Source organism: Battus philenor, unplaced genomic scaffold (assembly GCF_028537555.1).
Source record: "Battus philenor isolate CCGP_79_NKW_IND1 unplaced genomic scaffold, ilBatPhil1.0.hap1 SCAF_26, whole genome shotgun sequence".
Taxonomy (NCBI): Eukaryota; Metazoa; Arthropoda; class Insecta; order Lepidoptera; family Papilionidae; genus Battus; species Battus philenor.
The window spans coordinates 2,184,029-2,404,659 of NW_027181689.1; the positions used below are offsets into that span (position 1 = coordinate 2,184,029).

Here is a 220,631-nt window from a genome sequence, read left to right on the forward strand (position 1 = left end):
TCATAATCCGGCTGCCAACCGGTTCACTAAACCTAACTACGCTATTACTTGAGCATGGTAGGATATCAGGTTACATCCCGACGAAAATGCTCAGCTTCATTAACACTGCGTTCAACAAAATCTACTAAAAAATATACATTTCCAAGCTGTGGTCCCGAAAACAATTTATTATGCACAGACAAAAATGTTATAATATTCATTGTCTTTGTTGGTCTCGTATCGCGGCACGCATAAATCAACATACAAACATTGCGAATACATATATGTTGTTATATATCAATTAAAATTAATAAATAATTATAACGGGCATATATTATTGTTACCCTGTTTCACCATGCACAACGAATCATAACCTCCACAGGCAACATACAAACATACCGACGCTGAGTATTTGAAATTTATAACTCTAAAATTATTCAAGGTGATTTGAAAAGTGAACAAGAAATATTTAAAAAGAAAAAAATATATAAGCAGAGTGAATATTCCTATGCTTATTTACCTTAAATTGCAGTGTTAGCTAATTATAGAAACCACTTTTGTATCTTAAAAATCTCGGAATGCGAAAGGGTGAATGAGATAATAACACCTGCTTTTTCACAGGTAGATTTCAGAAATACGGCCAAATATTAGTAACTTATTAAAGCCGTCTCTATACTTATTAAGTGACGGACTGCGGTATCTCACTTACAAGTGAGACAGATAATTACAAAATACTACTTTTACGCAAATAAAACTCAGAAGTAGTTCAACATATTAGTAAGTTATAAAAGCCGTCGCCATATATTTTTAGCGAATCTCAGATTGCGATGTCTCGCTCTTGCGAGTAAGACCGATAACTACACCTGGTTTTACGCGTTTAAACTCATAAATAGTCCCATACATTAGCTAAAAAGCTATAAAAATATGGAGACGATTTTAATGAATTAAAATTAAAGCCATCTCCATATTTTCAATAGGCAAATATGCATCTGATTATAAGATCTCTAGTTATAAAGAAACATATAATTACAGTATGAATAAAAAAATAAACGTAAATTGGACAACTGTCAAATTTACAAACGTCTTGTTCGTTCTTGCATGACGCACAAGAGCTGACAAGGCGTTTGTTTTTGCTTTTAATAACATTTTACTTTCAGTAAAATTCGGCCATAATACAATTTGCAACGGAAACACGAAATTTTGTAATAAATGAACAATTTAAAATGATGTCCAACTCGATATATTATTATGGATATGCCTACATAAAGATTTACAGTCCGCCAAATTTACTTAATTCCACCAAAATTTAAAGAAAATCTACCTCATTTATAAATAAGCATATCCACATTACGACATCACGGTGTAAGTGACAAAAAGATTCATTAATATCGATTACTAGTTATGAAATAAATCGGAAACAATAATTTTGTTTGTTATACAACATTTAACAAAACTGTCAACATAAGTTAAATATACTACAAAACAAATGGAAAATTATAACTTAATATGAAATTATTAACGACATTATATTTTATATGGAAGACTGTTGGTCAAACGACAAATTATAATTTTTGAAGCTACTGGATAGTTGTAAAAAAAATGTAAATCAAGCGTGACTTTTGAACTATTTTTCTGTGAAAGTTAATACGAAATTATTCAGAATTATGGCACTGTTATTAAATGTTTAAAATTAGTATTGCATTTTGATATTTTTTATAAAGCATATTAAGAAACTGCAACAAATAACAGATAATTAAAACACAGATAATAGAAAATAATGGCCGTATAGACTTTAGTCATTTGCCTGTTTATGAAAAGAAAGAAAAAGTATTAGAAAATAAACATGCTATAAAGAATTCTTAAAGGCATTAAAAATATTATCACAAAATGTTCCTATAGCTACAAGTTTAGGAAATTTATGTATAAACTACAAACTAAGATGAGATTAAAAACAATACCCCTTAAACGCACAAACACCTCATTCCTTTATACAAAAATAGAACAAGCGTGTACGCAATTCCTTAAATTTTATTTAACCGAAAAAATTAAACAACATTTTTTTACGCCTCAACAATGTAATACTGGATAAACGAAAACATAAAATTTTGTGCCGATCTCACACTGAAGCAAATAGAAAAGCCTATTAAGCTCCATAGATTGAAGCCTTAGTTTACTAAAAATCAAAGCCTAAAATTGTGTTTATGGTTATGCAAGGGTGTCCACAATTTCCAATTGTAAATTATAAAAATTCTAGGACAGTGATCGCAAACACAATGTATAACTTACAAATGTCTTATTCAACGATTTTAATAAAAAAATAATATTTGCTCTCACTGCTCTAGATAATTCCATAGAGTACAATATTTTTATGTTGGTACTATTTGGCGCGAATTGAAATAGCCAATCACGTTTATCAGTAGTACCACAACGACAATTTTATTTAAATGTTCCATTGACAATACATACCGATTATTTATACGAAAGCAAAGGTAGGTTAAATTTGACCCGCGTATTGTCACTTCAAAGGAGATCAGCTCGAAGATCGAATAACCGCTATAAAGCTAAATACAGTCTAGGAAAAGCCTACCACGCTTATTTTACATACATTATACACAACACCGAAGATTTATTTAAAAAAAAAAACTTACTTAAGACGCCTCGAAACCGTGCTATCTAGTAAAAATAGAACTGTACATCTGTCCATCGGACGCAGATATTCTAGAATATTCCACATATGTCAACACGTAATCTATATTAGGAAACCAATGATAGTCCTTACGTAGTTCAGAGGGCCAAGCAACAGGCCTTGTAGTACACCCAACCGTTAAAGCGTAGACATATTAAAGCCTTCAAAAAAAATACGACAGATAATATTCAAACTTTTGACTGGTGTTAAAGTAATTTAATACGTATTCTCTAACATATAAGGTTTAATTAAGCAATTTTCTTTATAAACTAACATATATTTATTGAAAATGTTACGAGTCGATTTAAAGTTTATATCAGTAAATGGTTTCCAGAGAAAAGAAGATTTAAATGCGAATAACCTAATATTAATTATGTAATTAATGTAAAAGATGCTTTTATTAATACATACATTTTGAAAATTATCCCTCGACCTCCTAATTATAATGTTTTACTTGAAAATTGTACTGAAAATTAAACGCAAATCTTGAATAATTATGTCGATAATTATGTTAAATTAATACATAACACCTTGTGAATAAGGTTCAATATCGCATAATAAGTCATGCAGTCTAGCTACATTCGTAACAAAACATTCCGACAGTCTCTATATCAAGATGCTCAAGATATATTTCATAAAATATTCTTTACGTAGCCTCATTTCGTAATCCAAATATACTTTCGAATAAAACTATGCGAATACCAACCATATGCTATCGACAATAAAGTCCAAATTTGTTTGGAGCGATTGCTGTCCAGTCATTTTGAACCAATGCTAGACTTATGTTTTATATAAAAGTCAAAAATAGTATAAACTGTTTCATTTCTCCCCCGAAGAGGAGCTGGAGGCGCGGCCGCGTCCCCTTTTCGTCTTCTTCTCTTCAACGGCTTCAGACCTCTCGGTAGTCCTTTCTGGTGCCATTGGTTCGATCTGTTTCGCTGGTATCGCCACAACTGGTGGCGGTATCGGTGGGTTATTTCCGCCCTTTAAAACGAACAATAACATTTCAAATAAAGGTAAAAATAGAAAAATAAGACAAGCCCCCTTGGATGACAAATTTGACTTCTAACAAAACCAAGGCAGTGTGCTAGATATGTAATAATTTAATAAACCTTTTTCTTCCCATGTTTGTCCTGTTTCTTAGTCGCGCGGTGATCATCGTCGTGGGCGTCGCGTGTGGTCTTTCTGCCCATAACGCCCAGTAGTTTGCTGACCATGCTGTTCCTACTCCGAGCCTGCTCGCTTCCTAACTCGGCTTCTGGAGACTGTAACGCGTTCAACGTTTAAAAATTATAGTAATTCTGTATTTACCAGAATTAATACCAGAACATGTAATACTTATCTCATTAATAGGTCATAATAGTTAAAATGTGTTTACTGAAAAATGTGAGTGTATACTGACCGCAAAGAAAAAAACAACTTTCTGTATTGAGCTTAAATAAAATATAAAAAATGCTTTGAGGGTCATTGTTTCAAGACAGTTCGAGAAACGAGATTTCTACTAAGCCAAAATAAAAGAAGCCGATAACAATGGAATTATAGTGCTACCGCAACAGCTGTACCGTACCTTCTAAATGTACACGATAAGACGGGGGGAGTTGTATCGACTGACCCATCCAGTCAGTCCGTTGTCAAGGCCCGTCGAAGCTCATGCCTATTTTCATGCTTACTTCTACCGCGTCGCGCTTTCTTTTAGGAACGGTACAGTGGTTTCGGTCGGATTATATACAATACATTTAGACGGTCAAAGTGACTACTGCTCACCTTGTTTATTTCCACAGATTCCTGCCTCTTCAATCCTTCCAGTTTCTTCGCCGACTCGGATTTCTTCGCTTCCATTTTCTCCTGCTTCTTTATCTCCGCTTTCTCTTGCCTCTCCTTCTTAGCCTCCGCTTTCTCCTGCTTATCTGATTTCTTAATCGAACCCACTCTCTCCATCGGTTTTTCGGTTTTGGATTTATCTTCTACTTTAATTTCTTGAAGCTTTTCTTCTATTTTAATCTCGGCCTTCTCAACTTTCTTTATCGAGTCCTGTTTCTTCAGCTCAGACTTCTCTTGTTTAGTTTTGCTCTTTTCTTTTACTTTTAAATCTTCCTCCTTGATACTGGAGTCGGACTTCTTCCTCGTTTTCGGTTGAATTTCGGTTTGGCTGATCGAAGGCATTATTTCGAAAGTTGTGTTGAGTTTTTTGCTCATTTCAGAAGTAGTTATGCTTGTGTCTGTACTAGATCTGCTATCATCTGAAATAAAACAATGGAACTGTTATAGTGGCAATAACTCCAAGTGACCCTCAGTGATGGCTAGATCTAAAATGGATTCTAGTCTAGTATGAGGTAGTAACATAAAGAGTAGCTACACAAGATTAAGGCTTTTACAAAAAACAATTATATTAATCCATTAATACTAGTTTTGAGATTGATCTTTAAAAGGTTATAGTAGTCATAGTCCTGCTAAAAGAACCAAAATTTCTGATATAATAAAATTTCTGATATAATTGACATTTGATTTAATTCCAACATTTTTGCTATCGAGAGCGCGGCAAAGTGGGGACCGAGGAAATAAAACCCCGAGGCCCATACTCCCCCTCCCCGTCTCGCCACGCTTATACCTAAGGCGGTTTTGGTAGCACTATACCGGAATATGTTACCACAGTCCATAACTTTATTGTGAGATGTTCCTCGCATGTATATAAAAAAAATTGTGTCGTTTTTTTGAGTCAAATATCAGCGATTTCAATATTCTGTGTGAAATAAGGCAAATATTGGTAAACGTGCACCCTTACACAGGATGTGTGACCTCCACAATTCATATATTAGTGATATTGATATATTCTAGTCTAGTCTAGTCTCAGTCGTATCTTTTAAAAGACAATTTCGTTCGATATTATTGAATACACACAATACAATTTAAACCTCATTGGAACGTGACGGCTGTGACTGTGTGACTCGTAATTATTACTGTCTGTTCTGCAAAATGCACCGAATCGATGATCCCTGTTTAGTAATGTTTTTCTTTGTTTTGTCATTGTCTGACTTTAAATCATTAAATGTTCTTATTGAGATAGTTATAAGGTAACAATTGTAACTAATTTCATATTTTTAAGTATCTAAGTTTGTACTTTATTACTGCCTTTTGATTGATTAAAAGTATAAAAGTTAATTAAAATTATAAAAAATAAATTTTAACTAAACTTAATTTATTGTAAAATTCCGTTCGTCAAATTAACGAAAACTTTTTATGACAGTAATATCACAAAGTCAAGTTGCACTACCGTCTGTTTTATTATTAAAGGGATCTTAATTTGATGAGCGGCTTAAATGATGATGATAAATTTTGTATTATAGCTATAGTTGTAAGTGTTTATACCCAAAATGACGTCTCTGGAGATATCCAAGTTAGAAGTGTCCACGGAGGTGTCGACGAATGACTCGTCGGAGAGAGACAGCGACGCGAAAGACGCGTTGGCGTCCAGCACGCACTTGTTCAGGCTTTTCGGCGATGATGTGAAAATGCTCGGCGTGCTCTGCTTAGCTGGGGTCCTATAACATATCATACATATTAAACACCTTAAATATTTTAGAATATTTATAATGCTTTTCCCAAGCATATATTTTTCTGCTACTCTATTAAAGACATTGTAAGTTACCACAAATAAATATAATTAAATTGTGTGGTATTCATGACGTCGTATATATATACACCTATGTGGATAATATATATATATATATATATATATACATATATTATTAACGCTTCGTGTATGAGTTAAAGACGTTGGGAGTTTTTTTCTTTTGGTAAGATTTCTTTTATATTAATTTCGTTCACGGCTTCTTCTACTACGTAAAAAATAAGGAAACATGACGTTGTAAGCGATAGACAAAGACAAAGATAAATTCATTAAGAACTAGAAGTTAATAATTTTAAACAACTTTAATACAGATACCGCGAAAATTATGATTTGCTACAATAAGTAATGACAACTTTTAAAGAGTTATTTCCTTTTACAAAGCTATTAAAAAAGGAAAATATATTCATTTTTCATTTGTACACTTTTTAATATATTTTTTATAATTACGTAAATAGTTGAATAAAACATCTATCGAATATTCTTTATTTATAATTTAATTCAATTATTAATTATCTTTTAAACCATCTCGAGTGTCAGTTTAAAACAGCAAGTAAATAATTATAAAGGCTGACCTAGTGGGGAGTCGGGAGTGTGCTGCATGATGAGTTGGCGAGTCTTTCTCTTCAGCGATCCGCGGCAGAGGCGGCTCGTCCGGCTTGTCTGGAGGTGGTGGTGTTGGAGGTGCGGGGGCTGGCGCCCGCCACCCTGCCCCACGACGTCCACTTCCCCCACCCGACGCGCCGCTAACGCCCACGCCGACGCCGCAGCACAACGGCGAGATGGAACACTTAGCTTCCGCAGAACGCGGGTGCAATCTAATTTTGGTTAACATAGAGTTTGATGGTCATTATTGAAACAAAAATAGTATATAAGTATTTTTTATATAAAATTAGTGATCTCTGATTGTAAAGCATACGATTAATACGTCTATAATAGTGCGGCACCGAAATTTATTCTATATTATAAAAATACTGCATAACAATATATATATATATGTAAAACGTTTTACGTTCTTATTTATATTAAATATTGCTACATATACTATATTTAACTATATTTCGTTGCAAAAATACATTACAAAAAGCGACTAAAGTGTTATAAATAAGATAATAGTTAAAAAAATTAAAAACTTCCAAATTACCCTAAGAATGTATTATATACGTATATATAATATTTGGTAGTTTACGATATCATTTAAGATAGCGATTTTTACACTGCCAATGATTATTAGGTACAATTTCCCTCAACAAACATACATAGAAACATAGGGTAAAAACATAAATAAAACATAACATAAAAACATCGGGTAATGCTTGCTGAACACCTGTTACGTGATCGTAAACCCTCCTTGGTAAAGTTGGATCGAAAGAGAGTTAATAAAAGTTGTTACTTGATAACATATAATAAGAAGCCATGAAATACTTAATACATATATATGTTAATTCTACAGACAAGCACAGTTAAAATGAATATGTTTAATGATACAATACAATACAATTATATTTTTTCTGTTAATCATAGAAATAATACATGCCGGAATGACCTATGAACTATTACAAGAAAATGTGGTCTACCAAACAAAATATTTATTTTTTTTTCTTCTACCATCCCAAACAGAGTGAATGGTTATAGGTGTAAAAAAATTTAAAATAGTGAATGAGTGAATGAAAAAGTTTTTAAGCTTTTACACCAATAACTAATCATCTTAAAAAAATGGGTAAAAAATGTTTTTAGTCTTTACAAAAGAAGTATTTATCAATCTACAAAATAAAATAGAAATAACCGTGTGTACATTTTTATACACGCTGATTTTAGGCAAATATCGTTCAATTATAAAAGGCATCAGATATTGATCATTCTTAATACAGCTGTGATACCACAGTGGAACATAGTGAACTCTCCTAGGGGTGGGTTATAAATCTGCGATTGAACTGAAAGTCACTTATGCTTTACGGATTCGGCAAGCTTGAATGGACTTAGTGCAGAGTGCGCTTGGTCCAGATCTCATTTTAGACAGCAAGGCTCGAAGAAGAAATCAAAGTTTTTTTTTGGACCAGATTTATACTGCTGCCCAAGCAGTATTTGCAGATTCCGTGTGCGCAGGGTCTTTTAGAGGAGTGGTCAGGTACAAACCTGTCGGGGGAGAGAGCTCGTCGCAGCAGGGGGGAGGCAGGGTCACGGCGCGGCCAAGCGCGGCGACCACACTCGCGCGCCGCCAGCGGGGACGGGCTGCGTGCCTCGCATCGGCTGCCGCGGACATTCACTTTACTTACAACACTTTGGAAACTTCTAGATACTTCCAGAAACTTACTAACTTAACTAGTAGATAGTATGGTAGAAAGTCTTATTGCCTTCACGGGATTTCATCATCATGGTTTTTTATAATGTATTAAACTACTACACTGTAATAGTAATAAACGTTACATTCAAAACAAAATGTGGATTTTCCTTGTAACAATCGGGCAAGACTAATTTATCCTGCACTGTGAGATTACCAACATCTAAGCGGTCGCTCCGTGACAAGACCGAGAGAGAATAGACCAGATTAAAAATTATATATACATCGAAGAAAATTTTGTCTCGATGAATGATACATTTGTTATAAACACAGCATTGTATGATCGTCGAATATCGACGCCCCCACCGAATAAATACGTATTGTGGTATTGCAAACTTGTTCCGTTTCTATTACACCTTGTGATTTTATTCTAATAAAAAGTGCAGCAGATTTTTTTTTAAAATAGCAATCAATTTCAACATTAATGTTTTCCACGAAAACAACAGTAAGTTTTTTCAGGAAAATATTTTAATGAAGCTCAAATTGTAAACCACTATTACAATATAATTCGGGACAGAAATTGTCGCAAGTAGAATCGTAAGAGCGAGTACGATATTATTCGCGGGAAATAATGTTCGATAAGTCTCCAGTAATGGGTAGTACTTGCTACTTTTGTACTTTTACGTTAGTGGTTCTACTTATGATGTAACGTACTTGTACGTTACATCATAAGTAGAACCACTAAAACTTTAGATATAGAGAGGAGTCTGCTACGACAGTCCGTCAAAATTTTTGAAATTTATAATTCGAAATTTCCTTTTTCAAATATGCATTAACAAGCGCTTTTGAACCTGCAATTATTTCAACATTAAAAGCAGTAAGCTACTATCGGCTCGGAACGCTGATCTGTTGAAAAAAACCAGGAACTCAACAGCTGGTATTTTAAAAGAAATTTAACAATGTGTAAATAATATCAACCATCTCTCTGTGTTTGACACTAATCGGTGTAACATAACTCCTGAAGATGCCCCGTGGAGAGATGAAACACGTGTTGAGTGGTTTAACGGTGGCAGTTGTGTGATTCGCATTGTTTGCCGCATACGCATTTATCAGCGGGCTGGCGGGCGGTGCATTTCATTGCACGACTACCACTGCATGTGCGGAAGTGGCTAAATATTGGTCCTTTTCTTACCAATGTGACTTATAAAACAGTAAAAAAACTATTGCGGCGAAGAAGTTGGCAGATATATACGCATTAATAATATCGTATTGCAAGCTTACTGATGACGGTCAATATAATATTTCGAATAACATCGTAAAGGACATTTACTCTCAAAAACGTTTTAATTTAATTCCAGCAAAATCTATTTTCCGTAATAATTCAGATAATTTCCAGAGTATATAAAATGAAATTATATACATAGATGCAGAAAAATATGACTTTGATTTGGTTTATACATATATAAATAACCCTTGTAGGTTGAATATGATAAAAGTTATTAAAGAAATTCTGTTTTTAGTTTCTCGCACATTTTTGCAATTACGGATTTATTCTTATAGATTATGATGTTAGTCACAACACAGTGTCAATTATCTCAATGATAGCAACAACATATAATCAATTGACATTAATAACATATAACGTAATGAAATTATGTGAAAGATTGAATTTTGTGTTAATTTAAAGGCGTACATGTTACATTGAACTATTTAAAACACAAAAACTATCATTTATTTGGAACATCAATTTTAATTTAATTGTGGACTTGACAGAACTTTAACTCTTTCGCTTTATCATAAAAAATACATGTTACATTGGGGGGGGGGGGGCTAAGAAAGACTACAGTGGCATGACACATAAAAGGTTGAAGTAAAATACTGGTATAAACCTAATATTAGGAATAGTAAAGATACGTCTACTAACTTGTACATTTTTATGGAATAGATATCAATGACAAGACACTCAGAATGCAACATAATTTTTATCTTCTTTCAGCTGCTAGACGCCCACTACAAGGCATAGGCCTAGCCCCCCCCCCCCCCCTCAAAGATCTTCACGATAACCGATCATCTGTCGTTGCCCGCATTCAGCGACTACTCCCGATCCTATCATGAGTCCAACTAGAAGCAAGGACTAGGAAGCCTACCCACATCAAGTCCACCTCGACTCGTGGTGACCACGGAATGAACGATCAATGCGCCCCACCCACCACCATAGTACTTCTACAAAACTCCACATTTCTGATACGATCTCGCAGCAAAACTCCGAGCATTACCCTCTCCATTGCTCTTTGTATGACCTTGAGCCTTCTTATAAGGCCCATTGTAAGCGACCACATCTCAGATCCGTATGTCATCACTGGCAACACACATTGGTCAAAAACTTATCGTGTGGTCTCACAGAACAGACCCACCATGTATACTATTGATTCATCACAATATCTCTACAATCAGCTGAGACTGTTTTCTAGGAAGATTCCTTTCAACGGGTGGAGGTGAAATAAAAACGGTTTTTACAAAATGTTACCAGCAGTGGGTGGGTTTGAGGAGGTAGTTTAATAAGTGGAACATCTAGTGTTCTATTTGTATTTATAAACTAGCACTAAAGATGCATAGACTTTAAAGTAGGCTGTCCGGAAGTAGGCGGGGTCGGGTGGGCGTAGATTTACAAGGTGGGCGTGGCTTTACCTGGTGGGTGAAGCGGGCTGTGGCTGCGGAGATGGGGACGGCGTCCTGGCTAGCGGGGACAGCGGCATGTGTTGCAATGACGCGCGTCGAACTTCTCCTGCACCCAGCTTGTGTTTCAGTCCGTGTAGTGACGATGGCCTGTGGACGTAATCGATTTAATACATATTCAAAAATTAAATGAGTATTTATACTCTAGAATATGCTTTACCAACCATCTTGGAAAAATCGAGACTTCGATATAATATAAATATAAATTTATACAGTCTCAATTTTTTTATTCTATACAGCAGACCTTGAGAAAAAACTTGATAATCTCTCTTATAAAGCCAATATTATATTTTTTTCATTAAACCTAAATTTACGTGAAAGTCAACAACATTGGATTGGTATGTCTCAGGCATATTTATGTACTATACAATCTTTGTTAAAATAATTCCAAGTTCAAGCAATACTGTATCACAGGACCTGAACTGTACCGCTCCTTGCGAGCGGTGGGGCATCTCATAGGTGCGGTTGCGGGTAGAAAGCCATATATAAGAATACTTACCTTTTCAGGCTAAAACTTTTCATCTAGCTCTTTTAAATATGTTTTTATTATTATGGCCTAAATATACATTTAAATGTATTAGAGAGAAAAAAAATTTTTTTCGAATTTGTGATCATTAATATGCAATAGACATACACAAAATTAGCTTAATTAACTATTTTGTAAGAGGAACTTAATATTTTTTTGTGTCTTGTAAAAATTTATACTTGTCTGCAGGTATATTAACAATATGTAATGAATTATATATATAAACGTATATGCTCATCGGTGATGGAAACAATATATAATTTGAAAAAGTGTATATTAACATAAATCATAGTGAAATAAATATAGTTTATTGTTTATGAGTGTAAAACCTTACGGGTTGAATGGACAGTTAGCTCATTTGTCAGCAAAATTATTCTAGGCTTTCACACCTAAACCAAATCATCCTGTACTAGTAAATGCATACAAGTATTGCCTTCTCACTATATTATCGAGAATATAAGAAACGTCGAAAAAACTCGTATTTATTTTCCAAAACCATTGAAAAAAAACAAATTATTACTGAAGGTGAATGCAGCAACGTGTGTATCTTGCTTACACATTTATTGTAATATGTTAAGTGTATATGTACCTTTATAAGCGCGTATCAGCGTGTTCGTGCGTACCTTTGGTAGTGCGTGTTGGCATGCAGCGGGCTGTCGGCGGCGGGGGAGGCCGCGGGGGACGGGGGGCACTCGCCGCTACCCGCTGCGGACACCATCTACACACAACAACACCTTATCATATCTGTATACCGCTGTATTATGAAGAATCTCTGGTTAAAACTCAGGACTGGGAAGTCGCAGAAATTTTAAATTTCCCAAGTAAATGCTCTAAGGAGTGTAAACTCCTTAGAGGTTCCACTACATACTAATTTCCTCTCATGCATCGCCTCTCTTCCTTATCACATTTTTTCGCTGTAAGGTTTATTTTTACGCTATACTATTTTGTATTCTAATTTCTTATATTTATTTAAAACGGGTCATCACATTTTATCACGGATATAGTTTTCAATTTATTTACATTACTTCTGTTTTATTTATACCTCCCTATTTTATTATTGTTTTTTACCTCCTATTTCTCCGTGTGTTTAGTATTCCAATTTAAAAATGCCGGGGAAAAACAAATTTCCGCTCAATAGGTTGCTGTAAAGCTAATATTACTACGAGCGTTACCTCCGAAAATCATAACAGAGCGGTCGATACTCACTCCCCCCCTTCTCCGTGCGCATACCCAAGGTGCGGTACGGCGGTTTCGGGAACACTACAGCGCTGACAGAATTTTATGCAATACTTCCATCTAGGATGAAGGTATGTAATGTACATACCTGGTGCATCTCCTGCGAGGCGCGCTTGGTGGAGATGCGACGGAAGAGGGAGCACCGGCGCCGGGGGCGTGGCCGTGGGGGTGCCGAGGCACGTCGCCCGCCCGCACGTCGCCGCCCGCCCGCCTACGACACGCACAAGTTTGTTAGTCAACACTATTACTGTAACACTAGTCCTTTTACCGCAAATAGATCTCTATTCACTGGCAGGCAATGTCCTCATTGGTTCAACCTAATCGTTTGATACTTCGAGAGCCAGTATAAACCAAATATTTAGGTACAGAAAATAAATTGTCCTTGTAGCAATAGCTACAAACTACAAACTACCGCTATTACATTCAGTTTTTTAACAAAGACAATTCAATATCATCACGCCAGTCCCATTACAAGGCCTAGACCACTAAAACCAATCTTACGCTGCCAGCAACTTCAACTTCCTCTTCATTATTTCAACGGTCTAAAAAATCTAGAATTTTCTATAAAATACATTAAAACTCACCTGAATAGTAGTCTGATCTAAAGGCGTAGCGCGTAACGTGGCGTGCGGCGCGGTCAACAACAACTTCAGCACCTATTAATCAAATTCAATCTTATTACTTTACATATAAAGGTTATATTCAATTATCAACATCAGTAAAACCATATACAGTGTTAATTTAATTCAATTTATCTTTTACGAATTAAAGTGACATATATGATCAGTGTGGGAAGTTCCTTTCCCCCAAAGATCGCCACGATGATAGGTACTGCGATGCCTACATCCAGGAATTTTCATCTAGTGGAGTTCACTCGAGAATTTTTCGGCCCCAAAGGCTATTGGTTGCAAGAGAGATATGCCCCGCCCACTGTCACATCACACGAGAAAATCTTCAGCTACGTCGGTGATCTTGGTTCTCCTCTGATTCTTCTCGAAACTCCGATCATAACCGACTCCATTGCTTTCTGGGTAATCTTGAGCCTTTTCATGAAGCACGTTGTAAGTTGTAGTGGCCATTACCAAATGTTACTTTTCGTTTTAACTATATTTTTTTCTTCTTTAAGAGGATAAAATTGCGAAGCAAGCTTTTACAGCAGTATAAAGATTTGCAAAGAGAAAATAAAGACATTATATTGTGGATTTATAAAGAACCTTAATGTATAAAAAATAAAGTCTAAAATTGAACTAACCTGTGTATGCAGCAAGCCTTGTACGGACTCCCCGTTGAGTTGGGTTATAAGATCACCCGCACGCAGGCCTGCGGCCCACGCGGCGCCCTGCTCGCTCACAGCCTGAACAACGAAGTAATCCATTTTTACTTATGATTATAACACTTCTGTTTTTCAACAAAGATTCTCCAGAGAAAGCTTTTATTATATACTTAAGTAAAAAGTAGTAACTAAGATGCTCGCAGCTAGAACCGCGTAGTTGGTTCAAAGATTAAAACCCTGTTTCAACCTAATCAAATTTGAAATGAATCTTGCATTCGTGCAATTAATTACAAAACTTTATTTTTTTTATACTCTTAACTTTCTATTTAAGTCAACCTCGTTGATAAACAATGTATAGTATCATGTCACCTACAATATCACTGCAATAAGCATATGAGAAAACCAAAACACGTTTCATTTAATATGTATTTTAGTTTCTGATTTCAAATATATTACTATAGAGTTTTCCACTTTTATGGACCGCCGAGCATCATCACAATTTTACCGCACTTTTTTTTTGAAATATCTAACGTCTATTGTCTATAATATCCATTAAAACTATTATATTAGCATAAACATTTAAGACAACTAAATAATAATAAGGCCAATATAATGTTTCTGTGCTCACTACGGGGCGCTACCGCCCCAAGTAATCTATGATTCAAAAGTCATCTTTATAAAGAACTTGTGTTTACGTATCACGTAGGCTATATCACACGCGATTAGCAGGTCCAGTTCAGTTATCACCCAAGCACGTATCTGATCTTCCTTGATGGCGAGGAAGGTCAGAGGAAGATGGCGTACATTTACATGTTTATAAAGACTATTTGCAAGACCCGAATTCAATGGTAGCGGCTACATCACTAAAAGCGTCCGAATTCAAATCAGCGTTCGAATTTTAAACGTTTCGAACGCGCAAGAACAATTAAAAAAATTGTAACAAAGTGGCCAGTATTATCGAGTTAGGTGTAATAACTAAGAATGTAATGTCAATGTAATAATATGGTTTAATGGTGGTGGTACTCACGGAGACGAGATGGTGCATGGTGTAGTAGTCTGAGTCGCCGTAGTACACGCGAACCGTGTGGATGGTGAATCCGAAACCGCGAGGCCCACGACGCACTACGATCGGCGGCTTCGACGACTGGATCAGCCTGCAACGCCAGCAAACAGTGTTAAATGCCATGGAACACAGCGCTGCACACTGTGTGTCACAACCAGAAGCTATTAAATAAAATTTTAATATTCGTTAAATTCTTTAAAAAAAATATTCACTTTTACAATGCGATTAAAATAAGAATAGGACCGGCCTAGCGCCATGTTGTGACGTCACAACGGGAACTTGGTATAGTGTGCAAAAAAAGCAATGTTAAAAAATAATACCAGTGGCTAAAGTCACTCGCTCGATTACCTTCGAAGCAGTTTCCAAATGCTTAATGAAACTTCCAAATACATCACGCGATATATGAATATTGCCATCTGGCCCTGGTACAATTCTTGCTTGTTTTAACTGGTCCAACAACATAATGGCACGTTTTTTCTCTTCCTCGAAGTACTTATCAACATTGCTGATAATCTCTCGAGCTCGCCGATGTAAAACACTACCTCTTTTGCTCATTGTAGAACAAATTAAACAATCAACAAAAACAATTATTATTATTTTTTTATTTTATATATTTAATGCTGACCGTACTTATATGAGTGAAGTTAGCCGAGAGCCCGTCCTATTCTTATTTTAATCGCATTGTACAATTCATTCATCCATGCAACTTCCACTGCAAGATATATGACTCTCACAAACATCAGCGTATTCCCGCGATTATGCCGAAAGTCCAGCTAAATGGCTCCCCTTTTCTATGCCGCTTCCACTGGCTAGTGATCACTTTTCGAGCACATTTTAGCCTCCAAGACCTTTGGCTGAATAAGCGATGTGCCGTGTTCCACTGACACTTTTAGACGAGCAAGCGATACGGGTATGCCAAAACAGGTTATAGTGGCGATCTTTTGAGGGAAGCCCATGTTTTGCTTAGGGCTTCTATCGGCAGATATGGTGATGATTATGATGACTTTTGAAATCTTTTCCAATCGTAGTGTAAAAGAAAGGCAGGCAATTAGTACGTACGACTGGTTGGCTATGGCGAAGGGCGAAGGCGGGTCACGGCACGGTGAGGAGTCCCTCGAGGAGTTGGTTGATGAGGTGTTGCCAGCGCAAGGAGATGCAGCACCGCCGCTTGCGTTGCTCTCGTCTGCTAAAACGCACCAATGTTACCACACTCGAAAATTCACGTGAAAGTTAAAAGAGTAATATTTAGTACATTACTCTTTTAATCAATGCCATAAATACTTAAAAAATCATCACAAACAGTGTAATAAAATTAAATATTTAATTGTATTTCATAGAATATATTGACAACTTTCATTTACTCCATATAAAAAGTATAAATAATCAATCAATAACTTTTATTTTCTCATCTAAATTTAAGTATATAGTAAAAATATTTCCGATCTCATTTTCTTGAAATACTTGATAAAATAATGTAATAATAAAATAATAAAAAATTTAATAATGCCAACATTCTGTGACAGCCTTTATTTTATTGTTTAATTTTTCTCAGTTTTTAACGTAGTTATTTCTACTCGAAATAGATAATATCTGAAACTTTGAACTGAAGATTAAGCCCACCTGGATGTATGACCAGCGACAAACCGGAAGTGCTGGCGGAGCGACGCATGGACTTGGGCGCGGCCAGTGTGATGGGTTTCGATTTTTCCGGTTTATCCACCTTGTCTATTCCCTTTTCTTCTCGCTTCGAAGTGTCCGCTCTGTTAAGAGAACAAAATGGTATAAATTTCTTTAAAATCTGCGCATTAAGATTTTATTTATAACTACGTAGTAAGAGACAGTTTTTAGATTGTAAAAGTTATGTTTAAATATTGCAACATTTTACCATTTCATCACTATTTCGATCAATATTGAGAATATATTTGTTTTGCTAAAAAAAGAACAATATGGCTTACGGCTTTTTTAAAAAATCTATATTTACAATTTGGCGGCACAATATATTTAATTAAACATTAATTATTAAGAATGAATTTTATGAAAATACACCCACAAAACAAATGGTGGGCCACGCGAAGTGAACAACGAATTATCCGGCGGAACCCAGCGAACTGGCAAGTGAGAGTGGGCAGGCCACGCAGTGCTCAAATCTGATAAACACTGAGGTCTTAAGGTTCTGGACTTGAGACTATGTAACGGCAACTGCAGCGTGGGACGTTCAACCACAATGTGGACAGATGACCTGTTGAATGTCATGCTAGGTTGCTTCCAACTAGTTATATTTGAAATCTATAAGGAAGCCTATGTCCAACGGTGGTCGTCTTACGGCTGATAATAATAATGATACTGACATGCGCGGCAACATAGGCGGGTGCGGGTGCGCATGCACGTGAGCGACGTGCGCATGCGTGTGGGTATGCGTGTGCGCAGCCAGCGCGGGCGGGCGCAAGGCGGCGCGGCGTCGGGCTGCCGGCGACACATCGTCCGAGTCCGTCTGCGAAGACTCCGCAGTTGAACCGCCACCGGCTCCCACCATCTGTGAACCGATATACTGCTCAACATCATAAATATATACGATAACAGGATAATAAAAAAACTATCTTCAATCATTTAATACAAGAAGGAAATATATAAACTTGTAACACCAATTAGCTGATAGACACCCTCTGCAACGCCTTCCCAGGTCTAAATTCCCAGATCACAGTCTTTACATTATCACAGTTATTGACTCGTTAGTTTAAATTATTTACATCTTAAATATTCTTTTAATTTTTCCATTATCATACTTTAACATTTACGTTCATATTTTCAACCTAATTTTAACAGTAACACCTAATTCATTTACTCCTAGTGACGCATAGATTAAAAATAAAACAGGAAGGAGGCTAGCATCTAGGGTCTTCGGACGACTGTGGTCTCCACTCAGGATCCTTGAGGCCCCAACGTAAGATGTTTTGCAAGTTTTTTGGTTTGCTTATTGCCATTTCAATTCGCTAGAAGTATGTCGCTTACCCTTCATCTACGTTTAACGACTGGTAACCTCCCATTGGGGCTCAAGCAACATTAAATAATATAAATCAAGCTTTTAATGACGTAATAAAATATAGCAGCGAACATAGTATACATGAACTTTATTAAGGATGTCGAGAAAGGCTGTGTCCTATTTGAAATATATTGGGGAGGCCTATGTCCAGCAGTGAACGTGTGATCTACAGCTACTGTTAATCTTCTAAATAAATAAAATAAATAATTTTATCTAAACTTGCAATGTCTATTTTATACATTAAATCTAAAAGTAATTATATGCATAGTGATATATTGATATGTTTTGGGATTTGCTAAAGTGTTTTGGTGCAATTTAAATTAAGCAAAGTGCGCAGTACTCACGGGGCACTTGGGATGGTGGTGCGGTGGTGCAGTGGGAGTGGTCGGCGGTCCCGCGCTGTCCGGGGTTCCGGGCCAACTGTCCGTACTCTGTGCAAAATCATAAAACTAATTATAAATCAACTAAAAGATTGTAAATAGCGTATAAACATATAGTTTTAAAGAAAAATAATTTGAAAGATCTAATAGCCCAGATTTATATACTAATGTAATAAAAAATAAATAATTAAATTAAATTCAATATAATTACATGTAACTATGACCTGTGTCTCATGATGGCAAATGCTGAACGATAATTTCATGCCATTATTAAGAAAACATAGAAGCCTTTAGTTCACAAAGTCAAAACAAGATGATGCCATACCTCACACGGCTAGAAAAACCAAGGCGCTTCTTCGTGATTTCTTCGGCCATAAGATAAGACGGCCATACAGGTCACCGGACCTTACCTTCATTGACTTTTTTTATCTATCTCATTGCTTAAAGATATCATTCGCAAGATTAATGCTACCTCATGTTTCTGCAGCAAAAGGCGGTCACCATTTAGCTATGATTTTTAATAAATAAAATCCGCACATTTCTTTTTTTTAATTTTTATGATATATAAATAAATATTTAATTATATTAGGCTTTTATTCTAAATTTCAATTTAAAATTCAAATTCTGTTACCGGACAACATTTGTGTCAGACCAAATAACGTTCTGTAAACCATGACTACCTTTTATTCTTCGTATTGTATCCTTTCATTAAGTATATTAATAGAAAGTTATTTAATTAATTCTGTTACGACAAATAACAATAACATTTTATCTAAGGAAAGGTATTATTTTAAGCGAATACAGAGAGTTAGTTTTTATTATTACTATTACATACTTAAATATTTCACGTTAATTCATTTATAAATGCACCGCCAAAATGTTAACTAATAGACAATCCCTTTGGCATTATGCCCGTCATGGTAAACTATTCGGAATATATACCTAAATTATAGAGCTATGTAAATACGGAGGCGGTTTTAATTAGTTACTAAAAACAGATTAAAAAATCATGTATTTTCGGAGTCTACATCCGAACACAAGTAGCTATAGTTATCCGTCTCGTTTGCTCACTGTTTTCCTGCTATTTTGTTACAAAAGCATTTGCCACAATATGCCAACCAATTTAACAATCTCTCCCAATATTAATGATGTTTATTCAATGTCTGTGCTTCTAAAGCAAAAAAAAATACACTTGTGCATTCTATTAGGGGGACCGAAAACAATTTGTAATTTTGTAATAAATGCAAAAGGTTGTTGATTACGAAGGTGAATATATAGTTGATTAGAAATAAAAACTTGTTGAAAATGTAGTCCTTTGAATTTAACTTAAGAAAGCTACATTACTTTCCGGTCCCCTAATATTTACTAAAGTTCATACATATTAATACCAGGCAAGGTATTATATAAAATGGCGACAAATAGGCACCAGGAAGAGATCTATAGCGATCGCTAAACTACATAGCATAAGCATTATTGTTTTTTTTAAGAAAAAAATCTTAAAGTGATACAAAGATGGTGTGAATAGATGACATATTTCAAAATTGTTATCTAATAGGGCACGTTCATAAAATACATCTGCTCCAAAAGTGGTGGTGGAGTCGCTTTGTGTGATAAGAGGTGACACAGAGGAATGGCGAAGGTGGAAGGGTTCTCTATGGAACTCTGACGATCACCGTTAAGATACTTTACTGAGGATAATGTTGTGGCGACTTAAAAAGACGCACATTACACGAAAGTTTATTGCCTGCGCCGGCGCATCGGTCAACTTCGGCTATTTTTGCGCAGGCCGCCGCTCGCCATTGTTAGTTATGCTTGGAGACTTCTCACTACCGAAGTTTTTACCAACATAATAAGTCTTGCATTATATTTCGCTTTACCGTGAAATAGTTTGTCTGATATTTAAAGTTTTTCTTTTTGCCTAAAATTACTTTCTATCTCTTTCTATCTGTACTGTGCTAAATTCTAAATCAAACCATTTAATAGTGAACTATATTCTTTGTTCTTTCTCATACAACTTTGGTATAATGTATATTAAGAATTATTTTAATAGGGAAGTCTATCGTTTGTGACGTAACATTTCTAAGAGGAGTGTCGGAAAGTAGGGGGGCGGGGGTAGTAAAAATAGTGGTGTGTGGACAAAGAGAGAAATGGTTATGAAAAGTTAAATTTATATAGTCGTGTATATGAACGTTCCTGTATATGAACGTACCGTATCTAAACGCTACTTTTTTAAATAAACAGATGCTTTTTAACAATTTCATTCATGTCAGTGATTCAGTGTAAGTATCTAAATACGGATTAAAGACTACAAAAAATACAACTGTACGTACCCTAGAGTCGTGTGAGATGGCGGAGTGGGAGTGGTGATAGTGGCGCCGCCACTGCGGGGAAGTAGAGGAGAAGGCTGCAAAGAGAGGGTCGTCGCCAGTCTCTGCGCCCTCTGCAGCCTCGTCCGTATCCGCTTCGCTGTGGTTGTAGCGGTCGCATCGGCCTGACAAAGGATTATACACTTAATACTAGTGAATACACGTTACATTTTACTTTTATAATACATCGCATAAAAGGCAATATTTATGTGTATGACAGTATGTATATTTATCGACGAAAAGTACGCGGTTAGACGCTTTATATATAAAAATGTTTTTCACTTGTACTGACTCATCATGATATCTCTGAAATCGTAAGGCTTAAGTTTTGAAATTTTTGTAGAAATAATACCTTCACCGGGTATATGTTAGAGAAGGATTGAATGTATATTAATTTCAAAAATGTATTTTTAAAACTATAGTTTTAATAGACATAAAACCTCTGGCTTGAATATTTTTTTGCGCGTATTAAAAATTACCAAAAATACGACAAAAATTACCAAATTTATGAGGCTACACTCACAAAAGGCAGAGCCACGCGAAGCAGGCGGAGTAAAGCTAGTTGTATCTTGTAATTAAAAACTTAACTCTAAGGTAAAATATAATTAAAAACGTATATTAATTATGTTCTGTCTATTGATGCTTTCAAATCTAATCTCACTTAATATATATTCTCGGCAAATATTTCTAAACCTATTATTCCTGGACAGTAACTTAAGTAATAATCTTCGAAAGAAAGAAATACTAACAAAGAAAGTTATTTATGTACTCGAGGTTTGAAGAACTAGGCACGTCGTCGTACTGGACATATTAATTCTGTACAAATAATATATACTATATAAGTCTATACAAATAAATAAAATTGGTGTGTCTCTTTGTAATATTAAAATAAACGCCTTTTACTTCATGCATATGAATATATATCTGGTGGTACATACACCAAAATTACATTTTTTTATTTTCGTCTATTTGTTCCAGATAATCTCTGAAATGGCTTATCCAGGTACCTGATGTTATAAGGAGAAAATTAGTCTATATTTATTTCAGGGAAAATCTTAAACGATAAAAATTTTTTTTTGTTAAATCCCACGCGGCCGTAGTCGCGGGCACAAGTAGTTATGATATAATTTTGTTTACTTACTATCAAAGTAACTGGTGTCCTCGTCGTTCTCCAGCTGTGGGATAAACTCAGCCTTGCGCCGAAGTAGATTGTTCCAGTCCAGTCCGTAGAAGTAAATGTGTTCCTGGAGCAAACAAGATAATTCTATAGAAATAAACTGTTAAATGTCTTATCAAGTTCTTTCTACATATTTTTATACTACTATCTTTTATTACTTTATATAAATAAATAAATGTTATAAACCTAAGATCTTTGAAAATAACAATTGAACAATATATGCAGCATTAGAATTCTTCTTTTTACTTTCAGCCAATATTGCTTAAATATCGTCACGATGACCTGACTCGTGTTCTTCGAGCCAAAAGACTTTTCGATTGGCGACCACGAACCGGTAGACGCGAAGTGTTTAGACCAGTGATTCCCAAAGTAGTCTATATCGACCCCTAGGGGTCTATGACAACCTGCAAGGGGTCTACGTCAGCGAAAAAAAATTGGTAGTCCATGAAATGAAAATGGGAGTCCACGATAGTGGATCTCAACACATACACTGATAGTACCTATTTACTTACATCATACAAAAACATGGCAAGGGGTCTACGACATAAAAAAGTTTAGGGAACTCTCGTTTAGACCCTCATAAGGTAGACCGGCTTTAGCCAAGTCGCTGGATGCGAACAGCGCAAGACCTTTAATAGTGGCGATCCTTGCCTTGCAGTGGGCCTGTACTACCCAAATAGCTGCATCACGCTTGAAGATAACCCAGCACGGTGGAGCCGAGTAACAAAGAACATGAGCTTTAACAGCATACATATAAAGTCCAATATCTAATAAAAAAAATCTATGTAAGTGTTATACCTTGACCTGGTGCGTACCGCCGGTGCCAAGACGATCTCTAGGGTTTCGCGCCAACAGCTCTGTGATGATGGTACGAGCTTCTATCGCGATGGGGAAGTCCTCCTCTGAAGGCCATTCTATGTCGTCTGTAACATATTAACATTAATTTGTATATTATCTAATATAATTGCTTATAAGTAAAGCATTGTTAGGATAACAGATGTCATTTAATGCTTGTATAAAGTGCAAAAAGGCAACTTTGTACACACATAAGTGTATAATACTCTGTAATGTAAACGGTGGAATGTTTTTACACCATAAACCGCCTTTTCCTTCCGTCATTCCTTATCTCTCCTTTTCTTATCTTTTTTTGCTACATTGCCTTTTCGATGTTTGTTGGTACTTTTGGAATTCAATAAAGTGTAAATAAAAAATGGTTAATAAACGCAATAAATATATGTTTTTAAATGTACGAGTAAGTACATGAGTAATGGAAGCACAGTGGAAGAGGTCTGAGGCTTGCGAGACACTTTGTGCATTAATTATATAGAATTGCAACTGGTCATAAATCAGTTTCTAGAGGATGGACAGCAGCGCCCTCTGCGTACCTTAATACCACACTGCGATCGCCAACCCGCCAGACCTGATAGATATCTTTGAAGGTACTCTATGCCTTGCAGTGAGCGTTTATGAACTGAAGTTACGACAACAAATGTAAACACAAGGAGTGTTCCTACAATAAATAAAACAAAAATATTCGTTTACTACTTTTGGTGACTTTATCTTTTATAAATCCCATACTTAAGCCAAATTAAGGCTTTAGCAGAAAGATATTACTATTTAAACACTTTCTCACCGTTGACAGTATGAGCGAACAACTCCTCGGGCGTGTCTCCGAAGAAAGGCACGCAGCCGACCAAGAACTCGTACAGTATTATACCCATAGACCACCAATCCACCGGTTTACCGTAGCCCTGGATAGAAAATATTACCAATCAGAACACAAACATAGCGTAAAGTACCAGACTTGCCTTGCTGAAAAGCTTCCCTAAAGATCAAGTCTTAGTGGACTACTTATCGAAGTCGAATTCTGTTGCTAGTAATATAGGAAATGTAGAAAATAAATATAGAAGACTTCTAAGTTATAATTGTTTGGAAACAATGACGCCGGTAGGTTTTTCTACTCTTTGCCTGTCCGCACTATAAAAGTATTAGCAAAACGTATGTCGTGAATCTGTGCGTCTTGTTGTACGATGGACGAAAGGAGATGGGGGAATTATTTGGGTTAGTTCCACTGCACTCTACAAAATGCAGTCTTGACTAATTAGTTTTTCCACCTTGTGACTGGACGTCCTATACTTGCCTATCAAAATAGTACAAGAATATAATCCTTTTTATATAAAACAGAAGAGATACATATATTTGATGTAATTACAGACACTACTTTGTTGAACAGAACGCATTAGTATTATTTTGTTTGTATTTAAAGATCTCTCCCCCTCCCCTCCTTACCCTGAAAATTTAAATAAAGTTATCTATACCACATGTACTCATATAAAAATAATTATAACCTATATAAGCTAACAGCTATAGCACATAACAAGATCTTTCGATTAAAAACGAGTCCTTACCACTTCCTTTTTTTTAATAATGAAATTAAATTAATGACTTCATTTTATGGGTCTCTCATTCCGCCTATCATGTTTTAAAGACAGGGACTTACATTAAAAAAATAATGTTTTTTATATTCTTCTTTTACTACTCTCTCTCTCTCCCTCTCGTCCATTACAGTGTCTTTCTATCTTTCTTCTTTCATCTTTCACATTATCCATCCATCAATCTCAAAATTAAACTTAGTGATACTTTATATAATAAAATTCCCTATTGCTATTACTTCCTGTTAGGAGTCAGATATATATATATATATATATATATATATATATATATATATATATATATATATATATATACACATATATATATATATATATATATATATATAAAATAGTTTACCAGGGATTAATTTGACTTACCTGTCGCAGTATGACCTCCGGCGCGATGTACTCCGGAGTGCCGCACACCTGCTTGTCGGAGAACTGGCGCGCCTCCCTGTCCGCGTACTCTTCGTACAGGTTGGTCGCCACTGTGCAAGTTATTAATAAGTACACAGTACTTTGTTTTTGTTATAGGCCTTTCGTATTTAATGGAATCAGACGTTACTTCGCGGAAGTCCATTCTAAGTAAGAAAAGGACCAATATTTAGCCACTTCCGCACATGCAGTGGTAGTCGTGCAATGAAATGCACCGCCCGCCAGTCCGCTGATAAATGCGTATGCGGCAAACAATGCGAATCACACAACCGCCACCACCAAATCACTCAACACGTGTTTCACCCCTCCACGGGGCATCTTCAGGAGGTATACTCCTACCACTGCATGTGCGGAAGTGGCTAAATATTGGTCCTTTTCTTACATAGTCCTTTCGTTTAAATTAACAATACCAGAGGTTAAAAGCTTCCAGTAATTTTCGAGATGGTCGTCCTAACCTGCATTCGCCAGGTAAATAATTAATGTTAATGCTTTTTTAACTCCAGACATTTGACAATACAAACACTCAACGATTGCCCATGCGATTTATTGAACGTGATTGTAAATGTAAGTCGTAATAAGGAATCTACTGTTTCCAACAAGAGCTTTCTACAATTAAGAATATAACTTCTATTAGTGTCTTTGTAATACTTACACGACATAAGTCCCATCTTGCTGAGCCCGAAGTCCGTCAACTTAATATGACCAGTTGCAGTAATGAGAAGGCTGCAAAAGAATAGTATAATGTATAGGGCTTTCCCAATCAAAAATAAGAAAAGAGGAGAGTAAAAGAAACAAATGCTTTTTTTTTCAAGTATAAAAATTGGGTTTTTCATTAGTAAATTTAAAATAAAACTGTTGAGTGTGTATTAATACTAGTATGTAATGTAATATATACTAGTAGTACTACTATATACACTATATTGCATAATATTACTATACAATTATGTTAATATTTTATGATCGTATATTATTTACTATTTTTACCCATTGTGTAAAGGTGGATTTAATGCCTTACAGTCATTCTCCGCTAATCGACTTAGAAAGGTGCAGAGTATTTATTTCATAAAAATATACTTTTATTAAAGTGACTTCGGAACAACTCGATTATCGTCGGCATTGCATATCAGCAAGCTATGCAATACCGAAGAGAGCCGAACCATTACGAAGTCGCCCGAAGCTCAAACATGTATTGTACAGCCAAGGCCATCTATCGGAGGTAAACGACAAGTCGCGACACTCACTTGTCGGGCTTGAGGTCGCGGTGCACGATGCCATAGGAGTGAAGGTACTCTACGGCAAGCACCGCCTCCGCGAAGTAGTGTCGCGCCATGTCGGGCGGCAGCGGTCCGTTGCGCAGCAGAGTTGCACAGTCTCCCCCCTCCACGAACTCCAGGATCAGGCACAGGTGGCGCTTCGTCTCGAACGAACAGTACATCGTCACCTAAACAACGGACATCCTTATCACATATATCTAGTTTTTTGACTAATGACCGTAATTTCTCGGCACGTGGATAAAATGTAATGAATGACTACAATATTTAATGTTTAATGGAATCAGGCGTTACCTTGCGGAAATCCATCCTAAGTAAGAAAAGGACCAATATTTAGCCACTTCCGCACATGCAGTGATAGTCGTGCAACAAAGTGCACCGCCCGCCAGCCCGCTGACAAATGCGCATGCGGCAAACAATGCGAACTACACAACTGCCACCGTCAAATTACTCAACACGTGTTTCACCCCTCCACGGGGCATCTTCAGGACTTATGTTACACCGATTAGTGCCAAACACAAAGAACTCTTACTTGGAATGACTACAAAACCATTACCAATTTTCATAAGAAGTGTGATATATACTACATAAACATCGGAATTCCAAATAGATATACTAAGAGTTGATTAAATCTTTAAAAAACTAGTCCCGGGATCTCTTCGAGTTACCAACTAAGCCTAGGAAGTTGGCAAGTTGAAGATGCAGTGGTTCTGTAATGGAAACCACAGACCGGCAAGTAACGCAGAACGTCCACCCATAAAGTAGACAAATGACCTTGGTCAGGTCGTCGAAAAACGCAGTATACTGCTTCCAACCGGTATCACTGGTAATATATGAGGGGTGTTCTTTGGTTGATGTACAGGAGTGAACGTTTTACGGCTAAAATGATAATAAAAACTAAATTATTTTTAATTGAGTTATGTACATGTTCACAATAGTATCCGAGATAATATAAAAAAATAAGAAAAGGACAAATATTTAGCCACCTCCGCACATATTTTAGTAGTCGTGCAACAGAATGCACCGCCCGCCAGCCCGCTGATAAATGCGTATGCGGCAAACAATGCGAATCACACAACTGCCACCGCCAAATCATTCTACACGTGTTTCACCCCTCTACAGGGCATCTTTAGGAGTAACGTTACACCGATTAGTGCCAAGGTCAAGGCACTACTGCATGTGCGGAAGTGGCTAAATATTGGTCCTTCTCTTATTTAGGATGGACTTCCGCAAGGTAACGTCTGACTCCGATATTCAAAAAGTTTCTGTTGCAAGATTTTAAAAAAATTGTGGAAGATGACAGTATTAAAACCACATCGTGGTCCAAAGTACGGGATTAAGGATGTATTTTTTCGTGTCGCTCCACACCACACGCTTGCCTAGTACCATCTACGGGCTTTACGGCTCGGTGTACCACTTGCCCAGCATTGGACACTGCAGGCAGTACCACGGCGGAGCAGAAACAGACAGGCTACATTTTCCAGACGACCCTCAGTCGTCTTAAACTCCCGATTAAATAATATATTTGATGACTTGAACTCTCATTTAGACGTTCAAGGTCACAAAGATTTTACAGATAGCATACTTTGAGAAAGATGTCACTGGTACCAAAGTATTTTATTTTATTAAATATTTATTTTTTAAATAAATATAATTTTGCTGAATTTATATCCACTTAATTATATCCTAAAATGATATGAGTATCATCATTGGCTTATACTTAGTGATATATTTTATTTTAAATTAATAAACATACCACAAATGGATTGTCTGCAAAACTGAGAATGTCTCTCTCCGCGAAGGCCTGCTCCACTTGGTTCCTCAATATCAGGTTGTTCTTACTGATCTTCTTCATCGCATACCTGAGAACATATATTAATATAAGAAAAAGACCAATATTTAGCCACTTCCGCACATGCAGTGGTAGTCGTGCAACAAAGTGCCCCGCCCGCCAGCCCGCTGATAAATGCATATGCGGCAAACAATGCGAATCACACAACTGCCACCGTCAAATCACTCAACACGTGTTTCACCCCTCCACGGGGCATCTTCAGGAGTTATGTTACACCGATTAGTGCCAAACACAAAGTGACTCTGGCTTAGGTTTTATCTCAATAGCGTATATAAATATACGACCAAAGTCAATAACTTATTCAAATATTAAAACGAGCTATTGCTATTTACATAAATACATATATACATATATTAGCAACAATCTTGCATCCAACATCTTAGTGTCTTGAGAGATCAAATCGTTCGGACTGTTCAACGACTGTACAATGCTGCCCAAGTGGCATCTGCAGTTTCAGCGGGTTCTAGATACAGAATACTAATGGTGGTTTATTAAAACCTCTTTTAAATAAATCAAAAGGGCTCCCTTTGGCTACTTCGCCTCGAACCGCTACATCTTACTGTATTATCGGATTTAATTTGTCTGCAGAGACGTTGCTATTTACACGTCCATCATGCACATACACTGGAAGTTTCATCACACACACAAACACAGTAATTGTCAAAATACACAGCAGCGAGTGCTAAGTGCATATGCACTGACCTCTGCCGAGTTAGCTTGTGCTTGACTAGATAAACAGCTCCATAAGCGCCGTTGGAGATGAGCTTGATGACGTGGTAGTCGTTCTCCGATGGGGGAGCTCCTCCTGGGGGCGCTCCAGGCGGCGACTGCCTACCGCGACTCCTGCAAGGTAATACGTGTAATTGTAAATTATGGGCAAATCACTTGACTTCTGTCTTGACTTATGTTAAGCGATGATGATGAGGTCTATTGCTACATGCTTACCTAGAAGATACCTATTCACTTTTGACTTAAAGAATCCTATGTTAAAGGTAGTAAAACTTAAGTTATCTAAGTTATAAGTGACATAGACCGGTGATTGTGGCGATCGTTGGAAAAGCCAATGCCTTGCAGTGGACATCTATCGGCTGACATAATTAGAAAGCTACAATCAAATTTTATAATAAAATTTATTTTCCAAAAACTAATTATTATAACTTTTTGCTAACCCAGTAGACTTCGAATCATCATAGCATATTGTCAATCCGATAGATAAAATAAATAACTAGTATTCCAGAGCGATAGCTTATTGCTTTAGTCTTTATAATAAAGAACGGTGACTTACAAAATGTTTTTCCTACTCAATACACAGCAAAAATAGTGATAATATAATTACATACAATGATATACTTAATGGTATTTAAAAATTTCCTCATTTATCTAATGTTTATTTTTAATATTTATTTACATTTTTTACCAAAAAAAAATTGGTGTCTTAATAAAAATGATTTTTATTTATTCTTTTTTAAAGATTTATTTTATTTAGATATCAATAAAACAGTAAATATCGGCTATGAGCTTAGACTGTCAATACTTAAAACATTCCTATTTAAAAGCGCCAAAGAGAACAGAATCCATGAACTAGGTGTGGTAATACCCTGATGTGCTGGCATCTCGTAGCCTCCAAGAGTGACAAAAAGAAAACTTAGGTGTGTACCCTTACTTATCTGTCTCGATCTTTGGCAGAAGGTGTCCATCGGCTGAGATGATGAAGTAGCACTTACTTGGAGGGTGAGGAGTTCTGTGGCGGTGGCGGCGGGGGAGGGGGCGGCGGCGCGTGAAGTTCGGCCAACGGATCGCGAGATAATCCCAGCTTGTGAATAATGTACTGAGGGATATCCGTAGTTATGCCCTGGAGAACAAACATACATACAATGATACAAACTAAACAGGTCTAAATTAATTTATTTCATTAAACAAGGCATATCTATGATCATACATTGCCATTGTCCGTAGTACACCAGACATATTTGTAGTATTATTTTTCAATACTATTTCTTATAGTTACTATGTATTTAATATATTATTACCCATGAACTGACTCATCACGATATCTCTGGAGACTTGAAATTTGGTCGGATTATTACTTTCGTTGAGCAGAGGTCAACTAAGAATGGATTTCTTGAAAAATTTCACCCACAATTGGGTTTCAGGGGGAGTTCTAATAAATTATATTTTCAAACTACCTACTAAACACATAAGGCGGTGCGAGCCCCATGATGCGGATGGGGGATACTTAGTATATCACATTTTTCATATACTATACACACCGCACACCGCTATTAAAATAATATTTATTTTAATAATAAATAGTAGACAACAGGAAACTAAGTCTATCTACGATTTGGAATATGAGAATTACACTAACCTGGGCTTGACGCGCATGTCCCTCGGCAGCTTCCAGCAGACGGTAGAAGCGCTCGGGATCGAACTCCAGGCACTCCAGCAGACGGGCTGGACGCGCCATGGCCAGCACCAACCGCGTCACCAGCGGCGCCACTTGCGCGCCTGCCTCCGACGACTTCTCTCGAGTCTGCACGTTATAAATACTTACTCATGTTGTCCCATTAATTAACGTCAAGCTGAAATCTGGGCAGATCCACCGCAACAAAATCATTAAAAACAATCGGGTTCCGTCAATTCAAAATCATAAAATGTCATGCATAATATTATTTATTTATTTATATTTATTCACTGTTTACAACTAGTTATAAATACAGCCGACTACCTATAAATAGAGTAGAAATTAAAGCGCAATCTAAACGAGACATAAGATGTCTATTGTCTATTGTCTCGTATGATGTTGGTGCTGTTAGCTTTGCGGCTCTTACAGCTTCATCGGAAGTGAGTTCACGGAACGGAGGGGTCCGTGAACTTAAATTATAAGATGTATTTTTAGACTCCTCTTTAAGGAGCAAGCTGTCTGGAAGATGGTGTAAACATCCGATGTCCTGTTAGAGAGAAACAGGTCAACAACGCGTTATCTCTGTCGCACAAAATAAAACGACTGACAAAACGTCACATAAGTAGTGTGGGACTGAGATAATGCTCTACGAAGCCGAAATTAGCCCGATTGTCTCTTTCCAAAGGTCGATGTGGAATATTAACACCGGGTAATCTATATATATATATTTCGTAATTATAGTACTATAATTACGATATATATATATATATATATATATATATATACACAATAGTGTAGTGTTAATTGTTATTCTCTTATAATTGTAACAAACTTACCTCGGCCAGTAGCCTATCCAGACTGTCCGCCATGTCGTAGAAATAGGTGCTGGTCACCTGTTTGGACTCAGACTTGTGCAGGCAGTCGCGCGCCATCTCCAAAACCTGCACACACATACCTTCATCTTACTAACCGTGATCACCGGTAATTTTACAACTTGTCTAATATTTATAGTTGCAACTCAAAAATGAACTCAAAAGTCTTCTCTTGTAAGAGTAACTTAGTTTGTTAACTACTTCCTTAAGAGGAAATAGACTGTCGTTAACATATCGTTTATTTCTAATAGGCAACACAAAAGTTGCTCAACACATAACCCCCAGCAGTGTTTCTAAACAGGGGGGGGGGAGTGTACGTTCTACCTTCTTCGTGCTGCCTACTGCCTTCTGCTGCCAACATCCAGCAACTACTCGCGACTATGTCGTCGGTCTACTTGGAGGGGGGGGGGGGGTCAATCCACGCCGCGTCTACCGGCTCCTGTTCGACACTCGAGAACCTATGGGCTCTAATGACCATGGTTCTGCCTAATTCACGTTAATTACATACACGAAACCATCGGCTTTCGCCATAGATTTCCAATAGGACCGTTTGAACGTGGCTTTGTCAAGTTGGTATATCCACCTTGTGGGCTGACATCTCACGCTGCGCTTGACGGCCCCTTGACTCCATTCCAGAACCTTGCCCGCTGCCACTCCAATTCTTCAATCCGATATGGTATATCTATTACTTTCTTAAGTGTACAGATGTCCTCATTCTGATTCAATCTCATAGTTAAATACCAAGCACAAGCCTCTCTATGACCCATTAAACGATTGCAAGCTTGACAACGAGTCCAAGGGTGACGGACACAGTTTCTGGGTCCATTACACACACTGCACATACTTGCAAGTTTTCCTTAAAAACTACATAAATTAATAAATCACCACACTTCATTAAAAGCTGTCCGACTGACCTGTCTCTGTACAAATCTCTCGATGGGCGGTCGATCCGGCTTCTTATCCAACTCCGTCAACTCATCGATTAGACCCCGCAATCTACGAAATAAAAATAGAGAAGAATGTTGAAGATTATTATAATGATATAAGCATCACTCGTTGTAAGATTCTATTATATCTTACATTTATAAAAAAAGCTATAAATCAAACTAAATTACAACAGAAATTGTTGTTCCTTATTTAGTACACTAATAAAAAAAATCATTTGTCGAGAAAGAATTATACATACAATCGATTAACATGTCGTGTATATGTCAACAGTATCTTTAAACACGTATTCAGTTTAAAATTTGAATTCATTCTTTACTACTCTCAAATTAACCACTTATAACAGTAAAGGTTTACTCCTGAAAACAAGAGATGAGATTGACTTTTAAAACAACGGGTATTAAGATTATAGTTTTTGTTCTATTTAGTAGTTTTGTAAGGTTGTAGTTATTTATTTTGTAATTAAATGTAAACTGTTAAAGGAATTTAGCTTACCGCAGAGCTATATTAATTCAGACTTATTTATTTACTTCATAATGTAAGTGCAGATATAAGTGAATTTAAGCACCAAATCAAATAAATAGTTCATATGGTGAAATATTTGTAAAAAAACTGTACCATTGTAAAACGAAATTAAATTAAAAAAATGTTTATGTGCATGGCCAGATGTGCGTGTATGTATGTGCGTGTGAGTAAGTGTGCGTGTATGTATGTGTGCGCGTGGGTGTACGTGTATGTACGTGCGTGCGCGTGGGTGTGCGTGGATATGCGTGTGTGTGGGTGTGCCTATACGCTGACCTGTCATCCATGTGCTTCTGGGCGGCGGGGAAGCGCGCGGCGAAGAGCGCGGACATGGCGCTGACGGCGTCCTCGCGCGCGCCCTCTCCGCCCGACCCGCCCGGCGAGCGTGACGGCGAACTGCGCCCAACATTCGTATCGTCAAATGCTAATCTAACACGCTTTATGCGCACCTAATCTACAACGCTCTACTATGCGTCCATTACAATAAAAACAATATATAAAAATACGTTCAGAAACCATCTTCAATGTACGTTCAGAAATCATCTTCTATGAACGTTCAGAAACCATCTTCAATGTACATTCAGAAACCATGTTATATGAAGGTTCATCATTTATTATATCCAAAGGGAAATATCTTTTTCTTGTAGAGTTCTATTTTTAAACATTTTACAAATGTAAATATGATTTTAACTTGGCAAACAGTTTTTTAATTACAATAAGCCCTTTAAGAGAAGGCGTGGCTCACTCTTGCGTTATTCCACTCATATTAATTCTTATCAAAATATTTAAGTTAATGTTTAATTACAATAACCTTAAAAGTATTTCTGTTGCCTTCAATTTTGGTTCTCGGAAATGGATGAGTAGACGGTCGCCCAGGCGTGGTAAAAGCCTGCCTTTATAACGTTGGTGTAACATACAATAGCAAATATTTTTAAGTATTCTTAATTACGACTTGAAGTCAATTTTTTTCTATCTGACTTACAATGCTGCTCAAATGCCATTTGTAGAGACCGCAGGTGCAAATGGCACACATAATCTACTACCGATTCGGTTTGCTGATTTACTGAGAAAAACCGGTCAGAAACTAAACGGTTGCTAACTTTTAATTCAAACGTAACAATGTTTGATGTTTCCTTTTAATATCAACCACGCAAATAAATTGAGTAAATAATTTCCACACATTAAGATCAACAAATAAGTAAGAAAGGGACCAATATTTAGCCACTTCCGCAACAATGCGAATTACACAATTACCACCGTTAACTCACTCAACACGTGTTTCACCCCTCCACGGGACATCTCCAGGAGTTATGTTACACCGATTAGTGCCAAACACAGAGTGTTCTAATCGGTGTAACATAACTTGTTTGCCGCATACGCATTTATCAGCGGGCTGGCGGGCGGTGCACTTTGTTGCACGACTACCACTGCATGTGCGGAAGTGGCTAAATATTAGTCCTTTTCTTACTTCTTAAATAAGTCTTAAATATTGTAAAGATTTATTTAATAATAAACTTTTTAATTTAGATTTTAAACTAAGAAAAAAATGTCTAAGGTATCTCGTGGAACCTTATTAAATGTACGTTTAGCGATAGAGTCAAAGTAATGGATTGAACTTCGAACCTGAGGCTGCGACTGCGAACACGCTTGGGCGGGGCGCGGGGCGAAGGCGCTGCACGCGGTGAGGGCGCTCTCGGCGCGTGCCCGCTGCCCCCGCTGTCCGACAACGACGCCCAGTTCATGCCGGAGCCCTGCGAGCTGCTGCAAACATACACCTCGCAAATAAATCGTGGATACATTAAAAATCAACAAGAGGTCGAAAATACAAAATATTTTAATTTTCAACAAATTAAATTTATGTTTATCGAAAAGGATTACATCATGAATAGCAGTGTTTAAAATTGATACTGTTAAAGCATCTCTGTGCCAGAATATTTTTACTACAATAGTTTATAAAGTCCTAAATAATTGTCAAAGGAAGATTAGGTCATATCCTTTTGACTCTGAAAGACTATCTGAAACTGTAACTGCAGCTGTAAAAGGTAAAATTCTCCCAGTCAGTGTATTTAGGTACTATATACAATCATTGCATATATGTTGCTAAGATGACTAACAGATAACACATACTAAACATTTTATATGTACTACAATTTATAGAAAGTGGCCGATTTGCAGCACCGGCGTTCTATAGAAAACATGGCGGCGGCAGGATTTTGTGGCTACAGCCGGTGGCCCGTGTTCAGAAACCCTAAGCTAGAATTGACAAGTATTACAAGGCACCGTGAAAAACTATCCGTATCTAAGTTTCGACTGCAAAAAGTCTAACTCATTTGTAGTAAACGGAGTCAGGTTTTTTAAAATAAAATTCCGCAAAACACTATTGGACTACCACTTACGAAACTCATAACGAATATCACAAGTGAATTGATAGAACAGCCATATTATACAATAAGTAAATATTTAAATGATCAGAATCTTTGGCAGTGATGTCGCTTGATAATTTGATTTCATTTAGGCTATACCTGATAAAGTTTATATGTTAAATCTGTATTCTTAAACTATTAAAAGATTCATCTCCACAAGTATAACACCTTGCGAAGCAGAGTTAAAAAAAGTTGATCAATAAGAGTTTTGTTAAAGCTTCCAATGTCGAATAAATTGATTTCATCTAATTTTTTCAACTAAAAATATCAAATTGATTTCGATATTGTATTTATAAGTAACACAGCGAAATAAATAGCCTAGAGATAAATAAAATATTTACTTATTTATGAGCTAAATAACTGTTTAAATGACAGTAGCGCTCAATAAATTCGTACGTTTCCCAATAAATTTCGTTCAATCGGCCCATTATCACTTCCGTACGCCATTCGGCATGGCCTCCAGCGGAGCACGACGATCTTCCGCGATCGATCAGGAAGCATCTTCTTCCCCAAATAAACATCTCATTATTCACTACCTTATCATATTTCCATAGAGTTCTGTGTAACGTTTTCATTGAATTAGAGCACGCCGAGTAGAGTAATCATATAAAAATTTATTTATCTCTTAAGATGATTCCGATAGAAATGAAGATACATAAATCTAATTTACTATGGACTCTATGGCCTTGACGTTTGGGTGCAATTTTGCATAATGATCGTACAATACTCGGCAATAAATAAAAAAAAGAGTTACTCCTTATTACATCAGCTACCTGCTAATATAAAACTCGTCAAAATCGCTCCAAACATTTCGGAGATTAGCCGGTACAAATAGACAGACGGACAGATATATATATATATATATATATATATATATATATATATATTGAGAACAGACACTTCAATTTTATTTATTTGTATAGATAATGATATATTTAAAAGGAAATCAATTGAAAAAATAAGATTGTCGTGAGAAGATAAGTTTAGGTAAAATGTATATCCTTGTCTTTAGTTTAGTGGTTTAAGGTTCCTAAATATCAAACAGCTCCAGGTGATTCATCTCCATTAATTACTATTACTACTACATTCCGCCGATGAAATTTGTAATTGTTTTTAATTTAATATTAAAACTGCGTGGTCAACATGTTTGAACAATTTAAGTACATATGCACTTGCATAAAATGTATGCAACGTATTTTATAAATTCATCAAGATGGCCAATGACAAGCGATATTAAAAGCAGTCAGAAGAGCTAGTAGAAGATTGCTCTTCCGCTGCACTTTGAAGAAGAAATAAGTTTTATGAATTAAAGTACAATTATTAATCAAAGTGTTATATTAACGGTAGAACAAAATTTCCTTGAAGTAAAAACGATAAATTGGTCGGAAGACCATACAAGTAAATTGTTTATATTACCATTCGTCTTCTGTACCACATTAAAATGCGTGTTAAACTTACTTGAGCGAGTTCTGGTGCTGGTGGCAGTGCGGACAAGGAGCTCGTGGCGGCTCGCAGGCCGGCTGAACCGCCAGCAGCCGCTCCTGGGACGAGCATTGCGACTGCAACAGTACGAATGGCATACAATGAATCTACTTGCTCTCGACTCGAGTTAGAAGCTACTTTGTCACGTAGCTATTTAACTAATTTTGTGTACCTAACAATCGATTTAACAAATCTTTCTTTGGACTTTCTTTTGCATTCACAATCCTCTTTGCGTCGTATTCCTCACTACTCCGGATCATGATCCTTTCAAGAAATATTGTAACGCAATCTGTGCTGATGTGTATTGCATCAGCTACTGTGATATCGGGCTTATATCAGACCATCCTATGAGACTGCGGCCTCGTAGTCTCCCTCCATCTGCTTTTCCTCGTTTCAGCCTATAGAAGCCCACTGCATGGCATGGGCCAAAGGCATCTATGGGAAATATAATCGCCTGTGGCAATGCTATATAATTAATATAAGTATGAATTATATATCACGGGATTCGAACACGTGACCTACAATCACAAATCTCAGTCCTTTACAGCAGGTTTACCATTGCTCTGGTTGATGAATAGCTTTTCCAATGATATGATATTTTTCCAAATTGTCACCGCTATTCATGTTTTTGTAAGCGAAAAAGTAAAAAATCCGCTTTGTGCACATAGATGGACACTGAGTTCCATCAGAACCGATGCTGTAATTCTGAGCATTTCACGGCATTCGTAGCATAAGCGTATTCTTCCGTTTTATCTAATTGCGTAAATGCAATAAGATCCCAGGTAATGTTTAGAAAGATACCATTGGTAGATTAAAATTAACAACTTTTTTTTACATTAATGTTAGAAAAAATCGTAAAAATTATTAAGCATTTTTACACATTCATTCATATTATAAATTGATGGAATAATAATCGACATATTGAATAACATTTTAACATAAAATATGACACGGTCAACGCGGTACAAGGAAAGAAGGCGTCTCTTTTTTAATACAGAGCACAGTAAGGTACTTTGACATTATTAAAATAACGTCAGGTGCTTCTTGAGGAGAAGCGCCCATTACATTCCAACATAAATAGACAAATCATCTAAGTGACATTTTGACGACGGTCAAATTTTTTACGTAAATTTTCGCATTTTACAGTTCTTTATAAACTTCGCAGGTTTGTCAGCCCACGCACTAGGAATTTTTATTATGGTTAAACAGCTGCATAGGTAAGAATTAAGCGACCACAAAATTTATTAATTTATAACGCGTTTAATCAATAAATATAGTGATAACTCTGCAATAATTCCATTATTTTTTTTTTTCTATTTGAATACGACAGTGCAATAACTTCTATCAATCTCTTCTTAAAATATCAAAATTGTTTTACATTTCATATTTTCGAATCTGTGTCAGTAGGTGAATTGTCTGTCCGGCAAATGTTCGATGTATTGTAATACCCTCACAATTAATCATGTGTAGAAATTAGCACCAATATGAACACACGCAAGTGTCGGGATAATTGCAGCCGTTGTCTCCGCAGCCTCCCGTGTTTATCAACGACCGGTGTGATAACATCGCATATCTTGGACCGCTTTCAAGATCACACCACACCCGGGACGATCTAAAATCGACTATAATGTGCGTACAATAGAGCCGTTAACGCCTTGCGCCGGTTAAGAATGCGCAGCTGAACGAAAATACAGTACATAACTCACCTGACGCGTTGGTTATTGCTAATTTACTGTGTTTTCGCTAAACGTGCACATGGTATATTCAACCTTAAGCCTTTGTGATAAGGTTTCGATTAAAAGATGTAAACAAAGATATTGTTACGGCTGTGAAATATATTCCCAAGGTTGTGCCTATGGGGATACGGAAGTATTTCGGGATCTACGACCGGCATTACCCATGTGCATATAAACGTAGAATTCTATATATCATTATCATTTCAACCATAAAACGCCTCCGTCATGGATTTAGCATCCAGCGTCTTCAGAAGAACTTAAAAAGGTTGTCTGTCTACCTTGTTAACGTAAGACAGGGAAATGTTTTCTTTCCATAACAGTTCACTGCAGCCATGGAAGATAACTTAAAGCTCGTATAGTGGAAACGCTTCAGCGTCATATTGATCACAGAAATTCGACTTAGGCTGTGACCCTTCTCAAATACAATCTGGTAATATTACATGTAATATACGGCCCGAGCACAGGTTTCCAAAGGAGACCTCAAGCTATGTCAAGTTTAGAAAACTTGATTTAGGCTAAGTGCCTTCGGGACTCTAATCTAAAGCCTACTTTATGTAGAGTTTAGAGTGGCTTGTGAAACAGAAATGTGTGTGATTATTACTTGCGGCAGCTTCGCTTCCTTTTTGGAAGAAGACAGCCGCCAGACTTTCTTGCGGTGTTTGTTAAAAGATAATTAAACGATATAATTAAGCATAATAAAACCATGTTAGACATTGTAATATATTGAGTTATTTAAAATATTGAAACGAAAATGAGAAAGTTATAACAGTATTGTAAAAATATAACACAAAATACGAATATTCAAGTAAATTAAAAGAGAAATAGACAGTTTGGAATATTTAATTAAAATTTCAAGTTATGTAGCGAAGGACGGGAGGCGATGCGTGAATGTAATGTAAATGAATGCTGTGAGAATGATAAAGAATATGAAAGGTGGAAGAAGGAAGAGAAAGAGAAACTGTGAAAGATGAGAGAGGGTGAAAATAGGAGTTTGTAAAAAAATCATTGTAAAATATATCTCTGTCCCAAAAATAAGAAAAAGGGAACGAGTAAAAGAAATATATATATATATATATATATATATATATATATATATATATATATATATATATCTATTATTAGTAATAGGGTAACAGTGTTAATCCAGATAGAGTATAAAATATCTTCACAAATATACAAGCTTCAAAGAGGTCAATGTATAGCTCATTTATTTTCAGTTAATGCTAGATGTACCAACGACATATTTAAGGTTGTAGTCTGTCGCTGGATGTAGGTAGCGCAGGACCGGTCATCTTAGCGATCTTTGGGATTATGCCTTACAGTGGGCATCATTCGGCTAAAAAAAGGGACAAGCATGTATACATAATGTACATATCCTGTCTAAAAATCGTTACAGAAAAAAAATATGCAACAATTCGTAAAAAAACATTATCAAACTACTATGTGTTACTATATATTTTGTACATCCGGAAATTACTGCCTTGTAAAAATTAATTAATGTAAAATATTTCAGAATGATAAATGTACATTTTTAAAAGAACTTTACAAGATTTAAAGGGGTGAATTAAATCTTTTAAACCAAACATCATGTACAAGACCCAAACGTAAAGAAAAATATATTCGAAATGCAGTATAGTAATGCAGTGACATAGGCACAAAGTCGTAAGTTAAGCTAAGTTTTAGATTTCAACTTTTTTTCTGTTATGACTCGTTTTCCTAACTTATATTTGTTATCTTAGTAAGGCGATAAGCACGCAAATAAATAACTTTGAAAGGTGTCGGAAAAGCCGGTCATAATATAAATGTATACAATGCAACGACACCACTTGTACACTTAGCAAGTGAATCACGCACATTCCTGTCGCTTCTTAATAACCAATTAACGCCGCGTGTAATAAAGTAGTGATGTGGCCACGAGAACAGTGTCTAAACCGCTCTAATGCACATGGGCCACGAAACATGCAAATTCGTTGCAATTTTAATTATTGTTAAATAATAAAAACGGTCGCTGAGATCATCAAAATTTTCTTCTGATTTATGATATTGATCTAGTGAAGAAATTAATAGCACTCTTTATTGCTCTTTGAGAGAACTTAAGCCTTTATATGAGGTCCATCGTAAACAACCACGGCTCTGATCGATATGGACACATATTGGTAAAAGAAATTTGCCTTCATATTGCGGTATTTTGGATAAGAATATCTTTCAGAGCTTTTCAAACGCTTCCGATGGCCCTTCCACCTCCGCTGGTTGCCCGTTGCATTCAGCGAGTGATCTCTTTCTCGAAGTTGACCTTACCAAACTGGAGTATTTTACTTAAATATCTAATAGATCTGTATTTGGTACTAATCGGTGTAACATTACTCCTGAAGATGCCCCGTGGAGGGGTGAAACACGTGTTGAGTGATTTAACGGTGGTATTTGTGTAATTCGCATTGTTTGCCGCATGCGGATCTATCAGCGGGTTGGCGGGCGGGGTGCACTTTATTTCACGACTACTGCTACATAAACCGAAGTAACTATATTAGTCCTTTTCTTACTTAAGATGGACTTCCGCAAAGTAACGCCTGAATCTATTAGATATATTTTGTTATATTATATTTAACCTTTCACAGTTCTTTTGTTTGGCACTAATCGGTGTAACATTACTTCTGGGGATGCCCCGTGGAGGGGTGAAACACGTGTTGAGTGAATTAACGGTGGTAGTTGTGTAATTCGCATTGTTTGCCGCATGCGCATTTATCAGCGGGCTGGCGGGCGGTGCACTTTATTGCACGACAACTACTGCATTCGCGGAAGTAGCTATATATTAGTCCTTTTCTTACTTATTATACTTAAACTAATTTTTAATTAATCTGCCTGTTAGGATTAAGAAGTAAATTCTTTTTGACATGTATTAAATGGTCACTATAGTCGCTCAAGTCGTGGACTTAAACAGCTTATCACGGAGCCCAACGTGAGGTGCGTTGACTCACTATCGGATGAAGTAATCGTTTTACTCGCTGTTATCACCCGTCATTATTGACTGCGACGAACGTCCACTACTGGAAATTGCCACCGGCACTGTCGCGATAAAAGATACCTTACCAAATGTCATCGGCATCACACGGATTACTACAGTTCCATTTAACCGCTCTCACATCCGAGATATTTGAGTTCGACGAAGCAATAAAAACCATAAAAGCTGAGAGCACCGAAATACTTTGTCACACTGAATGTAGAAAACCTTTTTGAGCCACTTAACAATTTTAATGCACCGAACTTAGGACAATTTTGTAGCACGTAATATCGAGAAACAATTTGTAACGCCGAACACAGGCAACAATTATATTACATCGGATCTAGAACAATTTTGTAACACCTAATGTAGAACAATTTTGTGGTACCTAACGCAGAACAACTTTGTAACACCTAAAGTGAAATAATTTTGTAGCACCTAACGTAGAACAATTTTGTAACACCTAACGTAGAACAATTTAGTAGCACCTAACGTAGAGCAATCTAGTAGCACCTAAAGGAAAACAATTTTGTAGCACCTAACGTAGAACAATTGTGTGGCACCCAACGTAGAACAATTTTGTGACAAGTAACGAAGAACAATTTTGTGGCAGGTAACGTAGAACAATTTAATATCACCTAACGGAAAATAATTTGTGCCACAAAAAGTAGAAAAACTTTGTAGCATCAAAAAACGAAATTGTAGACAACAATTTCGTTGAAAGAACATACAGAATAATTCTGTCGCATCGTGTACATGTACGACAAATTAGCCTCACCGAATATAGAAAACGACTTTGTCGCACCGAAGATACAGAATAATTTATTTAACATTACATCCATAAGCGTCTCGTCTATTACGCTCATGGTCTTCTACCCACAACATAAAATATATGTACACAAGAGGCATTAACAAGAAATACCTCCGACCACGCATCACGTTCTTTTAATACTAAATATGACGAGGTCGTTTGCCAACTGGATGATTTGATTAGACTGCGAGAACCCAACACTTCCAGACTATATCATCATCGTCATTTCAATCGTAAAACATTCATACCTGGATATACGAGTATATTCCCCCTTCCCACGTAAATATTCCTGCTTAAATTGGCCAGTATCTAGTTTCCGACGACTTTAACAGACTATACACCTATCCCTCGACTTACACGGTAGATACGTTCCTGAGCAATACGTGTAAATCGAAAATCAAAAATTTTCAAGTAAAAACCGTGTATATCGGAAAACTCGCCAAAAACGCATAATTTTGCTATTTAACAGTTATGATTTTTTTTCAATAATTTTAGGTGTACACATAAATAAAAATAAGAATGCATTGACATGTTGAAATATTTATTATATTACGGAAAAACTGTTTTTTTTTTAATTTAATTACAATATACATTAAACAGAAGAACAAAAAGTAAATTACTCTCATTCTTTTTTTCGGAATCGAAGGTTCGAATTCACTTTCATCACTCGAAGTTATTTGTGCCGATTCGATGTTTGAAGCAGAAATATTTACATTATGAGAGATGGTAATAAAATCGGTTATTAAAATAAAAAAATAACTTCTGAAAACCGTGTAAAAGCGAAAACGTGTAAAACGAGTACCGTGTAAATCGGGGGATAGGTGTACAAGCTATGTTGAAAATGATCACAGACATAACGATTGAAGGTACACCTCTCTTTTCCTAGGCTGGAACTTATCCAGAATCAAACTGACCATAGGTTTGACAATGCGAAAAAATTAATAGCCCAAATTAATTTCATTTCATGTGGTAGCACCATCAGTGTTTACTTACTGTACAAAAACCCACTGGACGCTTCCATGTTGGAGAACAGAAACTGCACAAGAAGTTAGTTGTAGTTATAGAAATCAAACAGAATAGATACTTACTGACAGACTGGAACTGCCCGGCGTCGTCCCGTAACCCGATGATGGTAGAGAAGCCACTGACCATCTCCTCCCATCTCTATGAAAGAAACAAACCAGCATATATTATCAAGTAAAACCATTAATAATATGATTTATACCAAGTGTCACCAAGCATATTGATAGAACAATTAATAAGAATTTTAAAAGGGATTGTAAAACAGATATCGAAGAAATATTTAAAAACAATAATTGAGTATAGATGCATATGGTTTAAAGCATTTTCTGATAAATAAGCTTAAACTACCCCCTAAGTAAGAAAAGGACCAATATTTAGCCACTTCCGCATATGTTGATAATAATGTGCGGAAGTGGCTAAATATTGGTCCTTTTCTTACATAGAATGGACTTTCGCGAGGTAACGCCTGATTCCATTAAATAAACTACTCCCGTTATAGCTTTCACACCTTTAACATGTATCAAGTAGAATGGACTGGAATGGAAGGCTGTAGAACACTTGGTAGTCCAGACCACTAACTTTACTAATACGTAATAACTAGACGCAAAGATCCCTAAGAGAATGACTTCATTTACCGATTTAAGAATATCCGAAAGACTGAACCTCTGCTCGATTAGATGCCATTGTCGGGGAAAGTTCTTCTACTAACCCATGGGGAGGGATAAAAGAAAAACCAGAACCGTGTTTAACATTGACAGGGGAAGATGGGCCTTTCCTTCCGAGACATCGACATCATTGTCATTGCAGCTTTACGACATCCACTGGTGTATATAAGTCTCGTCGTTCTATAGACCTCCCTCAAAGATATCTATGGGGTTAATACCATAATCGCCACGCTTGGTCAGAGGGTTGGCGATTGAAGTGTGGTATTATGGTACACAGAGGACACTGTTCGGGTGTATACCAGGCCGTGGCCCACCTTATAGCCAGATGTCCCGCATTCGGAGGACTTCAGTTTGGCTGCGTATGCCCTGGCCTCATTAGTAGAAAAAGAGCAGATGCAACCTGAATTACTCAGGTTATGTAAAAAGATTATAACGCAAGTAATAAATAAGAACAAAACCTAAAAGTTGAAACTGTCAAAAGAAATAAAATCAATGTAAAAATAGAAATAAGTACATGAAATAAACAGAATTGTAAAACAAAAATAAAGCAATTGTAAACTTGAGGAATGAGGTGATGAATAGAAGGCGACGGAAAAGAGGGAAATAGAATGAAAGGGAAAGACAGACAAAATGTGGAAAGAAAGTAAAAGAATGTAAGAACATACGATGCATGAAAGAAGAGAACTGAAATGAAAATAAAATTATTAGTGAAAAAATTATCAAAAATATAACAAAAGTCCCTAATCCACACCAAGTTTGGGGTACGAGAGGACTCCAATAGCGGGGGCCATAAAAAAGAACACTGTTGGACTCTGGAAACTTGTTTATAAGGTTCTGCGTACTTTATAATTAATGCACAAAGTGTGAAGTATATAATATATAAGGCTGTATCCCTGAATTTGAACCTGCGGGTAACTATCGCATCTCAATCCTATACCGCTAAGCTACCACTGCTCTTTACATAAGACTACTACCATAGATTTCCAATAGCAGCGGTTTTAAACGACCTGCTTGAGAGACTTGAATTTTAAAAAATTACGAAGACAAACGCACAACGTTTACGTTTGACTATCTATAGCGGGTTACTTTTAAATACACTAACATACAATATGTGCTATTTGCACAAATAATATAATCGTGACCTAAACTTTCCTGATTAGACAATCAAACAACAAAAACAAACAGTATAATAACACAAATTGACTGCGCGTGCAGTCGAATACATATTGTTACAAAAAAAAATGATGTTTTGTAATCGGTCGGGTTATCTTAGGCTGGGAGCGAACGTGAGTCATTTTGTGGGACGAGATTTGTAAATTTTGAGTACAACAATTTAAGAAGCAGTTAAATTGGCAATAAGAGATTATATTACTTATGCAACCGCGAGCCATTGGGGTCGAAAGGTACTCTAGTGGCGACCACATGCCGGTAGAGGCGACCACGAGCCGGTAGAGGCGACCACGAGCCTGTAGAGGCGACCTCGAGCCTGTAGAGGCGACCACGAGCCTGTAGAGGCGACCACGAGCCGGTAGAGGCGACCACGAGCCTGTAGAGGCGACCACGAGCCGGTAGAGGCGACCACGAGCCGGTAGAGGCGACCACGAGCCGGTAGAGGCGACCACGAGCCTGTAGAGGCGACCTCGAGCCTGTAGAGGCGACCACGAGCCTGTAGAGGCGACCACGAGCCGGTAGAGGCGACCACGAGCCTGTAGAGGCGACCACGAGCCGGTAGAGGCGACCACGAGCCGGTAGAGGCGACCACGAGCCGGTAGAGGCGACCACGAGCCGGTAGAGGCGACCACGAGCCGGTAGAGGCGACCACGAGCCGGTAGAGGTGACCACGTGCCGGTAGAGGCGATATGGGTAGGCCCCTTACTAGGTGGATCAACGACATTGATGGTCGCAGTAGATCGCTAGATGTACGCAGCGCCATACTGGTCATAGTGGCGATCTTTAAGGAAGGCATATGCCTGGTAGTCTATCGGCTGAAAAGAAGAAGGTCACATAACACGCAGATGGAACACCAAGATAGGATACCCTCTATCTCACAGCGTTGAGAGTAAAAGAAAGTACTATTAAGGCGAGGGAGATAGATATAGTATAAAATTTTAATCGGTTAAAACGCAAGTGGAGATAGAGGGTTATAAGAGAGCGGATCCAAGAGCCAAGGATGCGGCCCTGAAGAGCAATAAGCGGCTAGAACATGAGAGCTTACCGAGCACTTAACTAACGAAACAGAGCATATGTTTAGTTAGATCAACATATGCCTCCCCCCCCCCCCCATAATATTGCTTATGTGCAATAGTACTACGGCCGAAATAATGATGATAAAATTACATTCAACTAAAATATTTAGACAGAAGAGAAATCATTTTATTTCGCTTCGTGGCAATAACAATACTGCGTAAATTCCACGACTTATTTTAGGCGGCTCAAAACTACAAAAAATGCACTCAATCGGCCTCACTCATTTTTTAATAAAAAAAAACTTTTTTATGACTTAGCATGTATAACTGGCTAGACAGTCTTGATCAATACCGTCACGATATTGATATAAAAACAAATTACAATAAAAACTAAAATTACAAAGCTCGCATTTAGTAAGCGATTGTATAATATGCATTGAAACATTTTACAAGAGTTTTTAAACAAAAAATGCAGTTATTTTATTTTTCCTTTACCACCAATAAAGTGGACTTGTCTTTAAGGCAATTATCGAAGATCCCTCCGATAATTGCCTTCGTTCGTATTTTCTTTCGTCATTCATGCTTTATTGTTCAAAACTACAAACCTAATTTTTGTTCAATAATAATACAATTTTGGTTTATATTTCTACTATCTTTATTGGCCGTGCCGGCGACTTTGTCTGTTTATTTTATTTTCCGTTTAAAGTTTTTCTAAAATAAAAATAGCCTTTGTTACTCCTTATTAAATCAGCTACCTACCAATATCAACCATCATTTAGAGATTAAGCAGAACAAACAAACACAAAAATTTTAAAACATATGCATGTAGTAAAAAGCTATTATTTTAATATTATAAACAGACACTGCAACTTTATTTATTTGTATAGATAACATTAAAGATTTTTTTAACAGTTCAATCCAAATCTATTTTGTATCAAATTGCGCTCATCTGGCATTCTTCTCGTGACGTCATAGGTCACTGTTAATGATCTAAAACATGTGTATAATATGATTGAATAAATAAATATAAACGCATAGCTCTACTACTGTGTTCACAACACATCTATTTGTACAGGATTGCTAAAGATTATTGTTGTTGAATGGATTTCATACTTTTTGGAGAAATGAAACCACCGACGATATTTTCTTTTTACATTTTGTAAGAATTTAATAAATATTATAAGTCGTTAAATGTATGCTCTCACTCCGCCAAACAACAAGCTACATGACGATGCATAGCAAGAGCAGCGACGACACAGGAACCGGCAGGGACATCACCACGACCTCGACAAGAGTGCACGAAAGAGAAGAGGAATTATACTTGTCTTACTTCACAAAGAGGTCCAGGTGAAACTCCAGAGGTTCACGGATGACTAGACGTAAAAAAACCATAGGTGTTCACAATTCTTAAGTAGGAATAAAACTTTCGATAGTGAAGAACTAAAATATTTGCTTGACTTTACCTGACAAATCAGACAGATAATATTTTAAAAAACTCAACGAGTGTTAAATTAAAAATTCCATATTCAGTAGTGAATATAGTCTTCACATCTGGTCCAGATGTTCACGGAGCACGGGGGATTCTCGGAGTACCTTCACAGGTTTAAACTCAAGGAGATTCCCTCGTGCTTCTGTGAGCCGGGGGTGAACCAGACCGTGGTGCACCTGGTAGCCAACTGTCCAGCATTAAAACGACTCCAATGCGATTCCAAGCTCCTGCTAGGAAAAAAGATTAGCGAGGACAGTATCGCCTCACTGATAATTGACGATAAAGGTAAGGCTGCGTTTCTCAAATACTGCACGGTCATAGTTGAAGACGTGATCAAAAGAAACAGTACCAAAAATAAAACAGGTCGGGTAAGCAGGTGAAAACAAAAAGAAATGAAAATTAAAGTAAAATGAGAATTCTAAACAAAATACGAAGAGAATAATAAAATATAAAAAAACTACAAATAATGTAATAAATAAAAAAAAATTCTGTGAAAAAATGTGCATATTAAAAATGTAAAGATCTGTCCAAAACCAAATAGGGGTACGATTTTAAAAAATCTTCACATTAATGTCGAGTTCTGGATATGATAAGTAGAAATGAAGCAAAGTGAGAAAAAGTCTGGGAACATTTATGTCATGTCGGAAAAACAGTGTCATTTGAAATTAAAACAATTCTCTACACCTCGTAATGCTGCAAGAAACGAACCTTTCAAGAATTCCAATAATCTTTCTACCTGTAAACTTGTATTACGCAAATAATTCATCGAAATTGTATTTTCCATCGAAAGATAAAGCAATTTTTATTTTTAGTTTAAAAACCTGACGCAGCCGTTGTCTTTATCTAGACACGCGTCGTTATCCATCCTGATATAGTCAGATATGCACAATTTCTAACAAAAACAATGAATCGATGCGATATGGATGCAGTCCATTTTCGTTACTAAAACACTCAAAATTATCAATATATACGTGTATACAAGAAATTTCCACCATGTACATCATTACGATAAGGTTATAGGCATTTCACTTGGACTTTAAAAATTTCCTTTCGCCGAGTAATGGTCAAGTAAGAACGATTTTAAGTTCCGATCCACCCGTAAGTGGTGTTAAAGGGACTTTTGTTTCGCAAAGCGGTCGGTGAACAGTTAGTCGTTTCATAAATAATTGTAAAATTTGGTGGTAGAGGAAATTTCATTTCTGTTGCTCACTTTTTTGTATGTTACAGTGTTATGTCTCTTAAACTATTTAATAACTTAAATCATGAGCTATTCAAAACTAAGTTGAATTCAACTAATTATTATGATTATTTTCTTGAAATCATTGGTCTTTGTTTATTTTAACGACATCCTAGAAATGTCTAGTTTTAAAAGTTATGCTTTGAGACGACTGAGACTTACGATCGCAGGTCGCGGGTTAGATTCCAAGAAACTATCTTAACTCACATTTTGTGCAAATTATATAGGATTACCACAGTTCCCCAACAAGTTTCTAGAGGATGGGCAGCAGCGTTCTCTACGTACCATAACATCACACTTCGATCGCCAACCAGTTGACTAAGCGTGGCAATTATAAATGCGACTTTAGGATGAAACAATAATGACAAAGACGAGATCCAAATAAAACTTACTTTATATCAATAGGAGATCATATTATTTTTACTCCCAACATAATTTAACCAGAGATAACTCTTCCATGCGTGAAAGGTGACACATTAATCTACATTATGAAAGAAATCGCTTTGCTAGTACGCAAGCAACAAAAACACGGTGTAGTGACATTGAACGCGACGGTTCAATCTCGCGCCCTTGGGCCGCCCGCAATACATTATTCATAACTCCGCCACTCTGGACCAAGAAAGATTCGAAACGAAGCAGATGTTGTGTTCTTGGAGCTCGTAACTATCAGTAGGAATATTAAAATGGTATCCGAAGTTACGGATGTTGGTGGAAATGGAAAATGCTAAATGTCGAGATTCCTCTTCCATCGTATATGAATGAATGAATGAGGAAATGATCCAAAGACAAACAAAACTATCCAACATTCCCAAACATAGCTCAACGGATTCCCAAGTATAAGCAACAGTGGAAATGTAGATCTTAAATCCGAGAGTGGAGGAAGGTCCTTAAGTTCGAAGTGACCGAGGACAGGCAATAACAGCTCAAAACATGCACTCACAAGACGAACAGATGACATTTTTAAGGTTGTTTGAAGACGCTAGATGCAGGTCGCTTCCAAATCGACCTATATGATCAGCAGCGTACGTCGTATGGCCTTAACGAGTCATGGAAAAGACTAGAAAATCGTGACTTTAAGCTAACTTATGAGTTCCGAATTAATAATGATTGTGATCTAAATTTAGGCGAATTATTCCACATTCTGTCAACTATTATTAGAAGGCCTCGTTCGTCTAGAGTCCAGACTAGAGTTTCCTAACGTTTTCACCGTGCCCCACAGATATGCAATTTGATTATGAAGGAGCAATTCGAAATTGGACTTGACACGAGTTTAATTCTTCAGCTTTAATATAAACATATATATGTTACAAAGAGGCGTGAGAATTTTAGAGAGATGAATCGCGGCATATAAAAAGTTGAGGAACGCTATCGTCTATACACCTATTAGTATAATAAAATTATTTCATAAACTTGCTCCTTTGTATCGCAAAACCAATAAAACTCTTTACAACTATAACAGATATATTTAATATACTTACATGTCCTTATTTCTATATGTATGCATGAAAATAAAGCACTGATTATATAATTGTAAATAAAATTATATATCACAAGTTTTTAAATACAAAAATGACACGAAAATGAAATTCTTCTTTAAATAATACAAGACGCTGACAATTGAGTGAAACACAAAGTTTTGGCAATACGGACAACGCGGCCCCAGGACTATGACAAATTGAATATAGATAAATGTAATAAAGGTAGTGATATTACCATGCTTTTTTCGTAATTGACAAAGGCTATTTGTCAGTTGATAATTCAAAACTAAAACAGCTATATCAAGATCAGGTCACAGAACCCTTAGGATGTATAACTCTTTTATAGGACTAGGCATCTGTATTCATAAATAATGCATCTTATGTTAGGAACTCCTGCCGTCACTACGACGACGCTCATGCTCTTTTTCCTAAACCCCCCACCTCACCAAGCTTTCTTAAGGCGCGGTACAACTGTTTCACTAGTCATATACACGAAGAAGTGCTTAGTGTTAAAACGCCCCAATAGAGAGATATTTATAAGAGAAGGAACGGAAAAAAGATTTGTAAGCTTTAAGCAGCGCCTCAGAAAGAGCCTGTAACGCAAGTACGGGATGCGTCTCCCCAGATTCGGTCCGTATGCTGGAAGGCGGGTAGGACCATGCAAGGTGGACGGGAATGTCCCTAGTCATATACACGATCCCTTCAAGAAGTGACCAGGCGAAAGGACACCTATACGGACCTTCACTTGACCTGTCACGTAAATTGCCCAAGAGGACTTTACTTCGTCACAACAGCTTTCTATTAAAGGATTATTAGAACTTCTAGAGCTTATATTACCGCCACTTCGGAAAACTTTAGACTCGTTTTAAAAGCGTCATATTTACTATATTACTGTTTATACGTGAACGCCTAATGTGTTACAAGACTTCACTCACAGACAATTTCGTAAAAAGCCTATAGAAATCTACAATACCAGTTTCAGATATTAAAATTTTTGTTTCACTATATATATTTTATGTATTTATTTAATACAGTAATGCTCAATACGACTAAGAAATGCATATTATCTATTGTTTCGTTTTTATCGATTTATCATTAATTTCTACAAACTAAACCGATGCATTTATGACTAGTTATTTGTTCTTTTTATGACGCCGTAGTTCGAAGAATTGCTCGTATGAAGTAGCAGTGTGTTGGGCACATCGCTCGTGCATTAGGAAGTTCCCCAGTGTGGGGATTGATAACGTCTGAGTTCCCCAAACTTTTTTGTGTCGTAGACCCCTTGCCATGTTTTTCCGTGTTGGGTAGACCCCCTACTTACCTGATATTGATTTCCTGTAAATTTCTAACTGTAGTGAAGTTTAGTGTTAAAAACTTAAAGTAAAAACACATGTATATACATATACATTTATTAATTGAATTTAAATTAAAACTACTCAAAATAAAATTTTGTATGTGTTATGTAAAATATACGTAACATTAAATAAACATAAAATAAACTATAAATAAAATAACATAAGCAATAAATCTTTTACTTCATAGGTACTCTTATAAATAATATAAATGTTTTGATATTATAAGATAGTGTGATGTAAGTAAATGGGTACTATCAGTGTATGTGTTGAGATCCACTATCGTGGACCCCCATTTTCATTTCATGGACCCCCAAATTTTTTTTCGCTGACGTAGACCCCTTGCAGGTTGTCATAGACCCCTAGGGGTCGATATAGAACACTTTGGGAATCACTGGATAACATAGTCATCGTAACGATTTTTGGGCGAAACCTGGGATGTGTTAGCAGCATCCAAATAAAACGAAATATGTTTTCAAAATAACCGCGTTATATTTAGCTATTTATGTCGGAACATTTTTATCTATTTATTCGAGTGGATCAGAGTTCCGGTGTTAGTGTTGCGTGGGCGGACTCGAGTGGGTTTAGCGCACGGCGCGTACCATTAGTCAGGAGATATAACGCCGCGCGACAGTGCGCTGGAACGATGGAAGTGCATCGTGTGGGCGGTGAGATAAATCGATCGTTACGTGGAATATCGTGTTATACTATCATATCTGCAACTCACATTATTCAACAAGAGCTAACTATATATCTTAACGTAAGGTAAAATTTCGGAATTGTCTCGACAAAATTCTTACTATCAATAGTTACAAATAAACTTTCTGTACCCGCTTTTAAGCTCCATGAAGTGTACTATCAATAGTTACAAATAAACTTTCTGTACCCGCTTTTAAGCTCCATGAAGTGTACTATCAATAGTTACAAATAAACTTTCTGTACCCGCTTTTAAGCTCCATGAAGTGTACTATCAATAGTTACAAATAAACTTTCTGTACCCGCTTTTAAGCTACATGAAGTGTACTATCAATAGTTACAAATAAACTTTCTGTACCCGCTTTTAAGCTCCATCAAGTGTACTATCAATAGTTACAAATAAACTTTCTGTACCCGCTTTTAAGCTCCATCAAGTGTACTATCAATAGTTACAAATAAACTTTCTGTACCCGCTTTTAAGCTCCATCAAGTGTACTATCAATAGTTACAAATAAACTTTCTGTACCCGCTTTTAAGCTCCATCAAGTGTACTATCAATAGTTACAAATAAACTTTCTGTACCCGCTTTTAAGCTACATGAAGTGTACTATCAATAGTTACAAATAAACTTTCTGTACCCGCTTTTAAGCTACATGAAGTGTACTATCAATAGTTACAAATAAACTTTCTGTACCCGCTTTTAAGCTCCATCAAGTGTACTATCAATAGTTACAAATAAACTTTCTGTACCCGCTTTTAAGCTACATGAAGTGTACTATCAATAGTTACAAATAAACTTTCTGTACCCGCTTTTAAGCTCCATCAAGTGTACTATCAATAGTTACAAATAAACTTTCTGTACCCGCTTTTAAGCTCCATAAAGTGTACTATCAATAGTTACAAATAAACTTTCTGTACCCGCTTTTAAGCTCCATCAAGTGTACTATCAATAGTTACAAATAAACTTTCTGTACCCGCTTTTAAGCTCCATCAAGTGTACTATCAATAGTTACAAATAAACTTTCTGTACCCGCTTTTAAGCTCCATCAAGTGTACTATCAATAGTTACAAATAAACTTTCTGTACCCGCTTTTAAGCTCCATGAAGTGTACTATCAATAGTTACAAATAAACTTTCTGTACCCGCTTTTAAGCTCCATCAAGTGTACTATCAATAGTTACAAATAAACTTTCTGTACCCGCTTTTAAGCTCCATGAAGTGTACTATCAATAGTTACAAATAAACTTTCTGTACCCGCTTTTAAGCTCCATGAAGTGTACTATCAATTGTTACAAATAAACATTCTGTACCCGCTTTTAAGCTTCATAAAGTGTCTCACGCGTAAACTCACAAATCTATAAAAAATACCGACGCGGTGAATATATCTCTTAGTATGTTCAAGACATTTCTCAAGATAAATATTTTTAAAATTGATTGATAGATCTTTCTCGAAAAAAAGGTCGTTAAAATGAAAAATGTATTTGTATTTAGAACACTCACATCTCTTTTCCACGCTTCACGCTCGATGACAGAAGTGCGTGGTGCAGCGGATGTGCGTGGTGCGCGTGGGGCCAGCGCGGACCCTCCGCCGGAGACAGGGGCCCCGTACCTGGCGAACTGCACCGTCCAGACCCCACCTGGACACAGCACACTTTAACAATCTAGAAAATGCAAGTTACCACTTTATAATAGAAGAGTAAGTAGAAACTGGAAGTGAATCTGCGATAGAAACATGTTAGAAGTTCACTATTATTATCATTAGATTATTTATTACTTTTTATCTTAGTTTTAAATCTAATAATAAAAGTAAATAATCAAATAAATCGTATAATAGTATTAGAGATATTTTAGTTGATCGAAATATTTATTACCAAATATTTCGATCAAATTTTATATGCGAAAAATAAATATTTTTACCAAATTTTACATGCGTATTCAGTAGGTCTGAGAATCGGCTACTATCTATTTTCCATACTCCTAAGTGATAAGGGTGGTCCACCCCTAATTTTTATTTATTATTTTTTAAACGAATTTTTTGGTTTTTATTTTATTATGATACAGCATACCAAAATACATACAACCCTAAATTTTCACCCCTCTACGATTAACCCTTATTTTTTATTTGTTAATTAAAAACTTTAATTTTTTTTGCAAAACAACGTTTGCGGGATCAGCTAGTAAATAAATAAAATTTGAGTGTCTGTTTAAAATATCAAAGCATTTTTTTGATAATTACTCTTCTTATAATGAAACACAAATCTGATATTCCACTAAAAGAATAATGTTTTGAGAGATCCAAACACTTCGGGCTTCGGTTTTACAAATAAACTCAACTTTAGTATTACACTCTCTAGTTTTTCCTCATTTGCCACTACATCATAAAAAAACAACGACAAAAACCAATTCACCCAGCATCCAGCGGTATCATCAAGTGGCTGCTCTATACGAGAGCGATCCGTTCAGTCGATGGCACTTCCATACACTTGCTATTTGGGTCCGTTGTCCCGGATTGGGTTATTTACCACTCGTACGTGCATAATGGGCTTTAAACTATTTTTTTAATTATTCTAATTTACATCTCTAGGTATTTTTCTACATTATTTCTTACTAAGCGCGGACAGTTGAAAGATAGATTTCCGCTATTTGATATGGATCTTTCTTCTCCCAGCTGCGTGTCAAGACAGAGTTTGACAATTTCGCTTATAGATAAAAGCAGCTAAAAGTTATGTATAAGTTAAATAAGTTATACATTATATATATAATTATATACATATATATATATATATATATATATATATATATATATATATATATATATATATATAATGTATAACTCTATTACTAAATTCTACAAACGGTTAAAAACACGGTTTTTTTGTTTTTCAATTTATTTTAGGTAGAAACACATGAATAGGTTACTCGACGTATAGTTTAAAAAGATATATAATAACGGAACTAGGGATAAGTAGAAAAATAAACTAGATGTCATTGGGAAGTCTCGTCAGCGAAGATCAAACTATGGTAGAAATTAACGATAGTCAAATAAATCTTTCACTGCGTTGTCCTTCTCACAAATTTAACTTAGTTCATTCTCTCATAAATTTAAATTTTCTCTCTGTGATTGGAATCAGTTTTATATATATATATATAATGTATAACTGTATTACTAAATTCTACAATACATGGTTAAAAACAATGCCGGGCAAGCTAGTCAAAAGATTCTGCAGTACATTCTTTCAAAAGTAAGATTAAAAAGAGATCCAAATATCAAGGCTACATTTATCTAAACATTTTAGCATCATTACAAACCCAATTGCTGATCACTGCTAAAGATTGCAACTGTATCAAAAAGGTTGCATAAGGGTTGTCACGGAAACGGGAGGTATACACAAATATCGAATGCCGAAACCAACAAATCGTGTCGCGTCAAGTTATATACTATTTCGTCCTTTGGGGGAAACCCAGGGCTTAATTTTATACCACAATACTAACCACAGGAAGCGACAACAATAGACTGTTGCAGATATGGGACTTGTAGCATTAAAAACAAACTAATGAAGCAAGCATTCGTTATTTATTTCATTGTTTTATATATATGTTATACAGCAATTTAGCGACCGTATTTCATTAAAAAATATTGACTGTATTTTATTCGTCTATCGTAATATATAGATATAAAAAAGTAAAAATGAGTTAACACGGGGAAAAAATAATTCTTCTATGAAAATCATGTAAACAATTGAATAAAACTTTAGTTTTTCTATGTCTTTTAATTAACAAAACCATTTAATGTAAGCTGGTTTACTGTAATGTTTTTTAAGTTATTTAAGAATGCAAATTTGAATAAACCTGAAAAAAGCAAAGGTTTTTTATAAATTAAATTAAATCTTTGGTATCTCAGAAACCATTGATTTTTAAATAGATTGTACTATTCGTTGATAAATGAGCAATACGTTCACCCCTTTAGCGCTTTTACACATATTTACAACCATCCTGTATATATGTCGCTTGAGCTGTTTAGACGCGTTCTTTGCAATATCGATCAATAATGATTACCATGCGGTAGTGAGTTTAACCTGATTTCTGCTTGACCTGCGATTAAAATATGACAATCACATGGAAATAATAGCTGAAAAGTATATTATTATTATTAACAATCTATAAGCAACCAGTGAAAATTGTCATGTCAACATCGCAGTATTAAAAGAAAAAATGTTGCACCTTAAAAAAATAGCCACGTGTAAACGTATCCTAAAATTTCTTTACCATTGTCAACGTCTAAAATCATTCGTCCCTTTCACTCGCTATACGTATCACGAATAGGAATTAGGAAAAAAAAAACTTATTTCCTGTTCTTACGAAAAATAGAATTTGAATTTCCAATGCGTGCCCTACGACCACGGGCCGGGTTCAACCGCCTTAAGCACGATGCACGTACATTATTTCCGTACGTTTCGATTCGGATGCCAATGTCAGTGACAATAATCCGGACGAATTTTAAACAGGCTTTAGCGATAGGCAATCGCTTTAATTAAAGTACTATGTAAATTATACGGGTAATGTTATTGGTTAATGCATGAAACTCTGTTTTAATCAAAAACTAGACATTGTATTTTTATAACATTGATACTGTGGAATACATAAATAACTTTTATTTGATAAGGCAGGGCCCCGTATAGTATGTCGTGTACTGAATTGTCATCGCCGGGGTTTTTCCAACTAAATTGTGTTACATTCAATTACACAAACCAGACTTTTTAAAAAATGACCGAATTTTTCATGTATCTTTCACTGTTTATACAATGACCGCTTACTATTAAATAAGAAGTGAACTATTCCAGACAAATGACATAAAAACATATTGTTCTTACCTTACACGATGTTCCTAGTTAAGATACCAGAGTTTTACCACAATAATCACCTAGTAACACTTTTTTAGCTGCTTATCTGGTTTGGATAAAGTTTGGTTAACTTTGACCTTTTCGGATCTCGCGGATTAGATGGGCGCTGAAGATGAAGGCATCCTGCCTAAACCTCCTTTCTAGTAACTAAGGTCAAGGATTTATTTTGGAAGCACGGACTTTATTTTCCACAATTCCGGCCGTCAGGTGTTTGAGTAACTTGGGTGAGGGCAACAAGGAGTAACTTACGAAAGGGTCCCCGAGAGTGGAACTTTCTTTGGGCTATGACTTAATATGCGTTTAGCACTTTGAAAGGCACCTGAAAGGTCCGGACCTCCAATTGATCGACTGCTGTTGTCAGGCTACCATTACTATCATCTCGGAAAGCATTGGCAACTGCAAAAGAAACTCAGCAAAGTTTTTAAATATACATACCGAGAATGTTTTAATTCTTGGTACATATACATTGCAATAGTAAAAACTCGTCTGATTTTGTACACGTACAATTCAATAAATTAATAATTATTAATACAAATTACGTAAAAATAATTAAGTAGGTAAATATTTTTTGTAATAAAAACGTTTAATTAACAGAGTTCTATTTTTAAATCTCGTTCACCTTTAAAATCAGTTTTCGTTACGTCTACGCTTGGGAAACCGTATTCGAAGCTCAGCGTTTCATATCGACCACTTTGGTAATCCTTGTACTAAGCTGTAACTGTTTTAAACTTACTCTATTGGCTTCTTCGCCGGCTTTTACTGAGAGGAAGTTGTGCCAATGTGAGTTACGTAATAATATAAAGCTTGAAACTAAACATTTTCTCGTCCAATATTTGTCAGTGCCAACAGACGATAGTCCAATGTGTGTTATCAGTTATGGGTATAGCATAGAAACATGGTCTCTCACTTCTGGCCCTGTTGGCATGTTATCTCTCAAGAAGACATGCAGAGGCCTGTGATGAGAAGAACCGTGGACAAACTAAAGTAACAGACAGAACTGATGGTCGCTTGGGTGTTGAGGTTCTGGTGTGGAGACCACGGGCCAGCAAGCACGGCTTAGGATGACAGATGACTTCGCTCAGGTCATCGGAAGACTATGGATGCCTAACGATTGCCATGTGTCAAGCAGTGGACGTAACAGAACGGTATTGATGATGATTATTTAAACAATACTTTACGACTGAAATTTTCGAACATGTACCCTTACAAGAAGCGACCCCTACATATATTGCGAGATAAATGTGAGCAAAATCAGAACGTCACACTGCATTTCACGCTTTGTGTGATCACGCCCTAAGCGGTTAACGCGCGCGTCTCTAAGCCTAGTGTATATTTAGACCCGCCCGTTTGTATGCAGAGTAAGGTCGCGTGCAGATGACTCATGATGTAATGTCAAGATCCGAATCAAGGCGAGCTTTGTAAAAAGCGACGCGGTTACTTACGTCGGTTAAGGGCGACCATGTTTTCGAAACACTTTTTTTACACGATTTTTTTGTTCTAGCACGAATCACGAAAAAAAATTCTTCATGGAACATGTAATAAAATGTTTTGTGCTGCTGAATTTAAAAATATATATAAGCAACGTGAGAAACTTAAAAACGAGTGCTAATAACAGACTTTATAACGACAATAAACCAACAGACGCCGTCAATAACGAAAGAAATATTTCAAATCCGATAGTTGTGCGAGACAAATCTAAAGTATTAACTGACGATAGGATTTCAATTGAATAATAATTTACCAGTTTATTGGTTGTAGATTTCTTTTATAGTGCGCGTCGGAGTTACATGAATTAATTTCTCCATCTCTCTTACATCGGAAAGCAAGACACGCACGTAAACGACATTTATATATAATAATAAAAAAGCTTTATTTCATTCCATAAAAATGACTTAAAAATTAGTTATTTTAAATATTACTTTGATGATTTTGTATTAAATTTGTATGGACACCCTGTGTATAACAGATGCACTTATCTATTCCCTCCAAAGGAAAGTGGAGCTGGGCAGGTCACATGGCGAGGTTCGTTGATAACAGGTGGACACAAAGGATTATAAAATGGACGGGACCACTCGGTACTAGAGCTAGATGCAGACCAAATGCCAGACGGGGTGACGAGATCGTGGCTACGGCAGGTCACGGGTGGTTCCAAGTTGCCAAAGATAAAGTAAAATAGAAAGGTTTGGGGGAGGCTTTTACCCTAGGAGGTCCATATAACGACATGTATACATGGTGGAAATCTCTTCAACCCGCACTAAGCATTTTGATACTTTACGCAACGAAACTTCTCAAATAAATCGCGCTTTACGAAATGAATTATGTTTTCCAACAGCCATATCTATTAGGCAAAGCTATATGTCATTGACATGTGGTTTTCAACTGGACGGCGCGTGACACAATCACCGAAACAATAAATTTCATCACCAGCATTACGGTCGTATTCATTGCAAAACAAAATTAACCGTCAGTTAAGTAATTCTTTATTTAACTTGATTTTTAACCTATGAAGGAGCCAATAGAATCGATCAAATGCATTAAATCTTCTTTGTTTACGGCCAAATCTCTTACCATACAGGCCGTTCGATTGTGGAATGATTTACCGCTGAATATAAGGCGTGCTATCTCACTACCTAAATTTAAAAAAATGGTTTAGAACTATTTACCAGACCTCTATGATTGTTTATCCATTAATTCATTTCTTTTTCTTCCTCTGTTTCTTTATTCTTTCTGAGGCTATTGCGATCCAAATCAGTTTCATGATTTTTATTTATTATTGTACTATATTTATAATATGTATTATACCTTATTTATTAGAAGTATATATGTCATATATTTATATATCCACACATATATATATATATATATATATATATATACGTCTGTTTGGATATATGTATGTATTGTACATGTTAACCACCAATTATTTATACTTCTATCTTTTCCATACTATAGTTGTCTGCAAGAAATTGCCTCGTGTGATAAGAACACCCAATAAACTTTTGGTTTATATTTATGAAACTATTTAATCTACCCTAGCGCGTACAATAAAGAATATTAAATTAAGAAATAAATAAAAACAAAATCTGTGACGTCATTAACGAAAAAACGTGCATTTGCAAACAAATTAATTGAGGTATCCTTACGAAGAATTTTATCAGACTTTTCCGTTAGCTTTATATTATCTATACAGGGTCATTGGTGATAGGTGTAAAAGCTATAAAAGAGTACATTCATAGTTTATTAACTGTAAATTAATAAACAAAATTGTCAGCAAATGAGCTAAAGATTTACCTCTCTTGAAGCTTTTACTTACTTTATCTATGTTAGATATCTGTCGGAATTGCACCTGATAATTCCCCCATCTCCTTTCTTTCATCGGACAAGATGTACGGATTCACGACATTCGTACACGGTAGAAATCCTTTCCACCTGCACTAACCTTACAGCATTATTGTTTTCATCTAACTATAACTTAGAAGTCTAAGTCAAGAGTGAATAAGTATTAGTAGCATCGTAGACCTCGTCGTCGCCTAGCATTAGACGAGACAGCTTTGCTTATAAACGATAAAAAAGGACATTGCATTGCCAATTGGATTAAAAGGCGTGACTTTAATCTGATTTTTTCGCCAAGCCTTTTCGTTTTCTTTACAATTTTTTGTTTAAGTTTCACTCATGGCGAATAAGATTGCCACCTCACTATTAGTTTTTTTAGCTGCAATCGTCCTTGATTAAAACTTCAAAATTGTATTTTTAGTTTGTATAAATTTTATCTGTATTTACTCGCAATAGAAAATTGTATAAGAAAAATTGTAAATAATGATAAAACCCTGTCATGACTCGCAGAAAAAAGATCCGTATCAAATAGCGGCGACCCTCTCTCAACTGTCTGCGTTTAGTTTAAGCGAAAAAAAATATTGTAAAAAAAAACTAGCGACACAAATTAGAGTTATAAAAAATAGCTACCATCATCCACTAAATCAAACGGCTGATGTAATATAAAGCTTAAGCCAAGTCATATAGATGTAATCCTACCTCCACTGATTAGAACTTGCAGTATACACGAGTGAGTTAAAAAATAAAGTGAACATTTCCTTGCACCGCGAGTATGACGTCATTGTCTTGTCTATCTGTTGATTCCATAGTTCCCAAAGTAGTCTTGGTTGACCTCCAAAAGTCTACGGGAGACTACATAGTTTACAATAAGTTACAACAAATAAGTTCACAATTCGTAAATGAGGGTACATGTAAAATTGTCTGTCTTGTCTCTCAACAGTGAATATTGACTTCTGCTCTCAATGTTCACAGATAATATTTTAAGTAGCTCAGGTACTGTTTCTTGTAAAATATTGCATATTCCACATTCAATAGCTGCAGGAGGTCCACCGAAACTAGCTAAATCATAGTGGTCTATGAGAAAAAGTTTGGGAACCACTGCACTAGTTGATTCATTTCACCCACGACTCGCAGCGAAACAAATCAGAAGTCGACAAGCGTGAAAGAGAACTCGACTACGTTCATTATGCAAGGACAGGTTAAGCGGAGCTAGATCCGCTCCGGTCCAAGTTCGCCGAACTCTGGACGCCGCTTTTGTTTTTTGACCGTCGACTGGAAATTACATGCGTTTGTGTGTAACACGAGAGTGTGCAAACGCGCGTGTGTTCATAACCGAATAATCACATGCTTCTAATTTCCTTGTACGAATTGGAAGTTATTTATACTTCTATTAAAGGAGAGTAGCTTCGGTGTCTTATATGAAATTGTATTTCTAAAAACGAAACTATTATCGCATTGTTGTCGATTAGCCGACGATAAGTGACCAAGACTGCTAAAGCTTGTCAAAGCTTGACCAAAACCACATCGCTGCCAACAGTTTCTGACGTTGTCCACGTCCCAGAGAACCGCAACGGAGATGGAGGAACATCGTGAGGATCGCTGCACTATTGAGGTCACGACCCTCAGCGTCGAGAAAACGACATAAAAAGAGGCGAAAGGCTTTCTAGAAGTGATCACTACATTAGGTGCACAGTAATTAATCGATCTTCCGTCCTAACGTATGATATCTCAGGTGAGATCCTGCTACCGAAACTGCTGTACTTTGTAAGAGCGCAAGAAGATCGGTACGAAGAGCAAGAGCACCGTCGCCTTAGCCTGACGGAACGGAACGTTGGATACTCTATTTTCAAGCTGCCGATTCTAATTTGAAGATGTTATAATTAGTGAAAAAATGTGATCAAAAATTAAAGTGAATTTGTTTATGAAATGTAATTCTCGTTCGATAAATAACACTTTTGCCAACGCTTTTTTTCAGTTTTCAAAGCAGTTATAATAATAATATTCCGGCATAGCCTTCAAGACCTTAAATTCGGTTTTTATCTCCTCAACCGTGTCAAAACGACATCTCCGCGTTGGACTTTTAAGTTTGCTGAGTGAGAGAAGTCGCACGGAGCCAAGTCACACGAATACGGTGGTAGCGGAACGATACGAGTCGATTTTTACGCCATTTTTTTATTCAAAAAATTCTGAGATTCTGACACCAATCGAAACTTGACGCGATTGAGGTAAAATATTCTTCAAAATGGTTTAAGCTGAACCAAATGATACTCCCACTTTTGACAAACGAATTATTCTACAAGTCTAGGAAAAATTTAACAACCTTTCTAAGGGCTGGTAGTTTTATATGACTATTTCACCTCGTTTTATGATCGCGGTAGTACGATTAAATGTTTTGAAGTAAAAGAAGCGAAGATGTGATTATAAAAACGAACTGAATCTTATCACCAGGTGAATCAATTAGCACAGTAATTACTCGCTTAGTTTAGTTATGCGTTTAGCTCTATCAGCGACAGTAAAATACTGTCAGTGAAATTTGAAGTAAATTGTAATTGCATTTGTCATACACCATATATGCATATGTTCATTCATTCAATTCAGTCGATAAAAGATCTTCAAAGATCGACATAATGTCTCGATTACGTCTATGGAGCACCTAGTGGAGGGCCTGTCTACACACAGACACACACACGCTTATACATATAATATATAATATTATTCAAAAAAGTATTTTGTTCTATCTGGAAGCTAATTATTGTCGCGCACTCTTTATAAAGCTATATTTGTAAAGAGCAACTGTTGACTTTCTTGCCGGCGTCAACAGAACTGCCTTTCGAGAACTATCTCGCTACTAAGCTTCCTGTAGTGAAATCAATGCCGAAATTTTATTTCGATTGACGATTCGAGAGAGTGCTTGTTATAACCATTCCGAATAAAGAATATATATATATATATGTATATATATATATATATATATATATATATATATATGAGTGAGTATGTGCGTGCGTGTGCGTGTGTGTGGAGCTTTGTTTTTTTACACGGTATCTTGACGATGGTCTTCAAGTCAAAAAAAAAAAACCATTATCGATGTACCCGCTTCAATGCACCGTGATCGATAGATCATGTCGCGCCTAGATCAGACTTTTTGCTGACGAATCGTGCGTCGAATTGCGTTGTTGGATATTTTTTATCTGTTTATTCAGATAAGATGCTTTAAATTGCGATTGATGTTGTGTTAAAATGATTGCGTGATCTTTTGATCAAAGCTGATGGTTACTAGGATATATCACCATTACATAGCGATCCAATATTTTAATTGTTACGTCATTAAAACTTACGTAAACTCAATGTATTTTAAGTTTTCAAAATTTGAAGGTGTTCTTAATAGTGATTATGAAAGATGGAGGGTAATCTTCAAGTTGTTTGAACGATTATTTCGTAACCTAAAGATGTAACATGTAAAATATAAAAAAAACATAAAAGTTTAAAACTTAACAAAGTCATAAAGGATAAGATATACTAAGATTAATATCTACCGCGGCTATATAGGATGATCGTTTATGGGTGTAAAAGAACGGCTGTAAATTTATAGATCGTTTCCTATCAAAGTTATGGTACACCCTATCAGAAAATCACAATGGATTCAAAAATAATAACTTACCTAATGACAATATAGAACAAAAATGCATTTTCAAAATTCGGATTACTACATATTAAAATTAATTATTGTTTAATATCTGTCCCTGCAGACTCTATACTGCCAATAGTCATTATCCTGTTGCATTCCAATAAAAAAAATATTGCAACATATTTCAGAACGATAGCTACAAATATATAACATATATTTTTTCTTCTTTCATTATCCTAAATACATTCAACCTCTAAAAGCTTTTACATTTATAATACATCAGCGTGTATTCGTTTCAAGGTTAAAGAATTTATTATCCCTTGGCGAGCTTTACTTCTACTCATAACAGTTCGCACAGGCTGGTTGCCTTTTATATTTTTCATGATCCGACTACGTCATTCATAAAAAAAAAACTCCTGGCATAGTAAAATTTTTTTAGGGTATTCAATTTACCTTTTTTTTATTATCTATGCAAATTAATAAAATTAGATTGTCTGTTTGTAACATTAAAGTAGTCGCTTTTTACTACGTGCATGTGTATAAATATACGATACATATAACAAAATGATATCTGTCTGTTTGTTCCGGCTAATCTCTGAAATGTCTGGAACGATTTTGATTGAGCTTTACTGTCAGGCAGCTGATGTTATAAGGAGTAACTCATGTATGTATATGTGTGTATATATATATATATATATATATATATATATATTTTATAGAGGTTTAAAAATACGTTACGTATCATAAGGCCTGATGTTGGTGCCCCGTATGTCGGACTCGATCTAGATCAATACCGACTAAAAACAATCCTCTCTCTTCGGTATCCCTGGTCCCCACGGCATGGCCGTTAGGCATTACTTCGCGGGGGGGATTTAGCCGCAGCTTTCTCTGATAGAGTGGCTGTTCAGGCCAACTTCCTCCGCTCTTGCTCTATTTTACGCAACTCCTTCAGCACCGTCGTACAGTACGCGCTCGTAAGTTCCCAGGCCGAAGGCGAGGATAGCATTGTAGCTATCAGAGTTTCAGGATAGATTTTGCATCCTACACCTTCTTCCCAAGACCTCCTGGCTTCGTTAAATCGGGGGCAGACGAAAAAGACATGCTCTGCATCTTCAATCATTCCGACACAATTAGGACAGTCAGGGGAATCTTCGTATTTGAACCTATGGAGATACGCTCGGTAACAGCCGTGGCCGGATATCATCTGAGTCAGGTAGTAGTTCAACTCTCCATGATCTCGGTTCACCCATGGCTCTAGGTTTGGTATAAGCTTACGCGTCCATTTTCCTTTCGTCGACTTATCCCAGGACGATTGCCACTGTTGCAAGCTTTTCAGTCTTCCCCGAATTCTAAGTTCAGCTGAAGTTGGGTCTGATTTGCTATTTTTGCTACGGTACAGATCAGTTCTTTCGTCTGCAAGAAGCGCAACAGGAACCATACCTGCTATCACGCATGCCGCATCCTCCGATACTGTACGAAAGGCGCTAGCTACCCGTAGAGTGCTGACTCTATAAACAGAGGCGATTTTCCGTCGGGACTCCTGTTTGCTCAGTGCGTCGGACCATATGGGTACTCCGTACATAAGCACTGACGTAGTCACCGACGCTAATAACTTCCTTCTGTTTTGCTTGGGACCTCCGACATTAGGCATGAGTCGGCAGAGTTTAGCTGTCACCAGAGACGCTTTCGCTGCTGCTCTCTCAGCCTGATCTTTAAAGTTTAGCCTATGGTCGATCATTACTCCAAGGTACCGTATAGCTGGTTGAGTTGCGATTTCACAGCTGCCGACATTGAGTGTGATGGTCTCCGCAACTCTCCTGCCAGTAATGAGCACTGCTTCCGTCTTCTGCTCAGCCAGTTCTAGTCCGACTGACCTCATCCACAGAGTGATTATTTGGAAGGATCTTTCAAATGCCCACTTCACTTCCTCCACGTGTTTCGCTACTATAACGACTGCTAGATCATCAGCGAATGCGACGAGTTTAGTTTCGCTGGGTAGATGTTTCTTTAGGAGTCCATCGTACATAGCGTTCCACAAAAGTGGCCCTAGTACTGACCCCTGTGGGACGCCTCCAGTGACTTTGTACTCCTCCGTCCCGGTTTCCGTAGTGTACATGAGGACTCTATCAGAGAAGTAACTAGCGACTATTTTACGTAGGTATAGAGGTACATTCAGTGAGCTAAGTGCCCCCATGATAACCTCCCATTTTGCTGAGTTAAAGGCGTTTTTAATGTCCAAGGTGGCAACCAGGCAGTATTTTATCGAGCCTCTCTTCCATCTTTTCCCAGACACTGCTAGTTTTGCTATATTGACTACTTGCTCTATAGCATCTAGCGTAGACCGGCCTTTTCTGAACCCATACTGTGAGTTAGCTAGGTGGGGTTCAACTGCTGCTTCGATCCTGCTGTGGATAATACGTTCTAGTATTTTCCCCGCAGTATCCAGCATACAGAGGGGCCGGTATGACGATGGCTCGTCTGGTGGCTTCTTACCTTTAGGGAGAAGTACCAGTCTCTGTCGTTTCCACGCGGTAGGAAAGGTCCCTTCCAGTAAGCAGCTATTGTAGGCCTCCAAGAAGACTCCTGGTGTTGCTACAATAGCTTGCTTAAGAGCTACGTTGGGGATCCCATCCGGTCCCGGAGCTTTGTTGTTTCCAACCCTACCGCATGCTACCATTAGCTCCTTCTCGGTAATAGGGGGGATTTCATTCGGATCCACAATCCCTAGTTGAAAGGAGGATTTTGGTTGCGTGGGGAACAGAGCTCTTACAATTCTTCCTAGTAGAATAGGACAAGTGGGCGTTGTATTCTCATGTCTCAGTTGTTTAACTACAACCTGGTACGGCTTGCCCCATGGATTCATTTCAACCTCTTCCAACAATATTTTCCACGCGTTTCTCTTGCTCTCTTTAATGGATTTATTTAATTTTAATCGCGCTTCCTTATATTTGTCGTAGAGCTGCTCGAATTGTGGTGTTTTCCGAGCCCGTTGGGAGGTTCTACGCGCCTTAACACATATTTTCCTAAGCTCAGCAATGTTATCATTCCACCAGTACACCGGTGGGGTTCGGTTGTTGTTGCGTCGCCTTGGCATTGTTGCATCGCAGGCCTCAGTCAGCCTCCTTATGATTTCAACCGCCTTTTCACTAGCACTTTTGGAAAGCAGTGGTCGATCCTCGAGTGCTATCTTGAACAAGCCGGAATCATACATGCTAGTCCTCCAACCCACTAAACCAGTTCCTGTGTGTGGTACTCTATTTGTATTCGGCTTACATGACACCTCCCAGTATATGGCACAGTGGTCGCTAGCGGTGTAAATATCCGAGGTCTCCCAACTGCTATTTCCTCTCGCTAGTGTACTGCTGACGAAAGTCAGATCCACAATTGAGCTCGCCTCGCCTCTTGTGAACGTGGGCTTATCGCCTGTATTAAGTAAGGCGACGTCCAACAGTGACATCGCTTCCAGAAGCTGGCAACCTCTAGTGTTAGTAGCTTTACTACCCCAGTCCACTGCCCAAGCGTTAAAATCTCCAGCTATAGCTACCGGGGAGTACATTCGGGCATCCTCCACTAATTTGGCCAGGAACCGGACGAACTCATCGTGTGTTAGGCTAGGTGGTGCATAGCAACTGTAGAAATGTATTCCATTAAATTTGGCTCTTACAAATCCAGAACAATTATTTTGATTACCCTGGAGAGGTTTAGTGCCACATGCCCAGATGACAGCTTTTCCTTCCTTATCGGTGATCCAGTTTAGGCCACTGATGCGCCGATATAGGGTTCCGAAATTAGTACTATGTCTAATTTTAGCTCCCGTACAGTCTGCATGAGTAGGTCTTGGGCAACCTCACAATGATTAAGATTAATTTGTAGTACCTTGATCATTTTTGAGGCTGTCTTAACATCTGAAGTGCTTTTTTAAATACAGGGCAATGACCACATCCTGCAATGTGAGCACAGTCTTCGGAATTCCCATTATCAACACAAAGGATACATCGGGCTTCCTTACCGCACTCTTTGACTTTGTGGCCTATTTCCCCACATTTGATGCAGCTCTTCGATCTGTCATGTTTGTTGCTGCATTTGTTTGCAACGTGACCATAGTGCCAGCACCTGAAGCATTTTATAGGCCTTTGAGTAGCTCTTATTCTACAATTGACCCAACCTATCTTGATGTTTTGCCGCTCTGTTAAGGTTCTTGCCAGTTCTGCTGCTACTCTAATAGAAGCCGTAAGTGTTCCTCCGTATGCTTTGCGAAGGGACTTGACACAGTGTTCAGAAATTTGGCTTCCTCCGCCAGTTATTTTCTGTAGGGCTTCTACGATTTCAGGCACCGTCGTGGTTTCGTCTAGGTCCTTAATCTCTAATTCCTGTTCAGGTACTTTGCATACTACCGTAGCATCTTTTCCAAGAACTGTGGAAATGGTGTTTCTTATCTCCTGCGTTTTATCTTTTTGATTTTTCGCTAGGATAAGAAGCATATCGCCCGTAGCCGTCCTTCTAATTTTATCAACACATTTGCCTATATGATCCGCGGAAGCATCTTTTTTGACCCGCTTAAGGATCTCGGCGTACTGATCCTTCTGGCTTGGGCGAATGATAAGAGCACTCGGACGCGTTGCTACTTTTTTCTTGGGTTGCTTTTTCTTTTTTACCTCTTTCCACTCCGAGTGATCGTGTGGAAGTGGCGGCCTTGGCTTCAGCTCTGGCCTTACCGTAACTGCTAAGTCCGTTGTATTAGCTTTTCGCAGTTTCGGTGCCTGGCTGATCTCCAAGGGTGAAGAGCGTTCCGTCCTTTTGACTTTTCGCGCTTTTCGGCTCTTCGGTGTTGCCGATTTGCATTCTTCTTCGGTTCCTTTTACAGTCGTGTCCGAATACGTTCTGTAAAGAGACGGTGACGTTTGCACTTCTCCTACAGATGTGGTGGCGTTTGATTTTCCGACGCTTCCAATTTCCCTGGTGATCTTTGCAAACGATGTACCTAGTGCGGCCACATGTTTGCGGATCTCTCCATGAACGTTTAGTTTGCCCTTTATGTAATATATATGCTAATATATATGTGTGTGTGTGTGTGTGTGTGTGTTGAATATGTCATTGAATATGTCGATTGTCCATTAAAAAAAAAACTATTTTATTAATAAATACCTATTTAATAAAATATTCGATAAAACGTGACTACAATGTTTGCAATACGCATTATGAAACCGATGGCTGCGACGCAAAGAGGTGACGCGGGTTAAATGATTCGACACTAAAAAGTCCGTGCATTTCTATATCTCATGTCTTTCCTCGACAACGGTCAACAGCGACTGTTACAACATATAAAACTCATTACTATGTAACGACGTCTAACACATATAACATATTATTGTAATTTATTGATAATTTATACTCTGATGTATTTTCGAAATTTCAAATTTTACTATTTATTTACACACACAAATGAATAAAAATCGTCAGAGCGTCATTAACACGTTCATTGCATTAGGACAAATTTCCCCAAACTTTTTCCGTGTTTGGTGGTCTACCCTACTTACCTGATATTGATTTCCTGTAAATTTCTAACTGTAGTGAAGTTTACTGTTAAAAACTTAAAGTAAAAACACATGTTAATTTATACATTTATTAATTGAATTTAAATTAAAACTACTTAAAATAAAATTTTGTATCTGTTATGTAAAATATACGTAACATTAAATAAACATAAAATATATGCTTCATAGGTACTTTTATAAATAATGTAAATGTTTTGATATTATAAGATAGTATGATACAAGTAAATAGGTACCATGAGTGTATGTGTTGAGATCCACTATCGTGGACCCCCATTTTCATTTCATGGACCCCTTGCAGGTTGCCATAGACCCCTAGGGGTCGATATAGACCACTTTGGGAATCACTGCGTTAGGAGATGTAAAAGACCCCTTGATTTTTGTTTCATGCGACTAACAAAATCGTGACACGCTCTGAAGTAGAAGCCATGTTTTAAGTTCCTTTGTGTATAATTTAATTTGATTTGATGGCATAGTAACATAATATAAGGGACTCATCAGTTCTCTTACGTAATAAAGTAAAATAAAGGTATATGGTATTCTTCGTAAAACAACAAGCTCGTACTTCTTTTGAAAAGTTGACGCAGCAAGCGTTTTAAGCGTACTGCGACACCTAGTTGAAATTAATATCAACTACAAGAGAACCTACTGGTGGGCAACACTTCTCTCTTAAAAGCGTAGATGACAACTAAAAAAGACGTTACGAGAGAGATAATATTTAACTCTTAGTAGCCTGATTTACGAAAGTGAATTTTTTTTAATATTACTGTGTTTGCTTGAGGGTCTAGACGAAGGGAAAATAGATTTTTTTTTTAATTTTGTTGGAAAGAACATTATACAACAGTAAAATACGTACAGCCAACCTATAAAAAAAACTAATAGTAATGTGAACATTCTGGTTAAAAGATTGGTATTATTAAAATTAAAACTCTAGGTTATTAAAGGTTAAAGAATTGTAAGGAATATTGTAATAACATCACCTCCTAGTCCTATACAGATCAAATAGTAAATTAAGATACTCTTGTCTCCATAAAATATTTTGATTAAAAATCATTTTTTTTAAATCGAAACCAAGCATTAGATTTGTAACAAGACAACAATAAATCGTTGAATAAAAACAAACAAAAAGAAACATAGGTAAGTTACTTTTTTGACATTGTTCCGTCCAGATTCCCACTGCAACGCTTAGGCGTCATTCCTTTAAGATATCTGTGGGTAACATCTTAATCGCCATTCTTGCCAGGCTAGTTGGCGATAGCAGTGCGATATTATAGTGCGCAGAAAACGATGATGTACATCCTCTGGAAACTTGTTTGTGAGCAATGGCAATCATATGTGAGAAGAGGAGTCAATAATGTGTGTGTGACACATACTCACAGACGCGCACGCGCACCTAATATACATAATATCAGTAAAACCTTTACAATATGCATGTGTTTCTGTCTCGCTCTTTTTTTTGCATAGACAAATACTCGTTGGTGTTTACTGGTTCATCGAGTTTCAGAGACCCAATTTAGTGAAATTGTAGTATCTGGCGGCTAGAGCAGAGTCTTCCCAGGTGCGAGACGAGTGTTAGTTTTTATTAATTCTAATTTGCATCACTAATGTATATTGCTTGCAACGTACTGTTTTTTTTTTCCTTGCGTTTCCTGACCGCAGACAATTGGGAAAGAGATAGCCGCTATTTGATATGAATCTTTCTACTCTTAGCTGCAATTCAAGCGACAATTTTTCTTATGGTTAACTGTAAGTTCAATTAATATGTATATATGTAGAAAAAGTCTTTACCGAAATTTTTGTTTCTTATATTGTATTTGAAGTCGCCGCCTAAGCGCTACAGACTGTTAAGAGATAAGCTCATGAAACGATTCTGCAGTATTTTCCAACCTTTTATAGCATGTCCTCACAACCTTTCTAAAAATCTTACGCCTCTCCTATGTAACATACATAATTTTTATATTAAAGCAACAGGGTTAAACTTGTGACGAATCCACTTTCAAATTACCCACATGTGGGGCGTGGGCTCCATGGAAACACTCCTCTATAGGTTTTAGGCTTTGCGCCCTACACGCACCTGCGGAATGTACTAATGCCACTTGGTCAACAATGCAAGTCGGGTAAAAAAATCAAGTTTTAAGTGACATATATTGAAAACGCTAGCCTATACTAGCTTTATATCTCGTTCTTTTTAAATTATAGAAAATTTTATAACTGTTCTAACAAAAATTACCTTAATTTATATTTCAATCTCATTATTTATTAACCTCGACTGAGATGATACCTTCAAATATTCCGGCAGCATCAGTCCCTTTGATCCAAGGCCAAGGTAAATATCTTCATATACCCCACACGTCCAAGAATAACATAATGAAGAAACATTCGGTTTCCTTAAAACGATCACGAAGCTAACGACGTGACTAATTCCGAAGTTTATAATGACGCAAGTTACTGTAACGGAAATTCCCTATTTCGAAAATTTTATTTAGTACGCTCTGAACCGAATAAATAATACAGCGTTAGGATGACCATATTCTACATTAAAGAAATGACAATAATATATATATACAATACCCTGCGATAAATATTGCACAATAGACCTTTGGAAAGAGACAATCGACTAATTTCGGCTTCGTGTGGAATATGCCAAATAAAATGTGTTGGTCAAGTTTTGTACTACGTTCTTACGGGTAGAAGACAACAAAATTAAATTATTAAAATAAAGGACATATACTCCATTAATAAATTTAAGATGACTATATATTAACACAAAATTTAAATTTACTTTATAACAGTATTTTTGTATAAGTGCCTCATATTGTCAAGAATGTAATTTTTAGGAGTGCTTTGTTGATATTTCATTTCTGAGGGAGATAATACATATTACTATACATATCTATTGAAAAAAAAAAACAAAGAGATGAGTGTTTCGCAGTTGCAAGAGAACAAAGAAAACAATCCATTTAATTTACATTGAAACGTTAAAACGCAAAGCAAAAAATAGAATTCTTTTACGATGTTTTATAATCCCGTATTTATAAAACGTTCCAGCGTATCTCAGATACAAGTAAAAGGAAGTTTGTTCTTGACGTAAAAGCTAACGGAGTATTCCAAGCGATGCCGAGAGCAAGGGGGATGTGGGGTCAAATGCGCTCGCGGCTGGGAAAGGGAGACGGTATTCCACAATTGAACTCAATCAGGGCCCTTCGCCGTGGGAAACCTGGCGTGTACTTCCTCTAAAACATAAATTGAGCTCGTGTACCTTGTTACATTGAAATAAGGTTCAAAATTACATTGACATTTTCGCTGATACACCGCTGCGCTTTAGGGATCTATAACAATAAAGTAGATGCAAACCGCTGCGTTCATAATCAATGCATTTACGTTTTAGGGTTGACTCGAAAGGGTTGCGCCTTCTCGTCATAATTGTACGAGTAATTTATTTATATAAACTTTATTTGCATTTACTATATAAAAGCAGGCCATTATGCATTATTTCAAGTCACCTTCTCGATTGTGGAAAGTAAGAATAAAAGGAGTCACAAAACCTAAATAAAACTTGTCATGAAATAAATGATAAGTCTTGTTAAGAACGTTGGAATATGCAGGTCACTTCCAACTGGTCTTATTGTTTTGGGGGATAAATCTATATATGTACATCACTGAACGTCCTGTGCTTGAAATGATGATGATATTTGTCCGTATTTATGCAAAAAAGCATCACCCAGAAAACACATACTTCTTTTAAAGGATTTACATAAACATGTGCTGCAGTTCTATTAGATAAAGTAATCGCCTTTTATGTATGAGTATATGTTATAATCGCCGCATCAGGCAGGGCATCAGGGAGGGTTGGCGATATCAGTGCAGTATTATGTTACGCAGAGGACACCGCTGCCCATCCTCTAGTTCATGGATGCACAGTCCGCGGCCCGCCGGTCGAATACTGGTGGCCCGCCGACAGCAAAAATATTACTCTCGTACTCGTACATTCGAAAAATATTGAATTTTGTTCCAGAATAAAACCAAAAAAATTTACCTATACTTCTGGCTACCGGCCCGCCATCAGTTCATGATTTACCCGAGTGGGGCCACTCTAGTCTAGTCTTAATAAGTCTTTGCAACTATGCTCTAGTTGCACTAAAGTCTCTTACATAACATCGTATCCCGGGACCCAAACCCTCAACCTACGATCGTAAGTCATTGTCTTATCTTACTTCTACTCGTATGTAAATTCGACGAGATGTTGTAAACTAAAAAAATAGAAGTTACTAGAAGTTTAAAATAGCTTCTATATTAAACAGCTAATAGCTCTTTCTTTTCGGTTATCCAACCTTTCGAATAGTCCGCATGAATTTGCGAAATTAAACGAAAGTGAGGCGTGAACGGAATTTCTATTGAGCTAACATAGATACTGATAAATGTTCGATCGCACCTATCCACGATAAATCGAAACTGTCTCTTGTCACATCTAACGCTGCTGAGGATCGTGACTCCCGACTCCGTCAATCAATTACAATCGTAGGTTGCGTTCCATTGTATTACTGTAGCACTAATTAATATAGTGTGATATTTTGTAGATGTAAAATTTTTTAAATAAATGTATAGCTCATTTGTTAGGAAAATCTTTCAACACTCTTACACCTATTTTCGTCCACACTTCTTATTTTAGCTGATGGACACCTACTGCAAGTCATATGCCTCCCCTAGATCGCCATGATGATGGATCATGATCTGCCATGACCATAACTATGTCGTTGGCCTACCTGATGAGGGGCCTAATATCTTACAATCACATTTTAAAATGACCTTTGTTTTTAACGCTTCTCGTTCTCTCTCCTTCATGCAGGGGCGTGAACGTTACAATATCGGCTTAAATATTTTTTTTCAGTATTTATGTGCTCGGATTATTTTTATCTTTACATCCATTCACAATTTCTTTCATTCAATCAATCACACTATTTAAAGTTACCAGTTAGAAATATATATGCTTTATTTAGTTTCTCTATTGGAAACCCGCAGATCAAAACTATAGATACTTAGATTGGGTGTACGATAGATTAATTGACAACAAATGAACTATACCTTCACCATTTCAAAGCTTTTAAATCTATAATCGACTACCCTGTATAGCGATGGAGATACTTATATATGACAATATTTGGAATACATGATTATCTAATTAAATAAGGTAATTTGATATTATATTAACATATAATCATAGTTAGTAGTAACCATAGGTATATTTATATAGGGTGTTTTTATATTAGTATCCTTTTCACTTCTGTTTTTTGTCTTTAATTTTTACTTATTTCACCTACCTTAATTAATTTATTTTTGCGCCTCCTAAACGGTAACTCGGAGAAAATTCTTACAGTATATAGTTCACCGTTATACATACATTGTATAAGTGTTTAAATAAATAAATATTTCAAAACTATAAACGTGTGTGTGTGTGTCCTAATGTATAACACCTTCGCTGTCAATTATTGTACGGCCTACCGTATTATTATCCATAATCTATGGTTTCAGAAATAATAAATAACATAACGATAAAATAGAAAATAAGCATTTTCAAAATTCGAATTGTAGTATGTACTATATGAAGACATTATATATTTAGAAGTTGTTGGCCTGTCGTATTGCAATATAAAAAATATATATTAATGTAACATATTTAAAAAGGATCACTTTGTACAAGTCGAATGCAAATATGTCTTAAAGATTTATAACTTTCTTGACTGACAAATTAACTATACATTTATATATTTATTTTAAGCACATATACTTCTTAAGCAAAGTATTATTACTAATTTATTTATCAATATTACAAAGAGGAGGTAGAACTAAAATAAAAACAAATATTACATCAAAGTCGACCGCTAAAACTGTGAACATAATATTATTTCGTAACGTTTGATTAGTTATAACTGATTCCAATCCCAGAGAGAAAGTTTATTCAAAAGCTTTGCATAGGAAAAAAAGAACGAACAAAGAAAATTTGTGAAAAGGACAAAGCAGTGAAAGATTTATTTGACTATCGTTAATTTCTCCCATAGTTTGATTTTCGCTGACGAGACTTCCCAATGACATCTAGTTTATTTTTCTAGTTAATTATGCCAAATTACGTTATTATATTCCGTATCCGTTATATCCTTATAAACTATATGCCGAGTAACCTATACACGTTTCTACCTAAATTAAATTGAAAAAAAAATTGTTATATTTTAGAACCAAAAAAAATCTGTTAAAAAAATTACAAAGCTTTCATGTTTCGTATGTAGTTCTGTATGGGGTTACGGTGGTGGTACTCACCACGAGCGACAGCCTGTGATGCGGCGCCGCTGGCGGTAGGCGCGACGGCCGCCTGGATACGGCGCATGACTCCTTCTGCATAAAAATACATATTAATTTTCCATTTACACCAATAGACTACCGCACGTTTTGTAAGAAAACTTGCCACTCAGTTGTCATCTTTACAAAATATACGATTATCCTGACAATGTATATAAAACACAATAAAACATTAACAAAACATAAATAAAATAACGATTAGTGCCAAACACAGAGTCTGTGGCTCATCGGTGTAACGTTACTCCTGAAGATGCTCCGTGGAGGGGTGAAACACGTGTTGAGCGATTTAACGGGTGGTAGTTGAGCGATTTAGCGGGCTGGCGGGCGGTGCACTTTATTGTACGACTACTACTGCATTGGCGGAAGCTATAATGGTCCTTTTCTTACTTAGGATGGACTTCCGCAAAATAACGCCTCAATCCATTAGATAAAAAAGTTTAAAGTAAATGACACGGCTCGCCGACGACTAAGCACGGCTGCGTAAAGTTTTGCCGACATTTACTAACTCCCACAGTAATCCGAACAATATTGATAACCGTGTCTACTACATAAGGTGAACAAACAGTCGATTTTCACAATAGTCCAAGTCTTAACGGTCTGTAGCATTTGGACAGCGATTTGAAATAAAATAATGTACCTACTAATATATAATTGAGTAAAACTTACAAATGTTATTGTTAATATGTATAAATTTTAGCTGTATTTACCCATAAGAGAAAATTGTGCAAGAAAAATAGTAAAAATTATAAAACGCTGTCGTGCCTCGCAGCTGGGAGAATAAAGATCCAAATAGCAGCAATTGATACAAAATCCCAACAGCCTGCGCAAGTGAAAGCGAAAAAAAATATTGTAAAAAAAAAAACTTTAGCGATACAAATTAGAATTATTAAAAAAAATACCCTAAGTCTTAGTTTTCTTCACATACGAACTGCAACTCAAACTTATTTTTATGGAGAATATAATGTTTGATGACGAGTAAGGCGTATTTAACGGTCGTGTAGAATGGCAGCCCTGTATCTGACTGCATCCGATAGTCAATCCGTCCCGGCTCGCGTATCGCGAACCTAATTTTAACCAACTAGCATCAATCATCATCAATGCATTGTTGCCTTTGTTCTAACTTCTAAATTCAACCGTGAGATAACTCACGTTGCTTTCTATTCAAAATCAATCATCAAAAGTATTTGACATAAATCTTTCCTTTGGTATGAATTGAATTATGCTTAATATCTATCTGGACATGATAGATTATAAAAATTTACTTAATAAAAATAGAAGTTTCTTGTTTATTTGCTTTATTAAAATCGTTGAACATCTTGGATTATTCCGAATCTTCCTGGTCCTATTGGAAATCTATGACGAAGGCTTGTGTCCAACAATGGACAGCAACAATTACGTATATAAATAAAACTTTTCGGAAACATATTGTTGATTGTCCAGAAGTGGATACCCTGCGGCTGAAAAGATGAATAAAAGAAAAGCTCATGAAAGGTAAGTTGCTTACCACGTGGACGGAGAGCGTAGGCGCCGATTTACCGAGCGCCGATCCACGCATGCGCAGCAGGTTACTGCGCAATGCTTTGCCCGCATCTGTAGACAAAATAAAAATATGAATTTATTTCTAAGATTAAAGTTAATTATCGGAGTCGACATGACTTAAAGACATGTTTAGATGGGTGCGGCTTAGAGCAGCCTTGCGCCACGACAGGTTGTTTTTCTTCTGTCTCCTTTCTTAGTCTATGACAGGGATTTGAATTACGAGTGTTTTTTTTTTTCAATATTTTGTTCTTGATTTTTCTTCTTCCTTCCTTCACGATTCGTTTCACTCTATGGTGGCATCATGTTTCTTCTATTTACATTCTTTACCTGGTAACACTTTGAACCATTTTCTGTCAAGAAGGAACATTTTATAGAGAAAAAATATATAAATTTATTGCAAAACTAGGTTACTATTCGCGCGCGCGCACCTGCTCATCTACCGAAAATAGTCCCTGGTAAGTCCATGCTCTATGTGATCCTAATTGACATAATTGTTCTCTATAATTGAGACGAGATGGAAATTTATCAACCACAGCGAGTTCTTATCTTTTCGTTATAGTAACTGATCGAAAAATCTGACATTATATTTTAAAATTTTAAGTGTGCTGCTGATAACTTGCTGCATGATAACTTGTCTGTCATTAATTTATTTAAATACACTATCAACATTTCCATATACGTTCATATAAACTTATATTTATACACATAAATATGTAATTTTTTTTTTAACTTTTATTAATTTTCATTTTATAGCTAGTATTAGAGGAGAAAAAGATAATAAATAATGAATTGTATATAAGCTATTACTCAGCAGATTTTTGCTTAGTTAATGTCATTATTGAACCGATATACCCATATGCTTGTTTAAAATACAAAACAATCTATATAATAATTTATTATTAGAGTTAAATTAATTTCAATTAAATAGTATAAAATTTGAACACAGATTATTCTTGGATTAACAATCAGATTATTAACACCCATATGGATAAAACGTAGTTATTTCGTTGATGAATGATAGTATAATCTGACGTGATATTTTAAAATTAAAAACGAAAGCCCTATTTTGATGGCAATCTAATTTGGCTGCCTTAATTTTTAATTATTCACACGTCTGTACTGTATCTGTGATATTACGAGAATTACGGAGAAGGATTAGAGGCGACATTTGAAAGGTATACGGAAAATGATAAAGAATTATAGAATTTATGATGAAAATTGTTTAATAAAATGTAAAGTATGAAAGACGGAATAAAAACTAAAACTGAAAGATTTAATAACCCTATGAATAATATAGTCCCTGCCAATACTCAAAGGGGTTTTTCTATAGTTCCCCCTGCCCTAAAGGCATGGACCTTACGTTATCGAGAAAGTATTTTTTTTTGAAAATTTTGATTTTTTCACCATTCTTCACTACTTACATGGAGTTGAACGAGAGGTCTCTATAGGTCTATTCGCCTTGTGAATGGACCTCCTACACGCTTGCCGGCCCGTGATCGGTTCTGTTATCAGGACCGCCACTGTCACTTCTACTGGTGAATCACCTGGACCGTTTAGATCAGAGTTCTCTAGATTTTTTTGTGTCGTAAACCCCTTGCCATGTTTTAGTGTGTTTTAGTGAAGTTTAGTTTTAAAAACTTAAAGTAAAAACACATGGTTATTTATACATTTATTAATTGAATTTAAATTAAAACTACTCAAAATAAAATTTTTTATCTGTTATGTAAAATATACGTAACATATTAATAATTTTTTACTTCATAGGTACTTTTATAAATAATGTAAATGTTTTGATATTATAAGATAGTATGATGTAAGTAAAATAGGTACTATCAGTGTATATGTCTAGATCACCTATCGTCGACCCCCATTTTCATTTCATGGACCCCCAAATTTTTTTTCGCTGACGTAGACCCCTTGCAGGTTGTCATAGACCCCTAGGGGTCGACATAGACCACTTTGGGAATCACTGGTTTAGATAGCTTATTTCGTTAATTTCATTCGTCTACCGATCTCTTTCATATAAATATATCTATAATCAACTAATACAAGTAGGAGGTTAACTTGGTGTAGTACAAACCCTTTTCATTCCTACATATGTAATTTTTCACTTACTTAATTGACCTTAGAACGACAGTTGTATATCAGTGACAAAGGATTATAGTTTTTATTACAAATTGTCAATGACTAATACAGCGTGAACGTTTTTATCGCTGCGTATGTTTGCGTCATGAATTGGGCCACACCTACACCGCGCCTGAAATTTGTTTATAAATAATACGACGTAATGCGTGTGATTTTGATAAATTAATGTTTACCCCGCCCACGCAGCGGGCGCTTTGGCAATGCATATAGACACGCTATTACCCATTAATTTTTAATTTAAATTTGTAAAATTATATAACAACTGACGACAATAATACAGACAGCATATATAATAATTCGCAGACCAAAGTTATAAAATAGTAGCTGATCCCGCAAACGTTGTTTTGCAAAAAAAAATGATATTTTAATTTACAAATAAAAAATAAAGGTTGATCGTAGAGGGGTGAAAATTTATGGTTGTATGTATTCTTGTATGCTGTATCATAAAAAATAAAAACAAAAAATTTCGTTAAAAAAATATTTTTTTTTTTTAAGTGTGGACAACCTTTATCACTTAAGGGTATAGAAAATAGATAGTAGCCGATTCTCAGACCTACTGAATACGCATATTAAATTTTGTAAAAATCAGTCAAGCCGTCAGAGGAGTTCAAGTTCGAACACCGTGACACGAGAATTTTATATATTAGATAAAGAATTAAAAACAGACGGTAAACTATAAATCTACAAATTCTCATTATTATAGAAGTACGCGTTGCTGGAGTTTCTTCCGTCACTTCTCCCAGCGCCTTTAAGGTTTTAAGTCTAGGTGCAGCTCTTTCCGACACACTTTAGTCGGAATTTTAAAATTGATTGAAGTGCCTGCCGCCATAGATACCCTCTGGGGACTATTGATTCAGTAACTGCGTAATCTGCCTAATCTTCTGTCAGTCCGCGGTCTCCTCTCTTCTCAATCCAGTTAAATTATTAATATAAGGAGCTGTGGTACCCAAGACATGACCCTTGGACGCCCACTACAAGGCACAAGCCCCCAAAGATCGCCACACTTGACAGGCGGGTACTTGGCAGAGTGGTATTATGGTACGCAGTTCCCTACTGCCCATCTCTTAGAAACTCGTTTCTAAGCTATGGTAATCCTATATAATTATTTTATTATTATTAATATTCCTCATTTCCCTACCACAGGGCTGATCTATCCCACCTACTGATTATTTGAGCACCACTAGATTTACTAATAAAAATTGAAATAAGTGTATGTAAAAAGTATAAATAAAAAGTAACCTTTTCTTATACACTTATTCACTTACTCATTCCTATAAAAATTTTATCTGCAAAAAACAATATTTTTCCGTAAAAATTTGTTAAGATTCACTAGGCGTAGATATGTTAAAGACGTAGAAAAGTCAAAAAATTATATAAAAATGTATAGAACATCAATACATGCAAACTCCGGCCTCTAGTTGAACTGGTGAAGGCCCGCCATACGTTGTCTCCATAATTAATCAAGACTTGATATCATTGACTGTCACCTGCGGCTTCAATTCTTGATCAACTTGATAATGCCATATGTCTTATATTCACAATGACCTGGATTAGTTTTAAGCAATTGTAACACATGTAAATATATATATATATAATTACATGTGTGCATAAATTATGTGAAAAATTAAATTGCCAATAAAGTCCCTCTCCCACCATAAATAGGGGTACGAGAGGCCCCCAACAGCGGGGGCCATAAAAAAACATGTATATATATATATATATATTTATATATATATATATATATATATATATATATATATATATATATATATATATATTTATATATATATATATATATTTATATATATATATATATATATATATATATATATATATATATATATTGTGTTTACTTTTTAGATAATTGCATATTAAAAAAAATACCGGCGCTATTTAAACTCTGTGAAGAAGGCTTGCCTCGCAGTCACGTCCTATGACTGAAAGGATGAACTGGAGTTGTGTGTAATTGATAAATATATTAAATCATCCTTAGTTCCTTCTTTTTTTACTCTCCACTCTTCACCAGTAGGAATTGCTTTAAATATGTGTAAAGAGTATAAATTATGAGATGAATTTTCTTAGCTTTTTGACCAGAGCTAATCCAAAGGATTGGAGGATATTGTCTTATGTAATTCACGCTTTGTGCTTTAATTACATAATATTGCCACTACTCACAATAAAGTTCTCAGAGGATAGGCAGCGGTGTTATCTACGTATCATAATACAACACTTCGATCGCCAAACATTCTGACAAGCATGGCAATAACAGTACATTTTCACATAACAATAACTTTGGGGCAGGCCTATACCATGCAGAGGAAGTCTATGGGCTGAAACAACAATGACCCCATAAAACTTATTGGTAGCTTTGATAACATTCTCCATTTTCAAACACCTTTTTGTCATTGCAGTTAAAAGAAAAAATTCTGTATTTTAATAAAATACTTAAGTTTTCAATTTAAATTCTACTATTTTAATACAAACCGATATGAGTATATATATATATATATATATATATATGTATATATATATATATGTATATATATGTATATGTATATATATGTATATGTATATATATGTATATATATGTGTGTGTGTATATATGTATATGTATATATATATTTATTTATATATACATATATATACCCATAAATTAGCTACCAATAAGTTTTATGGGGTCTCTATTTAAATTATAGAAACTATACAACATAGTGGAGTACTATAGACGCGAGGTCTATTACCATGGTAAAAAAAATCAATAACTAAAAATAAAAAATAACAGAGAAATGATTCATTATACAGGGTACAAATAAATTTTGTTCACCTTTCATTCGTTATTTATCGTTTCTGAAATTACTGATTTTTTGGACAGGTCATACCATGCATTAATTGACAGCGATTGAGATATATATACACCCTTTTTAAATTTTCGAAACAATCACCCTATAGAACAGTGTTCCATATTTTAAATAACGAAAAGTAAAATTTGCCGTAACCTTGGCCCGAAGGTTGAGTTTTATCTGCGGTTTTGACGGGACGTAGTTAGCTATCTACTTCGCCTGCAGGTTTACGGTCACGCGCTATCAGTTAAGTACTGTACTCTATTTCCGATTAATAATAGATTACAAACTGGATTTTTGCGATTGCCAACAACTCTTCGAACATTACTTTATCTGTATTATGGTATAGACAGACTTGAAGTGTGTATAGCACTTCAAGTCTGTCTATACGCGGTTTCAGTCAGATTAATCTACTGTTACGTTTTAGGATAGGGCTCAAATTAAAATGCCACATGTACTCAAAAGATGTTTTTATGTATTTAATGGAATCAGGCGTTACTTTGCGGAAGTCCATCCTAAGTAAGAAAAGGACCAATATTTAGCCACTTCCGCACATACAGTGGTAGTCGTGCAATGAAATGCACCGCCCGCCAGCCCGCTGATACTTGACTCTGTCAAACTCGACTGTGTTTGGCACTAATCGGTGTAACATAGCTCCTGAAGATGCCTCGTGGAGGGGTGAAACACGTGTTGAGTGATTTGGTGGTGGCGGTTGTGTGATTCGCATTGTTTGCCGCATGTGCATTTATCAGCGGGTCCTTTTCTTACTTAGATGTTTTTATTATAATGATTATACGCAAACCATTTCCTAGTTACTCGAACACTACGTTTTAACTCCCTGAACACCTTCAGTATTCTCTCAACGAACTCTACTTCAACCTACTTTAACGTGCTGACTATAGCTTCGTTGTCGCCCCGAATGGAGAATGCCTGGCCTTCCTCGAGATCCATTCTTAAGTACCGCAGTCAGGTAATTTCTACACTGGGTGACTGACACCTAAACGAGCCTCTATTGCAGTCCATTCTTTAATTCATCTCACCACCTCCCAGCTGTAGTGAAAGATACCATATAGCGTGAAACCTACAATAGCGCACGCATAACATTATTGTCCTAATTACACCCACTGGTATCTTTTTGAAGTCTCGCCGTCAGCCCCGATTGTCTCGTTCGTGGAACTCGTTCTTTATTTCTGGCGAACTCCTTTGTGTCAGATATTTCAGCACACAACTATTAGAACTGTATTATCTAAATTATCCTCAATTGCATTTCTTTTGATGTTTCGCCATCAGCCCCGACTAGTTCGTTCGCGGAATTTTCTCTATTCCCGTCGTGAATTACAGTTTGTAAATGTGCGCTTCTATAATCAAAGAGGACTCAAACGGACAAAATTAATTAAATACAGACCCGTTATTTTGTTTGACAGGAAATCCTATGTTCATAAGATACTCGGGTCTCTTCTGGCGAAAGAGTTGTGATGTATATAATGTATATGTAGTTAGTACTGTTTTTTGTTCTACTACATTCTTATTGCACCTATTTATGAACAGACAAAATACTTTTATTTTATTATATTCAGAAATTCCACGTTTACATTTGATAAGCTGTTCTTTAACATTTTAACAATAAAAACTCGTTGAATAAACTCCGTAACATCTCGTCTAAAATACCGCATAACATAAGACGAAGGACTTTTACCAATATGTGTTTCCAGTGTTTACTTACATAGCCCCTTACTATGAGCTTCAAAGGAAGGGCTCAAGGTTACTCAGAAAGTAATTAAGAGAGTTATACTCCAGAGTTTCGCTGCGTAATTAAATAAGAAATCACTATCTACTAATTAAAAAAAAAATTAGGCTATATTTAATCACCAGAAAATAGGTTTGTATAACAATTGCTTCTTTATTACATGGGTCCTTGAGGACACAATTTCAAGCACCAATGTCATATTTGTTTAAAGACAATTTCTTTCATAAACCCACAGTCCGAGCCACATTCCGTTATAATGATATAGGGTACCTTCCACTACATTTTTCTTTTTATTATCAAACTTAAAATACAAGTAAAATAATTAACAGCTACAAAGGTTTCAAAGCCCATAGGAACAAAGCCTAGGGGATATATATCATTAGATTTAATTACGTTGGTTCATTATTATTTCCTTTAGATTTTGATGTACATATGTTTTATATGCGAAGAACCATAACTTGCCTGGTTTGTTGGGCTCTTCACTTGTCTTCACAAAAAAAAAACGTGTTTTGATTAAAATTAAATCTAATACATGACGTCTCTCCTCACACATGTTTGCATTGGTGTTTTGAATATAATACAAAACACATATTTTTATTTACTAATTGATTTAAAAAAAGATTTTAATACCTAACAAAACATGTTTTTTTTCTCCAAAGTTCTTACACTTATAAATTAAAAACTATCAGAGTATATCGATTATTTTGCCAAAGTCCAGTTGTGCCAAGTATTGCAACCACTTTAATGTCTACGACAATATTGCATTCCTAGATGTCACAGCGGTAAAAGTTTTGGCACTGTACAACATTTTCTCGTACTCTAAAATTGAAAACCAGTACAATTTCATCAAAGTAATTGTGCTATCTATTTGGTTTTCATTCTTGTTATATCACTGTTTGAGAAAAAACTTGTTGCTAGAAGATATTTCTGAAGATTGATGAATACGCTTTTCTGAAGACGCAGCTGAAGAGTTTGTTGAAAAGAATAGATATATATCTGTATTACAAACAGAAGACTGAAGCGTATATAATCGGCCTCTATGCTTGGCGTTTGTGGACTATGAGATAGGCTTCAATTCAGTTGAGACTACTTTGTTGCACTTCCTCTAAAGGTGCCAGATCGACTATTGATACATGCAAATGTTAAAATGTTTGTATAAAAATTCTACCATGAAGGTCAGGCTATAACACCATAGCTTAAAACCAATCCAGTTGCAAAGAGATGTTAAAAGGAAGAAAGCATCTTTCTGAAGTCGTCTACTGTTTCACTGGAAGATTTCTTCAAGCTCATGGACTGGAGCAGGCTCGTTCAAAATATCGAAATGCCTGAAGTCGAAGGTCTTAGATCAGTGTGTGTAGCTGGTGATAACTTACGGATATGAGATTTTATAACAATTCTCTAGATCACCTAAAAAGCAATGGAGAGGATTACAGTCGAAGTTTTGCTGCAATATCGAAACAGAAATGTGGAGATTCGAAGAAGAACCAAGGTTACCGACCTCATCTCTCTACAACGACACTACCTCGTCTGAAGGAGTGAGCGAAGCACATCGTTTGTGCAAACGATGGTCGTTGGGAAAAGGTTTTCTATTAGCGACCATGGGCCGGTAGATGTGGCGTGGATAGCGGGAAGTCGCTGGATGTGGGTAGAACAAGACCAGTCATCATGGTAAGATTTGGAACAGGTCTATGCCTTCCAATGGGCCTCTACCAGATGAAAATAAGTAGAAGAATAATTTTATTGTTTTCTCAAAACTTAGTCACGTCCTACTTATATTGGTTCTACCTAGAGACAAGAAATAAGATATACTAACAACTTCTTTCTTCATTCCCAGCTTTTTCATTTTCAACTTCACATACTTTTTCTTCAATCCTTATCGACAAATGATCGAAGTTAGAAAGAATTCTGATTATTGTAACGATATATGCCATGTTCTATTATGGCCGACATTTATCGTTGTCTAACGAGATTACCTTCGGAATGTGAAGTTGCGCTTAGTTACTGTTAAATATACAAATTACATGTTAGAAACCGGTTTGCGCATGTTTTATTTTTCTTTTATTAGCCAGAGCTTATCTGGCTGCACATAGCTGCAGAGTCCTTCCTGCATGGCGTCTGATGCACACTGACAATTACCTGACCAGTAACTTTGAATATATATTTTATACAGTAGATTGAATCCTGAGATATCATTAGTATAATGTATATATTTATAGATTATACTATTAGGACCTTGAATAAGTTCTCGCTGTTTTTTTTTTTCAAAAAAAAAATTATTTAAGATACAATGCTTACACATTACTCAAAGTATTGTCCATCATTAGAGACCACTTTCTTTCTGCTGCAGATTTTTTCTGAATAAAGCAGTGCAATAAAATTCCCCGCGAAAACACTTTATTTGGCACAAAAGTACACATTTTCACAAAAGGCAAATAAATATGTAGTTGACACTGTGGTTAACTCTATTCTACTATAATTTGAGGTTACATATAGCACTACTTCGGTGATTTGTTACCGTACGAAATTCCAGGCACAGAGTGCCGCAACGCTATCTTTAAAAAAACAGCGAGAACTTATTCAAGGTCCTAATAATATACTCATTTCACTGTACTTAACAAAATCAAAACGACATTTTTTATTTACCCATCATATAAGCGTTTTGGAGTATTTCCACTATTGCATTTTAAATTATAAAATATAAAATATTTAAATTACAATATTATAAATAAATGAATAATATAGATCAGAAACGTCCTCTGCTTGACATGTAGTAGACGCTGGTTATCCCGAGAAACATCCAATAGAACCGTTTACCAAACGTTTACGGACAACCTTAATAAGGTCCTCTGACTAACTAGTAAGAGAACATTTTACGCTCTGCATGCTGTTCTTCGGTGCCACCTCTAGAACCGTAAGCCCTAAGCAGCTATCTGCACGCCATATCCCTTGCTGCCACTTCCACTTGCAAATTTGCTGACCTTAGTCGAACACTTTCGTTCGTTGGTAGACAAACCGACGAATCTTCTGATTCCCGATCACTCAGAGTATTCCCGAGCATTACCATTTTCGTAGCTAGTAGAGCAACTGCAGGCGTACGAAATGAGATATTCACTTTATAATCCCGCAAACGTTGTTTTGCAAAAAAAATTAAAGTTTTTAATTAACAAATGTAAGATAAGGGTTGATCGTAGAGGGGTGAAAATTTAGGTTTGTATGTATTTTTGTATGCTGTATCATAATAAAATAAAAACCAAAAAAATTGTGTAAAAAAATTAAAAATCAAATTTAGGGGTGGACCACCCTTATCACTTAGGGGTATGGAAAATAGATAGTAGCCGATTCTCAGACATACTGAATACGCATGTAAAATTTGGTAAAAATCGGTCAAGCCGTTTCGGAGGAGTTCAAGTTCGAACACCGTGACACGAGAATTTTATATATTAGATTACATTTATTATTCATATATACCATATAAAATGACATACTAATTCAATTCATGATCGTCCAGTAAAACGTGACCGCGCGCGTTTATTGTAAATCTAATTTATAGCAAACATTATCTACGTCAATTGAAATTACATTATTTACTAAATCCAACATCATTTGAAAACCGTGTAGAAATAGGATCACGTGGGCAACGCTCGGCTATCGTCCAACTGTTTGGTTTTATATCGCTTGTTGGTTGTTAGTGAGCTATTTAAAATTTATAACCACCATAAAAACTCACGTGCTCTCTTATAACGATACTGCATCATGAAGAACCGACAAAACTATAATGTTTTTTGAATTCAAATTTACATAGTTTCGGATTCAATACCTCTATTACTTGATTATTTTAATTAATATAAATGATTATTTGATAATCCTCCACTGGGTGGATCGACAACTTAGCCAAGCTCGCAGAATTAGCTGGATCCACTCAGTTCTCAGACCGGTCATCGTCGCGACCTTTAGTTGAGATATATGAGGAAATCCGTAGAAGAAGATAATAACCAATATAGCTTAGCGAATTGACAAGTTGAAGTAATGGCAGGGCACATAGCACCCAGGACAGATGGTTGCTAAAGCCTTAAGGTTCTGTAGTGGAGACCACAGACTGGCAATCGCAGCGAGGAACGTCCGCGCATTAGATGGATTCTAAATACTAATATAGCCTAGCGGATTGGCAAGTTGAAGTAATTGCAGGGCACATAACAACCAGGACAGATGTTGCTAAAGCCTTAAGGTTCTGAAGTGGAGATTCTGTGACTGGCAAACGCAGCGAGGAACGTCCGCGCAGTAGATGCTAAATGCAGGCCGCTACCATCTAGTCTTATTGGAGACCTATTATGTAGATCTATATGCAGGAATAGACCATCTTACGGCTGAAATGATGACTTATTATTTAATATATTGACATTTTAGTCAGTACTTACTATACTAATAGATGTTTTTGAACGCTTTCTGTTTCATTTACTATTTTTTTAAGATGTGACATAACCGTTGCAATATCGCTTGTGTATTAAAAATTATTAATTGTAGGGTAAACACATATTTTGTAACCGACTGATGATTAAAAATTACTTTCTGTGGTTAATTTGCAAGCCCTTTTAGCAAGTACAACTCACTGACACAAAGGGCTTTTGGCTTAAATTAGCGCAGCGTTCCAGAGACTCCACACTGAAGATATTTACCCGTATCTACTTATATAGGATTATATTGAAAGTTTACTATAAACACTACGTTTTAATAATATTAGGTGGTCCACTTTCTTCAGCTTTTTAAATATTATTGCATAACGTATCTTTAATGACGCTATTAAAACGACAACAACCGAAAAGCGTTACGTAACTTTCTCTTATTAAAAAAAACACGTCGAATCCTAAAGCACGATCGCGAAGTATGCTAATAGGATGTTTTGGTTGTGATCGCACGGCTCGTGATACGTCACGCCGACAATAAATTTCATCGGATTTTCTACTTTTTGTCCCCGTTGCTGCACCATGGAGCTGTAAATTCCGATCCCTACGAGAGTCAACCTCTATTACAAAAAACATTATAATGCTATTTTTAATAGATAGAGAGATAACGAATTAGATTATGAAATTATCTATAAAACTTTAAAATGTATCAATAAAACCTATTCCTGTGAGACACAGACGAACTTAAATTGGCAATGTTCGTAAGGAAATTCTCGAAAATAATTTTCGGACCGGTATGAGAAGGTATTAATCATGAGCTCAACGACTTGATTCAAATCACAAAGGCTGAAACAGGCAGGTAACTTGGAAAGAATCACCGACACCAGCGCTGTACAGAACATCTCCGAGGGAACCCAACCACTAAAAAGACTTTAAAGAAGAACTAACGGCGGTTGGAATGTTTAGAGGAAGATCTCAGAAGTATCGGAAGGAAGGCATCATTGCAAACTGCGAAGAATAAAGCGAGATGGAAGATCGTGGAGGAGGACATAACCTGGAAAGAGTTGCACCGCTAAGTAAGTAGCAAAGTAAGTTAACCTGTATGTTAAGATGCGGTACAAACCATGACAATAAAAAGCCATAGTAACATATGGGTAGAAGTAAGCCATGTTTTGAATTTTGAAATTTGTTCAAAAATATGTCGTCCAATTTAATTTAAGTAAATTCAACGTGATCTTTTCAATACATTAATTATTTTTGGAATAAATATTTTAACACAGCGAGGATCCGTGGGCGTCAAATACCATGACGTAAGGCAGGGAACAACATCCGACAGAATAAATCTGCAGGGATAGGTAGTAAACAATAATTAATTACAACGTGTAGTAATTTGAATTTGGAATACTATTTTGCTACTACATTATTAATACGTCATTTATTATTTACCACTTTTTCACTTTAAACAATATTATTGAAAATATAAGTGTAAGATTTTTAACTTTTTGCTGATAAATGAGCTATACATTCACCCCAAGCTTTAAGACCAATAATTAATAGCCTTGTATATATAGTATAATAGTAAGTGTTAACACGTTCCGTGTCTCGGCAATTTTTGAAGATTTTCCATTTAGGCCACGTTGAGCGTATACGACCCACACTTTAAAAATTTATAAAAATCTCGTTTTAGACGTATGCTTTAGTTTTTTCAATACTGCATAGCTATAATTAGCGGGAAAAAGTTATAAATTTAGTTTATGAAGTTGTCTATATTCGACTCTACAATTCATATGTTTAATAATCCTTTGTATTTCAATGAAAACTACAAATGGTCTGAACAGAAAGTGCAGCGGGGGTCGTATACGCCCCACATGACATGAAATGTATATATATACTACTACTACTACTCCGCTAGCTCAGTGACCCAAAGTGAGTCTTGGCCTCCGAAGCGAGAGACTTCCACTTTCCTCTATCTTGCGCCATCGTCTGTCATTGGTTGACATTCCATTCGCGCAAGTCTGCCTCAACGCGATCGATCCAGCGATACCTGGGTCTACCCACTGGTCTTCGACCCCTCGGTTTTTCCAGGTACGCTGCCTTCACGCTCCGATCCGATCCCATTCGCTCCAAGTGACCAAGCCAGCGGATTCGTTGAGCTTTATATTCGCCAATGATATTTGGCTGTGCTACTAAAGTCTCAATTTCGGCATTCTTTCGGAGCCTCCAAGTCTTGTCTTGATTTCTCGCTGGTCCCAAGATCTTTCGCATGATTTTGCGTTCCGTCACTAGCAGTTTTTGTTCTTCTTTCAAAGTTAGCGTACAAGCTTCACAGCCATACATCAATATTGGTCGTATTACGGTTTTGTAAATAGGGACTTTTGTACTTCTGCTATATATATATAAAACAGTTTATTTATAGTTTTATCAGTTCTTTTATAGTTTCACACATCGATGTACCAGGATGACATAAATCTCCGTAGACTTTCACTCTCTAAGGCGCCGAGCCCACGCGACGCGATAGAGAGCTAATGCCGCTGCGATTAATCGGGTCGCCGTGGTAGCTCGCCTCGGCCGTGTCACTCAAACTCGCCCCGGATTTCTCCGCGCGCCTACACACGGTCACTACGCACATCGAGCACGCTCTCCATTAGTTAACGGAGATGTTATTAATTACTTGCTGTTTTTATTAAAATACAAATTAAACTGCAAGTTCACTTAGTGATACGGATTACCGTAGCAATGCTACACAGAATTTTCTTGACGTAAAAATGCATGCTACTTTAAGGCTTTTTCATGTCATATCGCATGTCTTATGAGGCCGGTAATTATTTCACTTATAGAACAATGCCTAGGAACCGTAGTACTGTACAACTTACATCCTACTTATTTATTTATTTATTTAATATTCTTTATTGTACACGTAAAGATACATTTAATAAGTTCTACAATAATATACAAAAAAGTACAATGGGTGGTCTTATCACATAAGGCAATCTCCTACAGACAACCATAGTATGGAAAAGGTAAAAGTACTAATAAAGGGTAGTTTACGTGTACAAAAAATACATATTCACAAACAAACGAACATAAACATACATAGACGTATATGGACATACATACTTAAACATACATACGTACATAACATATATACTTATAATAAATAAGGTTTAATACATATTATTAATATAATAACTATAAACTTCGATCAGTATTGGTTCAATCGCACTTGCCTCAGAAAGAAACAAGAAGAGAAAGAAATGAATTAAGAGATAGATAATTATAGGTCTAGTAAATGGTTATAATATATAAATAGGCTATAAATACTTATGGTTTGACGAGATATATGTGCTCAGAATTAATCCATATATTGAAATAAGCCACAACGGGCGCAAGTGCTAGTCAGAAGTTTTCTATCTTCTTAGTGTCGATTCGTATTACGTATTCGTTTATTATCTACAAAATTTGCAGGTACAGATGGATAATTAAACCTGATTCTAAAACGTAGTAAATCAATTTTGAGACATCTTTTATTATCACTACAGTATTTATTTCCGAAACCTGTACTTTGTGAAGAGAGTTTTTGTATAAAAAGTACTATACTTTAAATGACTGCAAACAAGGTAAATATTGGTTTCTTTGAATCTTTTACATCTATAACCAATCACTCTATATAACGATGGACATACATACATGTCACATTGTTTGAAAAGATAACAATCTAATTAAACACACACAAGTTAATGAACATTCTACTAATCCGTCCGACAATTCATTAAAAAAATATATTAAGTTTAAACACTCTGAATTCTCGCTCTACATGCATACGATTTACATATATCTTTACTAAGTAGTACGTATCACGTAAATATACATTAACTAGTACATATTAAAACGAACAAATAAACTTAAATGTTTCAAATGCATTATAAATTCCACTATCAAATTTGTAGAATAAATACTGATAGCCAAAAAATATAAAGCTGGCCAAAACACACGACGTATGTTCAATTAAAACAAGAAAATGTTTTCTAGTAATTAAAGCGATTTAAATGTCCGAAAGTCAATGGACTGTCCGTACTACATATAAAATAACAGGAAAACTTTATAAAAAATAAACAGTTAAATATATTATCCCTATTTATAAATAGTTCATTACATTTATTGTAACAAACAAATATGCATAACAATCGGAAATTAAGGTCAAAAATCTATTTATTTAAGAACCTACCTCTGTTTACGACGGAAAGTTTCTTGAGCGACTAGAAGCTAGTATACGCTGTGGGTAGACCCTCCACTTGGTAAACAGACGGTTTAGTCCAGACAATGGGCGCCTATTAGATGATACGACGGTGATGAAGAATCTATTATATGTTTGTAAACTGACTAGAGCGGTCAATCATTACGTGTATTAAAATACAATACATTTGCATCAGCGTGTTGAGACTTGCGATCATAAGTCACGGGTTCAATTCCCGTGGTATAATCTTATGTGTCCTTTACTTGCCAAGCGTGGCGATTATGGTTTATCCCCCCCCCCCCTCCCATTTATATCTTTAGTTGAGGCCTACGATTAAAATACTTGTATGTGATAACAAACCCTTTCCATACCGCAGTCCGTTTCGTCAAAGTTACGCTACTGAACCAGACATGTGCGCCGCGAAGTGTCCACATTGCATGGCGGTAAACTGATGTTCGAATTTTCTCATTGATGTTACATATTTAAAGATTTTACTGGTATATTTATTTAAAATACAAGTTAGGATAATTCTTAGTAATTATTTGACTGTGATAAGAGTGAGACACTATGAAACCTAATAGCGGGAACAAATTTATTTTATTCCTTCGATGAAGATCACTAATTATCTTATATTTTCTAGGATTTTATATGTATGTTAGGTGATCGTAAATATATTGTAAGTATAGTGTACTTTACTGTCTTTAAATATATTCCTCAACCTTTTCCATACCGCAGTCTGTTACGCCGAAGTGACGCTTCTGACCGGGCAGCACGCCGCGAAGTGTGCACTTTGTATGGCGGTACGCTGATGTTCGAATTTTCTCATTTGTGTTACATATCTAAAGATTTTACTGGTATATTATTTAAATACTGAAGTTAGTATAATCCTTAGTAATTTATTTGACTCTGATAAATCTTAAAACATAAGTCCACATTACAAGGTGGATACCGGCTGTAAGAACGTTGTGAGAGCCGCACGGCTCGAACTCGCTGCGTCGAACGGTGCATTGCTATATCCATAAAAACACATAAAACGTTACAAGCCACGAGAACTCTTAACAACTTCACTACCATATATAACTGTAATTAATTACATTTGTAAACGCTTAATATATTAGAGATTTCACCATGGATGTGTTATACAAGATTTGTAGTTGCGGTGAAATTGCAAAAGTTATGTTACCGTGGGAATTGACTAACTTTTAGGATCTTGGTTGGAGACTTCTACGACTAAATGACATGGGTTTTGTGAATTTTAACGTCGGTATTAATTGTGTGTTTATTGATAGATATGCATGTAAAGTATTTATTATGCACTCCGTGTTGATTGATAGAGAATGCACACACAGAATGAAAGCTATTATTGTAAAATAAGTGTAAAAATTCTAAATGTTGATTTTGTATTTTCAATCATATTTTTGCAAAATATTTGACTTTGAAACTTTCCTCTTTTTAGCCGATGGACGTCCTCTTCAAGGCATGGACTTCCCCAAAAGATCCTTACGATAACCGGTCCTGCTCTACCTGCATCATGATTTCCCGCGACCTAAACTATGCCGTAGGTTCACCTAGTGGAGGGACTTGCCCACGCCGCATCTATCAGCTCGTAGTCGCCATTCCAGAACCTTTCGGTCTGATCAGATGTTCAAGCATTACTGACATTAACTAAGTTAGAAAAGGACCAATACATAGCTACTTCCGCCAATGCAGCAGGTAGTCGTGCAATAAAGTGCACCGCCCGCCAGCCCGATGATAAATGCGCGTGCGGCAAAGAATGCGAAACACAACTACCACCGTTGAATCACTCAACGCGTGTTTCATCCCACCACGGGGCATCTTCAGGAGTTATGTTACACCGATTAGTGCCAAACACAGAGTCATAAATTCGCATGCGGCAAACAATGCGAATTACACAACTGCCACCGTTAAATCACTCAACACATGTTTCACTACTCCACGGGGCATCTTCAGGAGTTATGTTACACCGATTAGTGCCAAACACAGAGTCATAAATGCGCATGCGGCAAACAATGCGAATTACACAACTACCACCGTTAAATCACTCAACACGTGTTGCACTCCTCCACGGGGCATCCTCAGGAGTAGCTATATATTGGTCCTTTTCTAACTTAGGATGGACTTCCGCAAAATAACGCCTGAATCCATTAGATATTAACTAAGTTAATAAAATCACAGATTTTTATTTTTAAAGCTGCATTCGATTAGCTCTGTATTTTATATGTGCACCATACAAATGAATCTAAAAGCGTGTTGAGTGTTTGACTACTAACAGCTGATTTCGTCACAAATTATATTAGGAATTTTATTTTTAATATATTAATTGATTCGACCACCGTTTGAAATATGGCATCGTTCCGGTGAAACTAGGTTTCTACTGTACACGGCTATAAATATTGAACGTCGTCCTTTGGAAAGAGACAATCGCCTAATTTTTGGATTCGTAGAGCATTATCTCTGTCCCACACTACCTATGTGACGTTTTGTCAGTCATATTTCGTACAACAGAGGTAACGCTTCAAGCCAAGAAATTAGCCGATCGCATCTTTCCAAAGGTCGATGTGCAATATTTATCGTCTGATACTGTAGTTAATATTGATTTCATTAATTCTCGGGTTAGTAATGCTTAACATTTTTTTCTCAAGATTTTTGTTGTTTGATGCCAATGTAAATAAATTTACTATGGGTCTTTTAGAGTGTAAGTGGGTCAATTGAACTACAAAAAAAATAACCCGGCATAAAGAAAACGAGTTACGGAATTGCTACAAAAAGTAACATTTTAACTCCAAGAAATTATAGTCAAGGTGACACTTTGTTTGAAAGACGTCTTTATGTGTAGGAAACGGAGCGGTACGAATGACTCAATAAACGCAGTCCAACACTTAGAGATGTCCCGTCGATAATTATCAACATATCGATACCTATCGAACACATTACATTTTTTTTATTTAACCATATATTAAATTTAAGAAAAGGACTAATATTTAGCCACTTCCGCACATGCAGTGGTAGTCGTGCAACAAAGTGCACCGCCCGCCATCCCGCTGATAAATGCGTATGCGGCAAACAATGCGAATCACACAACCGCCACCGCCAAATTAATCAACACGTGTTTCACCCCTCCACGGGGCATCTTCAGGAGTTATGTTACACCAATTAGTGCCAAACACAGAGTCAAATAATAATCGGTGTAACATAATTCTTGAAGATGCCCCATGGAGGGGTGCAGCCGGCTTTAGCTTTGTGCAGGATTGGAATTGAGCCCGTGGAAACAGGAAACCGCGAGCTAAAATTATACAATGATTAATCGTACTCCAGTTACAACAAAGACGTTCGTGGAAGAGGGAAGATACATGTCCAGGTGTTTGTTTGCGAAGCAAGGACTACTAGACGGACGGAAGTGACGCGGGTCTCTCCTGACTACCCTCGCTTGAATGCGAGCAAGAAATACTTCTATCACAGATTTTCAATAGGCCTTATTGGAAGTGATCTGCTTCCGGCGCCTTCGTACGACATTGACAAGATTAACACTACGCTTATGTGATCCTAGTCTCGACTAGTAGCGACCATCTGTTTTGGGAGCTACGTGACCCGCTCACCACTACTTCATCTTGGCAGCCCAGGATAGGGGAACATAAGAAATTTAAGGTAGTGCACGGCACAAAAAAGGTTGACAAACACTGTTTTAAGTGATCGATATTAATATATTTAATAATAGCATCGATTGAAATATCGATGTTATTGCATATAGTGAACATACCTACTTAGTTTTAACGCGGCATTGAACGCATCGTAATATTCACTGTAACGTCAATTTCAATATTTTTTTATAATGATTTTTATAATCTGTATTCACTTTAATTTCACAGATATTTACCGCGTTGACCGTTGCAAATTATAAATACGAAAAGTATCAAAATGGCGGCTTCTGGAAAACCTTTTTTTTGTCAAGGTGACGATCTAAGACTGTTGAACGGATCGCTTAGCTTATCAGCCTATGGACGCCTACTCTAAACTTGCACCTCTTCCAAATGTCGCCGCGATAACTTAATTTGCCTTTTTTGTTTCACTTGGTCACTTTGCATCGTGTTTAATCTCAACACCGACCCAGCAGTTGTTCACACCGCATATAACCACGATATCCAGTTCAAGGTTCCGGAGGCGTGGCACGATTCGGCGCATAGCAGTCTTGTGTAGTTTTTATGAATGAATTATAGTGAAAGGTATTTTTTTTTCAAGTCAGTGGCGTGATTAAATACTTATATTTTATGACCGCGCATACCTTTCATTATTAATAACGGTTAAGTCAACACAACTGATTATTTTATCTAAAAATATTAACTCTTTTTTTCTCCTCTTGAATTATATCTTCTTTTTGACTCACTCCATGGGCTTGACGGGTCAGAGCGCAGAACCATTGGGAGCTCGAGCAGCTACGTAAAAGGTCGTCTATCTAGCTAGTGATCATTGATCACTTGCGCGGACCTTTCACAGAGTGACTTGGTTTAAGGGTCAGTAAGGGATCTCGGGTTTTTCAAAGGTACCATAATGTCATACAAATTTATTCGAGTCTGTCCGAGATAGGCGCTCCAAGAGCAATGTCATACATCATACTACTATACTATACAGTCATACATACCATTAGTGCTTCTTATCTACTTTTTGATTGCTATGCGGCGCAAAAGCGCTGCGTTATTTTGTCCCGGAAAACTAACTTTAAATTTAAAATATCTTACCACTACTATTTAAACTCGAACTATATTTTTATCTCATTTGTCATTCGAGTGAAAATGTACTTGTAGATATTTCCAAAGGAATCTTAGAACCGAATCTAATCGATTCAACACATCTAACATTACCTCACAGCCCAGCCGAGCAGGTCATACCGGTCCAAATATAGTGCACAAGCTGTGCCCTATTATGCAAGCTTTGCGCAGATACATTTTAACGAGCCTTAAGTAGCAATGACATTGACATGCAATTCCCACCATAATACCTTAAACAGAAGGTCAAATTTTCAATGTACACGCATATAAACAGGCGACAGAAATACCTTATCAAGTGTTATGGTGTCTAAAACCAAAATGATCCGAGCCGTCTTTAGTACATCGTCTTTGCATAGGAATGTTTAACATAAAAATATTATGTAGTAATATGACTGCTGCCGTTCCAAATTTAAATCATTCGGAGATACAATCTACATACATGTTAGAATGGAAGTAAATAAGCAATACGTATAATAGACGAAGCGCCGGGTTAATTTAATTAATAAAGGAAATCGGTCTCATGACATGACGCCGCCATTCGAGGAAGTTCCCTTATTCACTACAGACTATAGATAATCCAGATGAGAGATCATTGCATTCCATTTTATGACAATACTTCCACGTATATATATATATATATATATATATGAATACTTATTCACACACACACAGAGAGAGACAGAGTTTCTCTGTTTGGCACAAATCGGTGTAACATAACTCCTGAAGATGCCCCGTGGAAGAGTGAAACACGTGTTGAGTGATTTGACGGTAGCAGTTGTGTTATTCGCATTGTTTGCCGCATACGCATTTATCAGCGGGCTGGCGGGCGGTGCACTTTGTTGCACGACTACCACTGCATGTGCGGAAGTGGCTAAATATTGGTCCTTTTCTTACTTAGGATGGACTTCCGCAAGGTAACGCCTGATTCCATTAAATATGAATACTTATTTTGCATAGTCATATTCTATTTTTTTTTCAGACACTGATTTAAAATACATTAAATACTCTTTTAAGCTAAATTAATAATAATTTTTTCTTTCATTGTTTATTTTCCGTTTATATTTACTTTTAATTTATTCTTATGACGAGTGGCAAGTCAACGTTAATGATTTTTTTTTAAATACATCGACAATAGTATTGAATGTTTATTACACCGACAGATAAACTTCGTAATATCTTTTTTTTTTATAGTTGTACCTTTAAATGACCTTCTTTTTATGATCTCTTTTGTTTAGTAAACCTTGCTGCTAGTTTTCTGATTATATAAATAATTAAAAAAAGTTGGGAACGACTTTACCGTGTTCATTTACATTTTAAATTATAAATTTCCTTTTTAATATTTCTAGAATGTTACTAATGAATATTTTTTTATTCCAAGTAGTTCTTTATTTAATTGCGCAGAAACATTAAAAGATTCATACAACATATTTCGCAAATTTGACAGTTCGCTTTGAACTTCGCGCGTTCGACAGTCCACGCTTCTTAAATTTATACTATAGTTTACGAGTATATCAGTCGATATCAATCCATCACAAAATAAATTTATTTACGTTTAATCGATAAATAAAATAAACACTCTGAAATAACTTCTGGCTGAAGTCCATCAGGACAGTCGCTAACAAAATTTAAAAACATATACAGGGTGTCCGGTAATGAATGGATAACCTTGAAATGTCTTATAGTACAACTTATGTCCGTTTTGAAAAAAATTGGTTTGGTTGGTTATTTTATTACATTGAAATAAGTTAATTTTGTTGCAATTATGGCCAGCTCTTTTCAACAGATCAACGTTTCCTACCGGTGGTAGCTTTTTATTTATAATATTAAAATTATCGGCGATTTTAAGGCGCATGAAATTTGAACTTCTACCTTAATAAAATATTAATAACTGACCTGTCAGACGTCCTTTTCAGCTATGAATAAACAATGCGAGCCTTCACAAATAAGTTATTTGAAAAAAAGTAGCAATACTTTTGATTCACAACAATATTTCCACTGGCTGACATATAAATAAATAATGTTGATACTTCACTATCACGTAACAGGAATGTGAAAAACGTGTATTTTTATTATGTCACATACAATTAACAAAAGTCTTTATGATGTATTTATCAACTTTGCATCAATGAAATCAAACCGCATTGACAATTTGTAATTTTTTCCGTATCAACTTTCTACAAAATATTAAGTATACATGTTCAAGTTATGTCGCCCCTTGCGAGTGGAATTTTGATAAATCCTTACTTAGTTGATATCTACTCGTCGAAAGAAATATTCCTATCTACATTTCAAGTCTCTATGACTTATGGTTCAGGAGATATTGTGATGAGTCTGTACACGAGGAAATCTCTTTTATATATAGATTATATATAGATAAATAACAATTACCAATGCTGTTTAGAATGTCGACTGTTTTGTCCAATTATAAAGAACAGTTTTTCTGCTACTTCCTTAGGAGTAATATGAAAAATCAATACATCCATTGGCAGACAATTTACAGAATACCTTTTGGCAAGCACTCCTGAACATTTATTTATAACAAATATGAATCTAAAAGCTTTTACCTATTGACTTAGAAAATTATTATAATATACTAGCTGATCCCGCAAACGTTGTTTTGCAAAAAAAATTAATGTTTTTTATTAACAAATGTAAGATAAGGGTTGATCGTAGAGGGGTGAAAATTTAGGTTTGTATGTATTTTTGTATGCTGTGTCATAATAAAATAAAAACCAAAAAAATTGTCTAAAACATTAAAAATAAAATTTAGGGGTGGACCACCCTTATCACTTAGGGGTATGGAAAATAGATAGTAGCCGATTCTCAGACATACTGAATACGCATGTAAAATTTGGTAAAAATCGGTCAAGCCGTTTCGAAGCAGTTCAAGTTCGAACACCGTGACACGAGAATTTTACATATTAGATTTACTCAATAGCCAGATAGATTTGACAGCTCCAAACCCTGGCAAAACCTGATGAACCGACCTGAAAATGCCTCCACGAGTCAAACTTTAGTCGGACATCGATTCTACCTTTGCGAGCATGCGCTTGAAGAACTTTCAGCTTTTATAAAATATTTACATCATAAAGGGCTCTCGCGCTATAAGCGGAAAACGAAACATTTTCAACGGCTTTGAAATATTAACACATTGATTTCTATTCAACTTATCGACTTCAATACCTGTGTCGTTCGTGCAAAAAGTATTCTACTTTTAATTATAAAAAAAGGTGCCAAACTATAAATCTTCTTTTCAGTCGATGGACGCCCAATGCAAGGCATAGATATCCACAATGACCGGTTCTTCGCTGCTTGCATACAGCGACTTTACTAAGTCCCCGGTTAACCTGGTGGGGGAGTTTGCCCACTCCACGTCTATTGGCTCCAGGCCGCCACTTAAGAATCTTTCGAGCACACTGCCACTTGAGATGAGCTATTCTTTTAACTACGTCAGTGATCTTGGTTCTTCTGCGGACATTTTTATTTCTGAATCGATCTTGCGACGAAACTGAGCAAAACTCTCTCCATTGCTCCTAGGTAGATATTAATATGAATAATTACCTTATATAAACAGGCCAAACACATAAATTACATGTATTATAATTAATTATATCGAACAAGAGGTCTACCCTTCCTTACAACAACCTAATAGATATCGTTAAGTTTCTACAAGTACGACCTCACATTTGACGTATGACGTATGCTCTAGTCTAGAAGCTATAAAAAGCAGAAAGGCCAGTCAAATATATATTTAATGGAATCAGGCGTTACCTCGCGGAATTCCATCCTAAGTTAGAAAAGGACCAATATTTAGCCACTTCCGCAAATGCAGTGGTAGTCGTGCAATAAAATGCACCGCCCGCCAGTCCGCTGATAAATGCGTATGCGGCAAACAATGCAAATCACACAACCGCCACCGCCAAATCACTCAACACGTGTTTCACCCCTCCACGGGGCATCTTCAGGAGTTATGTTACACCGATTAGTGCCAAACATAGAGTGTCACTCTAAATATTGGTCCTTTTCTTACAGTCGAATATAGTCAGCATAAATTATAAAACAAAATAATTTCCACTATTCACAAATATATTTTATCAAAAAAAAACAACCTCCCATTAAACGTTTAGGAAACGGAAGTACGATTAGCAATTGCAGACGCATCGATCCCCGTGACTAGCATGAGGGCTACAAACAATATCGCATGTTTTACTCACTGCCATTGTCTCATCGGCTCGCATTCAATGGCGCCTATTTGTTTTGAATCATAATCCTTCGAATGAGACGTAAGCTGCCGCATTTAGCTGAACGTGGTCTGAACTATAGCGTAGATCCTTTGGAAGGAGCTTTGTAAAGGATAATGAAAATCATTGTTGACAAGTTGAAGTATTAGATATACAACTACGAATGAACGCGTAGAACATGTCGCAGCTCGGGTTTTAAGGTTTTAAAGTGGAAACGTCAGATCGGCAATCGTAGCGAAGGGCGTTCACTCCCAAGGGGAACCGACGAACTATAGTTGCAAGCAACCAATCTTATTAGAAATTCACTAAAGACCAATGTAAATATTATATACCAAACCATTCAACCCTTAAATGCATGACTTTTATTTAAACTTTAAAAAAATATTTATCTTGCAGATAAGTACACTAAAATGAAGGGAGAAATAGAAAAAAATATGTGTATAATATTTTTAATACATACTTTTTAAAAAATCTTATGTTGCAGATAAACAGCACTATGCGTTTACTCTCAAGTGTTGTACACATTTTACGTTTAAGTAGTATGTTGCAGTTTTACATTATTATGCATTTAAGGGTTAAAACCAACTGTTACATAGCTTACGCCATTATATTGACTGTCTTCGACTGTCCCGTGATTAGATTAACAAGAGGTCGAAGAAAGAAAAATCGCATCACTTATGGACGAGGAGAGTCGCAGGAACTTTCTAGAGGTCTGCAGAACGGTGATAGGAGATTAAAAGAAACAAATACGCAAAAAAGTGTGTATGGTTACTCAAGATAAAAATACTTTAATATGTAATTAACGTAGTGCGAAAATAGGATAGTAAAAGTTAAATTAAAAGAAAAAGTTAGTTTAAATATTTAAACGAATATAAATGTAAGACAAAAGCAAACAAAGAAATAAAAATAAAGCAAAACGAAACAAAATTCAAACCTGTTGTATTTTGGTGCTAAACTGAGGCGATGAATGAAAGGAATGAAATAATTTGTGAAAAATAAAAGATGAATGAATGACTTTGAGAAAAAAGATAAGAATGCAAATACGATGAAAGAAATATATATATACATATATTAAAAATAGTCCTTTTGCACCCTAGGCTAAAAGTAAGGCCCCCAAAAACAGGGAAATAAAAAATATATTGATTGCCCTTAAGTCAGCATACTCGACCTATGGCCCTCATTTTGCTTGAGGTCAACCTAAAACGATCGCATATAAAAAATAAGTGAGGGAGGAGTAATAAAAAGTTATGCATATTTTTGTTCCAGGCAACAAAACAGTTATGCCGGACACCTACCGTTAAAATTCCACGGTCGTCTTTATTTGTTCATTGTAAAAAGGCACTCCAACAGCACGATAATACTAGCTTACAATTGTTTCATATAATATATACAAAATTAAATAATATAATACAAAATTAAATGTTTGCCTATTGTGGGCGTTGCTCTAAAAATGTCTCGTTTGAAGTGGCAGTAGCTCGTGAAATCGGCGGACGTTGAAGCCGATAGATGCGGCGTGGGCACCCCCCCCCCCGCGCCAATAAGGTGATGTAGTCAAGGTCACAGGTAACTGTATTCAGACAGTGCAAGACCAGTAATCACGGCGATCATCGAGACAAACTATGCCTTGTAGTACTTCCATCAGCTAACTTAAAAATGATGATTGTTCGCTTGCAGTTCCATTGCTATATTTATGGGTAGTTCATATCCTTTTAGTGCCGGACGAAAAAGATGTGCCTATGCAAGAATAACCGGCCGAATTTCACAGTTTTACTAAGGTTTCAGAAAATGCGCGTACAAACCTAACACCAAACAATATTTACATGATTCAACAGGCTGTAAACTTTGAATGAAGTAGGGAACAAAACATTGACATTAGTTTTCTTTCTACACATTAAAAATTATATAAATAACAAACGTATAAAATTTCTTAAAAATATTAAAAGTTGAGTAGTCCCTTACAAAACATTTTTTTATCATAATTTTATATGGAATAACTCCATAAGGGCCCAAAGCCATAGCAAATGACGCCACAACTTGGATGTCGCTGGAGCGGCCACCATCTATTTATGTTAGATTTCGGTACTTCCATACTCAGTTGTCTCTTACAGAATTTAAATGGCAAACTATATTTTTAACTCTTTTATAATGAAATTAGATCGTTTATCATGTATTACAAATTTATTTTAAAATAGAGTTCTTTTGAAATTCGAATAGCACTGTAAGGCGCGGACCCATGTATCGGTTATGGGACTTCTCGCCAGTGTAGCAGGAGTTGAAAAATCGGCTTCCGGCACTAGAAGGGTTAACAATAAAAGGGTCCATATCCCGCAATAACAAACAGACCGCTCACTAATTAATTATTCACAAGTAAAGTTTTTAACACAATACTAATATTTCAATTGTAAAATAAGTATATAGAAATAAAAAGTTTTGTAATTATTACTGTTATATGTATGATTACAATGGAACTAAAATATTCTAACAAAGATAAAACACCAAATTTAAAATAAAAATATAAAAGCACGAGCAATATTTTTGTAGATAGTACGTAATTTCTTCAATTTTAATGACATCAGACAATACAGCGACGTTACGCACATTGTAATTGCACTCGCATCTCGAGCGCATCAATTAAAATTAATATGATCGGAGAAATAATTGAAACATGCTTATTAAATTTGGACGTCGGCCAGGAAAACACGTAATATTATTTGGGCGCTATACAGAAAGTTCAAATAGCGAAAATTTATTTGTAAATATATACTGGTTATTGTTATAACATAGTACCTATAAAGGTATAATAAAAAGCATAATACATTTCCATCCAAGGCAACGATTAATACATAAATGCTATCAGCAAAAGACTAATAATTTATTTAAACTAAAAAATTCCTGACAAATTGTTCTAATTTCGTCTACATTATATGATTTTCTTCTGTGACTTCATAAATAAAAAATAATCGTATTACTAAACGATGTTGTATTGGTATGTTTATTTCAAAAGCTATAAATTTTTATATATGTTATAATAATGTATGGTTGTATTCAAAATTAAATATTTTTTAAATGTATGTATGTCATAACACTTAAATGCTAGATAATATATGCAAAAAAGTTTAGTATAAAAATATAGGATAAAAACATAGGATTGCGTGAAAAATATATTAGTGTCTATTCTATGTCAACCTGCGTTCGGAAAGGTACATATGTATTAATTATAAATGTAGATCTAAGTACAACTTATATTCAAGGGTATATATATATATGTAAGGTTGTCAAACATTAAAGGCAGCGGTCCCGTACACTTTCTTAGCAGCGTTACAATCTTTTCACAACATATTCATCGTGACATTACATCGACTTGATGGTCAAACGCCAAGAAAACAAAAGAAACAAATAAGATTCGTCTTCTTCCCACTATTCTTGCTATACCAGCTTATTGAGACTCAGGCTGCGTACGAACTATTTGCCCGTAGTAACTAGTATCCCGGAAGCCGCTTTTAGCGGATAGTGGAACAGCCTGATCTTTATAACATAATTTCTGTATTCTTTTTAACCTTCTAACTACCAAGCTGTTTTGGCCATGACTTCCCCAGGTGCCAAATGGAAATATCAAGTTTAGGCTTTCCTTATGTGAAAATTTGGGATCTTTACATTCTATGAATGAATATAACACATTATGTATATCATTATGTACTGAGACCGCCGGCGACCTTCATGGCACTTAAAGGCAACAGAGTACTCGGTGTGCCATGAGGTCGCTGGCGGGTCACGTTTTTGTAACACAGAAAACACGATAGATTTTTAAAGCCAGCTTTGAAATATGAATAAATTGTGAATGCAATACAAAGAAAGGTTTCTATATACATGTACTAATGTAAATTTTATATAAAAAGTGAGGCCGCCCGCGGTCTCATTGGCACCCACGGTAATCGCTTCTAAAACCTGCTGCAAATCGTATACCATCCCGTTATCCAGTTGCTAGGTGCATAATGAAGCTAATAATTACCGGAGGGTGAGAAAAAAATAATATTTCTTAGATGTACAGATGAAAAATTGTGGGGTAGCCGGCGGCCCTCACGGCACCTATTGTTCGGTATCTTGAGGTAGCCGGCGGTCCTCATGGCACTTAAAAGGTTAAAGTGACAAAACCCACTGTACTACAGTTTCGATTTACCTTTTCCGTGTAAGGAAACAGCACAAAGGCAAAACTACACACACATACAAGAAAAATGTAAATACATAAACAAACACTGCATTAGTTCATGGGAAAACGTGACCAGTGTTGGCAACATATTATTTCGTGATTTACACACAAACTGACTCAATTTATTTCAATGTATTATAACTGCATGCGCAATCGACTATATTTAAAAAGATCCTAGATTTTTAATTGCGGAAGTGACACCACATATAAAATTTAAAGATACTTTGGATTTTTACAAAGATGTATCTAACACTTGCATGTACCCGTCATTTTTACAACAGCTTGAATAAAAAATGTTATTATTAATTTAGATATTTGAAATTGGAAGAATAAAAATAGTGTTAGGAAAAGCGGAAAGTAATGTGGCTTTCATAAGTTAAATTCACACGACTAGATTTTTAACAAGTTTTTATTTCTAATCAACAATATATTCACCTTCGTTATCAAAAAATCAATGCCGGTGCGGTAAAAATAAATTGGTTTTACTATAAACGACATTACTTTCGGGTTCCCCTAATATATACTCGGTATAAATGAAACATTCAAAACCGGTGAACCATATCTTGAATAATATACAGGGTGCTTGGTTATACGTGTAAATGCATGAGTGTGAGTCTAAATCTCATTTACTGTTAATATATTGTATACCCTCAAAAACTATTTTACCAAAGATAATAAATAACGTAATAATAATATAGTAAGAATGAGCGTACAAAATCAAAATACGGATTAATTACATATTAAAATTAATTATTGTCGTGATAATTTCAACTATTGCACACTTCCTGGACTACGTCCAGATATTTTATTCTTTAATACTAATTTATATCGCTAGTGTTTTTTTTTACAAAATTTTTTTCGTTATTACTGCGCGCAAACAGTTGGGAGAGGGTTGCCGCTATTTGACACTGATTTTTTCTTTCTTCTCCCAGCTGCGAGTCACGACAGCGTTTTATTATTATTATTTTCTTATGGATAAAAACAGCTAAAATTTATATATATTAACAATATCTCTCGTTCTCTTTTACCATGGTAAAGGCTATTTATACAATTATCAATTTTTTCACTAAATATTATTATTGTCATATTCCGACGAAAGATCGTTCTGTACAATATCTTGCATTCCTCGTCGCCTTCTCTGCAGGATCCTACATTTATATTATTTTTTTTTTACATTTATTTGTCTTACTTTAATATTATTTTGTTTCCTTATTATCTATGTCACAGTTTATTTTTAGTCGACTTTTAAAGTAATATATATTTTATGTTTACGTTTTACGCTTATGATCACGTTTCTTTCATTTTTTGTTTTATTTCAATGATACCCTTTTTATTATTAGTTAGCTCTTATCGTAGATTCTTTTCACAGAAGACTAAGAAAGTCTGCCGACTTTCGTTTTACCTAACCATTACGTTATTTATATATTCACTTTTACACCTATAACCAATCACATGTGTAGTCTAGATTTATCATGATAAAAAACACACTCCTTCTGTTTATCAATTCCTCTGTTCTAACTAATGACAAATTGTCAATATACGTATGCATAACACACACACTCGCAACACAAGCATGACGTCATCAATTCATCAATATTTACTCTTAAACACCTGAACAACTCAATGGCCCACTGACTCATATTCCTTATGAAGGCGACCAGCGCAGCTGCATTAATGTTTATATACACACATGACGTAAGGTCCACGGAGACCATAAATTTATATTTTTTGTGACTACTGCCTTGTTGGCATTTACTCCAGTGGTTTGAGGGAGCAAGACGCACATGACGCTTAACCTAAACCTGGTAGCAATCATCATGTCATCATCATGTGGACTGACTGACTAAAAAGGCTTTGGACTAATGATAGCCACGATAACCGATCTTAAAGTACAGTGGCGCGCTGAACATTGAATATTGTAGGGTAGGTACATATTTTATAAAACACATGACTGTTAAAAAGTGTTTGTTGAGGGTAGACGTGTTTGTTAGTCTTAAGATTTATTTAATTTGAAATATGTCATTACAGGAAAGCAGTTTAAATCTTATTTTAAAACTATAGATCACCACTGCAAGGAGAAGGCAACCATCGATTAACGCAACGATAATTTCAGATTAAGGCCAAGCTCTTAGATCGCTTGGACAAACGCTCAATGACGTAAACAGTAACCTGGCAAAGAAGCTTCGAGACCTTTACTCGAGCTTTACTTGGAACGTGTTTAATGTTCAAACTCAAAGGCGCCTGAGGGGGTCGACCTGGTCGCTTGCCATTGTTTGTTTAACAATACCGCCTGTTTAATAGCTTTTATATCATCAGTTAGATCTTAATAAGGCTAGAAAAAAAGCATCTAGTTCTATCACCTAATATTGCTTGGCATTGCTTAGGCATTATTGTTCCGTGATTTGACATTTTTAAGTATATTTGTTGTATCAAATTTGTTACTTATTATTCACGCTCGGCTCGTGATCATTTTATGAAGTAACTAGCCAAAGTGAACGCGGCTTTCTAATTTCATCATAAACATCATCACATCATCACGGGTTTTTCTCATCTTGAGATCGATATATGTATATATAAAAACTGCTAGAACTTTGTTGTCCGCCTAACATACAAATTTACTTCGTGTAAGATTTATACGAATGTATAATATATTTTCACCTTTTCAGCTAAGCATAGATAGGCCTCCCAAAAAATCGCCACGAGTACCTATCTTTGCACTGTCTCTTTTCTAATTCACTTTAATCTAATTGAGCATGGGGCGTGACTAAACTGAATGCCTGAGTCACGAGTGGTATAATTTATTTACTCATTTACGCTTTTTATACACATTCTACAATGGCGGACTTGATGCCTTATAGACATATTTACTAATCGGAGATAAACCATAGCTATGTGTCTTAAAACATCGAAAGCGAAAAAGAAGTAATACGAAACATAAAATAATTAAAAAGGGGATATTGTAAAAGCTTAAAAAAGGAGTGAATGAATAGTTTATTTACTGGCATGATGCCAGAAATAATAAACAACGTAATGATAATATATTAATAAAAAGCCTTTTCAAAATACATACCTCGGAATTTTAAATTTAAATAATGTTTATTATTTGTCCCAGCAGGCTGACTTTGTACTGTCAGAAGTTATTGGAATGTCGAATGTAAAAAATAAATAAATGTTACACATTTCAGAGTAATCACATTATACAGATGATTGGAAATAATGGTAAAAACAAAATTATTTTATACAATAAAACAATTTATTACATTATTTCATTGCTAAGTTAATAACTAATTATTTTTCAATAATTCTTTACACATCTGTTATTCTTTTACGATGCAGCTGACGTAAGGCAACATAGATATACAATGTGTTTCAATGTTTCTAGTTTTTATTTTTTTTTTTCAATTCAATAATATTCATTACGTCTGCTTCTGTCGAAAGAATATAAAAGTAATAAATAAATATCGAAAAATAATTCGTTAAAAATTATATTATTTTTTATAAATCATGACTTTATATTATAAAATCAAAGGTAGGATATTGAACTGAATTAAATAAAATTAAATCGCCTAAAAAGCTTATTACTCGTCTAGTCACATTAAAATATAATACAATAGGATACCTAACATTTTAGGTATACCACAGAAATACATAAAAATTTTAGAAGAGAAATTATATTAACCCATTCGGTGCCATGGACGAGTATACTCGTCTTTGGCAGAGTGTCACGCATTGCCATGACGAGTATACTCGTTTTTGGTTTTCTGCTTCTTAATGATTATGTATGATAGTATATTTGCTCTTACCAAGAAATAACAGAGTTCTGCTGAACAATAACGCGCAAAATATAAATGGCAATGGGGATGACTCCATATAATTTGGGCTTGGCAGTGAATAGGTTAAAGAGATAAACTTCGAGCGCTGTTAGTAAATATATATAGGTCGGGTCATCAAAATGACCTTGGGACCAAATTTTGCTTCTAGCACTTGACCTTGAGATATAAATTGTACGTATTAGTCCTATATAGGTCGGGGTGACCTCATTGTACAGTCGCGTTGGAAATTAAATATTGTAGGGTAGATACATCTAATATATAAAATTCTCATGTCACGGTGTTCGTCATCGAACTCCTCCGAAACGGCTCGACCGATTTTCGTGAATTTTAACGCGCATATCGGCCAGAGCGGAGAATCGGACAACATCTATTTTTCACCCCCCATAAATGTTAAGGGTGGTCCACCCCTAATTTTTATTAGACAAAATTTTTTGTTTTTATTTTTTTATGACACAAAAATACATACAATCTTAATTTTTCACCCCTCTGCGATCAACCCTTATTTTTTATTTGTTAATTAAAAACTTTTTTTTTGCAAAACAACATTTGCGGGATCAGCTCGTATTTTATAACACTTGACTGTTGAAAAGTATTTGTTGAGGGTAGACGTGTGTTTGTAAGTCTTAACATTTATTTAATTTAATGTCTTTACAAGAAAGCAGTTTGAATATTCTTATTTTTAAGCCGATAGACGCCCACTGCTAGGCCACGCAACCCTCAATGATCGCCACTTATGATAAATCTTTGGTCCACCAAGTGGCATGTCTGCCCACGCCGACTCTATCCGTTCGTAATAGCTGCTCGAGAAACTTTCGACCCCAACGACTTACGCTTGTACGAGAGAAGTGTTCCACCTGCTGCCATTTCAAACCGCAATTTTTCAGTTTGACTCTAGTTTTCATCAAATCGATTTTTCTCACATTGTTCTTCCGTGTTTTTGATTCTGAGTGGATATAATATAAATAAAATAAAATAAAGTAAATCGAAAAAAATATTTATTTCCTAATACTTATAGTACATGTAGGGTAAAGTATCGACATATATTTTTGGTAATACTGGTGTATGCCTTTAGTAAATCTACACAAAACAACCGACACAATAATAGCACAAGTAGAAATTAGCAGCTTTACTTGATTCTGCGATTTCTTACCAACAACCTTTTCGATAAATTTGAAAAAAATTAGAAACACAGAATTGTCTAATAATACGAAAATTTACATAAAAAGTATACTGCATAATTTTTACAAATGTACAATATTAATAAAAATAAATTACAGAATATTGCACTGATTCCATTTTCAAATTTAAAAGCTGTTACTTTTTTAAAAATAAACACAAACTATTTAAATATAAATAAAATATTCTTTTTTTTAAATGTACAAGAACTGTAAAATGATTTAATTCAAAACTATAAAGGGATTTTAAACGGACGCTTTAGTCCCGGGCAGATTTCCCAACTGCTTCCCCATTCCGCGAGCAATAAACCAGAATTCATTCTTACATCTGCGCGGCTCATTTTATATTTACTCTTCATAATTTCCCCAGGCGGTCGCGTACGGAATTCACTTGTGCGCCGCAAACAATTAAGCGGTAATTAGTTATAATAACGGACATATTCCAAATACAATTCGGATATAATTACGCGCTGACCTCCTTTTGTTGTACTTTCTACGTGTTACGTAACTCCCATGTGTGTTAGTTGATTATTTATTAACATGGTTCAAATTTTATAGAAATGTAGTTAGGAGTGGCAGTTAAGTTTGTCCATTGGGTTAATAGGCAAAACATTTGACCTCTTACGCCTGATTTTAAGTGATTACAAGGTCTACGATGCTACATGCTTGCTCGAAGGAACCTATTCACTCTTAACTTTAAGACTCCCAAGTTATAGTTTGCTGGAAACAACGACGCTTGCCTGTTCGCTCTATAAAGGCCGTATCAAAACGCTTAGTAGTGCAAGTTGTAGGAATTTCAACCGTGTATGGATTTGAATCCGTGCGATATCTGATATAAGACACACTCTAAAATGCAGTCTATAGAACACCGATACTCTGGTAACTTAATGCCGAATATCTTTAAACAAATGGAGTTCTGCTAGATGCTTAATTAAAAATGTAGAAGCACAAATCCTTCTTTATTTTACTACTCAACTCTTTAGTCCAGTCTTAGCTGATTCACTATGTCGTAAGCGACTGGGATTTCTGTCCACGTCTGGAAATTCTTCATATATGATTTACCGCATCAGTTCATAGTTGAGTTAAAATAACACATTGTCATCATTTCAGCTGTATTACGTCCACAGCTGGACATAAAAGATAAAGAAAAAATTCATTTATTCAAAATTGGAACTTTTAACAGACCTCTTATTGATCATCAACTTATAATATGTTTATTTTTTTAAATCTATTCTATTTTTAAATCTATTCTGCTTTGCAAGTTGTGAAGCAGCAGGAAGAAACTTTACTCAAAATAGGCTACTTTAATAGATTTCCAATAACACCGATTGAAAGCTTTCATCAATTTTAACAAGGGCGTCTTAACCTATTTATATGCACATACATAATAAAAATAACCTATATTTCGGAATGATAACGGTAAATAGATTTTTATTTTATAACTACGCTTGCGATTACATCGATCGATTAATATAGATTAATCACTCCTTTTGAACCTGGTCCGTTTAAACTGCGCTAAATATTAAAATATTTTATTAATCTTTTTTCTCCATTCGAGACATTTTTCTATGTAGAAGAATTTACAGATGAGGATTACGATAAATCATACGGTTTAATTGAATATCCCGTTATTGAAACCTTGTTTCAAGGACCACAAGGCTGCCCTCTTGGACGATCTTAAATCATAATTCGAATTGGTAATTCAGCGACAACTAAAGCCAAGATCTCTTGAAAGATCTGAAGCTTAATCATTTCCAGAAGCATCCGAACAAAGAAAACCAGCGACAGCTAGAACCAAAGCTACCGTGAACAACTGAACTAATTAGATTTTTGCACATAAAAGTTCAATAATGAGATCGATTACAAGAACTGTTTTTTTGCATCAAAAAAATTAAACCCGTCTCCATTGTATTGGCAACATCGTGACGTAGTTATTATCGAATTCTAATTATTAAACCTTGAATCGCGAGGTTAAAATCGATATCTGTAAATAATCGCCTAGTGCGGTACATTGCCGTGCGATATGGCTCTGTAATTAAAGACAGAGGCTGCAGAATGAAGAGTCGAGAATTGTACCCGCGGTTTTTAATTAAATATGAAACAACAATGAAACGTAATGTTTAATAATTTAACAAACACAAAATATTTAAATGCAGCATTTAATTTATCAGGTTGGCAACACTGAAAATTATATAGTGCGCGTTCGTTCGCTTACATTTTCCTCTACCCCTTGTGTAGACGTTGCAAATTTTTACTTTAACATACAGTCCAAAAAATTACGCTTGCTTTTATTTCTACCGTGCAAGTTCTTGGTTCTTCGATTTGGATTTGAACCAGCCACCCCTGAGTTATTATTATTTAAGTAAGAAAAGGACCAATATTTAGCCACTTCCGCACATCGAGTTGGACTCTGTGTTTGGCACTAATCAGTGTAACATAACTCCTGATGATGCCCCGTGGAGGGGTGAAATACGTGTTGAGTGATTTGACGGTGGTAGTTGTGTAGTTCGCATTGTTTGCCGCATACGCATTTATCAGCGGGCCGGCGGGCGGTGCATTTGTTGCACGACTTCCACTGCATGTGCGGAGGTGGCTAAATATTGGTCCTTTTCTTACTTAGGATGGACTTCTGGTAACGCCTGATTTCATTAAATATTATTATTTATTCTTTAGAATATATTTTGCCAACTACCTTCGAGTAGTTAAGACACTGATACAATTTACATTTAAATATACATATATGGTTTTATTGGTCTCAGTTTTTTTCCTTCCCTACTGCCAGGTCCTACTGTCCTCTTCAGTATTAAATATGATGTCTTTTTTGGTTAGTATTGGGGAAGGAGACGACATGATACCACAGTACCACATAAGCACGCACGAGTTTCGGTTAGTTCCGATAGACCGAAACTGATTTCCAGAAGCAATAAGATATGCTAGATCGCAGACAGCTTTTAAAAATATGGTAAAATAGCGTTTACTTGGTTTCTAAAATAGCATATTGAGTAGCATTTGTTATTTATTCATATTTAAGTTATACCCTTTCTATAAAAAAATTACTTGGATATAATTTCCCTTTACAAAATTCAAAACGGCTATAAAGTAAATTGACGGAAAAGGCTTATTATTCAATAAGCGAATATTTACATGACAAGAATTTTTGGCAGCGATGTCGCTTGATTATTTTGATTTCATTTTGTCTATATCTGTATTGTTAAACATTATTAAAATATGTGTTGCTGCACAGTTACTTCCTGCTTCTTCTCCACAACTATAACACCTTGCGAATCGGAGTAAAGTTAAAAATAAATAGATTAAAAAAGAAGTAGTTTGATTATTGAATACATTATATATATATATATATATATATATATATATATATATATATATATATATATATGTGTGTGTGCCTGTATGTGTGTGTATAAATTTGCGTTTTTTTTTAAATATGTACACCTTAAACTGCCCTTTTCTGCATGTCTCTCGCCTCCAAATATTATAGTTTAATTTGTAGTCATTGTCAATGTCTATTTTTTTTTTCTGTTACATGTCCTTTTCGATGTATATTTATTGTTTTTTGCTGTACAATGAAATGTAAATACATAAATAGAAATAAAAATATATGTGATAAGTTTTTTACATAACACCTTGAAAAGCTCTGCTTCAACATAACACTGAGACTCTCGATGGAGAAAACCCGAGCAAAACTGTCTCCATAGCTCGTTTAGGACTCTCGGTGAAAAATGAGAAATCGCGTTACATTTCGTACGTCATCACTGGTAACACACGTGTATTACATAACTTATTATATAATTATTAAAACAAATCATTAAAACAGTCTGTATATTTGAAACTTAATGTTATAATGTATGTTTTATACAAGACTAAGTTACGAATCTAAGCGGAACGTGGGAACAGACACGTCCAAGACACGTGGACAGCTCACATACAAATACGTGGCATTTATAGCGAAACAAAGAAAGCATTTTTACCGTCAGATATTATACTTTAAAATTTATTATACTAGTCTATTCACGCGACTTTGCAAGAACTTAATTTAGACAGATTGTAATCATATAAAACATCCTAGTGTTTCTCAAAGAATTGAGATAAATCACTAGCGTGATTGTAAGTATAAACATGCCAATAAGGTTCCTTGAATTATTCCAGTAAAACCATCCAGTCAACATTAGTTAACAAAGATTTAAATTTGTCTAATTAAAAGCACTGAGATTATAGGTGGATAGTTCGATACCCCGAATCTAAATAATCTTAAATAAATTAAACTTTGTACATTAATTATATGTCATTGCCACTTGTCACATAGAAGTTTCTAGAAGACGAGCAGCAGAGACCTCTGCGTACCATAATACAACACTTCGATCGCCAAACCGCTTTCCAAGCGTGTCGATTATGGTATCTCCCCGCATAGATATCTTCGGTGGAGCCCTATACCTTACAATGGGCGTCTTTAAGTTGAGATTTTACAGTAAAAGCAGTCGGAAGACTACCAATTATATTTGAAATCTACTATAAACATTTAAGTCATAAAACCTCCACTGTAGAAAACCAGACTCCCCATTGATTCACATGATATCAGTCTGTTTAAAATATTTCTATCGTATTACATGTTTTTATAAGCTATGGTAGGTGATACTTGCGATCATAGGTCGCGAGTTTAATTCCCAGGACAGTCTTATATAATTCACACTTTGTGCATTAATTATATGAGATTGCAACTGCTCATAAAAGTTTTCAAAGGATGAGCAATAGCGTTTTGTGCGTATCATAATATAATACTATCGCCAATATACAACATAGATATATTTAGGGTAGGCATATACCTTGCAATGGGTGTCTATGGGTCGAAATGACGACAACGCCTTTGAACTGATTTTATTATCATATAGACATAGGTTTTATTGCTGATTTATGACTGTTAATATTTAAAACGAATAAATAAAGTTATAATTTTTTATACAAGAAAGCGACTAAATTATTAAACTTAATTTGTAATCAGTGGAGGAACTAATAAGAGGAACAAAGAAATCTCTTTGTAGCCCGTTGAAGGATTTAATCCAGTCAAGACAAAATATTAGCTCATTTCTTGAAAGACATTTTTAAGCAGCATTGGTAAGATAAGAAAAAAAATATGATTTTATAGATGAAGGTAAAGGCTAATGAAAAAAACAATGATTTTTCAGTTTCATCCATTTATATTCTTGTGTAAATCAAAAGGATTTTTTTTCACACGTTTGGAAATCCTAAATGGTACTACAGTAGTGGTAATACCCTAGCTTTACAGCTAAAGATAATCTTGTCTATATGCGTAAAAATATTAATATAACTAAAATTAAAAATAGCTTGATACCTTTCTCTAGGCTTCATAAAACAAGTAACTCTATTCTGAGCAACTATGTATGGTTTTATATACCCTCCAGTATAATGCATTCGAATTATTACGATATAAATTTAAAAGTTTATAACACAGGGACTCGTAGGGAATTCTATTACTTTGTAAAGTATTTTATGTGACATTAAAGCTATTCTTGCGTCCATATCTTATAATAGATTCATAAGACAAAAACTTTTAATAAAATACTGTTATAGTAAGTCATAAAAGAGCTTGGTATTCCCATCATCTGATAATAATAGGTTGTCAAATATCTCCCTTCCGTCTTTTTGTCTTTTGAATTTCGCGGCTATGTACAAAGCGCTACAGAGCTCGTATCTGGCAATACTATACATAATTTGAAAGGTCTTGACATAACCTACAAAACGACGCTATGCATGATTAGTTTGGATATTGCGTTCAACAGTTATAGACGTGTAAACATGGAGTTCACTAACGCCGAAATTCGCGCTATTTTAAAGTTTTCCTTCGTTAAAGGCAAATCCGCTAGAGAAACGTTCCGTGAGATTAATGGTGTTTTGGGGGATGGTACTCTATCACTTCGAACCGCGGAGGAATGGTTTCGACGATTCAGAGCCGGCGAAAACGACACCATGGATAAGCCAGCCGGCGGAAGACCTGTGACGACAAATACCGATCGAATCATGGACTACATCGAGTTAGACTGGCATGTGGCATCTCGTGACAACGCCCAGGAGATGGGAGTTAGTCACTAAACCATTTTAAACCATATGCAGAAGGCTGGATACAAAAAAAGCTTGATGTTTGGGTGCCGCATGATTTGACGCAAAAAAACCTTCTGGACCGAATCAACGCCTGCGATATGCTGCTGAAACGGAACGAACTCGACCCATTCTTGAAGCGGATGGTGACTGGCGACGAAAAATGGATCACATACGACAATATCAAGCGAAAACGGTCGTGGTCGAAGGCCGGTGAATCGTCCCAAACAGTGGCCAAGCCGGGATTGACGGCCAGGAAGGTTTTGCTGTGTGTTTGGTGGGATTGGAAGGGAATTATCCACTAAGAGCTGCTCCCATATGGCCAGACGCCTAATTCTTCCATCTACTGCGAACAACTGGACCGCTTGAAGTAGGCGATCGACCAGAAGCGTCCAGAATTGGCCAACAGGAAGGGTGTAGTGTTCCACCAGGACAACGCCAGACCACACACTTCGTTGATGACTCGTCAGTAGCTACGGGAGCTCGGATGGGAGGTTTTATCACATCCACCATATAGCCCGGACATAGCGCCAAGTGATTACCACCTGTTCCTGTCCATGGCGAACGCCCTTGGTGGTGTAAAGTTGAACTCAAAAGAGGTTTGTGAAAAGTGGCTGTCCGAGTTCTTCGCAAATAAGGAGGGGGGCTTCTACGAGGGAGGGATTATGAAGTTGCCGTCTAGATGGAAACAGATTATCGAACAAAACGGCGCATATTTGAACTAAATCCGATCACTGTAACACTTTTTATAAAGCATTGAATAAAGAGCAAAAAAGCTGAAGGGAGATATTTGACAACCTTATATATTTGTGAGCAGTGTCAATCCTTTATAATTAATATACCAAGCGTGAATTATATAAGATTATATCTTGGGAACCAAACCCGCGACTTACTATTGAAAGTCCAGTCCTTGCTGCTGAACTATCGGTGAAGTACACTCAAGCTGATTTTATGCCATTTTTAAGAGCGATATTTTACGGTACATGAAAATTTCTCTCAAATTGACGAAATTATTAAGTTTTTTAAATATATTATATGTACACGTGTCATCATATTACATACGAGTGTTCTGATTGGTTCTTATTTTTTTTTGTTACAAGTAGGTAGTCAAAGTTTTCTTGAAAAGAGCAAAGATATGTATTTTCATTCCTCTCTTATCTGTTTAATTGACATGTACGTAACATTTTGATTTATTTCCTACATGAGAATATTTATGCGTTGATTAATACCGTTTACATTTTTAAAAATTACATTTTTATAGCACATATATGCAGTACACAACACTATTGCTTTATTATATATTATCAGTATAATCGTCTATTATCTTCAGCTTCAATTACAGCTGCGAACAACTAAGAACAAACTCAGTGAGGGTTTATAATTTTTTAAGGTTGTATTAATAAACATTTTTTATATAAAACAATTAATTTCCAAATATTTTTATCATCGACATACTCTGAATTAGAGGAAGACTTTTGGCAGAGCGTGTATTTAATAAATTTCTTGAATTTACACAGACATATTTACCACGCCGTTGGGTAGTTTGTTATGAAATCGTATACAGCCTACAAATGTGTGAGACACTATGAAACCTAATAGCGGGTACAAGTTTGTTTTATTCCTTCGATGAAGTTCACTATTTATTTTATACTTACTAGGATTTTATATACGTATGTTAGGTCATCATAAATATATTGTGAGTATAGTGTATTTAATGTCTTTGAATCTATTTCTTAACCCTTTCCTTACCGGAGTCAGTTCCGCCGAAGTGACGCTACTGAACCGGGCAGAACGCCGCGAAGTGTGCACTTTGCATGGCGGTACGCTGATGTTCGAATTTTCTCACGTGTGTTACATATTTACTGATTTTACTGGTATATAATAAAAATTAAAGTTGGGATAATTCTTAGTAATTTATTTGACTGTGATAAATCTTAAAACAGAGATCTACACATAAGCCTACATTACAAGGTGGACGCCGACTAACTTCGGCGTCGTTAACGAAAGGGTTATCAGATTCCGTGGACCATCAACTTTAAAAATTAATCAAAATAAACGACGACAAAATAGTATTTAAATCTGCCAGGAAGCCTAATTGACTTCGGAGAACGTTGCAAATGCAGTAATTTTACGTGAAAGAATTATTATTAATTAAATTGCAATCATTAATGAAAGCTTAATATTGAGGGTAGGACAAAATTGTTACTCGCCCTTCAATAGAATCGACAGACGCACACACAAAAGACACTAAATTAGGACTAAAGTACTAATCAAATAACTAAATTAGACTATATACAATTATTAGAGTTTATAACTGTGTTGAGAATATTATTTTTTAGCCACTCGTGACCCAATTTTTTCTTCACTTTTTTTTTTATACCTTCTATACCGACCGCACAAAAATATATTTGAATGTATGTAGTTTCCAAGAGGCAGTCTTATTCAATGCGCTTTATACAATCGGCATGGTGCGCGGCTGAGTGAAAGGTGCAAGGAACTGGGCCGGTCACGATCTCAGCCTTTGTTGGCGCTATAGTTCAGCCGCGTACTAGCCTATTGCCGCGGCTTCACACGCGTACCGTTACTCAATCATTTACTAATTTGTTTTTATCGTTTAATAACGGAGTAGCTAACAGCAAGTGGTTTTGCAGGCATTGACATAATTCTGATATGTATACACGTACCTACACCTACCTTCATAATTAAATATAGATTCTGATTTTCAAAAATAAAAAATCAAATTAGATTAATAACTATCATATAACATTATCACCCCATTAAAATTGAGTAAAATTATAAAAGTATATATGTAAATAAAGAAAAATATTTATATATTTATCTTTGGAGTACTTCATTATTGTTTTATAAATGTACATACCTTTTTTTCCAATAAATTGGCAATACACAATAATGATATATTTTTTAAAAGATATAGTAAAGAAAACTTTTAGGAAACAACAACGTATTGTCAAATTATCTTTAATACAGTTATTTTTTGTTTTAATTTATCTATGACTTTCATAAAAAATACATGTGTATTTCAATGGGATTAGTTTTTGTCAAACGACAAATACAATCGAAAATGAATTCAAATTTGGATGCAGAATTAGAAAATAATGCATTATATAATATTTATCTAACAGTATTATCACTTCGTGTATATGTCACTAAACTCCGGCATCATTTCCGTCTAGTATTATCAGGTGTTGTCTCATCTTTTAAGTTCCTCAAAGTACTAACTGCTTCTCATCAGCTGTAATTGTTTTGTAAGTTATGTATATATAGTCGAGTGTTTCAGATCGGCACGACATTTGAATGTCCCCGCTGGAACTACTTGCGTAACCTAAGCTTTTGCAGAGTTCCCCAAACCTTTTTGTGTCGTAGACCCCTTGCCATGTCTTTCCGTGTTGGGTAGACCCCCCTACTTACCTAATATTGATTTCCTGTAAATTTCTAAGTGTAGTGAAGTTTAGTGTAAAGAACTTAAAGTAAAAACACATGTTAATTTATACATTTATTAATTGAATTTAAATTAAAACTACACAAAATAAAATTTTGTATCTGTTATGTGAAATTTACGTAACATTAAATAAACATAAAATAAACTATAAATCATTATTTATTATTTTCTTAGCACTTTCCTTTTCAAGATTTAGGAAACGAATATACGTATTTGTCCCACATTCATATTTATAGAGTGACGAATTGAACAAGTCAGTGCAAGGTAGTGTAGCTCTGAGACTGCGACTCTCAGGTTTTTACAAGTTCAAAATGTATTGCGAACACAAAGCGAATACCAACATCCTACAACTTACACAATTTTATAAACATATATAATAAATGTTTTCTTCATAGGTACCTTTATAAATAATGTAAATGTTTTGATATTATGAGACAGTATTATGTAAGTAAATAGGTACTATCAGTGTGTGTTGAGATCCACTATCGTGGACCCCCATTTTAATTTCATGGACCCCTAAATTTTTTTTCGCTGACGTAGACCCCTTGCAGGTTGTCATAGACCCCTAGGGGTCGATATAGACCACTTTGGGAATCACTGGCCTAAAAGTAAAACAAATAGTATACTGGTGATGTAATAATTCGAAATTCAAATTTAATTATTCTTTATTAAACATGATTTACGTCTCTTATTCAGGTTAAGTCTACCGCCTTTTCCGATGACAAAAACTCAAGAACGGAAACTTGGCGGGACTATATTTTTTTTTACTATTAAAAATAATGCATAAAAATAACAGAATTTTATATTTAATAAAAATTGAAATATTCCTAAGGCGTGCAATCTTCTTTGAACTAATTCAGAGTGTAGACCATTAAGCCTTCTTTACAACGAGGGTCTATCTGACATGTCGATGGCGATAATGAAGCCTTAGCACGGGAACGTGCTTTGCCATTTTTTTAAATTTATTGTAATAAATCGAATCTTACGTACACGAGATTTGTTTTTGCTTTTCATATTTACCTAATGTACTCGTATAAACACACAATAAGGACGCGGTGTTGGTCCAGCTCTTCACGGGGCAGAGAGGGTTCTCTGAGTACATTCCGCGTGGACCGGGCGTGGACCAGACCGCGATCCACCTGGTAGCATGGAGGCAGTAGTAGGTTGGCCTCCTACTAGATAGACCGATAGATGTAAAGTTTAGAGAAACGAACTGGATGCGGGCAGAGTAAGGCACAGTGAGAGGACAACAATCGATTTAATGTTGAATTATATTTCCTACCAATCTATAAAGAAGGGTACTGAATAACATTTATAATTCATTACGTAACGCCACAGTTCACGAGTTCTTCGACATTTTGCAATTGATATTCTCATTTAATTAGCGTTGAAACAACATTTGAAGTTCTATTACGTACTTGATTTTGTAAACTCTCCGAGTCACGTTGAAGTTTGAAGCCATATACATCTGTACAACTCTCGTTCCAAATTACGATAACAATTTTTTGTATCAAACTTTTAGTTTTGCAAAACGTTGTGATTAATAACTTCCGGTACGATTATTTATTTCGACATTACCTCGATAATTTTCATTGTATCATATATTATTTTAACCTACAGGGTGATGGATAGAGACGATAAATTGTAAAAGCTTGTGGAGAATGTATACTTCATTGTCAGCAAAAAGGTATAAAGATTTTGCACCTATTTCCCATCATATAAATTGATCACTCTGAAATATTTCTATTTTTTTTTCTATTGGAATACGAAAGGCCAATAATTTTTGGCAATACGTAATAATCTTACAATATAATGAATTTAAATACTTTTTTAAGTTATTTATTATTTCTGAAACCATTTATTTTTGGATCGCATATATCAAACATTAACTATTTAATGGAATCAGGCGTTACCTTGCGGAAGTCTATCCTAAATAAGAAAAGCACCATGCGTATGTAGCAAACAATGCTAATTACACAACTGCCACCGTTAAATCACTCAACACCCCTCTCACCACCCCTCCACGGGGCATCTTCATGAGTTGTGTTACACCGATTAGTGCCATACACTCTGTGTTTGGCACTAATGATTGAATGACATAGATTTGCCGCATACGCATTTATCAGCGGGCTGGCGGGCGGTGCACTTTGTTGCACGACTACCACTGCATGTGCGGAAGTGGCTAAATATTGATTATTTTCTTACATACATTAATTGACACCTCTTTTAAGCTTTTACGTATATCCAATCAGATTTTTAATATGAGAGCTAAATAACTAAAAAGCTTCATGAAGAATAATCAAAGTAAAGAATGCATAAAAATGACACGAGCTTACTCAGATCTATTTTGCCGATATGCATTCTTAGAGTTCTTTCTTTTTTGGCCTTCCTCTCTATTGCTCTTAGTTGTTTGGTGATAATCTAAAAAGGTAACAGAAACTTCTTACATATAAGCAAATTCAATGTCATTTTAAATTCAGTGCCCGAGAATCCTTGAAAGTAGGCGCCATGGCTGGTGCCTTGAGATTCATAAACGCATGAAAGTGACCGTCACAGCCCATCGAACAGGCAAAATGAAGTGGTTGTGGGCAAGATGGCATGGAAAACCACGGAGCAGCAAGCGCAACGTACCACGAAAACTGGATGCTGACCTCTTCAAACATATGTACAGAAAGAAAGTGTAACAACTGAAATAATGATAATAACAAATAACATACAGCAATAAAAAAGACTGAAAAAAACAAAAAAGTATAAATATATACATAAGGGCCCAATTACCTAAGTTATTACACCTACATTTTTCAAAAGTCACCGACATCGACAGGACCTGTTATAATCGGTCGATTTTATTTAATTTACTTTCAAGACTTTTAGACCTCTGGGCCGCGACTTCCGATTAACAGTTCCGTTTTAACACGAAACACTTGAACTCACTTCCCCGCTTATAATTTTAGACCACACACTACAATGTCATATACGGACGAAGTAAAATAATTAAAAAACAATTTATTTAAATAGGTGACTAATTTTTTTTTAGATCGCCACGATGAGCGATTCCACGTTGACAGCATACTTCGGTCCACCTTGTTGGGGGATCACTTACGCCCCACCCACCGGCTTGTGGTCACTACCCGAAAACCTTTCGGTCTTAACTATATGTACGAGATTAAATATATGTATCATGCTAGATATATATTTTATATCCTATGTGTAGGGCTTCTGTATACGAAACAGTACGGAATACAACCCATTTTACCATTACCGTATCCAGCTTTTATTTATGTTAATTATAGGTAGATCTAACAAATAAAAAATTAGGAGAGATCTTGTGTCTATATTAAAAAAAAAAACATGAAAATTAACATCAATGATGGATCTACCCGCGTAGATGTGAGAGTAAATAAATAAAATAAAATTATTAAAATGAACGATGACGTCATCAGCTAATGACGGCAGTGACCCAGTTCTCATTAAGATAAGTCGATTCGGACACAGATGGACGAATGTACGTAATACGGGCGTACCAAGCCGTACAGCACAATCCGCATATCCGCCTGATAATCCGCACGAATGCGTATCTTACACGCGTGTACAATCATCAATTGCACTGTCCAATCAGAGCTTGAAGATATCCTTATTTTTTTGTCTTTTACAAAAGGTTATATGCCCGCCGTATTTGTTGCTTCAACAGACATAGTTTAATAAAAAGGCAATAAACACTTACACCGGCGTTTCTTAATCTTTTTGATCAGTGCAAACCTTTTCAGTGATCACTTTTATAGTGGAACCACTAGTTTATTTCAATAGTATGCTTTCAGTGTACTATTATGTACATGGATTATATGCAACAATAAATGATAATTGTTTAAAATAAGCATTTATTTTCTTAAAAAAGTAACAAGTAAATTTTTACCATCGGCATCTTTACAATTCGCGATGACGAATTGTCGCATTTGCATCGACTATCCAGATTATTATGTAGAATTTAGTTGTACTGCTAAATTTTATAACTTTTCTAGTACCTCCTTGAATATTATAAAAGAGTATGTCTCTCGAGGAACCCCTGGATTTAAAAAGACCGTTTAAAAAACGCTTTCCCAGACCATAATACAGTAAATAAGGTTGAGAACCTCCTCAGGAACTTCTACTATGTTATTTGAAGCAAGATATGCTGCTAGCCGGCTTAGGCTTTATACAGCTTCATAGAGCTCGCGAAAACAGCATGTCTGCGAGCTAAAAATTTCACTCTGGCAGATCGTATCCGTTACAAAGAAGACGTTTGTACGAAGAGGGACTATACCCGTGAAGATGTTTAGTGTTATGACTGTAGTGTAGTGTAGTGTAGGTTTGGAAAGTGAGGACTACTTTTTTTTGTTCCCCGTGTGGATCAGGGATGTTACCTTTTGGGTATAAATAAATTTTCAGTTTTTTTTTTAAATTTTGCTCTTTTCTTTCCTTACAAATTATTTCTTTCTTCACATCTTTCAATCTTCACGTTCTGATCTTCATTCATACATCGCTTTACTTCCCTGATTATCTTTGCTTCTTATATCACAGCTTATTTATTTCTTGTACCTATTGCACTTTTAAAATCAACAATAGTTTACCTTACTTTTTTATTTCATTTAACTTTTCTTTTTTTTTCGGGCTTACCCGACACCTATTTTAATCTTTAACTTTGTTCTTTTCGATTATCTGTTGTACCTCACCTTGAGATCAAGGCGGATCCTGACTGCTCTCACTGCCTTTGTCTTGAGTACTAGTGTGATGCGTGTGCTGTGCAACGCACCTGATGGGGTCTTTCTTGATTTGCGTTGAGAAAGGAACTTCTGATAAGGTCGGTACATCACATACTTCACCATATGACGAAGCCGCCATGGTTTCGGCCGCTTAGACGCACTATTACATCCCTACCGATGTATGTTTTGCTTACATGACTCGACCATCTGTCGGGTCAACATCACATTATACCACCCTGCTCTTAATTCATCAACTATAGATAAAATAACTATATTGTACGAGGGAGCAATAAATTTGGGTTACAGCATGGATGCACAGACCGCGACACGCGGGCCGCATGCAGCCCGCCGGTCGAATACTGGTGGCCCGCCGTCAGCAGAAATATTACTCTCGTAAATTCGAAAAATATTGAATTCTATTTATTATCAATTCTTTATTGTCTTTAATACCCTATACTTCAGGCGGCCGGTCCGCCATCAGTTCATGATTTTCCCGAGTCGCCCCTAGTTTTAATATGTCTGTGCAACCAAGTGTTACAGACACAATGCTTTACGTTGCCATCTATATACTGACTCATCATGATATCTCTGAAACCATGAGGCTTAAATATTTTAAATTCAGTATGTTCCTTTCCTTCCGAGCAGAAGACAGCTATGAATGAATTTTATTGAACTCCATCCCCAATGGGGGGTTGAGAGGGCGATCATTAAGTTCACAAAGCATGCGGGGACGTCTAGTTATAAATATTTAAAAACTCATTTATTTACGCTACATATCGTAGGTAAATGTAATAAAAATGACCTCCACTTCCAGCGCCAGCGCCATCTGTTCTTCACATAATGTACCATACAAAATCTAACAAATTTTATTTTTATAAGGGCATATACCAAGAGTAACTAACGACGCAATAGTTGACAAAACTAAACCGGGGTCACATAACCTCTATAATCTTTAATAATGAGAGTACAAACAATACATTTATTTCTATTTATACCTCACATACAATGCAACAGCACGCGTAATCATGCAAGAGCTGTAAACAAAACCGCGCACATAACACAATTAGCGCTATCGCACGACCGCTAATATAACGACCTATTAAACGAATGGTATATAATCAGTCGTTAACTCTGAAACTTAACTTGTTTATATAAACAAAAGCTCGCGGACAAAATCATAGATTCAGACGCAGGAATTTTTATTTACGCTGGGAGGTTCTCAGGGGTCCACGGGAGACTACGTATGTCTACGTTACGAGGAAAATGGAGGTTCAGGTTTCATAAAAGAGAAACATGCATGTATATATATCTATTATAGGAGAATTTTTATCTACGCCGAGAGGTTGCCAGGAGACCCACGGACTACGTATGTCTACGTTACGGGGAAAATGGAGTTTCAGATTTCATAAGAGAGGATCATGCATATATATGTTATAGGAGAATATGCATGTAGATACCATAGTATAATATCCACGTTTAAGCTACTGACTGACGACGAGTATATGTAGTATGTAGTTCAGTACCCGTTAATAAATATTGCAAATCGACCTTTAGAAAGAGACACTCAGCTAATTTCGATTTCGTAGACCGTTATCTCTGTCGCACGAAATACGACTCACAAATCGTCACATAGGTAGTGTGGAACAGAGATAGTGCTCTACGAAGCCGAAATTAGCCGATTGTCGCTTTCCAAATGTCGATGTGCAATATTTATCGCCGGGTATTGTAAGTAAATGGCTTAAAAGATGGTCTCTCACTTCGGGCTGTAATGGCGAACTCAGTCGCTCAACAAATTATAAATCGGACTGTATTCGGGGCTTTCCCTACGTTATTTACAATAAGGTCGGCATTAACAAAATCACGTGTCCACTTTGCGGTCCTAATTCCAGAACCTTAAAGCCCCCTCTGTTCTGGACGCCATACAGCCTGTCCACTGCTACTTCTAATCAAAAAACCCCTGGGCTATGGTCAGATATTTTCAATCTATTCCAATATAAAACAGTAAATATTTTCTTTTTCTATTTATATCTTTATAGTGATTTAAACATAAAATCTCAATTTTAAATAATAATCTAGACCGCAGAGGACGTTGAGTACCATCAGTTGTAGTGGAATAAATCAAAATGGAGTAGCAGTGACATAAATTTGAGGTGCAATTGTATAATTAAAATATAATTAATTGCTCTCAGCGTGGCGAGGAGGCCTGGGTTGGTGAATATATTTTTAAATAATATAGAAAGTTATTTGCAAACAAGTACAAGATTTTTTTTACCAATGCGAATATGACAGAGTTTGATGTGGTGAAGTAACACGTTAGTCTGGAGAGACTGATCTCCACTTTTTCAAGTTTTTGTTATGGTAGCGCTAAATGTGTCTTGCTTAAACCGTTACAGTATATGTCCGGAACAACGCGTAATCACCAAGGCCTCGGAGATGTCCACTTCCTCTGTCAAGCTACCAGCAGCCCCCAAAGTCACAACGTAAGCTTATTTTTTTCTTTTTATTATTATTAGGATCGATGTTCCACAGACATTAGCGTCCGTGTCTTTGTTTTACATTCACGCATATTATTTTCGTTTTTTTGCTCACGTTTTTGCGTGTAGCGTTTAAATAAAAAAAGTAAGTCTCTTAATCTATCTTAACGACGCCCTAACAATGTCCATGTAGAAACATGTAGGTTTCTCCACATCGCCATCCCCAGGGAATACGCCTGCATTTGTGCGGCGGTTGCCGTATTCACCACATCGAAAAATCTTGTGATCGCATCTTGGGTCCCGTTCGTGTAATACACGCACGAGTACGTGTGACGTGATATCGCTTCCATCACATGATGGACACTGTTATACAGCCCGAGGGTGTCTGTTATTCGACGAACACACGAGGAAGGCTTCTTCGCTCTGAGAGCAGGCCATTCCTCTGCTCAGCGACCATAGCTAGATCGTCTATCACCGAAGATCTGCCGGAAACTCCGGAGGCGATCACAATTTGGAAACAGGCAGAGTTGCCCCCGCGCCCCATTTACTCTGACGAGGAGTTGTCGAACGTCTCGTAGGCGGGTACCGTCGCGATGGAAATACAGCTCACTTTGAGATACCTGATTATATTTCCAACAACAGCAGAGAAACTTCGAGATATAGAAATGGATATGTCCACGAAAATGCTCCAATGTGACAAACTTCACATTAATTGGTTGCTATAGTCAGTTTAATAACAGAACTAAAGCTAACATTACAACTACTTCAAAAATTTATTTGGGAGAAATTTAGGAGAAAAAAATCTCAGGAAAGAATTTCATTAACAGGCGGACAGTGTCTAACCTAGTATTTATAACATGATGATCAATAAATTAATATTATAAGTCACCTAATTTATTTCACATAGTCCTAAACTTCAAGGCATTTAATAGTCTGTAGCACTAGCGCAGGAACTTGTAATAAAATAGTGTACCAATTAATGTATAATTTAGTAAAACTCCCAAATTATTTTGTTTATGTGGATAAATTGTAACTGTACCCATAACAAAAATTGTAAATAATGATTAAATGCAGTCATGACTCACAGCTGGGAGAAGAAAGATCCATATCAAATAGCAGCAACCCTCTCAACTGTCTGCGCTTAGTAAAAGCAAAATACTGTAAAAAAACACTAGTAACACAAATTAGAATTAATAAACAAAAATTAATTTACCACTTAGACCTACAACTATATCACTCAACAATTTTCACAATAAACAAAACTTATAAATAATAAAAAAAGGTAATCAAAACCAAAAAAGGTGCACTAGATTGTAAAGAAAAAAAATAGTGTACTATACATCATTACAGTGAAAAATAATAACATTATAAGCATAGGAAACAGAAAACAAATGTTGTTTAATTTAATTAAATAAAGTTATTACTCTGAAATAGCTTTATTTATCAAAATTTCTGCTTAAGTGTAACAATTTACAGAAAAAAAAAAAAAATCACACTCTGAAGTACGAAAGTCAGCCAGAGTAGTGAGTTCATCATAACAAGCCAGTTAGTCAAGGGCCATTAACTTTAGATAACACAAAGTCTAATGTAAAAGCTTGTGTTTAATTTCCAAGATTTACAATTCAATGTCTTACAAAGTATAAATATTCTATTATGATGAAAATAAAAAATGATAAAATTAAAAAAAAAACTGCAAATATGTACATAAAATACAATGTCTTGAATATCTGAATATTATCAGAGTAATCCACATAATGAAGGCACAGTTTAGAAGCAGCAATATTGCTGTCTTGCATAAAAACATGCAAATATGACCTACATACAAAGAATACTCGATTTTACGTTTTTGCTTTTTTAGCATTTACATGCAGAGAAAGTTTACATAGCTTAATATCAGAGGTAAAAAAAGGAAATTAAATACAGGAAAAAATTATTTAATATGACATACATAATTACAGCTTCATATAGGGTGTTTGGAAATGAATTTAAAAACTTTACTGATTGCATTTTTCTGATGAATTATAACTAATCACCCTGTATTTTTTGTAGAAATAAATATTTATGATCTATTAGAATACTTACATAAAAGCCATATAATATTATTAGATGTTAATTAATTAAACAACTAAGAAATATTATTTAGGAAACAAAATCTATAAACAAAATTATAGATTAGTGAATAATTTTTTAATTTATAACTAAAAAAACAAGTAAGTGAACAGGTGGGTATACAGACAAAAGCTTACTGTTATAGCAAAAATTTCCCACAATCCAATTATCTGTTGTTATAAAAGAACAAAAATCTAGCAAATGTAATGTCCCGCTTTCTGTCCTACATTTCAAGCCATTCAAATGAATTACCATCAATTTAAATTTGTAATTAATGCACTATTGTGGTTGTTCATAACTGATTTGTAGTCATATACATGTGTCTATAAACTTTGTACTATCAAAAGTTATTAAGTTTTACCCTAGAAATTGTTATTATCTCACTTAAGTAACAACAATAGATAGACTGTATGGATATACACAAAAAAGTAATTTACAGTTTATCATATATCTATTGTTAATTTACTTATTCTCTGTTGATGTAGTTGCTGTTAACCCGCTTTTGCAGCTCAGAGTGGAGGTCATGGAGCGGGATGGTCCGTGAACTTAAAACCAAAAAGCTGGTAGGGCGTATACCAGTTGCAAGAAGTCGTTCACACATAAGAAAACGCTCTACCCATGTAAAGCTGTGTATTGTTTGTGTTGGTGTTCTGTGCATGCGGCTTGGGACCGCAGGGTGAATCACAGGCAAGCCAGAGCGATCCAGATCCAATCATGGTTCAGCCATGCTGTGCGCAGCTAGGCAGCTGCTCTCTAAAAACGGGTGTTGTGGTGTTGTGGCGAGTAACATTTGGTCCTGTATTTTATAACCCAGTGACCTATATGTCGCAGGTGCAGTGGTTATATTGTAGCATATCATAATTACACTTTTTGGCACACAATCTTTTTTTTTGTGTTTTTTATTTTTACCATATTCGACACATTTTTAGTTTTGTGTAAAGTGAAATGTTGGGCAAGTGTTATTGAAAACTTTGATTTGTGGGGCATAAGAAGCTTCAAAAAAAATTTTCTTACATCGATAAGACCCAACATTTCACTTATATTAATAGTAGACTTATTCCACAAGTCTTCAGATATAAAATAAGATATAATTATTCAATAAGTACATATAATTGAACAATTATATATACTTATTGAACAATTATATCTTATATAAACATAAAAAATTGGCACATTATTTCAAAGCTAATTGTGATGTGGCAACACTCTTTTGTTTTTTATATTAACAAAGTTTGGGAGTGTCAGTTAGGGCAATTCAATTATCTTTTACTAGAGCAGATGATCAGTTTGATGTTTTTATTTATTATTGTATAACATGAATTACACCTTATTTATTATAAATATAAGTTATATACATATGTATGTATGTTTATGTATGATTCTTTGTAAATATGCACATTTTGTACACATCAACTACCCATTATTAGTACTTCTACCTTTTACATACTATGGTTATCTGTAAGAGATTGCTTCCTTTGATAAGACCATCCATTGTACTTTTTTATTTATTAATATGAAACTATTTAAATGTATCCTAAGGTGTCCAATAAAGAATATTGAATCAAATTAAAGGATCCCATGGCTGGGAGAAAAGGGCCCGCATAAACCTTGGTGTGGCTTGTTAAAATATGTTTACGAAACCTTGTACCATTGATAATTGTTATTAGAATAAGTTTAATCAAACTTACAACCATTTCAAAAAGGTTAAATGACAGTAAAGATGATGTAGAAGGGAATTTCTGAAATTAATAACTGAATTATTTTGTCTATCATTTTTGTTCTAGAACACTAAGTGGAGAGGATCAACAGTATATGGAAAGTTATCACAATAGGTGAGAATGGCATATGATTTAGTTGAAAAACTATATAATTCTATGGTATTTTTGTCATATTATTCAGGAGCTTGAGAACCTTTTCAAGTATGTATTCTTTCTACTTCATTTTACTATATAACTACAGGTATTAATTTTGTGTACTAAGAAATTACCTTCAATAAGTTACTAACAGATAAATTAGAAAATAAACCTATTATTGGAGTCTTTAGCTGCTTAATCAAAATCTGTTTATATATTTTCTTACACAAGCATGTAAGGTTAGCCATTTCACATAACAATTCAAATTCCAAGATTATTTCGATTAGTGGTTATCTTAGAAATTTAAGTGAATATACAATCTCTATAGATTATCTCTAGATATAAGTATGACATAATTTAAATTTACTTACTTTTGATTTCCACCCATCAAAAATTTAAAGTTATAATGATAACTCTAAAAAGTCTAAACTGAATGTAAAACTTTTTCCTTTTTATTTCATGGAACCTTATTGAGAAATGGCTAAAAATATTTGCTGATTAGTAAGACATCAATTTTTTTAGCCAGCTTCCATGATGATTTATGAATATTGTAATGGTTAATATTTGTGATGGATACAAATGTGATGGATACGAATAAGGCATGACATGTCCAAACTTGGATAAAACTAACCTAAAACAATATTTAAAAAAGAATGTTTTTTTTTCTATAATGAAGTATAGTGTGTAAAAATATTTAATACATTTCAGTTTTAACTGTACCAAAAATTACTTTATCAGAATTAAATTAGAAGAATTGTCTTAGATCTTATTAAAAATTGTGATTTATTTAATTAAAATAAGCAGCAATTCACAATAAACAATCATTGTAATATCAGTCATAAATAATTAAAACAAATCATATTGTTTTTAAGCTATTATTTAGAAGAATGTAGTTAAATATATACTTTACTTACTTAAGATTAAATATAGCAGTTTTTAACAACACCTAAAAACAAGTGAACAGAGCATCAACAATTCTAAAAGAATTGTCTATTATTTTTTAAAGTCGCGGAAATAACGTTTATCGCACCGATTCTTTTAAATAATACTTTTATCACAATCGTTTCTGTTGACGAAAAATGTCAATCAATTTTTTTTTTGCACTATGTTCCAATATTGAAGAAACACAAAGTCAAGCATCAAACAAAAATAACTACAAGATCACGTAAAATCAAAGATTGCATATCCTTAATTCATTATCAATAATAATCAAGTTGTGCGTGTTACGATATTAACTCTGCCCGGCGAATACAATACAATTAGGTGCATGATTAAACAATCCAACAGACAACGTACATTCATTGAACATTAACACCTTTTCAATTTAATTCGCATTGACAGCTGAAGAAACCTTGAAAACATGATATTATTGCCGCACTCTAATCAAGTGGTTCATCAACATCGACAGGTTTTGTATATCTTACCTTCAGCGCTCTGGTTCAACGACGGCGGAGCTCCGGCCGAGGACAGCTCCTTCTTCTGACCGCCTTTCGGCAGATCAGTATCGGAGTCGTCGAAAACTAGTGTCCGGACCGACTGTGAACACCGACGATCCATCGCCCTCTCACAACATAACACACAAATAAACCGATATTATCGCCATTTATAAACACACAACAACTATATTCCTTTATATCTTTATTGCAACATGACACAAATGGTTAAATAAGGATATGTAAAGGAAATAAAACCGCATAATAATACGAGAAAACACAATAATTTAAAATGTTTAAGCCATCGTTTTAAAACACGACACACGACTTCGTACGATCGAAAAGTGACACTTTTGCATTTTGAAAGATGGCCTTACTCCAATATTGCTAGTCTAACAGTAAAAATTTCCCAAAAAAGAAACAAAAAATCTATATTCGGATAGTCACATCGGTAAATAAGATGAAAAATGATTGCACAAATTTATTCATATGTTAATATTTTTTAATAAATTTACATGATTTTGACCTACACGCGAAGTTCAATCAACCTGATTCAATTTAGTTTCAATTTGTGCACGTTATGTTAAGATTGATTTAATACTTATATTTCATTAATTGAATACTAAAAAGATTAAAAACCAAAAATTACAAATAAACAATATTTGATTTTAAGTTATAACTGTAATTCTGTGGTAACCCCACTACCAGACCCACGTGGTTAACTTTTAAATTTATCATTAATTATTCCAGTAAATGTATTACAAATAAGATCTTTATTTTAAAAAGTCTGTTGTAGTGCTTTGTAAAGTACATACTTCAAGTAAATACATAAAGAAAGTATTGAAACTATATTTTTCAATATAGACAGGTGCGTAAGAAAAAATGTATAGTTTTAATGTTAATATCAATTATAACTATAATTTTTTTAAAGTTTCATCGTGAAAATATATTAAATAACTGTTTGAAGAAAACTTTTACAGAAACAGAAATAAACACGCAAGGGTGATGTTAACACCCAAATTATAAATTGTCTATAACTTTTATAGAAGCTAACATTTTTATTGCAAATCTTAAAAAACTAAAATTTTATAAGCAGTACGCAGTAACTTACGCAATAAATAATTAATTTAATTATTGTCCAAAAATGTAGAAATAGGATTACTGGTTTAGTCTTGCGAATAGTAGTTCATAAAATTTAATTTACTCGTATTGAGTCAAATTTGAATTACAGAAATTGCTCTTTTAAGTGCAAAACCGTTATGGTTCTACACAAGTAATGATGTCCCCAAAATAAAATGGTACTTTTCAAAGACGTTTCTAGATACAACTAAAAGATTTTAATTAAAAAATAATTGGCAGGGTTTAATGAAGGTAGATTCATAATAACAAAATAGCAGTTGAGCTTATGTTTATTAAACATTTAAAAAAAAATCTATCATGAAAATGAAAAAAAAATTGGTAATAATATAAATGTTGATTAAATAGAAAAGGTTTTTTTTCAAACCAAAACCGTTTTTTTTTAATTAAATATAATTTGTTTTCTCAAATGAAAAATTCAATAAAACACTTCCCAGTATCCGAATTATTTATTTCGACTGGTATTGTTTTAAAATAATACTGTGTAAACTTTTAACAATAATCTTCAGTGCCATCTTTCGGATAAACTGTACACTTAAATGTTTAGCTTGCCAGTTCTATTAAACATTTCATTGAATGTTACTAGATTTTATCGTATCATTTAGTATTTCGTCTACAAAAAATAGTGTATCGATGAATTTAACTACAAAAATTATTAACAAATATAATTAGCAGCAGTTTTAAGAGATAATACAAATTTTTAAATTAATGAATCAACTTATTAATTTATTTAAGTGGTGCCATCTAGTGATAAGTGATGGTTGATTCCGAGTTTCATCATGAAAAGAAACGGAAAAACACGAGTGTGCGTCGCGTCAGTAGATATCAGCTGAATTATTCGGCTAAAATGCCCTGGCACGGGCATACGTAGTCGTCGGTCCGCCATTACGACGCAGCCGAGACACGTTCGTCGTATTTAGTTAAATATTTTCGTTTATAAATGAGTAATAACGCTCATGATCTAAGTAATCGACTTCTGAATGCGTTGGATAACAATTACAATGTAAGTTTGTTGGTTTTGAAGACGATATGTCCGATAAGCAATTCGGAGATACGGAAACGTCCTGAACAGGCCTGTGTCACCCGATTCGAGTTACGATATTGCCTCTCGGGAGGTTGTCTCTGGAGTAACTAACGTAGCTTTGTGATGATATTGACAAGTATAGAAGCTCTAAGTGAAAAGAGATCTATAAGTATATCCCCATATTGAAATAAAAAGTGTTGTCCGTGTGGATACGTGCGCGATTCTAGTGCGGTGTCCGGGGCCACTGACGTCGCCAGCGCTCGACCCTCCGTCCCTAGTGCCAAATGTTTTGCAATGTGAAAGTATGGAATTGTGCCACGCGTGACCTTTCCTGCAGATTTTCGTTAGCTCTGCCTAATGGGCGGATAATGTGGCTGGTTGGCAGTGAAAATGTGTTTTTTGTCACACGGTGTGACCTTAGTTGATTCGAGGCATGAGCGCTGGCGGTGTGGCGGTCACCGTGACCGCACCGTGTGCCCACGGCAGCTTCAACATGATTCTAGCTCATTCTGAACCATTTTTTTCGTTTTTGATGGTGCAATCACAGGTCAGTCAGTTTTCGCAACAATTTAGCATAAGGATGTCGTTTTATAACTCTTCAACTATTGCAAAAGCGTCTAACTTTGCATGTGGTATTTAAAAGCATTTCAGGGTTTAGAATCTGGTATCACTTGATGATAATTTAGTCTTGACTTATGTATTTTGGAAGTTTTACCTGGTGTGCATTATGTTATAGGTTACTATGTGCGGTTTTCATGACCAAGAATTTGATTTTGACAAAATTCTCATATTAATATTAATATGAACATTTACAGTCATATTTAAACTGCTATAGCTAGAACACATTTGTTATAAAACACATTTAGAATTCTTTGGAAATGGCATAGCAACATGTTGACATTATATACATTTTATAAAAATGATGTATTTAAAGTTTCTGCAACATTAAATATATTTTATTATGTAAAAGCCAAGCACATGCTTCCACACCATGTGGGGCAGCATGGTTGAATGAACCTTAACTGATATTTCAACTTGAATTTTGAAATGAAACTTGAGTATTTTTTTGTATATGCTTACTTGTAGTGATAAATACTACATATTAACAATTTTTTTGAGTTTTATTATGATTTCTAAGTTCCCTGAAAATAACCAACACTGTCTTTTAAAGTACCTGTGACATTATTCCAATCATAGTTCAAGATAAATGGCTGACTTGATTCTACAATTTTGAGATACATTTGTCAGAGTTATGACACCATAAATTTTGATTATTACAAATTAAAAAATGACCAAAAAAATCTACCGGCCAATAGAACTTTTGAGCTTATATGTTCCGAAATCCACTACATGCTCTAAACAGATGGTGTTGCAACATTATATGTTCTTGCATATTAAAAAATAATCTTAAGCGTTAAAGGCAAACTTATGGTAGATCTGTATTCTAAAATATTTTGAAATAGTTGAGAATGATATTAATTTTTAATGTAAGAGAATTTGGTTAAAAAAATTCTTTTTTTTGCTTTGAGTAACTAAAAAATCTAGTTTCGGTCTTAAATTTTAAAAGAAAGAAGTCTTAACTGCCCTATTCTCAAATTATATTAAACATTAATACAAAATAAAGAGGTAGTAAAACACAAGCATATACAGTTAGTTTGTTCGTAAATGGAATAAAAGTATTTGAATAAAGTGTTCGTCTTTTAGTGCATTAAAATAAAAAGAATACAAACTGGCTTTAACTTGTATTTCAACAAATTGAAACTGGCTCAAAAATTAATACACTTTCTAATGCCTAAATTTGGAAATATACAAATTTGAGTAACCAAACTAGTTATCATACTTCAAAAGTTTAAAGAAGCATTTCCATTCAAATAACTGAGTAATGTCAATACTTTAGTTTGTTAATATAAGTGATTGTTTCAATCAGAGCCCCATCAGGATTCCTCAAAAGAAATACTTATTTTGAATACACCCTTATTGAATATCCTTGTCCCATGTCACTCTATGAGGGATCTACCGAGTTATCCTGAGAATGTGAGTCTTCCAATTCTGTTAAATGTCTAATGTAAAGATCCCTGCCAATGGGCCCTTGAGTCTAGTTTCTGTAGAGGTCAAGATTAGTGCAGTCAGTCCCTTGCCTCCTCAAACCAGGTGAAAATCATTTGTAAACGACAAAATGGGGTGAAATTTTAAATATATATATGTATTTATGGTGAAAAAAATAAAAAATATAGTTTATATTAAAATGAAAATAGGATAGAGCTGTTATAATATTTCAAATATAGCGGCCAGTAATAGGCATTTGTGCCGATGATTACGTACTATTCAGCTTGAAATTTGATGAAAATTGATCATTCTTTAAAAAAAAGAAAGAATAGAGCTTATAGAATTATGCAACAAAATCTGTTCTGTAACAAAATTTGTTTTAACTCTCAGTAATGTTTGCATATTAGAAAACATTTACATCAAAATTATGTACAAACTTCTAGATAAAAGAAATATGGTACAAGACTTTTACCTCTTATTGTTAAAAATGGTCAATAATACCTCTTATCGAGTTAATGTGAAGTCATCTGAATCTGATTAATTCAAATTTATCCTTAGCTTATACCAGAGATATTTGGCCATACTCCTTCCTCCCAACCATTTTTTAATTATTAAGTTTTTCACAAGCTGTCTTGTAATTCCTTTAAATTGAGTCAATAGTTAGAAACAGCATGTCTCAGTAAATGTTTGGTTAGTTAAAACTATTTTGGTGTTTGGTTTTTACAAGTTTCAATGTGAAACAAAATAATTCATGTAAATACATTGTTTCGAAAATTGAAATAAAATTAACAAATAATCAAAATCACAAATAGTTCTTTAAACAGCCGCTTGAGTCTCACAACCCATAGACTGGCCAACTCTGGCTTATATTCTGAGTTTTCTGTTTATGATTAAGTTAAACTCTTATTTACAGTTGTCTTTATGTCCTATAACTACAGTATCAAATTGGTTTTCTTCTTTGAAAATCCTAGCAATTTTTCCATTGAGTGTTATCCTATTTATTATTGTCTGTAAGGCAAAAAAACTACTTAAAAGTCAGTGTAAAATATCTCAATGTATTGTTTTGTGTATATATTTAGAAGTATATATAGTTATTATTACACAAATAATTTACTTCCCCTAATTTCATGCCAAATAGGAAGCACGCTGTCTCAATCAAATACATACATATACAGGGATTTTTCTTATAGATGTAAAAGTATTAAAAGGATGAATGTGTATAAAAATCAACAATATCAGAAACAAAAAATAACATAATGATGCCCTTTTGGAAAGAAAAATGATTTTAAAAATTCAGATTACTACCTAATAAAACTAATTATTGTTTATTATCTGACCCTCCTGACTTTGTACTGTTAAAAGTTATTGGCCAGACACATTCCAATAGCTTTAATAATGATTGGAAATTGGTGTATTTTTAAACTATTTGAAAACAATTGTGATGTACATTCACTCATTTAAAGTATTTACACCTATAATTAATCATCCTGTATATTTAAAAATACATTTTGTAATTTATTTGGTTGTTTATATCATTGTTTACTTCCAGGAAACATGTATATGATTAAATAAAACAATGATCACTTGTACAGTTACACTGTTGTTATGCTATCATGATATCACATTAGATTAATTACTGATATCACATTTCATTTGTTGTATACAATGTATAACAATATATACCTTATGTTTTTAATGAACAACTTTAGGAGTATAGTTAAAATTTCTTGTACATAATATGCACAAAATTCTTAATCCATAAATAAAAGTTACATATTAGGAAAATTATTAAAAAAAAGTTATAGTCTTTGAAGACAAGAGTTCTTGAAATTCCTCACCAGTTTATATCGACTGAATCCAATTGCAAAGCCCTAATCTAATAGATTACACTATGTAATGTAAATATATCTTTATCATTGTTTCAGCCCTCAGACGCCTACTACAAGGCATAGGTCTCCTCTCCCAGATATCTGGGGGGATATACAATACTCACCATGGTTAGCAGATAGCGTTGGTGATCGCAATTATGTATATAGTTGAAAGATGATGTTGTTCATCCTCTGGATACTTGTTTGTGAGCAGTGGTGATGCTATATAATTAATGCACAAAGTGTGAATTACATAAGAATGTATCTTGGGAATTGAACCCGCATTCTATGGCCGCTAGTCTCAGTTCTCCATTGCTGCCACTACCTACCACTGCTGATGCTCTTCATTTAAATATTTATTGTAACCATATGAGTGAGATAATTATATTATTATCATAATAAACAGGAAGAATAACATAAAAATAACAAGAGTTGTGTCCTTAAAACTTATAAAAGGATATTTATTATTAGTGTATTGACTGGCTTTATATAAACTGGCTCTAATCTCAATAATTTATGCAGAAGTTGCCAACTTGGATTTTTCCAATTTTAAATTCCTATGCTTTTAGTTACAGGAACATTTTGTTAAATCTCCTTACTACTATTTTGTTTTAAATATATTAGTATTTTTAAGTATATTAAGTTATTTATTTGTTTGTACCATTAGTAGTCATTGAACAATAGTTATTGCATTTAAGAGTAAACTTTAAAATGAATTTGTTAAATCTTTCTTGGATTATAGTTTTTACTATTGCAAACTTAAAATTTCTTAATTTATTTACTAAGCCATAAGTTTTCTTTATATAAAAGTTTCTAAGTACTGCAAAACCATAGACAGATCTGTATATGTAACTTCTAAATTCTTCTAAATTAAATTATTACTTCATCATGTAGTAGAAAGTGGGGCCAAGTATGATGCTTGTGGCAGATGAACTGTCTAGCAAGTTTAGGGTGGTTTATTTGCAACAAACTACTGTTCACCTTCGCACACAATACTCTATTCTCTGTTATTCATTTTTCACGGACATAAGATTTGCTGCGGGTTATAGAAAGAACTTTCTTTTACACCTCTCACTTCTATGTCCAGTGTCAATTAATTTACAATTTAATTATTCTCATTTATTTCATTCACTATGTTATAATAATTGTTTATCTTGATTATGTGTTCTTACGGTTTATGTGTACCCGGGAATAGAATGTTTTAATGATATTATGTTTCTATGTTGTTGAAAACATTAAAAGGTCTGATGTAGAAGTATCCAACTATATGCTCAAGTAATCCTATAGTGCGTATATATATACTAATAAATTCCATAACAATTGCCTAAAACTGGGCAAAGGCTTTTAAAGATATCCTAATAACACAGATGTGATCTGAAAATTGTGATATCATATTTAATGTAATGCTATTATTATAATTTATTATAGCCCACATGTCTCCTTTTCCGTGCACTTAAAAGACCTACTAGACTTTTTTTTTTCATTTATATTTATGTGAAATTTGTTATACCATTTATGAGATCTAGGTTATTGATATGAATAAAAATAAAAACTATTCCCTAAAACATTTTAAAACATACACAAGTATACTATTCAGCTACATGTCATGTTAGTAGATCACTTACGAAAGTACAGATATGTACAATCACAGTGGGTTTGTTTTGTCAAAATTTAAATGTAAGTTTTACAGAGTTCCACTTAGATGTGCTCCGGAAGTAAAGTTACTAGGTTAATAAGATGTATAGTCTTATATCAAGATGGCGAATGTAAATGAGGAGCTGCGCAAGACTTTGTATTTTTGAATAACATTGTATTGAGCTGAGCGACCAATGTTAGATCAACAAGAAGAAATTTTAAATAAATACTGTTTCTTACTAAATGTTATCACATTATGTTTGATCTTTTGACCATGTTTAAAATATTATGTCATACATTAGTTACTAGAGTAATGATAATCTAATACTTCCTAGTGATTATGATAGTTTACTGATATGCAAATCATTTTGTTTCTTTGCCTATTAATATCTTATAGATTTAACATACTCTTTTACTTTATGTCAACATAAATGGAAAATGTGTTGAAGTATTTCTACTAATTTGTTTGAAATTCTAATATTTTATTAATTAGATAAAATTTGTTTTGTTTGGTAAAAGCGCCAATGTAAAACATAAAACAAATCTTGGTAAACAATGGTAGGAAATGAAACTATTTTCAGTGCTCACAAAAACCGATTGATTGCTTGCTCGCTCGTAAAACTGTTTGATAAACTAAAAATATTGGTGGCCATAATTGTAATTGAATTTTGAAGTTTACATACATATCCATAAAATTTTAGTGAATACACAATTTCTCATATTAATTGTAAGTAAATATTTTCTGCACTATAAAATCAAATATTTTTCTCAATAATTACCTTATCATTAATAAGATTTATTAAATAGTTAATTAGGTGGACTACTTTATATCCTGTATATCGGAAAGAAAAAATAAATTGTACTGTAGTGACAATATTTATTATTGTTTTGCAAGTTTCACTAATTAATGTATCCTTAATATTTTATATGAATAGCAGTAGGTTTTTTGCAACAGTATTTTAAAAAAATAAAGGAAAATTTTTCAAACTTTTACTAGTTACAAAAACTAGTTTACTAGTACGTATTAAAATAATTCATTAGAAAACAAAAAGGAATAATGCATTATAAAGTAACAGCTCCATTCCCGCCAAAACACGTTAAGAATTTCTAACCTATTTGTAACAAAATTTTAACAAATAAAAAGGTTTTATGTTAATGTAATTTAACATTTTTATTCCAGGTTGTCGACATGCATGCTGTCAACGAAATTATATCCATTTTGGAGAAAATCAATATTACAAAAGAGCTGTTGGAGGTAAATACCCGCGCTGTCAAGTGCAGTTTCCGAAATGGCGGGAATTTGTACTTTACTAATTGTCTTGTTAGCTTAAACTGTCTACAGCACGTGAGAGGGGTGACGTAATTCAAGAAGTTTGCCAAATTTAACGAAGCCGGTGCTTGGACGTTCTATTTTCATTTTAATTGTTATAAAAATGAAGTCAGTAAAACATAACATGGATTAAAAATATGTATATATCATTTTAAATATAGATTAAGCAAAGATTGAAAGAGGATTTTTATTTTCTTAGACCACCCGACTGGGTAAGCATGTGAACGAGCTACGACGGAAAACCACAGACCCGACGCTTGCCCGCCGAGCCAAGGTGCTGGTAAAAAGATGGCGGGACCTCGTCATACCCGCGGTCGCTTCACCAGCGCACACGGGTAATGTTTTTATTTATTAAAACATAACGATCCCGATACCATAATTTTTCTGTACAATATCAGTGTAGCAACACAGTATTTGAACTTTGATTAATATTTCTGAAGTATATTGTAATTTTTATTTAAATTATTTTTTACTTTAATATTGCTTTGTTTTAAAATTTTGAGCTCTGACTTTTAGAGCCTTGGTGTGATGATACTGTATCACTGCCTCATAATCTTGCAAAAGGTCATCCCAGGTTGCTAGTAATTATATTAGCAACTGTTTTTTTTTTAATTTTAAAGCTCAACACTTGACTAAGTTAAAATTAGTTGTAGTAATTATATAGGTTACTGTAGATTTTGAAATTAATACTGCGTTAGGTTTCTATCAAGGATGTCATAAAAGGGCGCAGGTTAATGGTTTTTATTATGGCTTAAAAAATTTTAAGGATATTAGAAATATTCTATAAGCACATTTGTAAAAAAGTGGTTGAGCATTGTATCCCAAGGTCATCAGTTCTAATCCTATGAAACATGACGAAACTTATATCGAGACGAAATTTTAATAACATATTTGACATCCGCCAAACTTAATAAAATATAATTTTTTAAAACTTTGTCAACGATTGACGAAGGTATATATCGTAAGATACCTATGTCTTTGAAATGATACTTATTATCCAGCTGTGGGTGCATTCACATGGCTAATTCAATTATTAATTTTAAAATACATTTACGTAACCATTTTTAACTTGACACGGAAGCGACTTTTTATTGTGTATTTTATGAATTAGTATTTCAGTGTTGCCATATAAAAATGTGTTTAAAAATTATGAACCCTTAACAATTTAAATAAAATTCTCCTATCAGGTAATGCTCATAATGAGTGTCAAGGGACAAGTTATGATAAATAAAAGATAAATAAAAGTTATTGTTGATAAATTAATATTAGTTTTCTTTTGGGGAGGCGTATGCCTTGCAGTTAGGGTTTATCGTCTGATGTGATATCGATGATTATAATTATTAATTAATGTTGTGCAGAAGTTTGTCTCGACTATTTATGTAAGATGTGGTAAACAGGTTCGAACCGGTCGTCAGCCGAACGACAGGTGCGTCGGCTTGGCGGCACTCCGCTCACTTCCCCGGCGCTTGCGTTGACGCGGGTAATTTTTTTTTTTACCTAGTAACATTTATGACCAAAGTAATTTTGTCATAGAGCTATTTTTTTTTAATTTAAATTCCGTCAAATATATGTAATCTTATAACAATACTTTTATCAATCTATGCTACAGTGAATATTGTATATTGTTCACTACTGAATAAATATAATTTTTGTGAGAAATAAGGATATTTATTTTTAAAATAAATGTCAATTCTTTTTGTCGCGAAATTAAGCCCGTGCAAGCTTATGTCATAATATTGAATACGTATATATCCTAAGCAAAAAAGCAAATACCTTTCAATAAAGTTGTGATTTTTTAAAACACTGTTGAAATGTTTTCAAGTTATTTTTATTTATTACCATTCCGTGTGTATATATATATATATATATGTATATATATATATATATATATATATATATATATATATATATATTCGCCCAGGGTTTTATATCGGGCCATGTACACTATATTTTGGAATAATATTTATTTATCTATGTCTGTCAAATCAAATTGTGTCACTTCTTCCAATTTTCAATCTCAAACTAGCAAAATTAGATTTGTGAACCGCAAACATATACAGGATGATTAGTTGTAAGCGTAAAGTAAAAGCGTAGCTTTGAAGGGGCGAAAGTATAGTTATTTGTTTTCAATCAATGTATAATGCACCTTATCAAAAGATCAAAGGTTTGAAATACACCAATACCTCACTTTGCGTCGTGGTTACGTTCCAAAAAAACAAGACGCCAATTGAAACGCCGCAAAGTGAATTAAGAATTTCTATAGCAAACCATGTAAAGATCGAAGATAGGTTCCAGGGTTACGAAAATACAACTTTTTAAAAAGAAAATTGAACAAAGTAAACATTTAAAAAATATATAACTCTGCCAATAAATAAATTGGAATAATATTTACCCTTTTTTATAACCAGAAGCAACACGTAAAAATTTATATAAATTTATTATTCTCTTTTACAAAAAGCACAACACACTACGAAACTACTCTAAAATTAGCAAAACAAAGTGAAAATAAAAGTGTATTAAAATTGCGTTGTTTTTGGTTAGAAAGGGAATCCCCGAGTTTTGATGGCATGGCGCAATTAGAAACAAAAGTGTTGCCATATTTTAGAAAAATTTATGAATAAAAAATTAGACTCGAACCCAAAAAACGCAACTTCGAAAATCTAACGACGCACAGTAAAAATTAGTACTAATTAAGCAGCAACGCAACTTCGAAAAAAACGCAAAACGAAACGACGCAAAGCGAGGTGTTGGTGTATTATTAATATAGTAAAAAAACCGTTTCCAAAATTGGATTTTATATATTATTCATATATTTATTGTTTATTATCTGTCACTGCAGACTACCGTCATAAGTTATAAGCCAGTTGCATACAAATAGAATTACAGAGTAATCACTTTATACAGGTTGTTTGAAAACAGAGATAAAAACTTTAAAGCTTTTTCTGATTATGAGCTATATATACAATTTAAATAATATTTAAAAAATATATTAAGAAGTTGTGTTGAAGATTGGTATTATTTTCCAGCATGTGGTGAGCCCGGCGGTTCCTAGCCCTAGACCACCGTCGCGGCCTGGTAAGTCACCTCTATCCGTGCACAGAGCATCAGCGAATTGTAATTAATTATCGTTTATGTACTGGTACAGTTCGCGCCAAATTTCTAAAACACTAAAGTAACATCGCAGGAGTACAGTCAGAGACAATGTTTAAATTTAAAGATACTATCAAAGCAAAAAGTATAGGCATTCATGTGTGAGTGTGTATATGTTCTTATTTTAAATATCTGTACGTGTCCGTATATATATACACGGACACGTACAGATATTTAGAATGACAAATATTTTAGTAGAAAACAAAAAGTTGGACTCTTAAAAAATTTAACAACGTCGATAAGAGAGCATAAGTTGGTACAATGTAATGAACACATGACTCGTTGTTTGCACGCTACAATCAATACTTATGACAACCGTGTAAAATGAAAAAAAAATTTCTTTTCAAATTACCGTAAATAAAAAATGAAATCCGTATTACATTAGTATTTTTATTACAAAATAAAATTAAAATAAGAGTACAATCAAAATTTAATCTAATATTCACGACATATAAAAATACAAATTGAAATGAAGGATAAAAATCTATTTTGTAAATATTCATCGCTACTTCACAAGCGTGCACGTGTATTACGAACAAGATCAGTGTTTCCCAACGTGGGGTCCCACAGGAGGGTAATTCGAAAGAGGACTCGACGTGAGTTTAATGCATTCGCTTTCATATAAAAATATATATGTATTACATAGATGGGGCTTAAAAATTTTAGAAAGGCTAAGGTGGGGCATCGCAGATAAAATGTTAAAAATGCTGAATTACACTAATAATGCTATCATAAGTAGATATATCTAATATACAGATGTCTGGCACAATTTTTGTGTTTGAACTATGTATTCACCCGATTGTATTTTGTTGCCACATAGTTAAACTTCTGTGAGCACTCTCAAAAAATAAGTAGTAAGGAATCTTGTTAAAATAAAAAAAAACATGAAAGGCATTTAAAAATCACTTTAAAAAGATTTGGGTGTATTGGTGAAGAAATAACCATTTTAACTTCATTTTTAGTATAGTTTCATTTTAAAAAAGGAATCTCTGTTGAAATTTATTTGGGAATTCCAAATGATACTAGAAGTTGCGCGAGTTATACCTCACTGGTGGTAGATAAATGTGACTAGAGTTCGTCTAGATAGATACAAATGTCATATATAACTGCTGCGATACATAAGTATAGAAGTATTACTAAATCAACTTAACTACAAAGTTCAAATTCATGATGATGATGGTATTGCGTCAGATTTTGTATTATAAAATCTTTTAACACTGCATTAGTATGATATCATACTCTTTTAAATAATATTTATATAAGATACTAAATATAAAAATAAATTTTATTTAAAATGTAATGGGTTATATATTAAAGATTGCCAATAAAATTAATATTTTGACATGAAATTATAAAGCAATTAAAAAAAGGAATAATTGTCATATAATTGCGAAGGTTCACAAAAAAAAAAGATTTTTTGAAAAATGAATATCTTTCATATGTTAATCTAATTTATTATTTTTAAATTATTAAAAGTTTATTTATGATTATAAGAATGTTATGCGTCTATTTATAAAATCAGCAGATGGCTTATGACAGAATAACATGCAAATTAGGCAAGAACTTATATCTATTTCCTAGACTTTACTTCACCAAATAAGGTGTCTGCGAAACTATGTAAACATCCGACGTCGATCGCTGCTCAGAGTCCCCAAATGGACTCTAAGATAAGTTTAACAAGAAATTAAGGAAAAAAAAAAGAAATATGCTTTTGTGTAACTATTTAAAAAACTTCTCTCAGATTTATGAAACTGTAGTACCTTGAATATGTTTAAAAAAAGGTTTTATTTAATCTATTCATTACTAAAAGATGACAAAGCAATTTAAGTATTTTTTTCAAGAATCTATTGAATATTTTCAGCTATGGGACATCCAGTGCTAGTCATAGACCTCCATAGATTTCTTTTGGCTGGTAGGAAGCTGAAATAGATCCGGCTTCCATAGTAATAATTATCAGTATAAATTTAAGATATTCTTAAGAATAAGAAAACTGTTTTGTTCTTGACAGCTTGGGGAGGATACGAGTCTGATTCGCAAGACGTGATCCTGGTGGACGATGATCCTCCAGCCGCGCTGCCTCCTCCACCAATCAATGCGCTGCACAAGCCGCTCACACCACGTAAGTACTGCACTGTAATGTTGATATTCATGATACATCTGTCAGGGTCCAGAACAAGATTATGTGGGGTTCCTAGCCACTAAAACACCCTTGGTGTTCGTGGATTAAAACTGGAGTGGTCACCAAATCATTTGTTAATAAGTAATTTGGTGCAGCTTAGTACTGTACCACAAATCAGAGAGAAGCTGCATTTCTCACAGCATCCTTGCTATGTTTCATGAGACCACTTTGTGTTGCTATCGTTCTCAGGTTTATATTGAGTGGACCTTTATTATAAACTATCTTAGAACTCTACATAAGTGATTAATATATCATGAAAATTAATTATTTAACCAGTCTTGTTGGAAATGTTGAAAACGACATCTGCTGTGTTCTCTTTACATGATCAATATCTATTAGAACTTGCATGATTTAAAATATTTTGTATTGAAATTAATAAAAAGCACTTGTATTTGTTGTATTATGTATATCTGATACTTAATGAGATTGTTAAATATCTGTTTCCAATTGCAGCCACAAAGAGGCCACAGTCCCCTGAGCCTCTTCACGATGACAAGAAGGCGAAGAGGGACAAGAAACCTAAGAAAAGAAGGTAGGTTGATTTTTATTAATACAGACTGATGTCACCTGAACATTGTGTTGATTTTGAGTCCTGTGATGACATACCTATGATGCAGTTGCTTTTTGGTGGATCTTATAAGAAGGCTTAAGATAACCAAAGCAATAGACCAGATTATCAGAGAGTAATGGAGAAAGTTAAGTTTTGCTGCCAGATCGAATCAAAACTGAAGAGATCTGCGGAACAACTAACACTACTGATGTAGCTCGAGAATTGTTTGCTTGAGGTAGCAGTGGGTGGGACATATTGTTCTTGTAACTGATGGCCATTGCGACAAAAGGTTTTCTAGCAGTGACCTCGAGCTGGTAAATAGCGTGGGTAGACCCCCCATTATGTGGACCAACGACATAGTTAAGTTCACAGGAAGTTGCTGGACCCTGGTAGTGCAAGATCATCATGGCCATCCATGGTCATCGTGGCCATCTTTGGGAGTGGCTCAAGCCTTGCTGTGGGCGTCTATTGGCTGAAAATAAAAAGAAAATTTAGTCTACTTATGGTACTCGTAGTCCCTGATACATTGAACCTAGCTAACGAAATAACTAAATAAGTTCGATAAGAGGTAGAAAAGACAGGTATAACACCAAAATTTCTATACCTTTTTAAGTATTTAAGGCAATCAGGTGAGTTCTTCTGGTCATATCTGAAATGGACTTCGAAGTAGCATTGGTATGATCATTGAGAATTTAAGTAGGGAATGGACTCTGGTTGGTGAAGGTAAACATCAATGATTGAATAGTCTCTGTAAATCTGCTATGCAGCACCATGCTCGGCCCTCTCTCTCCCTATAACGAAATGTATTTGGAGCATGGTTAATCCATAGAATGCTGAGAATAGTTTATTGAATAAATTATTACATTTTTACAGACAAAGTTTATATGCAAATACAATACTTTTGAATTATACTATTTAAATTATAATTAAAAAAGCTATAGGCATTTACAATGTGACTAAAATTTGTTACACACATAACAATATACTCTATTATATATTTATTAAGATTGTCTTTAATGATGCAGCTTAATAATTTCTTCGACTGTTTTATATCAAGCAATCTTGATACATTTGAGTAAATTTGTTTATTTTTTTTTTTTGAATATCTTGGTAGATTTAATCAATGACTACTAGTTAATAGTTAGAGAAATTATGGAGATATTGAATAGCATTGTGTTGTAATGTATACAGCTAAAAGTTGCTCCTATGTTGATGTTTGTCACTTGCAGGGGGCACAGCCGCGCGGGCTCTGGTGCGGAGGCGGGGGCGGGGGCGGCGGCGGCGGTGGAAGGCGGCGCGGCGGATGGCGCGTGGGCCGCTCGCAACGGCGCCGCTCACCACGAGCGCCGTCGCAATGGCTGCCGCCGGGATGCGCTTGACGCCTACGCCGCGCTCGTCAACCGCATGCCTCCCGCCGGCGCCAAGAAGGTACGCAGGGACCCGCCTGCACACACACATGCACGACGCATTCACCCATACACACACTCATATGTACAGGCATGGATTTATACAAGTACGCGTTGTTACGAAACTTTTTGAAACCCCTTTTATGAAAGGGGGGCTTATTTAAATCAGGGGTGAGTAACATTTTTAATCAAGAGCTTATTTTAAAATTTAAAATAGCTTGATTGGCCACATATAAAGTATCACTTATTAATAATGTAAAAAAATGTATTAATCATAAATATTAGATTAAAGAAGTTACGTTTTCATCTACAAAATCAGTACAAAAAATCACGCAGACGCGTCGTGTTCGGATTGCATGTTTGAACAAGTCGCTGCGCGAGTAACTTATCACAAGTAGATTAATTGAGTTTAGTATGTACTACCACTTTATTATAATATAAATTTTATAAAATTTTATTGATGAAGAAAGTCGATAAAATAAAGTCAAAGTCAAAGAAATGCTAGACCGGGGGCCACCTAAGCATGTTTAGGGCTGCATGTTGCTCATCCCTGATTTAAATGAATTGTAATAAAACACTGTAAATAATTTAAAGGTGAAAAGGGATCGTTGAGGCAACCTTTAAGAGTCTTAATTATTGTTTTCCAATTTAAGGCACTACAAAGGGGGAATATAAATGTTTAAGGGAGTCATCCGAAAATTGGCTCGACATAAGTTTAACCCTTTCACTTAATAAAAAAATGTATGTTACCTATGGGGGCGTAAGAATTTAAAAAAGTCTAAGGACATAAAAAAGGTTGGGATACACTTATCTAAACTTACTCAAACCCAGTATATATAGTTCATATCTCAATTCACGTTAACTATGCTCTAATATCTATTTGAATTAATATTATTAAAAGAAATAATTTCATATTTGATTTCATGGTGACTGTATTTATTATTATTTATATTTATAAAACTATATTGTTAGAATTAAAAATACAATTTTATTCTATGTAAGAGTTAAAAATCATATGTTAACTAAAGAAGAATATGTCTTCATTGATTAGTCAATTTATATTTTAGTTTTCTATTGTAATAATTAAAAATACAAAAAATTATTGTACATATATATTTGTGTAATCAAATACTGTTACTAAGCAACATAAATTTTTGTTTATATGTATATAGATTTATTTATATGTTTATATGTATACATATTAAATTATTAAAATCCAAATAAAAATATATGAACATAATTCTTGCTGCTCATCTGCTGCATTTTGTTCATATTGTTGATCTTTGATTAACCATTTTTGTTTTGGTTGGCCATTTTAACTTGGACCGGTTCCAGCGTTTTGACCGTCCCAAGCAAAATTTGGTTTAGAGAATAAAAAAATACTAAAAAATTTATAAAAAGATATATTTAATTTAAATAGTCTAAATCTGAAAGTATTTCTCTTGCATATGTGTGATGTGAAGTGCAAGATCTCTATTTTGGTTTCAAGTTTCAATATAACTATTTATTTGGCAAAATTAAGAAATAAAATGTTTTTATATCGAAGTTTGTCGCCCTGGGCAGTAACTTGGCTTGCCTTGCTGATCTTGGAATACAACCAGGTTTTTAAACAAAGAAAATTGTTTCGCACTAGCTGATATGGTGAAGTTTTGGGTAAAGTGTTTGTTGTAACAAAATTTCAGGTGAAAACGACCAAGGAACTGTTGGAACAGATCCAGTCGCGGGGCAGCAAGCCGGTGTCCCGCCCTGCGTCGCCCGGGTCCCCCGCTTCACCCGACGTGTTGCTCATAGAGCCTGACTGTGAGTTTATTTCACACTGCCTTAAAACATATAGCCTGTATTCATGTCATATATACATAGTTATATATGTAGGAACCGTAATGATCCTAGTTACATTTTGGTGAAAAGTCAAAAGCATGTCTCCCCGAAAGATTTCAGTGGGGGATATACCATAATCGCTACACTTGACAGGCTGGTGTTTGTGACTGCAATGTGCTATTATGGTATACGAAATATGTTACTGGCCAACCATTGTAAACTTGTTTCTGTGCAGTGGCAACCTTTAAAATTTTATGTACAAAGTGTGAACTATATAACATTGTATCCCTAGAATCCAACCCGTGATCTATGATCCTCAGTCTTCTACTGTGTTACCACTGCTCAGCTTTAAAGTGAATGACATTTTCTAAGCCACAGTGATTCAAGCACATAATGCCAGTCTGTTGTAATTTGCCACTTTAGTATATTTTTGTTAGCATAAAAAAAATAATATATCACTTGGATCACTTTGGATACCTTTGCTGTATATGATGTAATGTAAGATTATACAAAAAGATAATAATACCACTATATAACAAGATCAATTGCATGTTAAAATAATTTTTACTAAATCTTTGTCTTGTTAAGCTGTAGATAAATAGCAAATGTTTCTATTCTCTTCAACATGTTGATTTTATTATGTTACCTATTGTCATAATAGTAGTACATATTGCCATTGTTTTGTATTATGTACTAGCATTGAAAATTTGTTAGCTGCGGACCGTTATTGAAATAAGTTAAAAAAAATGTAGTACCTGTTTCATCATCATGTCAGACAACCACTGCAAGGAATAAGACTCCCGCGTTCAGCAAATTCCCGCAAACTTAACTATGTCGTCGGTCCGCTAACTGGTATGACAATATAAATGAAGACTTTAATTGGTTTTCAGTTTCAGTACGCCATTGTTGATTTTTTCAGCCATTAGTTATTCACATAGATAAATAAATACTTAATGCTAATTCCAGCATATACGAAAGCGGAGTCTCCGCTGCGTAACGGCAGCAGCGAGCTGGTGCTCGCAACGCCTAAGCTCGAGCCAGAGCCCAAAGTAGAAGCGGAGGAGGAGTTGCAGGCACCACGATCGCCGCTCGACGAGGAGCTGGCGAGCGAGCGCGCTGCGTGCACGTGCGAAGAGGAGCCGCTCAGCACGTGCCCGGCGGCGGCCCTGCGACGTGCAGCGCCACAGCACGTGCACGCGCTGCACAACGCGCTGCTGCCCGGAGTCAACGGCACGCGTGCGCCACTGCACCCGCACCAGTTCGCCGTACGCAAGCTCGCGCACCCCGACCGGCCCGATCTCTTCGCCAGCGTAGTACCCCTCTATAAGTACTCCGACTACGCGGACGACTACTGCGTCAAGAACATGTCGCGAGTGCCGCTTTGCACGCACATACCTCTCGATCAGTTCGCGCCATCGCCCCCCGACATACCCCCGCCGCCGTCTCCACCCCCACCCCGACCCTACCCTGTCGATGAACTGGAAGAGCCAGAGGTAAAAACTGAATCAGAATGTGTAGATGTGAAGACTGAAGTGATTGAATATGAGTGTCCAAAAGTGGAAGCGGAGATGGTGAGTGTGCCTAACCTGGAGCCGAGCGAGAGACTCAAAGCCCCGCTGCTGACGGTCGAGGACGAGAAGCAGTTTGGAGGCGAGCCCGTCGTCAAGATGGAAGTGCAGCACGAATTTGCGAGCGAACCGCAGGAGCACCGGACGGTGGAGCGGACGAAAGGGGAGCTCGACGGGAAGGCGCTGTACGCGCTGTGTCAGAGCGCGATCACCTCAGTGCCGTACACGTACACGCAGGCGGGCGGCGCGGTTATCGCCTCGCTGTCCACGTGCGAGGTGGACGCGGGGGCGGAGTGCGAGCGCGACGAGTTCGGCCGACCGCCTCGACCCGCGCGATTCGCCGAGTGGCACGAGTGCGCGCAGCTGGGCGACCTCGTTGCGTTGCCGTACGTGGTCATCGACTGATGCCCCGCGTTGTGCCAAATCCTAGTGTCAGCCGCGGCCGCCCGACGCGAGCCTCCGTCTCGCTGTGTTCCAAGTGTCCTTATGTTAGTTTTAAGGGTAACCGATGTATATAGTGTTGGTTAGTCCGTGCGAGCGCTCGAATATGTACATACAGTTTAAGTTAGCGAATGTAGTTAGGAATGAAATTGGGGTGCGTCGGGATGGCCGTTGTGTTTCACGTATTTATTTTTTAATTGTTTATATGCGGAGGCGTTCTCGTTGTGATACGGCCGCGGTGCGAGCGCGACCCGCGGACCCAGAAGACTGGTTTTATACATTCTGTCACCACCCCGCTCCGACCTTGTGTAAAATGGACGACAAAGGATATCCAGACTGTTGCATATTATCTTGTTACCGATTGTGATTTATGAAGAGAAATTAGGTAATTAATAATAATAGGAGTTCCAATTGTATATTATACATATATATCGCTATATCGTCGAGTCAAATGGATGGAGTGATTTATAATCTTGCAAATAGTCATTGTTCCAAGACTTACTGTACAATGTTGTTCCAAATTGAATATCTCCAACGCTTGAATGATAGGAAAGGGGTAAACGGATTCTGTCAAGAAAAATTATACTACTGCGTGTAATTATTATTTCATTTACCTACAATACCTGTCAGAGCTGGCACAGATCTATAAATATTGTTGCAATGTGACAATCTAGAGTTAATACAGATAATATATTTTCTTATAAAATAATCCTTATTTTTTTCACATTGTAATTGAGAAAACATTTTATGTATGCATTTAAATATCGCCAGCCCTTTAGCAACAAGAAAAAAATTATTTATGTTTAAAGATAGTTTCGTTTACCTCTTGTCTATGCTCTGAGTCAAGGAGAAATATTTTTCTGTACATTTAAACAGTTGCAAACAAGACAGTTGCGGGGCGCCATTTTCAAACGAAATTATTTGTTTTTATTGCGAGTACAATATTTTGTTAGCGGCGCGTCAATGTTTAGTGGATTCATCTTGTGCCAGATAAACTTGTGCCAGAATGTAACCTTTGTACATCACAATATTTAATGTAAACAAACTGTGTTTAAATTATATCTTGTAGCGCAGATTGGTGGTTGTGAACACATGTATGATGTTCCTCAAATAACAAAGTTTAAATCATCTAAAAGTGCAGATAGTGGCTAATCACAGAAAAATTATTAATAATTTTGATTATATTTAGGTGGGCCGGAAAATAATGTTGTTTCTGCTGATATATTTTTCAGATAAACCGATTGATTTCCACCGCTACAGCATTAAAAATTTGTATACTAGATGGCTAATGGTTGTCGATAACGAAGGTGAATATATTGTTGATTAGAAACAAAAACTTGTTAAAATGTAGTCGTGTGAATTTAACTTAAGATAGCGACATTACTTTCCTGTCCTATCACTTTGGAAGTCATATTATCTTTACACCAGTACAATGCTGTATGAAATATTGGCTGTATTTAATACCATTATTTTTTTTTTTCAAAAGTAAAGATTTGTAGTAATAGAAGGAACTTAACAGGGTGTGATAATTTTTAAAATACGTAACATAGATTTTTTAAGCCACTATCTACTCTGTTACTGTAAATTTTGGCTTGATATCGATTTATGGAGCATTCTGAACAATCAACACAACATGGTTAATTTTTGACTAACAAACTAAAGGCTTCACCTAAAAAAACTGGATTAATTTGTTACATTGCTTGTATTGCATAATTACCAGAGATTGTATATTTGGATGGTACATAGTTATCGGCAAAGAAAGTATGGAATCTGCTTCAATGAGCTACAAATAGATAAATTAACAAAATTAACTATTTTATCTCTGGTTATTACAAACGTTTTCGGAAAACTGGGAATGATTATCAACATGGTCCTATGATAATGGAGTTAGTTAAATATTTTTAAAATTTGCTCTTGTCCCAAAGACAGTAATGACTTAAGTTTATTATGAAAATATTAAAAAATGTTATACACTAACATTGTGGTTAGACATTTAAATCACTGGTTAAATTATATCAGAATCTTTATATGCGAGACAGAGGGAATTAGGCAAAGATACTTTTTACAATTAATTGTATATATACAAACTTAATTGGACTAAAACTAAATTTATATTTTAAATACTTTAGCATGGTTGTTACCAGAGATTGGGTGTTTGGATACATACTTATATTATTTTTAGCCAAATTATGAAGGCACTGTCCTGTAGCAGTGGGAAGCCATAGCACACAAGACAAACGATCGCTTGGACCTTCTGGTTTTGAAGTAGAGACCGCAAAGCAACAAGCACAATGTAGAATATCCATCAGCCTTTGTCCATCTGCGGGATTGCTAAATTTCTGATCAAATTTCATTTTTGTTCCACAGTTCCTGATTTTTCGATACAAAAACGTTTCCAGAACTTCTAAACATTATATCTATATTTAATTCTCTAATTACAACAAAAAAGTGATGAACTAGAGACTTTCTAATTATATTGTGGTTATACATTCAGTGATAGCCAGATTTATTATAAAATTCGGAATTTAAATTAATAATTAATGATAAAATCATATATATAACATATCTGAATTTTTTCGTACATAAATGTATTACATACACACGTTAAATGTAAATTCAGATGTATTATAAAAACTCAAAATTTTGTGAAAAATGTATTCTGTAAAGATCAAAAATTAAACTTTATAAAATGTATAATCAATTCTACAGTTAAAATATATATTTTTATCATTAGAGCTCTCCATGTCAGAATATCCATCAGCCTTTGTCCATCTGCGGGATTGCTAAATTTCTGATCAAATTTCATTTTTGTTCCACAGTTCCTGATTTTTCGATACAAAAACGTTTCCAGAACTTCTAAACATTATATCTATATTTAATTCTCTAATTACAACAAAAAAGTGATGAACTAGAGACTTTCTAATTATATTGTGGTTATACATTCAGTGATAGCCAGATTTATTATAAAATTCGGAATTTAAATTTTAATGATAAAATCATATATATAACATATCTGAATTTTTTCGTACATAAATGTATTACATACACACGTTAAATGTAAATTCAGATGTATTATAAAAACTCAAAATTTTGTGAAAAATGTATTCTGTAAAGATCAAAAATTAAACTTTATAAAATGTATAATCAATTCTACAGTTAAAATATATATTTTTATCATTAGAGCTCTCCATGTCATTGAGTTAATGGTTATTGGTTTAAAAGCCTTAAAGAGGTGAGTGTATAGAGGATTTGCTTTCAAATAATGTATGGTCCCTGACTGAAATGAATATGAAAATAAATATAGTAATGAAATAGAGTAATGTATAAAAATGGTTCCGTAAATATTCATAGGACTATATATTTATATTAATTATGGTTTACAATCTCTCACTGCAGACTTTATTTCATCAGTGTTAGTGACACATGAAATTAAAAAAAAGTTAGGCATATTTATTTCTGAGTGATTTAACATTTATTATAGAGTGCATAATGTCATTTCATCTTTAGAATAACTGTTCAATTAAACATTTAGGTGATCTCATGAGTAATAGAAGTCCAAAATTTATGTTTAGAAATCCGCTATAGCAAAAATAGCAATGCTATGTAAAAGCTATAAAGCTTTTTAAATGAACTATATACATTCACATCTAAAGATTTTTTAACCGATCAACCTGTGTATGAATTTAAATATCCAATCTCTGGTTATAACAAATTTATGCTACATTCGGAATATATATGAGAAACTCTGAAATACGCTCACTGCTAACTAATATGAAATAGGAATTTGGTTTGTGTGTGTACATTAGAAATTATGATAGGAAGACGAGTATGAATTTTAACAGTGCCTTCTCGTACGCACGTTTCTCGATCTATTATGATCTATTTGGGACTAGATCTGTAATATAATTAGCTCCTTAGCATACACATGGGATATTGTACAGGGCCAACAGCAGAGTATACATATTTTTGTACAGATGACCTCGGCTCACTTGTATTGTTTTGTGACAGTATTAATATACATGTTATCATATATATATCTGTATTTGATTTTTATGTGTTTAACTTACAATTTTTTTTTTGTTATTTTTCATGTATATATCGAGCGGTTTTATCAAATGTTGGTGCTATGATTTTTACCTAAAACGCGATTGTTTTAGTTTTCGCTGGATAAATCAACTAACGAAATTTGCGTCAATTGTTATTTGAATAGCTCAATACAAATTTTTATATGTTTGCGGTGTTTCAAATTGTAAAAATGATATATCCGTAACATTTATATACCCTTGCCCGAATACAGAGTACTGAGATTGGTTAATAGAATGCATGTTTACCTAAAGATGCTAATTTATGGATTAACTAGAAGCTTATATAAAATATCTCTGATCTTTTCAATACAAAACTGCTTATTTTGATAAGCCGAAACTTTAAGTAAATATGCTCCAGAGTCATATCTCTGGTAATCATAATGCCTTTGTTCAATGTACCATATGCAATAATCACTGCCAAAAATTGGATAATTATTGATGCTTATTGTTGTAATGTTAGCTAAAATCGCCATTGTTTATGTTTTAGTTTGACGTTATTTTTAATTATTGTCGTACATTTATATATACATACCTGGATTACTATTATAAAAGTGTGGATATATGATGCATCAAATTCCGGCACTTATCAATTGTGTACAATGTTTGCTAATGGGATTAATTTTTGTTTATCTGTAAGTTTTATTTTGTTTGTAGCGTTTGAAGATTGCGAGACGTTTGGTAGCAAAAGCTGAACTTAGCTCTCTGATCGACGTTGTCTCGTAACTGTCTGAATGGATCCATTAAACTTGGCGATAAAACGGAAGGCGCTTCGCCCCGCGCGGCGGCTCTGTAGTGAACCGATGTATCCCGCAGACTGCCTTGTTGGACTTTGTTCCAAACTTTTGGTAAAATATAAAAGCAAAATATATGTGTTTTTATTACGACAACCTCTTTTTATTTATCACTCATTGCCCCATAAACTTTATTCTAAAAATAAATGGCTAAAAATAAATAAATGAAACTAATTTGAAAGTGATTATGTATTGTCTAATTTTCTAACAACACTACCATTTTTTATTTCGTTCTGTGCAAGACTAGAAATAACGTAATTAACGCTACACGGTATATAATATTGTTTATTTAAAACTCAAAATGCTTATTGGTTTCTATTTGGACGTCATGCTGACAGCTGACAGATTTTAATTTATTCTTTGGTCTGTATAGGAAAACAAAAGTTGTGTTTAAATATGGTTAAAATATCTAAAACTGTGGAGACATTCTTGAGTTTCTAGCTTAGCATGACATTCAACGATTCATTTTTAATTAGAGATTTTTCCATATAGTCAGCAGACAGCATTGTTCATACTAGCATAATCAGTTTCTTTAAGGATAGCTGTTGACGCGTAATTTGGTCCAATTTCAAAGGAGTTGCTAAAATCACATAATTATATAAAATGTTTACAAGGCTAATTTACCGATTTGAAATATTACAACTTTTTAAGGCAACATCTGAAATAATTGGTTTCAATAATCTACATTTCTTTTATGTTTATAATTATTAATATTCATGTAAAAATTAAATTAAAATTGGTCTTTCTAAATAATTCTGCACTTTTCTATATCCACAGTAAACGGAGTGAGATTAAAAAAAATCTTTATAATGGGTGGCGCTAAAGTAGAGTCAATGTGAATGTGGCTTAATTTTCACAAATGATTCCAAATTCTCAACAACTTTATATAGAGAATTATTTGTCAATAAGCGATGAATTATATCTTTTTATCTACATCATAAATGACAAAGTTTGGCGCCATTTGTAAAAATTAAAGTATGTTTACATTATGACAATAATTTTTTATTATTTTCGCCACATGTTATATGCTTTTAGTAATATTATTATTTGTAGATAATAAATAACTTGATAACAAATTAAAAAGTCGCAATATTTATAAAGTTGAGAGATAATTCTTTTAGGGACCATAGTTCAGCTTTAATATACCTTGAATTAAAATTTTGCATTTCAAGTAATTGAGGAATCCCAATAATATCAGTTGTATTGTAAAATTATTGAAGCATTTCAATATTTATTTTAATAGATATTCTGTACGTGATCTATTAATTGTTTCACTTTCAATAAACCATTGTAAATTAGGTTATTCAGAAATAAAAACACAAAACAAAGTTTTTGTTAATAAAATTTATTAAATTTAAAATTATTACATTACATTTTATACATTTAGCTTATCCGACATGTCCACGCGTCGGCCACGGAGAATGATTTAATGGCACGATTATTAGTCAAATGAGCTCCTCTGATGCATTATCTAAAATATTAAAATTTTGTGGCAAAAATTTTATATAAACAATTATTGTTAAATAATATATTCGACAATCAATTTTAAACCAGAATTATTTTTCTATTATTTAGTTAAATTATAATAAAATAACTTACAATCTTTGACATTCTTTAAGAGTACAACAAAAAATAATGTCAAAATATTTTTTTTGACAAAGCACATGTAAAAATTTTTGACATCCTATCTGACCTCCTTAGCAGAAGGGTGGAGTGATGTAATAAACATTTTTTAGCACATTATAACCTTGCGATAATATATTGAATATTTGGGTAAACTTAAAAGATTACAAATAAACAATTTCACATAGAATATAATTTTACACTAAAAAAATAAACTTACAATAAAATAAATTCATTATCTAAAAGAAATATTAATTGGGTATTATTTAAAAAATAATTTATATTCATAGTCGGAGTATGTATACACCCAATTAAAAAAAAAGTTAAAATCGTTGCGAGTAATAATTCCAAGAAATTGCTACAGTTTTAAATATTTATTAAAATATAATATAATTGTGTTTTTAGATTTTTTCTGAATATACAATATTTTAAATAACATGTATTTGAGATTCTTGATTATAACTACATTATATTTATATTAATAATATCAAATGCGTGTTTATAACATTTAGAACAGAATATGGAGTATTTGGAGATTTGGATAATTTGGATATAACTAAGTTGTTAAAGCGAATTTAGCTAAATATGATTTTTTTCTTATATGGCTTAGTTTTTTAAATTGTCTGGATTTATATATACGAGTTGTATCCAAATTATCTTTTGTGTCTCCAATACAAAAACATTTCTTACCCAGTCGATTCAGGTTACAGTTATTGTATTTGCATTGCCAAAACAAAGAGTGCGTACAAAGGCTATTTTATTTAAATTATTTGTAAATATTTTAAAGAGATTTATATACACGACATTGTATTAAAATTCATAATAAATCTTTATATCTGTTGTATCCAGTGATTGGAATATTTGGAGCGAAAAGTTATATAACACGTATATGTTAATAAATATTTTCAAGTTTACCATAGTAATAATTCAACATTTTTTTATTCATACGATGGTTTACATCTGTTATTTTTGATTGGACAAATGACTCAGAATTGAGATTAACATGTGAAATAATCTCGATCGGGTTATATATTTTTAAATAACATAAATATGACATATTTATTTAACGCAGAAACAACATGGCGGCGAATTCTTAGCACACAAACGTTCTTTTTTTAAATTTAACAATGGAATCTTTGTGTACATTATTTGGTATATTATTTAAAAAGAGCGTGCATATGCCATAGATTTAAAAACTGGATGTGGACTTTTATTATTAATCAATAGCTATCTTTATTTACGGTGACCATTTGTATAGACTCATTTTTATGTTATATATTACCCATATATTCTGATCACTGAATTTCAACAACGAATAACACGAATATACTTAATTTTTATTTTCATCGAATCAATTTATGATTTATGATTTAGAAATATTTTTGTCATAAAAATGTCTTACATATGAATAATTTCTATTATGCATTTGTAAAGATTACTTAATTGTATATTTTGGAGTCATATAATAATCTATAAACTAGATATATTATATCTCCAAAAAATTGCACTCGTATTGGTTTTGTATCGAAATTACCAAAAATAGATGTACAAATGAAATTTGATTTTATGACTCTGATATTAGATTGCTTATGCACTGAATCGGTGTAACGTATTAATGTCAGAAATAGATCTCGTTCGATGTCCTATGTAGGATTTTCTCAAGACTTAAAAGAGTGGGTGTGAGTGGGCGTGGGCATGCTCACATGATCACGCAGGGCATGGCGCAGCAGAGCGGCAGGCAGACGGGCACAGCGGTCTTCTTCTCGTAGTGCTTCTCCTTGCTACGCGAGCCCGACTCGTACTCGTACATGCCGCGCGCTGAGGCGTACGCGCCGCCGCCCTGCATGGACTGCGCAAGCGCATCGCATATATTACTTTATGATATGGGAAGCATAGACTTTCATAGGTTATCAATTGTGGCGATATTGACTCATGCGGGCAATGTAACTTCTCTTATGGAGCAGGCTCAAAGGTAAATGAGTTGGTATACTCTGTATTGGAATTTTAAGCCTACGTGAATGGTATTGGGTTCAAAAATAAAAAATGGGTTTTTTAATAGAGAAGGAGCTCGTTGAAGGTTGGTGGTCTAGAACAGGGGTCAATAACCTGCGGCTCGCGAGCCACATGCGGCTTTTTGGATATGAAACTGCAAAAATATTATTTATTTTATAACAAGTGATATGTTGTAAAAACACTACATATGTAATAATAAATACATATTATTCTTAGAAATAAATTGATTTGTTTTTTAACAAAAAATTTTTTATAAAAGTACTATTTATTGCTGGCAAGAACAATTTTTTGACCCTTTGTAAACTTTGAAATTTTGTAAATTATATTATTTCCCCTAATTATATTATTAATTTCCCTGGTCTAAAATGGGCAGTTTGATTTTTAAGTGTGTCGAAAATAGACTCAATACGAACTTAACATTTTCGTTCCGGGCTATTTAAATGTAATAATACATTTTGGTGCCAAATTAAACGTTAAATGCAAAATATAAAATAATTATTTATCTTACATAGGGGGAGATAGAATATTTAAAAAGGTGATATGCACATGTAGCATGGCACAAAAACCTTTGAAAACACTGGTCTGGACAATATAACAATCATCACCTAGATTCATATCAGGATTAAAGCAATTTTAGTAGACCTATCAATTCTACTATAAATTCACGGAGTAGGACTATGTTTAGTGATGGACTTCCTACGGCTAAATTGATGCCAACATGGCGATGTATAGCATGAGCAGCAGAGGCATCAGAACCAACAGCGGCATGACCACGACCACTTCGACAAGAGTGCACGAGTGAGAAGGTTTATCAGAAGAGCTGAAGAAAGGTTTTGAGGTCTATCTGATTTCAGAAAATTGTTTACATAAGGTTAGGTATGAGGAGGAGTCACACGTGTTTAAGGTGGGGCCCTAAACTCCCACTGGCTTCAGCGACTTTGAGGTAGACAATGGATCAACGTGGTCTCGAACCATCGTGATAGCACCACAAGGGTTTCGGGGGTAGCGTGAACCATACACGTATATCCCGGGGCAGACTATCTAAAATAGCACAGCGCAAGAGAAGAATACGTGGTGATCCCTGACCGGGAGATACCGCGGTCCACCGCATAGCGCAGTGGATGATCACCAGGGAGATTGTAGTGGGTAGGAATCCCACATAACCCTGTCCTACCCCCAGATGCAAGGCGTCTTAAACATCCGGAAGATTTCCCCCCCGAAACCAAAAAAAAAGGTATGACGAAATACTCACGCTGGCTTGGTACCCGGCGACCTCTTTCTTGGCGAAAGGCGTGTGTCCCGGCGGGTAGTAGACAGCGGGGCCGGCTACGTTCTTACTGGAACCCACGGGCGCGGGCTTGAGCGCGGTGCTGGGCGTGGGAGTGGGCGAAGGCGTGGGACCGCTGCGGGAAGAGTCTCGGGTCTCACGAGTCTCCCGTATCTCACGTCGCCGCACCCCGTCTGTCTGTGTTGGAAATCTCTGTGGAAGATAAACGAATTATTTATTTATTAATATAATTCTTCACTTATCATTTATTTTGGTCACTTGTGCGCATCATGAGAAACATGGCAGAAGAACACAGTTTGATACAAACTGGAATCAATTTGATCTCGACCATATAGACATACTGGAAGAGTCCAAATTTGATTTTTTGGATACAGCTAACCCATAAAGGCCTCCTCCTTAGATTTCTATTAGGACTGGTAGGGAGCGGCTCGCATAAAGCGTCTTGATGATGATCACACGATCTTGACAAGGTAGTCTGTCCACCTTTCAGGTGGACGTCCTAAGCGGCGCTTGCCGATTCATAGTCTTCGCCCTAGAACCAGCTCTCCAGTGACCGACTGTATGTCTTTGGTTACTTTGATTATATTATTAATACATTGCTATTATGCCATCTAAATTTTATTATTGATACATGATATCTTTTGAGAATAAATGTTTCCTGATACAAAATAATATTAGCTTATTTTGTATTACGTGTATATAAATAACATGAAGTCTATATATAGCTTGCAGGAAACGTCTTGTTTAAAAAACCTAACACAGGTGGGACTTTAGGATACAGATGTGGGTGTCGTTGGAAGTATTAGAAACCTAGCCCTGGACCTGTATTAGATCGTCAGTGCGAACTGGCCCGCATACCGCAAGCATTACCAAACTACGTTATAGTGTCGTTTGTGTGTTGTTAAAACGCTTTATAATATATACAAAGTACTTTCGAACATCGTTTGCGTGCATTTTATTCCTAAAAAGCCTACGTGTTAGCATTACAAGTTTTATTAATGAAGTGTGACTTACGGCTTCCGGGAAGTCTGCGAGCAGGTCGTCTAGCCTCTTAGGCGGCTGCTGTTCCGAAGGTGACGGGGTGTGCGGGCGAGGGAACGGGGAGGGGGAGGACTGCCGCTGCGGCCCGGGCGCCCCGTGCGGGCCCAGTGACCCGTGCGGTCCGTGTGGCCCGGGCGACCCGTGAGGCCCATGCGGCCCAGGACCGTGCGGTGGGCTGAGCGTCGAGTTGTGCGATGAGTACGTCGTCTCCGAGTACTTGTAGGTTGTTGGACTCTGGGAAGAAAAATGTTTTATATATATCTATATCCCCGTCTTTAACTCTATTTTGGATTAATTTTTTGTCTGTGGTGGTGGGCGGGGCACATCGCTCGTGGAACCGACAGACGAGGGGACAGAGGTTTTCGCACGGTGACCACGAGCTGGTAGACGCGGCATAGGTAAGTCCCACTAAGTAGACCGACGACAGAGTCAAGTTCGCGGGAGGCTTTTAGATGCGGGTAGCTCAAGATCGGTCATGGTGGTGGTCTTTGGGGAGACCTTGTGGTGGCCCTCTATGGAATAACTTAACGAACAAACGTCTTCTTTTAAACTTAAATATACGTTCTAGCCAGCTCTTGTCATATATATATATATATATATATATATATATTACATTTCCATGTTTTACCGTCTTTAAGAGTACTTTTGAAATAAATTAATATTGATGGAAAGATAGATGGAAGGATGCTTTAAAAATGCCCAAAGTTTACCTACACGTGTCTCTGGGATTACGGAGGTATACAGGGTAATTAATAATAAATAAAACGTAGTAAGTAAAAGCTTTGAAAACTTGAATATATAGCTCATTTGTTAACAATTTATTAAAGCATTTACGTATATTTACAATCACCCCTCTATACAGAGTGATCTCTCTGAAATATGTTACATTATTTTTTCCATTTGAACATGATAAGCTAATAACTTTTATATAAAGTCTACAGGGGCAGATAGTATAATAATTGTTTTAAATAAATAGTAATGCAAATTTAGAAAACATTTTTTCTTACTTATAATACAGAAATCATTGATTTTTATACAGGTGTACATTAATTGACAGGAAATGGTCTATAAATTAACTCCTATAAAGTTTTTGCACAAATAATCAAACACTCTGTATATATATATATATGTACATTTACTTGTTTTACTGTATAAATAACTTTTTAAATGGAGAAATGAATATGAATGGAGATAGATATATAAAATAGTGTCCAATGTTCCCTTATATGTCTTTGGGATTCCGAGGATTTATAAGAGAATTGAACTCAGAGGCAGTTAGGTACGAAAGCCAGGGATCAAATTGATAGTTTGTACTTACATAAGGGCCGTGTCCATTCTGCGGCTCCGATGGCAGCAGCTTGACCTCGTTGGCGGGGTTGGGGTACACCATGCGCTCGTTGGTGGTGGTGTGTTCTACCATAGCCAGATTAAAAAAAAAAATTAACCTCTATTTTGTATTGATTCAAGTTGTAGAAATTAGTGTGTGTTTTTGACTGATTTATATTTAACTTATGATTTGTAATATGTTATAGACATTTCAGATTATAATATGGAAACAATGCACTAAACATCACATTGCGTAATATGCACACACATACATGTATACGGATATTCCGTTACAATTAAATATTTTCATGTTTAAGCCTATTTGTATAGTTTTTTAAAGTATTTTTGTTTTTTTTTTGGTTCTATATATTTTCATAAGTTATATTTTTATAAATATTAAATGAATGACAAATTTAGTTTATAAGAAATGAAGGTACTGAAATTTGATGTAATAACCAAATCAATAAATTATAACTAGCAAATTTTATTTATAAAAATATAGTCACGTGTAAACACATCTTTAAATTCCTTTACAATTGTTGACACCGACTAGAATCATCTATCCCTTTCACTTGCTTACAAAGGTGCGGTTGAAAGGGCGCTATATTAAGACAGACGAATATAGTATATTTATAGTTATATAAATTCTAGTTACTGTTTTGACATTCCTATAGTACTTGATTCGCGGTTTGAATAATAGAAAAAAATTTTGTCTTTTCAATATGAACAATTGTCTATTTAAAATTATCAGTGAATGTAAGTGCAGAAATTGTTAATTTATTTCCAATGTTTTATTTACATAAAATAATAGTTGACCCTTCACAAGTTGGACCGAAGTCATAGTTGAAGGTCAGGAGAAGTAGCTGATAACAGCCCAAGAGTGGCACTATGCGTATGCCTTGTCAGTGTGGATCTATCGGCTGATGATAAGCAACTGTGACTGACCATCGGTGGTGAGGTGGGTACGGTACTCGCGCAGCCTGGTGTTACAGTGCGTGCAGTATTGACAGCCACCAGGCGCCGGCGACCCGTCTCTCGGTCTGCTCATTGTTGCTCTGCGAATATGTCACTTAATGTAATAAACATAAGTCTCAAAATTTGTTACTACAGTTTAAGACATTGTATATGGTGTAAGACAAGTTTCCCCAGCCACTTTTTCCAGCGCTAATGATTACCAAAATGGTAGTAGTGATATTAGCCAGGTAAAATATTGGCCAAGCTCGAAAAAGCCCTTGTGTCTGAATGCTACCCTGATATTATCGACAAGTACCCTCATAGGTGCCTTTGAGTTTAATCACTCCATAGAGCGTTCACGGAAGTGATCTAAAAGCTCAGCGGCGTCCCTTTTCGGTAAAATAGCAGTGTGAAACTACCCAAGCCAAATCTCCCACGTGAGCGATCGCTACTATAAAAAGGTCTTAGACGATCTCTGTGTCCGGCCACCTCAAACTCGGGGCATCTGCAAGTGCCATTTGGGCACCAGTCCAGTCATTAAAAAAATAAGACATAATATATGATTTACATTATAATTTATAAAAATATTTATTACACCATATACAGGATAATTGATTGTAGATATAAAAGGTTCAAAGCTGTGAATGTATAGCATTTTTAATACTAATTAATGAACAGTACTTGCGATCGTAGGTCTCGGCTTCGCTTCCCTGAGTACAATCTTATATAATTCATACTTTGTGAATTAATGATATAAGATTGCCACTGTTTACAAATAAGTTTCCAGAGGATGAGCAGCAGAATACTCTGCGTAACATAATACCACACTGCAGTCGTCAACCCGCCTGCCAAGCGTGGTGATTATGGTATATCCCCGCATAGATATCTTTGGGTGAAGCCAATGCTTTGTAGAGTGTAGAGGGCGTATATGAGCTGAGAATACGTCGAATGCACGGTATATCTTAATTAAAAATCAATGGCTTTAGAAATAATAAGCATGTGTTTTTTAACTTGATATGGCCAACAAGATTGATCACCCTGTCGTTTTGTAGAATACATTAACTGTCAAAAACCTCTCACAATTTTAAATCTACAATTTAAAGCTACTTTTCTAACTAATCACAGTCATACACAAGAAAATTGGTTCGAGCTGGTTCAATGTTCTGGGTTTTACGAGGGCCTCGCTTGGAGCCTGTCGATCAACCCCTATCATGGTAGACAGGATCTTTATTTACATTGTAATTTTTACTTCTCACTTTCATTCTTTTCTCTAATTTACATGACAATATCTTTTATTCCTTTCCATACTTTTCTCACTCCCTTCGCCTTCTATCCAGAGTTCTACAATTATATATTTATTATTTCTATCATCTGTCAATGTACTTGGTTAATAAATATGCTTGTTGTACTCACGAGCGCACGTTCTCGCTGCAGACGTACGTGCAGCTGTCCTGGTGCGTGGGGATGGGCACGGTGGTGGGGTCCGTGTCGGCGGGCACCTCATACGTGTAGGTCTTCACAGTCGTCGTCACTTTGTTCATGGGTGTACCAGCTCGGGGTAGCTGCAAAGTAATACAATAGTTTTAAAATTATTGAGAACCCTTCCACTTGCATTATGAGTTACGTTACCATCTTTATAGTAACAGCCAAGGAGTTAAACAACCTACCAGATTCATTTTATCCAACCAACTATAATTTTTTTATATAAGCGACATATAAAAAAGAGCTTTTTGGTGCTCTCTCGTTCCCTCCTGTCATTTGTGGGACAGGAACGATACAACTTGGGTAAATATTTCTTCATTTTATTCTTTTATATCTCTTTTTCTTTTCATTCTTCACAATCTCTTATATTACAATTTCCTTCTGTCTTTCACAATCTCTATCTTTCATTACATTCAATTCACCTTTCATACATCATCTTTCTTCGATCATTTTCGTTCCTAGACCACAGTTTGCTACATTATTAAAGTTTGATTCAATTATATCTAATTAATTTTTTACACAATTGTAGCTACTTTATAATCTTTTATTATTTACTAAGCCCATATTACATGATTAGCTCTTAGCATCTTGCTCAATTCTTTTAAATAAACTTCTGAGTCTGATTCTTTTCTATGGCATATTATACTACCATATATAACTTAGGAGATTTCAAGTTAAGAGTGAATAGGTTTCTTCTAGGCAAGCGTGTAGCTTCGTCGACCTTGCCATCGCTTAACATCAGGCGAGACAGAGGTCAAATGCTTTGCTTATAAACGATAAAAGAAATTATAATTTTTAAATATCAATCAGAGGTCTGCAAGACGGCCTTATCTTAGGTCCAAGATTAAGGAATAAAACAAAAAGTATCTTAATCTGCATTCTCATTAACGTCATCATCATTTCAGCTGTATTCATGCATGCATATGTTTCCAGTAGGACCGGTTGGAACTTTGGCAAGGTTTTCTGTTCACCTCAAAGATATGACGATGATAGATATACGGCTCTAAGGATAGTTGATATAAAACCTATGTAAAAATAACTATAATTGGTCAATTTTTGAAATGTGACAAAACAATTTTGTTTATCTAATATTTTAGTGACCATTTCTTGTTTAGGTTTTTGGAAGACCCTGGGTGGCGCTTTCAACTGGTTCTATTGGAAATTTATGGGAGAGACCTTAGTCCTGCAATGTTGTTTGTGTGATGGTGATGGGTGGAATTTTCTGAAGAAATAAATCTATAAGGTATAAGTAAGTAAAACATCTCTCTATTTTATACTATGGAGAAGTCTTCATTGTTCATTTCTAATTTTTTGTTTATTTTTACTACTCTATCCTTCTCTATTCTGCTCATTTCTTATTCTTAGTATCTTTTTAGTGTTCAGGTTAACGTCAGCGTGGACTATATTGAGAAAAACCTGTAAAGTACTCACGGTGCCTGTGGAGCTGGGCGGCTGGTGGCAGTGCGTGCACACGGCGGTCGGAACCGGCAACGTCACGGCAGCGGGGACTGGCAGTGGCACCGCCGTCGGAACTGGAGATGGCACTACTCGAGACTCTATAACCATAAGCAAGTTTTTATCATCATTACTGTTACAAAGCATGAGTTACAGAACCCTCTAAACAATAAACACTGAACCCTAGGATCAAGAATCGTGACCTTAAAGTTAGTTATAATTTTTTGAGTACGATTCTCGGAAATTCTAACCGACTTCCATCTCGAACTTACTAGAACCTTATCCGTAGTATAAATAAGTATACTACCCATGTCTACAGTTCAGTGTTGCTTTCCGAGTTATAAGATTAAGATCTACGATCAGTGATACAAAGTGACTATTCCGCAAGTTTATGGACAATGATTTTTCGAGCGATTGAAGCGTATTTGAATAAACGAAAGTATATTTTGTGTTTAAAGTAGGGTGACCATCTGATTTGTGAATAAAGCACTACTTGTGAACCAGCGGTGTTTTATTTCGAGTCAGACACCTCAGTACGTAAACATTATTATAAGATCCCTTAAAGTTTGCCACGATGACTGCTCCGTCATCCGTCGACTTATCACTCCAGCTAGTGATGTGCCTACCCATTTCGCGTCTACCAAAAATAAGCTATTCCTCATCATTGGACGTCCACTCCTGGATTTAAGCGCAGCTCAGCAGCAGCAGCCTGCACCCAGAGTCTCTCGATGACCTTATCAAGGTCGAATCGAGTAAAACAAGTATTTAAAAGTAAATGGGTTGTTTTAATGAATATACACCACTAGTGAACGTATCAAAAGATGGCTGTTAGATAGTTGGTCAACAAACAATGTCGAAATAAAATTTTAACAAAACTATATAAACAATGATTTTGGAAGCGTCTTCCGCCGAACTTACAAAAAGGTATTCTGTTCACCTTATGGGTGGGCTTATTTCGTTGCGCTTGCAGGTGCGTGGTGTCAGCTCTAGAACCTTAAACCCTACCTAATCTTTCACACCACCTAATTCCAGCTCCAATTATAATATCGGCGATCTTTCTAGAAAGAAGGCTGCAACCAATACATACGGGATTTTTGTGGTCACTAGGCTAGAGCTATAGTTAATTACGATCAATTTTTAAGGAGATCCTTTTTAACTATGAGAAAATAATATGTAGCTCATATAAAGTACTGTTAGCGACATCTAGTATAAGCTCTGTAAACTTATGTATGACTGCAATAATAATAAATATATTTTTAGTCTGTTCTATGAATGTGAACAAGTCGTTTCAATTAATAGGGACGACACTGAACACTCCTGAGTGTTACTGAGCTATTCTAATAATTACATTCGAATTTGATAATGGTAATAGTTATATAAATGAAATGTAATGGTATAAATACGTACCAGTTTTCTCCTCTCTGTAGACCTGCTGGCGAACTTCAGCGGCGCGCGTGATGGTGGGCGGTGGGCTAGAACCCCACGACGAGCTTTCCAGTCTCTCTTCGTGCTTTAAAGTTGAGTAACCGCTAGATGGTGCTGGTTTCACTGGTGTCCTGGTTGACAGGTGCACGAAATTAGACAAAACGATAAAAAAAATATTTTTACACCGCTGTACAGTATCCGGCAATAAATATTGCACATCGACCTTTGGAAAGAGACAATCGGCTAATTTCGGCTTCGTAGAACGTTATCTCTGTCGCACGACTGAAAAAACTTCACATAGGTAGTGTGGGACAGAGCTGCTCTACGAAGCCGAAATGAGCCGATTGTCTCTTTCCAAAGGTCGATGTGCTATTTTTATCGCCGGGTACTGTAGTCTGACGGGAAGTCGCTGGAAGTGCAGGACCGGTCAACGTGCTAATTTTGGGGGGAGGAACTGTCCCTGATAACGGGCGTCGATTTGCGGACATGATGATGATGAGATTGTAATTTCTCTTCTATATTTTTATATTTTTCTCCAATTCGTTTATTAGAATAAAATTAAATTTGTGATGAGATAAAAATGCTTATAAAGAAGTTTTATTATATAATGACTTATAAAACTTAACACCCATCATTACTCTGTATATTCTCTGGCTCATAAATTTATTATTTACTCCAATGTTCAATAATAACATACAATACCCGGCAATAAATATTGCACATCGACTTTTGGAAAGAGACAATCAGCTAATTTCGGCTTCGTAGAGCGTTACCTTTGTCGCACGAAATACAAACAGTGCGGTATCTATTAGGAGCTGCTAAAACAAGTATCATTTGCTTCTTTTGATTGTCTCTTTCCAAAAGGCGATGCGCAATATTAATTGCCGGGTACTATATTACGTTGCCTGTCATTTTTAGAACTGTATGTATCTAAAAGTTATGTTTACAGGCAATCAAATGTGGCCTCGTCTTTATTATTATTTTTCTGTTAAAAACACTCATTGTTAGTTTATAAAGTCTGCAAGATCTTAAATCAACATTACACTATTAGTACGATATAGTAAATTAATTGCATTTTGGTACGTATTGCTATTAAAGTCTTTATACTCACCCTCGTCTATAGTCAAAGGACGAGCTTTCCGCCGTGTCTGACAAGTAACCGCCTGTAAAAAGACAATTTATTTATTTATTAAAACTTTTTTGTACACCATTGACAAAAATAGAAGAAAAAAAAACAATCATATGGTACAAGGGGCGGCGGTTCGAGACAATATCTGCTAGACAACCTTTGGATGGAGATGAGAGACATGAAGGAGAGGGCAGTTTAGTACGTACAAACAAATACATACATTACTATTCATACATATAAGAATACTTATTTATACACATATACATAGCTATATATACATATTTACGTATGTGTAAATATTTACGTGGGAAAGGTACTACATAAATACGAATAATTAGGAGATGCTACACAATAATGGTTATTATTTCTGAAACTACGTGGATAGGGTGTGTTTCGACTGTAAATGGGCCATATGTTGGCCCCTTAAAAGCTTTAACACCAAATCACCCCGTTGATTAAAAATGGCAAAGGTAATAATAACAACGGAAATTAATCAAGATATGTTTTTAAATTAAAACCACAATCAAATAAAAAAAATATTAGAGGGACCGGAAAGTAATGTCGTTTCTGTCGACATATTTTACAGAGAAACCTATTAATTTTTACCGCTTCAGCATTGAAAATTTATACACTAGATGTCAAAAGGTTGTTAATAACGAAGGTGAATATATTAGTTTATTAGAAATAAAAACTTGTTAAAAGTGTAGTGGGGTGAATTTAACTTAAGAAAGTGACATTACTCTCCAGTCAATCTAATATTTCGAACTCCGAGTTAAAAATGTAAGTATTGTCTTACAGCTAAAATGAAAAGTGACTTTTGAGTCAACTCACTTTTGTACAACTGGCGTTCTTGATCCTTCTGCAGGTCGTCGAGGAGAGAATCTAACTCTTCCACGTTCTGCGTCATCTCTTTCGTTACTTTAGTGTTCACTTTGGAATAAGCTGTCAAACAAAACGACGAATTAAAAGAGAGCATAGCACCTTCGTTATGTAAGTCATACTACAATAGGTCAGTTTTGGGGTTGATCCTTGTCCACGTAGCTTTTACAATAAGAGTAACTTGGAATATCTGATAGAGATTAAGGAAGAGGAATGTCAGAACCATTGCATCTGTAAGATATTCACTTCTGGCACTGTTCACATTCGGCTCTTCATGGATTTCAAATTAGGCCAGCAGGGAATGGTTCAGCGTTTTCCATACCACTTAACAAGGTAAACCATCTTATGGGTAAACGTTCTACGATACTTGCCGTTCCGTGGTCTCCATTTCAGTGAAGAGAAATAAATGTTCTTTTCCAAAAAAATAGTTCTGCAATCTCATCTCTGTTTTACTAAACTATATTGAGTATATTTTCTAAGTCGTATAGTAATGTTATGAAGAATAGAATTTATTATCTTATTTGGATATCTAGTTAGAATTGTTTAGAATGAACTACAGAGCGAATGAAAGAGCTAGTGAACGAGACATGGATATGATTGAGGGAACGAAGGTTGATGCCTGATTGCTATATCCATTTCCTTCGATTTGTATATATTTTCTTTTCTATGTGGTTTTAGAGAAGACTTTAAGAAGACAAGTGCTGATTTCGTATCTCCACTACACTGCTTATAGTTAGTACGACTGGTCAATGTGAACATGGCTTTCTGATTGAATTTACTGTGCTCAATGATTTACTTATTTGTATAAAAAAATATAGTTATGTTAATAAAATTGTTTTATATTTATTTATGAGTGCGTAGATAGATATCCCAATAGGATACGGGAAGTCGCTAGACCCACGAGCTGCTTTGCTTTTTCCCTGAAGATGTTAGTGCTGTTAGCCCTAAGGCTTCATTCAGCTTCATCGGTACTGAGTTCGCGGAGCGGAAGGGCCCGTGAACTAGATCTGCTTCGGGGATGGCCTATCCTTTGCAGTAGCTCTGGCTGCCATAATGATGATGAAATATCTAGCTGTAGATGAAATGATGAAAAGTATTATAGTTTCTGTTACCGGGGGAGGTTCCAGAGGTCTCATAGTTGTACGTGCGCGTGCCAGTTGTGATGGCGGGGAGGTCCCTCTCCTCCTTTTCGTAGTAGTAGCTGCTGCTTTCGGAAGACTTCGGACCGCTTCGCGCGGGGATAGTGTACTCCTGGAAGATCAGATTCATCAGTTCTTACTTCTGAGAGTGAATCGTGAACTGTAGATACTGCCCATGGTTCCGAAACCTGGTTGATGTTAGGAGCTACTTTTGATGACGTTAGTTTTTTTTAAAATATATACTATATATATATGTTGATTATGTATACTACATGTTGCCTGTATTTATAAAGAAACAATATAACCCTTATCAACTCTAAAACATGTTATTATTATGAAATTTGGTTGTGTAACAAGATGTATAATTCAATGTACAAAGAAAATGATATATTATCGTCTCTTTAACGAGTAGGTTCATTAAAGAGACAGTAATATATATATATATATATATATATATATATATATATATATAAAAACGTGTGTGTGTATCCAGTACTTTAGAAAGATTTAGAAAATAATTTTTTTAAATTAATTACATGCTATACTTTATACAATATCGCAGCGTGAACTATTAAAATTTGTCGCATTATCATTCCGTCGTAAAACGAATATATTGTAATTGGTGGTGCAAAAGTAATGTCATAATATGAACGTGTCTTTATTTTTACAAAATGGAGCCAAATGTCACTGTGCTTTGACGTTTATAATGTAGATATATAGAGAATTAATTGTCAATAAGTGCTGGTGTATATCTATATATCTTAAGACACTTTCACGTTATGACATTACTTTTGCACCACCTGTTAGAAGCGTAGTTGTTGTCTTAGTTGTCTACAAAGTAATTACTAATAATAATATGGTAATCATTGTTCAGTGTTACCTCAACAGTGTGGTAGTCTTTCCGATCGTATTTGCCGCCCGGGAGTTTCTCTTCTTTGTACTCGTAGTGATACTCCCTCGTGCCCACGCCGCTTCGGCCCAGCGAGTCCAGCTTGCTGCCCTTCGGGATCAGTTCGGATTTCATCATGTCTGCGGAACAACAGTGGAGTTATAACTAGACCATGATTCCTTCACAAACGGATGATAAAGATGTCCTCTCTAGTTAACTAAGTTAATCTTAAGGTATCTTTCTAGAATGATTTAAACATTGTCGCAACAGAGTAAACACTTCATCACCACCACTTCAAAGTGCTAAAACATACCAAATTGCATCTCATAAAGATTTCCAATAGGACTGGTAAGAAGCAGCCGGATTCCAGCCTCTTCCGAGGACTTTAATAAGGTAGTTTGTTCATCTTGTAAATATACCTCCTACTCTGAGCTTTGCTGGTCGGTGGTCTCCACTCCAGAACCTATGACTCATGACTCAAACGACTATCTGGTCGATCTATGTGCTCTGTCATATAAACAAATTCATTTATTTTTTATTGTATCATATATCAATATTAAGATAAAAAAAAATTATGAAAAAAAATAAACACAGTAGGAAAACAATAGAAACGATTTCTTTTAGATAGACTTTGATCGACTTGATTAACAAGCAAAAATAAATCGGGCTGTTAGGTGGTATTAGAAGGGGTTGGAAATCCAATCTTAATTATTAAAAACAGCAAAAACACATTATATATATCTTAAAAATAATTAATTAGTCGTGGTCGTTTTAGTTCTACCAAAGATATATATGTCGGAATATACCATAATCGCTACACTTGGCAAACGTGTTGTCGATTGCAGTGTGGTGTTATGGTACGTTGAGAACGCTGCTGCCAATACTCCGGAAACTTTGTTTGTAAGCGTTAGCAATCTTATATGATTAATGAACAATATGTGAATTATATAAAATTGTATCCCAGGAAATGAACCCGCGACCTACTATCGCAAGTAACAGGTTGTCAAATATTTCCCTTCCGCTTTTTTGCTCTTTATTCAATGCTTTATAAAAAGTGTTACAGTGATCGGATTTAGTTCAAATATGCGCCGTTTTGTTCGATAATCTGTTTCCATCTAGACGGCAACTTCATAATACCTCCCTCGTAGAAGCTTCTTCCCCTTATTTGCGAAGAACTCGGACAGCCACTTTTCACAAACCTCTTTTGAGTTCAACTTTACACCACCAAGGGCGTTCGCCATGGACAGGAACAGGTGGTAATCACTTGGCGCTATGTCCGGGCTATATGGTTGATGTGATAAAACCTCCCATCCGAGCTCCCGTAGCTTCTGACGAGTCATCAACGAAGTGTGTGGTCTGGCGTTGTCCTGGTGGAACACTACACCCTTCCTGTTGGCCAATTCTGGACGCTTCTGGTCGATCGCCTGCTTCAAGCGGTCCAGTTGTTCGCAGTAGATGGTAAAATTAAGCGTCGGGCCATATGGGAGCAGCTCATAGAGGATGATTCCCTTCCAATCCCACCAAACACACAGCAAAACCTTCCTGGCCGTCAATCCCGGCTTGGCCACTGTTTGGGACGATTCACCGGCCTTCGACCACGACCGTTTTCGCTTGATATTGTCGTATGTGATCCATTTTTCGTCGCCAGTCACCATCCGCTTCAATAATGGGTCGAGTTCGTTCCGTTTCAGCAGCATATCGCAGGCGTCGATTCGGTCCAGAAGGTTTTTTTGCGTCAAATCATGCGGCACCCAAACATCAAGCTTTTTTTTGTATCCAGCCTTCTGCAGATGGTTTAAAATGGTTTGGTGACTAACTCCCATCTCCTGGGCGATGTCACGAGATGCCACATGCCGGTCTAACTCGATGTAGTCCATGATTTGATCGGTATTTGTCGTCACAGGTCTTCCGCCGGCTGGCTTATCCATGGTGTCGTTTTCGCCGGCTCTGAATCGTCGAAACCATTCCTCCGCGGTTCGAAGTGATAGAGTACCATCCCCCAAAACACCATTTATCTCACGGAAAGTTTCTCTAGCGGATTTGCCTTTAACGAAGGAAAACTTTAAAATAGCGCGAATTTCGGCGTTAGTGAACTCCATGTTTACACGTCTATAACTGTTGAACGCAATATCCAAACTAATCATGCATGGCGTCGTTTTGTAGGTTATGTCAAGACCTTTCAAATTATGTATAATATTGCCAGATACGAGCTCTGTAGCGCTTTGTACATAGCCGCGAAATTCAAAAGACAAAAAGGCGGAAGGGAGATATTTGACAACCTATTATTACTCCTCTACCGCTTGGCAACCACTGCTCGCCAATTAAATAGTATAATATATAAATTACAATATGAATTAACAATATATATATACTAGCTGATCCCGCAAACGTAGTTTTGCAAAAAAAATTGATATTTTAATTTACAATTAAAAAATAGGGGTTGATCGTAGAGGGGTGAAAATTTATGGTTGAATGTATTCTTGTATGCTGTATCATAAAAAAATGAAAACAAAAAATTTCGTTAAAAAAATATATATTTTTTTAAGTGTGAACAACCTTTATCACTTAGGGGTATAGAAAATAGATAGAAGCCGATTCTCAGACCTACTGAATACGCATATATATATATATATATATGTCCACTGACAAGCAAAATTATACAAATAAAACATTTCCTTGATAGTGAACTGGACTTTTGAAAATAGCGATTTCGCCTGTTTTACGAGCACAGGCATCACGTTTTACAACCATGTAGCTTGAACAGTTACTAAGTAGTTCGCAAACCACTATAGATTTTAGGTATATGTAATCAACGTAAAAAATCAGATGATCGTTTGAAAATTGGTATGTGATAAGATCTTCACAAAGTTGATTTTCTCACCGAATTGTTCGTCGGTATAAGGCACGGCGCCTCTGGTGGAGATCTCTTTATACTCCTTGTGCTTGCTGTACGATTTCGTCGTCATCTTGATTTTATTAAACTACCTGCAACAAATAATACAACATTTTACTAACCGATGTACTGTTATATTAATCAATACAAAAACTTATATGCAGTCGATCCTTAAATACTGTCAAAAATATGATTAAATCTATAACAATTTTTTTAACTATAATTAATATCGTCATCATTATTTCAGCTATATATCGCCCACTGCTGGGCATTGACCAACTCTTAGATGTCAAACAGGACTGGTTGGAAACGGCTTGTATCCACATCGTCTTCAGACGCTCTTAAAAAGTTTGAATATGTACTAATATAAGAATAATACAAGCTCAAATATTATTCAAAAATGTATGTCTTTATTTTTCAAACATTCCTTTAGTCTGTGCGGACGACGCTCATCGATGACGTACCATATTAATGTCTATTTCGATCGCTGCTTTTCTCAAGATGACTTCAGATTTTTATGCCATACTATTATGCTCTCCGGCAATTGACATTCTTTGTAATCATATGCATTAAGATCTAGATATAAAAAGGACAAATATTCATGTCTGATGAAGTCTATATAGCCTTACGTACATCATGTTTTATATGTGAATTATTTGCACACTTGTGCAAATAAATATTTACTTATTTGTCCATCCATTATTAATTTATAATTACACTGGTACATTATACAGTGAGTCCGGTGGCAGAGTTCGAAAATTTAAATTCAAAATTTTCTATAACCGTTAAAAAGGGGAGGGGGGAGATGCAGCGTTGGCTTTGTTATCATGCGAGTTTTTTAGTCACAATTTCGCATTGGACGAGTGAACAACGCGCGATCGCAATCGAAGCGAATTCTCTATATAAAATGCGATTGTTACGTGATATGATGAAGATATGATACGTTCAAGGATGTGGAGCTTTATTTACCTCACACCTAAGTGTTTAAACTGTACAAAATGACTTCTAGATTAAGTTCGCTGTTGTACATTGTAAAAGAAGTGTTTAAATAAATAAATATAGACTGAAACCTATGTAACCTGAGCAAGCATCAGTACACATGTATCTATATGGGTTGCCCATATCGCACAATCTAGAATCTAAGGCGTGAAGTTTTGCTTTATTAAAACGGACTGGTTTCCACCAGTAACCACTATGAACTCTAAAAGATAATGCAGATTACTGGCGCCTGTAAGTCCGCGATCAGACACATTTTGTAATTTTGGACTTTAACTGTATAGAAATAGAATTTATTATACTTTGATAATATTAGATATGCGGAATTTGATTGGAATCTCCAGGCGCCGTCAGGAATGAGACTTATTAGGGTTGTACTAACGCATTTAATTTATAAAAATAATAATGAGATCGTTCTACCAATACAATGCTGCAAATGGGATATTTTAAATCACAAATCAATTGTATGCATATCATATGTGATCGCTTTTTACAGTTTCTATTGGATTAAGTGATTTCACTATTATTTATTCGTTGGATTTCCAATTACATACAGTTTGATGATTGGTTTACGCGTGGTTATTTTTTTTTAATGTGCAAATAACTATTTTTTTTTGACAAAGCTACGATGTTTCCATAAACGTTCAGATTCGAGAAGATGCCCTAACAAACCATGTTCTCCAGGATCGCCAGCTAGTGTTGTTTAATGATTTTTAATAACATATTATTTATGTGTCATTACTTTAAATCTTAATGAAAAATAATGACAGACACTTGATGAAACAAATAATAATAAGTACGTAACGCCTAAATTCCATATTCAAAATGTTGACAAAACCCTCATGAGTCTGGGCGTTCGCATATATATTAAAGTTCTACAAGATATCTTAGACCTTCAGTTTCTTAGTTTTAAATAACAAATTAAGAGTATATTATTATATATTATTTTGTAGCTCATTGAAATGTGAGGAAGTTGGTTAGTTAACTTATTTACATGATCGATATTATAATTGTTAAATTACATTTAAAAGAGCAACTGTTGAGTTTTTTCTTAAAAGATCAGCGTTTAGAGCCGGTGTTAGCTTACTGCTTATAATGTTGAAATAATCGACGGTTTAAAAGCGCATATAAGTGCCTGTTTGAATAAAGTGACTTTGAATTTGAATTTAGTAATAAATAAAGGATGCAAAACAGATAGCTGTTGAGACCTTATGATTCTGGAGTGAAACCTGCGTCCACCCATAAGGTGAACAAATGATGTAGTTAAGGACGTCCCACAGCTGAAGTGATGATGATATTGATGATTTGAGTTGTACATTTATTTTATTTTATAAATCTATGACATTAATAAATAAATTCAGGGCTGCAGCAGGCATATTAATTATGGCAGTTGCAGCCCTGAATATAAGTACACGGTGAACATGTAATGATCTAAACCAGTGCAAGTGTTGCAACGCACCTCCCACGCAATTTGCGTAGGATAGCGGATTCCGCCGCTTATAGGATGTCAGTTTCAGGCTTGTAATGTTTTTGAAACAGGCTCGACTTAAAGAAAAGATATGGGTCGTAAAACACTGTCGTGGAGACTAACACACACGTCTGGTCAGTTTATCGTGGAATTCTCCCACCAAGAGGAGGGTAAGACACCGACGGCAGTCGCATGGAAAGGGACAGAACGGAAGATTCTGTGAAGGAAGAGGAAAATTGTAAATTAAGATATAAATGAAAAAACATTATAACTGAAAATATGTCCCTGACCGAACCCCCTAGGGGGAACGAGAGGTCCAAAGAAGGTGGCCATAAAAAATACACTTCTGAAAGAGCACACAAAATCATCATGTTTATTATTTTTACGATCACTTTTATAAATATCCTTTACGTGTGTAAAAGTTACAGCAATTAATTACTAAGCTTTAATATTAGTAAATAATATTTTACACTGTATAGAAGTGTTTGTTTAAAAAATCTTTAATATATTACGTGGTAATTCAAAGTGTTTTTACAATCGGTTGTACAGTACAGAGTGTACTGTACAACCGATTTGTGTTAGTGAGTATAGTCAGCTGTCTCCCTGTGGACTACAAGGAGTAAAGTCTATTTAACAAAAACCAGCGCTGTACTTCAATAATCATCACTTCAGCTATAGAGTGTCCACAGCTGGACTCTGCGAGACTGATGGTTCATGGTCCGTGGTCTTCAGAACCTTAACCGCCCCCTTATCAGTTCTGCGCTAAGTGGCTGCCCACTGCAACTTTAACTTATCAATCAGAGGCTTTATGCGTTTTCCATAATACCAGCCTATAACGCCCACCGCAAGGCCCATGACTTCCTCAAAGATCGCCACCTATGGCGCATCTATCTATGTGTGGTGTGTTAATTTACTTCGATCCCGAATCGCAATCCCCTAACAACATTTTTAACAGACACCAACGCGCTTAAATAATATATTTAAAAATATATACACAATATGTTGATGTGTGCGTGAAGGCATCTGTGTGGGCGTGCGAAGTGTGGAGTAAGTTGTTTAAACAGCTGCAGTCCTCGCCCGCCAAATCTGGAAGTGGCCCCCTGGTAATGTGTCATGGCCGGTGTATACCGTAAAAGTGCGCTTTATATAAAACCTTGTTTTGTAAATTATTTTATATTTATAAACATGAATATTAACGGACATATTGCCCGTTAGGCTTTCTCTATCAGTTAAACGTGTATGGTACAGAGATAACAAATAAGTGGATCTTTTTATGAATCTACTCTGTTGCTTTTTTGGCATTTACAGGTTAGCGAGGGTACAGAAGACACTTAGCCTAAACTATGTTTACATAACTTAGCTCCAAGATTCCCATGGGAGCCCCGACTTGGGCTGGTACATCATAAGTTCCCACTTATGATGTACCAGCCCAAGCCGCTGAGGTCTTACATCCATTTGTTGGGATCACAATAGTACGAAAATGTTATTATTAGATTATACTCGTAGAAATACTTCTACATATGTGCTCATTCATCACGTTTTTTCTGGAACTATAATGCTTAGAAATTCACTTTTAACTTCTTTTAACTTCTTCTTTCGTAATTCAAGAAATTCAACATGCAAGATGGTTGACGGGATGTTTATTAAGTTCGGAAGCAGACGTGAGTCAGTTTGTGTATATGTATATATATATATAATTTATATGTGTACATAAGTATGTGTAATTAATGTGTATATGTGATGTAAATTAACCCAATTTTATTTCGCGACCTCATGAAGTTAGTGCGTTAAAACGGGGAAAAACCTTGTTCTAGATTTTTTTTAAGACAACGAACCACTTTTCAAAGGAAACATTAAATAAAGTGCCATATGAGTGACATTTATATATAAGAGCCTTCACATATATTTTTTTTGGTTTTAGAAGTGTTTCATTACAATTTTTTGTTATGTTTAAAACTAACTTCTCCGAGTAATATGCACCCAACATGATCAGTGCCACCCCTAGTAAGCGCCGGAGCTATTTTATGAACGATACCGGTACAAAAGGTATGTATAATTTTCATGAAAAAACATTTTATTCGACCATCTTAAAAGTACTAATAGGGAAAGATATAGAAAATAAATATTTATTTAATAAATAAGATATAGAAATTAAAATTTATTATTATTAATTACTAAAAGACAGGCAGATATATATAGACTATAAAAGGTTGCGAATCTATGTTCTAAATGTTTTGTGTTTCGCACTGTTGCCAATGATCCAAAAATGCTCGCTTTGCTAATTCCTGTTACAGTTAAAAGTGGGTGTGTACGATTGCATATACGATCCGTGATCGCAATGCACCACTTCACTCTCTTCCTTTTCTTTTCAGCCGATAGACGCCCTCTGTAAGGCAACTCCCGAAAATCGCCACGAGTATAGTCTTGAGTTGCCAGCAACCAGCGACTGTATGTTGCCTGTGCATCTAGTGGGGGCTATATCTTCGACGCGTCAACCACTTTGTAGTTCACTGATATGTATTTACTACATACAAATATATCAACAGTATAACCCAACAAATGTTTCGATTGACTCAATATCCGGTTCGTAAATATTCATAAAAGGTGCGTCACTCGCACTTTTGTATGTTAATTTTCTCAAGGCGAAAAATACTTGTATTAACTTCAGCGATAACGATATAAAATAAACATATAATTTAGGAATTGTATCAAAAGAATGTTTATATATAACGAAGCCATTAAGAAATAATTGAGGCATATGCCCGTATAATCAAAAGTATTGAATTGCTAATTCAAGGTAGTAACAGATCAATAAACACGAGACAAATATTTAAAACCGTCGACTTCAAAATATATAGACAGTGTCGATTAATTAATTCAAAGTACAAATTGGGAAATTATTTTGTTTGTCATCATGAAAGAGCAATTTGTATGAGCCACAGTGAGGCACGATGCATCGAACATTCATCTCACTTAACTCATGACACGGCAGCCTGGCCAACGTTCAAACGAGGGCGGTCAGGGGACCCCGTGTCGCTCCTGACCGCCGAGTAATCCTCGCTTCCCATAACTTACACTACACCTCATTCACTACACTATACACCTACACGGGTCAGGGGCGGCTTAACCTATAGTGCAGGGTGTGCAATGCACACGGGTGCCGCCCCCTGAGACAGCCAAGACCAACGTCTTCGACTATCATGGTACAACAATGATATGACAGAAGAAGCGGCCAGCCAGCGCGGTGGCGGTAGTTATCAAACGTGAGCGCCCTATGGGTGGCTTCTTTTTCTAACACTTTCTTTCAACTCGAAATAAACCTTATTTCACTTCTAATACCATACTGTAAGCTACACCTACTTATAAAATAGATTGTGTGAATATAAAAAAAACTTTCTTGGTACGACGGCAAAGTTATTAGTTATAGCCGCGGAAAGGGGAGGAGGGGCTCAGATTTAGGGGGCACCAGGGTTTCATTGCACACGGGTGCTACACGAGCTAGAGCCGCCCCTGACACGGGTATGGACTATACATGCGTAGGTCTTCGATGTAACTGCTTTGCGAACTCAGTTTACGTGAAGATGCACGAAGCCTAAATCGACAAGCAGCACAACTTCAAACACATCAAATGGAAATGCAGTATGTATGAGCTGCCAAATCCATATATATTACTTGGTAAAGTTTCGTCTTCTTTGGAATTCTTTCTCGGGCAGTTTGAATGACTGGTTTATTCTTCTTTTTTATTACACGTATATTATAAACTTAATGAATAAATAATTTGTACAACTACACCCGCTAAGTCGTTCTGTTCGAAATCTAGTTGATGCATGTTATGAAGGCTGGCGATTGCCCCCCCCCCCCAGACTCCCGCGCCCCTCCGTGGTAAGTGATAAGTACTTCCTGCGCGAACAGTACTTAAAGGTAGATTTTAACAAGACATATTTTTTAGAGTTAAAAAGTTATTATTGAGGGTGGACAAGTATTTAAGTCTTGTTGGTAAGTATAAATAAAGAGTAGCTGACAGCATAGAAGAAGAATTGTCGCTTGAACTGCCACAGCGTTCATATCTCTCAAACCTTTGTTACGCTGTTAGTCAATCATTAAAACATTTGTTGAAACTGTGTATTGAAAATCAAATTTAACACTGACATGTTTTTAAAAAAAATAATGCAGAAACTATTTCTCCGACATATATACGTCATGTCGTTTTCGAGTCTTCTTGATCACATTTGATGCTATGTGGGGCATATATGACTCCTGCCGCAATTTTCGTTCAGGCCATTTGCAGTTCTCATTGAAAAGCAAAGAATTCTTAAAAAATGAATTGTAGGGTCCAATATAGATAACTTCATCTACCTTTATTGTTCTATTGTTTCTGAAGATGTTAATGCTGTTAGCCCTAAGGCTTTTACAGCTTCATCGGTACTGAGTTCACGGAGCGGAAGGGTCCGTGCACTAGATTTAAAACTAGAAACTAAAAGCTGGGGAGGCGCCTACCAGTTGCACGGGGACGCTCGCACGTTGTTAAGGCTCTTCGCGGTAGAGCTTTGACGGGGTGTGTTGCTGGAGTGTGCTTGCAGGTTAGGACGGCAGCGTGGACCACAGGCGAGCCGAAGAGGGATCCGGATCCAACCACGGTTCGCCCACGCTGTTCGCGGTAAGGGAGCGGGCGGCCGCTCACTAAAAACGGGTGTTGTGGCGTGGTGGGTGATGTTTTGTTTTGTTATGTAGAATGCGACGACCTGTGTAAAGTATTGCAGGTGCAGTGGTTGCTGATGATGCTAAGTGGTTTGCGCTTGCAGTGTTGCGAGTGTCTGCAGGGGGTGCGGTGATCACCTACCTATCACCTACGTAATGCATATTAAAATTTGTAACTTTTTCCCCGCTAATTATAGCTTTGCAGTATTGAAAAACTGTAAAGCATCCATCTTAAACGACATTTTTAATTTTCAGTGTGAGTCTAAAGGACTATTTTAATTTTTAAAGCGTGAGTCGTATACGCCCCACGTTGCCTGAATGGAAAATCTCCAAAAATTGCCGCGGCACGAAATGTGTTACTAATGTCGTTTCTATCGCGCAGTCCTTTTATAAATTTATGAGTAACTAGCGCCAACTGTACAGAGTTGCGACATAATAACATATCTTTTAAAATGCAATTCACATATTACATATACGAAATACAAATATATATCAACGTATGTTTGCATACGGGCGTGAGGAATTCCGAGTGGAGCGGCCGACTGTATCTGACACCTCATTAGTATAATTAAAGATGATTAATTAGTGTCAAGTTGGTTAACAAGATATTTTAACACTCCGCCGACTTTCTTTTTATAGTTGAAAGCGTGCATCGTTTGTTTTAATGATCGTTGTGAAGCTAATCTCAAAAACCCAAACTGAGTTTGTTGTGGGCTCTTCACTGATCAAAATAAGTTAAGAATTCATGTAGCTCTAACTTAAGTAGTAAAATGTCATAATAAGAGACCTCAATTTGATTCTAGATTCTAAAAAAAATACGGACGTCCATAGTGTTACAAGGCACCGTTAAAAACTGGCTGTACCAAAGTTTCGACTACAAAAAGTGTCTTATTCGTTTGTAATAAACTGAATCAGTTTTTATACTTTCCTCAAAACATTCCGAATTTTTCAAAAAGAAATTCCGCAAAACATTATTGAACTATTAGTAAATCCAAAGCGCATATTAAAAATAAATTAACGGAAAAGGCTTATTTCAATAACAAGAATCCTTGGCAGTGATGTCGTCTGATTATTTTGTCTTATCACCTTGCGAAACAGAGTAGAGTCAAAAATAAAATAGATAAAAAGTTGACGATCAATAAAAGTTCTGTATATCTGTATAAATGAGTGTTAACTGTTAGTGGCAATATTTAAAAATCTAATGACGTCCGGTACATTTTGCCAGATGACAGTTGTTGTGAAGTAAAGTTTTATAAGTAAATTCGAGTATTGTTTCTATTGAGCGTTCTATATATATATGCAAACTTTAACTACAAAGGTTCTTACGGCTTGATAATAAGAATAGCTCTGTCTAGCCTTCAAAGGCCCACAAGCTGTCCAATTTTTGATGGATGTCCTAAGCTGCGCTTGTCTCCGTGGTCTTTAACCCCCAGCTACCAAATGTTCTGTCTATGTAACCTGCTCTTTGCTACTTCAACTTTTTAATCACCTGGGCTATATCAATTATGAATATTGTTTTACATTTTTAAATCATGCATGAAACTTTGACTTTAATTTTTTGTACTTATGTAAATTTTCTGCTGCAGAAGTTTAAAATGAATAGATAAATAAACCCTAGATTAAAAAAAATAACTAACCATTCTACAGTCCATGTCGAGTTGCAAATTGCTTATGTTATCAACTAGCATATATGAATGAGCGTATTACGTAATCTATGTAAAAATAGCTTTGCAACCTGTTGGTAATTATTCACACAATTAATCGATTGACATTTTCAACCTTATCACCATGCAGTACAGCGGAAGTCACATTCATTAAATACAATTATAACATCATCAAAACAACTCATATAATTTATTCAAATATTATATACTAGATGGATAACATAGCCTGTATTAAAAATATAACAAAAAAGGCTCTAGAGTCTAAAGTCAGGCCACTTCCAATGGATCCTATTGGGAATCTTTGAAAAGCTATTGCCCAGTGGAGGACGTCATATGACTAAAATGAAATGAAGATTGTGAACTAAATAGTAAGTAGATATGTGTTTAAATCGCCTAGATTATGTAGAAATGTTGTACTGACCGAACAGAGCGGTAGATACTTTCCCCGTCTTCTAGCATATCAAAGGAGCGGTACAGCGGTTTCGGTAACAATATATTAGGGGGACAGAAAAGTAGTTATTTCTGTCGACATATTTTATAGAAAAATCGATCGATTTTTACCGCTCCGGCATTGATTTGTGTACTAGATGGCAAAAGGTTGTTGATAACGAAGGTGAATATTGTTAATAAGAAATAAAAACTGGATGAAAATGTAGTCGTGTGAATTTAACTTAAGAAAGCGATATTATTTTCCGGTCCCCCTAATACTTACTATCAACTTAGATAAAATACGATTATTTACAACCTCTCTGTTCACTTCGACTACTTTATATGTTAACAATCACACAAGGAAGATTAAACCACTTAAACAGATACTGTAAAGATAATATTTTATATCAAATATGGCCTCCATAAGTTACATTGTATCCTTATGCGTTCGTTAACAATCTTACTTGCACCTCTTTGTAAGGTAGCATTATAACTTTAAAGATATATCGAGTTTTCAAAACTCGATTATTCCATATTATGCTTTACGTATCGAGAAGTGCCTTCGTTCTGTATACAAATGGGTTCAATGATAGCGAAGCCTCATATTAGTGTCGTTAAGGCTTTGAAGGAAATTTATGCTACATGCGATTATAAAAGGAAAAATATCGGTACATATAGGGTTGATAAATAAATAACTTTAAATAATAAATGTTGGAAATTTATACGAAAATAGTAAAAAAGTAAGAAAAAGTGGTTTTCATATTTCGTTTACAGTAAAGCATGATATATAAATCAATACCTACAAAATAATATTGATGAAAGCATATAATTTGTTTAGTTGGAAGCATTCTTCGTGAACCAAGTAGAATACAAGTTGAAATGACACAATTTTTTATTTGCGCACTTTTAAAAATGATTGCATGTAAACGCATCTTTACATTGATTTTGAATTTTCGTGTCTATTTTGATTGTCCGTCCCTTTCACTCGCTAAGAAATATAAATGAAGGATAGTAATTTTGTGGCAGTCATTATTAAAAATAATCTGATAAATGTTCTCTCGTGAATTGAATGCTGTGTTATCAAGATGCATAGACAGATTATCTATAAAACTCATCAGATGAATTCCTTTCCAATAAAGGCTTGGGGCGTGCGTTGGCGGGTGTGTGCTCGGCAGCGTTTACGTCACTACTGGCACGCGTGGGCGCTTGCTTGATGTAATCGATAATAAAGTGAAATTACTGCTAAAATAATGAGGTTTCTTGCTGTGAGTACACAGATTATCTAAAGCGATGTTTAATCATCCTGTGTAACCTTTAATTAGAGTAAATACGTTACGACTATCTAAGCCAATGACACCTGGAAGCCCTTACCTCCAGTTGTTTATATTTAGAAATTCTTCCGTAAACACCGGAATCCGTACCATATGTTATGCTATATAAATAGACCGTAATGGGTCTTAGAAAATCGGGTTCAGGTGGCGGCCACGGAAAAAGAGCAGGAGCGCAACCACCGCGATCATTGACAGGACTGTTGAAACGAGGCGAACGATACTCCCCCCTCGTCGCGTCTATTCCTAAGGCGAGGTACAGTAGTTTCGGTAGCACTTTAGCCGATGCATCGTCCGCTTCATTACACAAAATAATTCCCCTATCTCGTTTCATCCATCGGACAACAAGACGTACGTATTTACGACATCAGTACACAGTTAACATTCCTTCTACCTGCACTAAACCTTTTGTTAAGACTTTTAGATACGAATAGCTAAAGAATAGAACAACATAAATCTTAATTCATACTTTGTGCATTAATTAAGTTCCAAGTCTTCAATTGTAAATCTTAGTAATATTACGTATAACATACTTTCAGTTTTGTTCATTGTTTTTGCCAGCAATATCTAGTAGGTTAAATGTGCGAGTTTAAATGAACTAAATATGTTTAACTTTGACCATAACACATTGGGACATTTACTAAATGACGTCATACAAGTCTGACCTTTGCTTGATTAGTTAATATGCCCTTCTGCCTTTGTAATTTGTTTTTAGCTATTTTTTCCTTTAGATATTTTTCTATAAAGAGACAATATCAAACTTTTGCTTTTCACAATCATATTAAAAAATTGCAAATATACATATATATCTTGCTACACTGCACCGAAGTATAATACAGAAACAGTCCAATACAAAATATAAACTTAGATCACTAAAGAAGACATAAGGGAACTGAGGGTAAAAAACAAAAAGCAATGAAGGGGAAGGAGTAGAAACAGAAACAGACCTAAGTCACGGATATCTGCATAGATATGTTTATACTTATATAAGTATATATGTATGTTACTGTAGACAGTAAAGCATGTATTTGTATGTACACCCTGAACTTCCCTCTCCTTCATGTCTCTCATCTCTATCCAAAGGTTGTCTGGTAGAGATCGACACGCCTCTTCGACCTATATATGAAAAAAAGTGTAAATCGATCTAAGGGTGGCATGACTCAAACAGGAATGGGTCAGCCACGTTGCCAAAAATTAAGAATATATAATAAGTCCCTTCTACCAGAAGGGACTCCTAGTATGGAGAACATGGAAAGAGAAATGGTTAAGGAGAAGAAAGAACAACCTAGCCTTTATAAAGATAGGTTTAAGCTAAACACCTTCTGCGCTCTACCGTCTCACACCTGCAGTATTTGAAAATACCAATAAGGCTACACTGACTTCCCGTAAAAATAAAAAACTTATGAGAATCGAACCATCAACATACTGGTATACTAAGTTGCAATTCTTAACCACTTACTATGTTCGACAACGTATATAATATCAACATATATGCACTATAGGGTCCATTAAATTGACTTGTCACGATATCTCTGAAACCAAAGGACTAAACATGCAATTTAGTAAGAACTTTTTTTTACCGAGTTGAGGTCAATTAAAAAAGAGTTGAAGAAGGACGTGAACTTTCACTAAAAACACTTATTTCTGAACTTTAGGCATAAAACTTAGCAAAGTCCCTGTCCCACACGAGATAGGGGAACGAGAGGTCCCCAACAGCGGGGACCATAAAAAAAAATTAGCTTAGAATATTTTTAGCATGTTAAAGATTACTAGGATTGGGCCACGAAGTCAGCTGGTAATAACACACATATAAGAACACCAAGTGAATAAATGTCTAATAAAGTCTATTATAAGTTATATAGTTGTCTGTCTTGTAAGTTCAGAGATTTTTTTATATTCGGTGATAAAAACGCAGCTTAGCGAATTGCAGCGAAGTATCAAAACTAAACGCAGACGCGAAGCTCAAATAAAATAAATACACGAACGGAGCTAATCCGCCCGCCTTCATAATTTACTGCTTGTGGTCGATATGTACAATCGCGCACAACATACTTTTATTTTAATAAATAAAAAATGCGATACGAAGACAGTTATTACGCCACGTGAGAAAAGCAGTTGCAATGGTTTAAGGAAGAATTTGTAATAAGTATATTTATATTTTAAAAACGTAAGGAAAAAACTATTGGTACGGCATCACGTCTACGCTTGTCACCTTGACACATAGTATGTGTCAAGTCAATGTGACACATAGTAGTTTTATTGACTGATTACCGTTGATTCCCTTAGGAAAAATAGGGTTATGTAAGATTCCTTCCCATTAAAATTCTCATGCTGGTTATTTTTTGCTCGGGTAAGAAACCATTGTGACTCGGAATCAGAGTGGTGGGAGTTTCTAGTCCCCACACAAAACACCCGACACTGCTATTTTAATATATGGTAGCGTATATCTGATTTCTGTATATACTTTTCGGCTGCCTCCTTCTGGACCATAACGGTCTCATAGAAATATGCCACAGCCCTCTACGTCGAATAAGACTGCGCGTGAGGAATCCATCAGGATCTGCCGAAGAATAGAGATCTAAACTAAACGGTCTACCGTAAGAGACCCTAAATTATTGTCGTTTGGGCCTTTATATAGCAAAACAAAGTACATATTTTGATTTAAGCGCTTTTGTACGCGATCATACATATTTTTCTTCGTTTTATCTCTACGACCAACGTACCTTGACCTCTATTCACGTCCAACATGACATCATCGCTGCGATTCGTTTAGAGTTTTCGTTTATTTTTGCACACCCACCCCTCTCTTTCCCACGTACACAAAGTTGCATCTCTCTCGCTTCCACGCGACAATTAAACCGAGGGTTTGGAACAAAGATCGTCATTAACGTACGCGTTGTACAATTTTACTTTCGTTCTCATGTGGGTTCAACAACCGGTATTCAATACTCTTATTATTAGTCGAATGTATCGTGGCATGAATACCAAATATGAACGATAAGTCGTTTTGTTATAAAATAGTTTCATCTCGGTGATAAGTTATATTATAACAAAGAATACTTTACACGACGCGTGTAATTCACATACGCATGTACAAAGCCTCTGTTTCTAGAAACGCAATTAAATTTATGATATAAAATAAGTACAATAGAAATTGTAAGCGAGATTACAGCAAAATAAAATTCTATCAAAACTTAAAGTAGTATTTATACCATTTATATTTGCAATTATAGGTTGAAAGATTTTGCTCTAATCTAATAAACATATCTATGTTTATAAGTAAATATTTATTTTTTTATAAACGTAATTTGATACTAGTGTGCAATAAACAATTCTGTTCTGTCTGTTCTGTCGCCCCGATTATGGTGTAAGGATGAAACGTGTCGCATTTAACACAAGACGCTAATGACAACACTGATCTTCTAAAGATCCAGCTGGAAGGAGTCACTGAAATTATTTTAATAATTATTTAAAAAATTAAACTAAACATAGTGTCCTATACTATATATTTATTATAAACACATAACCATAGGTCATGTAATACACCAGCTGATCCCGCAAACGTTGTTTTGTAAATTAGTTTTTAATTAACAAATAAAAAATAAGGGATGATCGTAGAGGGGTGAAAATTTAGAGTTGTATGTATTTTTGTATGCTGTATCAAAAAAAAATAATAACAAAAAATGTTGTCTAAAAATTTAAAAAAAATTAGGGGTGGCCTTTAACATTTAGGAGGATGAAAAATAGATGTTGTCCGATTTTCCGCCCTGACCGATATGCACGCTAAGATTCACGAAAATCGGTCGAGCCGTTTCGGAGGAGTTCAATCACGCACACCGTGACACGAGAATTTTGTATATCAGATACATATGTCAGCGTGTCATCTCCGGGCTATAAGATGAATAACATTTCTCTACAGCCTTTTAAATTTTTAGTAATGATTTTTTAATACTGAAACCTGTTAATGTTTGCAGATTGTGAATCGGCAAGTCGTTCCAGTGCAAAGCCGCGGTGGTCAGACGTTCCAATTACGTGAATATAACTCATTGCTATTATCGTCATAACAGCTAATAGACGCCCGCTGCAAAGACTAAGACCTCCGCAAAGATCGCCACTATGACCGGTCATCCGCTGCCAGCATCCAGCGCTTTCGAAACCAGGGTGACCAGCTAAACAAGTCACCTACGTGATACGACACGCCCAAGCAAGAGAGCTACATAATTGAAACCTTGACTTACAAGAAGTTGTATCAGCTTTGCACGGCTAACAACGTGTTCAACTATTCAGAATAAAGAGAAGATATTCATGGTATCGTCAAATATGAAATTAAACCTGACATCGCAAATTAAAATATTGTAAGCACGTCTACTTGATTATGGGGGTAATTCTAAATGTGGGTAGTTCTATATGTGACCGTAGCATATCCGTTTAAAAATCAGATGCGTTTCTTAGCAATGTGACGTAATCTCTGGAATGAAATATTACTTCCCTTTCTTATACAGTTTCTTCGAAACGTGACGTGTTCACTCTATAGATATCGAAGGCGCCTGGTGCAATTAACATCCATTCAATTATCACAATTACTTCTTTCATCGCTCGATTACTCAGCTTGCTTTAACTTAACGTGAATATAAAATAACTTGACAAGAATAATATGTACTAATCTGAATTTTTAAACCCTTTTTTTACTATATTATTACTGTGTTATTTATTAGCTCTGAAAACATTAATCGACACCAAATGAGTTATACTATCATCCCTTATAACTTTCACACTTATAACCGAACATCCTGTATATTAATTAAACTTAATTAAAATCAATTTCATCAATCCTACAATACATTATCTGATAGCAAATGGACTATACATTCACCTTATTAAATAATTATCAGATATATTTGGTTGTGTTTAAATGAATAAATAAATAAGTCTGTCAAAGTGGCGCAGGTAATCTCCTGATTACCATCATTTTATTTTTGTTTTTATATCTATAATTGTGGTAACATTTATGTGTAATTGTCATATTGACGAATCAAAAACGATAAATAAATATATGAAAATTTTGTAATCTTTCAAGTATGATCGTAAAGATGTGATGTCATACAATCGTAACAGAAATCCGCGGTTACGAAACCGGAATGGAGCGAAGCTCTTGTTAGCGAAATCTCGAGCGTGGCCGTGGCGCTATTTATAGCATCGCGCACACTGGCGCACGGCTACGAGCTGAGCAAACCACTGCAGGTAACTGGTACGGACATCAAATAGGGGAAGACGTAGTCGTATCATGCTAAGACCTGCTAAATATTGTCAATAATGAAATTATGAAAGGAATTGTCGATACTGAGTGTCCCCTCGCCTTTTCAATATATGCACAAATCGAATTTATTAGTTTTTTGGTCACATAACCAGGTGAAACGGTGACAACTTGGCGACCATAAGGCCGCAGCCTGATGATGCGCTTTGAATATTCAGTTGCTTCAAACTATTTTGTAGACAATGATGGTGAGGAATCTCAAACATCAGATCAGTCAGCCGTGAAGCTCTATAAATTGATTCATCATGTCAGCCGATAAACGCTCACTATAAGGCACAGGCTTTCCCCGGAGATCAGCACGATGACCGGTTTCGTATCCAATTTGGATGGCCAGCGTTCAAGAAGCTCCGAAATATCTTATCGTCCAAAATATCGCAGTTTCTGACGACGAAGACCTTTGACCAAGGTATGTCATCAGTGACAACTTGCGGATCAATGGCGTGGAAGTGATGGACGAATGGCCCAAGGTTACTTAGAAAGTAATGGAGAGGGTTAATAGAATCAGGCGTTACCTTGCGGAAGTCCATCCTTGATCGTGCCATTGATTGACTCTGTGTTTGGCACTAATCGGTGTAACATAACTCCTGAAGATGCCCCGTGGAGGGGTGAAACACGTGTTGAGTGATTTGACGGTGGCAGTTGTGTAGTTCGCATTGTTTGCCGCATGCCCATTTGTAAGTGGGCTGGCGGGCAGTGCACTTTTTTGCACGACTACCACTGCATGTGCGGAAGTGGCTAAATATTGGTCCTTTTCGTACGTAAGGGAGAGGGTCAGACTCGGAGTTTTGCTGTGAGATCGAATCAGAAATGAGAAGAGAGGAAGAATCGAGATCACCGACGTAACTCGAAGAATTATATGTCTGAGGTGGCAGATGATTAGGCACATCAATCGTTCAACCGATGGCCGTTGAGTCCGAAGTTTCTCGAGTGGCGACCATGAGTTGATAGACGCGGTGTGGATAGGCTAACAATCCACTAGCAGGCAAAACAAACCGATATATAAATTATTATACTAATGAAGATATTGATAAGAATAAATAACACAATTAAAAAGTGTACACATAAAAAACATCGAGAAAAATCTGAATAAAATGTTAGCAGCATCTGCGTCGGACGATAAATGTCAGGAGCGTGCCACGTCTGATGTCATACAGCGGTTATCATTGAGACAGATGTCTTTCTATAATTGCTAAACTGAATAATTCATGCTATTCACATGCTGTGCTTTATAATGATTGTTCGTTATGTGTATGTGTACATTGTATAATTTTATACGTCCTTGGTGCGTTGTAAATATTTATCTAGTGTTTTTATTTATTTATTTGAACAGTCACAGGGAAATTTTGACATATTTTCATCAATAAGCGACGTTTTTTGGTCAATAAAACCCGTCTGATCGATCTTATTGTGAAATTCAACTTCATTAAATTTTCTATCAATTCAGACTTTCCTATCTACCAAGTCCACGACTAGACTATGCCTTCCCCATTCCAATAGTAACCGTAGGAATCGACCTGTATAAAGCGTGTTGTCTTGTATAAGTTCGATAATTAAAAATAGATCATATTAAAATAGAAAGTTATGTTCACACTAACCAGCACAATATGACTTCGAGTATATATAAACTTTAGAATGTACGGATACATATTTAGTAATTTTTATAAGGTGAAAACTTCTCTTATTACAGTAACTTTGTTAATTTTTTAAGTATCATTTGTGTACATCATGAGAAGAATGGAACGAGGCGACCACTATATTCTTAAAGCAGCAAATGTATATATATAAAATCGGTAAAAAAACTTTAATCCGCCATTTTGTATTGGCGACCATCTTAGGTTTATAATGTTATTGATTGTATTATATTGTATTGTCATCTAAATTAAATGTGTGTACCAAATTTTAGATCAATCTGACAACGGGAAGGTGCTTAAATTTCAATTTCTAATTTTGACCCAAACAAATTCCGTACGGGTCGAACTAAATAAAACCGTTTAAAAACAAGTAAATCTGTAATGTCTGTGAATTATATAAATTACCACACAAAAACGCTGAATGAATACATCGTGTAAATAAACAAATATATCCTACTATCGAAAATTAGAAAGCGACATCCTTCAAGCTGCACTATGCTTATGTTAGTGACGCATACATTCTTTCTCTCTGACTGATCTGTATTTTCGAAATGGCTTTTTATACAGTGAGATTATGTAAATTCGAGAAATTAATTCTTTTAATTGTACACAAAACTTTAAAAACTACAAGAGTGTAAATGTGTTAAATGTGATGGGTGATTAGTAATATGTGTAAAATCTTTTAAAAAAGTATATATATATATATATACATATATATATATACATACTTTTTTTAAAGATTATATATATATATATATATATATATATCATAAGGAACCTTTGGAACCACAAGGATTAGAAAAATGAAATTTGCTAGGAATATTTCTTTCACCGAATAGATATTAGCTAAGAACGGATTTTTTGCAATTGGAACTGTAAGAAGAAGAAGGTGTTCAATAAGTCCGCAAAACAGGCTTTGGACAGCTACTTAAATATATTAACATAAATAAATACGTAATAGAAATAATTCATGTACAGGATGATTGGAAATAGGTGTAATGACTTTAAAAAGGTGAATGTATAGGTCATTTGTTGATAACAAAGGTATGGTACATGCATTCAAAAATATTTCTTTCAAAATTGGAATAACTACATATTAAAAATATTTTTTTTTATTATCTGTCCCTGTAGACATGTCCATAAAAGTAACTGTCTTATCGCATTGCAATAGAAAAAAATAAATGAATGAAACATTTTTCACAGTGAACACGTGTGAATTACTGGTAATATTTTTTAAGCAGTTGAACTTATTCTGTAGGAGGATCGTAGAAAATATAATAGAAAGCAATAAAACTTAGGATAAAACGGTCGGCTTATAATAAATAATAATTATCAATAATAATATAAATGTGAATAAATATTAAAATAAGGAAATAAGACATAATGTAAATAAAATACTAAATGAAAGAAACTGAAGATAAAACTTGTATCAACAAAACAGACCTAGACTGTAGTTATTGAGGATAGGATGGAAGGTGTTGAATAAAAGGAATAACGATAAATGAAAAATGTAATAGAGCAAATGTTAAAGAGCGAAAGAATAGAAAAGAAACTGTAAAATAAAAAGAGAACTGAAAAAATTATTGCCCCAATAGCGGTGGGCAAGAATGAAAAAAAAACCAGTTGGCAAGAATGAAAAAAAAAGCAGTTGAACGTCGCCCGTGTGTAAAATAAACGGCGTATCCACAATTTGTTGTTAAATTTAATTCAAGTACACATGTGCAGTGACTTCATAAGGTCAACCGGGTTACGTTGTCGGCTAAATACGGCGTAAATAGGGTCAAGTTTAAACAACGGATCGCTTAGCTTTATCTCAGCTTGTCACTTCGTTTTGGTATGCCTTGCCTTCAATAATATAATTATAACCTAAATTTCAAAGGATGTAAACATCTACATGCATGGCTATCCGCTCCCGAAATTCGGTGTCTAGACCCCTCCCCCTTTAAATTAAACCAAAGATTATCCTCTCTCCGATGGGGTGTTTAGGACGCATTTCCACGCCTTTATAGAAAATATAGTTTTTGAAGGTCTACCAAGAAACGGCAGCTCGAAGCATCCAGGTAAAGAGAGAGAAAATAAATAAGGCCTAGGCGTAAAGGACCGGCCAAGTAATGTTAAAATAAGACAAATAAATAGTTAATATATATATATATATATATACACATACATATATAAACTGTACTAAATAGGCATGTGTAAACAGTTGTTATAATAAGTAATTAATTATATGATTAATAAGTAAACAAAAATGTCAAAAATTGTACCTTCCATAAAAAGACTGCCATTGGGCGGAAGAGGCTCAGATGGCGACATAATTAAAAAAAAAAAAAAAAAACAGATTATCAATAACAGGGTGATCAATTACAGAAATAAATGCTTTAGTAATAAATAGGAACACGAGATAACCTAAAGGAATAAAGAATAAGCAAATAAAAAGGAAGTGAGAAAATTATTTAGTCAAAATTGTTCCTGTCTAGCTAAGATGTACGCGATGCCTCCAAAAAATAGGATGCTACATAATAAAAAAGGCTGTAAAAGCTTTGGAGATTTTTAAAAAAAAATAATATATACCTAATGTGTCAGCAAAAGGCTTTGATTTGCAATCACTCTGTATAAAATGATTACTCTGAAATGTTACATCGGTATATCACAGGCTTAACTTACTTAACTTCTGTAAAGTTTACGGTTGCTTTGTTTAAAATTTGAAACAGGTAGAAATCAATAATTATTTCTAATATTTAGGTAATCCGAATTAATAATGCTTTTTATTACTATATTAACAATACCTTACATATTTTATCTGAAATCATTAATTTTTGGATAAAATGTACAAAAAAGTTGTATGACAGACAGCGTTTCGTATAAAATGAAAAACACATACAAGGCCTTTTATTACTTGTACGCTTATTAAATGGTAATTTCAACTCAATTACGATGACATCGAATTGGCAACACTTAGTTAACTCTGTACTGATCTTTAACCGCCTCTGTATTCCGTTCGGACCCCTTATGACATTTGTTATGAGTACACACCTCCATACCGTTCTCTATCAAAAAATATTCAACTACTACTAATTTCAACCTTATGACAGTGTGATACGGGTGATATCATAGAGCGTAGATGTGATATGAAACGGCAAAACTTGTAGTTTTCTGTACGCGTAGGTGTGTGGACATTACTACAGGCAAGTGTCAGACAAGGTCGTTGCAGTTTATAGGTTTGTTTATGAATAATTCTATCGTAAAATACACTGTTGAAACGAATATTATTGATTCGATGAACAAAATAAAATAGAATAGTTTATATTTCCATCAAACTATATATTTATAAAATTTCCAATTATGTACTGATTCATCACGATATCTCTGGAATCGTTAGTCTTAGAGACTTGAAATTTTGTAGGAATTCTCCCTTTACCAAGTAGAAATCTGCTAAGTATTGGACGAAATCTCACCTGTATGAGGGATTGATCGGATGTTAATTAACTTCTAGAAGCGGGTAGAGGACTATTTACTTTTAGGCATTCTTACTCTTTCTGTATCATCATAACAATTTCAGATGCGGGTCATTCTCTGTTGACCAAAGGACCCTTGGACTTCAAATACGTCCGGTTGGAAGCCGCCTGCAACATGGTACCCTATTTACCTTCGTCTCCAATCCAAAACCTTAACGTCACGGCTACAATTTGCAATCCGCTGAGTTCTGTAGGCTGCTATTGTTCTATGTAACCATAAGCTCTTCAGAAATATGCTATTTTAACAGAACTATATTTAGTTGTATGTTTAATGATGTTTCTAGACTCCCACTCATAACGTTTTCGCTTATTCTTTACATTCTCTAAATTGACAAACTGATTCAATCTGGCTCAAATTTCCTTAACATATGTCACGTGTTTATATTGTCTACTTTTTACTAAATACATACATCGTATATCATCCGTGCACGTGTTTATTCCTTCTTTAATGGGAGGAAAAAAGACATATTTACAATAGTTTTTTATTTACAATTTTATCCCGAACATAATGGCAACACTGATGAAGTCCAAATTCAAATCGGCGTTCTAATTTGAATTCCGAAGCGTCCGTAGTGGCCAATAATACGGAGTGAACGCATGTGAACAGTATAATTGTTACAACTGTAAGCCTACGTTATTAAATAAATAAAATAAAAATTATAATTGTATACATAAAACTTTATAAAATCATTCCGATGGAACTGATTTTACAGTTGACATTTTTGGTAAAGTTACTCGGGCGTGATGGTGGGCGAGATGTTTGCGAAATGCCGCCCGCCCACAAACAACGACCGGTCGCCGCTGGTCGCAGCCTACGGACATTTCGTAAACAAGCTTATAGCCCTTAAGGTATTGGTAATTCGAAAGGTGCAAATTACCAATACACGTGACCGAGAAAGAGGGAGCAAAGTGGTATTAATATTACATTATTAAAATAGTTAATACTATTTTAATGTATGTATGTATGGTATGCTCGGGATTTCTCTGTGAGATCGAATCAGAAATGATTAGTTCAGTGGATTGGCAGGTTTAAGTGGCAGTAGCCAGCAACTGCAGCGTGGGAAGGCTACGCAAGGTACGCTAGATGGAGGTATGTATGATGGAGGATGTATCTTACCAGTCTTATTGGGAAATCTATGGGAGAGAATCAGATAGTATAATCAGAGACAGTACATGTGGCTGAAAGCGCTAAACTCTAAGTCTTCGCTTATATATTTTGGAGAGAAAAAATTCAATGAATCGTAAGGTAAACACTTAAAAAATACTTTTTTCGTAGAAATAAACTACTGAAATTTAAACCACCTAACCTTAGCTGTTAAAGATTTGACATTTGATTCAAAAATTTTTTTTTAATAAGACAAAATTAATTTAATATATATTTCTAAAGACGCATTTATCAATTTAGTTCCATTTTCTTCTCAATACTTCGATTGTCAGCTTACGAAAATTAACGTATACCCAAAAACAAGGTGACAAAAAAATGCTTGCTTACACGTAGGTATATCAATTGTGTGACATCAAGTACAAATCGAGAAGAATGAACGATATTTTTAAACGCTCATCCATCTGAGTCGTTGGAGTTAAAATAAATAGCCGGGAATTCTGAGAAAAAAAATATATTATTCCGAACGAGAGCGTCCACAGCGCACGCCGCTCCAGATTCGCTCGAAGGTTGAGCGCCGAGAATAGATACGTGGTTTTAGCAACGATAAGGTTTATTAGATCCGCCGCTAAATTGTGCGCGCGCATGTTATAGAACCGCGCATATACACTTATATGTTGTATTAAATTCTTTCAATGGCAGTGATTTTAAAGACACATGACATACATTATTTTAAAAAATCAGTGTCAAGTTTTTGGTATTAACCACTGTCTGCCTTTTTACATAATTTCCGTTGTCTGTAAAATGTAGGATAATTTAACCTGTGTTAGGACAATCGTGATTCTTCTTTTCATCTGGTAGACGACCACTACAAGCCTCGCCCAAAAATTACCACTACATTACTGGTCTCGCGTTGCCTCCCTCCAGCGACTTCCTGCGACCTTAAATATGTTCTCGATGCACCTACTGGGAAGCCTATCTACGCTGCGTCTGTCGAATCGTGGTCGCCTGGAGAACCTTTCGACCCCGGCTACCAACGGTTGAACGAGCGATATGACTTGCCCACTGTCTTTTCAGACGAGCAATTCTTCGAGCTACGTCGGTGACCAAGGTTTCCCTGCTGATCTCCTCATTTCTGATTCGATCTCATGACCTTGTGCCTTCTTTTGAGACCCGTCGTAAGAGACTACGAATCGAGTCTGTATGACATCACTGGTAAAACGGTCAAAGACCTTTGTCTATAGAAATTGCGGTAGTTTGGAGTAGAAGATGTTTCGGATCTTCCCGAGTTCCTATCAGAGTTGCGGCGAGTGATCTCTTTCTCGATGTTGGACTTACGAAGCTAGACAGTTTGTCCAATCTCTAACTACCTCTTGAGCAGACACGACTAGAGTATTAGTGTACAAAAATAGTGATTCATCGAAATCGATTACTTTAGCAACTCCACTAGATAAATTAGATCAGAGTAAATTAGAAAGCCGTGTTCACATGGACCTCATCTATTGATCAGAGGTCGAGTTTAAAGGACAACAATGAGTCATTATTTTCTTAACTCGAAATTACTATCGTTAGAACCACAATTTAAAAATATCTCAAAATATAGGTAAATAAATAATGCACTATATTGTAAAGCATGTCCCATAAATCAAAGTAAAGCCGATATAGGATGAAAGGACAGAGCGGCTGACATGGATATTTCAAATAAATCAAAAATATTTAGAACAGCTTTGTAAAATTATTTACATTCAAACTTTATGCACACGGTGATGTTCTTTCTTCATCTCTGTTTTGTTTATCACAAATCTATACTCTTTCTTTTTCTTACTTTCATGTTACCGTGACCCTGCTCTATCCTGCATACTATAGAAAAAATAGATCATACTGCCAATAATTTAGCTCAAGAAAAAAAATTTAATTGTCTTATGATGTATTTAATTTTACTACAATATTCGACATAAACAAATTAAAAGTAGATGAGGTAGATTTTTTTAATTAAAATTCTAGCTTTAGCTTCCAGCTATCATTTCTGTAACCCGATTTAGGTTCAACTTGATTTAAGGTATAATTGTAAATCAATAGATAAATAACTAAAAACTCTTAGATCAATCGAAATTCTTATAATTTTTAAAACTTAAATACATTGTTAAAATTACTAGAAACATTTATTTTAAATTCTCTTCCAAGAAAACATCATACGGTTTTGAAGTCAAAATGATGTTTCTCTTTACATGTCTTCTCTCCCTTTCGCACCAATTGGTATTCTAATTTAATACTAGATACGAATGATCGTACGCCTCGCACCTACGCGCCACTTCAAGGCGGTTCAGTTCTTCAAGAATGAATGGATTGTAATTGAATAGGAACACGCGACATGAAATCAATAGAAGTTTTGTGGTACTCGACCTCGGTTGCTTCAAAGGAGTTTCTACCGTGAAGGGCAATTATTTTTAAATAATTATTATGTCATATAAATAGTGATTCGTTATAGATGTAAAAGCTTTAAAGTGTATGTTCATATATTCTCGTTCATAAGTTCATATAACTCATTTGTCAACAAAAAGTTTTAAAGCCTTTTTACACCTACTTACAATCATGTTGGCGATCACTGTGTGGTATTGTGGTACGTAGAGGGCGCTGTTGCCCGTCATCTGGAAACTCATTTGTGAGCAGTGGCAATACCACATAGTTAATACACAGTGTGTTAATTATATAAGACCGTATCAAGGGAATCGAACACGGGACCTACAATCGCAAGCCACAACCCTTTACCGCAGAGAATAAAAATAATAGAGTGAAAAATTTAAACTAGGAAAAATCCCTGTTCCCACATTAATAGGGGTGGAATAAGAGGTCCTCCAAAAATGTGGATCATAAAAAAACCCTTTACCGCTGGCCTATGACGGTTAGATTAGTTAGTCGTGCAACAAAGTGCACCGCCCGCCAACCCGCTGATAAATGCGCATGCGGCAAACAATGCGAATTACACAACTGCCACCGTTAAACCACTCAACACAGTGTTTCACCCCTCCACGGGACATCTTCAAGAGTTATGTTACACCGATTAGTGCCAAACACAGAGACTCCTTAGTTATACTGTCCTTGTTGGTCCTTTTCTTACTTAGGATGGACTTCCGCAACGCCTGATTCTATTAAATCAAATTAAAACGTTCTCTTTATGAATGTATTTTATACACCTAAATTCTTATTTTAAAATAAATCATGAAAACTTTTTTTGTTAATTATTCTGACATACCAAGATACTAATTGATCAATCACGTCGTCGTAATTGGACACAAGGAAGTAGCCTGCGACGCACACGCGAATCTACAATTGATAGTATGTCATATATATATTAAGCCTATTTTAAACGTCGGTTTCTCATGAATTTATCTCTAGCAGTATTTCCCAACGTAGGGCCCACACCACACAGGGCAGTTTAATTATTAAGGAGGACATTTCGTAAATGGGTTCGACACGAGTTTAATCCTTTCGTTCCGAAGCCATTTAAATGCAATGTTTTACTTCGATGCTTAAAACCGATTTTTTAATATATACGATAAATAATCATTACAGTAAAATCTCAGTGTTTCGTTATGTTATGAAATTTTATTTACCGTGTTTCCCTGGTGATTTATTTCTAAAACCTATCATACTAGGTACTTGAAAACAGTTCTATTAATTAATAATAAAAATTTTGTGTGTTATAAAAAGAGAAGTATTATATTGTATTGTTTCGGTGATGTTTTTGCTGTTAGCCCTAAGGCTTTTACAGCTTCATCGGAAATGAGTTCACGGAACGGAAGGATCCGTGATAGAGGGGTGGGAGGCATAAGAATTTATATAAATGCTAAAGTGGGTTGTGGCAATAAATAAAGGTTTTGGAAACCTTGATCTACAGTATTCGTTAGCGTCATTGGCTTGAGGTTCATCTGTCAAAAAATATTCACTGATTATTAAAATACGCTACCAAAACCGCTGTACCGCTCTTTAGGTAAGCGCGGCGAGGTGGGGGTCGATGAAAGAAGAATATGAGCGGCGACGCGATCGTTGCCTGCGGACGGAGGGAACGGGACGGCGGATACTACTCCTGTCTCGCCTAGTAAATACCTAAGGCGTGATAGCAACAGATCTGCTAACTATTTTAATACAGAAAATTCCAGTTATAAGTAAAAAGTCAGTTTGTCAACATACGTCTTGTAGTCCTTGAGAGGAAAACGTTTCACCTGAATGACTCAGAAATGATAAGAAATAAACTCAAAATTGACTTTCTGAGCGAGCATTTAATACTCAGATGACTTTGAGAGGATTCAAAAACAGTTCAAACCGAGGTCTCCAGTTAGAGGTCCTTCTACCCAGTTACTCTATAAAGGGTTATTTTTAGCGACTTATTTAAATATAGTAAATAATATAGTAAATAATAATAGATAAACGTTTAAAAGCCTTCAAATCTAGTAAATTAGGTAATGTAACCGTCCAAGCCTAGATTTGCCAACAAGCCTTTCCGGGAACTTCCTCTGATTTAGTTACTATAAAGCGGTTGAGTTTAGGTCTGCCTTTAACACTACAAACCTCCTGCGGCTGTAAATGCAAATAGATAAATACTATTTGTCAAAAACCATAAAAAAACTCATACATTATATATTAACTGTCTCCTACACGCCTATCTTAAACCGTACTGACTTTTGTGGGTTTAACCAAACATAAAATTCATTCTTGGAAATTTTTAAGGTTAAAAAATGGGGGTTAAGTTTTATATCTATAAAACCTTTGATGAAAATATGCATTTTCAATGAACGTCAAATCTGCCTCTATGCCGGTATAAAATCGTAAAACTCTTTATTAGCTGATCTCTACTGGACCAAATAAATATTCCTACTAAATCTCAAGTCTCAAAGCCTTATGGTTCCAGAGATATCGTGATGAGTCAGTATATTGATGGATATATCATATACGTGTATATATATAGAAATATTTAGGTTACAGAGTTACATACTGTATATGTAAAGTTTAAATCGAATCTCATATTGATTGTTTGAAGCCGTTAATAATTAAAGACTTCTAAATAAAACAAAGAGAATCGGAGAGGTCCGCGAAACTGGGCGGAGGAACTACATTTGGATCGGAGGAAACCGGCGCAACCTGTTTTGGCATTGTATGTTGTGTTCGTAACTTCCGTTTACGAAAACGCCAATACACTTAGAACAGATATGGCTGTGTGGTTTTGCATAATCGAAAGTTTACTTTACGTGGTGATGTCTAGTCACTTTATTAATATTGTTCTGAAGAAAGCAAAGGATAGGATTTTTTTTATGGCCCCCACTATTGGGGGCCTCTCATACCCCTAACTGTTTGGGATCAGGGACTTTATTGTTCAATATTTTTTTTCAGTCTTTTCTTTATTTATCATTCTCTTTCACGCGTCACAATAACTTTCATTCTTTACTTTTGTCCTTCACAATATCTTTTGTTTTGCTCTTTTATACGTTCTTTCTTTCCTCGCCTTTCTTCCATCATCTTCTTACTCTTAGGTGGCTAGGTACATTTTATTTATTTTTATTCTTTAATTTTATCTTACATTACAAAGGATAGGATATGGCTTGCAAACAATTCTTCATCGACTCTGTATATGCATTTCAACACGGACACGACGTTAGGTGATATAAAACGTTTGAGGAGAAATGACAACATTAAAAATGACAATAAATATTTGGAATTAAAAGTAAATACTTTTTAGTACACAAGGTGATCGGTTGATAATGTAAAAGTTAATTGGCTATCATATCAAAAATCTACAGTTTCACATATAATAAATATCGTGATAATAAAATAGTAAAAAGTGTTTTCAAAATTCGAATTACAACAATAAAATTAATTATGATTTATCTGTCCCTGAAAACTTTCTACTACCAGAAGTTAGCCAGTTACATTTCAATAGAAAAAAAATATTATAACCTAGTCCAGAATCATCACGGTGATTGGAAATAGGTGAAAATGCTTCAGAAGTTTTTATTAACGAATCAACTATATATTTACCCCTTTAATGCTCTTTTATCTGTAACCAATGATCCTGTATATTACGTAAATACGTACATGTGTAATAAATAGAAAGTAAAGTCTAGAAAGACTCAGTGATGCAACTTTGTCGTATTTGAACATTTGCATACATCCTCAACTTTTCACACAGAGCAGCTAAATATGTTTATGTTACCAAAAATATAGACGAAACATCCTAATTTTGTATGCACTTTGCGTCGAACTTTTATTGATAAATCATATTTCTTTTGACATTGATAAGTAGTTGTTATTAATTTGTATTTATAGTTTCGAAGTAAAACTGAAGACGATAAACTTGATCCTTATCAGAGTAACTGACCTCTAAGACTCCTTCGGGAGCCAAGGCACGGGTCTGAAAACTCTTAGGTCACGCGAGGGCTTCCGAAATACGCTCTCGGCCATTTTGATACAAATTTAACATTTCTTATTGCTATAGAACTCCATTACTGGATTGTTTATCTAACAAAGTAGTTGTAAAATTTTATGGAGACGTTATTATCGACATCAAGTATCGATAAATAGGTTAGCGGGGTAAACACTAGTGGTGCAACTCGCTGGCACAGTCCACCGAGGAAGCCCAGTTGGCTGCACTCCCAGCAGGTAACTGGAAATAGAATTTATTATACCCGACACGTCACCTCTCGTACCATAAATATAGCTTGCCATTTGTTGGTAAACGTTATCGATACATGAAACAAAAAAGTGTACTCCCTTTATATAACTTAAATAACAAAGCCTAAAGCTATATATATATATATATATATATATATATATATATATATATATATATATATATATAGAAGAATTCAACAAATTCTTTCCTAGAATAGGTTTCTTTTCAAAACTCATTTAGTATTCAGGTCATCTAAATTTCAACGAACTTCTGCTTTCAGTTCTAAAACTTTTTACGAATGTAATGTATTATAAAGTTAAAAAAGAATATCTTTTTAAAAAAAAAAAACTTTAGAACTTTAATGATGAGTCTATAGAAGGATGTCGTAAAAGGAGTCAGGTTTCATCAGATATAAGCTATTAGTAACAGTAGTAGAGAACATAAAAGTTTATTTGCTTTTGTTAATCAAGGAAAAACTAAATTTTCTATTCGATCCTTGGCGATTGATTGCAAATCTGGGGCCTTGTTTCCCTTCCACTATTAACTACATATATATGTTATATACAACTGCGACTTAGTAAGGTAGTCCGTCCACCTTTTAGTTGGACGTCATACGCTGCGTTTGCTGGTCTTTGATCTCCACTCCAAATACCTTAGGCGCCCGCAGCACGCGCTATTTGGCTTTCCCACAGACACTTCAACTTTTTTATATTTTACAGGCGAAGCATTTAACCTCTGTCTTGCTAGATGCTAAGCAATGATGAGGTCTATAATGGTAGATGCTTGTCTAGAAGAAACTTATTCACTTTTTTTTTGATGACTCCTTAGTTATTTAATGGAATCAGGCGTTACCTTGCGGAAGTCCTATCCTAAGTAAGAAAGGGACCAATATTTAGCCACTTCTGCACATACAGTGGTAGTCGTGCAACAAAGTGCACCGCCCGCCAGCCCGCTGATAAATGCGTATGGGGCAAACAATGCAAATTACACAACTGCCACCGTTAAACCACTCAACACGTGTTTCACCCCTCCACGGGGCATCTTTAGGAGTTATGTTACATGAGATTAGTGCCAAACACAGAGACTCCTTAGTTATAATTGTCTGGAAACAATGAGGCCGGTAGGTTGTTCTATTCCCCGGCTTGGCTAAACGTTTAGTGCGGGTGGAAGGAGTTTTAAACTTTTTTTCGTCAACAAATCTTCTCATTACTTGAAGCCAGTACAAGCCTGTCTAGCATTGAAGCCTAGAGTGAAACACTTAGTTTGAAAATCTTAAGTCATTACTTGTAAGTCGTGATATGTTTACAAATATTCAAACTTTGCGAAACAAGTAAAGCAAATATGCGACGGTTTTTTTTTTGCAGTCGTCTTACGTTAAAACAGGTTCCGATACGTGCTCAAGGTTTCAATGTAAACGTACGTTGTCTTTTAGATAACCCGCGTTATATAATGCAGCGCTATGTTTATACAAAATTACAGATAAACTTTTATAGTCTAAGTAAATCTTTGTGATTATTCAAATAACCATTTATTAACTAGATTTTATATTTGTTATTGTCGTCTCTAACCAAATATATACCGTTTCTTATACTTCAAATTCGTTTGTCAACATTAAAAGTATATTAATTATACTATACCGGATGATTAGTCATAGATCTAAAAGCCGTAAAGGGGTGAATGTATAGATCATTTGCTGCTAATTAAGATATAATACGCACTATTTAAATATCAAAGATTAAAAATTAAATAACTAATGTTATGATAATATAGTAAGAAAAATCATTTTCGTAATTCGATTGACTGCACAGTTAACAGTAATTAAGTCTTGTATTATCTTATTTTTCTTTAAAAGACATAATAAAATAAAGATAATAAAAAAAAACTAAGGCACCTACAATGAATACTCTTGTATTGAATGAGTGAATGAGATAAAATGTTATAAGATAATAATAGCAACAGATAGCTTCGGGTCTTAAAAAAAAATTTTCTTTATAGCGGCTCTATAATTTGAAATAAATAAATTAAAGGCACAAGCAAAGTCACCCAAAGGGGCAAGGATTTAAAATTTAATTTTTCTTGCCACCTTAAACCATATTTGTCATGTTATATTAGTCTAGTATACACTAACTAAAATACCCTTTAAAATAGAACTTACAGAGTCCAGAAAAAATCTTTTCAAATCAGCTAAAATCTTCGAAAATGTTCACACATTTCTTAGAAAATCGAGTACATATCGATTAAACAATACAATACATCAGGCGACACATCTGACGTAGATTTTTCTAATTTAAAAAAAAAATTGATTTGAATCCGCGAGCACTGAGTCTGAAGAAGCTGTAAAAGCCAGAACAGGCTAACATTGCCCAGCACCAATCGAATATAGCCTTTTTTATTTAAATATAACAACCAGTCATATCTACGGCGGAAGCCTTTATTCATTAATGGAAGTACTATGTCTGAAATGATGGAACCCATGGAACCAAAAAAGCCTTAAATAGGAAAAAAAAAACGTTTGTCCAGTGATATCGCAAGCCTAAATTAAATTTCAAAGGCACTTGCGTTTCGACACTGTGTGAAGTGTCCTTCTAAACTCTTCTATTGCCATGAATAACATGCCTCGGGAGTTTTTAAGGATTACTAATAGTAGATTTTGAAAGAAAGTATAAATGCAGCTGTCCACTACAAAATCAATCGCATTCAAGAAATAACCACAACAAAAGGAAGGATAAAGCTTCCATCTTCATCCTACTTCCGGTCATAAAAAGGGTTCTCCCTTTATCGTTCAATTCCTTTACACTTCAAATGTTTCTCGAACCCGATTTAGATTCAAACCGACATTCTAAATTTAAAACATTTATATTTGAGTGTATCCGTTATCTGTGAAATATCTAAAATGTATCATATAAATTATCATTAAAACAGTGAAATGTAAAATATTTCACAGATAGAAATAGAATAATTTATTTTATTATTTATTTATTTAAACTTCATTGTATACTATAGATAATAAAAAAAATTATAGAGGTAAAAGAGGCGGTATTATCGCACGAGGCGATGTCTACCAAATAACTTAAAATTAAAAAAATGCTTTTAAAATCAGTTTTTAATTGCGTTGTTTTATTATCGTATCTTATATCTATTTTGTATATATGGAACTAGCCTGTACAATTGTACTTATGTGACTGTACTTATGTAAATGTAAATCCTCTGCTTAAGTTATATGGTAAACACATGTGTAAACAGTGTAAATAGTTGTACGCTAGACCTAAAAGTAATAAATAAATATTTCCATCTTATAAATATGTACTAAAGGTTAACGAACCCATTAAAAACAAAAGTACATCACCACACAACAGACAGCACAGGATCGGTCAGTGTGGAAATTTTCAGGAAAGATCTATGCCTTGCAATGGGCGTTCATCGGTGAAAAAGATGACGAATCACGAAACTAGCGAAGCTGTCCGAAACTACAGAAGGAATTTTTTTTTCTCTTAAAATGGTTGACTTACGCAAGGAATAGTCTCATTTATAAATATATGACGTCATCATATTGAATTTCATATCAACCATTACGTTGAACTTATGTCAAGGTCCACCATGACATAAGTTCGCGTGATTCGGCGCAGGAAAACGTATGACACACGATATATACCCAGTAAAGGTTTACGATGCAGGCAAATGACCTTACTGGTGCTTGTTCTAGCGAAATGTTAAGGAAAAAACATTGCCGATTTTACAAGGCCCCGGAGTTAGATTAAGAATTATAATGCGGCCAAGTACGTGGTTTACGCAATTCGGTTATCGTATGTAAATTGGGTATTTATAATATAAGACGTGGTGTATATTTTCCTTAATTGAAAAAAAAATGTTTGTTTACACCCTTAAAATAAGGGACGTGACCAGGCGCAAGTATATAAATCACATTAAAATTACATAGATTAAAAAAAATTTGTATCCCGTATATATTTTCTCGAGTTGAAGGTCCCGAGGGAGTTCTCTAAATAAGTGGCTAAACGCTAGGTTTTTTATAAGCACCCATAACCTTATGATAATTCCAATTCACGGGTATTGCACATACCACTTAAATAAACAGTGTCCTTTCATAGTACAATATCTAAAGACAATAATGTATCCTCCTACGAGAAATATGCACCAAAGTTATATTTAAAGGGTCTCATAGCAAAGGATATTTTTTTTTTAAACATATCTATTTTTATGGTTATAAAAAAGTCAGTGTAGTAGACTAAGTTTCATCTGGTAGAGTTAGATCTTATAACTGCTGGTCAGAGTACAAAGGTTTAGTAATGACAGTTGTCATGGCGACCTTTAGAAGTCGAATGTCTTGCAGAGGGCGCATATCGGCTGAAAATAATAAGAAAAGTACACCAATACCTCACTTTGCGTCGTGTTTACGTTCCAAAAAAAACACGTCGCAAATTGTAACGTCGCAAAGTGAATTAAGATTTTCTATAACAAACCATATAAAGATCGAAGATAGGTTCCAGGGTTACGAAAATACTACATTTTAAAAAGAAAATTGAACTAAGTAAACGTTTAAAAAACAAAAATTATAGAAATTTATTATTCTCTTTTAAAAAAAGCACAACACATTACATTACAACATACTACATAATTGAAACTGAACTCCAAAGTGAAAATAAAACTGTATTAAAATTGCGTTCTTTTTTAGTTAGAAAAGGAATCCCCGAGCTTTGATGGTATCGCGCAAATAGAAACAAATGTTGCCATCTTTTGGAAAAAAAAAAATTAAAAAAAAAGGTTAAAGACTCGAACCCAAAATAAGGCAACCTCGAAAATCTAACGGCGCACTGTGAAAATTAGTACTAATTAAGCAGCGACGCAACTTCGAAAAAAACGCAAAACGAAACAACGCAAAGCTAGGTATTGGTGTAGTTCACTCGATTTCTCTCAAAAATTATCTGAATTTCTAAAAGATTACGCAGTTTTTATATCTGGATGCGTACTTTTGTGTACTATTTACAAAAAATCTATAAAATTGTTTACTTCGTAATATCCACGAGCGGTTTCCCAGTCTCTCGTCTACGTGATCCGAGTCAGTGGATGGCCGCCAAGTTTTAATATTAGCGCCCCCAACGCTGATGTCATCGTTCCAACTGTTTAGCAAAGTTATTGTTTTCATAGAAATAACGCGTGGACTCATTTCATGCACACGTGTTTTTTTATTTGTTACAAGGTCTATTTGATGCATTATGGCATTACTGAAACTTCGCTAGTCCGGAAAAATTAAAGAATTATAATACAGTACGCGGCGATAAATATTGCACATCGACCATTGGAAAGAGACAATCGGCTAATTTCGGCTTCGTAGAGCACTATCTCTGTCCCACTCTACGTATGTGACATTTTCTCAATTGTTGTATTTCGTGCGACAGAGATAACGCTCTATGAAGGCAAAATTTGCCGATTATCTCTTTCTAAAGGTCGATGTGCAATATTTATCGCCGGGTACTGTAATAGCGTTTTCATAAAAATGCCTAAGTAGGGAGAGGAGTTTGATCGGTGAAGATGAATGCTAATGTATTGCTAGCGCCTTACTAAACAGGTTACGCGAATTGTCAGCTCTGAACACCGTATTCGACTTCTCTTGTCTCTAGACAATAAATTCAAGTTAAAAGTAACCATAGCGCAGTGTCATCAATACTAAATAATAAAATGTATTTTATTATAAAACATTAATACCTTTAAAGGGGTGAATGTATTGTAAGTAAAAAGCCTTTACATCTATTTTGAATCACTATTATAGAGTGATCACTCTGAAATATATTGAATTTTTTTTTTTTATTGGAATGCGACAGGCCAATTACTTCTCGATGAACAAAGTTTGCATATGCGGGTAGTAATAATTAAATAATTTGAAAACGTAGTAATATGTTCGAATTTTGAAAACGTCGTTTATTATTTTTAAAATCATTGATTTTTGGATAAGGTGTACCCTACATTAATCGACAGTAAAGGAGATATATATTATGATCAAAATAGAAATCAATAATCTTCAACTACCCTTCAAAATGAGTAATCTGTATATGTATTAGTGAAACACGGAACAGGAAACAGAGATGTGTTACGAGTTATAGATAAACATGCACACAGATTACACAAGCAGAACACGTAAGCGCTGAGATGCGTCTAGACAAAGGACACAACCATTAAGCTAACTTAGATATTAAAGGAACTGTTCTTAAGAAATATCTGTGTAGTCAGAGGTCAAGAATCATTATAGTTTTGTATTACAAACTTAATTTTGGATAAAAAAAAAGTTAGCGATGATACTTTAATAAGTAAATATCTTACTTTTAGACTTAATAGAGAAAACTGTTTTACATTATTTACCTCTCCTATTTCCATGTAATATCCCTTGTTGTAATATACGACTGATTTTTGTTCCTTGGATTTCATTTAAGTGGACACACTTCCGCAACAACCTGCAGCTTTAGTCGTAGAGAAATTTCAAGCATAGCCCTGTTCAAAGCTCATATAACAACTGTAATTCGACGATGATACCCCTAAGTGTGTCATTATCTTTTAGTGCTGTATACCATCACTGGTATTTCACATTGGTTGTAGACCTTCATCTTAATATAAACTTATTATCGAGTTATGTTTAAAACTTATGTTTGGACAAAAAATAATATCTCAGCCATACTTTCATATGTTTAATTTAAAAAATATATTTTTTTTTCGATCGGATAATGAAAAAGCATCTTAAACCTTTTCTTCCTCGTTTCAGCCGATGGACGTCCACCGCAAGGTATAGGCCTCTTTCAAAGATCGCCACAATGACCAGTCCTGCGCTACCCGCCCGTATCCAGCGACTTCCCCCAACCTTCACTATGTGGACCACCTAGTGGAGGGTCTACCAGCTCCTGATCGCCACGCGAGAACCTTTTAGCCCCAATTTCCATCTGTTTTACGAGCAATTTGCCCCAGCCACTTATGGTTCGATCTCACAGCGAAACACCGAGCATAACCCTTTCCAATGTTCTCTGGGTGACCTTGAGCCTTATGAGTAAGTGACCACGTTTCGGATCCATGTGTCATCATTGGCCACACATATTGATCAAAAACCTTCATTTACAAACATTGCGGTATATTGGACAAGAAGAGCTTCCTGAACGCCGCCCATCCGATTTGAATCCGACGATTCTTAACCCTTACATTATACATAACTGAATTCTTATCCGTTAAACACGATATCCTTAAAATTGAATTCAGGGCGCCATAATAGAAGGCTGTGATTCAGTTAAATGTAAGATTGTTTATTTATAGCAAATATCGAAAACCGACAACAGTCATCAATTTAAAGTCATAATTAACAAATACGTGAGTCAATTGGATACTGGAAATGATTGGTCATTTGTGCGCAAACGCAAGGTCGGACAGCGTGCAGAAGTCTATCATATTTACTGCTCTCTTAGTGCATTTTTAGAACCGGAATCGTTTACGTATAGGTTACATCATTTAAACAGGTTATATGATATTAAGGAGATACGTAGACGGATAAAAGTAACATATATATATGTAATCAACGCCACATAGATCCATTATGTTGTAGATGAACGAAAAAAACCGAATTAGTCCAGCAAAGTGTAGAGATAAAGCGACAGTGGGCAAGAAACATAGTGGCAGAATAAATGGCCGCTGGAGCTTTAGCGTTCTGGTATGGAAACCATGGAGCGATTAGCGCAGCGTGGGACTTGTGAGTCCAAGGGCGAACAGATTTGTTGGTCGTCAGAAGACACTGGATGCAAGCCGCTTCCATCAGGCGCTATTGGAAAATCTATAGGGGAGGCCATGACCAGCACAAGACGTTCGAAGTTTGAAATAATAAAAATGATTACATACCAGGCCACTTACAAAGCAGGCTGGCGATTTAAAAATATATACATTCGTTCCAAATTTAAAAATGAATCAGCACTGAAATCTTATTTATGCAATGATTTTTACGACTTCCATTTCAATTTGTGATTTGATTAATCGTTTTATAGATTCGAATAAAGTTTTATTGATAAGGCAATTTATTGTTTCGTTTTGGTTGTCGTCCTTCAACAGATCCAGAATTGTATTATTATAATTTTTTAGGCAAATTTAAGAGGATATTTAGGAAAATATGTAGTTTGGCTCTTGAAGATTTCAAAATATACACATATATTTATATATATTTTCGTAAGGAGAACTTTTTCGTAGGTAGCCCCAAAAACCTTGGCCATGATCTCTGATCTGCACACGATGATCAAAACGCAAGAGTTTCTAGTTCGAATCGGTCGAGTTTTATTTCATCCACCTTATAACCACGATTCGGAATCTTGTAAACCTTTTAGTCCCCTTCAATTAAAAACGATCTAAAAAGGGAAGTTTCCATCACCAGAAGCTATCCTGGATATCATAGCAGAGGAGCCATATTTGATTTTAGTTTCTATTAATATTCTCATAATAGATATTCTTAACTCGACGACACAGGACTCTAAAATGATCTAAAAGTTTAAAGAATGTAAATAAATAAATATGGTGTTGTCTTGGATATTTTGTATTGGCGTCACGATTTTTGAATACAAAAGTGATTTGTTTTCATAATAAATCAACGCTCATCTTTAGGTAAAATTTCTTCTAGAAAAGTTTAGTGAAGAAAATATTAGGAACATACAAATCGATTATGACTTGCCATTTATGATAGTTTGGTGCATATGTATACGTATATTAATAATTAAAAAAATAGCATTGTATATAAGGTTAGTACTGTAAATAAAGATAAGCTTGTGAGGTATAACAAGTTTATCTGTCCTTTTATCTTAAAAGTGACCGAATCCGTGACAGCAGATCTAAAAGTGATCATAGCTTTAAATTCAAGGATTCCTTTATAAATGAAACTCAATACACGCTCAACATATAACTTTCTTAACATTATAACAAACACACTATAACAGCGCGCTTGACAGCACTCGTAGAAAGTTGTCTGCGACACTAACGCCCTCTTTTATACGCGATGTTCGGCGGAACTGTAAAGATGGAAAGGCTAACAGAGCCAAATAACAATCGTATGTAGTCTAGCTACTGTTTCCAAGATTACCCTACACCTCTAACGGTCACATTAACAATGATTTGCAAAAGTACCCTCGCTTAACCACGTAATTATAACGATTACTAATAATTTGAATAAATATATATGTAAGAGAATAAAATATATATCACTACATCCAATCACTGCTAATAATTCCCGAGTCCCGTACGACCTGTCATGGCTATTTGGGGGTATTCAGATGTTCGTGACCGCAATGCGTCACCGCATCGCATCATTAATGCAGTCAGCATTTCAATATGACTCAACGAAATGTATTGCCTTTACTTCATCTTAAGAAAAACATTCAAGGATTAATCCTCTCGGGTATACTTAAATCAGAATATTACTATGGTATTAGGGTGTCGAGTGACAACCCTAGCCAAGGCTCTCGAGGCATAAACGTAATGTTTTATTACCCGAATAAATTTGACTTAATAAAACACGAGGACCACATTATAAATAAGCCTATAACATGAGATAACGACTTTATTAATAAAATTATTGTTTCGAATCCATGAGACGTATCCACGTGAACCTTTGCGAAAACCTTGATATATCTCCGTTCAATTTACAGGACCTAAAGAAAAATTCTACTGCATAATCATTTGATGAGATAGCCCGGCACATTATTTTAAACCTCAAGACATTTAACGATGTGTAGCGCATGGGCAGAAAGTTCAAATAAAACAATGTAGAAATGAATGTAAATTATACTGTAATATATATCATTTTTAATTGTATTTACCTATAAGAAAAATTGCATACAATAAAACGTCGCGACTCGCAGCTGAGAGAAGAAAAATTAGTATCAAATAGCGGCAATCCATATCCCAACTGTCTGCTCTTGGTAAACGAAAAGAAAAAAGAAACAGTATATTTTACTATATTTTACTGAACTAATAAAAAAACCTACGCTACAATGCATGGCAGGTAAAATAAGATTATTCGCGGCAAGTACAGGTCAGCCTTCTTAACAACTTTTAAGCACTTGACATCTGATATCCTAAACTATCCCTGTACTAGTTATAGTACCCCACAAAATAGACAAATAACACTTTGTTTTTGACGGAAGGCTATTTCCTTACGAGCATTTACAATATCTGCTGTCTCGAGCAAGCAGAGTGCAGATGGCGCTTAACCTTAAAAAGCCTCGCTCACCCGACTTGAGGTTTCCTTCCAACCTAGCCTCGTATACTTAAGAATGTCAAAATATCCATCAGGACCTGGTGAATGCTAGAAGCGTTTCGACTGATAGTTCAAGCCTAAATTTCATCACAAGAGCCTTTAAATCCAGTCAGTACATGAATCATTCCAAGTGATTCGGTGAAATATAATGTCATTCAAATTTGAATTCCATACGACTATATTCATAAACTAAAAAGCACTTAAAGCTGCAAGTGCTATGATATGGAGTGCTTTCATTCGAACACTACTTTGTATTCGCCAGAAATTATTATAAATTAATTTATAATTAAAAAAGATACCCTACCTAATTGACAGGCTCACAGCGGCACGACAAGCCATAGAGAGGGATATGCTCGTATTTCTCTACAAGATAGAAGAAAAATGAAGTAAACAAACAAAAATTAACTGAGCAGTGATGCAGTGGCCAGGCCGTAAACTAAGCAGAACAGATAGCTGCTAGAGCCTTAAGGTTCTGTCCCACGGACCGGCAAATACAGCGTAGGACGCATCCTCCCACAAGGTTGACACACGACCTTGTGAAAGTCGTCAGAATCATGGTCATCATGCAGGTAGCTTTCTAACGGTCCCATTGAAAATATCTGAACGAGGTCTATGATCATCAGCGGACAGCGACATGATGATGGTGACGAAGATTTATTGTTAAAAAATGAATTAAACTTTTCTAATAACCTTTGATTTAGGGCAACAAGGCGCAAATATACATTTTCAGCGCTTGTAATCCAACTGGCTTTAAATATCCATTATCATTACATAATCTCCATTTAAGTGATTTAAAATGTTTCAATGAGTTATCGACATCTTATGCAATCAAACTTTTATAAGTAGTGCATGCAATTGACCAAGCATTGTGTATGTTTTTATTACCTGTAGTTAAATGTTGCCATGTTACATGGATTTGATTTCCACAGAACATTTGCTTATATGTGGAATTAGTTATGAAGTAGCTTGTTTAAAAAAATGTTACATTCTATTTTTTGTGTAACATCTTATTTCTTATCTCTAAAATTCAAATATTTACACTATTTGGATATTTTACGAATTGATAAAGTGCTTTAGAAATTCGCCCCATATTGGTTCAATGTGTTATCGTTAATATAATAATTTTATGTATTCCTATTATTAAGAAACAAAACGAAACGAAATTATAGTGACATATGTCAAGTGTCAATTCAACTTCCCTCTTCTTTTGTGCCGTCTCTATTTTCTAGCAACACTTGCAAAGTTACACAGCTTATCTCGATAAAAAGAATTACAGCTCAGACAGCGACTTGAAAAACTGCTTTCAGTCGAATATGTTCAGAACAGAGCGGGGTGAAGGAAAAAGAGATTGTATCCCTACTGTCGAACAGATAAAATGCTAGTAAAAAGAACAAGACATGCCTAATACATAAGATTATACCGCTTCTTACATTCAATACAAAAAATGCTTTCAAACGGATTTCAATAATAGTACAAACACTAAGATTGCTTAAAAATATATTTTCACAGTCAATACAAATTGGGATTCAAAAATGAACGTAAAAATTATGTGTGTTAAACTTGTGCATAAATGAAAAAAAGGTTTATATTTTGTAACACCATCATTGTATTTAATAGTAACATTTACGTCTGGTAAATTAAAATTCAACTGAAACAAGCAAAATTAAAACAATGCAAACATTTAAATTCATATAGTTTATCAAAAATCATTAAAATGTTATAAAATCACGTGTGACTATACGTTTTTATATAATCATAATTATTGACACGATTTGATAAGGCGAAAGCGTGAAATATATACGCCATAAAATAACCATGACATTTAAAACAGCGCGCAAATGTATAGGTTAAGTACAATACCGTACTTTCAACTTAGCTCTAAGCCAGTCTAGATCCGAGTCGTCATCCTTATTCGCAGACCATATCTGCGAAATAACGGAGAGCAAACGGCCATAAAAGGCTACGAGCTACTTATCTCAAAGAATACGTGTTACGACATTTCGGTGACATTCACTTCCTATATAACACATACCTAGTCATAAATACAACAAACTCCATAACATAAAAAGAAATATTTCTTAAAGACAACAGAAGTGACATTTTGCATACCTGACAACAGATTAAATCTCCTTTTATATAAAATATTTATAAAGGTTAGTTATCATTTTGTTATTAATCATTATTAATTTAAATAATTATTCATAAGGTCCGTGAATGTAAATCATTATTTATAAAATAAAATCAAAATGTCACTTCGTTCTAATAATTGTTGTAGTATATCATGATGCCGGGCATTTAATCGTAAATACAACAAAAAAAATAAAAAAAATAAATACTCACTTCGAGTCAATTAGAAGAATTAATTATTAAATAACACAACACTAACTCACTTAAAAATCACTCGGCAATTTAATTCATTATTAGCACTATGACAGAGTTTTTTTTATGTAATTTTAATCGCGGAAAATAATTTCGAATTTCGTTAAATCGTCTGCGCAAGCGTACGGAATACGATCGCGCGCAGAATGAAATTTGTTGAACGATGCGCCTTCGCGCGCTCGTGTTTGACTCTACGCGGGAAAAAAGAACGGATACTTCAAAAGATGTATTTTTATCTCTTTCAGTTCGCTTAAAAACAATTGAGACGGTTGATATCATTATTTTATTTTCTCTTTATAAATGTGTTATTTACGTTTATTTTGTTATTAAAGTATTGTATTAATTTCCAGTGATAAGTGACTTAAATTCTTCAAAACATTTTTCATATGTAAAATTAGTTAGTAGTTGATACTTGCAAGGTTTCAGATATTTAATGGTTTTCCAATTTCTTTTAACACGTTCGCGCGCGGTACGTCGGTGGGCGATAGAAGATAAAAAACTAACGCGACACTACGTCGACAGTCGTTCAAGTTTGAAATCTAGTAATCCACCGTACGTCGACGGGCGGTATTGTTTCCTATTATGATATAAAGAAATCTGCCAGAACGCCCTAGGACGTGCGACGCCTGAAGACGTTCTGTCATTTGGTATGGTATTGGTAAGCGGACCTACGCAAGTACGCCTATGGACTTAGTATGGAAAAAACGTGTGTCAAAATGCCAAAATTTGTCATGCATTACAGCGCGCGAACGTGTTAACTGTTTTTGTCGGACATAATAAAAATTATGACAATATTTATTCCATTAT

The 220,631-nt window shown here is 35.3% G+C and overlaps 3 protein-coding genes across 3 annotated transcripts; 1 reads left to right on the forward strand and 2 right to left on the reverse strand.

Annotated features, from left to right (window-relative positions):
* Positions 1 to 1,264: 1,264 nt before the first annotated feature.
* Positions 1,265 to 134,107, reverse strand: dop (microtubule-associated serine/threonine (MAST) protein kinase dop). The gene is made up of 37 exons (XM_068768613.1): positions 133,779 to 134,107; positions 77,947 to 78,032; positions 76,404 to 76,478; positions 54,178 to 54,314; positions 43,640 to 43,715; positions 36,983 to 37,083; positions 34,725 to 34,862; positions 33,378 to 33,497; positions 32,549 to 32,630; positions 31,599 to 31,703; positions 30,727 to 30,891; positions 30,083 to 30,210; positions 29,061 to 29,201; positions 28,263 to 28,368; positions 26,477 to 26,676; positions 25,888 to 25,958; positions 25,179 to 25,288; positions 24,002 to 24,119; positions 23,167 to 23,291; positions 22,333 to 22,435; positions 21,156 to 21,316; positions 18,790 to 18,876; positions 17,754 to 17,938; positions 17,026 to 17,165; positions 16,465 to 16,591; positions 15,370 to 15,496; positions 14,322 to 14,423; positions 13,654 to 13,725; positions 13,158 to 13,280; positions 12,457 to 12,551; positions 11,260 to 11,397; positions 8,427 to 8,540; positions 6,866 to 7,108; positions 6,032 to 6,204; positions 4,430 to 4,905; positions 3,778 to 3,930; positions 1,265 to 3,649 (listed from the first exon to the last, which is right to left on the reverse strand). Exons 1-37 carry the CDS (start codon positions 133,909 to 133,911, stop codon positions 3,485 to 3,487), a joined length of 5,001 nt encoding a protein of 1,666 aa, XP_068624714.1. The 5' UTR covers positions 133,912 to 134,107; the 3' UTR covers positions 1,265 to 3,484.
* Positions 134,108 to 135,739: 1,632 nt separating this feature from the next.
* LOC137925178 (uncharacterized) lies at positions 135,740 to 155,382 on the forward strand. The gene is made up of 10 exons (XM_068768573.1): positions 135,740 to 135,927; positions 142,678 to 142,752; positions 143,027 to 143,162; positions 144,225 to 144,307; positions 145,854 to 145,902; positions 147,986 to 148,096; positions 148,610 to 148,688; positions 149,936 to 150,134; positions 151,795 to 151,912; positions 152,897 to 155,382. Exons 1-10 carry the CDS (start codon positions 135,865 to 135,867, stop codon positions 153,901 to 153,903), a joined length of 1,920 nt encoding a protein of 639 aa, XP_068624674.1. The 5' UTR covers positions 135,740 to 135,864; the 3' UTR covers positions 153,904 to 155,382.
* A 6,706-nt stretch (positions 155,383 to 162,088) lies between these two features.
* Positions 162,089 to 219,982, reverse strand: LOC137925203 (uncharacterized). The gene is made up of 14 exons (XM_068768607.1): positions 219,786 to 219,982; positions 178,340 to 178,443; positions 175,450 to 175,598; positions 174,543 to 174,681; positions 173,383 to 173,493; positions 172,534 to 172,585; positions 171,405 to 171,553; positions 169,974 to 170,098; positions 168,474 to 168,622; positions 167,052 to 167,161; positions 166,099 to 166,193; positions 164,754 to 165,014; positions 163,704 to 163,931; positions 162,089 to 162,287 (listed from the first exon to the last, which is right to left on the reverse strand). Exons 2-14 carry the CDS (start codon positions 178,422 to 178,424, stop codon positions 162,138 to 162,140), a joined length of 1,803 nt encoding a protein of 600 aa, XP_068624708.1. The 5' UTR covers positions 178,425 to 178,443; positions 219,786 to 219,982; the 3' UTR covers positions 162,089 to 162,137.
* Between the last annotated feature and the right edge of the window lie 649 nt (positions 219,983 to 220,631).

What these genes read in the sequence shown, in the direction of transcription:
- dop (XM_068768613.1), bottom strand. Translation starts at nt 133,911, where the DNA reads ATGGATCGTCGGTGTTCACAGTCGGTCCGGACACTAGTTTTCGACGAC. An exon ending in ATCACAGGCTGTCGCTCGTG is followed by an intron (nt 54,315 to 76,403) that starts GTGAGTACCACC and finishes TGCTGTGTCCAG; the next exon opens with GTGGGGTCTGGACGGTGCAG. An exon ending in CAGCCCGCTTCACCCACCAG is followed by an intron (nt 8,541 to 11,259) that starts GTAAAGCCACGC and finishes TGTCCGCGGCAG; the next exon opens with CCGATGCGAGGCACGCAGCC.
- LOC137925178 (XM_068768573.1), top strand. Translation starts at nt 135,865, where the DNA reads ATGAGTAATAACGCTCATGATCTAAGTAATCGACTTCTGAATGCGTTG. An exon ending in TAGACCACCGTCGCGGCCTG is followed by an intron (nt 145,903 to 147,985) that starts GTAAGTCACCTC and finishes TGTTCTTGACAG; the next exon opens with CTTGGGGAGGATACGAGTCT. An exon ending in CTCCCGCCGGCGCCAAGAAG is followed by an intron (nt 150,135 to 151,794) that starts GTACGCAGGGAC and finishes ACAAAATTTCAG; the next exon opens with GTGAAAACGACCAAGGAACT.
- LOC137925203 (XM_068768607.1), bottom strand. Translation starts at nt 178,424, where the DNA reads ATGACGACGAAATCGTACAGCAAGCACAAGGAGTATAAAGAGATCTCC. An exon ending in GACCTCTGGAACCTCCCCCG is followed by an intron (nt 173,494 to 174,542) that starts GTAACAGAAACT and finishes TTTGTTTGACAG; the next exon opens with CTTATTCCAAAGTGAACACT. An exon ending in TCGCCGGGTACCAAGCCAGC is followed by an intron (nt 162,288 to 163,703) that starts GTGAGTATTTCG and finishes GCGCTTGCGCAG; the next exon opens with TCCATGCAGGGCGGCGGCGC.